Raw genomic sequence first — 243,779 nt, 5'->3', positions numbered from 1 at the left:
CTGAACAGCTGATGGGGCCCACAGGCCCCGTAAACAGTTGACTGGTGCCAGTGGGTGCAGCGCACCCACTAATTTTTCCCTGTGGGTGCTCCAGCCCTGGAGCACCCATGGAGTCGGCGCCTATGCCCGTGTGTAATGGATGTGCTACTGCAAGTGCTATGCCTTTCCTCGGGAGGGCAGACTGGTCTAAGGGCAAGTCTTCACTCCAGCCTGAAGGTAACGTATGTTGTTATGTAATTACTGCGATGGCTGACCTCTACACTCCCCTCCTTCTGTCCAAAGGGGTTTCCACCACCAACGGGGGTGTTGGGAGCCCTACTCCCCCCCCCCCCCCCCCCAGGGTTCTCCACTCCCTGCTTCCAGCCACTGGGCAGACCCCGGGCTTCTCTGCATAGGGAGGGGAAGCCTCCAGTAGCATCACAGACAAGAGTGGTTAGCCCAGGGAAGCCCAGCTCTAGCTGTCTTGCTTTCTTGTCAATTTCAGGGCTCCAGCATGGAGCTGTGAGATTGACAAGACAACTAACAGTGGATGTAAATAAGGTAGTGTCTACACTGCGTAAGCGCTATGCCTTAACTACACTGACATAAGCGCTATGCCTCTCCTGGAGGTGGAGTTATGTTGATGTAAGAGGACGCTACAACTACAGCCTTGTCCTGCTGGTGTAAGTGTGTACACTGACATAATTAATTAGGTCACCGTAAGCTGCCTTACCTTAACCTAACTGTGTAGTGTGGACCAGGCCTAACACTTCCTTCTAGGCTTGACATCTATGACTTATGCATTGATGGCTGCAGTAGCTGCTGCTGCCTCTGCCCTCCCTGTTAATAAATATCACTTATGTTGCAAAATGATCAAAATATACATCTGTTAATGTTATGAAATAAGGTGTAGTGTACATTATTACACACTAAAGCCAAGGTGAGTGGACCAACTTCTGTTGGTGAGGGAGGCAAGCTTTTGAGCTCTTTGGGGGGAGGAGATGACCAAGTTAGTCCAATAACAGATATTACCTCACCTATTTTTTCTCTCTAATATCCTATGACCAATATGGCTACAACACTGCATACAATTCTACACTACTGTATTTATATAACACTAATTGTACACTAGCCTCTAGAGCAGCGGTTCTCAACCTATTTATCACTGTGGGCTGCATATGCAGCTGTGTGTGTGTTATGTGGGCCACATCCACCTGTACATCTAAAAAAAGAAAAAAGTTTGGTATTTGTTATATGACAGCAGTATGATTCAGATCAATATAGTACCTTTCACTTCAACACTGGCAAATGTCTACCAAGAGCATTTTGAATTAGCAAAATAAGTCAAAACATTAACTGTTAAAATTAATTTACTCTAAGGGCAGTATGGTTGGGCTGAGTGCCTGGAAAGCGCAGCTCTGGAGCCTGCCTGCAAAGAGGGGGAACCCACCCATGCAAACACACCCTCTTGGCCTGTCCTCCCAGCACCCAGATCCCCTACCCCCAACACTAACCTGGCACAGGTGCCTGTTCCTCAGATACAGGGTGCCCTGTGCAGGGTAGGGCGGGCCATCCAGGGACTGCCCCCTTCCATAGCCCCCTTCCTGTAGTCCCTCTTCCATAAACAGATATTAGACAGTATTTTTAAATTACATCACTGGCAAACCACAGTCCTGTATTTGACTCTTAACAGCACCAAAAAGAAATCTAAAATGGCTAGTTCGCTGAATCTAGAGTGAGAAAGATCACCTTTCAGGTTAAAAGCAGTTATTACCCTCTCCTATGTTGGGAATGTCAAAAAAATAAAAGGGATGGCCAATGATGATGGTTCCAAAAATGGCAATTACTTTTGCTTAGTGCAAAGCTGGGCTGGATTTGAATAATATTCCATGATCAAGCCTGTCCAGTCCAAAGCCTAGAATGACTGCAACATCCAAATTTTCTGATCCTTCCAAGGTTCATTAGTTTACCAATTCAGAAGCAGTTAAACAGCTAAAATGACCTAGTAGAAAGTTCATGAGTTTTTTATGCACATAAAATCAATCAATTTCACTTCTGTAAGTTCACCCAGGCATTTTGGAAGCTGTCCATGCCAGGGGAGATTTTCAAAGGCACAAACCAGAGTTTGAAAGTCTCTCCCATAACTTCCCATTGGGAATGGCCAATGCATTATCCTCGTCTACTGTCTAGTGCAGGGATCGGCAACCTCTGGCACGCGGCTCGCCAGGGTAAGCACCCTGGCGGGCCAGACCAGTTTGTTTACCTGTCACGTCGGCAGGTTCGGCCCATCGTGGCTCCCACTGGCCGCGGTTCGCCGTTCCAGCACAAACCGCTGGTCTATTGCTTGCACGTGGTTTAAAGAGATCACACATAACTGGGTATATGAATATCTATTCCTGTTTTAGTTTTGGAAATTTTACCTTAAATTGCACAATAAGTGCAGTTCCTTTGATAGATGAACTACAAACGGTTTTGGTAAGCCTTATTTTTTTTTTTTTTTTTTTTTTTTAAAACAAGGCTTCCCACATTCAAAGATCAGATCAAACCAAGAGTTTTTTCCTATATTAAATTTAATTTACAACATAAAATGTAAGATCATGAGACAGCCACAAATCTGACAAAATTTCAAAAACAAGATAGTTTGTCTTCCATTATCTTTGAATCTGAAAGACATGCAGAATACTGCATTTTCATGCTGTTAAAATCAGTTCAAACCTAGACCAACAACTGTTATGCTATACAAAGCACAAAGTTATGGGAGAGACTTTCAAACTCTGGTTTGTGCCTTTGAAAATCTCCCCCGGCATGGACAGCTTCCAAAATGCCTGGGTGAACTTAGAGAAGTGAAATTGATTGATTTTATGTGCATAAAAAAAACACATGAACTTTCTACTTTTATAGAGGAAAAGGCAAATACTCCACATTTATTAAAAATACAAGTTAGCATATGCTTTTTAGTCATACACACACACATATATACACACACACACATATATACACACACACACACACTTCTGCCAGTTGATGTTTATAGTTACCAGTTCAGAGTCTGGATCAATCTAGTGGACAGCCAGATTGGTTGCAGAAGGGAGCCGGGCTCTGTCAGTCGTGATCCGATGCTTCCAGAGTGTGGCAAGATGAACCCAAAGCCCCATGGCAGAGCACCCTGTTTTGTTTTGTTTTTTCTGTTGAAGTCTATGGATTTTGCTGTGTCAGTTTGAGTCCGGGTTACTTCCTAATTGGTGTCAAGTATCAAAGGGGTAGCCATGTTTGTTGCTTTTTACAGATCCAGACTAAGACTCCTATGGCACCTTATAGACTAACAGACGTATTAGAGCATAAGCTTTTGTGGGTGAATACCCACTTCGTCAGATGCACATGTGAAGTGGGTATTCACCCACGAAAGCTTATGCTCCAATACGTCTGTTAGTCTATAAGGTGCCACAGGACTCTGTCACTTCTTAATTGGTGTATTTTTTGATGTTAACATTCCAATACACCTCCGAGAGGGTCATTCTGTCCTGGTTTAGATTTAATTAATTGTCCTTAGGGGTGCCAGCCTTCACTTTAGGGTTGTCAATCTGTCCTCTCTTCATTATGGATGCGCATTGATGATTAAGTCTCCTCACTCCTCCTTCCTTGACCATTTGGCTATAACAATGGCCTTCCACCTTATTTTTTTCTGATGCATACATTCCTCATTCACACAGGCCTTTGAGAATAAAAACAGTATCAGTCTATATTGAGCAAAAAGGCATTGCAAATTAAACCTTCCTAAGTTTTAGAACCAATAACCGAGACAATTTACATTGAGACCCAGGCCTTCAATGTTCCCCTAATCTACTTAACATAAAACACAATACAGAATTCTGTCTCTTACTCTCTAAACCTTAAAACAAAGAACTAAAGAGGGCCCAATTTGTAATGCATATGGGAAACCACAGTAGTCATTATAACTTATCCTAAAACAAAAGGGTGACCATAATCAGTCATAAGGATTGTTCTGTTCATTCCTTTCTGCTATTCAAAAAGGGTGTCTGGCAGGATAAAATCAAATCATACATTAATTCTCATAGTACAATTATAAAATCCTGCTCCTACACAACCACTCCTGCAAGAAATGTTGAAATGCAAGCAACATTAGAACAAAGGAACTTTAAATTTTTAATATCAAACAATTACACAGAGGACTGAGTTATTCTACATTTACAATGCCTTATAGCAGAGTGATTTTTCCCTAAAAAAAGACAATTGTACTTAAAGACTTCCACCTAAAATATCAATCTATTACAGACCACACTAAAAAGCACAGTATTTCAAACAGTGGCAAAATATTACCAATTTTTTTATTTTGCTCTTTTTTATATAAAAGTTTAACATTTTAAAATGAACAAAATGCTTTGTTATGGGAGACTTCAAACAATTTGAAAATATTGTTACCGTTAATGCACCAGAACAGTAGTCATAAAATATAGAGAAAGGACAGTTATGGATTTTATCAAAGTGTCTGCCCCCTTTTTTTCCAGCAGTAACATTCAATCAATACTTATGAATGTTAGCTTGTTAAAGAAGAGGCCCATGATGACATGACCTAAATACTCCTGATCTTATAAGCAAGGTCAAAGATGACAGCAATCATAAGGATATATACACACACAAATATGCTTCCTGCACTCAAGCACCATATCAATTCCTGAAGCCTGAAGTTATTATTCATGTGAGATCAATTTAAGGAAATTGATCTCAAATTGCTTTTATTACTTTTATGCAGATATCCATGAATGGATTCCCCATCTCCACCCCAAGAAGGAAAAAAAAGCTCTGATCTGCAACTATATTCTCACAGTTCATGTCTGCTTTACGTGAAAGCTCCACCTTAAAAAAAATAAAAATAATAAAAAAAAACCCACAAGAAAGGGGGGGGGGGAAAGGGTAATTCATTCCCTGTCTACATAATGCATTTTACACCTGGTCAAGCACATTATGAAGAGGTTATTGACTTGCTCTGAAGCATTATATTTTGGATATTGGAACAAGGGACCTGTCCAGAAAATTCTGTTCCCAATATGTTTCTCACCAGGATTGTTCACTACAGTGTATCAGTTTTCTTTACACTTTAAGTCTTTCGTTTCTGAGGGGTATTTGAAACATGATTAGTCTTTAAAAACATGTAAATTAAAAGTAAAATAATATTTTATCTTCAAGGTACACCACAATATAAGCCAAGCTATACCACTATCACTACTACTGCTGCTGCTGCTGTTCAGAATAAGGACAGCCTTGGAAAACTATACTACTGTAGAAAGAGTAGCAATGCTCAGGAAGAATTTCTTAAAAAAATAAAACAAAACCCATTCAAAGATAGGATATCCTGGAATAACCAGTGACCCGGTAAATACAAGGGAAAAATCAAAGGTTTTTTGAAAGGCATATGCAATATGTAAACAGAACATAAATGCGGTATTTTTTGCAGAACTACATAGGAGCCTAAGATTAAAGAAAATTTCACAAAAACCCTTTTAGATAGAAGAGCACAAATGAAGATTCCACTTTTCCTCCCAAAGCGGTTTTTGTGGGAGGAAAAAAACAAAAACAAAAAAAAAACCCCACAATTTTTAAATATTTGGCACTGATCAGAAAGCGACATTTTAAAGAGAAAGCTGAGGGAGGATGTGGGTCTAAGTGGTGAGCTGAGTCAATGCTACAAGATTAAAGCAGCCTTTATTGTAAAAGCTCTCTCTCAATGCTTACAGAATATGCTCTAGTTATATAGGTACAAATACATGTGTTTATTGATATGACGGTACCATGGTCAAGAAGCTCTGATCTGTGCAGTCAAGATGGTTCATATTCTTCTCTCAGTCCAAACCATTTTATTCAGAAATAGGGCTCTCTCTCAGGTTGAAGATCATCTGTTCATGCTTATAGAATGAAGTACCAGTCCATGGTGATTTACTTGACTCGCATGCAAACTCACTATACCCATAAGAATCAAAACCCAGCACATGAAAAAAATTAACTATTTAATAATTTAGCACTTCTACGTAAGTTTTCCTACATGAACTATTTTTTCCCTTCAGGCAACGATTGAGCCTGACCAGCAGGTAAAGATGCAAACTAGTTTGGTTAACTGTAAAACTGCACTGATGAACTATTAGGCCAACATTTTTAAGAGAGCATAGTGATTTGGGGTACCCAACTTAAACACTTTCAAAGTGTCTCCAGTTGAGCACCCAAAGTCACTAGGCACTTTTGAAAATATTGGCTTTAATAATTAATCAACTAGAGTGATCAGTCAATGTATAAATAGGCACAATCATGACAGACCTAGAAAGAACATTGAATTTGGGGCATATGTTACTTAAATAATGTGAAGTGTGTTCCAGACTGATTGGATTTAAAAACAAAATAAAACAAAAACTTAACAACCAAAATTTTTAAGCCACTGTTTAATTGAAATCCTCTCCACACTCATTGCAGAGGAAGAAAGTAAGTAAAGAATGCAAAGTTAGAATGTCAGTCTCAGAACTGTGCTGACAGCATTGATGTCAGTTTATCTTTGATGGAATGAGCATAACCTTTGGAAACCACATTGGTTTGTGTTTCACAAACAGCATGGGTGTACAGAGGGGTAAAAACTCCAGTGCTTGTCAACTTGAAAGGTACACACTAAATAGTATTTTTGTGCATTGGAGTGCAAGTATGGTGGTCATTTAAAACATTTTTTTATTTTTTGCAGAGAACAAGCGGGAAGCACAGTACTTGACAGTGTCCTTTTAGAAGATGGCATTCAATGGGCTGAATATTGTTGTATAATGTTAATTAGTACTCATCTTTTTACCTGACATATGTACAGCATCTCTGTATGAACGTTCCCAGAGTATTTATCTCATCTTGCTTTGTACATATAAACACAAAACAATTAAACATACACTTAGTCCCACTATAGGAACTGAATTTTAAAGATCTGTAAGTCTAGGACTTCTATTGTGCTTCTTTGGACAAGTCCTTATTTAAATAATGATACATTTAAATTCTATGCACGCTAGTACTATTCAACTGCTAACAGAAATCTTTGGTGCACTTAGATGAGAATCAGTGAGGTTGAAAAGTTTCTACACATGACCAAACACCCAGCTCTGGCCCCAATCCTGAAAAGCACTCAAACACCTCACAGAAAGTGATTAGCATTTTACAAGATAGGGCCATTAAGAGAGTTTGTAGCAGTAGGATGCTGACATTTTTTCAGAAACTATTTATGCTCCTACCAAATGCAGAACTTTAACAATAACTCACCATGGCAAATGAACTTCCAGTTTCATAATTTAGAAATTGGATATAAATATTTTACAATAATAATAAAAGCAAGAAAACCAGATTTTTATGGGAAGTAGAGAAAGTTTAGTTTAAAATGTAATCCCCAATGAGACATAATTGAGAGACAAGTATGATTCTATGTATTTCCTTTGGCACAAGATTGACTGAGTCTAAAACAAGGAAAGTATTATTTGGGGAATGAGGTTAGAAGTAGAGCCCTGCACGGATACAAATTTGTATGCGCATCCGATCCACAATCCACAAAAATGATCTGCAGATATCCAAGGATTTGCAGAGCTCCACTTAGAAGAAAATTTGAGGGATTTAATAATTTAAATTATTCTAGATAGTGGATTTGATATGGTTCTACACTAGAAGAACAGTAAGGAAACAGTAAAAGAATAGTTAAAGCCCTTACATGTTCTAATCTTCCTTCCTCTTCCTAATTATTTGTCACCTATATACAATGTATATCACGTAAGGTGAAAAAAACAAATGACTTCCTTTCACTTTCTTTTCCAGAAGCCAACTGAAGATTTATAATTGCTGATTTCATTAATCTTTTAATGAATTTAAGCAAATTACTTTTCTGAAAAGAGCTTTTTACATTACTTTACACAGCAGTAATGCAGAAATGGGCATACCAGTGTGGGCTTCAGCTTGGTTTGATTCTGTGCTCATAAACAAGGATGAACTATTCCAATCTTATTACTGCCTGAGGGTTACAGTATATTATCACCACATCTCTAAACCTTTCAAGGCCCAAATGTTGGAAACGTTCTAGAAGATTGAACCAAGGTTAAGAGAGCACAAGTACTGTTTATAGTCTCAGATTCATAATTCCACTATTCAGATATGAATTACAGTAAAAAAAATGTAACCAGGTTTGTCTGGGATAAAGTTAAATTTTAGTTTAAGGTGAGGGATCATTAAGAGGTTTAGTTTCATGTTCTTTTCCAATCGTGACCCTAATGAATTGGCCATAACCCTTCTAATATACTTTTCCATTATCCAAAGAAAGGTTTATTTGGAAAGTGAGATGCAGACAGGTGAACAATTATTTTTATTAATGGCCAGGTATGGGATTAATGTTTGCTGCAGCTAGTATTCTTAAAAGGTATTTGAGAACCTGTTTTCAAAAGACCTTCTATAAGATTTTTAAAAGTCTTTAAAACCACAAGAAACACTATAAATATACATCAAAATGTGTCTTAATGTTCATATATGCAAACAAATCTATTTTTTCCTTGCACTCAACAAAACTGTTCAGAAGACTAGAAGTCCAAATAAACTACAAAAAACTTAGTAGCCATATTAGTCCTCTGGTGGCTAATGGCTTAGTAAGTTAGGTGGAATGTTATGGGTCCGATCATGAATGTTCATTATTTGACATATTCTGTACAGTTGGAGCTGTATCAAGCCCCAATAAAGTTCCAAGGTAAGATTGGTCTCTAGGATCCAACATTTGCTCAGGTCTGACAGGATGAACTATATTTGCAGGCTGGGGAGTGAGAGTATATTTTTCCAGAAATGCCATTTCTGTTGTTCGTTGATAATCTGGCTGCTGTATCTGTGGGGGAAGAATGCCATGAGACTGGGGTGAGAGAGTAGTGGTATGTTGTACTAGATCAGCTTGAGGTTCCCGCATCTGAACTGGTACCAGTGTTACTGGCACACATACTTCTGCTGGTACATTCTGTAGCATAGGTTTGACTTCTGTTTCGTAAACTTCGGGCTGATCCATGTATGGTTTAGACTCAATTTGGAAAACTTTGTCATCAGGGGTGTACTGTACTGGCAAGGAGATTACTTTTTCTTCAGAAGCAGTTACTGTTTCTTCTGCAGCCTTTGTTCCATGTACATGGTCAATATGGTATTTCAACTTGTCTTTTCGTTTAAATGTTGCATTGCAATGCTGGCAGTTAAAAGGTCGAGCATCTGAATGAATAACCATGTGTTTTGTTAATGTCTTCTTAATTCTAAAGGACTGGCTACAGATTTGACATTTGTATGGTTTCTCACCTGTAGAACAAAAGGAGTCAGCATTAATAGATAAAAATGTGAAGTCAAGTATCACTATGTAGAAATCATATCATTGGGGATGGGGGACTATATTATATAATAAACATGGTTCTCAAGTAGCTGTACTGGAAAAAAATACATTTGGCATCTGAGAATACAATTCACTAAGTAAAAACAGAAAAGTTATTTTGAAGTGATATCCGTATAGCATTCTCGTCAAATCCAACTAGTTCGGATTTTTGCCAAGTGCATACGAAGGGGACCAGTCAGTAAATCTAACAAAGAGAAATAACATTCACGTTATTGTACTATTGCTAAAGAAGCTCAATTTAGCTTTTTTTTTTAGGTCTTTCTAGTGAACAATTACTTTCTTGCAGAGGAATCAGAGGATGCAGAGCTGAGTGTATTAAGACACTAACCTTTCCCCTGGATAGTTAGGTTCCAAATCCTGATTTAGGTTACAAACCGAAATTAAGTATTCCCTAGATCTCCAGGCTGAGTAGAAGGTATGAGTAAATTTAGTAAGAATATACGATGAGCATCAGTAGAACACATACAAAACCAGAAGCTCCTTTGCCTAGGGAAGTCTAAAAAGAACTGACTACTACATTCAGAGGGCAGTATTCACACTCAGCAAGGGATGGCATACAACAAGCAGTAGGGAGCTCAGTTCATGCTACTGCTGCCCTAAAGGGTCATAAAGCCTGAAGAATTAGAAGAATTCTGTCAGTCCTGTGATAATTTATCATCATCTCTCATCACTCCAAGTTGGCAGTAACACAGAGTGATAGATAAAGTTTTACCTGAATGTGTCCTAAAATGCATTTCCAAACTTGATTTCCCTTTAAAAACTTTCTTGCAGACATCACACTGATGAAATGTTGCTTTATATCTGCAAAGAAGAAAACATGTTTACATTAGAAGATCAGGTTTTTCCAAAAAGTCTCAAATATGTACATAGCCTTTAAAGATTCTACCAACTGTATAAGAGTTACATATTTCTGTATTCCTCCCTCTACATTTATATTACAATATAAAACATACTGGAGGGGACAGGCAATTCCTTTAGGCATCCCCTTGTCAGAGGGCCATCTAGATTATTTTCTAGACTACTCTGCAAAATGAGTTGTCTAGTACTTTGTGTTCAGATAGCAAATCTATTTAAAACTTCCCATCTGAAACCCAAATGTGCCCTGGAGAGGATACTTCAGGTCAACATCCAAAGTTGGTTTTCAGTTTGGCAGCAAGTTATGCTACAAAACAAGCCTTAAGACTGGTTTATGTTCCTTTCCTCCCAGGTAGAAAAAAGTGACAATGAAACGTGTTGACTGAGGCAGTGAATTTAAGTACTGACAAAATAAAAGCTAAACAACCCTGTAATTGATTTTATGCACTTCTGTTAGCTAAGATTTACAGTAAATTATTCAAAATATGAACAAATATTGAAAGCAATGCGTTTGTCCTGAAAGCTAGTTCTGGTTTTCCATCTTAAAGTATAAGGACTTTGGGAGAGCCCACAGACTACTGAACTGACTTCTTGCAATTCAGTCATTTGCCCAGTTTGTAGATGGTAATTAGATTAAGTTGTTGTAGGAAACAACAGGCTACCAACTGTGACAGTGAAATGAATTATATTAAAGAAATAGAATGAATTAAAGAATGCTGTATGTACCTTTAAGTAGAAATGAGAAATGCTGCAATCCAGGTGTCAGGAAAGCAGACATTATCTGTTAATCAATTGCTCCACTTAAGGGCGATTGGTGAAGCATTAGCCTTAGATCGATAAGAGTTAATAAGGAAGCAGGATATGCATATTGTGCCCCAGGCAAATTTTACAATTTTGCTCTCTCTGTCCCTTTGTTTAGTTCATACCCTTTTATCTGTATAAATAAGACTGTTTGAATCTTGCATGGTGCTCACATTATCTGAGTGTTATTAGCAGAGCGCTGTGCTAACAAAACAGAGCGGTCTGACAAACTGAGTCCTGAGTCTAACTTTGACACAACAAAATTACAGATTGACAGAAGAACTAAATTTGATCCCTTTTAAAACTTAAGGTTATTCAGCCTAACTATGGTATGAAAAAGGTCTTGTTTGGATTGCCAAGATGGCTATGATTTCTACATGGCCATTTCAAAACACAGATCTTGGCACTGGCTTTAGGGTCACCCAAGGACCTTGGCATAATGGAATTACAGAGAAAGGCAAAACTAACATTTCACATATCAGAATAATTTATGAAAATTTGTCCAACATCATTTACAATATGGAAATGTTTAAATTTTTAAACTTTAAAAAATACCTACTTTTGCCACACTTTCTCTCCTAGATGAACACTTTTGTAATGGACAGTTAGGTGGTCTCTACGGCCAAAACACTTTCCACACTCCTCACACTGGTGTGCTTTTTCACCTTTAAAAGGAGACCAATAACAAATATAAATTAAGTTGTAACAAGAATTCAAGTTTCAGAAAAAGTACAACCATGTTTAGTACAAAGGCTCCAGACAACCAAAGCTCTTCCGTATCTCAAAAGGATTTTCTATTACCCAAAGCAAGGACTTCATGACCTTGGGCTGATCCAAGCAGACATGTAGTTTTTACCCATCTCTTCATTTTTGGTTCCTCATTCCCTGGTCTCTTCTTCCTCCTACATGGTAGCTAATCTTCATGGCTGGGGGACATTACCCCATACTGCCACAGAGAGAAGAGGACGGAGAGGCAAGAGAATGACCAAAAGTTCACCCTCTTTCAGGAGGCTTGAAATTCCACCTTTTACAATCCAAGCTCCAAGAGCCTTAAAAAAGCCTAAATTTTGGAGTAAATGTAGGACTTCTGTCTCTTGCACTGCCACTTCAACAATCAGTTTTAAGAACTTAGTGCTACATACAAATGTTAATCCTTTTTTCTGATTTTCAATAGTTACCTTTTATGTTGTTTAAAAGTCTTGATGTTTCTTTTGAGTCATCTTGAGATCTTTCACAAAGTAGCAGAATATTTCTTCTCATGTAAGCAGAGGGAGTTTGGACAGTCAAAGTAAGTAACTTTCTAGAGGAAAAAAGGCAAATAGAGTAGAAAAGGGGATTTTTTTTGGTATCTGAGTTTTCACAGATTTCTTTGTTTTATAGCGGGTGTTAGGGTTTCAAACACTAAATAAGCTGTTTTATTCAAACAAGGGCTTGCAAAGTTTAGTCCTTGATCACTTTCATATCTTCACACTGTTTTGGAAAGCAATTTCCACCTTCTGGGGAATCTTATATTCCCTTAGGAGCCTGTTTTGGAGGAAGAAAGAAATCCCCAATGGTTCCAACCTTTCTTTTCCTCTACAGATCTGATCCTCTTTCCATTTGCCTCAAGATGCAAAATAGCTTGGGGGGGGGGGGGGGGGAGGAGGGTTAAAAACCCTTTCTTCTATTCTTCCTCCTGCTTTACTGTGCTCAGAGTTGATTCTCCCCATATGTAGGATTTCCTAACTACCAATCCACAATGAGGAAGTGTCATTTTCCCATATTTGTACTCTATATTAAAGTGATCAGGATGCAAACTTCGACAGAGATTGTGTGAATGACAGCTTCGTTTGTGTTACGGTGTTAATGTTTCAAACAGCTGCTAATACAAAAGAAATCTTAACTCAAAAAAATCCTCTTTTATCACATTTGCTTTTTTAAATAAATAAATAAATGTTACACCTTTTGACTGTCCCTCAGCTCTCTCTATTAACACAGAGGAAATATTCTACTCTTAAACTTCGCAAGTGTTTGAAGAGATAAATAAACCCTACCATAGGACACTGAAAGTGATATAAGTAACATTTGTAATAGGCTTAAATACCACTCCTATTAAAACCTTAAAAAAAAGTATAAGCATCCAAAATTAATATTCTGCTCACTCTTACTTACTTTGATCAAGCTTCTAAAGATATAGCCTACCTGAGTGTATTTTTTTGTGTTTTGTTAGATGATCATGCCGAATAAACGTTTTCCCACATTCTTCACATTCGTACCTTTTGTCATTATGGTGAACTCGTAGATGAAGTCTATATTAATACGTAGAGAAATTTATTTCACTGTTCAAATTTAACATGTTTATGGTTATAAATGTCATTATAAAAATAGCATCTTCCTCAACAGATCTGCATGCACAACTAGTACAGCTGTAGAATATGAGCTGGATTCCTTTCTGGCTCACACAACTAAATAACTTCCAGTTGCAGAATCATTTACTGTTCTTAAATGAGTCAGAAAGAAGACAGCTCTACTTTCAAATCCTAAATTAAATTTGCAGTGCTTGCAATAGCTTTTTCTTGTTTACTTGTAAAGCTAGGCAAACTTAATATGGAAGTCACTGAGAACTCAGGATGTCTTTTTAATTACTTTTTAGATTATAGCTTCACCTTAACGAACATGAACATGGAAACTGCAGTACATTACTTGCCATGGTTCCCCCTCCCCCCCCCCGCCCCAAACAGCACTTATTCAAATTTTGAATAAGGTCTGGAAGAAGTCAACTTCAATATAAATTGTATTATAGTTGAGGAAAAGAACAATGCAAACATGTTGTTTCTTGAAGTTTGTCATTGAAACTGTGATATGTTTAGTATGTGAAAGGGATTCTGTCATGTAATTTAAGACCCAAATTTAGATAATTAAAAATAAAAAGGATTTTACACACAAATATAAATCTAAATTCCCCACATTTCTTTAAGTTAAAAAACAATTTTTAAAAATGTTGTTTACTCGTATTGGAAACCCAAATCAAACATTATCAACGTAATTCTTCAAGGTCTGTGGGAAAAAGGGTGAGAGAGAGAGATCTCTCTATATCACCATCTAGAAGGTGGTAGCTTAATCTCTTTAAACAGAATTAGAATCTGCTTCATTACCTGTAGGAACTTCCATGACGAAAACTCTGCCCACAAATACTACAAAGATGAGGTTTCTCCCCACTATGAATTCTCAAATGTTCTTTCAAAGTTGTTCTGGGTTAAAAAAACAAAGTAATGTTTTAGAAACTCAGTGTTACTACTACTTTGAAGTGTAGATGGAATCATGTTCTCTAATCCTGATGCATCACTTTAGGTAAACAGAGGATTAAATACTCAAGTATTTGTATTAAATTATAGAGAATATGAACAAATAAAGTTCCTGAATTTCATTCGTCATGTCTAATCTTCTCTCCACAGGCTTGTTCTGGAAACAAGATACTCTTCAAGGGACACATTATATCAAAGCACATAAGGAATGCATGTTTATACAAAAAAAAAAAAAAAAAAAAATTGGTTTTTGCTAATATTTTCTATATTGTCCCCACTGTTATTGACAATTTGTGTCTTAATGATGGCTTATCCCTCCCCAGCCCAACTTCTTTTTCAGCCTGATCCTAAGATATTGGTTCACTGCATGCACCCAAAAGTTCTGGATTTGTGTGTGTATCACTGAAATCACTGGAACCTCTCTTTGCTTCTTATATAAAGACAAGAAAATTCAATGCAAAAAAGTTACTGCAAATCTGTAGTTTAAAGTCAAAAAAGAAAAATCAAAATTATAGTCCTCACTGCAAGGCTAATTCACATACTCACTAATGTGAAAGTATGCAGCCCCGCCAATTTCCTCTTTTCTTTTTCTAGTTCTTTTCCTGTGACTTTGTGACCCCACTCAGGCAACAGAGGGAACTGATTGACTATACAACTGAAACAGTGAAATTGACTATTCACAAAGTGCTGTCAAATATATAAGCTGTCTGAAAGAAAAAAAATTCTCTAGTTTCTTTTAATTAGTAATTCTAGATGTTACCAGTAATAGGTAAAATATTTTCAGTTAGAAGTACTGTGATTTTTAAGTTTGTAGGAGCAGGATTTTATAATGTCCCATGAGAATTAATGTATGATTTGAGTTCATCCAGTCAGCCACCCTTTTTGAATAGCAGAAAGGAATGACCGACCAGAACAATCCTTCTGACGGATTATGGTCACCCTTTTGTTTTAGGATAAGTTATAATGTATACTGTGGTTTCCTATACGTATTACAAATTAGGGACTCTAGTTAAATATACATTTCTTTGTTTTAAGGTTTTAGTAAGTAAGAGACAGGATCTTGTATTGTATCTATGTTAAGGAGATTAGAGGAATGTTGAGGGCCTGAAGCCCCAATGTGAATTGTTTTAGTTATAAGATTTAGCAAGGCTTGATTTACAGTGTATTCTGCTGAATATACAATACTGCTGTCGGTATACCTTTGAAGGTTTCTGTAAGAGATTGTTTGTGTGAATGAGGAATGCATGCATCAGGAAAAGATAAGGTGTGAAAGCCATCACAAATGTCCAGATGGTCAAGAAAAAGTGAGAGACTTGGAAAGACCAGGAGACAATCAGAAAATATCCATTGTATCCAATGCTAAACGTGTTAGCAACATTGACGAGGTGAGTCAGGCACCCCCAAAGGCGAGACAACAAATAGAAGGTAATGATGGGAAGCCTGACAATAACCATCAAATGATAACACCACTTAAGGACTAATGATTACAGGATGACATTGCAAAATGCATGGACTCAAATGGGAATTTATAACTATAAAGCTGGGGTGTTTTGCCATGGAACTCTGGGTTCAGTCCTGCAAAGCCTCGGAGCATCGGCTCGTGACCGACAAGAGCCCAGCTCCACACTCGTGCTCAATCTAACTGGCCATTAGATTGACTCGAGCTACAACAGACTGGTAACTATAAACATCAACTGGCAGGAGAGTGAGTGTGTAAAAGCATATGCTAACTGTTGTATTTTCAATAAATGCTGCGTATTTGTCTTCTACTGAAAAGATCCCGTGTGCTTTGTATAGCATAACAAGTTTGCTATTGAAACCAGTAACTCCAAATATATTTACTTCTGTGCACATATACAACTACACTAAAATCTATAAACCTAAGTTAATGCAAAATTGTTGTTTTTTTACCAACAGCTTGTGTTACAAGGTAAAAATGAGTTACTGGGAATTGAAAAATTTGCTGGGCTTTTGTACCTTATGTACTGGCTTGTTATTATATTTGTACATGTTTTATTTAAATGTGTACATGCCCTTCAGTTCTATAATTTTAAGAGGCACTGATGTTCCACTTTTTGTGTTCTGCTTGACTGCTTTATCTGCTTAAAAAAAACCTAACAAAACTAGTCCCACTTGGGGCCAGATCCTCTTCCAACAGTACTCAGTGGGAGCGGTCAGCTATTTGGAATGAGTCCATAGGGAACATACACAAGCTCAGAAATTTTCAATGTATGATCTCTTAAGATGTGTGGAACATCTCAGCCCCAATGACTAAAAGCAGAGATTATTTATGTCAAACCAAGAAAGTAATAAAAATTACCTTCTCCAAAAGGGAAAAAAGTATACCTTTTTACATGAGATTCAAATATAAACTAATATCAGGGTTTAAAAAAAAATTAAAAAATAAAAATAAAAACGACAGCCTGGTTAGCTCAGATGCTTTGCACAGCTATGTGGAAAGGCTGTTTCATTAAAAAAAAAACCAAAAAAAAAAAACACCCCTCATACCAGGTTTCTCATACAATCAGTTAAGCATTAACCCCTGAAGAACAAGAATCCTACTTTTGTACAGATTTATACAGTTTCTATAGGAGCCATCCACTGGCCCAGCAATATTAAAATGCTTGTGTTCTGCATTAAAAGTTAAGCATCTGCCATTCCAGGAACTATATGCATGATAAAGATAAAGATATATAACCATAGCAATAATGGCAGAGGCTATTACCCAGATTTTAGAACTTCAAATTGCACACGGCTAGAAATCAGTAAGTTTTGCTCCATTTAGGAAATGAAAAGGATATAAAGATGAGCTTTTCCAATCAATTTTCTAAAATCTTTCATTACTTTTTTTATTTTGAAGTGGGGCAGGAATGGCAGAGGAGAATTATATATATATATATTTTTTTAGAAGTTCAGAACTTCTCCAGGTTTCCCCCAGCCACTCCTATAAATTGTTTCTCTTTTTCCCGTTCTCATTATCACTCTCAGCAATGTACCGGTCACAGAAAAATCTCAATCCCTCTTCAGTTATGTAGCCAATGAAAGATGTTCTTGCATAATGCAGCAAATTCCAATACAGCCAACAGACGTCCCAAATAGGTCTTCTATATTTGGTGTTTTGCAGTCAGTCAATCACCTCTGCTCTCCACTCATTCTTAAAATAATACCATAAATGCATATGTTGTTTGTGGCAGAGATACTGCTTCTTTGGCTTATTAACCCTCTGAAATTAACTAACGGATTTTATACCCTCAAAGCTATTTACTTTCTATATTAAAATCTCATGTTATGCCAAGCTTTGAGATATTCCTTCTTACCTTTCTCTGACTGATTTTCCACATATAAAACACACCCATTTTCTCTTCCCCCCATGAGTACATTCTATATGGCGTTTTAGATTTCTAGTGTCATTGAACTGACGACCACAAATATCACACGGGAAAGGACCTGAAAGAAAATAACCAGAACTGCTATTAGTTGTAAGTAATTACATTAAGTCACAAACAGATGTATATTTTGGGTCACTGATGCATGCCTTAATCAAGCTACAAGACAAAAAGGCTAGTTTAATGAATTATTATTATAACATGCCTCACATTTTTCAGTATGTAAAATTTAAGTATTTGAGTATTTTTTGCAATGTATGTGTCAACAATTAAATTTAAGTTTGATAATCTAATGCTCTGAACTCATGTACAACTACCATAAAAACATAACAATTTAGTACTAATAATATACAACCATGATGTGAATCCGCCTGGATTCTTCTAAAACTATTCTAGTTGACAAGAAGGGGTGAATATCAACAAAGGGAAAATTACTTTTTGTAGTGCCAACGAGGCCAATTCAATCAAAGTGGATATTGATATTCACCCCTTCTTGTAAACTGTTGGGAATGGGCTACATCCACCCTAATTGAATTGGCCTCATTAGCACTGACCCCCCCCCCCCAACTTGGTAAGGCAACTCCTGTACTGTATATTTATACCTGCTTACTGTATTTTCCACTCCATGCATCTGATGAAGTGGGTTATATCCCACGAAAGCTTATGCACAAATAAATTGGTTAGTCTCTAACGTTCCACAAGGACTCGTTTTTACTGATACAGACTAAGACGGCTATCACTCTAAAACCTCATATCTCAGTTGCTATGGTATCAGAAAATTAGTACAAGAGACTGAACAGTTCATAATAATTTGAATATCTTTAGAAGTTTATACTAATCTTATATCTTTGGATTTTGTTTTATTAAAGTTTCCAGACTCACGGGCTATTTCTCCCTCCTAGAATTATTTATTATTTGTATAACAGTGTTGCCTATCATTAAGTGAACTGGCAAGACACGTACTTTGTAGGTGATTAACATACCTACGCCTTTAATCATAACCAGAATTTCCCAGTCAGCTAGTCCAACACTGGATTTTGTACACAGTACAGTTATTTGGATGCATATTTTTAAAAAATAATATCATTGCAGTTTAATAAAAAATCAAAAATTAGTATCAAGCTTTTTTTTTAAAGCTTTCAAAAGCTTTTAAGAAATCTAATAAAATAAAATATTTAACAAGAGCAAAGGAAAAAAAAAAAATCAAACTCTGCACCCATTGGAGGAAGACTGTTTTACTTCAAATCTATTGTTTGCATGTCAGAAGGAGGTTTTTATACCAAGATGGAATTTTTCTTGATGCTTCAATCTTGCAAACCGGGATTTAAAGTGCTCTTCACAATAGGTACACTTGAAAGGTTTATCCTGAGTGTGAAGAATCATGTGTTCTTCCAAATGGGGTCTTCGAGCAAAAGATTTCTTACAAATCTAAAAATGACAAAATACTTGGTCAAACATTAGCTAGAGACAAACTCAGGTATGTTTCTATAGCCTCTTTAAAAAAAGAAAGAAAAGAAAAGAAAGTGTGGGGAGTGGGGGGAGAGAAATCACACAGCCAAAACTTTCATACTAAATTGTTACTTTATTGATACCCAGTTTCTTGGGGAAACCTAGAAAAGGCATCTATGGCTTTATATCTAAAGCTAGATTTGGGAGGTCTGCACAATACTTTTAGAGCACTTAAAGCCTATATTGGTATCTGATTATTGTTCAATTGGTATCAGCATACAGCCAAATGAGAAAGTATTGGGGGGGGGGGGGGGGGGGAGGAAACTTTGCCCATATTACGTTACTTTTTTTGTCATCCCCTGCAGGAGCACCTCCAAGAATATACATTATAGGCAGCGTATGGAGTGTATGATTATGATCAAAGAAATCAGAAGTGTACTGCCATTATTTCTTGTCCTGCCTTCAGTGGACGTGGAGAAATTTTGGTCACCGTCCTCTTTATAACAGCCTTTTAACATATCTGAATACTTAACTGGTCCCCCTCAGTCGTCTTTTCTCAAAACTAAAAATGCCTATTTAAAAATAAAATAAATCTTCATAGAGCAGGTTTTCTAATCTTATCATTTTTGTTGCTCTCTCTGAACTCTCTCCAATTTGTCTACATCTTTCTTTAAGTATGGTGCCCAGAATTGGACACCGCATTCCAGCTGAGGCCTCACCAATGCCAAGTACAGCAGGACAATTTCCTCCCATGTCTTACATATGACATTCCTGTTAAGACTCTCCAGAAAGATAGTAGCCTTTTTAGAAACTGCATCACATTCTTGACTCTCATTCAACTTGTGATCCACTCTAAACTCTAGGTCCTTTTCAGCAGTACTACTACCTACCCAATTATTTCCCATTTTGCAGTTGTGCATTTGATTTTTCCTTCCTGCATGTAGTACTTTGCACTTGTCTTTATTGAATTGCATCTTGTAGATTTCAGATCTATGCTCCAATTTCTCAAGGTCATTTTGAATTTTAATTCTTGCAACTCCTCCCAGCCTGGTGTCATGTGCAAATCTTATAAGCACACTCTCCACTCCATTGCCCAAGTAATTAATGAAAATATTTAATAGTACCAGACCCAAGACTGATCCATGCGGGACCTGACTAGATATACATTCTCCCAGTTTGACAGACAACCACTGCTAACTATTCTGAGTATAGTCTTTCAACCAATTTTGTATCCACCTTATAGTAACTTAATCTACATCACATTTCCCTAGTTTGTGTATGAGAACATCAGTTGGAACGGTGTCAAAACCTTTACTAAAAATCAAGATACATCATGTCTACAGCTTTCTTCCTATCCACTAGACCAGTAATCATGTCAAAGAAGGTAATTAGGTTGGTTTGGCATGATTTGTTCTTGACAAATCCATGCTGGCTATTCCTTGTGACCCTATTATCCTCTAGGTATTTGCAAACTGGGCTAATAATTCCTTCCAGGATCTTTCCAGGCATAGAAGTTAAACTGACCGGTCTATAACTTCCCAGTGTCCTCTTTGTTCCCATTTTTAAAGCTAAGATATTCCACTAGTTTCTCAGTATTGGCTTTATTTTTGTCTTTTTGCTAGTAATACTCAACTCCTATTTAATGTGAAATATATGCAAACATACCTATTTTAATAGCCACAGATTTTTGTAAAATGAAATCTGGTACTTTCTATACAGCCACAGTCTTATGCACACACTAAAATACAGTATTTAATAATATCAACCTGATCAACACAAATATTAACTTTCACTATGGCTTACACAGCTTATTGAGACTTGATGGTGAATAGTGCAATGAAAATAAAATACTCATTAAATCATTAAACCAAGTAATTTCTGTATAAAAAATTATAAAAAAAAACAGTAGAAAAAACCCTCGAGTTGTTTGATTTCTTGGTACAATCAAACTAATGCTTACATCACATTTCCAGCCTTCACTCTTTGTCTTTTTAATGGAAAGAAATTCTTGTACGTTCTCTGGATGAAACCTAGGAGGAAAGATCAGTGAAAATGAGTAATGTTAGCTATAAATTTCTTAACTGCTATGTTATTTATATTAACGCACGCTAGTTAGCATAGCAAGCAGTACCAGCGTGCAGCTCTTGTCATTTCCAAATCTACTTATCTCCACATTTGACATAACAGAAACTTTGTTCAAATATGAAGTATATGAAATATTTATTGCTTGATATAACAGATTCTGAAGTTATATGCATTCAACCACATAAGTTAAGATCAGGGCAATATAGGTATAACTTCAAATATATTTATATCTGCCCAAAACCAGACTAGGAATACAATTTACAGATGGCCCTGGACAGCTCTAATGTAGATTTTAAACCCAGTTTACATTCTACCCACTTCCTTTTCAAATAAATACAGACTGCTAACATTACCATTTGTATCTAAATTGAAGTTCACCCAGCTTAAGCTGATGCAGGCCTCAAATCTGGCTGTATAGCATGAAAGCCAGTCAAACATTACCATTCCAATCCAATGAACTGACAAAGCTGTCATCAGCAGGCTGATGACACTGGAATCCTGAAGACATAGCATATTAAAAAAAAAAAAAATTGACTAAGTGATCTTGCAATACCTCATGCTAGTCCATAGGCCAGATCATTTGTATTACACCACTCTAGAGGTCCTCTTAAAAAGAACAGAGCCACTAAATGAATATATCCCTTCCGGGGTCTACAGGAAAATAAAAATACTTCACTGTTAACTGAATTAAGTAAAAAGCAACAGAGGGTCCTGTGGCACCTTTAAGACTAACAGAAGTATTGGGAGCATAAGCTTTCGTGGGTAAGAACCTCACTTCTTCAGATGCAAGTAATGGAAGTGAGAAGAAGTGAGGTTCTTGAGCATAAGCTTTCGTGGGTAAGAACCTCACTTCTTCTCACTTCCATTACTTGCATCTGAAGAAGTGAGGTTCTTACCCACGAAAGCTTATGCTCCCAATACTTCTGTTAGTCTTAAAGGTGCCACAGGACCCTCTGTTGCTTTTTACAGATTCAGACTAACACGGCTACCCCTCTGATAACTGAATTAAGTGTATCTGATAGATCTAAGACTCTGCATGGACATTTGATTTTCTTCATTCACCAAGAGGATCTCTCATTGCCACCAAAATCAGCGCTGTCCCTGCATCAAGCCCAACTTAACAACACACTGAAAGGGATCAAGGAAACAGGAGGATTCTGGATATTATCAGATTTGCCTTGCTGGAAAAAACTCACAATCTTACCTAAAAAAGGGTGATAATTACTGAGAGCATCAACTTTAATAAGTAGCTTTCTTGAGCTAGTTGAAATTTATAGTAGAAAGCTATGGTGACACTATCACTTCACAGTACCCTAATTTTTTATATATAATTTTTCCATTTTCAAAGTGTCGTACAAACTTTGACTAACTTATCCTTATACCACCTTATATGGAAGGTGACTTACTGCTGTTAATTCTTATGTCCTGTTAAAAGAGGTGCAATTTTAAAAACAATTCTAGAAAGAAACCAAAAGTTAAATAGTTTTCCAATGTTTTTTGTTTTTAATCTATCACAGCTTTGGGGCTGGAAAATGCAGTATGCAGAAGTGTAACAGACAATCCCGCTCATACTTACCTCTTTGCATGTTTTGCTAGGGTCTTTTTGCTTGCATGAAGTTTATTACAATATGGACATTTGTGCTCCTTCTTATGAAATTCTGTTTCATTATTGTGTTTCTTTCTGTGAACTGTCAGGTTAGATTTTGTGGAATAGCGCTGATGACAAATATCACACTCGAAGGGCTTCTCACCTGTGTGCGCACGGGTATGGATCTCGAGCTTCCCTAAAAAATAAAATCTTAGTTTAATGTAGAACAATCAGCTGCAGTCTGCTTAAAGACACATACTGACTGGCAAACTAACTTACATTCTTTATCGTCTTCAGTACATTTCTATTTTTGTTAGAATCTCCACTCAGTGTTTTGAAGCCTAAAACAACACGGGGCCTTACACAGTTCTGATTCACAGCACACAGACCAGGATGTCCTTGTATATTACATGCACTAAATGCTTTCAGCCAACCCTCCAGAGGTCTAGGAATATTCCACATACATACGAACAATTATTTTACTGAGTTTCACTGGGTAGCTTATAGGGATTGTATAGATAAATCAAATACAGGTTCCCAAAATACTTTAATCGTCACTATTTTTAAAATGTGTTTTATATTTACTCCACGTATGCTGTTACCACATCCTGTATACATGAGCCTACATATTGATCTCTGTAAAGCACTATCTATCCTAGACTAATGAGAGTTGCATTACCTTTTCTTTTTTAAATAACCCAGTTCACAAAGTACCTCTTTCAAAATAGGGAGCAGTTTGGAAACTTAAAAACAGACCGTCATGTCATTTATTTTGGTATAATCAAAGACTAAGAAAAATAGAGACCCTCGCACTTCATCCATGATTGGGTCCCAAGGCATTACAACAATACTAAAATAATAATCTCTCCTCCATTCCTTTTACACTGATTTTCACTCTCATTCATGACTTGGCCAAAATTGGACCCCAATCCTGCAATATGGGTCCGCACTTGTGGAATCAACTGCAGGGCCTTGGACTGGAAGGGGGTTATTTCTCTGTCAGAACACCTAGACACTACTTTTTGGACACTCTATTAACAAAGAAAGAAGTGTATTGTGGTTCTTAAAATGACCAATGGAAGAAAGATTTTTATTCCTCCTTCCACTCCTCCATCCCCCTTTTAAAACACAAAAGTTTTGGGGCTCTAAAATACAAGAGTGCAAAGAGAAAAAGAGTTTGACTTTGTGCTATCACTCAAAATACTTCATTAAAAAAACAAAACAAAAAACTTCAGACTATTAGGCTCTGTAGTCTGGACTTTCAGTATCAAAAAAACCCAACAGCAACTGTTACCAAATTCAGAGAATTTTCCACAAGTTTTTATTTTAAAAGAGAGATCTCACCTTTTTTTAAAATGTTGAATAGTTATTATTATATAATCTGTGACCTTGGACAACTCATTTCACCTCTGCCTCAGTATCCCCATCTGTAAAATGTGGATAATAATACTTACCAGGTTGTTGTTAGGATCAACTAGTTAATGCTTGTAAAGTGCTTTGAAGATGAAGAGCACTATATAAAAGCTATCAAGTATCTAGCTAATAAAGTTTTGCTACAAGAAAGGTCTGAAACCAAAATGGTTTCCTGCCTTAATGATTAAATTCAAATACCATCAGAGCAAGCTTGCTCATTTCGCTATAATGTCTAAACACATAAGTCAGCTTTTCTTTTCCATATAATGACTATAAACTCTCAGATCTCAGGATGATAAAAATTTACAGTGGTATTAAAAAGGGCCTGATCTCGTGAGATGCTGCTCTCATAACTCCCGTGACTTCAACAATCAGCTGAGGAGACTCAGCACCTCATAATCCAAGCTTAGAAATACATTAGCTATCCCAGCTGAAATGAAAAATATCTATGGAGACGGAAAAACTCAGAGCCAAATCCATGGGGTCAATAGGACTGCTTATGTGAATAAGGCAGGCACGATTTGACCCTCAGTTTAGAACAGGGGACGGCAACCAATGGCACACATGCCAAAGGCGGCACACGAGCTGATTTTCAGTGGCATTCACACTGCCTGGGTCCTGGCCATTGGTCCGGGGGGGCTCTGCATTTTAATTTAATTTTGAATGAAGCTTCTTAAACATTTTAAAAACCTTATTTACTTTACATACAACAATAGTTTAGTTATATATTATACACTTATAGAAAGAGACCTTCTAAAAAACGTTAAAATGTATTACTGGCACGCGAAACCTTAAAATAGAGTGAATAAATGAAGACTCGGCACACCACTTCTGAAAGTTTGCCGACCCCTGGTTTAGAAAGATAGTGGGGAAGCTTTGGGTACAGACTGAAGTGCTGTCTTGATACCCGGAGGAACATTTATCACACCTAAACCAGAACATAACGTGTGATTTAAAAGACTTTAACCTGGCTCTATAAAAGCAGTGTTATTTTATCCCACACCTAAAATTTCAGCCAGCACGTCCCTCAACAAGTGGTATAAAATTAAATTTGACAAAATCTCAATGGATCATGTCTTGTAAGTAAAAATACAATTAAGTAACCACCATTACTAGTGAACCACACAAGAAAAATTCTGCCTTCAGATCTCAACAAAATTTAAAATTTACTAATGGCAAGACCACTTAATATTGCAATCAGACCTAGCTTAAATCTAGAAGTGAGAGTTTAGTGTTATTCTATTTGACATGTCAAAACATCTTATAAAATTAGTTACTATATTTGTACAAGCACACCAGGCTCATTTTGAAACAGACCTCATCTATATTGCTTATGAATTACAACTGTACATGCAAGTGTTTTCATCATCAGGGAGTCACATGCTGAGCAGACAGTGTTTCTATCATAAGAAATAATTGCTTATGTAGCATTTATATACTATAGCTCCAACAGAAAAGTCAGCTACCTTAATCAGTTAAAGTTGGACAGTTTGGTGGAAAGTCAAGCCCATGTTTCAGATTTCTTACAATTTACCTTCCATTCTACTAATAAGTTACTGCACTCTATCTTCAAGCCTCTTTCATATACTAAGAATTGGGGCCATGACTGGGGGAAAAGAGAGATTTGTCATTTGCAGGATTTAAAAAAAATAGCACTCTTATTAATTCATTTCCTAATTTTAGTGCTACAGTAATGATAATTTCTGATTTTCAAGATCTATAAGGACTGGCACTTCATACTAAATTTTAGCAAACAGACAAACACTAATTCTCTATAAACATAAAAGTCAGAAAGAACTCAGTTTATTTTCCACCTGAAAGTACCACCATGTGGTAAAGAGGAAGGAGACAAAACTTTAATTGCTCTTACCTGTTCGATCAAATGTTTTGTCACACTTGGGACACTGCAATAGTTTTTTGCTACTACTCTGAATGATTACTGGAGTTAAACCTTCAGGAATATTTCCTACTGAATCAACTGGCTCAGGACTCACTTCAGTATCATTATGTTCTTTTTTACTTTGCTCTTCAGCATCAGAATCTTCATCTGGTATTTCATCTTCTTCCTGACCCTCTTCATCTGCATTGCAGTCACTTCCACTATCTTCACATTCATTTTTAACAGATATTTCTCTCTCAGAATGGACTTTTTCCTTGCTGTCAGACACATCGCTGCTTTCGTTATCACTGTTATCAAACTTAGCTGGGCATTTACGGTTCCTTGTAGATCTTCTGGTAGAAAAGTCTGCTTTCTCAACCATTTTTAAACCATGTTTTTTTTCCAGTGGAAGGGACCTGTGAGCTTTAGCCAAGTGGTTTTCTAAGGATTTCTTGTAACAGAAGTTTCGACTGCAAAAAGTGCACTGGTGACTATTTGATAGTTTACCAGTCAATTCATTGAGAGTTTCAGCTGGTATTGGGTTTTCAGTTACCGCTTCAGATTGTATGCAGGAAATATTTTCATTATTGAGCAGTTTGACTGCATCTATAATGTCTAAAAATTTAGCTGCTTCCAACACTAAAGGGATTTCATTTTTATATACAAAAAACTCAGATGTGTACAAAAACTCAAGCAAATGTTGAAAAACAGAATGAGTTACATGATCCAGTGTGACAACATCCGTGCTTGGGTTTTTGCTCAAACAAGCATGAAAATAACTACTGCCAACAGCTACAACAACTTTGTGTGCGCTAAATTCTTTTCCTTCTACTATTATAAGTAAGTCACAAAAAGATGGTTGTTTCTGTCTATCATCATTTAAATATTTAAGTAGATTTTTATTATACTGCAGTGAACTTAAGAGTTTTCTTTGTTCTGGTGATGGAGGAAGTTCTTGGGAACACTCAAGTTGGTCCGCAATAGCTACTTCTGCAGATTTGGTGACAGTTTCTTGGTCAGAATCTACTATAAGAACCCCATCAGAAATATTTTTCTCATGGCCAAGATGTAGCTTCTCATTTAAATTTCCAGGGAACTTTCTCCTTTTCTTCATTTCAATAGTGCAGCTTCAATATCAGAAACTTCATAAGCAGCCAAAAAGATTTATGGTGAAGCCTTAATGCAGTTCTGAATTTTTTTTAAACCGATTGATCAGAATATTTTCATAATCTGTAAAAGAATATTAATAATTACACTTGGGACACAACAGTATGTCATTTACTTACTAACACTATATACAATTTCTATTTACTTTTAATTGGTTTGCATACTTTAAGCATTTACTAAATTATTAAAACCTAGTCTCTTCCCATTCTAGCCTATCATGTAACATTGCTATGCACTGATAAATGAAATAATATCTATTTATTAGGCAGCTGAAGAGTGTGCTCCTATAGTTTGTGAAATGCTCTGAGACAGATTCAAGATATCATTCTTAAACAGATTTGCTTTGATCTTTGCAGCATCGTTTCAGAACCAGAACAAAATTAAAACGAAAACGCAGCATCATTAACATTAAATATTGTCCTTATTAACTGTGCACTTTTCACACTGATGTTGGCTGGGTGACACTCGCTGAACTCGAGGCGGGTGCATTTACGTTAAGGCCAACCAATCAGATATTCTGTGCTCAATACGGCATTCTCCTATTGACATCCGGACTGGGGAGTTTTGTGCTCCTTCAGAACAGCAGCGTGATACTTCCTGTGTGGCTTGGCGAAGAGATTTCGGGTGGCAGGTTTATTTTGCCTCCAAATGTCAAAGCCCCAGCCCCGCACGTCCCTGCTTCAGCTGAGGATGCGGGGAGCAACCTCGTGCGTTTGAGAGTCTTTGTCTCTCTCCACCCCCCAAGAGACAGGCTGGGGTCACTGCCGCACGGTCCCCAAGGACAGAGGGGGAGAGGGGCCCTCCACCTCACTCCCAGGCAGCCGAACAGTCCCTCGGCCCCAGGGTAGGGACGGGAGCGCCCTTGCCCCCAGCTCCGGGGCCTGCGGGGGGTCCCCGATTCCCCCTGCCTCGGAACAGGAGCAGAGCCCCAACTCCACGGAACCGCGTCCCGGGCCCCAGCAGGCTGTGGGGCTCACCCGCCCCTCCAGACAGGGCGACGTTCCAGCTACGGGGGGCGTAAAGCGCTCGCCTCGCCCCACTGGATCCGCCTGCCAGTCGCAGAGACGCCGCTCAGCAGCGGATGCAGCAGCACACACCTGCCCCGGGCCGGCGCTCCCCCGCCGCTGCCTGTCAGCCGCTAAACTCCGCCGCTGCGCTCGCAAAGAGAGCCACCACCCCCTCCATTTCCGGGTTCCGGCGCCCCTGTGTCAGACGCAGCCTCGCTCTGAGAAGGAACTCCTCGACGTCCGGGAGGCGGGGCTAGCTCTGGTAGCGAGAGCGGCTCTTGTACATCACTGCGTGGCTGGAGGACGTGGTGTCTTGTGTGCGCTGCCCAGCCAGCCCCGTGGAGGAGAGCCCCGCCCAGGGAGCGGGGCGGAGCCAGTCTGTCAAACTGCCCTATGGTAGGCCGCGCCCAGGCTCCCTAGTAGCTATAGGCTGTGGGCTCGGTCACGCTCCGGGGCAGGGTGGGCTCAAACAGGGAGAAGGCCGCAAGGATCTTCCTCCCTTGCCCCGTGGGTCCCTGCAGGCATCGTGTGAGCTCCGCGGCCTGGGACAGGTAGAGAGCAGGGGCAGCTGGAGGCACTCGCGCAGCAAAGTGGGCAAGGACAGGCTGGGGCCGCAGCTCTCTCCCATCTCCACCCCACCCGTTAGCGGGCTGCGTGTCCGTGGAAGCAAATGTTACACTTTCCAAAGGGCGTCACTGGGCTCATGCCCCACGTGTACTCCCGGGCGCAGCAATTCTCTCTCCAGCACAATAACTACTACAGAAGCAGATCTATATCGTTCCCGACATGACCGTTGGCTGTCCAGATACAATCTAGAAATTACACATGCAGTACCACTAAAACGCAACCAGTAGGAGGATGGAAGGGTACCCCACTGGTTCCAGTGAGCGGATGAGTGGCAACAACTGGCACATAACGACAGAAGGAGCAGTGCTTAATTTGCAGCAGAGCTGAGCCCCAGCTCCTCTAGGCTTGGCAGTTCATAGTCTGTGTGCCTTGCATCAGTTATGAATGTAAAAAAATTGCTTGAGCCCAGGACACCTAATTGCTTGAGCCCCAGCACAACTTTCATTACAAATTAAGCACTGAAAAAAGAAAAGCTATGATACACAATTACAGATCATGTGACTGCCAACTTTGGCGAAGCAGGGACAGATGGAAGTATGGTTTCAATGCAAAAAAATATTACTAAAGGAGAGTCCTGTGAAAACTTGACATCTGTGAATAAAGTAAACATGGCTATTTCAAGTTGTGCTATGTATATGGGCACATTCCACACTGCATTACATGCATATGGAGCGCCCACTGATTTACACAAGTCGTACACATGCATCCAAAAGACAGAATGTGACCCATAGTTTGGAAAGGCTGTATAAGTGCAAAGTTGTATTGTCCTTACCACAGCTGTCCAGAAAAAAAAAGTTGAGAAAGTTCTTGCTGACAAAGTAAAATATCTTTCAGTAATAATAATACTTTGCCCTTACGGTGCTTTCCACTTGAGAGTTTAAAAACACTTTACAAAAAGTATTTATGAAATTGCAAAAAAGAAGCAAAAAACCACAACTGTCAGAGATCCATAAGGCATGTATCCACTTGGGGGTGCAATTTATCAGCATATCAAGGGGCTTCTATAGTTCTGTTAATTGTCATTTCACCATTCCACAAAGAACTAGTTCTTGGTGACAATATGATCTAGAATACTAATGAAAGCTGCAAATAAATACGTACTGTTACACGAATGGAAATTTGGGCTTTATTCCACAGGATCCTTGCTCTGTAATTATGGATGTGATTTGTAAATGATATCTTTAGTGACTTCTGTTGCTCATAGTTAGCAATAGGTGTTTTTCAGGAATTATTACTGAAAAAAGGTAGGCTAATGCATTGTATTCATCTCAGCTCTCTACGAGCTGAGGGGTGAAAACATTATCCTCTCATTAACCATTATGCTATCTTTATTGTCTATTTGTACTTTCATATTTTAAACCCATCTATTTACAATGATTGAATTCTCCTGCTCTTTTATATTTGGTTCTATTTTAGTTTTGCATTTGATTAATATTGCATGAAATAAGATTATATTTTTAAAATTCAGGGCTAAATTTTCAAATAATACTTGAAATATGTCTCAACTCTTTCCTTCCATTTTTATTGTTGGTCTAAAAATGTAATAATGGCATCATTAAATAACAATCCAGAAATCAGTAGTCATTGTGGTTTTGCTTGTGCAAAAGGTAAAAATCTAATTTTCTTTGTATGCCATGTTGATGTAGCCGTGTCAGTCCCAAGATATTGGAGAGACAAGGTGGGTGAGGTAATATCTTTTATTGGACCAACTTCTGTTGGTGAGAGATACAAGCTTTCAAGTCATACAGAGTTCTCTTCAGGTCTGGGAAAGCTACTAAGGGCATGTCCACACATACAGCGCTGCAGCAGCACAGCTGCCCCAATGCAGCTGCGCCACTGCAGCACGTCTGCTGCCATCGGCATAATAAAACCACCTCCGCGAGCAACAGAAGCTATGTCAGCGGGAGAAGCTCTTCCACTGACATAGCGCTGTCCACACTGGTGCTTATGTCGTGTAATTTATGTCGCTCAGGGGGGTAGTTTATTCACACCCTTGAGCAACATAAATTATGCCGACATAAGCTGTAAGTGTAGACACACCTTAGATTGGCACAGCTAAATATAAGTTTGAACAGATAGTTTAGCATAAGTAGTTAGCACATATTTTAAGGGACCATTGAAAGTGAAGTCCCTTAACCCCCCTCCAGTGATAGGATAAAAAGGGGGATTAGTGGGTAACAGATTGTTGTAATAAGCTATAAATCTAGTGTCTCTGTTCAGTCCATGATTTTTAGTGTCTAGTAAAGTTATGAATTTAAGCTCCCAGGCTTGTTTTTTTGAAAGTGTTGTGCAGGTTTCCTTTGGGGAGGACGACTGATAGGTCAGGTGTAGAGTGATAGCTTTGTGAAAAGTGTTCACCCACACGATAGGGTGTTTTTGTCTTTTATCAATTTCCTACGGGAGTTCATTCGAGAGCATAGTGCTTGTCTGGTTTCACCCACATTGTTTTTATTGGGGCAGTTAGTGCATTGGATGAGGTGATCGAAGAGTCCTACACATGCTTATCACAACATGTAGTGGATTTCATGTTTATTAGGTCTCACTCTTCCATATCAAATTTGCTCAATTTAAAAGTAATAAGATTGGATGTGGGTAACCCCCAGGCAGTACAGGCTGCCAGCAGGGAGAAAGTACTAGGAAATCCCTTTGTAGAAGTGGCCTGGCACCATCACGGTTCTCTTCTTCTCTGGTGGGATCCATGGGGCTTGCAGATTACAACTACTACCTCCTCTAGAGACCATAATTTCACAAGCCAGTCCCTTATGTGGGTAAAGGGAAACTCAGCATGCTTAAACTTGGAGTATTCTGCTGAGTATTTATGTTCCGCCAGACTTCAGTTGGGATGGTGTATGTGGCCCTTTGATTTCATTTAAGGAGCAATACTTAGTATTATCTCCCTCCCTCAGCCCTACTGGTGTTTTTTATTCTCTATTGAACAAGCCGGATAGCTACTGGAGGTCTTTAACATTATGATTGCAGTTTCAGAAAAATCTTTTTATTGGTTTGGATTTTCTCAGGCAGCTACTATTCTCATTGAGATGTATTTAACTGAAAAAAACCAGTCCAAACAGAAGTAATGTGCATTCTGGGCAGAATTCAATACTAATGTCGAAATTATCCCCTCAAAATAGACACATCTTTCATTGATAGCAATAGGAGTTGCATCTCGGGATGGATTTTGGCCCAAAGCAATGATTTTCTCCCCTCCCCCACAAACAGATGAATTAAAACGCCTGCTTATCTCCTCCTTTTCTTCATTATTACTGCTAATATTATTTGTTAGTTGAACACTAATAGCTGTGAAAACCAGAGACAAAACCATGGTTCTTGCCCCGAGTTGCTTACAGTATAAAATTTAGCAGACAGGACTCTCTTCCTCTTGGTGAGACTTACTGTCAGTTTTATCTTTCATGAAGAATAAAAATTATAGAATGCTACGTGATTCATCATGATTGAGATAATTCTCCTTTGGAAACTAGATGTCCTTGAACTCCAAGATAATTATGTTTATTTCAGTAGTAATTCTTTCATAGTTAAAAGTGGTACAGACAAATTTTAACAATGTATTAATTTTTATTTTGCTAGTCTTCATGCAGTTATTCATAATGACTTTTATTGACAATTTTACCAGAACATCTGTCACCTAGATCAAATGGAAGGGCTGAATTTAATTATTAATACAAATATAATATACATATATATGAATATTTGTATTGTAGTATACACAGTATTATTTGTCCTACTCATACTAATGAAGATGTGTAAAAAGTGGAAAATGTGAGGTTACTTTTTTTTTTTTTTTTTTTTACATCTAATTGCTATTGTCCAGATTTCACTTGCACTTTCAGAATATTTAGTGCGGGGGTCGGCAACCTTCGGCACATGGCCCATCAGGGTAATCCGCTGGCGGGCCGCGAGACATTTTGTTTACGTTGACTGTCCTCAGGAACAGCACCCCCGCAGCTCCCAGTGACCGCAGTTTGCCGTTCCTGGCCAATGGGAGCTGCGGGAAGCCATGGGCCGCAGGGACGTGCTGGCTGCCACTTCTTGCAGCTCCCATTGGCCGGGAATGGAAAACTGCGGCCACTGGGAGCTGTGGGGGGCCGTGCCTGCGGACGGTCAACGTAAACAAAATGTCTTACAGCCTGCCAGCAGATTACCATGATGGGCCGCATGCCGAAGGTTGCCTACCCCTGATTTAGTGGGTTGTTTAACCCTAAATATTACATTGTTTGTAGAAGCATAATACTATTTTATTCTTCTTCTTCAAGTGACATCTTTGATGCGGAGGTTGTTGAGCATCACCTTTCACAATCACGACCAGTTGTAAACTTCCACTCTCCTTTGGATACCAGTCTATTGGCAATGTTTCCAAACTAGATCTCTTCTTCCTCTTCCTGGTTTGCCTGTGAGCTTGTCTGATAGTATGAGTGCTGGAAACGAGTTGCTCTGCGATCAGCAAGCTAGGTGTCCACAGAAAGATGTTATTCTTTTACCGGGGGTTTCAAGTAGAAGCAGCAGCAGCAGCATAATACTATGTTATATTAGTATTTCCATAAAAATCTCAATGTTGAGTTACATTTGCAAAAATCACCACAGGAAGGAAATTTCAACAAATCTTTGTATATTTGCAGAATATTAAAGTAATGCATCATTCATGAAAAAGGACTCACTTCATAACTAAGTTTGTAGACATCTGTCAAGAATGCAAATTAACGAAGCACCTGAATTTTTGAAAAATTGGGTCTACAAAAAAGAGGAAGGTATATATGTAAATCTAAAGCCAAACTCTCAGCCACCAATTCAGTCAGCTATGCTGGCAGAGGGCCAAAGTGGCTGAAATTGTGCTTCAGCAGCTTGATTCTCTTGTGTAATGAGGTTGGAACTCCACTTATGGGAGAAGAGGAGACAGTACTGGCCAAAATTTCTACATGGATAGCCAACACAAGTGTGCCAAAAATCTTAACTATTCACACACCTATGCACATTACAAAGTCCATCATGTATAATAAAAACTAATATACATGCAAAAATCTGTTTTTAAACTACTGTAATTCAGTCAAGTTAAGCAGATATTTATTGGATTTTTGAAAGTTACATCTGCAATTGAGAGACTGTCCCTGCGAAATTTCAATTTTTTACCACCTCCTGCTCATATATAATCCTTCTTTAACTGTATAAACTTTTATTTAACTTATATATATATATAATGTACACACACACACACTTTCCCTTCAACACATTTTCCATGATGCATCAGTCTGCCCTCTTGCTGAGCCATAATAGGAGTACCATGGCTCCAGTGCATCATGGGAAATATAGTCTGGGTAGGGAGCCCAGCCAACAGAGCCAGATAAGGCCATGTGGAACCTGCACTACAACTTCCATGATACACCATACTGGCATTTTCATATCAAAATTTTTGGTTTTTCAATGAAATGTTGAAATTTTCCATGGAACCAGTTTTCACAAAAAAAATCCGTTTAGTAAAAATTTCAATATTCTATTGAAAAACCATTTAAACAGAAATTGTTTGACCAAGCCTACATACAGCACAATAATATATAAACATTACAGCCATATTACTATTACTACTATCATCATTAGGAAAGGAGAATAATCTGTCACTGCCAAGCTGCAAGTACATGGGACAGGTCTCCAAGCCTTCTGGTACAGAATCTAGAGCCATACTAAGGAATAGTCAGTTATTTTTTGACAAAAAATAGTAATCCTTTTTGACACCCAGACTGGTAACATCTCTTCATGAGACTGAATAGTAAAATATATCCTAAAATAATAAAATAGAGGAATAAGATTAATGCCAGATAAGCATTGATATGAAGTATAGTGGAAGGAGGAGTTGAACCTAAAATAGCTCTCAGTACAACCCTGAAGACTTCAGGCAAAGTAACAATACAAGAAATGCTGCTATTTAGGTCAAACTAAAAAGAGACTGCAACACAGTTAGGTAAAGTTCAACTTGTTTTTATTTTGCATTATGGAGCTCAGTATTTGCATTTGTCTATCAGCCACAAAGAACATTGTACACACCCACTGGCCTTACCTATGTTCACCAGCTATCCAATTACCTGCCTCAGCTTTAACTTCAGTCCACTGCACTGTAGCTGTGAGCCCTGTGATACATTACATAGCTTACAAATACAGCACTTCAGTAAAATGAGTAATCCTATGGAATTTCAACCATAGACCAAATAGGTCTATAAAAACACAATGCATCTGCAATGCTAGAAAATCTGACAAATAGTCTTCACCTTACCCATAGTTTCTGTCTTATCCAAAGTAAGAATTCTCATCCCTACAAGTCTTGAAGATATACAGTATATGCAACTTCTAATGGTCACTCTTAGCCTAACGTCTCTGAAACATGACCCATATTTTCATTCATACATTTGTTTTATGATTCTTTCATTTCAGCAGTGAGGAATGAGTGTCTGAGGAAAAAAGGCCTGAAACTTGGGTTGTCCTCTTTTCTAAGATTTTTTGTATTTTATTTCTAGTAGCCACATTCACACAAGACTTTTAAACTAGGCCATGAAGAAAGAGAATCAAAATATTGGCTGGAGGCTTAAACAAATTTTCTAGCAAACTGTGCTGAATTAAACCTATTGGGGAAAATGCTACCAAGATGCAATTTCAACTAGGCCATGAAAAGACAGCCTAGGTCTCCCAATTCAATTCTCAGTGGGACACTAATCAGTTGGAGATTTGTAATACTAATGTTATTTCCCGGCATGCATGCCCTATTGACCAAGCCTCTCCTCTTTTATACCACCAGAAGCAGCAATGTGCAGAGATGAGGGTCAGATTCTCTCACTGTGCCAAGCTGGCCTATTACCCCACAAAGCGATCAATGCAAGGGACCACTGGCAGTAGTACTGCTGCTTGTGCTGCTTCAGGATTTCTTCTGGAGAGAGTAGCTTTAATATCTTCAGGGAGCTGGCAGAGGCTGCCGTGGGTGTTTGCTGAATAAGCACAACCTTAACCAGAGCTGTCCTCTCCTGGAGCTGTGCTGGCCAGTTAGGGAGTCCTCCAAGCAGAAAGGAGGTTGCATGTGCCTTGCCCTGCTGCAGACTCCCTGAAAGCACACTTTCTCCTTCTGGGACCCTGTGCCATTGTGGACCCTAAGTGAAACTAGCCCATAGTTTTAAGATCAGTGGTTCAGATTTCTACAATTTTCCTATAAATTATTACTCCTCTTTATCAAAGCCTGACAAAGTCTCTTGGAAAGTATCAGACTTCTTTTTATACAAATCTTCTGTACTTTGTCTAGCAGCTGATTTAAATTCAGAAAAACCCACTTCTATTCCAGGAACCCGGGAAACAGTGAGCTAGGTGAGCAGCATCCTTCCTCACCTAGATGGAGCTTTCACTTGGTGTCTGAGATTTTTCTCAAGGTAATTCTTCTGTTGAAATAGTTCAGAGCTATGGCACCAGAAATGACCATAAAGAGAAGCAGAAAGTGGAATATAAAATGTAAAATCCCCTACAGAAAAAACAAACCACACTGAAACTAGACTCACCTCTATCTTATCAGTTTGTGTCTCGAACATACATTTATAGATAAGTTTCAATCACTAGACAAGGTCAAAGTTAATCTCTAATTTAATAGCCTTGACACTCTGCTGGTATTGTATTAAACCCTGAAGTTGAATTACTATATTAACACTGTGTGGAATGCTTATTCGAAGGTAATCCTCTCATCAGTGCATACTCAAAACTCCCCTGGATTTCAATGGAAATTCCAACAGTGGCAATCTTGTGCTTGGTTGCATGACCTTCTGAGTCTCATTTCCTGTTCAATATCACGTTATACTGTTCTGAAGCTCCATAATTATTCATTTCTTTTCAAAGATCTACATGAAGTACCATGAAAAGGTGAAAAGTGAGTAATGAAAACTGAGGAGATCAAAATCCTTGAACTGGATTCTTGTATCCATTGAGTTCTTGTTGTGCTACAAACAGAGCGGGTGGACAAACTTCCTAGAGAACTCCACCTGTGTTGGGGGAAATCTCTGGCTAGAGTTGGCTATGCCACTTCCTGTGCCTGCTCCACCACCTTCTGCTACCACCTCCGCAACTAGAGCTATGCTGCCCCCAGCGTAATGTGGGGGGAGGAGGCAAGTTAGGGGTGGGAAGATGAGTCAGGGGGCGGGTTGGAGAGAAGAGTGTGTACATGGCAAAGCGAGTCTAATGTCCCTTAGTGAGGTTTCATCTGCTCTATATGTTGAAGCTGCCGCCTGCAGCTTTAACTTGCACTGGGGATGTGCAGAGCAGAATCGGGGAGGCGCAAGCACAATCAAGATGTTAGCCCCTTATGAGAAAATACTCCTAGTATCAAAAAGGTCATTTTCCAATTATGGAAACAAAACCATACCTCCCTGCACAGAAACAATCTTTGGCTCTCCAGAAGCCCCAGCATAGCTGGGCACCCCACTGCACTGCATACCAAGAGACCCGCAAATCATCTTGCAGTAGTGAATTATTCATTGAGACCCTATTATAATACAACAAGTATTCCCGTAATAAAGGGTAAAAGAGAGGTGATGCCATTGTCACTTTGTTCAGTCAACCAGAAACCAATTATCCCTGGCTGACAGGTCCAATTATATCACTGGATAGTAGGGTATGCCAGCCCTCTTCCTCTTAGATTTAGGCAATTGGAGTTTCACTGCAATCACCCTTGGTAGTGCCCATTGGACCGTAAGATAAATGTGAAAGTCTTCCTACCCTTCCCCGCTCCTCCTTACATACACATTTAGCTTTTCTCCTCAAGAGAAGTAGTAGTATTCTGAAACAGGTGTAGCAAGCATGAAAATAAACCATACATTTAGCCCTACCAAACTGAAACCAGAAGGTAACTCCAGCTGTTAAGGTTTTTAGAGATAAAGTACTAAAGATAGTTCTGTTGTGTTATATAGCCTCAGACTGAGGCTCTGAGTTGATAGTTAAGATTTTAGGCCTTGAATCAAATACCCATGTAAGGATACATAAAACTCCAACTTGTACATTGGTTTTAAAATTAAGAATAAATATAACTGCTTAGTAATGTATGTAATAATTGGAATTGAGGTCTAGGGGTATTATATAACTCCTGATTCAGCAATACTAAAGCAGCGACGCAATGTTTGTGCTTAGGTCCATCACTATTCAGCTAAGCACTTACTATGTTATTATACCCGACTTAAAAGTATCTGTTCCTTGGTGATGTAACAGACACTTTAGGAAAATGTCTTAGATAGGTGTTCATTTGAGGAATGCTCCCAGTACAAAACTATTGTATAATGAATTTGCAAATGGTACAATTTTTGTACCCTTTGGGCTAATAGACCTTCCATCCTTCTCTCAGTTGCACATGGAAGTACGCCCTGATTTGCAACCAGAAAAGTATGCCAAATTCTGCACCTTACTTACACCTTAGTTAAAGGGATTGCACCGAAAGTAAATAAACACATAATTTGGCCTCTCATGTAGAGCTCTGCAAATAATCAATTTTTCAGTTTGCTGCCCTGGATTAAAAGGTCTTAAAATCCCTCTAGAGTGGGGATTTGAATGTGGGTCTTCCACAGCTCAGGGAAATACCCTAACCTCTTGGGCTATACAAAGGAAGATACTAACTTCTCCTTCGCCTCCACTGGTATTATGAATGAGGTCCCAGTCCCCTGGTGAATCTAGCCCAAAGCTATATATATATATTTGCTACCAAAACTATTCAGCAAATTTCCAAATAGCTTTGGGTTGACCCAAAACTGCATTTGGAGAATAAACTTCTCAACTGAAAAATTTCAGCCAGCTCTACTCATGTTTTAATACTGATGTTGCATAATAAAAATTAGAAACTGGGCTGTATGGTAAGATATATACACACTTATGTACTCAGCGCACTCAATACTTTTAATTTGTTGAGACAAAAAATTGCCTCAAAGAACCATTACATGAAAATATTAATGCTTAGGAATAAAATATCAAGCATGGTAGTTTCTTGATATTGTTCAAAAAATTAAAAGGCCAGAAATGCTATTTGATCAAAAGATTAACATATTAACCTGACATGCTACCAATAGCTTCTAAACCACCTTGTCATCTCATAATATTCCATATGTAATGCTAACGACTGTTAGAAGAATTAGGAAGAATAAAATATCATCAACTAGGCTTTTATCAAGGCTTTCTAGAGCTCTTCCCTTTTCCTGTCCATTGTGATGAAACTTCACATGGTTACAGTTGTCAGGCAATCAACATTCATCTCTGGGTTTGAAAGGCATAGTGTTTCTCAGTGTAAATGGAAATGGAAATTCTATTCTGTGCCATCTTTAATCAGGATTTGTTAAACATGTATATAGTATCAATTTTAAATGATAAATAGAATAGATATTATTGTGTTATCCATAACATTTTTCCTAAAGGAACTTTTTCGTTGAAACTGTAGGATGCCTTTAGGATCAACAGAGCATTTTTATCAGACGTTGTGCATTTATCTGAGCCCAGTTTGTGTATTCTTTGATGAATTCAATCAGTCCAGTTACATGCAGTATGAGAGGATACATTTATGAAGCTTATACTGTATATCTTATTACCTGCAGGAAAAAAATAACCTACTACAAAATGAAAGCATGAGCAGCATATCCATTTCTGGAGCATGACTACACTAGAAGCAGACATTTATAGAACCATCCTTTCACTTATGTGACACTCATTAGCAGATTCCTTAATTATATATTTTAAAGTGGTGATTACAAAACGTAACTATGAAAACACAATTAGGTGTAATTAATCAGTGTGGAGGGTTCAACTGAAAATCCATATTACATGAAGATCAATTACACTTTAAACTACTGTTGAATATATAAAGCAGTACATACTTGTTTTCTGTTAGGAAAAGCCATAATTAGGTTATTATGCAATACATAAATGCACAATATTAAAGAAAAGGGTTTGATTTAACTCAGAATAGCCAGGAAATTCAGTGTTATTCCTGACTAATTAGTGGTTCCACATGTATAAATTGCCAGCATAGGAGTTTATGCTGGAAAATCTGAATTAGGTGCAGAAGAGCGCTTTAAAAATTCATATTAACAGCAGAAAAACATGGTTTTATGGTTTCGTCAGTCATTCATGGTATAGTGAAAAACACTACTAGAAGTAGTTCTTATACTGTGTTGAGGCGGATTAGGGGGTTGTGGGTTCCTGGGTCAGAGCAAGCGGGCGCCTGTCCCCACCCCTTCTGTCTGCAGTCAGCCCTGCCCCTGGTACTCCGGCTGGGGAAATGGAGTCGGGGCGTGCGGGCTTCCTTGCCCCGCTTCGCCCATCTGGCACGCCTGCTGGGGAGCGGGGCATGCCCCTGCGCTCCAACCCCACTCCCTGGCAGGAGCACTGGGCAGAGCAGGTCAGGGCGCAGGGGCACCCATTTTTCCAAGGGGTCCCCAATTGGCCAGGGCCCCTGGGCACGGCCCCATTGGCCCAGTGGCTAATCTGCCGCTGACTGTATCTATGTAGTAAATACTTCCCCATATCAATACTGCAGCATCTTAAGAGGTTTGTGCTTCTCCATTAAAAATAGCTAAAGGCTGCAGTCCATTAGCTTGAAAACATTCAGGCCTGGTCTACACTAGTCGGTTATTTTGGAATTAGCCGAGTTAATTAAAAAAAAATGAATCTGTCCACACCACCAAACCGTTTTTTTCAATTTAAAGGGCTCTTTAATCCGATTTCTGTACTCCACCTCGGCAAGTGGAGTAGAGCTTAAATCGAGATCGCAATCCCGGGTTAAAGGTATTGTGGACGCAATTCGACGTTATTGTGACCTCTCTGGACAACACTCTCAACTCCGATGCACTAGCCAGGTGAGCAGGAAAAGCCCTGGGAACTTTTGAATTTCATTTCCTGTTTGGTCACCATCAGCACAGGTGACCATCAGCACAGTCCACCATCACAGGCGACCATGCAGAGTCCACCATCACAAGAGATCACGCAGTCCTGGATTTGCAGACGAGCTCCAGCATGGTCCGAACGTGAGGTACTGGATCTCATCGCATGTTGGGGAGACGAATCTGTTATGGCAGAACTACGTTCCAAAAAAAGGAACACAAATACGTACGCTAAAGTGTCCAGGGCCATGACGGAAAGAGGCTACTCCAGGGGCACAGAGCAGTGTCGTACAAAAATCAAGGAGCTCAGGCAAGCGTACCAAAAAGTCAGGGAGGCGAACGGGCGATCTGGGTCACAGCCCCATACATGCCGCTTCTAGAGTGAGCTGCATGCAATTATGGGGGGTGACGCCACCACTACCCCACCACTGTCCGTGAACACCTGCAAGGGGGGAGTTGCACGGAGCGAGGATGATGAGTCATTGGAGGATGAAGAGGAGGAGGAGGAGGACAGTGCACAGGCGGCAAGTGGGGAATCCGTTTTCCCCCCTAAGCCAGGAACTATTCTTAACGCTGGAGCCAGTAGCCTCCCCCCACTCCCAAGGCAGGCTCCCAGACCATGATCCTGGAGAAGGTACTTCTGGTGAGTGAGAGCCTGATCAGAGCCATGCGGTGGGAGGCTGGGGGGAAACCTAGCCGCGCTGGACTGTTCGCGTTTAGTTTAAAGGGCTCATCCCTGCTCAGAGCCTCATCAGAGCCACGCGGTGGGAGTGGGATGTGTGTGTTGTGTGAAGCGATCATCCCAGAGAGCCCGCAGGCCCTCCTTTTATATGGCAAACCCACCAGGCATTGCTTGCTATGGGAAAGAGGGCCCAGCAGTTTAAAAGCATTGAAATGAATGCGGAACTAGCAGAACCCCGCGTGCCCCTAGGGCTTACCATGCCTGCAAGCTGAATTCTGTTGCCCGGCCGTGTGTGATGGCTTACTCACACCAAAGTGACAGGCACTTCAGTACAAGAGGCAAAATGCTAACTTGTACAGAAAGAACATGTGCTGTGTACTATGAATTGCCTGTTTCACTGAGAAAGAGTGTCCCCTTTGTTCTCTGAAATGTATCTTTTAAAATATTACCCTCCCTTTTTCTCCTCCTGCAGGTGCAAATGTTTCCGTTCCAGAGGCTGGTCCAGATTAGAAGGCGGAAAAAACGAACTCAGGACGACATGTTCGCTGAGCTCATGCAGTCCTCCCGCACTGATAGGGCCCAGCTGAATGCATGGAGGCAAACAATTGCGGAGTCCCGTAAAGCATTACAGGAACACGAAGAGAGGAGGGATGCGCGAGATGAGAGCAGGCAGGACGTTATGGTCAAGCTCATGGGGGAGCAAACTGACATGCTGCGCTGTATGGTGGATCTAATGCGGGAAAGGCAGCAAGACCACAAACTGCCGCTGCAGCCCCTTTATAACCACCCTCCTTCCTCCCCAAGTTCCATAGCCTCCTCACCCAGATGCCCAAGAACACGAGGGGAGAGGCTACGGGGACCCTGTGACGTTGTGCACTCAACCCCAGAGGATCGCCCAAGCAGCAGAAAGCTGGCATATGCGAACTTTTTATTTGGTTTCTGGATTTGTCCTTCCCTCCTCCTCCACCCCCAACCCAATACCCCCTCTCCCTCCGGTCTACCTTCTGATTTCTCTCAGTGTGTTGTGCAACAAATAATAAAGAACGTTTTTTAGACAATTTTGACTTTATTTCCTTTTATATATAGGGAGCGGGTAACTTCAAGAGAAACAAACACAACTGTCACACCGTACCCTGGCCAGTCATGAAACTGGCTTTCAAAGCTTCTCTGATGTGCAGCGCGCCCTGCTGCACTCTTCTAATTGCCCTGTTGTCTGGCTGTGCGAAATTGGCCACCAGGCGAGTTGCCTTAATCTCCCACCCCGCCATAAACGTCTCCCCCTTACTCTCACAGATATTGTGGAGCACACAACAAGCAGCAATTACAATTGGAATCCTGGTTGTGCTGAGATCTAACCGAGTCAGTAAACTGTGCCAGCGCACTTTCAAACGTCCAAAAGCACATTCTACCACCATTCTGCACTTGCCCAGCCTATAGTTGAACTGCTCCTTACTACTGTCCAAGGTGCCTGTGTACGGCTTCATGAGCCATGGCATTACGGGGTAGACTGGGTCCCCGAGGATAACTATAGGCATTTCAACATCCCCAACAGTAATTTTCTGGTCTGGGAAGTAAGTCCCTTCCTGCAGCTGTTCAAACAGACCAGAGTTCCTGAAGATGCGAGCGTCATGCACCTTTCCCGGCCATCCCATGTTGATGTCGGTGAAACGTCCCTTGTGATCCACCAGTGCTTGCTGCACCATGAAAAAGTACCCCTTGCGGTTTACATACTGGCCGCCCCGGTGTGCCATGGCCAAGATAGGGATGTGCATTCCGTCTATCGCCCCGCCACAGTTAGAGAACCCCAGCGCATTAAAGCCATCCACAATGGTCTGCACATTTCCCAAAGTCACTACCCTTGATAGCAGCTGGTCAATGATTGCGTTGGCTACTTGCAGCACAGCAGCCCCCACAGTAGATTTGCCCACTCCAAACTGATTCCCTACTGACCGGTAGCTGTCAGGCGTTGCAAGCTTCCACAGTGCTATGGCCACTATCTTCTCAACTGTGAGGGCTGCTCTCATTCTGGTGTCTTTGTGCTTCAGGGCAGGGGACAGCAAGTCACGAAGTTCCATGAAAGTGGCCCTACGCATACGAAAGTTTCGCAGCCACTGGGAATCATCCCAGACCTGCAACACTATGCGGTCCCACCAGTCTGTGTTTGTTTCCCGGGCCCAGAATCGGCGTTCCACGGCATGAACCTGACCCAACGCCAACATGATCTCCCAATCGCCACATGCTGTTCTTCTAGGAACATCTGTGTCCATGTCCTTATCAGGACTGTAATCGCGCTGTCGTCGCTTCCTCACCTGGTTTTGCAGGTACTGCACATACTGCTGGATAATGTGTGAGGTATTTACAATGGTCAAAACTGCAGCGGAGATCTGAGCAGGCTTCATGCTTGCCGCGCTATGGCGCCTGCACAGGTAATCCTGGAAAAAGAGCGTGAAATGTAGGAGAGCTGTTCGGTTCAAGATGGCCAATAAAAGGCGGGAAATGGTTGTCTTCTGTAGCTTTCACGGAGGCGGGAAGCTCGCTAGAGCTGCAAGAGTGGGAGAGCAGAGTTTGCGACAGAAGCTGTGCGGCTCAGTTCATGATGGCCGACAAACGGCGGAAAATGGTTGCCTTCAGTAGCTTCTACAGGAGCCCAGGACCGACAACATGGAGAAATTTGCTAGCACTGCAAGAGCGGGAGAGCAGAGTTTGCGGCGGAAGCTGTGTGGCTCAGTTCATGATGGCCGACAAACGGCGGAAAATGGTTGTCTTCTGTAGCTTCCACGGGAGCCCAGGACCGACAACATGGAGAAATTTGCTAGCGCTGCAAGAGTGGGAGAGCAGAGTTTGCGGCGGAAGCTGTGCGGCTCAGTTCACAATGGCCGGAAAAAGGCGGGAAATGGTTAGATAAAAGAGTAGATAGAAAGACGAGAGGACATGCGAGGTGGATTCATAGTACCAAGAGACAGGCGGTGCACCGTACTGCACCGTCTGCTGGCAGTATGGCGTCTGTCGTAGCTTTCACGGAGGGAGGAGCGAGTGATGACACACACCCAGAAACACCTGCGAGAATGTTTTTGCCCCATCATGCACTGGGAGCTTAACCCAGAATTCCAATGGGCGGCGGGGACTGCAGGAACTGTGGGATAGCTACCCACAGTGCACCACTCTGACATTCGATGCTAGCTTCGGTACTGTGGACGCACTCCGCTGAATTCACGCGCTTTAGTGGGGACACAACACCGAATGTATAAAATCGCTTCCGAAAATTCAAATAGAATAATTTCAAATTAATTTTGTACTGTAGACGTACCCTCAGAGTAGTATGTGGGTCAGTATAACTGAAATCCTCTGCACTACTTTAAATATTACTCCTTAAACACTTGCAAAACTAAGGGTCTGAGTCACTATTGTCTTATTCCATTGTATGACTGTGTAACTTCATTGACGACATAAAATTGGAATAATGCAGGGGTGAAGCAGGCCCTTAGTTTTTAAATTGAATTTACTTTTTGTTAGAGGAAATTTAAGAAGCACCTGTAAAACTCCTGTATAAAAGGCTAAATTGTCCTTTATGCAAGTTATTTCTAATCCATCCTCTTTGTACAGTGAGCTTCTTTCTGAAACATTTCCCACCATTGCTAACTCTAGTGCAGCTTCACCAATGGCAGTAACAGTGGGTATGCCCAGTGTACTCAAGTGTTGCCCACTGCTGGCATTTTTAACCTCAGTACTCTGTAGATCTGATTTGAGAAGGGTTAGATGAGAAGGTGTTTATAAGACAAGTAGCTGCCTTTAGTCCTGTCTACATTAGCACTCCAGCTATCGCTACCTTTGGTTATAACCATGTATAATTCCCACTGATATTAATGAAAATTTATTTACATCAATTTCAAGGATAGGCTTCAAAGGCCATATTTTCAAAGGAACCTCCACTTGACTCATGTCCATTCCCAATTTTTATGAACACTCACTTGTGCACACCAGGAATAGAATATGCACCAAAATATTTTTGCTCAATTTCTTCCCTGTTTATACTAAATTTGGGTACCCAAATTGGTTATGTGCATGTAAATTCAATTATTTGTATTCACAAATAGCACAAAATATATGCATAGACATGACTATATGCACAAAGCTGTGTGCTCACAGTGTCTTTGGATGAAATCCTGGCACCATTGACTTCAGTGAGGCCAGGATTTCACCTTCTATTTCTTTCAAAGTGGGTAAGTAGTCTCCATTCCATTTCCAGAATTTTCTGGATCACCATAGGCATGGTAAATACCTTAGGGTGTTTATTAGTGTTTGCTGAATTGTCTTCTTACTCTGGGGATGACATCTCCTTCCTCTGGGTCATGGACATCTGCTCATCCAGAGTATTATCACCCATTTTCTGATCAACCTTATCTTAACAGAATTTATCTTCTCATTGGTGGAGATCTCCTCTTTCTCATGTGGAGGATGGCAGGATGAATAGCCAGGGCAAGAAGGGAACATCCAGGTCCCGGGTGTCCTTGTTCAAGCTGAAATGTGATCTCTGAAATTAAGAATGAGCAAAGGTAGCCTCTCTTTTTATCTGAGCTATAGGCCATGTAGCAGACAAACATAATGTAAAATGACCCATCCTGGACAGGATAGTAGAAAACTACAAGAAACAAGATGAAGGGATATCTCCAAGGTCCCCTGGAATCCTCTTTGCTGAGGCAGGACCTCCTGGTCCTTTGCTGTTCCCCAAATACTCACTAAAGAGGGATTTACGTTCTAAATTATTCTGCCTCCTCTTCAACATAAGAGGGGCAAAAGGACTCCACAACATGCCCTTGGAGTCAGCACCCTCATAGTGACAGCATCTGATATCTCTCATCAGTTTGCTCTGTCATTATGGGGGGGAAAACATCCAGCTCAAGGGATATGTGATACACTGGGGCCCAAGGTAGTGCTGGCGCCTCACTAGCCTATTTGACAGTGAATGTAGATGAAAAAGAGGCTGCTGCAGAGAAAAGGCCACATAGCTCACCATGGTGGGAGGGAGAGGAGTCCTCATTGGAGCAGGCAATTTGGCGGATTGCGGTTTGTCTGTGGGAGCTTTGTTGAGGAGGCAACATGTATAAGACCAGCGTTGAAAAAACCTCACCCTGCAACTGTTCCATATAATCACATCCATTTTTAAAAAGTTTTAGTTACATTAAATTAAGACTATGTTTTTTCAAGGGTATAGACTGACATGATGGAAGGTGATGAGGTTAACAAGCCCTGACTAGGATGTTATGGTCCTAGAATTACACAAGTCAAAGTACTGGTCCACTAATAAGCTCTGTATGTGTCCTAATGATGTCTTAATTTTATTTATACATGACTTGTTTTTAAACAATGTTCTGTTTTGCAGTCTGTTTTAGTGCTGCTTTTATGGATAGTTCTAAGAAGGCTCAGTAGGTCTAATCCAAATCAATTGTTCTTCCTGATTTCTTACTATTCTCATTGTCCATAAATTTTTTTAACCATAGATGGAAATATGTTTATCCTGAAACGTTGTTTTCAGTTAGCACCAAATCCTGGCTGTAAGACAACTGCACCTTGAACTGATTTCTCTTTCACATTTCTCATTTCTCTTTCACATTTTAACATTTCACATTTCTCTTTCACATTTTGTAAACAGATTGGTTCACAATAAAAAATGAGTAAACCTGTGTCCCAGAGTTCAGATTCAGATATAAATTGTCCCAAAGTTCTAAGTGGTGATATTCGAGTTTGTGGTTGTAATATTATTAAATATTACGTCATGTTTCAATAATGTACACAACATAGGATTTGCTATATCAAATCAGACCAATGGCCAATAAAGTTCAGTATCTTGGTCAATACTTGATACTTCCCACCTCTTCTCATGTACACCTAGCTAATTGTGCAATGTTCAACAGCTAAGAAAATCCTTGACACTGCAGTGGATTATGTTATGCCCTCAAACATTCAGAAAAGACTTCGAAATACTTCATGTTTACCATGTTTTTTTTTTACCTGTTTATCACTTTCATCTCATTTTTATGCATCAGATTATGAATAAAAAATTGACATTAGTCTGTTTATATGCACAAAAATGACTAAAAATCTTTGACCAAAAAATTGAATCGAAAGATTTTAGCTGTTAACACTAAAATTTACGTGCATGCCAAATATTTTCCACCAAAATGTGAGAATATTAAGATTTTTGCTACCTTTAAGCTATACATTTCTTTATAAACAGTACACTTATTAAAATAAGAGGTGTGCTGTTCAGTGATGAGTTTTATTTTAAAAAACAAAATAGAAAACTCTCCACAACAATATTCTTATTGTTATCCGGGCACATTCCCATACTTCCAATCAAGTTTGGCCATTTATAAATGGTAATGGTCGTATTCTTGTTTTCATGCTAACTTGGCTATGAGTCACAAATATGACTCTTGGTTTCAAGATTAATGAAAGTTTTTAGCAATTAGTAGGATTAAGCTAAGTGCCATAAACTAAGTGCCTTCAGGTCCTGAAGATGAGCTCTGTGAAAACTAGAAAGCTTGTCTCTCTCTCTCACCAACAGAAGTTGGTTAATAAGAGATATTATCTCACCCACCTCCTCTCTATACTAGAGAATAACCCTGCATCATTAAAATCAATGGGAGTTTTTCCTTTGCCTTGAATGGATCAAGGATTAAGCCCATAGTGCACAAGTCCTCCTGCATGTCCTCTGCTCTGGAGTGAAATTCACTCCAAGTAAACAAAGTGGATGCAAAGTATTCTGGATCAGAGAGTGCAACTTCTAAATCCATAATACTCCATTTTACCTTCATGAACAATAATTCAACCAGACAATCTTCCAGTATTTAGTTTGGTACAAACTGTGACATATGAAAAATGCATCAGCGTTAAGAGAATTTTGTCTTAACCAATATTTAACAGAGACTTGATATCCCTCAGAGGGCTCCAATTATTATGTACTGCTCTTGATCCAAAACATTATCTAATATTTTAACATTAAGGCCAAGATTTTCAAGAGGAATTAGTGGTTTTGGGTGCAAACCTAGGACACTTCAAAGGAGTCTGATTTTTAGAGGGTGAATGCTCTGCGATTCCTGAATGTCAGGCCCCTAAAATGAAGCTTCACAACACCTCTGTGAGAAAAAACAATGCACAGAGAGGTTAAGTGACTTGCTCAGGGTGACACTGAGTCAGTGGCAGGACCAGGAAAAGAATCTTGGCATCTTCACTTCTAGTCCTGTGCCTATGAAACCAAGAGTTCTCCAGAATTTTCAGCGTGGGCCAATTCTTAAGAGAACAGATCAACAGCATTAGAACCATCTCTCTTCCAAGAGCTCGTCAACATGGGAAAATTAGTATGGAGCAAGCTAGAGTGTGAATTTTTTCCACTAACTTACCCATGTAGATAAGCCCCCACACCCTCTTCAGAGTCCTATTTACCATATCATGCCATACCTGCATTGAGCACAGTATTACATGAAATTACATATGTACAGTTAACATTTAAAATCAAAATGATCTCTATAACCAAAGAAGCTCCTGGCTTCTTGGCTCTGGCTGCTCCTCCCCCTCCTTTTATGGTTGTACTACCCTCTAATAGAGGCTGTTAGGTTTTCTCATCCATCTGAAACGATTTACCATTGTTTAGTCCATGCTGCACATGTAATTAACTCAAATCTCTTTCAAATGTCCTTGGAAATTTTGCTTAGATGACAGAAAAGATCCTTTAAATCTGACAAGTTTCCTAATTCACTTCCTATTATTAATATACTAGTTTTCAGATCTCCTGTGGCTTTTTGTTTCAGTGGGTGAAATATCTAACCCTGAAAACAAATTATAGAGGAATAGCTCACAGACCTTTATTTATAGTGGTTTAAATAGAACCTCCAACTCTGCAGTTAAAAGGCACAGCGATAAAAGTAAAATTTGCAATACATTTAACAGAGTATGTTAAAGTTTTGAAAAATATCACTTCTCTCTTTGTCAAACCTTTCTGTAACCTTGACAATCACTGGAAGATTATCAGGACGCACAAAAACGTCATGATTAGACAGTTCATTAGCAGGAAGGTACAGAATACTAATCACGAGATTTTCATCTGCAGTGACAAGGGCTGACCTAGCATTCATCTCTTACAGTGGAATCGCTTCCCTGGTGGTATCAACCACACACTATGCAGTAAAAACATGTTCTTTGTGCAAGTATTCATCAAAGGTAAGGATAAGTGAATCACACGCTACTGAGTTCTGCAGCTCCCAGGGGAGTCCTGCAGTACCTTAGTAGAGTCAGTTTGTTTTGTCTGTAAAGTGTAAAATACCCAGGGGGCACTTTACATGTTAAAAGAAAAACAGCCTAAACTCCTGTCTGAAACTGCAATGATCTGAACAGCCTGTTCCTTAACTAGTTTAAATTGACCATGAGCAAGTACTTGGATCAATAATGCTGTTATAAGTACATACAGTTGAAATATCTAGGGGACAGATTCTGATCCATTACTTCAGATTTACACTGGTGTAACTCTCTCCACTACCCTAGGGTATCTCCACTATCCTAGTGTAACTGAGATCAGAATCTGGTACCTACCAGCCTATAGTAGTAATTTAGCAATTTGTTTTAAAAATATTGATAGCAAGTATGCACTGCCTTAGATGGCTATCCCTTCAGGCATCACAACAATTGAACACTTCATTTTCAGCTATGGAAAACATCTTTCTTTATATAAAAATAATAGCAAATACCATATAATCTTGAGGACACAGGCCCATATTGTTTATAAATTTACCAGCAATTTAGTATGCCTTTCAAATCTTGTGTATTAAACACTTGATAAAAATAATATGATTTCTACTGTCATACTAGAACACAATAGGGTTTATGCTACACATATAATATGATTGGTTGAAGGAAGGATATGCAAATTGTGGAAATTTGCAGTGTGCAGTCTGCAAGGATCCTATACAATCCTGATTTGAAAATACTTCCATGAAACTCTATCAAAGTTCTTTAAGACCTCACAGGATACTATGATGCTATCAGACCAGGTGCCAGTTCATGCCAACGCCCATAGGCCTCACTGAATACATAGCTGGAAACCAGTGCTCTCTCACCTGTGTGTTAGTATTGTTAAAATAGATGTTAGAGTTATAAGAGTTTGTTTAGTGTTTAGACTTTATGAAATGCTTGTAGGACACTTCATGCATTAATCTTACTTATAATATCTGTATCCCATGTTATAAGGTGATAGTTAGTGTTTGTTCTTTAACTATAAAAATGTTTGTTAAGACTGTAAACCTCCACAGTTAGGGGAGAAGCATTACCAAGTGTGAAATACTAGTTTAGTACAAGAGATGTCATCTCCTCCAATAAATGAAGGCCTACAGACACCTGACAAACCATTATGGAACATCAGTAGACACATTTGATTGCTTCCCCCACAACCATGAAGAGGGTAAGAGCACAAGCCCTCATCCCATCATGGCTTGAATGATGGGGAAAGGGAATAAAAATTCCCATCAAGGAGGAATTGTTATGCTACTTGGAATTTGGAGAGGACAATATTTCTAAGCATCAGCAAGGGATCCCAAGTTGCTTAGGTTGGGTTAGCCCTAAAGGATACTGAGCTTGCATATTACAGCAGCTTCTATTACTAGTGGAACCCAAGACTAACTCATTTGAGTGTGTATGTTTACCTGCTTTAATCTTGTAACTAACTCTTACTGCTTTTTCCTAGTTAATATGTCTTTAGTTAGTTGATTACAGGATTGGCTACAAGTGTTGTCTTTGGTAAGAGAGAATGCACAATTGATCTGGCATAAGTGACTGGTCCTTTGGGACTGGGAGTAACCAGCATATTGTGATTTTTGGTGTAAGGAATCATCTATCACAAAGACAGGCATGCCTGTGTGCCAAGGTAGACTGGAGTGCTTAAGGGAACTGTCATAAACAGATAGTTAAGGGTTAATGCCTCTTTTACCTGTAAAGGGTTAAGAAGTTCACCTAGCCTAGCTGACACCTGACCAGAGGAACCAATGGGAGGACAAGATGGTTCAAAGGGAAGGAGGGAAGTTCCCTTTGTCTGTTGAGTTTCACTTTGGACCGGAGTGGGAAAGCTCCAGAATTCAGCCTCTTATTAAGTAGTGAGTATTAGTGAAGGAAATAAATAGGTTTATGTTTATTTTTTTGTAACCTGTCTTGTGCAATTAGAGGAATAGTCAAATTGGGTATTTGGGTATTTTTTGTGTAAGTTTTTGCCCAGGGGAACATCCTCTGTGTTTGGAATCTGTTGTCTGTGAGAGTAGCTGCTATGCTAATCTCTCCCAGAGGGTTTTCTTTTTCTTTTCTTTTCTTTAATTAAAAGCCTTTTTCTTAATACCTGATTGATTTTTCCTTGTTTTAAGATCCAAGGGGGTTGGATCTGGATCCACCAGAAGTTGGTGGGAGAAAGGAGGGGGGATGGTTAATTTCTCCTTGTTTTAAGATCCAAGGGGTTTGGATCGGTGTTCACCAGGGAATTGATGAAGAGTCTCTCAAGGCTACCCAGGGAAGGGAGTTAGCACTCGGGAGTGGTGGCAGCAAAACCAAATCTAAGCTGGTAGTTAAGCTTAGAGCTTCTCATGCAGGTCCCCACCTCTATACCCTAAAGTTCAGAGTGGGGAAGGAACCTTGACAGGAACTGTCTGGGACTCCATGTTAAGGCTGCCATAATGCTGCAGGAGTTCACACATGATACTTGGTTGGTGAAATCTAATGAAAGAACTCACCACCAATTCGGGGTTTGTACTATTCTTTTGTACTCCTCTTTAGCAATTTATCCATGTTTCTACTTTTTGTATGGCTGCCATGCACAAGGAGACCCATCTCCCTCTCGTACACCTACTAGAGGCAGCTATAATTTATCTGCTTACACTCCTGGAATGCAAGAAGAGGCCAGCCAGCACTCCCATCACTTCTGAACACTGCAAAGGAGGTATGTCTGAGTGGGGTGGGGCCTTTGTCCTACCATCTGTCCAGCACAGTTCAGCAATCTGTAGTTAACCTGACATTTTAGGCTAGCAGTTCAGAAATCCCTCCTTTCCTGACAGGAATAGTAGCTACATGGGGAAACAGTTCTGTGCCCAGAATCTCAGAAACATTTTTTTAGTGCACCAATAGGCTTGGCAGATTTTGCAAAATGACTGTGAATTTTCAAATCTAACCCTTTCACTTCATAGTCCATTGATCAGCTGCAAATTGGCATAGTTGTGAAGCTTGTGTTCTGTCCTTTCTACAGGAACAGGGTGTTCTGCTTCACTTCTCAGTCCTGTTCTGGCTAAAGAAAAAAGAGCTCAACACAAGAGCAAAATCAAGAGCTCGAGAGAAAAGAAAAAATAGTAAGAAAAATGATTTTAAACTGCTAAAAGAAAATGGACTCTCAAAAGAAAAACATATTTTTACTAAACAATATGCAAAATAAAACTTAATTACAAGATATTTCTGCACAAAAATGACAGGGTAAAAGTAATGTCAGACTGTTGTCTTATTGACACCTGCTTTTGTCAGTGTTGTGTGGAATAGATGCACATGTAATTGTTCCTATTACTAGGTTCCTGGCTAAATGTGTGAACAGACCTTTGAAAAATTTGTGACAGAGTCAAATAGCTTTCTATTGCCTCAGTGGAGACTGCTCACTATCCAGAGGACTGCCAAGACTTATTCAAACCGGTTTACGTATTCCGACCAATTACCCAAATAGCGACATCAGTCCGAGATCATTCTGGATCTGAGCTACTTCCCAAGTATATTAGCCCTGGGGCTGGCAGAGAGTGTGATTCTGGTGGGATCCACGGTTCTGTCAGGAATCCAACTACCGGAGCCCAGCTCAAGGCTGGGATTGGAGGGGACTAGAGAATGTGGTCTGAGTTCAGTCGAGAGGGTGAAGGCCAGAAGCATCAATCCATACCAGTGTCACACTGTAGGATGAGCTCAGGGTTGAGGTCGATGAGCTATACCAGGTCCGAGCAAAGTGAGTCAATCAAAGTAGGGTTAGAGGAACAGAGATAGAGGAAGGTGTCAGGAGCAGATGCCAGGACCAGTAGCAGGAGCAAGGCATCCTGAGTGTACAGCAGGGTCTGTTTGCAGCAGCAAGCCAGGCATCCATTTAGAGTAGCACAGACAGCCCACGTGTGTTTTTCTAAGGTCCTAAATAGCGTGGCTTGGCCAATCAGGAAATGCTGTCGGCTCTGCCAGTGTAGACATCCAGTGATACTTGAAGCTGTAGGGGTCATAGGCTGCTGTTTCCCACTTTGCCAGAGCTGCTGGGTGGTTGCCATGTCTACGCCACCACCCAGGAGCCAGCAGATGTGTGTTTCAGACCCACAGATCCTCACAGGTTCTGGCAGACTTCACGAATCTAAAGGTTCCAGGTAGGTGTATATTTCAGTGCCCAAAAATGTAATGGCAATGTCTACCTTATTTTCTAAGTTAATGGAAAGGACATCCACACTGGTGGTGGAACTAAATAAAGTATTAGATTACAGCTGTTCTCTGAGTTGGTCACATGTAATTTAAAGTCAGCTGCCATGATACAGCCCAGCCATGGCTACAATACTAGGGTCAAATCCTGCTTGCCTTACTCACATGAGCTTTAGTCCAGCTTGCTTGGTTTATTTTCTTGAGGTTAGTTGGACAACTTGCATGAGTAAAGCAAGCAGCATTTCACTCCCTAGTCAAAGCCTTCAGTGACTCCGTACTTTAAAGTTAAAGGAAAAAATGTTGTCCATTGGTTAGATGACCTAACTGGGAGTCTGAACTGCACAGCTCCAGGCAAGTTAGTTACACCCTAAATTGACTTACACCCTGTGTAACTCTGTTGACTTCAGTAGGGTAGTGTGGGATACAGAATGTGGCTGCTTACCTCTAATTGGCTCAGTTTACCCATCTGCAAAATGGATATCGTAATAATTACTTGCCTCAACCATATTAAGAGACCAAATTAGTTGCTTGTAAAGGAGTTGGATGTGCTTGATAAAAGATGCTATATTGATAGTATTACAGAAATTAAAATGTTGTATACTTTATATGGGTTTCAAATGTATTTTTATAATCCACCTGTTTTAAATTGCCTCTATTTACCATTCTCTTGATGAAAGTTTTCCTAAAATCTATTTATTATGCAGGGATTAAAAGACCTCCCTGTATACTCTGCATTTTCTTTTCTTCTGGTAGCAGTTTGAAGATGTGTGCTGACTGTAAAGTATTCCATGATGCTTCGACTATGAAAAGCATTATAGAAAGCCAACTAATACTTTATTATATTCTATCTGGATGACTTAGGATATCTGTGCCACAGATGAGGAACATGTGTTACTTTTATTACAGAGATTGCAGTACTGATCTCATTACATTATCTTTTTATTTAAGTTAGCACCTGAATAACTTGAGGTCATTTTGTTTCCCTACCAAGACAATTATTTAGGACATTTCTCTTTGAAGAGAAAAATATAGTATTACTGTGACTTCCACAGCCAAACTAGTAATTTAAAGGCATTGGTGCACAGCAAAACATTTATTTCAGAAATTATATTTATGTGGGGTCAAAGCCTGGAGTCTTTACTCAGACAAAACTTTGATTGGCCCAAACCCTGACCTGGTTGCTCCATTGGTCCCTATTGCAAGATGCATCCTTGCTGGTGATACACATCTGTGGCAAAATTTAGCTATCATCTAACAGAAGGCTGACAATAAGTACTGCAAGGCAAGGAATAGCTAAAGCCCCGAGGAAAGGCAACACATTACAACATAAACCAGAGTGCATGCATCAGGTGTGGAAAATCTGGAACTGAAGGGAAATAGTACTGAGTTTGTGCAGGAGGCCTAATGTTTTATTATCTTGCTCTCTGCCTCTGTGAAGCATTCATGAGAAAGCAGCTACCTAAAAAAAAAATCTCCCTGCTGCTAGCTAATAATAAATGCCAGTTACTAGGTGTTTTAATTGCCAATGGGCAGGAGGGAACCATTTAAAAAAAGCAATTCTCTTTATCATCATTATTCAACAACAACAGCTTTGTAACATCATGTCTTAAATTTTCAAACTGTAACCTGTACATAGATTATTCAACTACTTTTATTTCTGTTCATGTAATACTCAGTTTACATGAAAAAACAAACAAATGTTGCACAGATTCTAAAGGAAATACTGATCAGCCAGGAAAATTATCCTCTAGTGGTATCAGAACTAAAAGAAAGAGGAATAGAAAATGATCAATCTTAATAGGAATAGTATCACACAATCAAGAAAGAATATGCTCTATGGCGGAGAGGCAGATGTGGGGATAATCAGTGTTAAAGACATGTCAAAGTTGAAAAATATCACTTATATCAGAGAAAAAAAAAGATGTAGGTATTGAAGTTTGTTGGCCAGAGGTGAAAAGAGATATTCTAGAAGAAATCACATTGATTGGTAGAGTGTGAAACACATACTGTATTGTAACCACCACAAGTGGAGCAATCAGAACTACAGAGACAGCACTTAGGTGAAAAACAGTTGATTGCAATGTGAAGACATGAGATTGTGAGAGTCAAATGCAGGGGAAATGGTTTAATGACGGAATTAAGTGACTGCAAAAATGTCATCAAGGCTAAATTGTATTTATATGCAAATTGAATTTATATCTCATGTTTGCTGCATGCAAAATAGTATTAATAATGGGGTTCCTTCCTACCTATTCCTTCAACTTCTTCAGTGAATCAGGAGCATCGTGATCTGAAATTAATATGGTGAGAAGCACATTTAAATTCCAGGACAGCAATGGCTAGCAAAGAGGAAGAAACATTTTATATAGACCTTTTAAAAATGTGGAGGGGAATTTCAAGAATGGAGAGATGTTATGCTGAAGAAGAGTGGTCTCTTTTGGCTGCCGTGAAGATGATACACATTTTATGAACTAGCATAAGGATTAGGATTTGTCCATACACTAGCTTTGTATCTTGTAATAATGGTCTAGTTAGGAGAGCATGTAATTGTTTTGATCAATGAGAAAACATGGATGTTTATAGGGCAGTGGTTCCCAAACTTGTTCCGCCGCTTGTGCACGGAAAGCCCCCGGCGGGCCGAGCCAGTTTGTTTACCTGCCGTGTCCACAGGTTCAGCCGATCGCGGCTCCCACTGGCTGCGGTTCGCTGCTCCAGGCCAATGGGAGCTGCTGGAAGCGGCGGCAAGTACGTCCCTCGGCCCGCGCTGCTTCCAGCAGCTCCCATTGGCCTGGAGCAGTGAACCGCAGCCACTGGGAGCCGCGATTGGCCGAACCTGCGGACGTGACAGGTAAACAAACCGGCCCAGCCCGCCAGGGGCTTTCCCTGCACAAACGGCGGAACAAGTTTGGGAACCACTGTTATAGGGTATTCTTATAATCTAAAATAGGTGGCATGTCTTTGTTCCTGTGGATTTGTATAGAAGCACAGACTTTATATAATTTTTGCATGAATAAGAGTAAGATATTTTTTATTCACAGTTATAAGAGACATGTATTTGAAGGATGGATAATGTTGGTTTAGATTTAATAGTTATTGTGACTGTTTTGCTGCAAGGCAGAGCTAAGGACTTTTTAATCAATGTGATAACTATAGATTTTTTGAGTCCTTGCCATATAAACAATTCTGATCATACACTTCTGAAAATCATGAAGAAAAAAGTTTACTCCACTGTTACAGTGAATACACGAAATTCAGACCAATAGTTCTTCCACATACAAATTTGGAGGGGTGGTGGGGGTGGGTCTGTCTGATTAAAATAAGCATTATATTTGAGATTGCAACCTTAACTATGGAGTTGCACCAGTGTCTTTTTAATCTAAGTAAGATTAATTTAATCATTCATCATAACTCCAGCATAATAATATTTATCAAATTCTTATTTGCAGTGACTACAGCCACAAAAACATTGAGGGATGAATGAAAATTGCAATGGGAAAAGTCAAGCTTCCAAATAAAATAAATAATAATTAACCATTTAAACCTAAATTCTATTAGGTACTCAGCATTGAACTCAATGGCATAATTTAATCTAACAGAAGAAATTCCCAAAAGGCAGAACACTATTTTCATGTTCATATACTTATGCTCATGTATTTCACAGAGTAATTTTAGAAATAAACTAAATAGCTGGCAATGAGACAAAGCAGTGAAGCAAAATATAAATCAAAGGAAAGATTTAAAGACAGAGAAAGCTGATTGACCATTAAAGTGGACTTTAATATGGAATTATGGTTGTCTGCAAAATGTTACTGTTTCTCACTAGGAATACAGTTCACTGCAAGGTTTGCATCTGATTAGATTTGGCTAGAAGAGTCAATCTGGAACCCCATCAGAGAGATTGGAGGTCTTTTTCAGAATCAACTGGTGGTGGGAAGGCACAGATGAAGCTATAGGCCTGAAAGAAGGGAGTGGCTGGATTTCCAATTCAGATACCGAACAAGCAGAAGGGAGGAAAGGGTTGCAGCCCTGTTTAGAAGTGGACTATCGCAGCCCCACTGATAGGAGGATGAGGGATGGGGGGAGGGCTCAAGTGGCACCTGAGCCTGATTGAGGTGGAAGCAAAGAAAAGGCTAGAACGCTGGGGAAAGGTGCTTTAAAATGAGTTGGTTTCAGTATGTAGAAAAGGTTGATGTTCCAGTCAGTGGACACAGAGTATTTTACCCACCATCAATTACTGAGAAATAACAACTCCCTCAAACTAAGGTCCTGATTCAGCAAAGTACTTAAGCACATGAACAATCCCATCCCCATTCAGCAAACTGTTTAAGCTTGTGCTTAACTTTAAACATGTAAGTTCCATTGAATTCATGCTTAAAGTTAAGCATGTGCTTTAGTACTTTGCTGAATAAAGGTTAAACTTCCTTTGAGTCAAAGGAAAATACCAGGAAAACTGAAATTTGTAAGCATTATTTTTTTAACATAACAGCCAAACAGATGTTTAAGGGTACACAACCATTTTTTTCCTGGACCTAGGGACATGCAGTCTATGTAGTGAGATTTATCCCAGAGCAAACTTTTATGTCTGAGTTTATAAACTCCCAGAAAACCAGGATTTGTAATGGAAATGATAGTAGATTCTTACCTAGAGCTTGGAACTATAAATATGATCTAATGAAGACAAGAGCATTTGGGCAAAATCCCCTTTTAATGCACCTGCATTGCTGTACATAGAATAGAAAAGACACTATGAATAACTAACCAAAGATGAAGGGAATAGCTCTGGCTTTTGCAACTAAAATGAAATTGCTCTATGTTTCTAATCCATTTTGTAAGGGGGGGTTAACACAGTAGGAATGCAAAATGTACAAAGTGTTATTATTAGCAATGGTTCTTTAATGTTATATCAGAGAGCGTGTGATATAATGGAGCCTTCAATAAAGAATAAAATATGTTGTTTTCTGAAAGCCTGAAAGATTACCCTGGAATTGTGTGTGAAATATCAGCTAGGCATTTAGTGGCACAGTTCTATAATAGAAAGCCAGGGGGAAAGACTCCAATCCAGCCAGCAGAGAAATCTGCACCAGGTTTGAAAAATCACCCAAACATGCTCAACTAAAATCTTAACAAGCACAACTGCCTTTTGAATCAAAGTCTGTAGGTTTGCAGTGAACATGCTGAGAAGAGTCACGGGCAGAGATGGCATGTAGTGGACTCTGTGCCTTGGCTATCATCCTAGCTTAGAGCTAAGGAGAAAGCAGTAAAGATCAGCACCAGCCCCTTGGCAACTAGGCAACTTAGAGGAGGATGTCCTATCAAGATGAATATGGCTCATTCAAGAATTAACTCTCTACTCATCTTCTACCTCAGTTTTTTGCTGCTCATCCATTTAAAAAGTAAGTGTTGCTCTTTTTCTTATCATTCCGACATGTCCTAGGGCTAGGTGGCTAGATAAACACCTCTGGCAGAAAGCTCATTTTGTCAGGAAGCCTCTAAGCTATTGGTTAAAGATGCCAAAATGAGTCGGTCCAGGGAACTATAAGTTTTATAAATTCATAGAACAGATGGCTTTAAGATCTGAGTATTCACACTGTTTGATGTTAGTAGAGAATGAAAGCATTTACCATTTTTTGTGTCTGAATATTCAAAGTTTGGTGCTAGGAAACCCATAAGAAATATTCACATAAAAATACACATCCATTTTAAACTTTGGACTTTTGGAACCTTACAAACAGTCCATTTAAACCTGGGATGTTTAAAATGATGTGTTAATATGGAGATTGTTCTTTTGTTTCCTAATCCAACATATTACTTTTTATACTAACTGCTCATCTAAATTATGTATTGTTATTGTGTCCATCACGGTACTGTCTAAGCACTACTGTGCAATCATTTTTTTAAAAACTGTAAGAAAATTAATTAAACAAATATGATTTGTTTTGTGGGTTAAATGCCTTGAGTTTAACCTTTGTAAATATCAACATTAGTTGACATTTAGTCTGATCATTTTTATTAAAGAAATCTCTTCAGCAGACTTCCACATAAGCAGAAGTATGCACAATGGGCTTCCTTGATAATTTTGTCAGCTGGATGACAGTAAATAGAATCCAAGGAGACTAAATGGCCTCAGCTGGTAAGCTGATGTATGTTTATGAAAGGCAGTAGCTACTGAACATGTTTAAAATGAAGACAGCGAGAGTGTGTGTCTGTGTGAAAAGGCTGTGTGATTTGTGACTGTTGAGTCTGAATTGCAATAAGACAAAGCTTTGAGCAGCTGCCATAAAAGAAGACTTGGCATTAGCGTACAGTGTTTTGTAATCTGGGTCACCTTCTGTTGCTGCATCAGTCAGATTGTTACTTGTACAGTTTACAGCTCAACGTAAATCAGACCCTGAAAACCCAGCAGAAACATTTACGTGAATTAGCACTGTTAAAAAAACAACAAAACTTTAGAGCCAGGAAGATTAATGTGACATATATTATACATTCAAGTATAGTTTCTGATTAGTTTTCTTACTGGAAGATGTATTGCGTTATGTAGTCATTGCTTGCACCAATGTTCTTTTCCAAACATCTCACAACAGGACAACTATTGGAAAAAGACTTCTTGGAACTTTTATTTTCAAGATGCAGTTTTTATAGTCACTGTACTATTTCATAAACAAACAGCCTTTAAATCTCTATGTAAATGTCTCTTGGAGAGAATCCTCTATCGTAATTAAAGGAACTGAAATGATGATAATGAAGAAATTTCATTTATACACATTGCAGGCAAATTACAGTATAACTGATACTGTGTTAAAGGGGAAAACATAGAATGCTTATAAAATTAAGAATGTTATAGTAAAAGTATCACACACACACAAGGCACTGATAGATGCTTAGGCCCTTGACTGTAAGCCACAAGCAGTAACCCAGAGGCAGTACAGAAGCAACAAAAATAAAATAAATGTGCAGGGCTCAGTCCTGGGTTTGGCTGAGCCTGGCTTGATGTACGACCCCAGGGGAGGCAAAAGTTGTTTGTCACCGTTAAACTCCCTTCCCCAGTATTGGGGCCCAAATCAGCCCCGGCACAAACTAAAGCAGACTCTTGGCCTTCTTCCTTTCTCTAGATATATCCATATGTGAGGAGGGCTAGCAAGGGGTTGCCTTATATCACCTGAGGATTACCTGTAGTGATTGAATCCTTAGACTGCTAAGTCTCGTTTGTGACTGCTTTGCACTGGTGCGGAACAACCACAGCAAGGACTGGACCAACATAGATTTTTAAGTACTGCACTTTCTGCAATCTCGACAGGGTACTTCATTGTATAAAACTTTTTCTAAGAACTTTTTAGCTTCTGACTTTTTTTAGTGGTAAACAAAATAGTTGATTACAACTATTTTCTAAGATAAGTATAAAAGGAGACCATGACATAGGTATAACAAATAGGGGTGTGCAGCAGAACTGAGGCAGTATAAAATATGAGCTACAATATGTATACATGGTTATAAAAGTTGATTTTTTTTCAAGTAATTTTATCCCATTGGACACATCTTTCACCAAATGGTTCATCTGTTAATCTAACACAGGCACTAGGGCCCAGATCCACAAAAGTATTTAGGTGCCTAAGTCCACCATTAAGATTCCACTAACATTCTCAAAAATGCTGCTTAGTAGTTGCCTAACCCCACAGATCCATAACTCCCCAAGGCACCTAAGTTTCCACCAATCGGCATTCGCAAAAGCACCTAAGTGTCAACACCATCTCACAGCTAATGAGCTGCTCAGATCCCTAGCTTAAGCCGAAGCCCCCAAGCGGGGTTCTCAAAACTAGGCAGGAGAATGTTTATCTCGCCAGTGGGGTCTGATCCTGTAGGCATGCTCAGAGCACTCATAAAACCTGATACCTGACACAAAAGACAGCTGGGGTGAGCAGGTCAGGAATTTTTCGAGGAAGAGGTTGGGTGTGTTTTGCAGGAACATCACAATTTTGTCAATTTTGGAAATGTTTTGTTTCACCTTTTATGTTTTATTATTATAATTTATATTATATAAAAATTTAAATGTTTCAACTTTTACATATAATATTATTATAAATTATAATGTAAGTCAAAAGAATAGTCAGCTGAAATGTTCTGACCTTATTGAAATGAAACGTTTTAGTAAGATCTAAATGAAATTTTTCAGAATATTTCCTTTGTGAATTTTTTTTTTTTTTTTTTTTTTTTACTTTTTGTCCTGATTTGGGATGAGATGAAATTTGAAAATCTCAGAATATCTGTGGGAGAGCAATTCCATTTTTCTACCAGCTTTACTTAGCGCATGGGAGTGGGTTCAGCATTATGATGGCCCTGGGCTGGATTAACCCCTGCCTTGCATCTTGTACAATCAATTACACCTGTGCAGAGCAAGTGCCAACTGAATGCACAGTGGTACCAAATCAGAATAATAGTATTTACCACACACTTTGCACAAGTGTAAAATGTCTGCATAAGGTCAAGGCAGTGGAGAATCAGACACCATGTCTCTAAGCGGGGTTATCTGCTGAGTAGGATGTATCCAGCCTCACCAGTTGGCAAGTGCATATATTTCTGTCACCAATGAGTACTAGCTGGCAGATGGTGGACACTCCTACATAGAAGAACAGCAGAGTACAGTGCTATGGCACAGTGCCCTGGCCAGCAGGATACCGCCTTGCTTCTCATTCTTCCATTGGGCAAGGTGGGATTTGACTCTGACTTGGGTGAGGGTCTATAATAGATTTAAGAACTGACTCTACAAGGTGTTGAGTGCCCTTATATCTCATTGAAGATCCCAGGAATCTGCCCGTAGGACTTCTTTTTAACCATGTTTTAATTTTACATTCACATAGAAATATCTAAAACAGAAATAATATTACTTAGCACGGACTTCAGATTAATTAGCATTTGCAAATTATTGTGAATTTGCTATAAAAAGATTTTTCCACACAAATCCAGAACACAAGATAATTTAAAAGGACAACTCAAGGTGCTTTATTATCAAGTGTCAGTCTCCACCTATGTGACACAGAGATAATATTTACCTCAAACAGTGTTAAGAGGATTAGTTATTTAATTCTTGTATAACATGATGCAAGTGTTGAGTACATGGAAAACCTTCATTTTATTAAAGTCTTGGGGGACATCCAAAACTTTCATAATACTGGGAATTTGTATAATTGGGGAACATATAATAGCCTTATGTAAAGTTGGGGGACAACAGCTTTTTTAATTAAACAGAGTTTCGTAAAATTGCAGTTAATAAATTTGTGTTTTACTTGTTATTAGATGTACTCACGTCACTTAACATCAAACTGTACAGCGAGAGGGATTTCAGTCAGCAAACCACCGCCCAGAAAAATAAAATATTATCCTCTCTCAAACAATATCTAATTCCTTGTTGATGCTATTTGTGTGAAGTTACATCACTCCACTTGCACACATCCCTCTCTTCATGTAACTATTATTCACTTCTTCAGAAGCTATCCTTTAAGAGTTACTTTCTCAAACCCCATCTCTTAAGTGACCTCACTGGAAGAGATGGAGAAGCAACAGCACAGAATGTTCAAAACACTCATGTGGCAAAGGAAACATTTGTTTTGAAAAAAAATCTTTGTCCTGCTATGGCGTTGATATACAGTGGTACCCGTTAAAACATGGGCATTTGTCCATAGTTACTAAACCATGGAATCTGAAAGAAATACTCCAGTAACTCAGGTATTCAACTGTGGTAAGCTGACTTTTTAATAGTGACCACAGTATATTCAGGATGGCAAATGTCTTCCGTGATTATCCGATGTTTCAGCTCCCATTTAATCTCAGCATTTATATCAGGCTCTTCACCATGGTATCTGAGCACTGTTCTTCATTTAATCACCCTCCAAATCCATTTGTTGCCTAGTATATTCCAGTGCCAGGTGCACTGTCCCCTAGGAAACAGAGAATAATTACATATGAAATGTATTAGTCTGATCACTGGCATGACCTGAGGTGCCCGGCATCCCCACCCACAAATACACACAGCAGGAAATAAACATCGATAGCACTGGGAGCTTTGGTTCTTGTCTGACTTACACTGAGTCCCATGGAATACTTGATATTTTTCTTTCCTTAAAGTCAGTTGCACTTCCTGAGCTGGCATCCTGAGAGCAGTTCTTCCTCCCATCCATCAGCAAGAAGCAGTACTCCTCATGGAAGAGGCGATACAGAGTAGTGTAGTGGTGAGGCAGGGATGAGTAAGAGAGCAGAAGAGGTGCAAAGGCTGCTCGTGAGGACTGTTCAACATGCAGTTTTCTCTGATTGTGAAAAAGTGTCAGAGGGATAAATGGTGAGCTTTCCCAAGTTTCATCCTAGACTTGATTTTAACAAATAGGGAGGAACTCGTTGAGAATTTGAAAGTAGAAGGCAGCTTGGGTGAAAGTGATCATGAAATCATAGAGTTTGCAATTCTAAGGAAGGATAGAAGGGAGAACAGCAAAATAGAGACAATGGATTTCAGGAAGGCGGATTTTGGTAAGCTCAGAGAGCTGATAGGTAAGGTTCCATGGGAATCAAGACTGAGGGGAAAAACAACTGAGGAGAGTTGGCAGTTTTTCAAAGGGACACTATTAAGGGCCCAAAAGCAAGCTATTCCGCTGGTTAGGAAAGATAGAAAATGTGGCAAAAGACCACCTTGGCTTAACCATGAGATCTTGCATGATCTAAAAAATAAAAAGGAGTCATATAAAAAATGGAAACTAGGACAGATTACAAAGGATGAATATAGGCAAACAACACAGGAATGCAGGGGCAAGATTAGAAAGGCAAAGGCACAAAATGAGCTCAAACTAGCTACGGGAATAAAGGGAAACAAGAAGACTTTTTATAAATACATTAGAAGCAAGAGGAAGACCAAAGACAGGGTAGGCCCACTGCTCAGTGAAGAGGGAGAAACAGTAACAGGAAACTTGGAAATGGCAGAGATGCTTAATGACTTCTTTGTTTCGGTCTTCACCGAGAAGTCTGAAGGAATGCCTAACATAGTGAATGCTAATGGGAAGGGGGTAGGTTTAGCAGATAAAATAAAAAAAGAACAAGTTAAAAATCACTTAGAAAAGTTAGATGCCTGCAAGTCACCAGGGCCTGATGAAATGCATCCTAGAATATTCAAGGAGCTAATAGAGGAGGTATCTGAGCCTCTAGCTATTATCTTTGGGAAATCATGGGAGACGGGAGAGATTCCAGAAGACTGGAAAAGGGCAAATATAGTGCCCATCTATAAAAAGGGAAATAAAAACAACCCAGGAAACTACAGACCAGTTAGTTTAATTTCTGTGCCAGGGAAGATAATGGAGCAAGTAATTAAGGAAATCATCTGCAAACACTTGGAAGGTGGTAAGGTGATAGGGAATAGCCAGCATGGATTTGTAAAGAACAAATCGTGTCAAACCAATCTGATAGCTTTCTTTGATAGGATAACGAGCCTTGTGGATAAGGGAGAAGCTGTGGATGTGGTATACCTAGACTTTAGTAAGGCATTTGATACGGTCTCGCATGATATTCTTATTGATAAACTAGGCAAATACAATTTAGATGGGGCTACTATAAGGTGGGTGCATAACTGGCTGGATAACCGTACTCAGAGAGTTGTTATTAATGGTTCCCGATCCTGCTGGAAAGGCATAACAAGTGGGGTTCTGCAGGGGTCTGTTTTGGGACCGGCTCTGTTCAATATCTTCATTAACGACTTAGATATTGGCATAGAAAGTACGCTTATTAAGTTTGCGGATGATACCAAACTGGGAGGGATTGCAACTGCTTTGGAGGACAGGGTCATAATTCAAAATGATCTGGACAAATTGGAGAAATGGTCTGAGGTAAACAGGATGAAGTTTAACAAAGATAAATGCAAAGTGCTCCACTTAGGAAGAAAAAATCAGTTTCACACATACAGAATGGGAAGAGACTGTCTAGAAAGGAGTACGGCAGAAAGGGATCTAGGGGTTATAGTGGACCACAAGCTAAATATGAGTCAACAGTGTGATGCTGTTGCAAAAGAAGCAAACATGATTCTGGGATGTATTAACAGGTGTGTTGTGAGCAAGACACGAGAAGTCATTCTTCTGCTCTACTCTGCTCTGGTTAGGCCTCAGCTGGAGTATTGTGTCCAGTTCTGGGCACTGCATTTCAAGAAAGATGTGGAGAAATTGGAGAGGGTCCAGAGAAGAGCAACAAGAATGATTAAAGGTCTTGAGAACATGACCTATGAAGGAAGGCTGAAAGAATTGGGTTTGTTTAGTTTGGAAAAGAGAAGACTGAAAGGGGACATGATAGCAGTTTTCAGGTATCTAAAAGGGTGTCATAAGGAGGAGGGAGAAAACTTGTTCACCTTGGCCTCTAAGGATAGAACAAGAAGCAATGGGCTTAAACTGCAGCAAGGGAGGTCTAGGTTGGACATTAGGAAAAAGTTCCTAACTGTCAGGGTGGTTAAACACTGGAATAAATTGCCTAGGGAGGTTGTGGAATCTCCATCTCTGGAGATATTTAAGAGTAGGTTAGATAAATGTCTATCAGGGATGGTCTAGACAGTATTTGGTCCTGCCATGCGGGCAGGGGACGGGACTCGATGACCTCTCGAGGTCCCTTCCAGTCCTAGAATCTATGAATCTATGAATCCCATATTCATACCAGGGAAGGGGTGGCCTGGAGTTTCAAAGTTCGGATTCAGCTCTAGATCTGTAAGTGTTCAGATCTGGGGGGTGGGGGGATTGATGTATATCGTCTGTATACAGTGAGCACGACAGAAGTGTCTAATGTACAGTTCGGCAGATTCATTTACGTGGGATATGAAAACAATATCTAACTGTAGAACATTTTCTAGACAGGAAACTGTGTTCGCCTGAGACAACACAAGCGATGGTGGCCATTGAGCGCAGTATTTTTAATTTATGTTACAAATAAAATGCGTGAAGTTGCTAGATAAAGCTGATGAAGTGCAGCGGAAAATGCCATCTTTCCCTATTTAAACTCTAAATATAGTAGAACATCTTCCACCTCAGATACTGATGTTAAATTTCTTGAGTGAAACATTGGCCCTACTTTAATATGTCATTGTGAAATTCCCTTTTAATTGAAAGGCTCAGGCCAACATTCTTTGCTTCTTTTCAAATGATTCAATATTTATCTTGTCTGCCATCAGTAAGGTAATTTGCACCTCAGATGCAGACACCCTGCTGTTTGACATGCTGTACAGCATAATCAATTTTAGCTTCTCTCTTTGGCTATCATTTGTTTCCACTTGTTCATAACCCTCATTAAAGTGTATGAGGGAGAGACCAAATGTTTTTTGGTGTAAAAAAGTGGAGCTTTTTGATTCAGCTGCAACCTTTTATTTTAGAATTGGCCCAGACTAAGCCTCTGTGACTTCCACATTGAATAACTTCAGTGCTGCACACTCTAGCCCAGTTCAGGAAGGCTCTCTATTCAGGACTGCATATAAAAGGGGGTTACCTTTAGGCAGGAGCTTACGTTCTGTTAAAGTCAATGGGATTTAAGCATGTGCCTCACATTAAACACATGGGTAATTGCTGTTCTGAATATAGAAATACTTAAAGCTCTTGCTTAAATGTTTTCCTGGTCCATATGGGTAAGTCTATGGGTATGCAATAAAAAATCTAAGGCACTGAGTCTCAGAGCCTGAGTCAACTGACTCATACAGTTTGGGCTGTGGGGCTAAAAATTTCAGTGTAGATGTTTGAGCTCAGGTTGGAGCTGGCTTCTGAGACCCACCCCCCTTGCAGAGTCTCAGAACTTGGATTCCTGCCCAAGACCAAACATCTACACTGCAATTTTTAGTCCCACAACCTGAGCCCAAGTCAGCTGACCAGGGCCAGCCGTGGCCATGCTGCGGGTCTTTTATTGTAGTATAGACTTACCCTTATGAGGCCACATTTAAAGAGCACTCAGAAATAACAGCTGGTGCAGAAGATGCCTATTTCCTTGTTAGGTGGAATCAACTGCAGGAAACCTACTGCACTGGTTGCCTGTTTGCTTCTGCTTCAGCTGATTCAAGGTGTCAACTATATTCATAAAGCCTTACATGGTGTGGGCCTCCTGGCTACCTCAGATACCTCCTCATCCCGCAGAAGTTGAGGTCATATGAGGTGCTCAAGCTAATAGAGGCTAAATTTAAAAATCTGGTATTAGTGGCAAAGGATTCTCAGTGAAGGACCAATGATGTTGTAATATGCTTTTTCCATTCATCTGCCAGTGCCCGAGCCTGTTCTTTAAGTCATGGTGAAAAACTCATCTCTTTTCTCAAACATGTGCTAGATGGGGTGCTTTGGTTGAGAGGGAGAGATTGCTGCTGTTGGAGAAAAAAAATATGAGGAGACTAGGCCATGTCACAGAGCAGATAGCTCCCTAGTTCTGCACTGGCCTACCCCTGCTGCGAGAGCAGCCTAGGGTCTTTTGCCATTGGCATAAAGTCCACTGTAGTGGCAGGGGGGAGCTGGTGAAGGAGCTGACTCAGGCTTTATACCCTTAGAAGTTAACCTTCCAGCAAGGGAATTCTCTGTTGGCAAATTACATTTTTTAAAATTCAAGATTTGTAATCCAGGCACTTAAAAACATAATAGTATCCCTAGCAATTTTCTTTCCTTGAAGTATATAGATAATTTTTATAACAGGGAGTATCATCATCAGATACACATATTTCTGCAAAAAGACCAGACTATCAAAATAATTGGAATGATTATTTCCGACGGTCTTAACTGTGATAAATATAGAACCAAAACACGTAAAGGCAGGATACCTTGGAAGAGTAATATTAGACATTAGGCAATAAAGAGACGTTACATGGTACCATACATAAAATGGTCAGTGAAAAAGAGTCGAAACCTGGATCCAAGGAGCACTGAACTTTTGAGCAGCTCAGATATGGATTTACAGCTCCATTACTCTAAAGTGTGCCAAACCAAAACTTTGGGTTCCAATACCACCAAACTTTGGGGAAGTGCAGACCAGGATCCAGTCTGGATCTGAACTCTGTCTATAGCTGTAAGAGACTTGCACATGCTATGCCACAACAGCAGTCTAACATCTTATCAATGTTTTCAACATCAGAAAATTAGGATGCTTCCAGATGTTGTTCAATATACCTGCAATTATACATTGTAGCAGTATGCAGTAGGAGTTACAGCATGGTGTGTCTAGTGTCATACATGTAGATGAAATGAGAGGCGTATCACACACATGGTTATTGGCTGTGAAAAAATCATGTAGGCTATGCCAGTGGTTTAACCTTTCCAGATTACTGTACCCTTTTCAAGAGACTGATTTGTCTTTGGACCCCAAGTTTCACCTCACTTAAAAACTACTTACTTACAAAATCAGACAAAAAATACAAAAGTGTCACAGCACACTATTACTGAAAAAGTGCTTACTTTCTCACTTACCATATAATTATAAAATAAATTGATTGGAATATAAATATTGTACCGAAATTTCAGCATACAGTATATAGAGCAGTATAAACAAGTCACTGCGGGTATGAAATTTTAGTTGGTACTGATTTCACTAGTGCTTCTTATGTAGCCTGTTGTAAAACTAGGCAGATATCTAGATGAGTTGATGTACCCCCTGGAAGACCTCTACATACCCCAGGGTACACATACCCCTGATTGAGAACCACTATGGCTATGCCACAACACTGCTAGTTTGTGGAAAGATGAAGTCCAGGTGTGTCACATATCTCTCATTTCACAGACATGCATGTCACATACCACAAAATACTGCAACGGATCTCATATCTTATATAGGCTACTTCCATGCTGCTGTGTTTGCTTATACATGGCACTATAAAACAATTCAAAGAAAACTGTACCTTTTGTGTTCATCCCAAAGCTGTAATGGTATGAAAGATAGTATCATTAATTTTCATGAATAATTTTCAGTTCACTCATTCTCAGATATCCTTTTTTTAAATGAAAATGTCAGAGTTCTCCTACAAAAATCAGTAGAGAGGTCTTTTCCATAATATGAACAATATTTGGGAAATATTAAATCAGATAGAAACACAGTAGCTGTGTATCTATGTAATCGAATCATTGCTTTATATACCCAATGTCTTCCATGGAGTCTCGCAAATCCATAGACTATCCCCGAGATTTCCATTTTTCATTTAGAGTTTTATTTAGCTGGCAGATGTGAAAGAACACATGTAGACTGACAAATCAACAATAGCTACATATTTGAACACTTTGATCAAACTAAGGCTGGCATTAATTTCAGTTCAAAATTTTCCCCATTTATCTTTTTCCAATGGTACAGTACATCACTGTTCTCTTTATGATCCCACCAACTTTTGTTCTGATTCTGTCCCTTTTTGGGCACCCTCCAAGCACAAAGAGGCACAGCTAGAGATGCATCCATTTTTTTCATAAAGCCTCCCTATAAGAAAAGCCACCTCAAGTCTTTATTTAAAACTTTGTGTGAATAAAGTCCTACCAGTGGGACAGAAGCTCTGTCATGCCATTAAAGGCCTATATAATGGTAAATTTTGGGATACACAATGCAGCTCTTGTTATGACTTTTTAGCTACAGTCCATAGATAGCTATGGATTAGGGTTGCCAACTTTCTAATCGCACAAAACCAAACACCCATGCCCCACCCCTTCCCAGAGGCCCCACTCCCACTTGCTCCATCCCCCTCCCGCTGTCGCTCATTCTCCCCCACCCTCACTCACTTTTCATCAGGATTGGGGTGCAAGAGAGGGGTGAGGGCTCCAGCTGGGGGTGCGGGCTCTGGGGTGGGGCCAGGGATGAGAGGTTTGGGGTGCAGGAGAGGGCTCTGGGCTGGGGTAGGGTATTGGGGTGCGGGGTCCCGGCGGCACTTACCATGGCTCCCAGGAAGCCAGGGCCGGCTCCAGGGTTTTTGCCACCCCAAGCGGCAAAAAAAAAAAAAAAAAAAAGCCGCGATCGCGATCTGCGGCGGCAATTCGGCGGGAGGTCCTTCTCTCTGAGCAGGAGTGAGGGACCGTCCGCCGAATTGCCGCCGAATGGCTGGATGTGCTGCCCCTCTCCAGAGTGGCCGCCCCAAGCACCTGCTTGGTAAGCTGGTGCCTGGAGCCGGCCCTGCAGGAAGCGGCCGCCCGTTCCCTGCAGTGCAGCCCATAAGTGCATGGGTGGCCAGGGAGGCTCCACACATTGCCCTCGCACCCGCAGGTGCCATGCCTGCAGCTCCCATTGGTCGCAGTTCCTGGCCAATGAGAGCTGCAGAGCCAGCAATAGGGGTGGGGACAGCGTGCGGAGCCTCCCTGGCCACCCATGTGCCAGTTCTGGGAGCCACATGGAGTTAGGGCAGGTAGGGAGCTTGCCTTAGCCCCAGGCCACCACAGCACCGCCGACCAGACTTCTAACAGCCCGGTCAGCGGTGCCAATCAGAACCTCCAGGGTCGCTTTTTGACCAGGCGTTCCAGTTGAAAACTGGATGCCTGCCAAGCCTACTATGGATATTGGTCTGCTGCATGTAAGGCAGCAGTTTAAATTAGTTTGTGTACAGAAATTTTGATGAATGAACTAATTACAGTGAATTCCTCTTTTGGGGAAATCCCCGCATATTTTGAGATATAAATGAGAAGGGAGCATGTGTTACCAGATAGAATAATAGATGGAGTGAACTCTGCCAAAAATCAAGAAGAACATGGATAACAAGTTGCTCCCATTCTACTGTCTCATAGAAGTTGGCACCGTGTAGCTGTGGACAGACATGGGCCTCCTAACTGCACGTTATCTCTCTAAAATGACCATTGCAAGTGAATTGTGCCAAATGTAGATTAATTTAGGCCCCAATTCTGTGGCTGACTTTGTGTGGGCAGATATCTGAGCTCAAAGGAGTCATTTGCAAGATCAGGGCCTTAGATTTTAATCCAGTTTTATAACAGACCAATCACCAATGTTGTAGTTGTTGTTTGCTTTATGTTATCATAGACTCTTCACAATGAAGAATCTAATTCTAATGAAATATAATCTAATATTCTTAATAAAAATTCACTAGATAAATTTTTAAATCTAAAACTATCTTCATCCATTACAGTGGCTTCATGACCTTTCAGCTCAGTTGAAAAAAAAATCAACCATTTATTAATATATACTATTAAATAATTTTCTACCCCAAATGTACATAAATTAGACTGTCATTCCATCTAGGAGTTCTGTGCAAAATATCTCAGCTTTATTTGCACTCCTCCTTTTCCTCTCTGAAATGTGAGCACTATGTAATATTTCCCTATGAACAAGGACTTTTCTTTCCTGTCGCTATTCTCATTACTCAGTAAACTTCTAATTAATGCCTAATTACTGTAGTCGGAATAAAGCTCTTCTTACAAAGACATTTGTGGTTTTGCTCATGCTGATGGTCCCTCATGCATACCAGGATGACATCAAGCAGGTTCCCAGCAATCAAGGGAATCATGAAGTATTGTTAGGATGAATGTTTGATGAGTTCATAACAGATACTGTACTTTAATAGTTCCTCATTAGTTAACTGTGGAATGCAGTGGCAGCTAGAGATGCATGCAGTTATGTCAGAGTGCTAATGTGAAGAGCCTTGTGGCTTTCCCCTTCAATTCTGGTTTGCACAGATTGTGTCAATACATTTAATCACAAATAAAATATTTCTTCCTCTTTCTCATTCTGATCATTGTCCAAAGTAAGCCCAAAGTGAGAACTTTAACTTCACTGGAGTCCTTTATAAGTTCCTTTTTCCTTTTATATGCCTCATTATAACGTGCACACACACAAAATTTCCTCTCTGCCTTTGGAAGCAAACTGTCTGAATCACAAGGATATAAAGTGGCACTGGCCGCACTGTAACTCAAGGGAATCACTTCTGCAAGTTGTGAGTAAAGCCTACATTTCTGTGGTAGCAAGAATTGCACATGGCAAATAATATAAGCTAATTACACCTCTAACAATTTAAAGGGGTAGAAGGTTGATCTTCATCCTTCCAGTGTGGTACAAAGAGATATAGGGTCCGATTCTGTTCTGACACTGATGTAAATCAGGAGTAACTCCACTTAGGCCTTGGCTACACTGGCGCTGTACAGCGCTGCAACTTGCTGCGCTCAGGGGTGTGAAAACGCCCCCCCCCCCGAGCGCGAGTGCAGTGCTGTAAAGCGCCAGTGTAATCAGCACCTGCACGCTCGCTCGCAGCGCTGCAAGCTATTCCCCTCGGAGAGGTGGAGTACTTGCAGCGCTGCAAGAGTGTACTTGCGGCGCAACTACACTCGCGCTTCACAGCACTGCCGTGGCAGCGCTGTGAATTCTCAAGTGTAGCCAAGGCCCCAGATTAATGGCACTGGTGTAAAAGCAAAGTTAAATGACATCACATTCAGTCCCATGAGGCAAAGTGCCTTGTTTATAAGAACATAAGAATGGCCTTACTGGATCAGACCAATGGTCCATTTAGCCCAGTAACTAATGCCAGATGCTTGAGAGGGAATGAACAGAACAGGGCAATCATCCAGTCCAAGCTTCTGGCAATCAGAGTTATAGGGACACCCAGAGCATGGGGTGCATCGCTGACCATCTTGGATAATAGCCATTGATGACCATGAATTTATCTAATTCTTTTTTAAGCCCAGTTATATGTTTGGCCTTCACAATATCCCCTGGCATTGAGTTCGACAGGCTGACTGAGTGTTGGGTGATGAAGTACTTCCTTATGTGTGTTTTAAACCTTCTGCCTATTAATTTCATTGTGTGACCCCCTCAGTTTTTGTGTTATGTGGAGGGGTAAATAACACTTCCTTATTCACTTTCTCCATACCATTCATGATTTTATAGATCTCTATCATATCTCCCCTTAGCAGGGGTGAAAGTAAGATAAATTACTTACCGGTATGGGGGCCTGGCGCCTCAGCTGGAAGGGGCGAGGCTAGGGGGGGGGTCAACCTCCCCCAGCCAGCCCTTCCACGCTGACTGGCCCACACCGCCTGGGGCTCCGGTGGTGATTTTCCTAATGGTTCCTAACATTCTGTTCGCTTTTTGACTTCAACTGTACATTGAGCAAATGTTTTCAGAGAACTATCCATGATGACTCCACAATCTCTTTCTTGAGTATTGATAGCTGATTTAGACCCCATTATTTCATCTGTATAGTTAGGATTATGTTTTCCAATGAGAATTACTTTGCACTTATCAACTGCCATTTTGTTGCCCAGACCATCTAGTTTTGTGAGATCCCTTTGTAACTCTTCACAATCAGCTTTCAAGTTAAATATCTTGAGTAATTTTGTATCACCTGCAAACTTTGCCACCTCATTGTATACCCCTTTCCTAGATCATTTATGAGTATGTTGAACAGCACAGATCCCAGTACCAATCCTTGGGGGACCCTGCTATTTACCTGAAAACTGGCCATTTATCCATACCCTTTGTTGCCTATCTTTTAACCAGTTACTGATCCATGAGAGGACCTTTCCTTTTATTCCATGACTGCTTACTTTGCTTAAGAGTATACATTAAGTTTGAGCCTCTATTATGGTGTTTTTAAAAACAGGCATTTCATTCTTGTGACTATAATTTCTGTTTAACTAACTTCCTCATTTTTGTGTTTTCCCCCTTATTAAAGTTAAAGCCTACTGTGGTGGTTTTCTTTGGTATTTTCCCCCCTACAGGGATCTTACATTTAATTAAATTATGATCACAATTACTGAGTAGTACAGCTATATTCACCTCTTGGTCCAGACCCTGTGTTCCACTTATGACTAAATCAAGAATTGGCTCTCCCCTTGTGGGTTCTAGGACAAGCAGCTCCAAGAAGCAGTCATTAATGGTGTCTAGACATTTTATCTCTGCATCCCATCCTGAGCTGATATGTTCCCAATCAATATGGGGATAGTTGAAATCCTCTATTATTACTGGGGTTTCTGTTTTTGTAGCCTCTCCAATCTCTCTGAGCATTTGACAAATTTTCACTGTTACCATCCTAATCAGGTGGTCGGTAGTATATTCGTACTGCTATGCTCTTATTGTTCAAGCATAGAATCTCTAAGGATGGAAATTCCATGGCACAGTTTGGTTCATTTAATATTTTTTACTATGACTTTATGATTTCTGTGACGTTACACACTATATGATTTTATGAAAATATGCTAATGTAACTGGAATATGCTTCATGCAAAAGGTCTCTTGTAAGGTATCATTACAAAGCTTGTAATCTACTGAGTGTGATCATCCTATTTGTATAAATGTACCACTCTTGTATCTGAAACTAGAAATATGAAATATAACTCTGAGGGCCTATTGTAATTATGCAAAGTGTGGGCCATTAATGGTGGTTTGGAATCTTGATGACTCCCATTAACCAGGACAATTGACTGCAGATGGCTCTGTTTTACCTGTAAATCTTCCTGTATATGTGGGTGCTGGCAAGTGGGTAATGAAGTCTTACAGTGACATGTGATCATGTCACCTGAACTGGAATCCATCTTTAACCTGGTGCTTTTCCTTTGAGCAGGGGGCGGAGGGGGGCCGGGAACCCAGAGAGACCTGTCAGCTTTTCCCCCGCCTTATGCAAAAGATATATAAGTGGGTGGAACAGAGAAAAGAGGGAGCCATCATGAGGAATCCCCTAGCTACCACCTGAGCTGGAACAAGGGCTGTACCAGGGGAAAGGATTTTGCCCAGGCTAGGAAGGCATCCAGTCTGTGAAAGAGACTTATTGAAACATCTTTCAGGGTGAGATTTTATCTGTACTCAATTGTATTACTGTATTAGGCTTAGAGTTGCATGTTTTATTTTATTTTGCTTGGTAATTCACTTTGTTCTGTCTGTCACTACTTGGAACCACTTAAATCCTACTTTCTGTATTTAATAAAATCACTTTTTACTTATTAATTAACCCAGAGTATGTATTAATACCTGGGGGGGCAAACAGCTGTGCATATCTCTCTATCAGTGTTATAGAGGGTGAACAATTTATGAGTTTACCCTGGATAAGCTTTATACAGGGTAAAACAGATTTATTTGGGGTTTGGACCCCATTGGGAGTTGGGCATCTGAGTGTTAAAGGCAGGAACACCGCTGTAAGTTGCTTTCAGTTAAGCCTTCAGCTGTTAGGGGACGTGGTTCACACCCTGGGTCTGGGTTTGCAGCAGGCTAGCGGTTCTGGCTCAAACCAGGCAGGGCACTGAAGTCCTAAGCTGCCAGGGCAGGAAAGCAGGGGCAGAAGTAGTCTTGGCACATCAGTTGGCAGCCCCAAAGGGGTTTCTGTGATCCAACCCGTCACAATTTCTTTCATAGATAGTGCCACTCTCCCACTAGGTCATTGTTATGTATTTTGTACCCTAGTGTTACCATGTTCCATTGATTATAATTGTTCCACCAAGTTTCTGGGATGCCTATTTATATCAATATCCTCATTTAATACCAGGCACTCCAGTTCACCCATCCTAATGTTTAGACTTCCAACATTTATATACAAACATTAATAGAATTTGTCAATATTTAGTTGTCTGCTTTCATGTGATGTAATTGCATGGGACTCTTTTTCGTTTGACCATTTCTCTTCAATTGCTACCTATACTTTATCAACTTTTATCCTTTTCTCTTTACTAGGATCTAGAGTATCCCCATCAATAAATCTTCCCCAGGGATGTGTCAGTCCAAATTATGTGTTCCTCCTCACCTGTCAGCTTTTCCCCAGCCCTTAATTTAAAAACTCATCTACAACCTTTTAATTTTACATGCCAGCAAACTGGCTGGTTCAATTTTGGTTTAGGTGGAGCCCATCCTTCCTGTATAGGCACCTCCTTTCCCAAAGGCTCCCTAGTTCCTAATAAATCTAAATCCCTCCCCCGGACACCATTGTCTCAACCCCACATTAAGTCCCTGCACTTCCGTTTGTCTAACTGCCCATGTGCATGGAACTGAAAGCATTTCAGGAGAATGCTACCATGGAGGTAATGAACTTTAATATCATACCTAGCAGCCTACATTTGGCATCCAGGACCTCTCTCCTACCTTTCCCTAAGTCATTGGTACCTACATGCACCATAACCACGAGGTCCTCTCCACTACTGCACATAAGTCTATCTAGATGTCTCAAGAGATCTGCAACCTTCCTACCCAGCAGGCAATTCACCATGTGGTTCTCCCAGTCATCACACTCCCAACTGTCTATATTTCTAATAATTAAATGTCCCCATTACTATTACCTATCTCTTTCTAATAACTGAAAGAGACTTTTTAAGCTCTTAAAAGAACTGGGCCAGGTTCCACTTCTTTTCATAGCCACCATTCAGTAACTGAACAACACAACCATATTACAACACAGCAATTAAATATTTCACATTCCAATACAGAGAGAAAGCCATCCCTGCTGCATGTTTTGTGAAGAAGCTAAAATGGGAACTGTGGGGCGCAGAGACTCTCTACATTAGGCTCTAGATATCCCAGTGTGGTTATGCCAAAGTGAAGACACTCAAAACTAATGGACACTTCTGAAAATTTAGGTGCAAAAGCTTGATGCTGCTCCCATTGAAGTCCATGTCAAAACTGGCAGAGCCAGGAAGGATATGTAAGTGTTATAACTGTTCGTTCTTTCTGACGTCTCAAAAATGCTTTCTCCGTGTACAGTAAAAGCTTTGTTATCCAGCATGTTGGGGGAATAGAGAGTGCCGGTAACTTGAAAATTCTAGTTAGCTAAGAGGGAGGGAGTTTGGGTATGGGAGGGGGCTCAGAGCTGGGGATTGGAGCACGGGGGGGGGCAGGGTCAGCGCTCGGGGTGGGGCGGGGGCAGCATGCAGAGCTGCCTAGCCATGCCTCCGCCTAGGAGCAGCCGGGACATGTCACCGCTTGCAGGGAGTCTCCCAAGGTGAGAGCCACCCAGACTTGGCACCCCAAAACCCCTCCCACATCCAAACTCCCTCCCAGAGCCTGTGCCCCGCACCCCCTCCCACACTCCAAACCCCTTGTGCCTGTTCCTCCACCTAGGAGCAGCAGGGACATGTCACCGCTTCCGGGGAGCCACACAGAGTCAGGTAGGGAGCCTGCTGGCCCTGTGCCAACCGGACTATAAAGCAGACTTTCAATGAAGATCAGAAATGCCAGTTTATAGAGTTTTCCGGTTGGTAAAGTGCCGCATAACACGCTGTATTTGTTTGTTTATATAATATGTGTGTGTGTGTACTATGACAAAGTTCCTCCTCTATCTTGGTGGGTCCTGCGCTTATTGGCGGATTTTCTTGCCTCAAAGATTCACCATGTGGGTTGGGGAACAGCCCAGAGACCTTCCCCTCTGGGAGAACCCACAGTCCAGGTCAATTGGGAGGTTTGGGGGGAACCCGGGCCCGCCCTCTACTCCGGGTTCCAGCCCAGGGCCCTGTGGACTGCAGCTGTCTATAGTGCCTCCTGTAACAGCTGCATGACAGCTACAACTCCCTGGGCTACTTCCCCATGGCCTCCTCCAAACACCTTCCTTATTCTCACCACAGGACCTTCCTCCTGGTGTCTGATAACGCTTGTGCTCCTCAGTCCTCCAGCAGCACACCCTCTCACTCTCAGCTCCTTGTGCCTCTTGCTCCCAGCTCCTCACACTCTCACCACAAACTGAAGTGAGCTCCTTTTTAAAACCCCGGTGCCCTGATTAGCCTGCCTTAATTGATTCTAGAAGCTTCTTCTTAATTGGCTCCAGGTGTCCTAATTAGCCTGCCTGCCTTAACTGGTTCTAGCAGGTTCCTGATTACTCTAGTGCAGCCCCTGCTCTGGTCACTCAGGGAACAGAAAACTACTCATCCAGTGACCAGTATATTTGCCCTCTACCAGACTCCTGTACCCCACTGGTCTGGGTCTGTCACATATCCCTCCCCCCTGCTCAACGCCAAGGGGTTGGGCAGCTTGGGACGCCAGACAGTGCACACGTGACAAGCCATCGGTGTTGCCATGACGGCTACCTGCTCTGTGTTGCACACGGAACTGGAAAGGTTGGAGGGATAAGAACCATCTGGTCACCCTTGTGTTCTTCTCCTTGTTCCACTGCATCCATTGAAGAGGGGCATGGTCGGTCACAAGGACAAATCTGCGCTCAAGCAGGTAGTAGCGCAATGTTTCCATGGCCCATTTTACAGCGAGGCATTCTCTCTCCACCACTGCATATTTTTGTTCCCTTGGAAGGAGTTTCTGACTGAGGTATAGAATTGGGTGTTCCTCCTCCCCGACCATCTGTGATAGAACGGCCCCCAACCCTACTTCCGATGCATCTGTCTGCAGGATAAACTCCTTGGTGAAATCAGGGGCTATCAGTACGGGGTTATTGCAGAGGGCAGTCTGTAGGTTTGTGAATGCTTCCTGTGCTGTGTCAGACCATCTCATCAGATCAGGTCCACGGGCTTTCACTAGGTCTGTCAGGGGGCTTGCCCTTGTGGCAAAGTGGGGGATAAATCATCGGTAATACCCCACCACACCTAGGAACGCCCGGACTTGTTTCTTGCGACTTGGTCGGGGCCAATTTTGGATGGCCTCTAACTTGTTCACTTGGGGTTTTACCAGACCTTTTCCCACAATGTAGCCAAGATATTTGGCCTCTGTAAATCCTACAGTGCACTTGGCAGGGTTTGCTGTAAGGCCAGCTCGCCTGAAGGTATCGAGGACTGCCTCCACCTTCTCCAGGTGGGTTTCCCAGTCTGGGGTATGAATGACCACATCGTCCAATTAGGCAGCAGCATAACTGTTATGCGGGCGTAATAGCTTGTCCATGAGGCGCTGGAAGGTAGCTGGGGCCCCATGTAGTCCAAAAGGGAGGACAGTATATTGAAAAAGACCCTCTGGTGTAGAGAACGCAGTCTTTTCCTTTGCGTCTTCTGCAAGGGGAATCTGCCAGTACCCCTTTGTCAAGTCTAGGGTAGTCAAGTACCGGGCATTACCCAGACGGTCCACTAGCTCATCTATGCGAGGTATGGGGTACGCGTCGAACTAGGATACTTCGTTTAGTCGCCGGAAGTCGTTGCAAAATCTTGTGGTGCCATCAGGTTTGGGCACCAGCACAATTGGGCTGGACCACTGACTGTGGGATTCTTCGATGATCCCCAACTCCAGCATTTTTTTTACTTCTGCTTTTATTTCCTCCCTTTTTGCCGCTGGCACCCGATAGGGCCTCATTGTTACTCTGGCCCCAGGGTTTGTGACGATGTGGTGATATGTCTCGGTTGTTCGACCCGGTTTTGTCGAGAACACATCTTGGTTCCGGAAGATCATCTCAGATACCTCATTCTTCTGGTCTGGTGTTAAATCGGGAGACACTCTCACCTGTTTGGAAGGCTTGTTTTCCTGGGTTAGGTCTTTTTGGACCGTTGCTGGAAGACATATCACGATGTCTCGGATATCACATAACCGAGACATATCACGATGTCTCGGATATCACATAACCGAGACATATCACGATGTGGTGATATGTCTCGGTTGTTCGACCCGGTTTTGTCGAGAACACATCTTGGTTCCGGAAGATCATCTCAGATACCTCAGATACCTTTTTGGACCGTTGCTGGAAGACATATCACGATGTCTCGGATATCACATAACCGAGACATATCACGATGTCTGGAAGACATATCACGATGCTGATATGTCTTCCAGAAGATCATCTCCGGAAGATCATCTCAGATACCTCAGATACCTTTTTGGACCGTTGCTGGAAGACATATCACGATGTCTCGGATATCACATAACCGAGACATATCACGATGTCTGGAAGACATATCACGATGCTGGAAGACATATCACGATGTCTCGGATATCACATAACCGAGACATATCACGATGTGGTTGCTGGAAGCCCCAAATCCTCTCTCTCATACATAGGCCAAGCAGCTGGGATTGGAGGACCCCTTGGGGGCTACAGGAAAATAATCCTCTCTCTCCAGGCATCGGCAGAGCCATTCTGCAGCTGTTGCTGCAAGCTCAGGCTGGAGTAGCCTCTATGCAGCCTCTGCAGTGGGGGCTGGAGTCACAATGCCTCTAGAAGTGTGGCCACTAAACCACTGTGTGAATGGTCTCTGCTTGGGTCCCACTCTACTAGCCAGGGTGCAGAGTTTAGCGTGGACCGTGGTACTAGTCTGGAGCTGTCTTTGTACGCTGGGAAGCACATGGACTGGCACTGTGCCTATGCATCCTGAGCTGGTGCTGCTCAAAGGGAAAGCTTTCTTCCACTCTCTTCCTCCCCGGCTCATCTGCACAAGGCCAGGCATGATTGAATCCTATTTCTTTAATCTCCCCTAGACTGAGACAGACAAAGCATCTTTAGTTCTCAGCGAGTCCCACAGACAGGGCGCGTAGCCCTAGATCACACTGACTCAGATTTATAACTTGGACAAACCAAATATCCTGCTGATTCCTACCTAAATAATTAGCCACAAACACAATGGCCTCGAGTCTCCATTGTTCCAGGTCTACGGGAACCATCTTTGTGCCTCCTGTATTCTGGGGCTATCAGGGACCTACCTGGCACCTAGTTCAGATAATAAGCCTCAGGGCTGCTGTAACTTATGTTCAAGCTGCCAGTGGAACCCAAGTGGCCACAGAGAGCCGAGAATAATTGAAGTACAGTGTGTGTTGGTTATGCCTCTGGCAACATATCCCCATTTTGGGGATGATAGTAGGAGACTTTTCACCAGCTCTATGCCAGCCAAGGAGACCCTCAGCACTGAGTGTAATCTCCAGGGGCTGTATTTATCAGCTCTCTATCTGCAAAGGGGGTGGATCATGAAGAAAAGAGGGAAGATTTGCTATGTAGACTGTGCCACATTCATTCATAACTTTGAATGGGAGTTAAAGGACTTTGAACTCAATATATAATTTGACAGGGAGCCAAAGCAAAGACTTTGAAACAGGAGCAATATGCTCAGACAGTCCATACATTCCAAGACCATCTAATCTTGTGATCGTCTAGTCTGACCTCCTGTATGACACAGGGCACAGAACTTCCCCAAAATAATTCATAGAGCATATTGTTTAGAAAAACATCCAATAAAGTCACATGTCTATAAGGATGTGGATATAAGGGTCTAAGGCAGTGGTTCTCAAACTAGGGCCGCCTCTTGTTCAGGGAAAGCCCCTGGCGGGCCGGGTCAGTTTGTTTACCTGCCGCGTCCGCAGGTTCGGCTGATCGCGGTTCCCACTGGCCGCGGTTCGCCGCTCCAGGCCAATGGGGGCTGCAGGAAGGGCAGCCAGCATGTCCCTCGGCCCACACCGCTTCCTGCAGCCCCCATTGGCCTGGAGCGGCGAACCGCGGCCAGTGGGAGCTGCGCTCGGCCGAACCTGTGGACGCGGCAGGTAAACAAACCGGCCCGGCCCGCCAGGGACTTTCCCTGAACAAGCTGCGGCCCTAGTTTGAGAACCACTGGTCTAAGGCATTTCAAATAATTTGCATTTATTATGCAACACGAACAGGAGCTCCCAAAATCAAGTGCAATAATTTAGCATTGAAAAGACAGCCACATACCTTAGTTGTTCCAAATCTGATATGCTGAGCAGAGATCTGAGCTTGGTGATATTTTGTAGATGGTTAAAAAGAAGTTTCAGTAATGGATCCATGATAAATAACCATTCATAAATCTAGGGACAGTATAGCATCCAGACTTCTTACACCTGAAGGAGGAGTCCATGTTATATTATAAAGTAAAATCAACCGTTAGGAGCATAACTCATCCACCTTTCAAAACCAGTGACTGGCACCTCTGGTTTGTTTGCATGGTGATATTGATTTTTAAATACATTTTCTTAAATATGTGAAGTATCCATTGCTGAATGTGCCTAATGGTTGGTCAGAGTATAAATTTCAGTAGAACACTCAGGTGCAAGAATAAACTGTTTCTGAGCAGCACATGCATGGCTTTGATTATGGGCCAGATCCAAATGATGCAGAGCACAGTTTAGGATGTATGTATATCACTGGCTTATACCAGCACTGCTCCACTGTGCAAGCTGGTCTCCCTCATACCAGGCTTCAACATCCACAGGGGGCCAGAAACACAGTTGAAGTCTGGCACCATGTAAGGAAAAGCCCTGGTCACACTCACTTTCCTCCAGCCACGGCCACTTGCTAGTGCCAGTACAGAGTGGAGAATTAGCATTTGGGAGGGCATGAAGAGAGGGAAGGTGCCAGCTTTGCAGATTGGGCAAGGAGGGCCGAGAGGCTGATATGGTAAATGGCATGGAGCTGTCAGTGAGAGAAGCAGCACTGAATCTGGCATTAGTTGGTGGAGCTGGGAAGGATGTAATCGAAGATGAGATCAAAGCTATAGAATGGAGTGGAGCTGTGCAGGGCCTTCAAGGCTCTTTTTGTTCTAGTCCCAGCTGTAAAACAGAAGTTTAACAAAATATTTTCTGAACATTTCAGAAGCTTGATAAAAAGTTTCCTTCGAATTTCCATCTAAAAACGTATGAGTATATGAGGGGAGCATATGGGAGAAGGAGACTTCCTTTACCCAAACCGATTTGCTCACTGCCCTTATATTTCAGGATTTGAAAGGGCACATTACAGTGTGTCCTGTTATAGGATAGCACAAACTGATGTGTCTACAATGTAACTGAAAAGGGCAATCAAAGGCCAGTTTTTTTGTAGCACCTATAAAACAAGGCTCAGTTGCTATCCCCAGACTCATCCACATCATCTTTGCCTTTTCAGTTGGAGGGATTTTTTTCCAAATGAAACATCACTGACATTTGTAATTCTATATTCACACTTAATCAGACTGAACATTTTGCAAGCATTGGTCTGTGTAAAAACGCCCTCTGCTTGATATAATGAGAACTGTCTGTTCCTTTCGATCTTTAGCATTTCACGTCTAGTTCAATTACATCCAACATGCAGCCAATTTGGGGCTCCTGTGATGGAGTGAGGAGACCAGGTAGCCTAAATCAATCGCTATGTTTGCATTTTAAAAGGCTTTTTCCAAAGTACATTCAAATTCACAAAGAACTAGGGGACCTTCCAGTACTTGGATCTTTGCTTGTGATAGAGAAAGGACCAAATCCTCTTCCCAGCACATGGGCTGACTAAACAGGCTGGCCAGTGGAGAGATCTGATGGGCTGAGTGGGGAGAGATGTAATTCTTCCCTCCAGGCTGCAGAGCAAAAGTGGAGCTACTCTGTGGCCACTGCTATAGCCTGAAGAATGCAACAGATCCAGCAGACACTGCACCCATGGGGAGGCTGTTGGCTGGTGGTTCCATATAGACAGGGATGTACTAGCCCTGCACCCGCCCTGAAAAATCCTATCTGCTCTAGTGCCCAGGAAGGCTTCCTGGAGTGGTGCTCCATACAGCTCTCCCTGAGCAACAGAACCACAGTAGTTATGCTGCATCCAAGGCTTTCTGTGGCATTTATATGGGCTGCATCACATGACCCAAAAGACTCAGAGGTGCACCTGCAGCACCAAACACAGCATACAATAGCCCTGATTCCAGTCTTACTTATTCTGGCCGTACACTGGTGTAACTCCATTCCATTTTGTTGTATCGCTGGTCAGGCCCAGTGTGCTATTTTATGTCTATATACACAAACTTTGTTTAATAGCTTATGATCAGGAACGGTTTATTTTCAAGTGGATTCAGGAGGATTCCCTTTGAGACTCCTTCCCTGCGTTAGGAGGCATCATAAGTAGGACCACACTCTTCAATCTTCTTTGAAGACTGACTGAATAGTGATAATAATCCTTGCTGTACTCTGTGGTAGTAGCATCTGTATTTGCATTCTGTTAAATGCAAGTGGGTTGTGGTTATACACATAACAGGGATTTCTATGTAACAGGCAAGATGCAATCATTTAGAAATCCATTTTTTTAATGTTATCTGAAGGATAGTGATGAGTTCTCTGAGCTAACAAAGGAACATGTTGTTCTGGGGGAAATGCACTTAGGGACTTACAAATGATTTAATTTACCTTATTTTAGTACAGATGAGCTGTGTCAAATATTTTACAAACAGATAAAGATTCCACTTATTTTATCAACACACACACACACACACACACACACACACACACAAATACTGGATGTTCAGACAGCTGGCAGACTGCTTCACCTCTCAGCCTTGGATGGCTTTTATACTAGGGTTGTGAATTAGCTTGAACTGAAAAATTTGAGTCTGTCTTCATGGGTGACTGCTTCCTTTCTGCAATCAACTGCTCAGTGTTTGTCTTTTCAGTGGTAACTACAGAGAAGTATTATGCACTTACAATAACATTGGCTTCTGGAAAATAAAGCCATACCACAAAACATTTTGGGAAGGGTTAGAAGAATTGACATAAAACTGATAATAAAGAAATGAAACATTTTCAGTCAGGCTGAGTCAGTTATCATGGTGCTGGTATAGCAGTCATCTCAGCCAGGCCATCAGAAGAACTTCACTACCAGTTCTGGGATGTTTGTAGCAATCCAATGGATGATTTAGGGTTTGGGGAATGCTAGGGGATGAATGAGGGAGACAGAATTATTGGGATGAGGCCTTTAACTCCCACTTCAGACACAATTTAAAAAACTGGAGAGGGAGATTGGGCCTGGGAAATAAACTAAATCAAATATCACTGTCCTTAAAAACATTTAACATTTAGCCCTGAAGCATGGCTCAAAATCTTCTCCTTTCAAAATCTCCCCAGCAGGATCCCAGCATCACAGCCATGTTATTTCTTATGCCCTTCTAATGGAACTCCTGGGGAGCCACAGGAATGCTGAGCATTACCCTCACTGAGATGCCCACCTTCAGAACCATACCATGACACTACAGCTTAGAACAATATTGGACTGCGGAAGGCTCTTGTGTACAAAATAGCCATGTGATGAGTGCTGCTATCACAGGAACATCTGCAAAATCTGTCGCTTCCTTTAAAAAAAAACCCTGAACCACGACTTGTGTCATTTTTAGGATTTTGACCTTGCTGCCAAGACCAGCAATTCAGCCTTTCATACTGCAGTCATGCCTCATTCCAGCTATTACATGCCTCATTTCTGTTAATCTTCTCTAATTAGTTCTGCTTCTTAAGTGAAGTCTTGGAAGCTAACATTTTTCTATGCTAGCAGTCAGGGCTTTGCTTTCATGTTCAAGGTCAAATTCCCATTTCACCTTGTGAAACTCATTTGTCCTCTCAGCACTCAGAGGGATATATTTTAATTCAGGTTGCGTGGCCAGATTTTCAAATGGCATTTTACTAAAAGTGTTGAATTAAAACAGTGACTAGAGCTACAGGGGTGTCCAGTTTTATTGTAGGCCTAGATGTCCTCCCTGGTTTTACTTCTATGGATAGTGTATTTGCTGCTGCTCCATTTATACAGGAAGTGACAGAGTGGGGTTGTAATGCCACTGCTGGTGGTACAGGGATTTGGAAGCTGCTCCCAGAGATATTGTGCCTCAGGCAGGCACAGAGTCTCGAAGTGCCAGGGGAACACAGGACAGAGTGACCCCTGCTGCCACCCTTTGAAAGTGTGCAGTGTGTACCCCACAACATGGAATCTAACTCCTCCCATCCCACTCCTTTGGAAAAGCTAGTGCTGCCAGTGGTCCAAGCAATCATTATGCTCACAAGGCCAAATTCAGAGGGAAGGTGTAAGTTATATCCCCTACACTCAGTTAGACTCCACTGGACCTGCTTACACCCACTTGGCAGGTGGGTATAAGTGTAAAGAAGTCACCCTAAAGGAGTCTAAGATGATGTAACATCGATGTTGTTGAAACCAGAAGAAGAGGAACATTACATCCGTTTGGACTTCCTCTAGACTTCCTCTGAATTTAGCACAGAGAGTGCAAAGTTGCAATTGTGACAAGGCTGTGCACAATACTGCAAGTGTTTCTGTAGGAGGGGGCTTCCTGCACATTCTTCCACTGGTTTGCTCGTCTGCACAGAGCTAGTGACAATTTATCCATAAAATAAATTCACTAGGTATAGTGTCTGTCATGTGAAGAGCTGTGTGCTTTATAAATGTGCATGAGTGAATCCTCACAGCACCTCTGGGAGGTGGGTACTATTGCCATTTTACAGATGGGAAAATGGAGGGACAGAGAGATTAGTTGCTCATCAGGTCAGTGCCAGCGGCATGAATAGAATCCATGTCACCTGATTACTGGTGCTGTGGTTTAAACCATGATATCGCCTCTTTCGGGCTACTAATGCCCATGACATGTTACAGTTTGACTAAAAGCAAGCTAAGACATGAATAGTGACTCTGTAGTGACAGATATGCAATACACAAGATATCATTGAATCATAGAAATATAGGACTGGAAGGGATCTCAATAGGTCATCTAGTCCAGTCCCCTGCACTGGGCAGGACTAAGTATTAACTAAATCATCCCTGACAGTTGTTTGTCCAACCTGTTCTTAAAAACTTCTAGTAACAGAGATTCCACAACCTCCCTAGGCAATTTGTTCCATTGCTTAACTACCCTTAAAGTTAGGAAGTTTTTCTTAATGTCTAACCTAAATCTTCCTTGCTGCAATTTTAAGCTCATAACTTCTTGTCCTGTTCTCTGTGGGTAAGAACAATTTTATCATCCTCCTCTTTATAACAACCTTTTACTTGAATACAGTTATGTCCCCTCCCCTCAGACTTCTCTTTCCCAGACTAAACAAATCCAATTGTTTTCATCTTTCCTCATTTTCTAGACCTTTCATCATTTTTGTTGCTCTCCTTTGGCTTTTCTCCAATTTTTCCACATCTTTCCTGAAATGTGGTTCCCAGAACTGGCCACACTACTCCAGTTGAGGCTTTATCAGTGCTTAGTAGAGTTAGAGTAAAGAAGAATTACTTCTCATGTCTTGCTAATATACACTTTTGCTAATAAATCTCAGAATGATGTTCACTTTTTTGGCAACAGTATTACTTTGTTGACTCATATTTAGTTTGTGATCTACTATAACCCCCAGATCACTTTCCACAGTACTCCTTCCTAGACCGTCATTTCCCATTATGTATCTGTGCAATTGACTATTCCTACCTAAGTATAGTACTTTGCATTTGCCCTTATTGAATTCCATCTTATTGAATCCAGACCTTTTCTCCTGTTTGTCAAGATCATTTGGAATTCTAATCCTGTCTTCTAAAGGGCCTGCAGTCCCTCCCAGATTGGCATAATCCACAAACTTTATGTGTGTATTCTCTATGCCATTATCCAAATCATTTATAAAGATATTGACTAGAACTGGATCCAGCACAGATCTCAGTGGGACATCACTCAGTATGCTCTTTGAGCTTGACTGTGAACCACTGATAACTACTTTCTGAATATAGTTTTCCAACCAGTTGTGCACATATATTATGGTAGGTTCATCTAGGGTATATCACCATAGTTTGCTTATGAGAAGGTCATGTGAGACAGTATCAAAAGTCTTACGAAAGGCAAGATATATCACATTTCCAGCTTCCCCCATCTGCAAGGCTTGTTACCCTATCAAAGCAGGATATTAGATTGGTTTGACATGATTTGTTCCTGACAAATCCATTTTTATGGTTATTTATCATCGTATTATCTTCGAGGTGCTTACAAATTCTTTGTTTGATTATTTGTTCCATTATCTTTCTGTGTACTGAAGTAAAGCTGACTGATCTATAATTCCCCAGGTTGTCCTTATTCCACTTTTTATAGACAGGTACTATATTTGCTTTTTTCCACTCCTGTGGGATCTCTCCTGTCCTCCATGAGTTCTCAAAGATAATTGCTAATAGGTCAGAGATCTCTTCAACCAGTTCCTTAAGTATTCTAGGATGTATTTCATCAGGTCCTGCCAACTTGAAGACATCTAAATTGTCTAAGTAATTCTTAACTTGTTCTTGCCCTATTTTAGCCAGAGATCCTACCCCACTTACATGTTCATTATGTTAGTTGTCTGATCACTGCTAACCTTTTTGGTGAAAACTGAAACAAAAAAGGCATTTAACACTTCGGCCATTGCTGCATTTTCTTTATTGTCTTTTCCCCCTCATTGAGTAATAGGCCTACTCTGTCCTTGGTCTTCAACTTGCTTCTAATAATCTGTAAAATGTTTTCTTGTTATTCTTTTAATCTCAATTTGTGTCTTGCCCTTTCTAATTTTGTCCCTGCATGCTAGTGTTGTTGGTTTATCTTCATCCTTCGTAATTTGACATAGTTTCCACTTTTTGTAGGACTCTTTTTTGAGTTTCAGATTATTGAAGATCTTCTGATTGAGCCAAAGTGATCTTGATACTACTTCCTATATTTCCTGTGCATTGGGATAGTTTGCTCTTATGCCCTTAATAATCTCTCTTTAAAACACTGCCAATTCTTGTGATCTCTTTTTTCCCCATAGGCTTGCTTCCCACAGGATTTTACCTACAATTCTCTGAGTTTGATAAAGACTGCTGTCTTGAAGTCCATTATCTTTATTCTGTTGTTTTCCCTCCTGCCATTCCTTAGAATCATGAACTCTGATTTTGTGATTGAAATCAGTGGGGAGTTTCAACAGAAATATGCCCTCCTAGTATAGATCCTTTATTAAATAGGAAAAGGGAGTAGATAACATGAGATTCCCTCGGAAGATGGAATACTACACCAAATATAGACTAAGGCCTTGTCTACACTACGAGAGTACTTCGATTTTAGTTAATTCGACTATGTGGAATCGATATTACTAAGTCGAACGTGTGTGTCCACACTAAGGACAGTAATTCGACTTTGTGAGACTTTGTGAGTCCACACTAACGGGGCAAGCGTCGACATTGGAAGCGGTGCACTGTGGGCAGCTATCCCACAGTTCCCGCAGTCCCCCCTGCCCTTTGGAATTCTGGGTCGAGCCCCAAATGCCTTCTGGGTAAAAAAATGTGTCGAGGGTGCTTTTGGGCGCCTGTCGTCATCCGTCCGTCACTCAAGCCCTCCCTCCCTCCCTCCCTCCCTGAAAGCGCCGGCGGGAAATAATTTCGCGCGCTTTTCTGATTACTGACAGCGCGGACGCCACAGCAGTGCGAGCATGGATCCCGCTGCGACCATCGCTGCAGTTGTGGCAGTTCTCAACGCCTCGCAGCTTCTCCTCCACCTGTACCAGAGGCAGCTGCAGATCAATCATGAGAGGAGGCTACGGCACTACCGTGACGGCATGAAGTCGGACACTAGCTCCGACCTCTCTGAGAACATGAGACCCAGCGCCCAGGACATCTCGCTGTCACTGGGTCTTGTTGATACTGTTGAACGGCGATTCTGGGCCCGTGAAACCAGCACGGAATGGTGGGACCGCATAGTGCTGCAGGTCTGGGATGAATCCCAGTGGCTGCGCAACTTTCGCATGCGGAAGGGGACTTTCCTCGAACTGTGTGAGTTGCTGTCCCCTGCCCTGAAGCGAAAGGACACCCGGATGCGGGCAGCCCTGACTGTCCAGAAGCGAGTGGCCATAGCCCTCTGGAAGCTCGCAACGCCAGACAGCTACCGGTCCGTCGCTAACCAGTTTGGCGTGGGCAAGTCTACCGTGGGGGTTGCTGTTATGCAAGTAGCCAGGGCAATCGTCAAGCTACTGCTATCTAAGGTAGTGACCCTGGGAAACGTGGAGCTCATCAGAGATGGCTTTGCCGAGATGGGATTCCCAAACTGCGGTGGGGCTATAGATGGGACTCACATCCCTATCCTGGGACCGGACCACCAGGCCAGCCAGTACATCAACCGGAAGGGCTACTTTTCAATGGTGCTGCAAGCACTGGTGGACCATCGGGGACGTTTTACCAATATCTACGTTGGATGGCCTGGCAAGGTTCATGACGCTAGGGTGTTCAGGAACTCTGGTCTGTGTAGACGGCTGCAGGAAGGTATTTACTTCCCGGACCACAAAGTAACTGTTGGGGATGTGGAGATGCCTACAGTCATCCTCGGGGACCCTGCATACCCGCTAATGCCCTGGCTCATGAAGCCCTACACTGGCGCACTGGACTCAGGGAAAGAACTATTCAACTACCGGCTCAGCAAGTGCAGAATGGTGGTGGAGTGTGCTTTTGGCCGTCTCAAGGGCAGATGGAGAAGCCTACTCACTCGCTGTGATCTCAGCGAGACCAATATCCCCATTGTGATAGCTGCTTGCTGTGTGCTCCACAATTTGTGTGAGAGCAAGGGGGAGACCTATATGTCGGGGTGGGAGGTTGAGGCAAATAGCCTGGCTTCTGATTACGTCCAGCCAGACAGCAGGGCGATTAGAAGATCACAGCGGGACGCACTGTGCATCAGGGAGGCTTTGAAAGCCAGGTTCCTGACTGAACAGGGTCTCCAGTGACTTTTTACTTTGTGGACACAGATGCTGAACCTGCCCCCGTTTCTTTACCCAGTTACTGTTGACTATCCTTCCAAGTTACATACCCCCTTCCCCACCTTCCCAACAAATAAAATCTGTTCTGTTCTGTTAATGAACAAGGTTCTCTTTTTTACTGTTTTCGCGGGAATGTTTTAAACCGGGGACGCAGACTGTGGCGGGGGGCGGGCTTACTGTTTTGATGCAAATGATGCTTCTAAAGTAAGTCCGGGAATGACAGGCTCCGCAGTGCTGCATTGGTTGTTTCAACGCAGCCTGCCAGCAGTCCTGGGCGGGACTGGATGTATGTGTCGGCCAAGTGACTTTCTGGCAGGGGGCGGAGGGTAACAGATCCCCTGCTGCGTGGCTCTGTGATCCAGGATAAGGACCGCGGCATAGGATCTCTAACTGCCCTCCCCCGACACAAAGTCACAGATCAATCCCCCTCGCACCCCAGAACAAGAAAACCGCCTCCCAGACTGACCAGGGTAACTGGTGACTGTGCTGTGTATGTGTCCTGATGCTGGACCTGCCCCCGCCTCTGTAGCCTGCTACAGGTGACTGTCCTGTCCAAGTAACAAACCCCTTCCCCCCCTTCAGACAGAATCCCCTCCAAAAGACACTCTCGGAAACAGTACTTAACAGAAACCGATGTTTTATTACGAACCGCACATGAAAAGGGGGGGGGGGAAGGAAACTTGCACATGGGCTTGTGTGAGATGGGTAGGAAAGGACTTTTCAAACTTTGGAACGAGAGCCTTCCATTGCTGCAGCAGTGTGCAGTGGCCGACTGACAGTTTTAACGGACCTTGCCGCCCCTCCTTCTTTGTACTTTTGGTGAGGGGGGTGTGGGACTTGGTGGCGGGGGAGGGCGGTTAGAGATAGACAGCAGCAGTGCTCTGTCCTCCTGCCTCCGGTCTTGCAGAACATCCACTAGGCGCCGGAGCGTCTCCGTTTGCTCCCTCATTAGTCCAAGCAGGGTTTGAGTAGCCTGCTGGTCCTCCTGGCGCCACCTCTCCTCCCGTTCCATGACTGCTCTGTGCATTTGTGACAAGTTCTCCCTCCACTGTGTCGTCTGGGCTGCCTGCTCTCGTGAGCACTCCATAAGTTCATAAAACATGTCTTCACGAGTTTTTCTCTTCCTTCTTCTAATCTGCGCTAGCCTCTGGGAGTGTGATGCCAGGCTGGGTTGGGAGACAGTCGCAGATGTGTCTGTGGGAATGGGAAAAAGGGAGTAAATTCCTGAGACAGATAAATGAAGTTGCTAACAAAGAGCATAGTCTTTCTCTGTGAACAACACCATGCACTGCACCTTTCACATGCGCACTCAGGACAAGGTCGAATTTTCGGCCCTCGCCTTATGTGTCTGGGGTCCTGCAGTTGCGATCAGAGAAGCGTTGCAGGACACCTCTACTTCTGCTGCGGGCAAACATGGTAAGCCGTAGACTTGTGGCAGCTTAAACATGTAATAGTAGCACTGGGCTCCTTTCGCACTGAATGCAAGGCCACTCTCTGCTGGCAGCAATCAGGGAAGCATGAGCTCTGCCCCTGTCCCACCACCTCGCGGCTGTCCCCGGGAAAGATCCCTGTATGCTGCCCCTCTGCCGCCTCCACCGCGTGGCTGTAAAGCAGTCCAAATACTAACATTCCCCTCCCTAATTTAAAGCAGGGCGTCATGTGTGACATAACCCTCATGAGGATCTCGGAGACCGAGAGGGGAAGGATGCTGCGTGAATGCATGCAGAGGCCTGGGCCATATGCCGCCATGCTGTGCCGCGCACTGATCCCCGACTACCTCATGGACTCATGGCGTGGGAACGTGTGCTACCACGGGGGACCAAACAAGATTGCCCTGCCGTTGAACCTCGTGCGCATGCTGGAGCGGTACCTCCAGGAGAGCTATGCGGAGCTATCCCAGGAGGACTGTCTGTCCATTCCCGGGCACATTGACCGCCTTTTCCTTTAAGTTGAGCATAACGGACTACAGAGTGGAGGGGCCGTGTTGTGGACTAATCATGAATATCCGGACAGTACTTGATTTTCTATACATAGTTAGTAGTAAAAAGTTTACTAAGCCAAATAAATCATGAACAACAAATTACTGAAATAGTTATTATTCCTGTTTTGTTATAAATAAAAGTTTCTATGTTTAACTGAGTGACTGAAAAGCCCATTCTTAACAATATAAATATTCCACTTATGTTAAAATGAAATGTTTAGATGTTTAAAGCACTCACTGCTTGATCCTTCCCCTGATTCGGTGTCCGGGGTAAGGGCTGTGGACGGTTGGTAGGGGATCTCGGTAAGGGTGATGAAGAGCTCCTGGCTGTCGTTGAAATCAGCGGTGCAAGCGCTGTCGACTGCCTCGTCCTCCTCATCTCTTTCCTCATCTTCCCCGTCACCTAACATTTCCGAGGAGGAACCGGTCGTGGACAATATCCCATCCTCGGAGTCCACGGTCACTGGTGGGGTAGTGGTGGCGGCCGCACCTAGGATGGAATGCAGTGCCTCGTAGAAACGTGATGTGTGGGGCTGGGATCCGGAGCGTCGGTTTGCCTCTTTGGTTTTTTGGTAGCCTTGTCTCAGCTCCTTGATTTTCACGCGGCACTGCGTTGCATCCCGGCTGTATCCTCTCTCTGCCATGGCTTTAGAGATCTTCTCATAGATCTTTGCATTCCTTCTTTTGGAGCGCAGCTCTGAAAGCACGGACTCATCGCCCCAGACAGCGATGAGATCCAACACCTCCCGATCAGTCCATGCTGGGGCCCTCTTTCTATTAGATTGCACGGCCAACTCTGCTGGAGAGCTCTGCATCGTTGCTAGTGCTGCTGAGCTCTCCACGCTGTCCAAACAGAAAATGAGATTCAAACTGGCCAGACAGGAAAAGGAATTCAAATTTTCCCGGGGCTTTTCCTGTGTGGCTGGTCAGAGCATCCGAGCTCGAAGTGCTGTCCAGAGCGTCAACAGAGTGGTGCACTGTGGGATAGCTCCCGGAGCTATTACCGTCGATTTCCATCCACACCTAGCCTAATTCGATATTGCCATTTCGAATTTAGCGCTACTCCTCTCGTTTTCGAGGATTACAGAAGTCGAATTTAAAAGAGCTCTATTTCGAACTAAGTAGCTTCCTGGTGTGGACGGGTGCAGGGTTAATTCGATGTAACGGCGCTAAATTCGATATAAGCTCCTAGTGTAGACCAGGCCTAAAAGACCTTAGTCTCTCCTCAGCCTTTCCAGACTGCAGTGCCACCACTACACTAGACCGATGCGTTTTTTCCTGAGTAATATGTGAAAAAGAGGAATAAGTAAAACCCAGACCTAGACCAGGGAAAGGACACAAGGAACTCATCACACTTGTACTTCTGTGCAGGGACCAGCCAAAGGCTTGCTGAGAAGCTCCTGGCTAACTCACCCCAAAGTGCTAGAGATAGTTGGGAGGCACACTGACCCTCCCAAAGAGAGGATAGAGCTGCCAATCTGGCATGTGCTTCCTGGGAGAGCCCAGGAAGAATTGGTCAGCCACAATTCCACCTGTGGGCTCCAGCAGAAGCACACCCATATGCAGCTCCTAGTGGGCCTGAGTAAGGGTCCCAAGGTTTAGCCTTATATTTTCAAATAACCAATTTGATTCCCCTCCCCCCACATAAAAATCAATACACTTTTCACTACATAACAAACATAGCCAGTCACTGGGTCTGTGATTTCCATTACTGGTTTGAAAGGGTTTCAGTTGCACAGCATTTCTTTATCTGGTTAACACTCCTTGCACTCTCTCATTATCACCTCAGACCAACCACCTACTATAATCCTCAACTTGCCATCCTGTAGGCCTTCCTTCATGATGATTGGCTAGTTGCAATAATTACAAGAGGCATATAACCGGTGAGGTGTGAACAGTAATGGCAGGAGGCATCTGAGCCTCTGGCGAGAGAAACACTCAACTACAGCTGACACCTGATCCAAATGGGCAGAATATTTTCAGATTCATGGAATCAGAGGGAAAAAATCCTTATGTTTTAACGAAACATAGCAATCTAGGGTATAAACAGTTAAAACAAACAGTGCTGCTGCAGGTTGAGCTTAGTTTCAGATGCTACTTGCAATTCAAAAAAACAAACAAACATAGGGCTAAGGCTTTGAATTTCATGCTCTCATCCTGAACAAATCGGCCATAGTAATGGAACAAATCTTTTATGCTATAATCCAGAGATCCCCAAAGTGTAGGGCACACCACCTATGAGGGCGTGGAGGACTGTTCTGGGGAGGACGGTGCGGCAGAGCATGGGCCAGCCCCCTTCCCACCCCCAGCTCTGCTCTGGTCCCGCCCCCAGTTGCGGCCCTGGCTCCTGGCCCTGTGTGTGCCTAGCCCCATCCTCAACCTCTGCCTCCACTCCATTCCCAGCCCAGGACAGATGCTGAGGGCAAGGCCATGAACAGATCTGCACCTGACCACAGGCCCAATTGCCGGCCCCCACCACAACCCAGCTACAGCTCCACTCCTGCCCCCAGCCCCAGACCTACCCCCAGCTGCGGCCCCAACTTCAGCCCCCTTACCCCTTTCCATATTGCCTCTCCCAGCCATGGCCTCGCTCCTGGCCCCAGCTCTGGGGGAAGGGAGGGCACAGAGAGGGGTAAGGGGGGGGTGCACGCAACCCTCAAAAGTTTGGGGACCACTGCTCTAATGACATCATACCTTTAGTTTCAATTGTGTTTTGTAAGCAGTGTGCTGGAAAATTTGTTACTGACTGATACATCTGTACTTATGTTTTTTCCAAAAGGAGTGCAAATAAATATAGAGATCATTTTAAGGAACACTTAGCACTTTCACCTTTAATTTGTTCGTTCACAGTAGTGGGTGACAATCCCACCCATCCAAAGATTTTTAAGGGAGTACATGGGGTTTTAGGCATGTAACTCCAAGTGAAGTTAATAGGAGACATGCAACTAAACTGCACATGCCACTGAAAATGATTTAGGAGCCTATTTTTCTTAGGTCTCTTTAGTAGGGCCTATCAAGAAAGTTCTCAGTAGTGGTTTGTCCCTAAAATAGCAATAGCATTAGCTAATATATGTCTCATTGAGGTACTGAAATCTCAAAAATCTGGTTATTCCTCTAAATCTTTGTGGTCCGATGCTGAAGTGGGGCAGAAGGGTCATGGCCCTGCATTCTCCCCACCTTGTGTGTGTGTGTGTGTGGGGGGGGGGGGGGGATGTGCCTCCTGAAGGCACATGGAGTCTAGTTGGATTCTGTATGGTCACAGATTTCCGCCCACACGGATTCACTTGGATTCTGGTCTCCTCAAGGCATGTTGGGGAGGACCTCACTCCAGCAGTAGACGTCATTGCAACTATGCGAGAAAAATACTGTCTGACATGAGTAAGGCTACGTCTTCACTGGGGGGGGGGGGATCAATTTAAGATTAGCGTAGCTGAATTCGACGTATCCGAGCCGACTTACCCCGCTGTGAGGACGGCGGCAAATCGACCGCCGTGGCTCCCCTGTCGACGGCGCTTACTCCTACCTGTGCTGGTGGAGTACAAGCGTCGATTCGGGGATCGAATTATCGCGTCCCGACGAGACGCGATAATTCGATCCCTGAGAGATCGATTTCTACCCGCCGATCCAGGCGGGTAGTGAAGGCGTAGCCTAAGAGTATCAGAAACTGGCTGTATATGAGCTATACATCCACTCCCACTAATCCTCCTCTCCAAAGGATGTCTCTCTCTCCCCCTCTACTAGAAAAGTTGATTCAGGCGTACTGTGTTTTGGCTGTGCTCTGACTAGGTTTCCTGTGGTCAACCCTTTATCCTCTGTGTTTTTTGCTCATTAGGGAAGTAGTTGTAGTGTTATCCAAATCTCAACTTTACTGTACATCTCAAATATTGTCAGCTGTAAATATTTTCCAGGTACTGAATCCTTTCACCACGTACAATACTTAATATTCATAGTTATGTGTTAAAAATGAACATCCAGATCCCAGATTCTTTGCCTAAGGATGGGCTATCTAAATAGCTCAGTATGCTACTGTCTTTCAGGAATATTGTTTGTACAGCACCTAGCACAATGGGGTCCTGGTACATGACCAAGGCTCCTAAGAGCTACTGTAATACAAATAAATATATAATAATAAAAATAAATAATGTCAGAGACCAGGAGCTAATATGATATCTGTTTCCCCGATTGGTCCATAGGCAAATAATATTTCAGGTCTTACCAGCTAAGCTTAAGACATTAGCGTTCTACCCAGTCCAACAGGGTTTTATTAATTTTGAAATATAAAGGGCCAGATCCAACTTCCATTAAGCCAACAGTCGTGGGGGTTTGGTTTGGTTTGATTTTGTTTCCATTGACTTAATGGGAGCTGGATTTGGTCATGGACATTAGACTTCTTAAAAAGTTAAATGGGGAGGTTTTTTTGCTTTATACAGTGCTTAGAGGATTTGATCCAGCACCCAATGAAGGCAATAGCAAAGTCCCCCTTCGGTGGTGGAAGATCAAGCCTATAAAGCACTTTGTGTGAAGGGCATTATGGGATCGATTCCACAAAGTGCTGAACACCCTGGCCTCCATCCATGCTCAACTTTATACATGTGAGTACTACCACTGAAGTCAGTGGAATTATTCACATGCTTAAAATTAAGCACATGCTTACCTTCTCTGCTGAACTGGAGGCAGAGTGCTCAGCACTTCACAGGATCAAGCTGTGCAGGACAGCTGTATACTATTTCCAGAAGTAAGGCATATTGACAGCAATGTCAGACATATTGACAGCACTTATTTGGATGTATGTCAGATAAGCAACGTCTTTGACCTACAAACGGGCCCCGGAATATCCTCATTTACAGAGGCACAAACTCCAGCACTGTGTAGCACAAAAAGGGGTGGGGTACCTTGAATTAATATTATTGAAATATTACATCAGCATCCAGAGACCTCACTCAGATTGGGATCCCCCTTGTGCTATACCGGAAATGGAATATGGGAAAGGAGAGAAGTAAGGAAACCAAGGGGCAACTAGTTAGGACAGGGTCCCCTGCCAGTTGAACTTCTCTCTAGTTTTAACACTGGGTTGTTGCCCTGACAACCTCACAGTGGCTATATTCTGCTTTTGCATATCTTGATCGGTCTCTCTCAACTCACAGTGACACTGTTTTATCATTGAAATATTTTCTTTATAGACCTGTACTGAGTACTGACAGGGCTTTTCCCTTCCCACCCATCACAATGTCATCTCCATAGAACTGCATTGACACTATCTTTACATTGCCTTGACATTGTTTAGACACTTATGAAAACTTCATCATTATATTAAGCCCCTCTGTAGCAAATGGTGAAGGCAGCATTGCCAGGAAATGTAAAAGTACTATGGATACAGTAAAATAACTGCAAGGAATTATGACACTGAAAATAACATCTGACAAATTTCTAGTAGGTGTTACAAACCGTAATTAAATAAAAAACACTTCTCATGGTTGGCAAAAATGCATTTTAAAGAGGAATCAATTTATTATTATTATTACTTTGTAGCTGTGAGTCAAGGTTCAGTAAAACTGGTGCATGGATGTGTTAATTACACCTCTATGCGCCCTCTGGCAATGTTTCCTCTATTGCCCTCACGCAGAGGAGCTGCTTTCACTCCTAGCCAGGAACTCCTATAGGAGATCAGCACGCTAGAATGTTGGAAGGGGTTGAATCAGTGAACTTGTCAACCATTGGGCTACACTCTCTTCCAAGAATTCAAACTTGAATTCCTTTTAGGAGCACGTTAAATTAGCTGGAGGCTCATCCTGATATTAGTGGGGATTATTTCCTATTTGGTAGTAAAACTGAATTTCATTTTAATGAGAGCAAATGAAAAGGAAGTGGCTTTGAACTTGGAAGCAGCTAGTAGTCCTTTGGCACTCAGACTAATGCAAGACCACTGCATTTAAGAAGGTAGAGCCACCAAAGGCAATGGGCAAAAGCATAGTGTAGTGAATGCAGTGAATTCAGTAAATGTAAAGTGAGGCAGCTAGAGAGAGACAAAAGATAGCAAACTAGACTTTGAATGGCATTTTACTCAAGGAAAAAGGAGGAAAAGGACCTAAGGAAAATAGTAAGTAATAACCTGAAAGAAGGAGCTCAGGATTGGGTGGCAGCTGCAGCTCTACATATGCAAATTATTGCATACTTTCCTTGATTTGTTAATGGTTAGAATACACTTAGGGACAGATTGACTTCAATAGGAGTTGCTGAGAAGACACAATCAGAATTGTGTGGATAAAAACCCTTAGAGTGCTACAGTGAGCACTGAGTATAGATAAAGACCTTGATATTTTGGACAATATACAACAGGCATCATTTGAGGCCTGGATGGACTTTCTAATGATAAAAACTGGATATATATTTGTCTTGTGATAAGGCAACTAGGGATGATGGCGATCTTATTGTAGATTTTTAGTATCTTTGAGATGGGTTTAAGCCAGGGAGTTTGGATATAGGCCCAGTTGCTATCTGAATTTCAGGATTACTCAGATTCAGTGTTCTGTTTTAGCCCATTGTAGATACTGGTTCTGGATAAAAGCCTTCATCAAATTCAGGAGAAAGGGCTTAGGTTCTGGTATTTCAATGTGGGCACAACTCCAGAAAAGACATCTTTCTGACTCCTGGGCTGGCAGTATTATATCTAGTCATGATTAGAGCTTAAAGTACAGTTCTACTGTGGAAAAGTGACTGTACATATGGCATTGTGGGGGTCCATGTTTAGCATTACTCACTGTTAATCAGATCCAGTTCTCTCAGCTTACAGGTGAAACTACAGGAGTGTTTTTAAGTCAGTTCTGAAAACTCACCCTGGGATTCAAGTGTTCCCCCCCCGCCCCCTCAAACAGTGCCACTAATAAAGCTTCTGTAGGCAAAATAGTGTCCTTATAGTGACACTTGTGTTATGCTATACAAAGCACACAGGATCCTTTATCGGAGAAGGCAAATACGCAGCATTTATTGAAAATACAACCGTTAGCATATGCTTTTTAGTTACACACACACACACACACACACACACACACACACACACACACACACACACACACACACACACACACACACACACCAGTTGATGTTTATAGTTACCAGTCTGTTGTAGCTCGAGTCAATCTAACGGCCAGTTAGATTGAGCACGAGTGTGGAGCTGGGCTCTTGTCAGTCACGATCCGATGCTCCGAGGCTTTGCAGGACTGAACCCAGAGTTCCATGGCAAAACACCCCAGCTTTATAGTTATAAATTCCCATTTGAGTCCAGGCATTTTGCAATGTCATCCTGTAATCATTAGTCCTTAAGTGGTGTTATCATTTGATGGTTATTGTCCGGCTTCCCATTGTTATCTTCTATTTGTTGTCTCGCCTTCGGGGGTGCCTGCCTCACCTCTGAGGTCGTCAATGCTGCTAACATGTTTAGCATTGGATACAATGGATGTTTTCTGATTGTCTCCTGGTCTTTCCAAGTCTCTCACTTTGTCTTGACCATCTGGACATTTGTGATGGCTTTCACACCTTATCTTTTCCTGATGCATGCATTCCTCATTCACACAAACAATCTCTTACAGAAGCCTTCAAAAGTATACAGAGAGCACTATTGTATATTCAGCAGAATACATTGTAAATCAAGCCTTGCTAAATCTTATAACAAACAATTCACATTGGGGCTTCAGGCTCTCAACATTCCTCTAATGTCCTTAACATAGATACAATACAAGATCCTGTCTCTTACTTACTAAAACCTTAAAACAAAGAAATGTATATTTAACTAGAGTGCCTAATTTGTAATATGTATAGGAAACCACAGTAGACATTATAACTTATCCTAAAACAAAGGGTGACCATAATCAGTCAGAAGGATTGTTCTGGTCTGTTATTCCTTTCTGCTATTCAAAAAGGGTGGCTGACAGGATGAAATCAAATCATACATTTGATTCTTATGGAACATTATAAAATCCTGCTCCTACACTTGTGCAACCCCATTAACCTTTATTGGGTGTGCACAGGAATGACTGGGGATTAAAAGGGCACAGTTCTATTGATGATGCTCAAAACTGATTACAATCTAGCTCATTCTGTCTCAGAGATGATTCTGCATATGCACATGCGGCTGATCTGGTGAGTAGTGAGGGATCAGCCTTACAATTGCTTTTCAGAGTCCTGCCACACTTTTAAGATCTGCCAGATTTTGGCCAGGAAGAGCTTTGTCTCTCAAAATGTTATTCTTGTAGTAGAAATGTAAAGCTAGGGTTTGAAATGCACACCGAGATTTTTCTGAGGTGGAGTATAATAAGGTGCCATTTAATACACCCTCCAGCCTGCTTGTGGTACTGCCTACATGCTCAGTACAGCTCAGAAGGGGAGGCAGCCATACGTTTGCTCGGCTGGTCTCCAGAGTAAATTAGAGTATCCTCAGGGCTACTCTATTTTACACCAGCTGCCAATGGCTCCACAGGGCCACTGAGCTTACCCAGACCCAGCCCTATTTCTTGGCCCTATCCCCTGCACCAAAAGCCGGGAGAAAGGGTACCACAGGAGCTCTACATTACCTGGGGATTCCCTTATGCAGGGGGAAATCTCAAGTGGCCATTTAAATGAGCTTTAGGGCTTGTTTGGGACACCAGGGAAATGTAAAGCACTCTTAATATACTGGGAGATCTAGCTTCACATCTTCATACAACAGGCCCCCTTTTCCAGTCTGCTTTATTAAGTACAGTACATGCTATTGCTAGGGAACCGTGCTCCCACACAAATGAAATGTGGACATGAACTCTGCCAGTCGCTATACCCTACTAAGCACTGCACGGGTGCATGTGATGCTGGGATGGAATTAGGTTGCTGGGATTTATATATGACTTTTGCAGATAAAACCTACTGTTTAATCTGTTCATCTACTTGAGATAATTCATTAAGGAAACCTCTAGCAGCCAGATACCAAGGTAGACTTTATTAGCCCACTCTCTTCACCTGAAATAGTCACAAAGAAACCCTGAACTGGAGTATTACAAGGGCTGTTTTGTGTAGGTTACATATATAGACACACATGAAACCCCGGTGTAAAGTAAAGTAATCAGATGATAAGGACTATTATAATGGTTTTATCTTGTATGCCATGTCTCCGCTCCAGGCCCAACTTCAATCCTGGGTCTATGCCCAATGGAAGACAGAGCAGACCTGGATGCACAGCCCTAGCAGCAGTAAATCCACCTGCGGTGGAATCTGGCTGCACCTTCTCCATTGCTGCAGGGGCTATCACTGCATAGAAAGAATGCAGCTAGGAGATGTACTGTTTCAGTTCACCCACTGAGCAGGGATGCCTTCCCCCACCAAAATCCCGTGGACAGGCAGACAGAAGCAATGCTACCTAACCTACATTTAACTTCGGGTATAGACTGATCAGCTGGTTCAGGGTTGTGTAATTTACTGCTGTTCCAGCTTGGTGAATTTAACTTCTATCATAAATTTCTTAGATGTTTTAGGGCACTGGGAACCAACTGAAAGGTTTGAGATCTCTTATATCTACCCCAAGAGCCAAATTCTGTACTCTGGTAATCTAACACAACTCCCAGTGACTTTCCTGGGAATTTTGCACTGGGGGACAATAGAATTTTTCTGTGTGCTTTGGCAGGATGAATTGAGGGCAGTGTCCCCCATGATAATGAAAAAACTATTGATAGACCAATAAATCTGGCAGTTCCTGCATTTAGTTACGGCATGTATATCTTGGATTTCGGGATCAGAGAAGAGTTAGCAAATTTATCTTATGTCATAAAACCAATTAAGAGGGATACAGTATTCTTAATCAGCAAATGCAACTTTTATTGAGACCAGTGGGAACTGTGCATAGAGTGAGGGCAAGTTGAGGACTTTAGGGGAAAAAATCTGGGAAGAAGGGGACTGTGAGAAGTAACTGTTTTGGGGAGGAAATCTCTAGTAGTGCCATACTGTGCTATCCTTGCTTCTGCTTAAAACTAGATGTCATTATATGTTCCTAGCAAATTACTACAAAGATATTATATTCCTTAGATTCACAAATATGTAGTAAGTAAATTCTTAATTTTATATTTCATTGTATTCGTTTTTTCCCCTCAGTAAAGATAATGGTGCTAATCAGAGATTGTAATGAGATATATGCCTTAATTACTTGTATTCAGTACAGATGGGCAATCCTGCCAAACATCTGCAAATATTTTTTCAAAATCTTAAAAATTACCATTTGGCTATGTCCATAATCCTTTTGTGTTTACTTTCTATGAATGTTTGAGCAAAGGAAATTTTTGATAGAAGTGCTTGGTGAAACAGTGCAATTTAAGCAAATATTGAAGAATACTTACAGGATATGAATTCTGAATTATTAAAAAATGAAATATTTATGCTGGCAACCTGAGCCTAAGGTTTGTCTGCACGAACACTCAGTTCATGGCAAGTTGGGTGTAAATCTACCTTGCACTAGCCTGCCGCATCCTAAGTGTCCATGTGGACCCTGCTGCTGCACACTAAAAGAATTCCCTAGGGCACCTGGATCTACCCCACTTTGAAACAGGAGTGGATTAGAGTGCCCACATGGACAATTAGTGCACGGCAGGCTAGTGCAGGATAGATTCATTTCAGCTTGCTGTTAACTAAGTATTCATGTAGACAATTCCTACGGTTTAAGCTCATCCATTAAGGAAACAAACATACCATGTGACCTATGTGTCCAATCAAAACTAACCAACACATTTCTGACTTTGAATGTCAGCTTATAGCGGGGTGGTCACCCGCTCTGGCCTAAAAGGGCTTAAAACAGCCCAGGAGAGGGCTGTGGCTGGGAGCAAGCAGTTCCCAGGCTGATTGGGGGAAGCAGGCTCAGCTGTGGCCACACCCCAATCAGGGCTCAGCTGGCCCTTATAAGAAGGCAGTGGGCCAGGAGCACAGACAGTCTATCTCTTTGCCTTCAGAGAGAGAGAGGAGCCTGGCTGCTGGGAAGTTCAGGGTGCCTAGAGTGAGGCAGGGCTGGGGAGCTCCAGGCTGGCAACTCCACAGGCTGCAGGGCCTTGTCCAAGGCCCCATAGAGGCACTGGGTTGCAGAGAGAGGCAGCAGGTCCAGACCCAACCTTGACTATGATGAGTGGCTGACACTGCAGTCTGCCCCAGGGCGCGGGGGTGAGTTGGTGACTGGCAGTAGCCTATGACTGAGCTGAGGTGGGGATAGGGGGTGGGGGTTCCCTGGGGAGGGGAGACCCCTGAGACTGAGGGGTGTACTGCCAGGGGGCAGCACCCCAGATAAAGGGGCACTGGAGTCCAGGGAGGGACACAGGGGCCAAGTGGCAGTGGGACACTGGCCTGAAGCGGGCGCTCCAAGGCTGGAAACAAGCTAATTCCCTGAGAGGCCAGCGGGAGGCGCCGCAGGGGTGAGTCCGCACACTTACACAGCTACTTAAAACACAGACTCAGGCTAGGTCAGAAGGATCCATCATGATCTAGTCTGACCCCTTGCAGGGCACAGAACCTTGCCCACCCACTCCTGTAATAGGCCTATGACCTCTGGCTGAGTTACTGAAGTCCTCAAACCATGATTTAAAGACTTCAAGTTACACAGAATCCACCATTCATACTAGTTTAAACCTGCAAGTGTCCCATGTCCCATGCTGCAGAGGAAGGTGAAAACCCCCCAGGCTCTTTGCCAATCTGATCTGGGGGGAAACTCTAAACGTGTGAGTAAGAGCCACCAGCCAGACACCTGGGAAAGAATTCTCTGTAGTAACTCAGAGCCCTTCCCATCTAGTATCCCATCACCAACCATTTGAGCTATTTGCTGCTAGCAGTTGCAGATTTCCTACAACAGCATGTAGCCAGTCTCATCATACTGTCCTCTCCATAAACTTATCAAGCTCAGTCTTGAAGCCAGTTAGGCTTTTTTGCCCCCACTGCTCCCCTTGGAAGGCTGTTCCACAACTTTACTCCTCTGACGGTCAAAAACCTTTGTCTAATTTCAAGCTTAAACTTGTTGATGGCCAGTTTATATCCATTTGTTCTTATATCCACATTGGTGCTTAACTTAAATAACTCTTTTCCCTCCCTGATATTTATCCCACTGATGTATTTATAGAGAGCAATCATATCTCCCGTCAGCACTCTTTTGGTTAGGCTAAACAAGCCAAGCTCTGAGTCTCAAACTGAACATGCACGCTCTACAGACCTAGAATATTTGTTGAAGGTATTCAGTGACTAATTTCAAAAACTGAAGAGAGAGAAAAACCATAAGCTGTTAATGGACAATTTGAAAAAAGAAACAAAATTAATCTAAAACTATTAGCACTAATATAAACTCCCATTCACCACAGGGGAGGGGAAGAGGAAGAAAACTTCAAGTGCAGCAGTTAGAAAACATCAGACCAAGCCATTTTTCTGGTATGCTAGTAGAAGGGAGCTAAAGGACACATTTAGGACCTGATCTTGTACTTACTCTCCATACAAACTTCAGTCATAACAGAACCAAAATTTCCTCTTTCAAAGTACTAAAATTAAAAATATATTAGTTACACCAAAATGAATACAATTAAAATATTTGTTATTTGAATGTCATGATCATGGTCATGTTTGGTATTTATGAATAATCAGTTCCTTAAAAATATCAGTACCAAGCAGTCATGAAAATACACCTATACTGAAACTGTTAAATCAAATAGTTTGTTCCTTGTAACTGTGAACATAGTGTCTTAGGAGTGCAGTAACAGAATGCCTAGTTTCATTCAAGGCTACCTATAATAATTAATTATCCCAAGATCAAAGGAAATGTGATCCCTGGAAAAAATTGCTTTTGAGAATCCTAAAGTAGTGGGAATTAGTTCTAAATCTATTCTTTCAGCACTGCATGCTATGCCCTTTGGGACTGTAAAACATGCCATGTCATGAAAAAGATCTCCCTGAAAAAGGCTCTAGGTTAGATGCAGTCACTGGGTATTTAAAAGACATTACTAGCAGATCTTTTTTAAAGCTTTTTCTGACTGGACCTACTGTGCAGCCCAGATAAATCTGATTTTCACACACTGCAAGTTAATCAAAACAGGGTGAGGATGCTTCCTTCTAATGTACTTTGTATTGCTAGGTCCTGGATTGGTACTACTTTGGCAGAATGACCCTATCCCCAGCTGAGGAAACCCTTCTGGCTCCTCAGTGGTGAATGGCTCCAAGGATCTGTTTACACAGGGACCTGTAAAACTTTGGGAAGGGAGCAGGGAGGTTGTTAGGGAGGATGCAAGTGTTGGGGAAGCTAAGGGAAAGAAACAGAATATATAACAGGGAGAGAAATGAGGCCATTAAATGAGAGGGAAAAACAAAAGTACCAAGAGGAGGAAGTGAGAGGGGAAAGAAGTTGCTCCAAGTCAGGACAGAGGCAAGGAGGTGGGAGCAGATGAGAGTTCTGCTTTCTTTCAAAGAAGTGGGGGCATGATTCTGTTCCCCCTGAGATCAATGGAAAGACTCCCATAGGCTTTGGATTACACCCTAGAAGGGTGGATGTGGGGGGAAGCTTGGATAAATAGAATGGGAGATAAGACAAGGCGGGAGGGAAGAGAGAATTTAAAAGGGAAAGAGGAGGAGAGGAGAAATCAAATCTCTGGTGTGACCGGACTGAAGTCAGTGGGGGTACCCCAGGGATGAATTAGAGAAGAGGGAGCATGGTATGTAAACAGGGAAAGAAAAAGCAAGAAATGGCATTAACTATATTGCTAGGGAAATGTTTGTTCACTCCTGGTTTTAAATTTTATAATGTTTCCTTGGCAGAAATCCTGCAGCTCTGTAATTTTTGTGGAGCATGGGCTTCCTGGCAGGATTTGAATCTGCATCTTGGATAACACTGCTGTTTGCCATATACTGCAGAAATGCCATGGCAGCAGACAATTTTTCTCTAAAATGCACCATTTCATATTATGCTGCTTGAAACAATTTGCTTTTTAATAAGAGTTTCTCTAATAAGAGGGGCTTATTACTCAAAGCCTTCTCTGAGTCAGGCATCAGTGCATGTCCTGATGTTGGTCAATGGTCTGTTTTGAATTTGCTTCCACAATGTAGCATTTTACTCCCATTATGGAGGAGGGTATCCCTTACTTCTCTGAATTCCTCTGGGCTAAATTCCCTCACCCAGAAGCCCATGGGAAAAACCTGCAGGAAGGGAGTGAGGGGAGAGGAAGACTCATGGACTCCCCTCATGGAACCTTCCTGCTACTGTCCCTTGGGTGTGAGAAGTTAATGGAGGCCTGGATTTCAAAGCCCATGCCTCCTCTAACACCAGAAACCCTCCCTGAGCCATCCTGCTGAGATGCCTGCTGGCTTCCCTGTCAGCAGAAATCCAGACACAGAACAGGGGACAGTGATGCAGGACCACCTCACTCCATTCCCTCCCCTTCCCTGAAATTTGTAAAGCCTTTTTGATATGAAGCACCTATGGGTGGGTTTGGGCAAAGAAGAGGGGGAAGAGAAGACACCACACAGATGAATCTCCTCTCTCTGCCTGGAAAGGGGGATTTCCAGGGGTAGATCTCCTGAAGACCGTCTGTGCAGAAGTACAGACATGATGACTTAGTTTGTACAAAGTTCTGAGGATGTAAACCACTATGGAAGTGCTAGATATTAATATCTAAAAAAGTCTATCCCCTTTCCTGTGTCTGACAAATATAGGACTTACAATTTCAAGGTTTAATTGCAAGCTGTCACCCAAGAAAATTAACTCCATCCCTATTCTGTTGCATGGAATAAGAAGTAAAAGGTAAAAAATCTCAATGGCAGAATCCTGCACCAGACTCTGAGCCAGGTATGGTCAAGAGAGATTTCATGGCGAGAGGAGCTGCCTTTTGTGAGGGCATGGCCTTGGTATAATAAATTATAGAAGAGTCTCTGGCACCACAAAGACATATGGAGCTTAGAAAAATACTGAACACTTCAGGCATGTCTACACTACACAGTGGAACCCAGGCTTGTGGACTCTGTTTCCAAGCCCACATTTGAGCAGCGTACAGCATGTGATTTCCACTTCCTGTAGGCCATCTTTGCCAGGTGGTGCAGAGCGTGGCTGTGATCAGAACCCTATCCTCATACTGCCTGTCCTCAATGCAGTTGATAGTGTTAGATTAGCACTATGCCTATAGCCTCATCATGATTGTAACCAATCCAGTACAGCAGCACGAGAGAAGGGCAGGGGGATGGAATGCGCCTTGCACCCATTTCCCCTTCCCCCTGCTTATCCATGCAGGGCCAGCCACAGTCTGGAACAATTTATAGAAAACAGGCCTCTCCCAAGCTATTTTTTAATCCCAGTTGGCAGTTAGCTACTTCAGAAAACAGTTTCCAGGTAAATTCCAGGACCTCTAAGTAAATCATGGAAAGAGTCTGTCATGCTGACTTCACATACCAGAACAAAACTTGTCTACACAGGTTTTCCACCAAGCCACTTTGGAAAAAATTGCAGAGAAGAGGGGGTTTCACAAGGTTTTTCTGTATACTATGTGATCCTTAGCCCCATTTAAGCCTCTTTCATCTGATGCATGTGGCAGCTATATCACAATATACTAAATTTCCAGAAAAAAAATAATGCAATTCAGCCACAGGGCTGAACATTTTAAAAAGGATGGAAGAGACAGGAGAAGCAGCAGCCTGGCTTTGACATGGAGAAGATGTTTGTTTAGAATAAAACTGAAATTGTGTCAGAAAAGGACAATGTATTCAGTGAGCCTGCAGGGACAGCCTGCACCCTGGTGGCTTTATATATCAGTTGCTATTCCATAAAAATCAGGGCATTAGTTACAAAAAGTTGAGCCTGATCCTGCCTCCATTTTGCTTTCTTAAGAAAAGTGAACAAAATAGTTTTCAACTCAATGCAATAACCAGCTGTGTCATTGACCCCAATGTGTTCTGAAGCTTTCCCTCCCCACTTCCCCCCCTCGCCACTTCCTCAACATCAACACATGGCTTCACATCTATAATGTTTGAAACAAGACATTCAAGTATTTTCTCAGACTTCAAAAATGGAGCCCAGAAAGCTGGAAAAATTAATAAAGCAATGTCCCACCCATACAGTAGAATGGCCCAAAGGCCAAGGAGACTTGAGAGGATGCATTTTTACAGTTTTCAAAGTGAGCAGAAAGACAACATTTGGATCCAAACTGTATTTTGAACACCCCAAAACATTAGTTTCGATCTCTTTCTTTCATGATGCCTTAAAGAAACAAAACTTTTCATTAAAGGTATCCCTTTGTCAGGCTATTTTAAAGATCAGTCACTTTGAAATTGCCCCTTAGATCCACAGCATAATAGATTATAGGTTGGGATCAACTACCTCAGGGGTAGGTAACCTATGGCACGCGTGCCGAAGGCAGCACGCGAGCTGATTTTCAATGGCGCTCACACTGCCTGGGTCCTGGCCACCGCTCCTGGGGGGCTCTGCATTTTAATTTAATTTTAAATTAAGCTTCTTAAATATTTTAAAAACCTTATTTACTTTACATACAACAATAGTTTAGTTATATATTATAGACTTATAGAAAGAGACCTTCTAAAAATGGCACGCGAAACCTTAAATTAGAGTGAATAAATGAAGACTTGGCACACCACTTCTGAAAGGTTGCTGACCCCTGAACTACCTATTTATCAACAACTCCACCATGCAAGAATCTCATGCTCTGTTATCTTGTGCTTAAAACAGAACCACCGTTTACTTTAATTAAATTAATAAGATCTTAACTGGGGAACTAGGTTAAAAGGTCTCAATTAGGGTTACCATACGTCCGGAATTTTCCCGGACATGTCCGGCTTTTTGGTCCTCAAATCCCCATCCGGGAGGAAATTCCAAAAAGCCGGACATGTCCAGGAAAATAGGGAGGGGTTGTGGGGCTTGGGTCTGGGCTGGAGCTACTGGGGCCGGAGCCGGAGCTGGCGCTGCTCGGCCAGGGCTGGGGCTGGAGCCAAGCCAGGCCGGAGCCGCTGGGGCCGGGCTGGAGCCGCTGGGGCCGCTCGGCCAGGGCCGGTGCGCTCGGCCGGAACCGGGACTGGCGCCCCAGGGCCCGAGCTGAGCCGGGCCAGAGATGCCGGGGCCAGAGCCTCTTGGCCGGGGCCGGCCGCCAGAGGGAGCCGCTCGGCCCGGGGGGCCGGACTGGGCCGCGCCTCCTCGCGCCCCCCCCCCCCCGCCACCGCCCCAGCTTACCTGCTACCTGCCTGCCTGTTTCAGGCTTCCCGTGAGCATTTGATTCGTGGGAAGCAGGGGAGGGGGAGGAGCAGGGGGGCGGAGCGTTCAGGGGAGGGGGCGGAGTTGGGGCGGGGCGGGGAAGGGGCGGGGCCGGGGCCCCGTGGAGTGTTAAAATATGGTAACCCTATCTCAATACAGAACTAGATTCCTATCTACACTCTAATCAAGCCTTAAAAGCCGAGAATGTATATTTATATTATTGCTCTACAAATGTGCAACATAGATTACCCAATTTTTATTTATTTATTTATATTTTTAAAGGAAACAAAAGTCAAAACCAAACCACTGGATTTTTTTGTTTTGTTTTTAGATCAAAACAATTTAGCAAATCTGATGGGAATTCATGAAATGTTTTAGTTGAACTGAATCTGTTTGATGAAACTAGTTTCATCTGAACAACATCCCCCAGCCCTACATGGCATTGTTTCTCCCTGCCCAACAGCCAGCACAGCTGGGAGCACTAATTACACCCTGGCAAAAGGTATGTGGCAGCAGCAAGACACCAACTGCCTTCTACCGTGCTTTAAAAACCCTCTTGAGCCCACTGGTGCAAAACAAATGAAAGCAAAAAATGGAAGCGGAAGAGGAAGTGCCAGAAGAAAGCAGTGACACTTTAGGAGGTTTGTGTTATTGTGCACTAGCTTGCAAGATACTCCATGAGTTAATGAGCAGCACCATTGCCTCCTGTGCTCCTTAATGGGGAGGGGAAGCTACTGAGGGTGTGTGATGCCAACTTAGTGCCTTTGAGCAAACACACCACATTGTGACTTGATAGGTAATCAGTGTGTGGTTGTTTTGTAGGAACACCTGTCATATTGTCAGTGTGTTTAGTATAATCGGTAGCTGCTGCTGTTGTAAGGTGTTCATAGGAAGAGGTAGGCTGGGATTGCACAAAGATAAAACGGTAGCAAAAGAAAACAATGGAAAACAGTAACAGCCTTCATTTTCAGGGAGCAGTGTCACATTAGCATGTGCTTTCAGAGCTCATGGAAGATTAATGAAATGAAGGCACCCATTTAATAGCCAATTCTGTAATTTGAATCACAAATCTCTTAGATCTTCAAGTGTTTCCTAAACAACATTTTCAAATTATAATACTTTTCAGTAGTTACTGATACGCTAATATGCCTTGCATAGTGCTTCTGCTGCAGTAAATATGTTGTTAATTTAGTTTCTTTGTTTCTGCCGATACAAGTACATTTGAAAACAAAATTAGCCTTTTCTATGGAAATTGAATGTTTTGAATAACTGACTTTTTTTTTGGTGGTGCTGGTTACTATGGCAATAATCTTGATTCAAGATTTAAACCTGCAAGTGGTTTCTATAACAACATGATAGGATGCTTTGGAAACCCAACTGAAGTAAACACATTCAAGAGACCCTTAATCTTAACTCTTTTATGACCACACTGTTAGTATCTTCCTAGGGCTCACTGGCATGTGCTTGCTTGTTTGACAGAAGCATGTTTAGACCTTCTAAAGTACAGTACTTAGTTTCATTTTGGAAATAAGTAAACATCAGGTATTAAATCTAAATTGTGCACAGGATCTGGACCAAGAAAGTCAGGTCTTAGGTAATGGCTGAAGTATGGGGAAGAAGGGATGGCATTTCTATGGCTCTCATCAGGTGCCTGAGTGCTGATCTGGTCTTCAGAAGAAACAGAGTGGCAATGTAATTAAACTGTTCATTGTATTAAATGATAGAACACAGCTGGGAAAGGAGGAATGGGACACAGATAGAAATGGGAGAGAGCACGATGGAGAGAATAGTAGTTGTGAGAGCTATATTAATTAGGAGAACTTGAGCGGGACTGAGGGAAAGTAGAGGTTGGACCCCAGACAGTGGATGAAGTTGTGTTGTTGGTGCCTTGTATCTCTTGAGGTATTCCATTCCATCAGTACACGTTCCTATGGCTTTATTGGTGTTGTATCTATTCCCTTGGCATGCTTTCCTCCCCCCATGTGCTGATCCAATCATAACATCCCTTCCTTCAAATTCATGATAAAGATGTCTGAGACAACTCAATCCCTCTCTCTCTGTTCTCCGTATTATGCATCTGTGTTCTCATGTTCACGGGTGCTTCCTTAAGTACCAACCAGTGCCATCCCAAGATTTAATGCATATGCACAGTCAGAGCCTTCTAGGGCTGTCTTTTCCAGGGAGTCACGGCATATTTATGAACCACATCTTTTCACTGGTACATTGGAGGTAAACTGAGATGTCTAGGTGTACCATAGCTAAGCACTTTGAGCAATGCAGACACATCGGCCTGGTCTACACTACCATTTTAGGTCGAATTTAGCAGCATTACCTCGATTTAAGCCTGGACCCATCCACACGACAAAGCTTTTTTTTCCGACTTAAAGGACTCTTTAAATCAATTTCTTTAATCCACCTCCGACGAGGGGATTAGCGCTGAAACCGGCCTTTCCGGGTCGGATTTGGGGTAGTGTGGACGCAGTTCGACGGTATTGTCCTCCAGGAGCTATCCCAGAGTGCTCCATTGTGACCGCTCTGGACAGCACTCTCAACTCAGATGCACTGGCCAGGTAGACAGGAAAAGGCCCGCGAAATTTTGAATTTCCTGTTTGCCCAGCGTGGTGGAGAGCACAGGTGAACATGCAGAGCTCATCAGTACAGGTAACCATGATGGAGTCCCAGGATCGCAAAAGAGCTCCAGCATGGACAGAACGGGAGGTACAGGATCTGCTCGCCATATGGGGAGATGAATCAGTGCTAGCTGAACTCCGTTGCAGTAAACGAAACATTAGAAAAAGTCTCAAAGGGCATGAAGGACAGAGGCCATAACAGGGACGCACAGCAGTGCCGTGTGAAAATTAAGGAGCTAAGGCAAGCCTACCACAAAACCAGAGAGGCAAACGGAAGGTCCAGGGCAGAACCGCAGACATGCCGCTTCTACGCTGAGCTGCATGCCATGTTAGGGGGTGCAGCCACCACTACCCCAACCCTGTGCTTTGACTCCGTCAATGGAGAATCATGAAACACGGAAGTGGGTTTTGGGGATGAGGAAGATGATGATGAAGACATTGAAGATAGCTCACAGCAAGGAAGCAGAGAAACCAGTTTCCCCAACAGCCAGGATATGTTTTTCACCCTGGACCTGGAACCAGTAACCCCCGAACCCACCCAAGGCATGCTCCCAGACTCTGAGGGCACACAAGGCACCTCTGGTGAGTGTACCTTTGTAAATATTACACATGGTTTAAAAGCAAGCGTGTTTAATGATTAATTTGCCTTGGCATTCGCGGCCAGTACAGCTACTGGAAAAGTCTGTTAATGTGTATGGGGATGGAGCGGAAATCCTCCAGGGACATCTCCAGAAAGCTCTCCTTGATGTACTCCCAAAGCCTTTGCAAAAGGTTTCTGGGGAGGGCAGCCTTATTCCGTCCTTCATGGTAGGACACTTTACCACGCCAGGCCAGTAGCACATAGTCGGGAATCATTGCAGAACAAAGCAATGGCAGCGTATGGTCCCGGTGTTTGCTGGCATGCAGACAACATCCATTCCTTATTGCTCTTTCTAATCCTCAGGAGAGTGATATCATTCATGGTCACCTGGTTGAAATAGGGTGATTTTATTAAGGGGACGTTCAGAGGTGCCCGTTCCTGCTCTGCTGAACAGAAATGTTCCCCGTTGTTAGCCACGTGGTGGGGGGGAGGGGTGAAGTGATCATCCCAGAGAATTGGGGGGGGGAAGGAGGGGGTTAGTTGGGTTTGTGCTGCACGTTAACCCGGAAACCGCAGCCCCTCCTTTTAAATTGCAAACCCATTTTAAATGGCCAACCCAACGGCCGCTTGGTATGGGAAATGAGGGTGCTCCTGTTTGAAACCATTCCCACATGTTATGAAGGTTAAAAAAGCCAAAAGACTGTGGCTTACCATGGCTGCCTGCAAGCCGAATTCTGTTGCCTGGCACTGCGTGAGTGATCTCTCACACCAAACCGGCAGGCCGTCAATATAAGAGGAAAAATGCAACCTTGAAACGAAAGCACATGTGCTGTGTAATGTGAACAGCAAGATTGAACGTGAAAGAGTGTACCCATTGTTCTCTAAAATGTGTCTTTTTAACTACCACCTCTCCCTTCTCCACCACCAGCTGCAAATGTTTCTCCTTCGCAGAGGCAAGTGAAGATTAGAAGGCAAAAAAGGCGCACTCGGGATGACATGTTCTCGGAGCTCCAGATGTCCTCCCACGCTGACAGAGCACAGCCGAATGCGTGGAGGCAGACAATGTCAGAGTGCAGAAAAGCACAATATGAACGCGAGGAGAGGTGGCGGGCTGAATCGCGGGCTGAAGAGAGCAAATGGCGGGCTGAAGAGGATAGGTGGCGTCAGCTTGCTGACAGAAGGCAAGAGTCGATGCTCCGGCTGCTGGAGCATCAAACTGATATGCTCCAGCGTATGGTTGAGCTGCAGGAAAGGCAGCAGGAGCACAGACCGCCACTACAGCCCCTGTGTAACCAACAGCCCTCCTCCCCAAGTTCCATTGCCTCGTCACCCAGACGCCCAAGAATGCGGTGGGGGGGCCTCCAGCCACCTAGCCACTCCACCCCAGAGGATTGCCCAAGCAACAGAAGGCTGGCCTTCAATAAGTTTTAAAGTACAGTGTGTCCTTGTCCTTCCCTCCTCCCCCACCAGACCCAGTGCTTCCCTCCTCCTCCACCCCTCCCGGGCTACCTTGGCAGTTATCCCCCTATTTGTGTGATGACTTAATAAAGAATGCATGAATGTGAAGTAACAATGACTTTATTGCCTCTGCAAGCGGTGATCGAAGGGGGGAGGGGTGGGTGGTTAGCTTACAGGGAAGTAGAGTGAACCGGGGCGGGGGGGGGGAAGAGGGGGTTCATCAAGGAGAAACAAACAGAACTTTCACACTGTAGCCTGGCCAGTCATGAAACTGGTTTTCAAAGCTTCTCTGATCCGCACCGCGCCCTGCTGTGCTCTTCTATCCGCCCTGGTGTCTGGCTGTGCGTAATCAGCGGCCAGGCGATTTGCCTCAACCTCCCACCCCGCCATAAATGTCTCCCCCTTACTCTCACCGATATTGTGGCGCGCACAGCAAGCAGTAATAACAATGGGAATATTGGTTTCGCTGAGGTCTATCAGAGTCAGTAAACTGCGCCAGCGCACTTTTAAAAGTCCAAATGCACATTCTACCACCATTCTGCACTTGTTCAGCCTATAGTTGAACAGGTCCTGACTACTGTCCAGGCTGCCTGTGTATGGCTTCATGAGCCATGGGATTAAGGGGTAGGCTGGGTCCCCAAGGATAACTATAGGCATTTCAACATCCCCAACGGTTATTTTCTGGTCTGGGAAGAAAGTCCCTTCCTGCAGCTTTTGAAACAGACAGGCAGCTCTTTGATTGCGTTGGCTACTTGGATCACAGCAGCCCCCACAGTAGATTTGCCCACTCCAAATTGATGCCCACCTGACAGGTAACTGTCTGGTGTTACAAGCTTCCACAGGGCTATCACCACTCGCTTCTCAACTGTGGGGGCTGCTCTCATCTTGGTATTCTGCCGTTTCAGGGCAGGGGAAAGCAACTCACAAAGTTCCATGAAAGTGCCCTTACGCATGCGAAAGTTTCGCAGCCACTGGGAATCGTCCCACACCTGCAACACTATGCGGTCCCACCAGTCTGTGCTTGTTTCCCTGGCCCAGAATCGGCGTTCCACGGCATGAACCTGCCCCATTAACACCATGATTTGCACATTGCTGGGGCCCGTACTTTGTGAGAGGTCTATGTCCATGTCTATTTCCTCAACACTATTGTTGCCACACTGCCGTCGCCTCCTCGCCTGGTTTTGCCGTGGCAGGTTCTGGTCCTGCATATACTCCAGGATAATGCGCGTGGTGTTTAAAGTGCTCATAATTGCCGTGGTGATCTGAGCGGGCTCCATGATCCCAGTGCTATGGCGTCTGGGCTGAAAAAAGGCGCGAAACGATTGTCTGCCGTTGCTTTCACATCAGGGAGGGAGGGAAGGTGGGTCCTGATGACATGTACCCAGAATCACCTGCGACACTGTTTTTGCCCCATCAGGCATTGGGATCTTAACCCAGAATTCCAATGAGCAGCAGAGACTGCGGGAACTGTGGGATAGCTACCACAGTGCAACGCTCCGGAAGTCGACGCTAGCCTCAGTACTGTGGACGCAGTCTGCCGACTTAATGCACTTAGTGCATTTTGTGTGGGGACACACACAATCGACCTTATAAAAACGATTTCTAAACAACTGACTTCTATAAATTCGACCTAATTTCGTGGTGTAGACATAGCATTTAAGTGGATGGGTAATTCTCTCAAAACCTTACTAGAACCAGAGAACTTGATATTTCAGTGACAGGAACTCAAATTTGTGTTATAATCTCAGTGACAGATTTGTTTAAACAAGAAATGAACAACAAATGTTCTGACTCCAAACCCCAGGGACAGGACAGAGCAGTTACTTAGGAGTTTGTTGTACCAGCACTTCTCTGCTAGCCTTATCTGGTTGTGAAGGAAACCTTCTGAATGTGAACCAATGCCATCTACTTTTGCTAAGTCACCTGACAGACTGAAATGGTAGCTCTAAGAGGCCAATGGTGCTGTGTTCATCTCAATCAATTGTCTCTGAAAGCTAATGAGGACTTTCCACATGTCAACATAGTTAACTATTCTGTTGCTGATCATATTAGCAAAAAATCCCAACCCATATAGACAGGGACTGTGGGTTGAACTTGAGTGAAGCAGCACTCAATTTCTCCTACTCCAATATAATCCCTGCTCAATATCACTTGATTAATAATTAAGGAATTAAATAGTTATAGCTAAAGGCACTTAAAATTGAAAGTCTCAGCTATCAACTAATGGTCCAGCATGTGTGCTGCAGCAGGACAAAGAGCAGTAGTACATGTTAGCAGTTCAGTGGCAGGTATAAGGCTAAACATTCAAGCCTTTGACAATGTGTTAGGCAACACTAGGGGATGGAGCTCCCCTCAGATGAACTATGCATAGTGATGCACAGCTGGATCTGCTCACAACATGAAACAAAAGGTCTGGGCAAGCACAGAATGCTAGTCTTCACTTTGATCTCCCTTGCCTCCCTTAGTGTGTGTGGTTGTTACTTAAATGTGTGTGAGAGAGAGTCACAAGAATTTAACCTTCCTGATTTTAATTTAGCAGACAAGCTATGTGTTCAATAAAGGGGAATTTGCAGCCAATTAAGTCCCCTGCCAAGCACCATGCGCTTGTCAGTGCTGATGACTTTAAAGAGTATCCAGGATCTAGTCTTCTGCAGGGGAGTTCTTCTCCTAGGAAATATACCAACTGCTTTGAGAAGGTCAGAAAATGTCTGTAGATTACATGAGAGGACCCTACAGCTGTTAGTGCTGAAAGCTCCAGTGAAGATCAGGCCCTTCTCCAGGAGAGAGAGAGAGAGAGAGAGAGAGGGAGGGAGAAGAAAAGAAAAGGGGGGAAAAAAAAAAAGGCAGACCCTACTGAGGAATGGGTTTGCTAACAACAAGCATCTGCAGGCCATGATGAACTACTTAGCACAGTCCACCTGACAATAGTTCACCTGAATGTGATGAACTAGGCTTTTAGTGACTGAAATGTGGTAAAAATTCCTGCCATTAGTTACAGTATTTAGCTACCTTATGGAGATGTATCCAGAAAGAACAAGTCTTTGCTGAAGGATTTATTTGGGATTGTGTATATATATCAGAAACAACCCAGCAGAGTTCTGCAGGCCAAAGGATGTGTTTTCCTTCTCTGACTATTACCTACACTTGTAGGGCTTTTTTAAAAAAAAAAGAAAAGAAAAGAAAAGCTCTTACCTAATCATCTTACCAGTAAGTGATTTACATTTACTGAGTGTTGAGATCCTCAGTGGAAGGTGCTATAGAAGTGCAAAGTATTCTGAAGTGCTGCTGTGATCTAAGCACAAAGACAAGTCTCCTGACCTGGGCTCCAAACCCAACTCTTCAGCTGACTCAGCCTGCTGCTTTGGGCAAGTCATTTATTCTCAGTGCCTTTCTATAAAATGGGGATAACGATACATACCACCTTTCATAAAGCACTGTGAAATACGGAGATGAAAAGCATTGTATAAACAGGTTTTAGTATATTTTAAAATATATTGGGCTAATAGCCCAATCTCAACAGCCTGTCTCCAGCAAACAGTCATTTTAGCAAAACAATGCTAGACACTAGGCAGAACCAGGAGCATAACAGTGTGCTCTCAGAGCTGCAACTTTTGTCCTGATTCCCTAGATTGGCAAATTTTAGGCATGGATCTGGACAAAGCACAAGAGCCTAAGGGTCAGAGGGAAGCAACTTCAGGCAACTGGTTAGTGCTTCTATATGCTGGCAAGTTTCCATCCACCTATCATATGGTGACAGTAACCAAAGATAATATTTTTGCCAGTATATTAATAAGTCCCCCTGGGCAAGGTAGGGCTGCAGAAAGGGCTGAATCCCAGCCTTGCAAAGATTCTGAGACTAACTGGAATCAAAGATGAGATTATACCATATCCATCTTCTTCTTTACAGGCAAAAGTCATTCCTATCTGACTTAATCTGGGAGCTACTAGATAGTAACAGGCAAAGTCACTATGCAAAGCTGACTCTAACAGCTGTGTGTCTACTGGGAGTGCAGGTTACATTGTGCAATGCACAGCTGGACAAGTGAGTCAGTGCTGGGATTGGAGCCCAGTTGATTAGGGGACAATAGCAACCTGGGTTCAGAGGAGTCTATCAATATATGAGTAATCATAGGGGATGCTGGGTGAAGGTTAAGGAAGAAACCAGCATGTGATCTATGAACAAGGTGGATGTGTAATTCAACTTATTGGGGGGCAGAGGTTGTTCCCCTTTGAGCCTGAGGTCATTTATTTGGGAAAGATAAGAACTGTTAAATAAGACCTGAATAGAATCAGAACTGATGGAATCCTTTACTCTTGTGTCTGTTAATTTTATCCTTTTAAAATTATGATTTTTTTTTGTTTAAAAAAACCCCAAACCCATGAAGCCTCTATCTCTGAATAGGACAGATGTTAGAAGAAACTGATCCCTAAAGCAAAAGTATTAAGAGTAACCTAGGAGAACAAATCCCATTGAAAGTCCATAGAACTGTGCCAAGTCACTTCTGAAAATCCCACCCTAGAATCTTCATTAAATATAAATATATGGAGATACATCTATCTCAGAACTGGAAGGGACCCTGAAAGGTCATTGAGTCCAGCCCCCTGCCTTCACTAGCAGGACCAAGTCTCTTTGTTATTGTTCTGATGATTTAACCTTGAAGGGTCAAATTTGGCCCTCAGGTGCAGATGGCTGTGCATTCACAGCCTCATAAATAACATTGTCTTGTAACATCACAAGGGTGGATTCTGGCCACTGAGGCAGAAATCTCTAAGAAGAGAGACCATCATACATTTTTCAGTGTTGATTGGTCATATGCTCTCAATTACACAAGTGCAACCCTGTTAAGCTGGTGTAAGTCCATTGAAAAGTTATCTGAGCGAAGATCTGGCCCCTTTATTTCTAAAGTCTCTTAAAATGTGGCTAGTTTCTTCTAGCTACATCTCATTAATGTTAGACTATTTACACCATTTCTAGTAGTACAGGTGATAACCAGTAGGTGGCAAGCTTTACTGCAAAGTATTTAGTGTAGAAGGAAAATTCAGAGAATCCAATATATTCCATCTTCTATGAAGTGTACTGCCAAGGATCTCACTTACATCAAAATGTTTTAACCATGGGGTAAAAGGTTTGGCACTAATTTCTCTAGTAATTAGATTAATGTGGTGATGTTTTAAAGAGACTCAGATAATTACTTCATGTGTCAATCAGTCTAAATCTAAAGTGATCAGTGCTTTGTTTGAATTTTTCTAATGTTAAACATTAATTTTAAGAATCTCTGTCAGAGCAGGTCACTGCTCAAGTGATCTTAATTCGTTGAGAATGCAAAAGGCTCATTCTCTGCAGAGCTTAGTTTGGAACATGTGAGGACTCATAAGGTTATCTCTATATAAAGCTGCCAAAATCTAGCTCCCAAGAACATTTAAATGTTTCTTCACTTGCCCTATTCTCCTTTCCCACTATGTTAAATTGAGACATTTTTCTCCTGATAGCTGCCCTTTAGCACTCAACCTGAGCCATCCTATGCACCCATGTGCCCTTTCTCCTGGGTATGGGCTACTCACACCATAGGTCCCATCCTGCATAGGTGGGTGGGGAGTAAGTAGACCCTTTAACCTATTCTCTCCTACCCCATATGCACTCACCAGCACACCTGAGCAGGGGCGGGGGGAAGAGGGGGAAAGAAGTAACCTGCAACAGAAAGAGGACTGTGGCATGGAACAAGGTGGGTGTGGGGGGAACCAGGACCAGATTGTGACTCAGAGGGTAGGTTTTCAAAAAAACACCTAATTCACTTAGGAGCCTTGAGAGTTAATAAAACGTATGCTCCTAAGTTGCTTACGTGCTTTCAAAATTCCCACCCTTTGAGTCACAGCCTGGTCCCTGCTGTGCTACTGGGGCAGAATGGCTACATGATGCCCCTTATTCAGAGCAAATTGCAAGGTGCCAAGCTAGCTTATAGAGAGAGAACATTGCTGTGTATCAAATTGAAACTGGAAAGGAAGAATAAAGTGCGATTATACAGGCTGAACAATACACTAGGGGCCAGATCATGGACTACACACTGCGGCAAAGAACCACAAGCGGGGGGGGGGGGGGGAGGGAGAATACAGATCTGTGCTGCCCCAAGGAGAGCTACAGGAAGATGGTAGCAGTGCAGATGCTACAGCTTGGTAAGAATCCAGCTGCCTACCTTCTTAACATGAGAGGTAACATCAACAGACCATTGTGCATAGATTCTTCCAGGAGCTCCAGTCTGCCTATGCTATTAATGCAAATTCTTGATCCTGGTCTGCAAAGCCATCCGAAGGGAAGGACCCATCCTAAGCAACGATGGCATCTCCATCCAGGACTGCTATGCTCCTTGGGACTATACAGATAAAATCCAGAGCACATGAGAGAGAGAGAGAGAGAAAGTGCCCAGTTCTTTGTGGTCCTAAGGGCCCTTGATGTTGCTCTGACATAAACCAGACAGAAGCATCCCCCTGAGAATCTCCCCAGCTGAGCTGTTGACCTACCCCCCTTGTAGGCTGTATAGTTATAGCTAGATACAGTTGCTAATTACTTAAACAGCCTAATTTCTTCAGATATATCCTAATCATACAATTCCAATTAATGTAACTTTATAAACAGTTTGAAGAATGCATTATTGTGTTATTAAGATCATACGGTCCTCAGAAGTGCCTAACATAGGTGCTAGTTTTCTTAAAGAAACCAGTGTGACGGGTTGGATCACAGAAACCCCCTTGGGAGCTGCCACCTGATGTACCAAGACTACCCCTGCTTCTGTTTTCCCTGCCAGCTCAGGACTCCAGCACCCTGTCTTGCTGAGCCAGACACTCCCGTCTGCTCCAACACAGACCCAGGGTCTGAATCACTTGCCCCAAAGCTGCAAGTTTACCTGAAAACAGCTCACAGAAGTGTGCTTGTCTTTAGCACTCAGATGCCCAACTCCCAATGGGGTCTAAACCCAAATAAATCCGTTTTACCCTGTATAAAGCTTATGCAGAGTAAACTCATAAATTGTTTGCCCTCTATAACAGTGATAGAGAGATATGCAGAGTTGTTTGCTCCCCCAGGTATTAATACATACTCTGAGTTAATTAATAAGGAAAAAAGTGATTTTATTAAATACAGAAAATAGGATTTAAGTGGTTCCAGGTAGTAACAGACAGAACAAAGTAAGTCACCAAGCAAAATAAAATAAAATGCACAAATCTATGTCTAATCAAACTGAATACAGATAATCTCACCCTCAGAGATGCTTCAGTAAGCTTTTGCTCAGACTGGACACCTTCCAGGCCTGGGCACAATTCTTTCCCCTGGTACAGCTCGTGTTGCAGCTCAGGTGATAGCTAGGGGATTCTTCATGATGGCTCCTCTCCCTCTCTGTTCTCTTCCACCCCTTTATATATCTTTTGCATAAGGCGGGAACCCTTTGTCCCTCTGGGTTTCCACCCCCCTCACTGGAAAAGCACCCAGGTTAAAGATGGATTCCAGTTCAGGTGACATGATCACATGTCACTGCAAGACTTCATTACCCACTTGCCAGCACACACATATACAGGAAGACTAACAGGTAAACATAGCCATCTGCAGACAATGGTCCTTGTTAATGGGAGTCATCAAGATTCCAAACCATCATTAATGGCCCACACTTTACATAATTACAATAGGCCCTCAGAGTTATATTTTATATTTCTAGTTTTAGATACAAGAGTGGTACATTTCTACAAATAGGATGATCACACTCAGTAGATTATAAGCTTTGTAATGATACCTTACAAGAGACCTTTTGCATGAAGCATATCCCAGTTGCATTATATTCGCTTATTATCAAATCTTTATAAAACTATCCCAGTTACGTTATATTCACTTATCATGTTTTTATAAAACCATATAGACTGCACAACGTCACACCCAGCTTCATTAATTCTAACAAACTAATTATCAGGTTTACTTGTAAATTCTCAGATAATGAATTCTATACTCAAGTAAGTTTGGGAGGATCTGCTTCCCTCTCTTCCCCCTTTCCTCCCCCCCCCCCAGTTCATAACTGGGAGGCTGAAATCCTTCAAGTGCAAAAGTCAACCTTAACTATGGTGTCATAACCAATGCCTCCATAAAAAATTCCTTCCCATCTCAGATTCTATTCTAGGCAGGAGGCAGTGGGAGGGGAGGAAACTTTTTTTTTTTTTTCCCTAGCCACATATGAAGAAGCAAAACCAAAACCCTTTTCAGGTCTTCTTTGTATATCATAATAAAGAAACAAAAAGGCATAAAACACATGTTTTTCATTTGCAGGATACCTTAAAGACCACTACTGGTTTGGGTCAAATCATGGAATCATTGTTAAAATGGTATTGAGAACTATAATGTAATATGCACACACAGGCTACTTGTTTCATCAGACAATAATTAGGCCGTTGAGTGAATAAATATATCCATCCCTGCGTATGTGGGACCCACCCTCCAAATTGGTATATTTTATTTTCACAAATATCCAGAGCTCCGCTGCACATCTCATAAAGAGGAAACCACATGAGGAGGCACAGCTCACTTCTCTGATCTCCAGATGTGTCACTCTGTCACAGTTCCTATTATAGGCATGCTTTTCTGGTAAGATTATCTGAGGCTTTGTCCCTCTGGCCACAGCAAAAGTCCACTCCTTGCAAGACAAAACCACGGAGTCCAAACCAAATAAGGCCGCCTGTATCCTCCCTCAAACAACCAAAAAACCAAAACACTGTACAAGCCCTTTTGTCTTCTGTGACTGGTCTCATTGGTCTTTTGGTCTCCCCAGATGAACAGCCCTACTCCTTCCATCTCAGTGAAGAGGTTCCCCAAGTCTCTTGTATTACAGGCTGACCACTGTTCCATTGCCTTCCCAGGCTAAAAAGTTTATCTACAGGGCTCTGTAAATATTCCACCTCCCATCAGTGGCAGATCTCTCTCTGGACTGAGTGTGTCAGCTCACACTTTGCAGGTGGGACAGCTGAGGTGTCAGGGAACCTCAGCTCTCTTTTTCCCTCAGTTCCAGTCTAGGGACCCTGAGAGTGAAGTGGCTGTCTCATTCACTAACACCCCACACTGCCTCACTTCCCCTAGGCCACTTCCTACACTGCCAATCCCTTCCTCAGGCCTTCATAGCCAGTTCCCTCACAGGCTCTGTTCTTGGCTCCCTTTCTACAAGGAACTCCCCTGGCTCTTGGTGCGTTTCCCCAGCCTGCCATTTTTCTACCCCAGGAATCTCTCAGCAGTGAGCTAACTATCACAGATCTGTCTCCACAGCCCAGTTATTGATGAGCCTCCCAGCTCATTGCTTCTCCTACCAAAACCATCAACTCCCCCTCCCCCCACCCAGGCTGCCTCTTATATATCCTAGATGGCCTGCCTCTTGGTCACCTGCTCTCTGGACTGTCAGTCCCAAGACCCAGGAAGAAATTAGAGACAGGTGATAGCTGAGCCTGAATTCCCTTTAAAGGGACAGCTCACCCACATACAAGGAACAGCATATTAAATATAACATTCCACCATTCATTATCAAGCAGCTACACTACAACAAATGTATACTGCCTACTTCTAAAACAGGGATCCAGAGCAAAAATTGAAAGGAAAAAAAGACTAATATGATGTATTCAGACCAGGACTGCAACAGAGATTGTTTAATATAATATGCATTCTCCAGCACACATGCATGTTTTTTGTCTTTTGACTCACTAGCCTCTTTCTGAAGGGTCCATTCAGCTTTCTTTAGTAGCTTCTCAGCCAAGATGTGACAGCATCTTTTTTTCTGTTGTATAAACATGGATTTTCCCCTCCAGTAGTATACTTTTTTAATTTAAACAGCTTTACTGCTTTTATTCTGACTCCAGAATGCTGGACAGTTCCAGGGGTACTATATTGTCATCACTGAAGAAGTTCTGTTCTACTCAAATGTTCACTAGACATTACAGTATTTGTTCATAGCATGGTGGCAATTGGTTACAAAAAAAGTTGCATTGGATAAAATTGTAATCTAGTAATACATAATACACGTTTTAAGCTTTTAACATTATTTCTACATCTTCTATTTTCTTTCATGGACTGTGTGTGTCAATAACTAACCACCCCTCCTCCTCATTTCCACTCATTGGTCATGATTGGCTGTGACATTTGATCCATTATTGTCTGAAGTCTATGTTAGGATTGCCTACTGGCTTAGTAGGAGGCAATCACAGAATTGCTTCCTCAGGCCCTGAGTCAGGAGTCCATCCCTGTTCAACAAAGCACCTAGGGACAGGCTTTGCTGGCTAGGGATGAACTTAAACATGTACTTAAATGTTTTGCTGAACTGAGGCCAGGGGTAACAGACATCCTGCAGCAACAGGATCATCTCTGTTAACATCTCTTCACTGATCCTCTCAGACCTTACAAACTAAGCTGAGGGTGAGTCAGGTCAGACCTGAATGAGAGAACTCCAAGGTGCTGCAGGAAGTGGTGCTGACGATTCCCTGGGTGGTATTCTTTCCTCTGAATTGGTCCTGAAGTAATGCCTTGTGATGATAGGGTCAGTGAGCGGTTTCATTTTGGAAGACAGGGGTGTTTAAGTCCTGACTATTAATGAGCAAGAAAGATCACATAGCACTCTGTAAGAAGAGCTTATTAACCCAGGTAATTCAGCTAAATTTCTGTTTCCCTAAATTCTTTGTGCTGTTTCAGTTGGATAAAGTATTCTTCACTTGTTGCCCTGAACTGATGCTGTGCTCAGTTAAATAATTGCCATGTCTCCCTTCTCCCCCACAAGTGGCTGCATCCAGTGGTGGATGAATGTATCAGTTTATTAAAACACATTGGGATCCTTTGAGATGGGTGACAGGGGATGGATCACTTGATTACCTGTTCTGTTCCCTCCCTTTGGGTATGTCTACACTACGGGATTAATCCGAATTTATATAATTCGAATTTTGGAAACAGATTGTATAAAGTCGAATGTATGCGGCCACACTAAGCACATTAATTCGGTGGTGTGCGTCCATGTACCGGGGCTAGCGTCGATTTCCGGAGCGTTGCACTGTGGGTTCCCGCAGTCTCCCCCGTCCATTGGAATTCTGGGTTGAGATCCCAGTGCCTGATAGGGCAAAAAACATTGTCGCAGGTGGTTCTGGGTACAGCCTCACCCCTCCCTCCATGAAAGCAACGGCAGACAACCATTTCGCGCCTTTTTTCCTGGGTGAACACTGCAGACTCCATACCACGGCAAGCATGGAGCCTGCTCAGCTCAAGACAGCAGTCATGAACATTGTAAACACCTCGTGCGTTCTCGTGCAGTTTATGCTGAGCCTGGACCAGAAAAACGAGGCGAGGAGGGGGCGGCGACGGCAGCACAGCGACAAGTATGATGAGGACATGGACATGGACATAGAATTCTCTCAAACCGGGGACCCCGGTGCTTTGGAGATCATATGGTTAATGGGGCAGGTTCTATCCATGGAATGCCGATTCTGGGCCCGGGAAACAAGCACAGACTGGTGGGACCACATAGTGTTGCAGGTGTGGGACGATTCCCAGTGGCTGCGAAACTTTCGCATGCGTAAGGGCACTTTCATGGAACTTTGTGACTTGCTGTCCCCTGCCCTGAAACGCCAGAGTACCAAGATGAGAGCAGCCCTCACATTTGAGAAGCGAGTGGCGATAGCCCTGTGGAAGCTTGCAACGCCAGACAGCTACCGGTCAGTCGGGAATCAATTTGGAGTGGGCAAATCTACTGTGGGGGCTGCTGTGATGCAAGTAGCCAAAGCAATCACTGAGCTGCTGCTACGAAAGATAGTGACTCTGGGAAATGTGCAGGTCATAGTGGATGGCTTTGCTGCAATGGGATTCCCGAACTGCGGTGGGGCGATAGATGGAACCCATATCCCTATCTTGGCACCGGATCACCAGGGTACCCAGTACATAAACCGCAAGGGGTACTTTTCAATGGTGCTACAAGCACTTGTGGATCACAAGGGACGTTTCACCAACATCAACATGGGCTGGCCGGGAAGGGTTCATGATGCTCATGTCTTCAGGAACACTACTCTGTTTAAACACCTGCAGCAAGGGACTTACTTTCCAGACCAGAAAATAACCGTTGGGGATGTTGAAATGCCAATAGTTATTCTTGGGGACCCAGCCTACCCCTTAACGCCATGGCTCATGAAGCCATACACAGGCAGCCTGGACAGGAGTCAGGAGCTGTTCAACTACAGGCTGAGCAAGTGCAGAATGGTGGTAGAATGTGCATTTGGCCGTTTAAAAGGTCGCTGGCGATCGTTACTGACTCGCTCAGACCTCAGCCAAACCAATATCCCCATTGTTATTTCTGCTTGCTGTGTGCTCCACAATCTCTGTGAGAGTAAGGGGGAGACCTTTATGGCGGGGTGGGAGGCTGAGGCAAATCGCCTGGCTGCTGATTATGCGCAGCCAGACACCAGGGCGATTAGAAGAGCACACCAGGAAGCGCTGTGCATCAGAGAAGCTTTGAAAACCAGTTTCATGACTGGCCAGGCTACAGTGTGAAATTTCTGTTTGTTTCTCCTTCATGAAAACCATCCCCCTTTATTGACTCATTCTCTGTAAGGAACCCACCCTCCCCCTACCCCCAGGCTTGCTTTCAAAGGAAATAAAGTCACGATCATTTAAAAATCATTTATTCTTTATTAATTGATTATAAAAAGAGGGAGAGAACCCAGGTGGGGTTTGGGAGGAGGATTGGCGGGAAGGAAAAGGCCACTAAAAAAAGGTTAAAAAAAATGACAGCCTTTTGCTTGGGCTGTCCACTGGGGTGGAATGGGAGGGTGTACGGAGCCTCCCCCCCACACGTTCTTACACATCTGGGTGAGGAGGCTATGGAACATGGTGAGGGGGGTTATACAGGGGCTGTAGCGGCACTCTGTTATCCTGCTGCCGTTCCTGAAGCTCCACCAGATGCCGGAGCATGTCTGTTTGCTCACGTAGCAGCCCCAGTGTTGCATCCTGCCTCCTCTGATCTTCCTGCCGCCACCTCTCATCTCGAGCGTCTCTCCTCTCCTCACGTTGGTCCCTCCTGTCCTCACGTTCACTGGCTTCTTTCCTATACTTTGAAACCGTGTCCTTCCACTCATTCAGATGAGCTCTTTCACTGCGGGTGGATTCCATGATTTCTGTGAACATCTCATCTCGCGTCTTCTTTTTCCGACGCCTTATCTGAGATAGCCTTCGGGACGGAGGAGGGAGGCTTGAAGAATTTGCAGCTGCTGGAGGGAGGGAAAAAAGGAGAGAATTTTTTAAAAAGATACATTTTACAGAACAATGCTTATACTCTTTTACGGTGACCAACACTATTCACATTACATAGCACATGTGATTTCTGTGCAAGGTCGCATTTTGCCTCTTAATATTGAGTGCCTGTGGCTTTGCTGCTAGAGATCACAGACGCAGGTCCGGGCAACAGAATTCGGCTTGCATGCGGCCATGGTAAGCCATTGTCTTTCGGCTTCTGCGCCCTCCTTTCCCACATACCAAGCAAAGCCCGTTGAGTGCTGTGGTTTTCCTGTTAACCTTCAGCAGCAGAAAACAAACTAACCCCCCCCCCCCATCCAATTCTCTGGATGATAGCTTTATCCCTCCCCCCACCGCGTGGCTGGTATCAGGGAAGATCCCTGCAGGAACCAAACTAACACCCCCCACCCCGCCATGAATTCTCTGGGATGATCGCTTTACCCCTCCCCCCACCGCATGGCTGGTATCAGGGAAGATCCCTGCTAGCCAAACGCGAAAAGCTCTGGGCCAATTTTCCAGCCCCCCCCCCCGCGCTTGGCTAACTGCAGGGAAGGCTTTCTTTTCAGCCACAGGCAAACAGCCCAGTAGGAACGGCCACCTCTGTCCCCTTAATTAAGTTCCCGTATTTCAACCAGGTTACCATGAGTGATATCACTCTCCTGAGGATTACACAGCGAGATAAAGAATGGATGTTGCTTGAATGCCAGCAAACACCGGGACCATACGCTGCCAGGCTTTGTCATGCAATGATACCAGATTACTTGCTGCAAGCATGGTGCGGTCAAGTGTCCTACCATGGAGGACGGAATAAGGCTGCACTGCCCAGAAACCTTGTGGCAAGGCTTTTGGAGGACCTCCAAGAGAGCTTCATGGAGATGTCCCTGGAGGATTTCCGCTCCATCCCCAGACACGTTAACAGACTTTTCCAGTAGCTGTACTGGCCGCAAATGCATCCCAAGTCCTCAGGGCAAAGTAATCATTAAAAAACGCTTGCTTTTAAAACAAGTTTTATATTTTAAAACTCACCTGATGTCCCTTCCATGGGGTCGTGGTCTTGGATACTGGCTTGGGAGGTTTGGAAGGGTACTTCAGTCAGGCTCAGAAAAAGATCCTGGCTGTTGGGGAGAACGGAGTGCTGGGTGCTCTCCGCAAGCTCGTCCTCCTCCTCCTCCTCCTCCTCTTCCCCATCCGCAGAATCCTCAGGTGTAGCTGATGAGATTATCCCCGCCTCAGAATCCACGGTCAGAGGTGGGGTAGTGGTGGCGGCCCCCCCTAGAACTGCATGCAGCTCGGCGTAGAAGCAGCATGTCTGCGGCTCTGACCCGGAGCGACCGTTTGCCTCCTTTGTTTTTTGATAGGCTTGTCTGAGCTCCTTGACTTTCACGCGGCACTGATCTGAGTCCCTATTGTGGCCTCTCTCCATCATGCCCTTGGAGATTTTTTCAAAAGTTTTGGCATTTCGTCTTTTCGAACGAAGTTCTGCTAGCACTGAATCCTCTCCCCATATAGCAATCAGATCCAGTACCTCCCATACGGTCCATGCTGGTGCTCTTTTTCGATTATCGGCCTGCATGGTTACCTGTGGTGATGAGTTATCTGTGGTCACCTGTGCTCTCCACGCTGGGCAAACAGGAAATGAAATTCAAATGTTCGCAGGGCTTTTCCTGTCTACCTGGCCAGTGCATCCGAGTTCAGATTGCTGTCCAGAGCGGTCACAATGGTGCACTGTGGGATAGCTCCCGGAGGCCAATACCATTGAATTGCGGCCACACTAACCCTAATTCGAAATGACAATATCGATTTTGGCGCTACTCCGCTCGTTGGGGTGGACTACAGAAATCGATTTTAAGAGCCCTTTATTTCGAAATAAATGGCTTCATTGTGTGGACGGGTGCAGGGTTAATTCGATTTAACGCTGCTAAATCCAAATTAAAGTCATAGTGTAGACCAGGCCTCTGAAGCACCTGGCATTGGCCACTGTTGGAAGACAGGATACTGGACTAAATGAACCTTTGGTCTGACCCAGTATGGCTGTTCTTATGAAAGATGCTGTATACATGTAAGACTCAGAGGGGTAGCCGTGTTAGTCTGAATCTGTAAAAAGCAACAGAGGGTCCTGTGGCACCTTTAAGACTAACAGAAGTATTGGAGCATAAGCTTTCGTGGGTGAATGCCCACTTCATCAGAAGCGTCTGATGAAGTGGGCATTCACCCACGAAAGCTTATGCTCCAATACTTCTGTTAGTCTTAAAGGTGCCACAGGACCCTCTGTTGCTTTTTACAGATTCAGACTATTATCCTTCCTAATAAAATCAATTTAGGATCCAGTCTTCCACATCACATGCATTCCAAACCACTGACTGAACGTACTAATGTTCACTGATGGTTGGGGCAGCATTTTGTTATTGGTATTAGGCTGTGAGTTTGCAAATCTTGATGCTGCTGCTGCTGCCGCCAATGGTCTCTGGAAGGGATAGGTAATAGGAAATTATACTCTGTTCATGCGGTGGTACTTTTTTTTTTTTTTTGTATTAAAGAATTCATTGCCACATCCTCCCCCAACTCTATTTTCTTTTCAACAGTGAAAAATTACAAGAGAGAGGTCTAGTTTAAAACATTATAATAAGATTTGTAGTTCTTTCTTCTTCATTTAAACTGCTCTGGAAGTTTCTCAGTAATTTTTGTGTTTCCTTCCTAGGGTCACTTAGCATAAGAAATGATTCCAGGTGCCTGTCAAACTCTTGCCAAAAGAACTCTACATGTGATGCTGCTGCTAAGGACGATTCCTGCCGCTGTGCAGACACAGTTGATATTTTGGGGGAAGACTGCAATAAAACTGATGATCCTTGCGCCTCAAACCCTTGTCTTCAAAATGCTACCTGTTTAAGCACTGCAGGAAACCTCAGCTTTACTTGTGAATGCCACACTGGGTACAGTGGAACTACCTGTGAAACAGCCATCAGCCTCTGTGACACAAACCCTTGTAGACATGGAGGCACTTGTCAGAATGGCGTGGCTGGCCCTACCTGTGTTTGTAGTGCAGGATACACGGGCATGCTGTGTGAGACCTACTTCAATGTGTGCATTTCTAATCCATGCCACAATGGAGCATTGTGCAGGGAAGGAATTGACGGGTACTCCTGCTACTGTGTCCCAGGCTATCAAGGCAAGCACTGTGACCTGGAAGTGAATGAATGTGATTCAGATCCCTGCTTGAATGGGGCTACATGCCTGAACCAGATAGGCAAGTATGACTGCATCTGCCCAGCTGAGTACATGGGTAAGCTCTATTAAAGACATCTTTTTTTATTTTGACATGCAGAGCAACTTTATTTTATGTTCCAAGATATCTTTCTTACTGTTTATTTACTCACATTTTCATAACAAAGTCAGATCAAGTTCTCTGCTGAGTGCTGCTGCTTTATGAGTTACCACATCAGGTTTAGCTAGTGGTGCTAGAGATAGAAGGATTCAGGAAGTTTCATATTACACAAAATCTATAGAACATTTGACAAAGATCAACCTACTTCACAGATTTTGAATAACTTTCCTCTTAAAGCAACTTAAACTGGATGTGCTCAGAATGCTACACCATGTATTTTGCTAATCAGATAAAACCAGGTATATTATATCTTCAGGCACAGAACATTTCAAAACTTCAGACGGAGATCCCCTGGACTGGATTTATCTGCCGAGCGTGGCAGGCAATGCTCTTCGGCCTTTGCATTTGCTTTTCAGGATCCTTTTCTTCTGCCTTCACAGCCCATTCTCTCTCACTTTCTCCTCTGCTGAGTTTCTTTTTCAGACTTTTTTCAAATGCTTGATTCAATCTTTCTTTCCCCTCTCTCCATCCCCTTTCCACAGGGCCGCCCAGAGGATTCAGGGGGCCTGGGGCAAAGCAATTTTTGGGGCCCCCTTCCATAAAAAAAAAGTTGCAATACTCTAGTAACATGTACTTGGAAATGTAAAAAAATAACCAGTGAAATACATTCAAAAATTAATTTAATAATTTGAAAATACACAATACATTTAAAATCATTAAATGCTTTAATGGTATGTATACATTTGCAATTACATAATGGGCTGTCGCTGGGTGATGGTGATGGTTGGTGCCAATGGGCTGTCGCTGCCTGGGGGTGGCGCTACTGTTGCCCAGGGCTGGGTGGGGAGCTGGGCTCTAGGTCGGGGGGTGCCAAGCTCAGAAGGGCTGGGCTCGGAGCTGGGGGTCGGGGAGCTGGGGGTCAGGGGGTGCCTGGCTCAGAGGGGCTGGGCTCAGAGCTGGGGGGTGCCCGGCTCAGAGGGGCTTACCATGCCGCCTCCCCCCTCTCCCACAGCCTCAGCAAGCCACGTCCAGGAGCTCCTGCCACTCGGCCCGCCGGATCTCGCAGCCCCACACCCTTACCACGCGGCTCCGAGCGGGAGGACCTCAGGCCCCGCTCGAGCCATGCCGCTTCAGTACTGTCCAGGGCAGCTCCTGGATGCGGCATGCTGAGGCGCCAGGGGATGGGGGAAGGCGGAGGGGAGCCTCCAACATTCTCGTTGGGCCCCTGCAGGGCCCGGGGCAAATTGCCCCACTTGCCCCTCCCTCTGGGCGGCCCTGCCTTTCCAGCTCAAAGTCATCTTTCTCCTTCTCCACTTTATTGGACCTCCATGTCCACTTGATTTTTCAGTCAATCACTCTCACGTACTGCACAGTGCATGACTTTACCCTTCATATTGTTTACTTCTAGTTTCTTTCTATGGTCTCTCTTAGTCTATGCAACATACTGATGGCACATACTCGATCCAACAGTTTCCCCTACCACTCATTTTCCTGCACCACTTCTCAGCCAAGCACCTGCAACCTGTTATGTGGCTGACTCCCCAGTCAAACACCCTTCCTCAAAACCCTGGTAAAGATTCTGAATGGAACACAAAGCTCAGAAAGTTCCCTCCAGCATGGAAACTGGGAACAGTAGTTCAGTGGGTCCAACGTATTCTAAAATGCATTTTTCACTCTCCTCTCATAAGTAATTAGGTTAACCTTTTAAGTAATGCAGACATTTTATATTTAGAGAGTGCACTTCAGAAGCATGGACATTTGTCCAAATGGTAGTTAGCATTACATTCAGCCATGCAAGAGACCTAGATTCATTACCCATGTCCAGTTCCTCATTCTTCAAGCTGCTGTTGGTTAAGAGTGTTGGAGAGGCAGCTTACTCAGCCTTTGCTGACATCTCAGAGTTAAGACTATTAATAGTGGGCCCTCTTGATCAGATATTGCCCTGGTGTCATGGCATCTAAGTGTGGGTAAAGCACCTTAAAACTATGATAGACGATTACATAGGTTTAAAAGGAAGATCACTGTGATAAAGCATCAAGATAGAAGAAGTTCTCTCTGAAGGACTAGGAGAAAACTTTTTACCTTGGAAGAAAAATAGATATTTAGAGCCAAACTTTCATCCTTCCACTTTGAACCTACAAAACAAAAATGTGCATTCATAGTGTCTACAAAACGCAGTGTCTGAACACACTTTTTTTGTGTTTGCCATGTAGCTCCAGTGCCTGAATAATTTGGCTTTATGGTTAATGTTATTGAAAAAATGGACACAAGTCAGATATCAGGAATGGCAATATACAAAAACCTGTAGGAGAACACTTCAACCTCCCTGGCCACACAATAGCAGATGTAAAGGTAGCCATCTTACAGCAAAAAAACTTCAGGACCAGACTCCAAAGAAAAACTGCTGAGCTCCAGTTCATTTGCAAATTTGACATCATCAGTTCAGGATTAAACAAAGACTGTGAATGGCTAGCCAACTACAGAAGCAGTTTCTCCTCCCTTGGTGTTCACACCTCAACTGCTAGCAGAGCACCTCACCCTCCCTGATTGAACTAACCTCGTTATCTCCATACTGATTTATACCTGCCTCTGGAAATTTCCATTACTTGTGTCTGATGAAGTGGGCATTCACCCATGAAAGCTTATGCTCCAATACTTCTGTTAGTCTTAAAGGTGCCACAGGACCCTCTGTTGCTTTTTTTAAAAAAATCTATGAATTCCTTTATTATCTAATTGGATTTCATTTGACATCTTAAAGACTACATGGAGTTAGATAAAGCCACAAGAAAAAACAAAAACAAAAACACCACTATTGGGTTCCAGCACAGCATTTTGAAGTAATGCCATTACATAGAGCCACATTTTTCAGGAATGTGTGTCCTTAAATAATCAAGTGATTTTGTTTCCTTATCATGTAATTCACTCTATGGGGAAGCACTTTCATGGTTCCAGGTCATTGCTTTAGTCAGCATTCTGATTGTGTGTAATAAACAGTCTCACAGAATGCAGAACTCTGTTCTTGGATGGCATGGGGGGAGGGTTAGCACTATCAAGCTTTTAAAGAAAAAAAAAAAAAGCAGCCAACAAGTTTTAGTGGCTGATCTGTAGTGAGGTAAGGGGGGAGGGGGAGAACACTAGACAGTATAAAAAATTATAGTAGTTGCTTCAAGCGATTCAAATGAATAATAAAACAAAACGTGGTTTAAAACCCCATACAAAAAACTCCACAAGGGAGAAGTCAGAAGGTAAAAGCAGATTTCTATTGCTGACACAGAATTCATTTGGAAGCCAGCCCTCCGTTAATATCCTTCATGTGCACAGAGAATGTTATTTGAAGCAAGCTTGTTGCCTTCCTGCCACCCTGCTGCTACCAGTGGGTGTCTCAGCCCAGGCCAAGGGATGAGAAAACTACAGAACTAAGGGAAAGCCGAAGAGGAGAAAGAAGGAAAAAACCTATTAGCAAGCAGCATGGCTACTCTGAAATGATCAGACTTGACCCAGACCTCCTGTTGTACTCAGGAAGCTGTATTTGTTTAACCTGTGCTGTTAGCTCGATCCAGGGCTGGATCTATAGCAAAGGAGATCTGCTTGAAGCAAAGAGGATGGGGGGGGGGGGGGAGAAAGACACATAAGAAAAAAAGGAGAGAAGTGAAAAATTAGAGCAACACAGATTGTTGGAGGAAGCGCACTCTGCTGGAGTCACTCCTTTTATCTCAGAGCTCTGCTGTTTCCCAGACTAAGTCTCTGCTCTCCCCGAAATCAGGGACTGTCATTCTGATGGTATGTCTACGCTGCAATTAAAAACCTGTGACTGGCCTGTGCCAGTGGGCTCAGGCTCACAGGGCTCAGGCTAAGGGGCTGTTTAATTGTGGTGTAGGCATTCAGGCTCAGGCTGCAGCCCAGCTCTCGGACCCTCTCCCCTTGCAATAAAAAGAGTTAGGAGGTGGAGGAAAGAGGTGGAAGCCAAGGAAGGAAAAGAGGTCTCGTATACAAAGCAGAAGAAATTGCACTGTTTTGATGTACAGCTCAGGCATGGCTTCCAGCAGCAATGAGGCTAATAACAATAATTCTATAAAAGGAGTAGTTGACTGTTCCTTCAGCACTAAACTACCAGCTTTTAAAGCCTACTTAACCAAATGATTTATCAGAAGCCGTTTTTGTTATTTTCTGCACCTTGCTGTGAGTTGTGTTAAACGCATAAGCCAGAGGGATTATTGGATGAAAGCCCTGAGGTGTCCCCACTGGTAATAAAAATCCTCATTTACTCTGTCAGAGGATCTTGCCAACTGTTATTATCCTGGCCTGACACCATGAATCACAGTGGGAAGTCATCCAACCTCATCTCATTTCCCTAGGATGTTAAAGAGGTTATAACTTTTGATACATAGGTGGAGAATGCACAGTAAATCTACAGCAGTAATGTTAACCAAATGCTGGAGTTACTGGCTTTAGTTGCTACCAGTTTCATGGGCTATCACTGCTACTTTGTGTGATTGGTATGTTGCATGCAATTCCTAAAATAGCTGAGAAATCTCTCACATAATTCTTACACAAATGGGAGAGGTTAGACTGTCTGAAGAGCTGAAGAATGGAAAATTTAGCATGAAATCTCTATTTTACTATGATAATGCACTGCATGTGTGAAATTATGTACAAGACGTGTGTCATACAGCTGTTCAATAATGAAGCTCAATTGGTTTGTTAAACCTTTGCTGGATATGCTGGCAAAATGCAATATTTCTCCATTGTACTAAATTATACTTTCATTTCACTTAAGCAAACAGAGCATGGTATAAGAGTCTGCTCCTTGCTGATAGCCGGTCACAGTTATCTTCTTACTGCACACAGCTGAAACCAATCTCCTATTGCCAATAGGTGAACATTTAAGTGTAAATCATCAAATAGGTATACTGCAGTTCCAAAAATAAATCCTATTCAGAGACAACGGAAAAGGCCATTTTGATTGCACTTGGCAACAGATAAAATAGATCTAATAGGCCAAATTCATCCTAGGTGCAATTCCATTTACTACAGTAGAATTGTACTTGAGATGAATTCAACACAATGCGAGGATATTATTGCATGCCCAAAACTAAATCCTTACCTTCTTCACTCTGCCTTTTTGCACTGATGTAGTATTTCCAGCAGTAGTGGACATGCCATGCCGGTATTTAGAGTAGCTTTTTAAAACTCCATCCTCCTTCCCTGTTGTGTCAGGGCATTGCAACTATGATGCACTAAGTCATCCACTTGTATTGATCTGTGATTGCACACATGTATTGACACTATGATTGCTAGCAAATATAGATATATGTGCAGTATGGATAATGACCAACTGCTCCAAAGACACAGAACTCCTCTGTTTGAGACGAGTTCTCTCTTAATTTTCAGTGGTACAAGAGGCAGGATCCACTTTTCAAGCCAGTCATTAGAAGGTAAGAGACTTACACAGGGAGATATGGTGTGCTACAGGAGGGCTGACATAGTCCATCCAGCACAGGGCAGTTGTACTCCTCCATATAAGTCAGTTTATAATGTCTGACCATTCTTTCACCCCTGCCATGCTTGGGCAAAATGTAATTTAAAGACCAAAGTTTTCAAATGTGGGTGCCTGTTGTCAGGCACCTGGCTAAGTGACCTGATCCAGTTTCAGAGGTGCTGAGAATCCATACAGCTCCCACTGAAGTCAGAACAGGAGCACTCAGCACCTCTGAAAAAAAAAATCCGTCCACTTATGTGCTTAAATAGGGACTTAGGTGCCTAACTCTGAGCATCCAGCTGTGATGCTTTATAAAGCCCCACTAAACATTTATCATCTTCTGCGCTCCCTCTCTCCTCACTGGGGCTGTGCATGCAGGTGAATATTTGTGGTCATTTTTTTAATTAGCTAAGAACAGGATGAATAATGGGCCTGGTTCTGCAGAGCACTTCTGCATGTGATTAACTTAAAACATGTGAGCCATCCCAATCATTTCAATTCAGACTACTCAAGTGCACTGAAGTTAAGCACTGGCTTAAATGATTTGCTGGATCAAGGGCTGAATGTCTTTTCTTTTATGGGTTAGGCCTGTACAATATGAATGGAGGTTTCTGTTGGTGCGGTTTTATTTTAATTGTCTTTTAACTGTAATGCTGCCCTAAATACAGTAAGACACAGGTACACACCTTTCCTTTCTTGTTCTTAAAATATCATGCTTCTGGATGTCAGCCCCACAATGTATAGCATATCACGTTGGGTAGATACATTGAAGTGGGACAGGAGTTTCCTTCTGAAACACCTGGTCACTGGAGTTAATGGACCAAAGGCATGACCCAATGTAGCAAACCCAATGTTCTTGTGTTAATAATCAGGCTGTCCTCTGGCCTGATATTTTAAATCTGGTTGAAGTGAGACTTTTGCACTAGTTTCATTTTGTCACATGGTTTCCAGTGTTTGGAGCAAGCTGTTAATGAGCTCTGGCAGATTTATGATCACTAGACATAGTTCTGCAAACACATTTTTTACAAGTTCAATTATTCATAGGGCAGCAACCATGGAGGAGTTCCTTGCTGTATCTGGATGAAATGCACATTACCACAAAACCTTAGGAGATCGTTCCAGTTGTAGGCCCCAATACTACACTACTCACATATGCAAAAATCAGTGGTTAATTGAAGCAATGAAGCCTCAGAATAGTGTTGTTTTGCATACATTGAAGACATGACCTATCATATTGTTAGAAAATATACTTGAACAACCTCTGATAATAACCCTAGTTATTTTATGTACCAGTATGTTTTTAAAGAACATTTTAAACCACCAGTGTAAGTATTTACTACTACAACTGTATTGAAAGATCCCATTTTCAAGGTTTATTCTGATTTATTATGATATCTCCAGCTGTAATACAGAATTTTACAAACGTGCTGCATTTGTTGTTGGCCTAATTAAGTCAGCAACCAAGTCATACAGAGTTTAACACAAGCAGCCTAAAGGTTTGGGGAAAATACTCTTAATCAAAGTGTACATATCACTCAGTGTATCATGTACACGATCTGTAAATACATAGTTATTTTAAAACTGGAAATTATTTACAACCAATTGAGAACCTTTCATTTTATTTAATTCAATTCAACTAGTACCTATCCATTGTACTAGGTTCTGTACAGATATTACAAAACATATACTTTGTACCTATGGATAAACAGTATCACCAGGTTGCTTTCAGTTACCCCAGTATAAATCTGGAGTAACTCCAAAGAGTTAAGCCTGGATACACGTGGAATGATTGACAGCATAATTTGGCCAAATATGTCAATGTAGGCAATTTTAATTGTTAAATGATACATTTTTAGTTTCTGTATCAAGTATGTTTCTACTCTGCAAAGTAACTGTAAAAATGCCAGCTTTCCTAAATTCCATGAATTTTCAGACATAGCTCCTTACTTCAAATGGGGGGGGGGGGGAGGAAATCACCTTTTATTGCTATTAATACTGCAGAACAACACAGCTACAGGAGAATAACCTGGATGCCATGATCATCAGCATTATTAAATGAGTAAATATGGTAAGTAATTGATTCAGACATGGAACCCCACAATGCTATTTCTGTAGGGCAACCTTTCAGATCATAACAGTGCTTTAAAATATATTATGTCCACTAGCTGGGAAATTCTCATTTACAAACCAAACAGGGTTTTTTTGTGTGCAAATATAGTCCAATAATTAAAAAAAAAAACTACACATATTTTAAGTGTATGAAAATACTTTTCTCTGGACCTTATGCATCAAATGTTCAGAAATGGCTTCTAAAATTACAGTCCACCATTTCTGATGCCAAGGTTTAAATTCTCAAATTGGGTAGTTTCACATAAGCACTCAATGTGCATCTGCAAATACAGTTTACACTTGTAATACTGAGTTTTGCATATGCAAGAGCTGGGAAATCAAATGTGCATGTTTTGTTTTAGAGGCTTATAAATATTTGCTTCTATATTGGAAGTCTGAGCATTGATTGAATAAGCATTAGATAGTTAGAAATAGAAACGTATTATAAGAAACATGACAGATTTAACCCAAGGTACATTATGTTGTGGCTGAATATAACAGCATGGTACCCAAGTGCCCCCTCCTGGCTGGGTGTGTCTACAGTCTTTAAACAGTCTCAGTCCTGGTATTGAGCCATGAGCCCTGGTATTGAGCCAGTAGTGGCCTACCCCTACTCTAGGTGCCAGCCCAGGGACCCTAAGAATAGCAGCCACCTATGGCCATGTCCCTTTAACTAAACTGCTTTCAGTTCCCTGTGCCGCTTCGCCAATGCTTTACCCTTACCTCAAGATGCATCTATGTTCAGGCCCAGCAGCCAGCCAAGAGCCCTTTCTTACTGCTCTGGTCCCTGCCAGCACTGAGTTGTCGATAGTGCTACAGTTCCCTTTGGCCAGCCAGGAACACAAACTACACTCCTTTGACTCCAGCAAGGAACTGACTCTGGTCTTCACTGCGGCTCCTTTTATGCTAGCCTGCAACCCTCTGATTGGCTAGCCCCTTATAGTGTCACCTCCTGATTGGCTGCTTCCTGTGCAGTCTTTCTAGGCCTCTCGGAGGACTTAGCTCCACTGCTCCTTTTCTGGGACGGGTGTGGCAGGACACTGTGGCCTCCAGCAGGGGACCTCTGGGCCTAGTCCACCCCACCACAATGAATAAAACCCTTATTAAATGTCAGATGTTGACTATTAATACTGATGGAGGAATAGAACATCTTGGACATCCTGCCTTATACAATTTAGGAAACTATATAAATAATAATAATAATAATAATAATCATTATCATCATCTGTGGAAAAGGGAGCTTTTATGCCTTCCCGTAGTTGTGCAGAGCAGGGACTCCATTTAAGTCAATGGGGGGTCTATGTATGATAGGAATGCAAGATTAGGTAAATTAAGATTTAGTGCAGAGACTAAGACGCCCTGTGGCACCTGCAGGCGGCTCTGTGTGCCCCGAGGGGTGGCCCCCAGCCTGAGTGTCCCGCGCTCGGAGCCCGCCCGGCCATAACGTGCGGGCGCTGCTCCCCGACGCGAACTGCAACGGCCCCAGGGTGCCCCCGGTGCAGGACGCGCTGCTGCTGCCAGGGCTGGCTCTAGGCTTTTGGCGCCCAAGCGCCAAAAAAAAAAAAAAAGGCTGGCTGGAATGCCGCCCCTGAAAATGTGCCGCCCCAAGCACCTGGTTGGTTTGCTGGTGCCTGGAGCCGGCCCTGGCTATGGGACAGGTACAGCATCACATGATGCAGGCTTCTCAATCCCATCATTCCATGGGCGTCCTACAAGATTGCCAGCTGCTTTTCCACCAAAGTGTGTGTGGGGGGGGAGGGGAGTGCGTGACAGGGAGTGTGTGTGCAGGGGGGGGAAGAGACAGAAACAGAGTGTGTGTTGAGGGAGTATGTGAGAGAGTGGGGGGAGTGTGTATGTGAAAGAGACCGAGTGTGTGTTGGGGGAGAGTAAGTGTCACTCTAAATTCAGACAGCTGCTGGAAGGAACCAGTCATGAGGCAGGGGAAGGGGGACACCCCCGACATCAGCCCCCACCTCCCTCCCTGGCTCTGCACAGCACAGCAGTCTCTCTCTCTCTCTCTCTCTCACACACACACACACACACACACACACACACACACACACACACACCCGCCCGCCCGCTGCAGTGTTCCTAGTGCAGGGGAGAACAGGAGGATTCCACATTAATGATTTGGTCTTTGTTGCAGGAGCTGAGAGGCAAGCTCAGCTGTCAGAACATCACCGAGTTTTGAAAGGGGAAGGGGCATGCCTGCAGGGCAGCTGAGTTCAAAACAGTGAGCAGAGTGGTTATGGCAGGCATTGTGGGATACTAGGGGAGGCCAGTTATGGTGATATAATGAACGGCAGCATCTACACTGACACTTTGTCGCTTTAAGTTTGCCGTAAAAAGCTTTATGCCTCTTGTCAAGGTGGTTTTATTTTGTCACTGAAACTGAAGAGTTTTGTCACCAAAAGTGGCATTGCACTGTGTCCACCTCCACTGTTTCATTGCCAAAAGCTGCCTTTTGGTGACAAAACTCTGCAGTGTAGACAAGGCCTAAGTGGCGCTGATGCTATGTATTTCACTGATTCTTTTGGCAGACCTGGGCGTGAGTCTGGAACCAAACTTTTCCAAGGTTTGGGTATGTCCAGATCTGGAATTTTGTATGTTCTACAACCTGGTTTTAAATCTGACCATTGATGGAGGCTATAGAAAGCTTTTCAAAGCTATCTTGGCAAACAGGGGACTATGACAAGACAGATCATTTGTCCAAGGACTATTTTTGGTTTTCTAATCAAGCTTCTAAAATGTCTGAATTACTCCTTAGTACGCACAAAAAATAATGTTTTAAAATGCATTGTCTTTATATTGCAAATGTTGCCATCTCCTGACCCTACATTAATTTTTTTCCCTCTGTGCCTGGCGGCACTGTAACATTCTGGTCCTTTTCAGAATCATATCTCTAGCAACAATTTTTTTTTCCAGTGGGAGTTTCCCATCATATAAGAAATATTAATGAGCTCTAAAGTCATGATATAAGGCGTGCTGTTAGGGTTGATAATTACAAGCAGGATACTTGCTGAAAGTGATTTGATTCATATTGTATGTGCCTGTCTGTGGAGCTCTCAAATGCCACAAATTTGAATACAGTACAAAGACACTGCTATTTTGTCTGTGAGCAAATAGCAAGGAGATAAGCAGCTGAAGGTCAGAGCACTGCACTATTCTCACTGCTGCTTCCAGCAAGATGAATGCAGACAATACCTCTCATAGCTAAAATGAAGCATACAGCCCTTCTGGAACTAAAGAAAAAAAAGCAGAAAGTAGATTTGTGGAGGGAATTAGGATTCCATGGGCAGTATTTGTATGATGTTTGCAGAGGCTATAAAACATGGTCTTGTCATAACAGCACAGGCCTGGCTTCTGTTCTGGGCAGTGTCATGAACTTTTGGTGTGACCCTGGATAAAGCTTGAGTCATTCAGGCTGATAGGTTGCAATCCTGCTTGTATTGACTTTAATAGCAGAGGATCAGGCTGAGGTGGCATTTCAAGATCCTTGAGTAGGTGCTACCAAACCCCTAGTCATTACTACTACCACTAGCTATTGAGTCAGATGTGATTTTAAAATGGACCTGAATAAAAGGAATTTATTTGTTTTGTAAAAATATTTGTGGTGAAACTTAGGTTTAACCAGGCATTGGGGTTAGTCAAATTCAGCACGAGTTCAAAGTTCAGCAAAAACAAAAGTCAACAAACTCTAATTCTCAGCAAGCAGAATAGTGCACACGGAAACTCAAAGGCTGGGACCATTCTGAAGGAAATCTCCTTCTATTGCTCTAGTCCTGGTCTTAGCAAGGGTGGGAGCACTGGAGTAGAAAGGCTGCTGGTGTACTATCCCTATGTCACCAGAACTCACTTAGAGCTCCTACCCTTGCTAGCACCAGCAAAGTTGGAACAGTAGTTGAGCATGCGTAGGCGATTTCCCTGAAATCCTCAGTGCAGACAAGGTCAGAGCACTGTGCATCAGGAACAGAACCGAAATGAGAAGGATGAACTCACCATCAGCTGGCTGAGTGCAGAGCCACAACAATTTATGAGGGTGAGCAATAGCCCAAATCCAGGTGTCTGCCCCCTCTGTATCTTAGCATTGCCACAAAACAGGACTGAAGAGGCAATTGAAAGACAAACGGAACTCCAGTCACTGATGAGCAAACAAGAGATTTGTTTTACCCCAGGCTGTTGTTTTAAATTCAAGCCCCTGCATAAGTAGGTAATGGGGAAGAGAGCCCAAGGCTGCACCTCTTGCAGAGGACAGCCATAGTGTGGCTGAAGAGCAGAGACCACACTCCATCCTAGTGCCTCTACTGGCATTGGCTGCCTGAAAGGGAGCAGGGCGAGGGAGGGAGGGGCAAGTGTGGAAGGTGGAGCACAGCACGCCCTCTCCAAGGGTGGTGTAAGTGCTACACTGGTGTATGCTGCTGGGGAGTCCCCACGAGGTTTCTTACCCCCCGGCACACATTGCATCTCCCTCCCAGGTGCCCGTGCAGGCATCCAGGTCACAATCTAGCCCTAACTAAAGAAGGTGAGGTCAGCAGCATTAAATCAAGATGTAAGCAACATGCTCCCAGGGGTCAGTGAGAATGGAACATGGTTTCTGCTCTTGAGTCCTTATGCTGTACCTGCCCCCTTCTAGAACTCTAATGTATTGGGTGACACCAAATACCATGAATCAACAAGAACTCAGGTACCTAAGGGAGTTAGGTGACCAACTCCCACTGAATGCCAAAGGGAGTTGGGCACTTAAGTCTCCTAAGGCCCCTTTGAGAATCCCAGCCTCAATTCTCAAGCAACAAAACCCCCATTGGCTTCAGTTTTCAACAGATGAGCAGTGCACACAAGCAACAAGAGAGAGAACTTTGGAATTATAGGTAGGTGATCCTATACATTAAGGGCATGATCCTGCTGCTACTGAAGTCAAAGGCACAAAACGCCCAATAACTTTAGTGGTTCAGAATCAGGGCCTACAAGCCCAATCCTGTTCCTACTGAAATTAATAGAAGTTTAGCCTTCAGTTTAGACTTCAGTATTGTTATTATTGTGCTGTGGTGGTACCCAGATGTCTTAATCAGGACCCCACTGTGCTAGTCACTGAACCCACAATTAATACAAAAAGACAAAGAGCATACAGTCAAATCATATGACAAGGGAGGTGGATCAAACAAGCGGTGAGGAAGGGAGAATGACAAGGTAACAGTAACACAGTTATGTTGGGTATAAGCCCACAGCCTCAGCACACCAATTATCTAGCCTGGCAAAACTGTGGGAGCAGGAGCAGACTTCAAGTACTAAAACAGGCAAAGTTTGTAATTTGAAAATAAATGGGCTGGATCTTTATCTGGTGTAAATTGTCATAGTTCTGATTTGCACTGACTGAATATCTGCCCCAAGGTTGTTGGGTTTTTATGTACCTGAAAAATGTGAGGAGGAGCCCTAATTTTTACGTGAAGATTCCATAGTCTGATTTAACAGACCTTAAAAGACATATCTACACCACAAGTAAAACCATATGGTGTTTAGGGACACCTTGTTCTAACACACATTTTATTTCTCATGTGGAATGGAGTCTGTCACTATGTTAGAATTAATAACACAGGTCTTGACCATGAAGGCTGGATTCTGAATGAGACCAAGCAAGACAGCAAATTGGATTTGAACTTTGACCTTCCTCACCCCCTGCAAAAACATATGCTTTTTCTGAATTACTGTTAGGAGCAAGAAAGCATTTCATTTTTCTGCAAACAAATGGAACACTTTGTAGATGTTGCTCTGGGTGCCAGATTTTCTTATTTTTATGCACTTCTAATTTAATTTTCTTAAATAATAAATATTATTTTTTCTGATGGTTTTAACCTGCCAACTGCAAGTGTTCTGCCAGCTACAATATCTCCACTGAATAAATGTGAGTTGTGAAATTTGGATGACATAATCACAGTTTTCAGTGGAATCTCTTGCCCTCCATTTAGCTAACAAGAAAGCAATGGTGCTAAAAAGATATTTTAGGAGAATTTCCTGCTCAAAAGAAAAACATTACTTAGCAAATAATACCAGCATCCCTTGGAATAGATAGAAGAGACTTTTTTTTTAACCTGCATGGTATCCTGAATATGGGTAAACATACTTCAGAGCTGAGGTAACTTTACAGAACATCCCAGAGGGGCTGTTACAATACTGTCAACAAGATATCTCACACACTAGCATATTTATGAATTGCGAAGGGCAATGACCAACACAATGAGACAATCTTCCAATTAATTCAACTAACTGTAAGGCCTACCAGTATTGACAGAGTCCCTTTAAGTGACTAGTTCCTCACAGATGCTATTAAATACAAATGTAATTGTAACATGGTGTAAATAATCTGAAAATTAAAGGGTTTGGTTTCCATGTGAATACTTAGATAATAAGATGTGATTGTAATTATTCCTTGTGAATGAAAGCTGTTCTGTTCTATCTTCTGTAAATTCCCCCAAATCTGCAAAAATGTAACCTGCAATACCTACTGAAGAGGCAAATTATTTTCTAAAAGAGATACTTGCTTGAAGAAAGCTTACATAAATATGACATTTAAAGTGTTCCCAGAGAAAACCTGAAGAATTAACACTTTGCTAAACTTTTTTTTTTAAAGGTATAAACTGTGAGCTGGAAATTGACGAGTGTTTGTCACAGCCTTGTCTAAATGGTGCAACCTGTCATGATACTTTGGGTAGCTATTTCTGTTCCTGTGCACTTGGATTCCTAGGTGAACTCTGTGAAATCAACATTGATGAGTGTGCCAGTCAGCCATGCCTCAATGGAGGGCAGTGTATAGATGATGTCAATAGGTATGTATCCTAGATATAGGGTAACTTATTCACAAGAAGGACCGATGCTCGTTAACTTGAACACTAATAGGTTGAAATAACATCTGGTTAATTGAGTTGTCAAATTGTTGATTTCATTTACTAAAAAAGAGGACCCAATCCTGCACTGACTTGAGTGCAAGTTTGGGTGCATTAAGAAATGCAAGATTGGGCCCAGAGCTGGTAAACCAATGGGAGTCTGCTGCAAAGACTGATTGCTAGGTGGACTCCTCACATTTGTAACTTTACAAAGTGCTTTTTAGTCAGCTCTGCACAACTATTATTTAAAGGTGAATTCTGCACCATTTTGATAAAACAAATCTTGAAAATCATATTAATCTGTCAAAACTTCAGTTTCTTAATCAAGATGAGGAAGTGTACAAAATATAACATGTTGGCATTGTTCAACTGTCCACTTTGAAAGAATAGAAACATTAAAGAAAAGTGAAAGACAGGGTAATAGTAACCATAGTAATAGACATCACTAGGAAATGTGTAAGACATTTTACAGATACATAAGGCAACAGATCCCTGACCCAAAGAGCCTACAATCTGTGTAGATAAAGGACAGGAAAAAAAGAAGGAAAAGGGACGGACTTACAAGCAAGTTCCTTTTGCCAAAATTAAGTGATCCTACAAGGAGATCCAAGTGCAACCCAGGCAGGCCAAAAACCAGGTCTTGGCTCCTTTGATGATTGCATTACATACTGTACATGTGATTTCAAAAGAGGGGAAACTATGCAAAAGTAAAATCTATATTATAGAAGTTAGGCTGGAAACGATCAGTTAGTTCAGCTAGGTAATTCCTCTGTCAGTACTGGATTGTTCCCTACCGTGTGAATTCCAGTTCTTAAGGGGGTATTTTGAAGGTACCAGTTATAAAGAAATCCATCAGAAAAGCCATGTCATCAAGAGCCTGGGCTTGACTTTAATTCACAAGAGGAGAAAGATCATGTTCCAGCAATGAACTTTTGCACCATATTGCAACATTACGCTAACCTTGTAGAATTCCCTTTCTGTAGTACTGAATGACTCTGAGCAATACAAAGCAATTCTCAGTTTTCCAGTGCAGTTCAAGTATAGTGGAGTGAGAGAAAGAGGTCACCTGGCATCTGACACCTGCTCCGCAGAGTCATTTGAAAGCCTGAGACCTTTTAAGGACACACACATATTGTGCGCAGCAATAATGCTCATTCTAGCCAGACCAGATCACACTCATTTACCTACTGGAGACCAAAACTGTGGCACATGTAGGAACGCTTTGAAGTGACTGATTATTCTGCAGTGTTTCTGGAGGTCAATTTGGTACTCATAATGAAAAAGAATCTGCACACTAATTACATTAAAAAGGGGCTTGGACAGCAGAGCACATTTGAAATACGAAGATAGTTAGCCAGTCCTTTTCTGCCATCCCTCCTCTTATTAAGATGTTTGAGTTAGAAGAAAGCTTTTATTCTTCACATCCTCATTTCTCCTTTCTACCTCATCCTGCAGTGAAGTTATAATCCTTCGATGGGACAGTCTACTGCTGCGAACATGACTGTGAAGTCACAGATTCAGCATTATGAGCTATTTATTCAAACACTAGGCCAAATTCTTCCCTCATCTTCAGTCTTGAAGCCCTATTGCCTTCAATGAGGTTACATGGGTGTAACATAGGGCAGAACTTGACACACTGGGCCCAGCCCTCTTCTGAAACCAGTTTTACATTTTACATTGACATCAGTAGAGTGTCTGCTGATTTACACTGGTACCTAACCTGCACCCACAAAATACCAATATGTGCACACACAAAGTATAGTTGTGTGTGCTCAAAGGACCTGATCCAAAGCCCACTGAAGCCAATGGAAACACTTTCAGAGGGATTTGGGTCAGGCCTAAAACAAGCACTGCTCTGGACAAGTAGCTATTTTGCACATTGTGAGATCTGACGTAAGGTGCCCCCAGAAAATCGGTTAAGGGAACACAGGGATTTCTCTTAGAAGCGTACACCAATGAAATCACAGCCCGGGCACTAGGAGGTATGGGTGGGGAATTTAGAGCCTCACTGGGCTTTCTACCCACCCTGCCCTTCTTTTATTAATTATGCAAACCAAATCCTCTATACAAGTTAACCTCAAGGATCCCCTAGCAAATCATTGCAATGTGTAACAATTGAGTGTACATGAGAAATGGGTACATATGCAGATTTGGCAGTGCAAGCAATGCTATTTGAAAATTCACTGTGACATCATTTCTGGGTCAAAGGAGAAGAGAGGATGGGCTAAAGGGGGATGAATCCCTTCTCCAAATACAGATCTTCACCAAGCAGAAAATGTATCAAGGAAACATGAAAAACTAACAAAAGAAATGACATTTTTCTGTTCTGAGAATACTTTTAAGAGTTCCTCTCAGGCTGAAAATTATGTAATTGATCAGAGAAGTCCTTCTCCCCACATTTGACTTCCAAAATTCCATACACACTGGACCAAATTCATCTGTGGTCTAAGTCCACATACCCACTGGTTTTAGCGGTGTCACACACATGCTACGAATGAATTTTCCCCATTGTGAATTTTTTCCCTACCATCCAAAGAAATACTGTAGAATGTTAATATTACAGTAGAAATATCACATTATACTCTGGTGTTCAACAGCATTACTTGCTTCTCCAGAATAAGGCTTTGGAGGTAAACCCTGACATCACAAAACAAGTGTAGTCTTTTTATCTCAAGGCTAGAGATGTCATTTTCAGTCAGAAATCTTCATGGTTTTAATTGCACAAAAGCCAATGGATTTTTTTTCAAAATAAAGGAAATCTAATATAGTAGCTGAATTAATTTACTTTCTGATGACATACACAGATCCCCTGTTCTTACTAGATAAAGATGAAATGCAAATCACCCCAACAAGCATATTATAACTCAGCCGTTTTGCAGAGGCCTGTCTTTTTGTATGACATGTGTTGCGTTAGGTGTTTACTTGGATCATGCCAGAAACATAGGAGGTATGACATATCATGGTGCGATTACAAGATACTGTGTGTAATGTGACACAGTTGGCATTTCTGAAATCAGCACAATGGATTAAAAAGCAGGCACTATTGATTGCCTGCAGATAGTTCACTACTGCACATATTCATATCTCATCTTCATGCACAAGCTACTTTATTTCTGAATGGAAAACAATAGCACTGTTGCTAAGTTAAAGAGATATTAGTATTATTTCTCTTACAATATCACACAGAGGCCTCATTGTGCTAGCTCTACACATTGTGAGAAGCAGTCCCTGCCCTGAAGAGCTTACAGCTTAAATAGACCAGGCAGACACAGGTCAGTATTAGAAAGGAAGTATTATTATCTACATTTTATAAATGGGGAACTGAGGCACCAAGACTTGCCCAAGGTTACACAGGAAGTCTGCGGTAAATCCAAGGATTGAACCCAGATCTCCTGAATCCCAGTCTAGTTTCTTAGCCAGAAGACCCAAGGCTGGGAAAACAACCCTAGTTGAAAGTCTTATGAGTGTGTCAGTTAGGCTTGCAAGGCACTGTGCTTTTACATAATAATAAGTACTATTATTATTTATTTCCCATGGTGCCCACAATGTTCTAGGTGCAAACACAAGAGGAGGCACAGTCCCTGCCCTGATCTTTCAACTTTAAAAAAGAGTTTTCATTTTAAATGGGTCATCTCAGCACAGGATGCTATAGAAAATGTTTCCACTGTAAAAGCACTTCAGTCCAAAGATATATGAGTCATCCTAATGGCTTCTAGTTGGACTCAGTGTCAACCTTTTGTATTGTAGGTATAGCTGCAACTGTACCAGTAGTGGATTTATGGGCCTGCACTGTGAAATCTTAATTCCCTTATGCCAGACACAACCATGCCACAATAATGCTACCTGTGAGGACAGCGCTGAGAATTATACATGCCACTGTTGGCCAGGTAAGCTCTGCATTCCCTTACAAGCATTCTCCTTTCCTTTAAAATAGAAATGTCCACACTACTCTACAAATACAATATTTTTAAATGTATGTAGGTACGTGTTTTCTTGTATGTGACCAGCCTTGGAAAGGGTTCATGGGACAGAACCTTAGTATAGCTCCATTGGCTTCAATGAAACTCTTGACAGTTTACCCCAGCTGAGGACAGATGACCCCATATGAGGTCAAAATGAACAAAATACAAAGTATTATTAAGTCAAGTCATTAGCACAGTTGGAACTATAATCTGGGGTTTACTTCCTAATCGCATGCTTAATTCATCAGCCCATGGGACATGGGAACTCTTGCTGCTGCCGCCAGGTTTTTAGTCATCACAAAAGGGACTTTTCGATTGAAATGAGAACCCTGGTGCTCCCACACAACATGTTGAACGCTCCAGCTGGAAATAAATTGAGCTATAAGTGGATTTTGAAAACCAACCTCCTGTGGCCCTCTGAGTGCAGGTCCTTACAAGTTAGAACAAGGGTCAACACACAAGGTGCAATTTCAGAGTCTTGTGTTCCTTCATGCAGCCATGTCCCACTAAACTGAGGAACTGCTTCAGAGTCAGTTGTTTGAGAAAATGCTCCTGCATCCCCAGACAGGATGCAGACACTATAGTTTCCAGAGAGACTCATTATGGTTAGTCTGTATGCTGGTAGATTGTTTTCCTGCTTACTATACTGTAGTGGGAGCTCAGATAATAAGGTGATTGTTGCGTTAGAAATGCATCGATTTGACAGAATTCTTAGAATTATGCAAGAGTCTCAGGAATAACAAGTCTTTGCAATTCTATAGCACCTTCCATTCAAGAAGCTAAAATCACTTTAAAACATTAGTTTATTTGGCCTCCCTACACTCCTGTGAAGCTTGCAGTCAAGCCAAGAACGTTTCCTGATTCCCAGCCCTTTGCCTTAATCACAAGACTACCATCCGTCTTTTAGATGCCCTGCTATTTTTGAAATGTGTGTACAATTGAACTGGCATTGAGGTAAAGCTGAGGGTTCTTACTTTTCTCCCTTGAGAGCTTTAGAATCTGAGTGGTTTCTTTCTAATCCAGCTGCAACTGCTACTTGCTTATTACCAAGGTGTAAATGATGTATTTGGAAAAACTGAACGAATAAAACAGAAAAAAGCAATGGTTGGAAAAGGCCAGCTGCTTCCAAGTAAGGCTCCTCTTGGGCAAAGAATACTAACTGAACAAACAGGCACGTAAAAACTGAGAAAAGCTTGGAATAGGAATGGACAACACTTAAAGGTTTGCTGGAAGCTAATCACCTCAAAGTATGGATGCTTATTGTAAACATTTATAACCTTTTGGGTTTGCAAAACTTGGCAAAAAATGTTATAAGAATCATCTCTTTCTCCTTAGTTTACCAGTACTTCCTGCTTCTAGTTAGTACCATGAAAATGTCACCTGTTGCTGTGGATTTTTGGAACCATAAAACAGCAGCAGAAAGAAAACAGTTAAAACAGAAAACATAAAAAGGCTTAACTGCACCTTTTGAACATTATAGGGCATTCAGATCCATGGTTCCAGTTTGACACATTGTAAAGTTTGTATCCAGATTTATCCATAGTTTATGGTGCTCAATATTTTCAAATCCAGAATGTTGGTTCTGACTACTCTCTACCGTCACACTGGCCATGGAGATTGTTTGACAATGACACATTCTTGTTGTGGAATTAAGGGAAAATAAAGGAAGAATAATATTCTCTTTGGAATTTTGGAAGCAATCTTTTCTCCTGGAGAACTGAGACTTTTTACAACACATCTTAAGTGGCTTACTTATCCAGGGAGACTCATATGTTTTTCAAGACTGAGTCAAACACCTGATTTCTGTTCCACAGGTTATGCAGGTTCCCATTGTGAGATTGATGTAAATGAATGCAGCAGTAATCCATGCTTCTATGAGAGTGAATGTGTGGAGCGGTCCTGGACAACCTGGTATGGACGTATTCTAGAACTGCCAGCAGATTTCAGCTACAACAGAGCATCGGGTTATGTGTGTAATTGTCGGCCAGGATTCACAGGTAAGCCGGTTGGGAAAAACTGAAGATATAATCTGTTACAGTATCCTATGGCTTAAATATAGTTACATGTTGTATAGGTGACATAGTGCAAAGGGTCCCCCTTGTGGTCATAGTAAATATGTATTTTTAGCAGAAATATTGAGGGCAAGGCTCCCAAGTCTACAAGATAAAAAGAAAAAAACAAAACAAAAAACTGCCACACACTTCAATGACAAAGCTACTTAAGAAAAGCAACAGGCTACTTAATTTAAATGAATGGGTAATTACAGAGGGACTACTAATTTATTAAAAAAGGAGTTGTGAGGGTAGCAAGTTACCAGGAGTTGTTAAATTTGACATCCAAACCAATCCCTGAGCAAGGAGACAGAAAGAGAGACTTTGTGCCCTCTGCATTTTTTTGCTTGGAACACTGTTGCTCTTATTGCATTTGTTTGAATTTTGCTAAAAATTCCTTTTGGTAGGGACTTCTTTTCTCATCCATCTGAGGATAACTGTGCACACTAATAACATTCCACAATGGGCAATGAGTATTAACAATGATGACGCATATTTGTAAATCAGACATGAAGTAAGAACTTGAGAAGTTTACAATTTCTCTCTCAATCTCTGCAATTCTAAAGCACTCCATATTGTACCGGTGGTAACCCTCCTCACAATGACCCAAATGCAACTCCGTTGATACATCTGTCATGTAAGGCACTGGTGAGCTTCTACATCTTAAATGAAAATTAACTTCAAAGGAGTTTGTATGTCCAATAAAAATCTTTTAGTGATAATCATAATTCTATAATAGAAAGGTAGGTCAGTCCTGAGTTTCGTGTTCAGTTATCTAATGTATTAGTCCTTTAAAAAAGCTCAGTAGTGTAAGGCTCTGGATCTACAGTCTGGCCCTGTCAACTCCACTCTCCTATTCCCCAAGAAAAAAGAATGAGTTTTTAAAAATAGAAGGGATACGTTTTACCTGTCTTCAATTTGACATTCCGTTCACCTCGTGAGTGGTTTATAAAATCTGCCGTGTCCTCCAGTGGGTAGCACGACTGACCTCTCTGACTCAGCAGGTACAGAAAATGATTTTTCTTTTGCAATTCTCTCCCTCTGTCTGTCTCTCTGGATTTTGGATGAATTTCCACAGAGTGGCCATGGGACTTTAAATGATTCTGCTCCATTCTTTCCCCTTAACTATCCTTCCCTCTCCATTGCACTTTGTTCTGTCTGAGGCGTCCATCCCTCTCCCTGTATATTCAGCACTGTCACTCTCCTCCCAATCCCTCCTCTCGCACCTTGCATCCATCCCCACCTTGCATCCCTCAGCTCTCTGTTCCTCCCCTATTAGCCTACTTTAAAAATTCACATGCTGTTCAATATGGCTCCCATTATAGCTCTTTGGTTTAACCTTCATCCCTCCCTTCCCTACCACTGTCTTTTGCCTGTTCCTTTCATGTGTCAGGTTTGCCTGATTGAGGCTCTGATTTTGCCAACGTTACTCACTCGTACTCCCTGGGTAGTCCCACAAAAGTCAATGGGTCTACTTACAGGGTCAGATACTGCTCAGAATGAAGAAGAATCCAGCCCTTACATCAGAAACTTTCTAGGGATGGGACAGTGTATTTTGTATTCTCTGTAAAGTTTGGCATTATGTGAATGTTTATTAACAATAAATAATAATAGCTGCTGCTCTCTGCTCTCTGGCCGAGATGAAATTAGTGCTTGGCAGATCCTCTCTACCCTACAAAAGCCTTGAGCAAATGCTAAGTCTATTGCACAGCTGTATAATTCCTAGGTGAGTATATGCAATGTGGGCACATGGAATAGAACATATTTTTAATAATTAGGATCCTAAATGACTTTTGAAAGTCCTTGCTAAAGTGTTTATATTTATGTAGTCATCCTGTAGACTGTACCATGGGGGCAAAAAAGCAAGTCCGAATGAACAGCATCACTGTTTGCACTCAGTGTGATATGTGACTAGCTAGACACAGGAAGAAGGTATGTGTAATAAGAATAGTTGCAGAAGCTGCTGCTGAAGAACCATTCAGCAGCCACATGTTGTGCGAGGCAGTGGCAAAACAGGTTTATTCTCGTTACTCAGGACAGTTCAGCTGCAGCATCTGGTTCTCAAAGTGGTCCAACTTTTAGCCACTTTCCTAGCTGGGTTGGCCAAGGTACAAGGAGGTCAAGTGTCTTGCTTCAAGTCACACGGTAAGACAGCTGTTCTGCTGGAACTGGATCCTAGGATCCCCTGGGCATCCAGTGCTTTGCTCTAACTAGAGAAAACTGTCTGCTGGAGTTAGAGATAATGCAGTGAAACTGTTTGCAAAGGAATAAAATCTGAGTTAGTGCTGATGAATGTGGTGCCCTTAGGTGCAGTGCTAGTAACCGCCCCAATTCCTTTCAGTAGACCGCAGTCTTTTATAAGTGTGTGTGTGTGTGTACATACCCACAGACACTATAGTCAGAGGCAGCATCTACATTCTGAAAATGAACGGACTCAAAATCTGCCTCAGCTGCTTAGTATGTCAAACATGCTGATGCTAAAATCTCCATGAGACTAGAATGGAAACATTCACTTCTAGTGGTGGTTGGTTGGGTGAAATGGGTCTCAATTGTACAATTAAAATTTTGTGTATGGACACTCCTACCCCAAGAGTTGGAGAGGAGAAAAATCCCCCTCCCCCCCCCATATTTGGATGACTTGAAGCCAGCTAAACAGATCTGAATCTAAAATGCACCAAAAAGATTTGCTTCTCAGCTAAAAAGAAGTCTGGGGAATTTAATCCCCAAGGAGGATTTTTTGAGGGAGTTGAAAGTGATTGAAAATAGAAGCTTAAGGCCCTAGGGAGGAGCAAAGCCCCCCAAAGAGGCTGCAAGGTGCCAAGTAGCTCCTACAAAGTGCTGAGATCATCAGCTCTCTTTTAAGCCAATAGACATTGAGGATGCTCAAATTTCAAGAGGTTCTCAGCACTTTGTAGGATCAGGCCCTTAGAATGTGGATGCTCTCTCTGCCTATAGTGTACTTTTAATAGTTTGGGTTTTCTTTTTATTTAAGATAAAATATGTTTGTAATTTGCTACCTTTGTCTGAAGACAATTATTGTACTAAAATTTATACTTTGTGGCCTTGATTCAGCAAGGTACTTTAGCACATGCATAACTAATTAATTAAGTGAGTAGTCCCATTGGTGTTAAATTAGGCATATACTTAAGTAACTTGCTCAGTTGGGGCCTAGATGCACAGCCATTTACATATGGGTTTCACCACTGTCGCTGCTAACGTGCTGGCTTGGAGACATGTGTGTACTGTATGGCTTAGTACTACATGTGTTTGAAGAATGCTGTTGGCTGAAAGAGTAAACTTTTCACTTCCATTCATGGAAACGTTTAATGAAATGTTTACTGACATTTCAGCAAAACCAGCTTTGTACAGGGGGACACACTATTGATTTGCTAGTGACTTGTTGCACTAGATAGTAACAAAAATGAACCCCCCTCCCCCAGGCCTAATGCATACATTGGAGATTAGTGCATCCCTAATGTAACCACTTAAATGCTGCAGAGCTTGACAGGTTTGTCCAAGCAGGCACATTCTAAAACTGAATTGATCCCAATGGAAGGTTAACATACAAGAGCGGTGATGCTGGAGTCCGATCCTGCACCACTGGAATCAATAGGAATTATGCCATTAGTCTCGATGAGAGCAGGACTGCATTGAAAACCATCAGCAAAACCCAGCAGTTTTACATTAATAAAGCTATGTAAGCTGCAGTGAGGATAGCGACAGCAGAGCTAACCAAGCTGTTTGTGATTATGCCCAGTGCCTGCTGCCAATTGACTTAATGTTGAGTATTAAGGACTTTACCATTTACGGTGGCTTTCTGACACGAAACCACCTTGCCAGTTATGCCACCAGCACTGTTGCTTGCTTTGGCACACTGAGTTCCCAAGAGGTTTTTGGCACAGAATTTTTTTTCATTTTCTATTTTCTCCTTTTAAATCTCCTTGGCCCTTTCCCCAATATGTTGGGGCAACACATGAGAAAATGATGTGACCAGACTGGTGTCATATGTGCATTCATTGCTTAGCACAAGTGGTTGGATGAGAAGAGGAAAGAGAACGAGGACAAGCTGGCTGCAATGCACCACTGCCAAGCAGCCTCTCAAGGCAAGCTGCCTATGGAGCCCTGGGTAGATTTTACAGCTGTTCTCCTCTTGTAAAACCCCTGGCAAAGGGCAGCAACAGCAATGCCACCTGGAGGTAACTTCTCATTTTAGTGCAGCTGCTCCTGTGGAAGCAGGTGCTGCAAATTAAAGTTCCTGCCCCTGTGGATAAATTGGGCCCAGAATATTATACAGATATAAATATTATTCGTGGTCTACAGTAATGGGCAAGATACTATACACAGGTTGCCAACCCCAAATGCTCAACAATCATGCATCAGAAACCCCCTAATCATGAGTTTGGGGTGGTGGTGGTGGTATTTTTAAAAAGATTATCTCATGATTTTTGTCTCTGTTGTTTTTTAAAATTTCCTTACTAACCCACAATGTCGGTGTGAGAGTCACAGTGCTGCCAACACTCCTGAATTTACACAGCAAGGTGATTTTGGCACTTGCTGCAAGACCCAACTAAGATCAAATGACACAGGTTTGTATTAAATGCTGCCTGCTGGTGCAGAGCTTCCATCTTCTCCCCAAACCCCAATATTCTAATTCATGCATGCTGTGCTCTTCCTCTCCCCATAGTCCCACATCTGCCCATTTCACAGACCAGTAATAAATTATGCACTCACCCTGCCATCCAATCAGTTCTGCCCTCTTAACCCCAAATCTGTCCCTTGCCGCACAGAACCCCTCTGCTCCTCCTGCAGCCCCAGGGGTCTTCTTCCCCATCCCACACCTGGAAAGAGGGCAGCTGCAGGGGGTATTTACTGCATCTCCCTTTACAGGCCCAGTGTTGTGACAATAGAAAGGGAAGATGGGGGAGCAGAGAAAAGCCAACACATTTCTCACAGGAGGATAGAGGGAGGAGGGAGCAGAACCACCCTAAACTGCAGGACTCTTTCTGCTCCCTCCTCCCCCATCACCTCATGTGAAAATGGTATGAAACTGTTTTGTCTCCCCCTTTTTCTACCTATAATCTCCTCTGTTTTTTGAGGGGAGGGGACAGAGCTCTGCCTGCCTCCTACAACAGCTCTGATTGTCCACCTTCTGAGGAAGAGCAGCCAATCAAACAGGGTTCTCCCCAATGGCAGGGCTGAATATTGTCTGTGGACTGCAGCTTCTCACACTCCAGTAGAAGCCAAAATGTTTGTCTGATAAATTTGCAAGAGTTGGTATCGCTGAAAACAGACAGACGAGAGAGATTAGACAGACAGCTCGGTGGTTGATCATGCCAGGCTCACTTTGACTTCCCAGGCTCTGCTTCGCCTAATAGGAAGTTGTAAAGGTGGCAAGAACCTGTCCAAACTTTTCAGAGGATATGAGAGAATGGTGCGCAGTGATCACTCTGAGCCAAGGAGTCTGACAGAGGTCTGAGTTCTAACTGATCAGGATTGTGTAACATGGGCCGCTGCATAAGATAACAATGGCTTCCAACTAGCTCTTGCCAAAGGCTCTTAAAGGTACAGCTCCCCACATGGGTGGGTGATGGGTGCCTATTGGTTGGCAAAACAATTTTGTGATAAGCGCCGAGGAGTATAGCAAACATGTAACCAGACATGTTACACAAGACTAATGCATTTGTAGTGATGGTAATACTGTCAGTTGTTGGGGGTCATAGAAAGAAAAGTGAAATTCTGCATAAATTCATAAGCCTCTGACCCCTCAATGGCCAAATTAGGTCAGGTCTCGGCAAGATCTCTTAGGCCTCTCAATTAGGATCAGATACCCCATGGTAGCCATGGCATGCACTTGGAATCAAAATCCTGGTAGACTTGCCACACCAGATTCTGGAACATTATAAGACCGTGTGAGTCTTACTCAGACCAGAAATGATCATGCTTGAATTCAAGGAGAGGAGAATGCTCTTGTCAGGCATGCACCCTAGCTAGACTTAGGTGGAATAAAGAAAAAGTCCAAAAACACACACCTGAGACCACTACTTCTACAAAATAAATTCCATTGTTTATCTGATAGTCTGGAATGGCTCAGGTTTGTATGTAGTAGGCCTGATTCTTCTCTTATTTACATCAGTGTAAATCAGGAGTGACTCCATTGCAATCTGTGGAACAGGAACAGTGTAAAGATCAACCACAATGTACCTAAGATATATTGTGCAGCATTAGGACTTGATTCTCAGTTACTCTGAGGCCCCCTTTACACCACACTGGCACTGTAAAGAGGCCTTAAAATGGGGGCAAAGGTAATTTTCATTTGTTCCATCCTAATCTAATTAACACCCATCTTTACACTGTCAGAGCAGTTTAAAGGTGATTCAGTGGTAATGAGGGTCAGGCCCTGTCTACACTAGAATGATGTACTGGCAGAAATTCTGCTACAAGTCCCCTTCTTTTTTCTGAAGACATTTATACAGTGCTGTCATGTCCATTTTAGTTTCAAGGGTGTAATAACCAAGTTCCCTCAGTAGCCACTTTTGTATGTCACATGCATTACTCTGCCCAAAAACATGTGGGGCAAAAAGGAAATTGTGCTACTATGACCAGTCAGTCTCCAGCATCAGCCTGCACTACAGGTATGCACGTATTGTGCATCAATACATGACACCCTCGGGGCTTGGCAGGCACTCACTGCCTGTAAAATCCCAGTGCAAAAAAGACAATTAGCACTTTAAAGTACTTTTCCCTCTCTCCTGAAGCCTCTGATCTTGAAAGAGCATTTGAACAGGCTTTAAATAGATCTTATAACACTTCTTTTCTTCAATGCTTTTAACCTTTTGTCAATCCTCCGCATCCTAGTACAGTAGCTGTTCACTCTCTTGTCAGCTGTGCTCACAGTGAGCAGATTCTTTTGAGTCTTCCTCCTCCTCCCCTACTTTTGCTGTTGATTGTTTTTAATTCCTGAAACCTAACAAAACATTCTCGTTGAATTAGATATGCGGTTCCATTAGTCACTCCCCCTGCAAAGCTCCAATAGGTGAGTCTGAAAGTGCTTTGCACGTATTTGGGAGTGCATAGATGCATCTGTGTTCAATTCCAGTCTCCATCTTTGTTTGCTGTCAGTCCAACCCCTTTTCTTTGAAAAGATTGATAGTCATTTCTTGCATGCCACGCTACACTGAAAATCCTCTTTTCTGAGCATGCTGGGCCTGGATTGGCTGCTCCTTGCAACCTCTCTAGGCTACTTGGAGGACTCACCTCTACTGCTCCCTGCTGAGGTTAACCCTGGATAATCCATCAGAGCGGAGGGTGCTGCCACCTCCCTTGTGCCAGGGTGATACTACAGCCCCCAAAGTGGGTGGCACCTGTGGGGTGTGAGCGTCACTGGGGAATGTCGCAAATAAGCACTTCCCTGTATAAGTTTCCACCTGCAGAGTTCGTATGGCACTTCAACGGGAGTTTAATGCCACACCCCTTCATCAGGATCTATGCAGTTGTGCAGCTCTAGAAACACCACTTCCTCTCCCTTGGGGTGAATCCGCAGCATGGTTTCAGCACCAGGGCCTCACAGGTGCAGGAAGGTATAATATTCACCTTCCTGAGCCCATGTCAGTCACCAAAATGGCTAAAGACTGATGGCATTACCTTCTCCAGCTCCTTCCTGATAAGCCTAATTCTTAAGGTCCTTGAATTATCAAAGGTTAACAATATTTTCAGCAAATATGCACCTTAATATAAGTTAGAATTTGTCTCTTCTCTGAGTTGTGGTTGGGGCAGTACTCATTTAAATGTGAACACTTTTTTCTGTAGCACGTTACATAGGGTTTATCACAGGCTAAGGGGGTCCTTGTTTGTGGGAGTGTCACAGGGCGTGTCACTCACTGCACCCCCTCTGGCACCCTCTCCTGATCTGGCACCCCCTCCTGGTCACTCTGGTGATTAGCTTGAGACTAACACCCTCCTGGCCGCGGTTTGCATGTCATCGCTCTGTCTCTGTTGATCTCCTGCAGTTCCTCTCAGTCTCAGGAACCTCAGCGTCCTCTTCGGGACTCGGCCCTCAAGTCATGTCACCATCCTTGTTCCCCCCTTCTGGGGGTTAGTGTCTCAGTCTAATAATCATGCCACTTCCCCAGTGGCCCACCCACTACTCCAGGTCCCACGCCAGGGACCCTACAGATAGCAGCCTCTTGCTGTGACTCTTTAATGCCTCCCAATGCTGCTATATCTCCCTGGCCCACTACCCCATGGCCCCAGCCAGGGCCAGCCTTAGGGAAAATGGCACCCTGGGTGAACTTGTACTTTGGCACTCCCTCACCCATCACTCCTGGCCCCCACGGGCTCCTTGAGCTTTCCCCCCCACCTCACCTCCAGGCCCCACTTGCTCCCCCAGTGTTTAATTTGTATTGAAAGAGATGCCAGAAGCTAGAGCTCAGCCCTGGCACAAATTAAGCACTGGCAGGGCAGCCTGATACTGGCAGGTGCTGGCTGGGCATCCAGTTCTGAAGGCAATGCCACCGCCAGCAGCAGCGCAGAAGTAAGGGTAGCATGGTATATGGTGTATTGCCACCTTTCTGCGCTGTTCTGCGGCTTGTGGTGCCTGATGCTCGGCATGTGGCTCAAGGCGGGCTTCACGCTGTCATATGGGGGCTGCATCTTGCCAGAGCCCATGGCCCTCCTGGCTCACCCAGGGCACCATTTCAGATTTGTGGGGGGAGGAAACTTTAACCATGATTCCAGGGACTCCTTAGGCACCTGAAAACTAAGGTTTTTGTAGATAACAACTTAGGAATTAGCTGGCAGGAGCACTGTATCTAATTGTTATATAAAGAAAGAAAAAATATATACAAACTCCAATTAAAGCCACATTTAAAGGTTACATGTAAATTTAGAACAATCAGGAGAGAATACAGCAAGATATTCTCAATCCCAAGCCTTTAGGTATCAGTTCTAGAGCTTTAACACAGATATGAGAAACACATGTTTGATACTCTGTACACTATCTTTATTAGAGATACATAAAAATAAATAAAATCTGCTTAAAACCTGTGTTATTGCCATTATCTACTCTATTTTAGTCAATTGTTTTTCACTAAAAACATAATTTTAACATATGTGACTAAGGTTTTTTTTCTCTTTTATTAAGAAAGGGAATTTATTTTTCTAATTATTTTGGCATTTATGTTTACAAACCACAATCATGTATGTGACTCACTAACATTTGACTCCATCATTGCTATTGGTATCATAGTTGGAACTGCATTTATTTTCATGCAAATTTTAAGTTATTTTAACAGATATAACTAAAAATACAATTTGAAAATAAGCAACCTTCATCTGCCCAGTGTCTAAAGTTATGTGTTTAGCTAATGTTTTTGTTTTTTAAACTGGCACTGCTAAGGTGAGTACAAGCTAAAGTTACACTCTAGAAGGATACTATTATTTGATTGTGTCATTCATTATTTAAAATGGTAAAGCACAATGTGATAATAAAAGTAATAATGATACTTACTCCAGCCAGGACAGGTTAGGCATTTTAGAACTCACTACTCAAAGAATTAAATGTAAGCATGAGAGAGAAATAAAGTGATGAAATGCACAGACCAGTCAAAAAACTAAAATAACAGCACTTTGAAAGAATAAAATTACAGAGAACATATATGCATTGCAGGAAGTACCAACGAGTAACAACAACAACAACATAAGTATGTGTTGGAGGGTGAGTGTGAAAGAGACAGCGTGTGTGAGCTGGGGGACTGAGAGAGCTGGGGGAGTGTGAGAGAGACCACGTGCTGCCCCTTTAAGAGAGTGGCACTCACCAGCCTGATGGAAAGCTCCTTCAGACACAGCAGCTCTGTCCCTCTCTTGGTGAGCCCTGTCCCCCCCCCTCTCTCTCACACTCCCCCCCCCACTCTGTGGAGATGGGATACATGGGGGGGGGGTAGGGGACATCAGCACCCCTCCTTCCCCGCCACCCCCTCCGTACAGCAAACGGGAAGCTCCCAGGAGCAGTTGGCCAGGGGTGGCTCCAAGGCAGGGGGCAGAGCTGCGGGGCTGCAGACACCAGCAGAGCAGCAGGGGGAGGGGCACCCTGCTCCGGAGGCACTGCATTTATAATGATGTCCTGGGTTTTCACCCAGTTCACCCCTATGTAAGGCCGGTCCTGGCCACATCACCTTTTCCTCTCTTCCTTAGGGCATGCAACTCAGTCCCAGCAGCCAGCCAGGAGCTCCCTCTTGCTCCCCTAGTCCCTGCCAGCAGTAGCTCTGTCCAAGGTGCCATAGTTTTCTCAGCCTACTAGAGACACAATCCTCATTCACTGAGCTCCCAGCAGCAACTGATGTTGGCTCTGCCCTGCAGCTCCTCTTATCTAAGCCTGCTGGGCCTGGATTGGCCGCGCCTTGCAGCCTCTTTAGGCCACTTGGAGGACTGTTCCCTGTTGAGGTTAACTCTTTTTACACATGTGTGGGGCCAAGCCCCATCACAGGGAGCCTTTTGTTAAACTATGGGCAGCGCATCTCTGTGTAACAATACATTTTGCTTCTTAGGACACTTCTATACTTATCTGATTACTTACTGTGGGTGGCTCCCATTGCTCTAGGATCTAAGCACCTCACGAACGAGAGTGAATTTATCCTCCCACCACCACTGGGAAGTGCAGAAACATTATTATCCTCATTTCTTAGGGGATGTCTTCACTACCAGCCGGATCGGTGGGCAGCAATCGATCCAGCGGGGATCGATTTATCGCGTTTAGTCTAGACACAATAAATCGATCCCTGAGCGCTGTCCCATCGACTCCTGTACTCCAGCTCGGCGAGAGGCTCAGGCAGAGTCGACAGGGGAGTGGCAGCAGTCAACTCACCGTAGTGAAGACACCGCGGTAAGTAGATCTAAGTACGTCTACTTCAGCTACATTATTCACGTAGCTGAAGTTGCATAACTTAGATCGACCCCCCCCCCCCCAGTGTAGACCAGGCCTTAGGTGCAGCATAAAAGCAGAGTGAGATTATATGACTTGTTCAAGGTCTCACAGGGAATCTGTGGCAGAGCCAAATCTCCTGAGTTCTAGTCCAGTGCCTTAATCACAAACCTCCTTCTGCCTCTGACTTTCATCTGAGGATATCAAAGTGCTTTGCAAAGATTAATGAAGTCTCACAACTTCCCATTGAGGTAACATAAGGACATTTTAGTCAGATCAAGTTAAGCATGCTTGATGGGTCCCTATGTTTAGCTGTAAATGGTTCCATATATCCTACATACAATGCACCAGCATTGGCACAATAGTTAACAGGAAATATATTTTTTAATTAAATGAGAATTGACTTTGCAAATAAATTCAGCCTGACTATGATATTCCAGATCTAGAAGGAAAGTTTGTTACAGAAATGCAAACAAGCAAATACGGACCCATTTGCAATGATGTTCTGTGGTGCAGTCATGCCATGGCTGAACCTTGGTAATTCAGGAAGGAGCTCTGGAACTTTTCATGAGGACACTAAATAAAAATATGGCCCCAATTCTTACAACTGTTTTGCAATACTGGAGATAACATTTGGGGCTCTAATGTGGATGTGTATGTTTTCCTCATGCAGAATATGAATTCAATGAGAGATGTGCCATCCCCAAAGCCATCTCCGTGGATTTCTTCCTCCTTAAAAATGCAACAGGAAATTCAAAATATTCACAGTAACGGGCATCTCTTCAGCAGAAAAAAAAATGTATAAATGTTCAATTCTTTTTTTTTCTGAGTTGGAAATGCATAGAAAATTAAAACCTAGGGAGCTTCTACCAACACTATTTTCAAACATCTGCAGAAATTTTTGCTTTAGGATTTCATAGCTGACCCATCATTACTATGATCTATCTTGTCTGGTTACATTGTTACGCAGTGTTATATAATGTAGCCCGACATGACTGACAGCGCCTGCAAGCAGTGGATATTTTGAATCTGGCACATCTCTCTGCGTAAAACATTGCTGTTCATAAACACTTTTTAGCATGTAAAACTTGTTCCCTTAAAGGAGGGAGGCAGGAGAGAGAAAGATAAGTGTCTTCTCAGCCATGAGCGCCCAGATCCTGGTACAGATAGCATACTTAGAACTGTAGGAATCCCAATGCCCCGTACTCGGACTGAGCAAGTTCCTATAGAAAGAGAATTGTGTATTATTGGCAGCAGGAGAGTGTTTCTCAAGTGTCTATGCATATGCATTTTCCAAGGACATCTCCCCCCTTCTCTCCTTGCACCCACTGCTGGTGGACTATTCCATTATCGGATGGATACCTTGTTATAAAATATTCCAAATATCAAGAATTTTTCCTTTTGAGGCTTTTAGAGGCCATTACTATTTACCTTGCTTTCTCTAACTACTAGGAATAATTCTTCCACAGCTTTTTTTCTAGTATATTAGATATTTATAGTGTGTTATGTCCCAGTTTTGTCACCTCTCAACTAAACTGTATGAATCCAGTTACTTCAGTCTCCCCCGTATAGAATATGCTCTCTAACCCTTTCATGCTTGTATGGCCTTTACATTCTGTCCAGTTTAACAGGGTCCATTCTGTATTGTGCAACTCAGAACTGAACACAAAACTCAAACTGTGACCTTCCTATGACTGAATAGAGAGTGATTAGCAACTCCCTAATACAGCCAGAGACTGGTAAGATCTCTTACCTGGAACAATGTGGGTGCTGATCTTGGTGACTCTTGAAACTCATGGCATCCTATTTCAGCTAATGATACATATTTTCCTAACTAGATATTTCCTTCCCTCATATGTCCGACTGAGTTCTTTGTGTAAAGAACAAGTTTGATTGTGCACGGCAGACTGAAGACAAAGACAATTCTATCACTGGCCATGGAGGATAAAATTGTGCTGTGTTATAAGCAGGCAATACCCCCTGTGAAATCAATGATGCCGCACATGCGTAATTGACAACAGAAGGTCACTCAGCCTCTGTTATGTAATAATCTGCTTCTCCAGCTCAAGGAAAACTTTAGTTTGTAGAGCTGATGCTTTTCAGCATAATGTTGTACAAGGCCACATTGTACTGGTCAAATTTACAATATGCTATGCTTTGGATAATAAAACTTGCAATGAGACAATGAACTTGAGCATTATATAGTCTCACAGATCCCTAGGAAGATCTGAAAGAGTCTGAGAAGAAAAAAAGAGGAATATGTTGGATGTTTAGGACTCATACATTTTACAAGCCCCATATATTCTAGAATATGACTGGGATATTTAAGATCAGACTTTAAGTGGTAAACAAAATGACCCAATTTAATGGTTCAAAAATGAATGTAAAGGGATCAAATCACATCCTATACAGCCCTACTGACTTCACTGAGTGCTGCACCAACTTACCTCAGCATTAAATTTGGCCAAGTATTAGATTTTTAACAAAAAAATTTCTTAACATGCGTATTTTGCTGTTTTGAATTTTGAAAACAGTCCTATAAACTCATCATTATAAACCCTATTAAGATACAGTATACTTGGAATTCAGGAAATTAACTTTATTTCGATAAAAAGAACAGGAGTACTTGTGGCACCTTAGAGACTAACAAATTTATTAGAGCATAAGCTTTCATGAGCATATGCATCCGAAGAAGTGGGCTGTAGCCCACGAAAGCTTATGCTCTAATAAATTTGTTAGTCTCTAAGGTGCCACAAGTACTCCTGTTCTTTTTGCGGATACAGACTAACATGGCTGCTACTCTGAAACCTGTCTTTATTTCGATAAACACTTTTAAAGGCAGAAGGCCTGATTCTGATCTCCATCATACCTGTGTAAATCAAGAAGTTAACATAATTGTAAATCTGGGTAGAAATTAGACAAATGGCTATACAGTGCTGGGCTATATATGTACAAGACAGTTGTTCCTGGAGTTACATTATTGCTTTCTTTATAGAAAGTCTTTCTTGAATAGCTATGATTGTTAATTAAAGTGTTCCAAATGTTCTACATTATCTATATTAAACTGCACAATCTTTCTTGGCTGGATGGATTGTATTTTGTGGTAAGAGAAAAACATTTGTCATCATTTTGCTTCTCATGATCATAGAATCATAGAATATCAGGGTTGGAAGGGACCTCAGGAGGTCATCTAGTCCAACTCCCTGCTCAAAGCAGGACCAATTCCCAACTAAATCATCCCAGCCAGGGCTTTGTCAAGCCGGGCCTTAAAAACCTCCAAGGAAGGAGACTCCACCACCTCCCTAGGTAACACATTCCAGTGCTTCACCACCCTCCTAGTGAAATAGTGTTTCCTAATATCCAACCTAGACCTCCCCCTACAGCATGTGTGTGTGTGTGTGTGTGTGTGTGTGTGTGAGTGTGAGAGTGAGCCAGAATTTATTTTGCTCTTCTTTACAAATGAATTAATTTAATATTGAGGTTTCAGATAACAGTAACCACGTCATGTATATGGAGTATTTATATATTTGCTATGCCAACAATATTGGCCACTATTCAAATGTCAACTCTGTATTAATCTTGATTCTTAAATGTACAAGAATACAGCCTAGCCAGTATTTTGCTGTTGCAATAGCATTAAATGTTGTAATTCTCTCCTTAATTCACCCTGTGGTGCTTAGAACCTTTAAGGGTCACAAATTGCATTTAGTTAATATATTTCTTTTACTCTACAGTCTGCAGTATCCTCTGTAGGCTTGAGAAGACTTTATGCTGCTACTTCGTTTGCCCCCTTACTCTGGCAAATGTTATTTTGGATTTTTCAGTATTAAATTCTAGCTTGAAATTTACATGATGCATTATCCTTTGCTTATGAACCAGCATCACCACACAATAGGAAAATTTCCTGTACTCCCTGCATCTGCTGAGCCAGCAGAGGGAGCATAGTATTTTATAGATGTGTAGGACCTTATAAACATTGGCAATTGTTTGATTTTAGATTTAGCTCTTTATGTCCCAAAAGAGTGATTAGAGCCTAATCCTGCAGATTGTACTCACTCTTTACAGTCAAAGGACTTTGGGGTGAACTCAGGTCCTTCGTGTCAGCATTTTCTTAGGCTTGCATAGTGTGAACACTGGGCCTCGGGATTCAGGAGATTACAGAAGTTGGGCTTTAGTGTCATGTCGATTCACACAGACCTGGAGATGCTATGAAAAATAGGAGCTGCAGCTTTGTGCAAACATGAAGAAAAACTTGATAGTTGAACCGAGGCTAACATCCGCTGAAAGGTGAATAGACCTCGGATGCTTTCACACAGGAAAATAACATGGTACTTCCATTCCCATGTGCTGTGTCCTGTTGATGGGGCAGGGTGTCTTATTGATGAAATGACTTCATATTTAAGATGGACAGTGTGGAAGGAAGTGTTAGAGTGCCGGATCCCGAGCACTCACGACACACACCGCAGTCTCAACAACTCAACAAAATAAATATATATACACACACACACACATTCATGTGTCCTCCAGATTGCTAAAACAGCAGTAAAGTAGGTTAGAAATAAGTATGCCGTCCCTTACATAAGGTTCCCATAATACCAGTGACATAAATGATGTCACCTTTTAAGCATAATGGGCACCTCCATCTAGGCTCAGAAATCTCAAGGGTAATTACAAACTTTGTTTTCAAATACATTTAATAGTTTATTTATGGTATGAAATGCTTTTTACCCTTTTGAACTTTCAGATTTCCAGGCTAAGCAAAATTGTGGGCATTTTCCTTTAAAAAAATAATTGCATCTGGACTGAGAAATTGTGTGTCAAGATCCAGCCTGAACTAAATTAAATGGGCTGAGCTAACAGGCTGGTTGGTGGTAGAATTCAGTGCTGCCATGCAAGAGATGTGAGTTTCAGTCCAGGATGTGACCTCTTACTTCAGAGGCCAAAATGGGTGGGAAACACTGCAGAGACACCACACTTATCCTTGGGGGAAGGGAATGTCTTGCACGGATGATTCACAAACAGTTAAAGAGATGCAATGTCAGGCTCCACAGGGAATACAACCTAGTTTTTATAGGTCATCATGGGTCTTCAACCAGTGAGTAGTAAAGGCAGGGGAAATCATGGGGGGTTGGAAATCCTCAAGACTGACATGCACAGATAATCCTCTAAAACTTCTTGGACAAAAGCTGCTAAGCCAAGAACCTCTGAATTGGTGCAGGTATAACAGAAAAACCCAAAGATCCTCAATTTTAACAGCAGGGCCAATCTGCCTCCAATTTCCCATCTGTAAATGAGGGTAAAACTTACCTGCTGAAACATTACCCAGAATACAATTGAGACTGTTGGACAGCTGTGTCCACTCAGTTCTCCAGTCTGGGGTGCCTTTTACACTGCTTCGCTGTGAAAGCAACCACTCCTGGTTTCCTCACACATAGCCTCCAACACGTAAATTACCCTCAGCTATAGTGCAAAAGGGCTTCAGCCAGCCAGCCTGCCATCCTTGAATTAGACTGCAGAGCGACACCAGCAAATTCCCAGTCCCAGACTTTCCCCCAGAAATGTGTCTTGTACTGCCCAGTATCCTCTTGGACAATACAAGCTCATATAAAGTCCATTATTTCATTAATAGAAAATTATATGCACAAACCTTATCTCAAATGGAGTTCCCCAAACACTTCAGTCCAAACACACTGGCATAGATAAAACAGTAAAATAAGTTTATTAACTACAGAAAGATTGCTTTTAAGTGATTACAAGTAATGAGGCATAAAAGTCAGAATTTGGTTACAAGAAAATAAAAGGCAAAATGCAACTAAGAACTAACTTAACAAGCTAAATGAATCTCTCTTACCACATGATTTTGTGGTCTTACTGGCTGGATGCCTTTCAGCCAGGACCCATCCCCCAGTCCAATGCTCCTTTTCTTGTCTTTCAGGTGTTTTGGATGTCGTGGGCAGAGAGAAGGGAGGAGAGAGGTAATCTAAGGAGTTTGCTCCCCTTTCTCACAGCATTTCTCTTCTCCGAGAATCATCTCAGATGGGGTTCACATGACAAGTCTGTGGGATGGGAACATCCAGTTGTTTCTTTGCCAACATGTAAATTTCTCCCTCACATCCTTTTTCCTGCCAAAGAATAGCCACTTAATTAGGTTATAGTCCATTTGATTACGCTGACACCTGGCTGAGGTGCTGGGTAGCCTTTTGTTTCTGGGGAACTAGTTTGAAGCTGTTTTCCTAGACTTGGAACATGTCTTATACAATAGAATTTAATAACTTCACATACAGTGTTGCCACTCATATTTTACTGGGACAATAATGTTCAGCAGATTATGAGATTTAAAAATGATACCTCACAAGGCATACTTTGTACAAAATTTATCATAGTCTTGTAAAAAGGATGAGCATAAGGGTACAGACTGTCACCTCTGCCTCACAGAAGTGCTGTAAGATTTAGTTAATGCACAGCATTTGAAATTGAAAAGCATTATGTCAGGCTCCCTGATCCTACAAACCACTACAGCTGGACCTCATGCTTCTGTGAGGAAGCTTTAAACATAGTAGGTAAGAATGAAGCCTAATCATGTTTGCAAGATCAAGCCCTCATTGCTTGGTTTTATTATTTTTTAATAGAAATTCTATTATTTTATGCCTTGTAAAGATGGTTCCTTGCCTCAAAAAATTGACTAGTGTTTCAATTATCCAAATGTTCTTTTTTCGTATAAAACTACATACACCAGATTCCCATTGTAACCCACCAAGGACAAAAACCAAACAACCCGCTGCCCGAAACCCTCCCAAAAAACCCTGTGTGTGTTTTTATGCTTCTTGACTGAACCCAGCAGATTTACATTTTGCTGATAGTTAATTATCACTGATGAGTCCCATGACTAAGGTCTTTTCAAGTACATGAGAAAGTACGTCACAATACCAAGCAGTAAAATAATCTGGGGAAACGAGTTCCAAAAATTTTGTATTCTATGTGGTGTGTCACATAAAAGCTTTTACCTAAATTGTTCCCTGTAGCATCTCACTCTTAATTGTTTTAGTGTTTGCAGATAGTAAGAACATGAATGATAGTACTTTGCATATTTATATCGGCTCATTTGCACTGCTTGAAGTCAACACTGAAGTGATTATAATGAGGTATGACCTGTTTTTGTTTAGATATGCTTAGTGACTCTTTCAGGTGCAAGGAGAAGTTAAAAGAAGTTAAACTAACCTTTTACTTCCCTTAAGGATGCTGATCATCTTTTTAAATAAGAAAATATTTTAATTACCTTGAAAATAGGGACATTGCTGTTTGTTTAGGAGGGAATGGATTAAGGAAAAGGAAAAATGCAGCATACGTGGCTAATTTGTGCAGATAATTAGTTGCTAGAAATAGATTTATTGGGCCTGGTTCAGATTGATCTCACTCTGGTGTAAACTCTGAGATTCTAGCTATTTTAACAAGAAGACTTTATTAGATAGTCAAAGTTCAATAGTATTATGGATAATACACTGTAATGTCGGCACTGATTTTTTTTCTACCAAAAGGATTTATTCTTATTTATTATTAGGTTGTGTGCATATGGAGAGGGGCTGTTTTTGAGGTTAAGCCTTAGGGCTTGTCTCCATGAACACTTAGTTCACGGCAAGCAAGGCTGTGAATTTACCCCGGGTCTGCGTGCCATGCACTAAGTGTCCATGTGGACACTGCCGATGCACAGTAAAAGCTCCCTAGTGTGCTTTTTGATCTACCCTGCTTTGTATACAGCAACACCCATATATAGTAAAATCCATGCCCTTACAATCTGCTGTATCCAGTCCATAGCAAACCATAGTTAAATACAATGGTGAGGATAACGGTTATTGAAAGTATGTTTCGAGGAGTAGAGACTCACTTTTCTACTTTATATCTAGCATAATATATACATACAGTATATACACATCTGTTTTTAGGGCTCTGTTCTCCTTTTAGCTGGGTATGCCCTATTAAAACTATCATTTTCTAGCCTACTGGCTTTTTGAATTTATTGTAATATGGACTGACAATGAGATTATGCAAACGCAGTCACTTTTATAGATTGTAGAGATGCACATTGGTTTTAGCAAAACAAAATTTCTTGCAAATCACTGAAATATTTTCCCAAGCTACTATCTCCCTGGGCAAGAGTTAGGGGCAGGAGCAGTTTCACACTAGACAGCACAATGGCTGTACATGCCTATCTCAATTAGAACAAAGAGGAAACGGCCAACAAGAGACAAGAGACAAAATTCCTTTACAAGAGACTGGATGCAGCCAAGCCTTTCAATAGCTGTATTAATCAAACAGCAAACATTCTTAAAAACCCTTCAGAAGTTTTAGGAGTGAATTTTTTTATTTTTTTTTAAATTCCAGAGTGAGGTTTTCTTTAATCAAATGCTCAAAACAGATTTTAGGTCAATGACACGTGATGTTGTATGAACCTATTAAAGAGCTCAAAGGGATTGTTTGCTTTAAGGTCCCTAAGGATACTTGGCAGTTCAAACATACACAGTATATGTTGGTACAAGTGTGTAATCTACACAAAATGCAAAACAGATCATTGATGTTTTGAATTTAACAGTCTGGTTGGGGTACCCAGCAAAGTGAAAAATGAAAAATGGGGTGAATTGTTAACAAATCTCTCTCTGACATTCTGCCATGGCACTTGCAATTACAGCATACTGCAAGTAGAAAATAAAACATCTTTCTTTGGCTTTCACATGTCTAGTCCACAGCTCCTTCCAATCAATTGTAACCCTGTCTCCAGTCCTTTTGACGCCCCGTCCCACTTATTTCTGTTCTATTTCGATCCCTATTTTCCTCCACCTTTTGTAAGTAGACAGTCTGCTTCCTCTCATATGACTGCCTTTTCTCCATTACCAAATCCAATGGCCTCTTGTTTTTCCTAACTCTTCTCTATATTCTGCCTTTGACTTTGCTGATTTTCTTCTCCCTGAATCCACCTTCGATCTGTTTTTAGCCCCTTCTTCCCTCCCCTCATATTCATGTGTATATATAATGTGAACTCACCATTGCTGAGACAAAATCACTATTCTGCCTCCCAAACTTTCTCTACTTCTCTTTCTCTTCAACCATTGATGCTATCCTCCCCATCACCGAGACCAGTATTTTTGGTGTCATCTTTGATGCCTTCATCTCCTTCTCATTGATTCATAGAAGATTAGGGTTGGAAGAGACCTCAGAAGGTCATCTAGTTCAACCCACTGCTCAAAGCAAGACCAACCCCAACTAAATCATCCCAGCCAGGGCTTTGTCAATCCGGGCCTTAAAAACCTCTAAGGATGGAGATTCCACTACCTCCCCAAGTAACCCATTCCAGTGCTTCACCACCCTCCTAGTGAAATAGTTTTTCCTAATATCGAACCTAGACCTCCCCCACTGCAACTTGAGACCATTGCTCCTTGTTCTGTCATCTGCCACCACTGAAAACAGCCTAGCTCCATCCTCTTTGGAACCTCCCCTTCAGGTAGTTGAAGGCTCCTATCAAATCCCACCAAACTCTTCTCTTCTGCAGACTAAATAACCCCAGTTCCCTCAGCCTCTCCTCATAAGTCATGTGCCCCAGCCCCCTAATCATTTGTGTTGCCCTTTGCTGGACTCTCTCCAATTTGTCCACATCCTTTCTGTAGTGGGGAGCCCAAAACTGGACACAATACTCCAGATGTGATGTCACCAGTGCCGAATAGAGGGGAATAATCACTTCCCTCAATTTGCTGGCAATGCTTTTACTAATGCAGCCCAATATACCGTTAGCCTTCTTGGCAACAAGGGCACACTGTTGACTCATGTCCAGCTTCTCATCCACTGTAATCCCCAGGTCCTTTTCTGCAGAACTGCTGCTTAGCCGTCGGTCCCCAGCCTGTAGCAGTGCATGGGATTCTTCTGTCCTAAGTGCAGGACTCAGCCCTTATCCTTGTTGAACCTGATCTGATTTCTTTTGGCCCAATCCTCCAATTTGTCTAGGTCACTCTAGACCCTATCCCTACCCTCCAGCATATCTACCTCTCCCCCCAGCTTAGTGTCATCCACAAACTTTCTGAGGCTGCAATCCATCCCATCCTCCAGATCATTAATGAAGACGTTGAACAAAACTGGCCCCAGAACCGACCCCTGAGGCACTCTGCTTGATACTGGCTTCCAACTAGACATCAAGCCGTTGATCACTACCTGTTGAGCCCAACGATCTAGCCAGCTTTTTTAACTTGCTGGCAAGAATACTGTGGGAGACTGTATCAAAATCTTTGCTGAAGTCAAGCTATATCACGTCCACTGCTTTCCCCATATCCAGAGAGCCAGTTATCTCATCATAGAAGGCAATCAGGTTCGTCAGACATGACTTGCCCTTGGTGAATCCATGTTGACTGTTCTTGATCACCTTCCTGTCCTCCAAGTGCTTCAAAATGGATTCTCCCTTTACATTAAGGTCATCTCCAAATCCCACTCTTTTTTGCCACAAATTCATCTCCAAAATCTTACCTGCTGTATCTCTGTCACCACTAAAATTATTCTGTTTTCTGTCTTGATTACTGCACTTCCTCTTCCTCCTCCCCGGCTTCCTCATAACTCATTCCCCCCTTTTATCTGCCCTGTGCCCTCACTCTGACTATGTTCCTTTTAAAGTTCTACTCTGGATTCCCATATTCTTTGAATTTCACTTCAGACTTCTCCTTAAGCTGGCTCCAGACCTCACTTCTTCCTATAGTCTGTTCTACACCATGTGCAGAACCTCAAGCTGCTTTCTCAACTGTTCCTTTCAGGGCGGACTGTGGCATATAGACACTGACCCGGTGGGGGAGAGGGGGAGAATGTCATAAGGACACACCAGTCCAGGGGAAACCCAAGATTGATTGTTCTTCATTGCACCAGGGCTGGGGGTTTGTCATGTGGGATCCTGATGCAGCTAACTGAAGAGTTGGGGATCCTGAGACTAGTATTTTACCCCTCCACTTGTGTCCCCACTATTATTGCCGCCCTTCTTCTCCCAGTTGGTCCTTTCTGGCTCATATCCAACTTGGGATCAAGGAGAGGGGAGACAAAGGCCCCTGAACTGTCTGCTCAGTAGTTGCCAATGTGTACCCCAGAGGCCAAGCAAATCCAGAGTGTAGGCCTAGGGGCAAGCGGCAGCTATGCCATGCTGTTCTTCTATGAGAAGGCTTCATGCTATTCTCAAGGCCAAGAGTTGCTAACCTCTGACCATGCTCTACATAGAATATTGAGGAAGATATACTGATGCTTAGCAAAGCAATCTCATGAAAAAAGCCCAGCTGAAACGACTTAGAAGCTGATGCCGGTTGTTAAATAGGTTGGCTGTTTCCAATATTTGTAAAATAAAATAAACAGACCAGTCCTCACTACACAATCACCTACAGCAGGTATTTTTGTTTTCAAATGAAAATTATTTAAGGTGTTACCAAACATCTAACAAATGGAAAAAAATGTCCAAATGCTGTTGCACTCAAAAAGCTTTAATGATGTAAGAGATTAAGGCCTTTTTTCCCCTGCTTAAAAAAAAAAAAAATCCATGAAGGCTGAAAAGTTCAAACTAGTCTATGAAGTTTCAGCCCAGTGCAATTTAAAAAGGTTGAGTTACAGCATATTATACCAAACGTAGCACATTATGAATTCCATATTCCCTCAGCAAGAGTGGCATATTTAATGAGTAAGCCAAGTCATTCAGCTCTGTTTCCATTTTATGTTTTTCCCAAAATTGTATTAGGCTAAAATGGACATTTCAACTGGAAAGAGGAAAAATAGCCAAATAATGAATTTGTAGGCAATAAAGCAATAACTAACAAGTTACTAGGACTTTACAAAATTTGTGTTCTATGTGAAAGTTATCATGTGTACATTATCTCAATGTCAGCAAATGCTTATTATAATGCAGTTTTAATCAGGGTTTCAACTTTCCATGTGCATCAGCCCTGTCCTGTATTTTGTCTTTTGTACTATATGACTTTTTCCTGCTAAGACAGCAATACAAGATTTGCAAGGGCAAATCTGATTGCTGGTTGGATTAAGACCAGTATCCAGCAGAAGTAGTTTTTTTACATTTCAGAAGAAAAAAAAAAATCCTTTAATTCACCTCACCAGCTCTGTAGTGTTCATAGCAGTAAAATTTCCCTCCTGACCCCTGTGGCAACTGATTTACACCCTGAATCAGGAGATTTAATTATCATTATTTGAGGATGGGCGATTTCGCTTCCTTGCAGTCTCTCACTCATCAAGGTGCATTTCCTCCTTCCAGCAAAAAGTAATTATCTCTGCAATTATCAGCACAGATGTGGCAAAATTTGAATTTTCATGATTATTCATTAAGATTTGGAGCACTGAAGAATTTATACCCAGCGAGATCATTCAGCTGGCCTCAGGATTAATGAGCCTCTTGAATAGAAGATGCTGCAGAGAGTGAAGGAGCTTTTCTAACAGACTGTTCCAATACAACTGTTAAGATGGGCGGGGAAAGGATAATTACAGATTCTTCCCTGTCCACCCCCCAGAATACATATTTTTAAAGGGCATATTATCATTTAAGTTGCTGCAAGGTTTACTCTTATTTGCATTAGAGTTAGCTTCATTTACACTTTAGACACTGGGAATTATTCAGCTTTGTGAGAGAGATGAGCCCAAACCAAAACGCCGTATCTGAACTCTTTGTAAGGCTCTGAACCCCCAGAGTTTGAACCCCACATCTGAGCCTGCCCAAATTGCAGAGCGCTCAGATTTGGTTCCTGATAGTGTTAGCTTCAAGCTGCAAACCAGAATCCAGATCTGTAGTTTTCTTTCAGGCCCATCTCCTTGTAGCAGTGCTGTACCCTCACATGGTTTAGAAATGTGTAGTTGATAAACTTGACTTTTCTGGGTATGAATGGCAGAGCTTTCTCCATAGGTGGAGCAAGCAGAAATCTGACCAACGCTAAAAGCAGCTGCTCAGGCCTTCAGAAAAGTTTCAATGCTGATTTTAGTTGAATGGTTGATTTTATTTGACTCCCCTTGCAAGCAGCCAGGGAACAGGTGTTTTGATCTCTCTAGCTGAGATCCTGAGGTTCTCAAAATGTGAAACTCTTTACTTGTACACTGAGCCCATTTGTTAAGAAATAATCCAGTGACAGTAACAAACTCCCAGGTGCCATTGTACCAGAGTGACTTTTCAGTAGAGAAATGCACTTTAAGCCTTGTAAAGTACCCAGATACCACAGCATGAGCACCAGATAAATGCTGATAATAATTTTTATAGTCATAACACCAATGTTTCCATAACTTTGTATAAGGTTTCCTTAGTTACCGTTGAAAGAGTCTGAATTACAGTGTTCAAAAGCATATGCATTTATTATATGCATGATCACACTATATACATAACTTTTCCAGCTGAAGGGGATGCCTTAGTTATCTAAACATCAGGTTGCAAACTTCCAGGTCCCATGGCACTCTGGATTCAAATGCTGGCAGGGTCAACTCAGCCCTTCAATCTGTCAAGGTAGAGCAACTGAGTTTCCTGTATATGGGAGTCTTTGAGACCATAAAAGCCATATTCCCGAGACACAAGGCTCTGACAACCCCTGATCTTGCGCGGGGGCACTCAAAGCCAGTCTGTGTGTCACTAGACGGGGAGGGGTGCATGTCCCAGGCACTCAAGGAATGTTCTGATTTACCATACCCCTGACAGTCTCAAATGGCAGGGCTTCTGTAGAACTATGACCGCCTTTTAAAGGTACCCTCACCCTCAAGGAGCATGCAGTGCATATTTGGATGGGGCGTTGTAAGTTATAGCTTGAGAAAGAGTCCAAGTATACATGTCTACTGCGTAAGCAGCATAATGAGTCTTAAGTTAAGCCCTACTGATCTGGCTTGGGGAAAATACACCATCAGGCTACATCAGCAAACATAGTACATATGTGGAACAAGCTAATCCTGGAAAAGAAGCCCTCGTTTCTAGAATTGTTTCAAAATTTACAGAAAATTATTTCATGGACCACATAAATATTGTAAGAGCTATTTTACTGCGGAAAAAAATGGTTGTAACTAGGATGCAGGCTTACGCTGTTATAATGACAGTATTTACAGGTAATTGGGTTTTTGTTGTTGTTGTTGCTAAACTGTGTCTTGGCTCAGACCTCTCAGTATTTTCTGGCAGTTCGACTGTACTGAACATACAGTTTCTGGCCTGAATACCAACTTGCTACTTGCATAATATTTAGAATGCATTAAGAAATTGAGATGGGAGAGGATGGTAAACAGATTTCTAAACAAAGATGCAAACAAATGTTTAATTCAGGTAGTAGCTTTAATTTTAATTATTTAATGGAGTGAAAAATTAATGGACACTTAGAATTAAATTTGAATAATTGCTTTTGTCATTCAATTTCTGTGGCAATCATTTGCTACTAATTTTGAAACAGCTTAATTTAAGATTTGAAAAATTTGGTGAGTAAACAGTTGTAATATCTTAATAGCACATTAAAAATGCAAAGAAATTATCTGTTTTTTCAAGTACAAGATCAAATGGACACATTTCATCCAATTTTTAAAATAAAATGCATCATCTCAGATGGGGAAAAATTAACATGGTATATGAAGAGAAACATTTTTAAAGTATTCCTGATTTCAAATTGTATTATGAAATAAATTGTGAACAAAAGAAGGCTGGATAATTTTACTTTCAAAAGAATGTACAATGTATTTAGCTGAGCAGATGCTTATAACTACCAAAACAATTAGCACTGAAGTGACAATTACTATTCCTTCTTACCCTCTCCCGCCGCTAATTTTTGGTCTGTCTCATGGCCTACCCGTATGCAAACTATTTTTTACATGACGACTTATACACCAAACTGAAATTGGTGAACCACATAGGCAGTTCTATAAATATTGACTAATCCTTTTATCCTGAGTGACAGTGGTCCTTGCTTGCACAGCCAATTGGCAAATAACAAGCAATATCAGCCAGTGCTTGTAAGGAGGTTTAATTATTCTTGAGAACTAAACAGGGATTTAATCTTTGGCTTTTCAGTGGGGCTTGCGTGTATGTTTTGTGTTGATCTTAATACAAACTAGAATATATACTGTTTGTTGTTATTTTTGAAATCTCATTTAATACTGCTTAAACAGAGATTCACATTCAGACATTGAAATTCTTATGAAATAGTGTTTCCTAAAATTGATCCTAACATGCAGGTTCTTTACATTCCAGGGTTTACTTTCTGTAGACAAAGGAACACTGTGGTGTGGTTTTGTTCTTTGTCATACTTCACCATTAGTAAATGTTCTACTTAATTTACAAAGTGGAAATGTATATGATTTACTAACAAATGTTCTTCGTTCATGGAATTATTTTCATTACTTTATTTTTGTACTGATGTGCACTTAAGGCCTGATCCTCTGCTGCTTTGTACCTTCTGTAGTCATTGACTCCTACACAAAATAAGTACAAAGTGGGTGTGATTGTTACTATTCTGACTTCACACCCACTTCCCACGGGCATGAATGACTACACTGAATGCAAAAAAAGTGGAGAATCAGCCCTTTTTTGTGATACCTTTATGAACGGCAGGAAGGATAAACTGGGAGGATAGACTCAATGATATATATGCAGGGCTCAGATAGGTGAAATGGGGATACATAAGTACCTAGACAGACCATATGTTGTGCCATCCACTTTGCCAATTCACTCTATGAAAGGTGTAGTATGAAGCTCTGATCCATACATTGCTAAATGAATTCTGACGACTCTGAGGGTATACAGCTCTTGGCATACTTAAGCACCCAGCTGATCCTACTGCTTCAATATTGCATACATTTTTAGCCCTGACACAAAAACCCAGTGACACCCAAATGACTACAACAGCAGTACACGATTGAGTTGTACATACTTGTGGACACTTCATTCTCTATGTTAAAGGCAGAAAAAGTAGGCTACATCAGGAAGATGATGTATTAAAACATCGGCTGAAGCACAACAGCTCAGTGGAACTTCACTTTTCATATATTCAAATGACTTCTAGTATAGCAAAAAGCAGGACAAGACTACAGCATATAGATTACTGTAAACTGGGCAAGGCAGATATTGTTCTGGCCCCCAGTCAATGAAGGTTTAGAAAGTGAACTTGACTTTAAGAAAGTCAGTCCCAATTATTCATATTTCTGTCAGGTGTCACTACACATTAATGTACAAATAGACATCTCATGATGGAATATATATAAGGTAGCTGGGAAACAGAGAGACTACAGCAGTAATAGCCCATTGCCAAAACATAAGAGATAGTATTGGCTACATTTGATGATCTGAACTTTCATCTGGAAACTTCACACCATAATTTGAGAATGATAAATGACAAGGGTCATTGCTAAGACAGGGGGCTAGTTATGACAATGATTGAGTAAAGTGGACAGACACTGAATTAGTATGGCTGCTATTCCAAGCTAATCAAAATAGTTTAACTCGTTCCTATAATTTCGCTTGAAGGACATGTGTGTTTTGCAGTAGTAGGTCAATCTCTTTATAGGTTTGCATGCAAAGACAGGTACAATATACGATAACAAGTTATCCTCGATGAAGGGAATAGTGTCTTCTTATATGCTGTTAACTACACTACAGAGTTCTTACACAGTTTCTGGAGAGCCAACCAACCCATCTAAGCCAATTTAATTTCAGTGGGAGATATTTGGGTTCAAACATTATTTTGGTTAATTACTTCATAATAATCATGCTTTGTAATTATATTTCAACCAAAGAGCTCAAGACATTTCCTTTCCTTCTCTGGAATAAAAACTGGGGAGGGAAATGGAATCTCTGTGTTAAAACCCATGTGAGTTTTCAACCAAAAATCCCACTGGGATCTTCTGCAGGCGTCCATGGGAGTGTAAATGGATTTCCCCTCTCCATTGAATATGTACTGGTCACTCTTGAATGAGTGACCAGCTACCCTGGCTGCTCTGTATGAGAAGGGAAACTGGGGGATCTAGGCCCCATTTATTAAGTTTCAGATCTCTGAGAGATGTGTTACTAGCATCAGAGTGAATCTGTTGAAGGAAGAGAAAAGTCGCTCCCGAAACACGGTGAAGTGTGCATTGAATATCAGAACTTCAAATATGTATGTTCAAAGAGCCATCTGTTTGCAAGACTAAGTGGTCACCCTGGAGAAAGCTGAATCTATAAAGAGAGGAATGGGGACATGATTATGGGAAAACTTTTTTTCTATTTAAGGTATATATATGGCCCCCATCACTGTAGTATCTGAGCACTTCACAATCGTTAATGTATTGATACACTCAACACCCCTGTGAGGCTGGGCAGTGCTAGCATTCCGTACCTTACAGATAAGGAACTGAGGCACAGAGAGACTAAGCGGCTTGCCCGGGGTCACACAGGAGGTTTATTGAAGAGCTGGACTTAAACCAGGTTTCCCGCAGCCCAGGGTAGCGCTCTAACCACTGGACCATTCTTCCCCTCAACTGAATGAATGTAAATGAGAAAGAAGAACCTGCAGTCTCTGATCTATGTATTATTTTATTATTCATACATATTAACGAACAGTTCTTGGCTTTTAACGTGTGATTTAAAAAAAAAAAAAAGTATTTTTCCAAAAGAATTGCCACTTTCACACCCACTCTGCCATGGAAAGCAATTTGTTTGATCACGTCTTCATCTCGATTTCATTACACTGCCATTCAAGACAAATTTGTAGCTTGCTCTTTTCTTCATCAATTATTTACCACTAGGGTATATGTACAGAGCTTAGCACAAGGCCCTGACCCTGATTGGCACCACTATGCACTACTGCAATACAAAATAGTAACAGCATCTATTCTAATTGCTGTCAATCATTGGGGACCAACCATCCCTTGATAAACAGATCCCCCCTGTAATTAGAGTTCATTTTATTAAATATCTAAAACAGTTTGAGAAAAACTGGCCTGCACTTATCCAATCAAATCTTCTTTTTTCTTCTTTTTTTTTTTTTTTTTTTTTAGGTATTCACTGTGAAGAAGACATCAATGAATGTTACATGAACCCTTGCCAAAACGGTGGCACCTGTGAGAATTTTCCTGGAAATTACACTTGTCATTGCCCATTTGGAGAGAAGGAGGGGATTTCTTATGGTGGCAGGAACTGTACGGAGGTCCTCCTTGGCTGCAATGACCATCAATGCCAAAACAGTGGTTTATGTATCCCTCATTTAAAAAATGGCCACCATGGATCCAGCTGCATCTGCCCACCTGGGTATACTGGAACACACTGTGAAACAATAACCACCTTTTCTTTTGAGGGAAATGGTTTCCTTTGGGTGAACAGTGACATGACCGGTGTAAAGGAATCTTTCTATAACATAAACCTGAGGTTTCAGACTGTGCAACCTACAACTTTTATATTTCACCGAGGGGAGAAAGATACGTTTGTCAAGTTGGAGTTACTGAATGGCTACTTACACTTATTCATGCAAGTCAATAACCAGCCACAGGTTCTTTTGCATATTTCACATAATGTCAGTGATGGAGAATGGCATTCCGTGGAGGTAACCTTAGCAAGAGCTGTTACCCTTAATTTACTTGACAGCTCTTGTATAGAATCATGTGTCAATAAATCTACTGCTGCAATAGATAGTGATCAACTGATGCTTGCATTTCAGAGCACATTTTTGGGTGGTTTACCAGTGGGAAACATGAGCAGTGACTCTCCACCTAACATCTATAATATTCATTCTGCACCTTCATTTGTAGGCTGTCTTCAGGACATTGAAATAGACTTGAACATTATTACCCCTGAGAACATATCAAGTGAAACATCTTTAAATGTCAAATCAGGCTGTACGAAACAGGACAGGTGTGAAAACCACCCTTGTCAAAATAGGGGACGCTGCATCAACTTGTGGCTGAGTTATCAATGTGACTGCTACAGGCCTTACACAGGGCCAAACTGTTCAACAGGTAAGAGAATGCTTTTGGCATTAGTGTATTAAACGCCAGCTCAAAGCATAATCACAAATAACAAATCTGTTTATAGCAGTGATGAAACACTATGACCCTTAAGACCTCCGCTGCTTACTGTCAATTGATGAGAAAACACAAGAGATTAGTAGTAGCACTTGTTCATTATTTTCTAGTTCTCACTATAGGAAGCCTAAATTTCAATCAGGCAGAAAAGTGAAGGCAAATTGATGGGTTCTGCTCATCCAATTCTTCTTTTTTTTTTTTTTTTACTTTTAATATGCCATTAAACTTTGGGAAACTCTGGTTTGCTGTAGGTTTAGCACCCAGTGACCTAAAGGCTATGTCTACACTATAAGCTAGGGGTGTGATTCCCCTGCTCATGTACACATACTTGCACTAGCTCTCATCCAGCTAGAGTGAATATAAATAGCAGGGTAGTCACGGTAACCCTGGTATCAACAGTGGAGGCACAGCTGAGCCAGGCTGACTACAAACCTCCCTGAAACTGGGCTGGCTAGCTTGATGACAGCTAGTGTGAGTACATCCACGACAGGGGAAATGACACCACTAGCTTGTAATATAGACATAGCCTTAGGAACTTAAGTTCTATTTTTAAAACTAACCTAGGTGCTTTACCCCCAGTCTCAATATCTGTATGTAAAGCAGTGCTCATGTTTTTGAGGGTAAATGAAGAATGAATAAAACATTGAACAGATGAAAAAAATTAGATATTTTAAAAAAAAATCATATCTGAGCTTTCACCAGCAGATTAAGCCTGACAGTCAGTAGCATCATTTTGCCAACCAGCCTAGGGAGAATGGACGCTTGAGGATTGGCAATCGGATCTTTGGTTAGCTGGTTGAAGTCCAGCCCAGGGTAACAGTTACCAATAGCTGTTACCATCTGAGAGCTGCCTGGTTGCCTGTGTGAAATGAGTCAATTTCCCACTAGACATGTGCCCATGTCTCAAAAACCATTTAACTGGCATCCTTATGGGCAGAGTCAGCAGAGAGGCCAAAACCTGAATGGGCCTGGAAATTGAATTATCCTCACTTTAGGTCATGTTAGGGTTGCCAGCCCTCCAGGATTGTCCTGGAGTCTCCAGGAATTAAAGATTAATCTTTAATTAAAGATTGTGTCATGTGATGAAATCTCCAGGAATGCATCCAATCAAAGTTGGCAACTCTACTCCATGTGTTCCACCAAGTATGAGCTGAGGCAAACTGGAAGGACGATATGAGGTCCCTGCATTGCTGTCTGCTATGCTCTACCTGCTATGTGGATAAACGGAGTGCGTCATTCTCCAGGGTTATAAATATAGCACCTTTCAGGAACACTTTGAACTGGACCCTCCCCTCCTTTTTCAGCAAAAGCCTATTGAGCTCAGACTGGGAGTTTTGCCTGAGGAAGGTGTGCAGGATTTGGCCCTCTATTCACACACAAATGCCCCCCACCCCCTGTTACAAATTACTAACTTTCTACTAACACATGTTAATTTGGGGATGAAGAAAAGACAGTTTATTTTAAACCAGGCAGTCTGGAAAAAATGAAGAGCATCAGCAGTGCCCTGGCTAGATTCAAAGGGCCAGATCCTCAGCTGGTGCAAGTTGGCATAGCTGCATTGAAGGCAATGAGGCTACACAGATTTATCCCAGCTGAGGATCTGGTCCCATGGGGTTATTGGATGTATTTAACCAGAAAGCTGCATCTTGAAATCCCTTTCAAAATGTTTAAATATTATCTCATTTCATATGCTGTATTTAATAGTTATCAATACCTTTTTTTTAATGTAAAATGATAAAGCCTGAGAGGTAATTCTAACAGACTGCTTTGAACTCCAGCTGTAATTTATCCAAAGGTTTGAAAAGCAACTTTGGAGTATAGGACAACATCTGGTAAATATGTTTGCCTCTTTATATGAAGTGAAATGAAAACCATTCAGGGCCAAGAGAGGCTTATTCTTGCATTAGAACTGTTGAGAATGATTAAAAAGTATTTGGTATTTTTTTTCTGCTGACCGCAATATTCTTTGCAAATCATACCACCATGCCACTTTGATACATGGATTTTAGATATATGCAGTACTTAAAACACTATGGCAGTGGGGAGGAGGGGACTTGTGGCTAGGGATAACATAAGAAATGTTGGTGTCCTTTTGAAGAAAAGTTGCTGCCAAGGATTTAATTGACATGAGGCAATATTTTCACTACATATACAAAATAACAAACAGATGTTGACTTATTTTGATCAGCATCCAGATGTAGTGACACAAGAAGTTAATATTGACCAAGGTGATGCTAACTGTCCCATCAAACCCAAGATCAGATTCAATATTATTTTTGTGGTAAAGTAATAGAAAATTTCAAGTACAGTATTACCTTTTTCCAAGACTCACCCTTTCTTCTAATGTTGCAAGGCTCCTGTACTCCAGCTCCTAACTCCATTAGAAATGCTCGCTTTTTTCACATGAAAAATGCTTAGTTCTCAAGGACTGCCTTCTAGAGAGGGTGCATTCTACAAAGCTCTCATGCCTCAAAACACCCATTCCAGCAAAAGGGAAGATTTATTTCTACATGTCATGGTTTTAACAAGCAGATAAAGAAAGAAACGTAGATAATCTCTTTCATAAAATTAAAATATTTCATACGTAGTTATTTATGAAATTGTCTATTCAGGAACAAGTCAGGGATTTATTCCCCTTACTAAATAATATTACTGTGGCACATACTAACACCATGGTTGTTAAAGGACTGTTAGGGTTTCCACAATCAATCCCCTATTTTCATGGGTTTTATAACCAAGTCATAAAAAAAGTAGTGCTGCAGGCAGAAACTTGACATATGAGGTCCCAGTCCAGGAGTTTTACTGCACAAAAGAGGACTCTGACTGTTTAGTTACAGGAGTGATTTCTTTGTTTAAACCAGGTTGACACTTTTTATGCATTTGACATAACTAAAAAAAATAGCTCTTGAAAGTGTTTAGGCAGAAAGCCTATAATATGGAGAACAAGATTTTGACATTTAAAATGTAAAACGAGTAGAAATACTGTGGTTCAAAAAGCTGATGCATCAGAATAAGTAGTTTTCATTACAATGGTTTGAGAGACAGTTTCGGTTTGTAATTAAAAATCTTTGCTTCATTATGGAAAATAGAGACAGACAGAGAGGAGTTCTGGTTTAATCATCTTAACTGATAAAAACAAAATTTTTAAAAAGTGTCTTGAATTCTAGATCCTTTGCCTACCTTGGTGGCACAGCAGTGTCATGTATTGGCAGAGACTGATCATATATAGAAATGACAGTTTGGGAGCCAGCTTCACTGATGGATCTAGGCTGATGCAGATCAGCATAGGTGTAATCTGCCAAGGGAATAGAGGGCTATCACAGCTCCAGAGTGGATGGTGATGTGTAGAAACTGAATAGAAAATAAGAGCATGTGCTAAATCAATCAGCATATGCTCTTATCAGCCTCTTTGTTTGGAGACCTAGTCCTGATTTAACATTGTCCATGTTCCTTGATGGGAATGTTTAGGGAGTATATGTAGGGGAAACACTTCCTGTCCTCTCTGAGGATAAATCCCTAATGGTACATAGGGGTCCACTTGGAATGGGAAGGTATAAGTTACACTTCCCTATGCCAGCAGTAGTGCATATGGTCTTGGGGTGAAGTCCTACCCCCGCTGAAGTCAATCGCAAAACTTCCATTAACTTCAATGGGGCCAAGATTGTACCCTGGGACTTTAGGGAATGGTAACAGCTAGGTTGGGCTCAAAATACACCCTTCTCATGACCAATACAAATAACTGTGCTGCAGTCTTCCCTGAGAAACCATTTGGATACACATCCTCACAAGATGTACAGAGGCTGCAAAAGGAAAAGAATGTGGTGTAATAATATACCCTACAGCACCAAAATAAAGCCTAACCCTGCCCCCATTGAAGCCAATGAGAATTTTGCCATTGAAGCCACTCAGACCAGAATCAAATCCTTATTTTGTCCTTAAACACTTGCAGGTGCTTCTCTTTATCAGTGGTAGATGTTTGACCATTGTGCTGCTTCCATTAGTCAATTAGTCTTAAACTATTTTATTTTCTCTCTTTCCCCCCTCATTTCAAGAGTACATGCCAGGCCGATTTGGACGTGAGGACTCCTCGGGGTATGCTGCTTTTTCTGTTTATGGTAGTCAGAACGAAAACATGACTATATCAATGTTTGTCCGGACACGGAAGTCTTCTGGCTTGTTACTAGCTGTGAGGAACAGTACATCTCTGTATATAAGGATCTGGTTGGAAGATGGGAAACTAGTCATGTTAGCCTCAAATTCCACCAAATTGTTCAGCACATGGACTGTGAGTGATGGAAATTTTTACTTAATATCATTAAAAATAGAGCCAAATAAGGCTGAATTGTTCCAGTCGTCTCAACAGCTAGGCTACATTTCTACCCCAATACTAACAGTCCAAAGTAGGGATATTCTCTATATTGGAGGACTCCCAGACAAACAAGAAACTGATATAAATGGTGGGTATTTTAAAGGCTGTATCCAAGATTTAAGACTGAATAACCAACAACTGGAATTCTTCCCCACTACCACATCACTGTATTCTGTCATCAACCGAACACTGATCAGCGTGACCCAGGGTTGTACTGGTGACAATCTTTGCAAGGTAAGGATGCCATTTCTCAAAGCATGTTTCCATGTTTAGAGCCAGGACTCCTCTTTTCACCCATTAATGTTCCCATGCAATATGTGACAGTAATGACATCTTAATTAAACATATAAACATGCTGGTGAGAGCAGATTTTGCTGAATAGTGCTGAAAATTATGGGCATCAGCAGCAAAATATATGAGGGTTCTGAAAGGTGAGGTAAGGATAACCATTTACCAAACTTGCTATCCATGCATGGAACCTGTAAGGTTTTATAGCTTTCAATCCAAAGTAAACACAATTCTGTTCTCTGCCAAGCAATCCTGCCTTCCCTTGTGTGTGAATCCACTACCACTTGCTAACACTTTGATTGTCTCTACTCTTTCCATTTAGTCCAACCCTTGCCACAATGGTGGCATTTGCTATTCTATCTGGGATGACTTCACTTGCACATGCCCCCCAAACACAGCAGGGAAAGCATGCGAGGAAGTTAAGTGGTGTGAGCTCAGCCCTTGTCCTCATGAAGCACAGTGCCAGCTGGTACACCAAGGATTTGAATGTAGGTACATTTCTATCATTCCTATGACCTTTGGGGAACTGAAACAACTTCAGATAATGTTGATTTTCATGAACTTTTCAATTAAATCAAGCATTCCAATTCTCATACGACCCAGATGAATTTTGTTTGTTAATAATGATGATAATAAATAATAGAATCTTGATCACTGCTATTAGAAGTATTATGAATGGAATAATGGGATAGTAAAATTCAAGTTTAAGCCGTCACCTGTCCCTGATCACAAATTAAGATCCATTTAATCTTGGGCCTCTTTTTTTAAATTACCCTCCCATTTTGAAAGCAATGGAGTGAGGATTCCAATGATATTGCCTGCAGGGGCTTTACTCTTCAGTTAATCAATGCATCTACTTGGCATGTTTATAAAATAGACCACTTTGTTCCATCAGAGCACCACTGCAGGGAGATAAGAGGATTAATCTTAAAATGTTCTCCCTCCTCCGGAAAGACATGCCAGATGACAGACTCCTGCACACTGCTTTATTCCATTTTCTTAAAGTGAAGCATCTTTAAAAGCTATCTTAAGCATCCTAACACCAGCAATGTATTTGAAAGATTGTCATTTCAACTGGTATCTTAATAAAGAGCATGAGAGTTCCAAGAAGCTTGTACATTTGAAATGTAATGACCACAACTTATCATAAGAACATTAACCAATGTGTTGGATATCGCTTTTCTATTTCCCCTCTCTTGAAATAGAGTGGAATTTAAAAAACACGCTAAGATTTTGTTATGGTATTTTCCAAAAGCATCCTTTTTTCCCCAAAAATACCGCCATGATGCTGTGAAGCAGGATTAATGTACACAAAGTGCAATGGAAGCAGTTAGACTAGCTGACTCCTAGGAACAGAAGAGTTGGTCAGCAAAAGGTTTCTAGCATAGAGGAAATGGAGCAACCTGCAAATAGATCCATATGATGCAGGTTGTTGTTGAGCCAGGAAAAAAAGGTCAGTTAGAGTGAGTATTAAAACACATTTATATTTTAAAATACATAGTTATATTTATAACCTAAATCAACATATTACACATTCTCTTTGATGATAAAATTCAAATAGGTGATATCTTATCAACTATTTTAGCTGATTATAGTGGAGTATAAACATACTGATGGGAAGTAATTGCACTGTTTCCTTTTGCTAAAATCAAGGCAATCTACATCTTTAGCAGTCTTTAACATTGGATCTCAGTGCTCTTTTGTGTGGCAATGGCAGGGGGTTGCCATAATGGACGTTCATAAACTCCTGGGAGACAGATATGTTATGTATCTTTAATTATCTCTTTGTTTCCATGCATTAGTATCCAAACTTCTATGTAGACAGACATAATAATATGCCCCTAAACTCATAGACAATAGAACTGAATTGGTTTGTTGTTATTGTTTATTATTAGTACTGAAGTGTGTAACGAGGACATCCACTCACCGCTAGGGTGGCACTTCCTTCTGGCCACTCTGGGGATTAGTTCGCAAGGTCAACGCCCCTCCTAGCGGTTGCACGCCATCATTCCATCTCTCTCTCTGGTCTGCAGAACTCTCTCTTCCTCCAGGAACTGCAGTATCTACTTCGTGACTCGGCCCTTTGGCTGGGTCACTCAGCATTCCAATCTTCCAGGGTATAGTCCTTCAAGTCTCTGTCACTCCCACTGGGACCCACACAGTCTTCCAGTTCACTGTCCAACAGTGCCACTTCCCCAGTGGCTGGTAGGGGAACCCTGGCCTGCCCTCTAGTCCAGGTTCCAGCCCAGGGGCCCTACAACATGCAGCCAAGGTCTGTTCAGTCCCCAACTTTGCTGCTTACTCCCTGGGCTGCTTCTTACTCTGGCGCTATCCTCCCACCCCTTTGGGGTTTGCCAGCCTCTCTACTCCCTCCTCCCAGTGAACAACTGTGAGCTACTTGTATCTATAGCCCCCAAACACACCTCCCTTCTGCCAGGGAGTGACTGCAGACTACCTCCCCGCAGCTACCTTCCTGCTGTCAGCTCCCTGGCTTTATAGAAGCCCTGCCTGTTCCTGAACAGGTGAACTTCCCCTAATTAGGGCTTTCCACTCAGCCTTCAGCCTAATAAGTTAATAGGCCCATCTGGCCTCCATTAACCCCTTCAGGGCAAGTGTGGGTTGGACACCTAGATGCCCCAATTAGCAACTGGGGTCCAGCTGTGATAGGTGCTATACACACATATAATAATTTCAGATCCTGCCTCAAAAAGCTTGCAATGTAGGTCTATGATGAGACACAATGGGTAGGTACAATAAGCAAATGTGGGGGGCACAAGGTAAGAGAAAGACAATTATGATCAGTGTCACAAAGAGGAGTAACAGCACACCAGCCACCTAGTCATTGCCAAGTGCTTAATAATGTCCACACAAGAGTGTTTTAAGTTTTTGATTTAAAAAACCTTAGTTGGTTCTCTGAGAACAGAAGTAAATTTTGAAAATACATACATTACAAACACTGATGTTTCCTAGATGCCATAAATTATGCTGGGGAAACTGTTTCTATTCACTTTCCCATTTTATGAGGCACAAGAGTTGGTATGCCAAGAGACATAGTGGCACATCCATTGCCTTAGCATTTAGAGTACACAGTCATAAGGCAATGTGATCATTCACAGTGCTTAGTGTCCATATCTCCATTCCCAAACTATTTCAAATAAACTGATTTTCTAGTATTTATTGTAAAGTAAAGGGCAGATTCTGTTCTTGTGAGGTTTCCCATTAGTAATCCCTTATTGGTAATCCCAAGGGTTATTGCGGTCAAAATTTGCAGAGACTGGGAAAGAATGCCCACAGATATCCTAGTAATCTGCTTTATCCAACCACCACAGCTCTCACAAACCCTAACACCAATACAGATTTGAACTGAAGCATGAATAGGAGACATTTCTTTCTCTCTCCCCTCCCCCTATATAATAGGACATATCCTGAAAAAGCCTGGAATGCACATTTAAAATCTGACTAGTTTTGTCTATTGAAATGGACAAAATGCCAATGAAAAATGTCAAATATATGTGTAAAGAGATCAGATTATCAGGCCCTAAAAATGGACATATTTCTGTTCACTAAACTTGGCTCACAGCCCTACGCAGTTAGGGCTATATTCCCCTCCAAGTTCCATCAGTGCAGCATGACTGAAGTCAGTGGAAATATGCCAGTGTCTAACTGAGGGAACGTCAACATCATGGGCCTGAATCTCCTTACATTAGTTTTACACTGGTTGTAACTCCACTGACTTTAGTGGAATTATTCCTGATTTGTGACAGTGAATCCGGATCAAAAGTTGTTGCTTTATATAATCATAATCATGCTAAATTGGTAAAAAACCCTAAAGATACTATTTCACAAGGGAGAGAAATGGAAGTGGGAGGGTTTCTATTTTTTCTGCAGTTCTGGAGCTAATGGGGGTTTACAAAGATTGTAAATTCAGGCAAGTACTGTATCATCAACACATGAACAAATTATTAGACATTTTTTGTAATTCCTACCATTGGCTAATACACCTATTTACCATCTTGGAAAAAACAGCACATAAATTAACACCAGCCACTATAGTTCTATTCAGCCTGAATTTGACAAACTTTTACAAAGTTATTTCCCCAGCTCAACAGCTGGTGTAAATCATCCTAGCTCCATCGATTTCAGTAGAATTATGCTGATTTTCACCAGCTGAGGATTGGGCCTTTGTTATTGTTTATTTGTTAAGTGTGGCACAAGACAAAGAAATAGGCCTTGATTCTGATCTCACATACATTCGTTTTACACTAGTGTATCTCTTCTGCCATCCATGGAGTTTCTCCTGATTTGCACAGCCATACATGAGATCAGAATCAGGGTCACAGTTCCCAAAGAGCTTGCAGCCTAAGAGACAGTGAGAGTTTAGACAAAAACACTTAGGATGCCCCAGAGGTTTACAACATTTAGGGCTAGACCCTCAGCTGATGAAAATCAGCGTAGCTCACTGACTTCAGTGGAGACAAGGATTGGCATCAGACTCTTATTTTTTAAAATGAGAGGCCAAGAGGTGTAATATTGACACTGGTTAGAATTTGCATGCTTCATGGAAAGAAGTGGAAAGATTTAAATTACAAGAGGCAGGCAGCCTGGCACAGTGGAGTAGGGAAAATGTTGCACGGGTATCAATCTAAAATTGGCCTGCTTTCTCAACGGATATTATTATCTTTGCACAGGTGTTGCCAATGCAGTGTTTAGCGGCAGAAGCAGTGCAATATTTTACAGAACCAATGGGAAGATAAGGAGAGACCTCACCAATATCGTATTTGGCTTTCGGACTAGGGATGCTGATGTGATACTGCTGTATGCTGAGAAGGAGCCAGAGTTCATTACCATTAGCATTCAGAACACCAAGCTAGTGTTTCAGCTGCAAAGTGGCAACAGCTTTTATGTGCTGACCCTAGCTAGTTCACAGCCCGTGAATGATGGGAAATGGCACCAAGTGATTCTCTCTATGACAGAACCCTTATCCCAGTCGTCTAGATGGCACATTGATATAGATGATAAAAAAGACACTGCAACTAGTACAGTCGCCACAGGAAGCCTCAACTTCCTAAGAGAAGAAATAGATATTTATGTTGCCGACAAAGCTTTTGACAATCTGGATGGCCTAAGGGGATGCATGAGCACTATAGAAATCAGCGGCATTTATCTCTCGTACATTGAAAATTATGATGGCCACACTAAAAAACCTCAAGAAGAACAATTTCTCAAAATATCTGCAAATTCTGTTGTTACTGGCTGTTTGCAATTGGATGCCTGCAGCTCTGATCCCTGTATGCATGATGGGATATGTGAAGATTTATATAGTTACTATCGTTGTACGTGTCCCAAGGGATGGACTGGCATGCAGTGTGAAACCAACATTGACGAATGCTTTTCAAACCCCTGCATTCATGGAAACTGCTTGGATAGAATCACATCCTACGAGTGCAGTTGTGACCCTGGTTATACTGGGGTAAACTGTGAAGAGGACCTAGACAACTGCCGTGGTCACCTGTGTGCAAATGGGGCAACTTGCATAGATGGAGTTAACACTTATTCCTGCCTGTGTGCTGGTAACTTCACTGGAAAATTTTGCAGGTATTATAAATAAGAAAGCTTCAGAAGCTAAAGAAACTCCTGCCATCAGACCTCACCTCTCAGATGTTTTTCAAGTTGTTTAAATTAAATTGAGAAAAGATCAACCCCTACATCAATCCTACATTAATACTTAGGGCACACTTACACAACGGGTCCTACAGCAGTATAGCCATGGCACAGTAGCTGTTCCATTGTAGTGCCACAGTGTAGAAGCTTCCTACAGCTAAGAAAGGGTTTTTCTGTCACTGTAGGTACTCCACCTCCCTGAGTGGCGGTAACTAGGTCAACAGAAGCATTCTGCTGTTGACCGAGCCGAATCTACACCAGCAATTACGTAGGCATAGCTACAACACTCAGGAGTGGGAACTGTTCATACCTCTGAGCACCATAGTTATGTCAACCTAAATTTAAGTGTAGACCATGACTTAGGTTTTCCCTGCAGAATTATTACCCCACAGACATTCTCATTTCAAAGGAATGTAGGGAAATTGTGCAGATCTTGTATTCTGTTGGATCCCCAATATAATGTGTACATAGTGTTATATTCGGGTAAATCCAAATAACACAGACTTTGCATTTGTCTTTGGGTAAAATTTTCAAAAGCATCCAAGTGACTTAGGGACTTAAGTGCCAAAGTCAAAGGAACTTTGGCTCCTAATTCACATAGACACTTTGCAAAATTTCATTTTGTTTGTTTGCTGAAAAGGCTCTTTTACTGTCTCTGGAAGTCATTTATGGGGCCAAATAATAGGAAATTGCTTTCCTCACAGAACTTCCACCATCCAGAATTGAAATGTAATGAGGAGACCAGCAATGGCTTTATTTCAGCCCCATGCATGGCTCCTTGAGATGACAGAAACTGACTGCAATGGGAGTTTTGCCTGAATAAGGACTTGCAGGATTAGTCCAATAAACTTGAAGACAAATAAAATACAGGGTCCCTTTTGTTCTTAATTGATACAGACACTGGACCATAAGGAATTATAGTCCACTGTCTTCAATGGATTTACACTGATTTACACCAGCTGAGGATCTAGCCCTCTAATTTCATTTAAAACTAGGACAAACTTGAAAACAATATATTTCGAGCCATTACCAACAATTTTGTTTTTGCATTTAACGTACTATGTCCTATACACAGAATCTTTCAGATAAACTGCTAAACTATATTGCTACCAAATAGCTCCAAGACCCTTACCTAAAGGAAGGATTTGGCCCATTGTTTGCCTCAGAGTGAATTATTAAATCGGTATTACTGGAGCTTGAGAAAGCCAGTTGAATTAATGTGAAATTAAGTTTTTGAGGTTCACTGTTGCTTGGTATCACACTTCAGTTATTGCTTTCTTTCCTTTGTAGACACCCCCTTTAGTAACTGAATTTCACTCAGCAGCAAAGATAATAAGTATGCTGCTGTATAGATGCATTCAGGTCTGGAGCGTTGCTCCCTGCAAGAAAACTGTGCAGACCTTAGAACAGGGGTCTCAAACTCAAATGACCACGAGGGCCGCATGAGGACTAGTGCATTGGCCCGAGGGCCGCATCACTGACACCCACCCCTTGCTGCCCCCAGCCCCGCCCCCACTCCACCCCTTCCATGAGGCCCTGCCCCTGCCCCGCCTCTTCCCACCCCTTCCCTGCCCCCATTCCAACCCCTTCCCCGAAGTCCTCACCCCAACTCTGCCCCCTCCCTGCCCCCAGGGGGTGTAGGAGGGGTGCGGGGTGTGATGGGGGCTCAGGGCAGGGAGTTGAGGTGCAGGAGGTGTGCAGGGTACGGCAGGGGGCTCAGGGTAGGGAATTGGGATGTGGGGTGCAGGAGGGGTGAGGGGGTGCAGCAGGGGGTTGGGGTGCAGGGAGTGGCAGGGGGCTCAGGGCAGGGAGTTGGGGTGCGGGAGGGTGTGGGATGTGGCAGGGGGCTCCGGACAGGGGGTTGGGGTGCGGGGTGCGGGCTCCGGCCCAGTGCTGCTTACCTAGAGCGGCTCTGGGGTGGCAGCACCGCGCACCGTGGCCAGGGCAGGCTCCCTGCCTGCCTGCCCTGACCCCGCTCCGCTCCAGGAAGCAGCCGGAGTCCCGGGGGGGGGGGGGGAACGGCGCCATGTGCTGCTCTTGCTCCTCCAGGTACTGCCCCCAAAGCTCCCATTGGCCGCAGTTCCCCGTTCCCGGCCAATGGGAGCTGTGGGGGCAGTGCCTGGAAGCGAGAGCACGGAGCCCTCTACTCCCTCCCCCCGCCCGGGGCTGCAGGGACATAGTTCCAGCCGCTTCAAGGAGCGGTGCGGGGCTCGCGGTGCCACGGGGTAGGCAGAGGGGCGTGGGGAGCTTGGCGAGCCGCACAAAAGAACCCCGCGGGCCGCGTGTTTGAGACCCCTGCCTTAGAAGATGTCTGTCTACATGCATTCATCCTTCTACAGATTCACAGCTGTGTGCTGATTTACAGCCAGATTGTGCCACCCCTACTCACATTGAATAGTACCTTACCCCAGGAGCCACTGAAGCTGATAGGCACATTTCTGTAAAACAGAAAACCTAAACACGTACAACTGAAACAGACTAGCATTTTAATATAGTGTTAAATAAATGAATGAGGGAAAATTAGATTTTACCTGAAACAAAAAGATATTAATTGCTGCTGTTGCCTCTTATTCATCTAGGCGCACCAGGCTACCTTTTTCCGTCTGTGGGAATGAGAAGAGAAATCTCACTTGTTACAACTATGGCAACTGTACTGAGCTCAAAGGCGAGTTGAGATGTATGTGCCTGCCAGGCTTTAGTGGAGAACGGTGAGACACTTCAGAACTTTATGTGCACTTTCCCTCAGCGGGTTATTGTAGGAGTATTGCATTGTCTTCTTAGAACATGAGTTCCAGAATGGACCCTTTTTGGATATCCAAAATTAGTGATTGAAATGGTACCTCACCTGCTGCAGACTTCCTGCAGCAATGAGACACAGCTCTGTCTATTCAAAATGAGCTAGAGTTAGAACTGGGCAAAATGTTTCTGATTCATGTTATTTGGGGTGGGGGGGTGGGGGGGAGAAACAGTTTCAGGTCAACTGAAATTAATTTTGAATTCAGGTCAAATTTGCCAAATAGTTCGTCTGGAAATTTAAAACAAAAATTTTGGAACAGTCTAACCATTTTGTTTTGTTATTGTTAAAATGAAACATTCCAATTTTTCATTTTAAAACAACGAACAATGTTTCATTTTGAAATTTGCCTAAATTTAATTTTTTACAAAGTGTTAAAAAACTCAAAAAAGAAACAAAATGTCTTGTGTTGAACAAAAGAGTGTGGTTGAACCAAAACAATTTTTTTTTCAATATTTTGATTCAGCCAGCGAACCAAAAATCAATTATTTGCCCAGCTTAATCCTCTCTTTGCTAAATATGACTTCCAGGGTTTAACAGCATGACAATTTGATTTCTACAAAAGTCAATAGTCAATGGGTCAAATTCATTCCTAGTGTAACTCCAATTACTTCAATTAGGAATGAATTTGACCCAAGATGCTTTTTTTCTTAAATAACATTATACTGATCACATCTCCCTCTGCATACAAATATTCCTGGCTCTACATCTGTTTCAAACATGACAAAATAGAACAGTATAGTGATTTTATCTCTCTGTGTATAGACACATAAACACACAACCCCCCCCCCCATATAATACACAAATAGACATACATAAAACTAACTGTTTGATTTTAACTGACAGCCAATGGAAATACATGAAGTGTACTCTCACAGGGGAAGTGCAATGCACAGAACACCCACTCAGATTGTATCTTGCTAGTTTAGAATCAAATTCTAAAACAATTATACAATCAAAATTGGTTAACTTATTTTATATATATATATATATTATATTATATTATAGGGCAGGTCTTAGCACGAGGACCCACCAACTTCACTCATGACTAAATTTGTATGGGGTGGTGTACACCTCTGCAACCCATATTTATTGTCTAGTATATTATTACCAATTCTCTATATTGTCCTGTATCCTCAGTGAAGACTGGGGGCCCACTGTTCTAGGTGCTGTACAAACAGAGGAAGACACGGTCCCGACACCTATAGGTTATCCCAAGTTTTGTTCAGAAGCATTCAGCTGATAGCAAGACAGGAAATATGGTACAAAGAAGGTAGAAAACATAAGACAAATGGTTTTGCTCTCTCTCTCAGTGCAATGAAAATTAAATCAGTGGCATAGAGTGTCCAAAGGTTCAGTAGGCCTGCAACATGTAGCCTTAGCACATTCAGAAAAACTTTCAAGAAAAGGTTTCTCCCTCTCTCTTTTTAACGCCCACTGACTTTGTGGAATCACTGCAGTAAGTCATAAATGATGGATGAAATAAAAAATTCCGACCCACCCAGTACAGAGTGCACTTGGCAATTGCTGCTGTGCTGTAATATTTAAGTCAGGCATCCAGAAAGGTCCCCTGCCAACCCCAGAAGATTTGGAGAAGAAAAAACGTCTCAAGCACTTTTTTGGTGTGTATTTATCTTGGGGCTTCAGGGTAGGAGGAAAGTGCTTTTTCCTTCTTCCTTCCACCCTCAGGCATTTTGCTAACTAAAGCTTTGGAAATGAGAATCCTCCCTTACATACACACCCACTGGCTGGCAATAACCTCTATTTTATGGTTCCCAAGGTCCTACTACTGAGTGGTGAGCCAATACTGAGCATACTGCATGGTAATATACCGCTGCAATGAGACATTCTACACTTTATTCTCTTTTTTAAATCCTAAATTTCCACTATATTTATTCTCTTTTTTTTCCGGGTTGCCAAAATGTTGTAAGGTAAACTAGCAGTGTCTTTCTCTTTGAAGACCTCCAGTAAACTAAATCAGACAGAACACACACAAGATTTATTTTACCAGAACAAATTCAAAATATTTCACATAATGGGATATTAAAAACCACACCATCTCCATGATTGATTGGACTGATATTACAGATATTTTCCTTTAAAAGTATAACCAATCCCTAAGAAAGGGTTTGATCCACAACCTATGGAAATCAGTGGGTGTCTTTTCACAGAATGCAATGGAATTTGGGTGAGGACCAAAAGAAAGAATTTGATAGTAGTTAGAGATGGACAAGTTATTCCTCAGTAGAGTTGGTCAAACTTTTTATTGCAAAGAAATTATTCACTGAATTTAGGCTGGGATTTTCAACTTGACTAAGGGACTTATGTTTCCAGCTTCCACTGCTGTGGCCCTTTTCCCTGTATGTGAACCAATCTTGATTTCTTTTTGTATGTATGAATTCATTTGTATTCGTAAGTATTTGCCAACTAGTTTGATGAACAATTTTTGTTTCAGATTTTTGAGGACCGTAATTGATCCACTAAATCAGTTAGTATTCTTTCTGTTCCTGATTGGATGAATGTAGCTTTTAAATAGATGAACAGAAAATTCAAATATGAGTGTTTGATATGAAAACCTGCCATTCCCCAAATGCTTATGCACACTTTTAATTAACAATAAATTGTTTTTTGTGGTGGTGTTGTAGCCATGTTGGTCCCAGGTTATAAGAGAGACAAGACGGGTGAGGTAATATCGTTTATTGGACCAACTTCTGTTGGTGATCCAGACAAGCTTTTGAGCTACACAAAGCTCTTCTCCAGGTCTGGGAAACATCACATCCACCATAATCTCTCCCCCACCAAGAGGACAGTCCCTGAAATCCAACCACCAAATAGTGATCAAATCCACAGACAAAAGGGCACTGTCATAGTCCTCAACTATGTCTGTTTGCTCACGCAGCAGCCCCAGCATTGCATCCTGCCTCCTCTGATCTTCCTGCCGCCACTTCTCATCTCGAGCGTCTCTCCTCTCCTCACGTTGGTCCCTCCTGTCCTCACGTTGGTCCCTCATGTCCTCACGTTGGTCCCTCCTATCCTCACGTTCACTGGCTTCTTTCCTATACTTTGAAACCGTGTCCTTCCACTCATTCAGATGAGCTCTTTCACTGCGGGTGGATTCCATGATTTCTGCGAACATATCGTGTCTTCTTTTTCCGACGCCTTATCTGAGATAGCCTTCGGGACGGAGGAGGGAGGCTTGAAGAATTTACAGCTGCTGGAGGGAGGGAAAAAAGGAGAGAATTTTTTAAAAAGATACATTTTGCAGAACAATGCTTATACTCTTTCACGGTGACCAACACTATTCACATTACATAGCACATGTGATTTCTGTGCAAGGTCGCATTTTGCCTCTTAATATTGAGTGCCTGTGACTTTGCTGCTAGAGATCACAGACGCAGGTCCGGGCAACAGAATTCGGCTTGCATGCGGCCATGGTAAGCCATTGTCTTTCAGCTTCTGCGCCCTCCTTTCCCACATACCAAGCAAAGCCCGTTGAGTGCTGCGGTTTTCCTGTTAACCTTCAGCAGCAGAAAACAAACTAACCCCCCCCCCCATCCAATTCTCTGGATGATCGCTTTATCCCTCCCCCCACCGCGTGGCTGGTATCAGGGAAGATCCCTGCAGGAACCAAACTAACACCCCCGCACCTCGCCATGAATTCTCTGGGATGATCACTTTACCCCTCCCCCCACCGCATGGCTGGTATCAGGGAAGATCCCTGCTAGCCAAACGCGAAAAGCTCTGGGCCAATTCCCGCCCCCCTGCACTTGGCTAACTGCAGGGAAGGATTTCTTTTCAGCCACAGGCAAACAGCCCAGTAGGAACAGCCACCTCTGACCCCTTAATTAAATTCCCGTATTTCAACCAGGTTACCATGAGCGATATCACTCTCCTGAGGATTACACAGCGAGATAAAGAATGGATGTTGCTTGAATGCCAGCAAACACCGGGACCATACGCTGCCAGGCTTTGTCATGCAATGATACCAGATTACTTGCTGCAAGCATGGCGCGGTCAAGTGTCCTACCATGGAGGACGGAATAAGGCTGCACTGCCCAGAAACCTTGTGGCAAGGCTTTTGGAGTACCTCCAGGAGAGCTTCATGGAGATGTCCCTGGAGGATTTCCGCTCCATCCCCAGACACGTTAACAGACTTTTCCAGTAGCTGTACTGGCCGCGAATGCATCCCAAGTCCTCAGGGCAAAGTAATCATTAAAAAACGCTTGCTTTTAAAACAAATTTTATATTTTAAAAGGTAAACTCACCTGAGGTCCCTTCCATGGGGTCGTGGTCTTGGATACTGGCTTGGGAGGGTTGGAAGGGTACTTCAGTCAGGCTGAGAAAAAGATCCTGGCTGTTGGGGAGAACGGAGTGCTGGGTGCTCTCTGCAAGCTCGTCCTCCTCCTCCTCCTCCTCTTCCCCATCCGCAGAATCCTCAGGTGTAGCTGATGAGATTATCCCCGCCTCGGAATCCACGGTCAGAGGTGGGGTAGTGGTGGCGGCCCCCCCTAGAACTGCATGCAGCTCGGCGTAGAAGCGGCATGTCCGCGGCTCTGACCCGGAGCGACCGTTTGCCTCCTTTGTTTTTTGATAGGCTTGTCTGAGCTCCTTGACTTTCACGCGACACTGATCTGAGTCCCTATTGTGGCCTCTCTCCATCATGCCCTTGGAGATTTTTTCAAAAGTTTTGGCATTTCGTCTTTTCGAACTAAGTTCTGCTAGCACTGAATCCTCTCCCCATATAGCGATCAGATCCAGTACCTCCCGTATGGTCCATGCTGGTGCTCTTTTTCGATTATCGGCCTGCCTGGTTACCTGTGCTGATGAGCTATCTGTGGTCACCTGTGCTCTCCACGCTGGGCAAACAGGAAATGAAATTCAAATGTTCGCAGGGCTTTTCCTGTCTACCTGGCCAGTGCATCCGAGTTCAGATTGCTGTCCAGAGCGGTCACAATGGTGCACTGTGGGATAGCTCCCAGAGGCCAATACCATCAAATTGCAGCCACACTAACCCTAATTCGAAATGACAAAATCGATTTTGGCGCTACTCCGCTCGTTGGGGTGGAGTACAGAAATCGATTTTAAGAGCCCTTTATTTCAAAATAAACGGCTTCGTTGTGTGGACGGGTGCAGGGTTAATTCGATTGAACGCTGCTAAATCCGAATTAAAGTCATAGTGTAGACCAGGCCTTTGCTAGATACTAAAAATCATGGGCGGGAGATTAGGGTGACCAGATAGAAAGTGTGAAAAAGCGGGATGGGGGTGGGGGGTAAGAAAAAGCCCCGAATATCAGGAATGTCCCTATAAAATCGGGACATCTGGTCATCCTAAGGGAGATGGAGGAGTGGGGATGGGGCGCACTCAGGGGAGTGGCAGAAAGAGGTGGGGTGGGGCATTGGAGACAGGGGTTGAGTGGGAGTGAGGGCGGGGGTGGAGTGAGGGTGGGATCTTAGGGGAAGGAGTGGAGTGGGGGCGGGGCCTGGGGCGGAGCGGGGGTTGAGCACCCCTGGGGAAAATTGGAAGACGTTGCCTGTGGAGACACTGGATTTATGGCTTTTACAACAATCTGTAACCCTCTTACACCTCCCACTCAGCCTTTTCCCCACATGACTGGAGAGGTATTAATGGGCCACTTCACCTTGAATGGTTCCTTGAAATATGTGTTAACTACTTATGCTAAACAATCTGTTCCACCTTGTATTTAGCTGTGACACTCTGGATATGTTTACACTGCAATTAGACACCTGCAGCTGGCCCATGCCAGCTGACTTGGTCTCACTGGGCTTGGGCTAATGGGTTGCTTAATTGCTGTGTAAACATTTGGGCTTGGGCTGGACCCTGAGTTCTGGGAGCCTCTTACCTCACAGGGTCCTAGAGCCCGGGCTCCAGTCCGACTCCCAACATCTACACTACACTACATTCCGAGCCCCGCAACTCCAACTCCGCTGGCCTGGGCCAGGCTCAGATTTTTAATTGCAGTATAGACATTCCGTTTGAGTACATTTCCCAGACCTGAAGAAGAGCTCCATGTAGCTTGAAAGCTTGCCTCTCTCACCAACCGAAATTGGTCCAATAAAAGATATTACCTCATCCACCTCATCTCGCTAATAAATTATTTGTCATGAGAAGTGGGATATCCCCTATTTTATAATAAATATTGTTTGAAACCATTAAATAATATTTAACTAAGCCTTTAAAATCTGATACAATGCTACACTTGACATATTATATTTCCTGGCATTATGGTCCTCAATTAGACCAGCAGAAGAATGCTACTAATTTCAGGTAGGCAATAGGTATTTGGATGTTCACATAGGCACTTAGGCATGTGAATAGATTATCACAATGGTCCCTGCTAACTGGGGGATCTATGAATCGATGAAAATGGTCATTTTTGTGACTTAGGGCCCAATTCTTCAAGATGCTAAGTGCCTTCAACTCTCACGGACATCAATAAGAGTGGAGGGAGCACAGTTCTCTACAGAAGGTAGCCAAGATCAGCCTCTAAGCATATGTTTACTCAGGGATAAAAGACCCGTGGCACATCTGCAGCTGGCCTGGGTCAGCTGACTCGGACACATAGGGCTCGGGCTGCAGAGTTAAAAATTGCTGTGTAGATACTCGGGCTTGGCTAGAAACCAAGCTCTGGGACCCTCCGCCCTCACAGGGTTTTTCATCCCTGTGTAAACATAGCCTAAGTCACAAATGTCCATTTTACATATCTAAGTGCCAATGTGAGCATCAAAATGCCACAGATATGGGATTTCCCATTTTTGTACCTATATGTGAAAACAACACAAGGCATCAAAGATGTAAGTGTAGATGGTAATGTCTGTTATTTTCAGGACAGTGAGAAACCCTTGTCCGATTAATGTTATCTAGTTGCTATCACAGTTGTTTAGTGCTTTTGGTCTTTTACTGTAGGTGTGAAACAGACATTGATGAGTGCAACTCTGATCCGTGCATGAATGGAGGCCTCTGCCAGAACCTACTTAACAAATACCAGTGCATCTGTGATGTAAACTATGCTGGCGACCGCTGTGAGGTAGATGTAAGCGACCTCTCCTTTTTTGTCTCTTTATTATTGTGGCAGAATCTCTTTCAGCTTCTCTCCTACCTTATTCTGCGAATGGATGATGATCCAGTAGTTGAGTGGGGTGAACAGGAAGATTATTAGCCATCTGTACACGGTTAGTATTTTAAAGCTATTGACACACAATGGAAGATGCCTTGAACAGGAAACTAGTTTAGCACTCAGAAAAGCAATAAGAATCACATTTTCAAAATCATTTATCAATGTTTTGAACATATTAAAATATTTTATTGTAAATAATTAATTCTCCAACTGTGGCTTTAAATGCAGAAGCTAAGTTTCTAAGTAGCATCATATTTCTTTGTATTATTTTGTGTAACAAATGAGAGATGTATAGAACTTTCCAAAGCAAACATTCAGATCTTGGTTCTCACCTATTTATGAATCATTTTCACTCTGCTTTGGTTCATTTGCTTAATTTTGGAACAGATGCTAGTAGATAGTGAATATCAGTCTGAAAATACTGCTTTAACCCATTTCTACTGGGGTATTGCATGGTCTCTTCGTTTCTTACAGTGTAATGCATAAGACTAATCCATGACAAGATATGCTAAGAGCTCAGGGTGAAATCCAGGCTCCACTGAAGTCAATAGCAAAGATCCCATCGACTTCAATGAGACCAGGATTTCACCCTTAAAATTTAAATATATCACATCCCATATTATTCACTGCTGTTGATTTAGAAGTTTGGTTCAATGTCTGTGGAATCAGATATGTCATAACAGTGGATAATGTGAAACTATTTTGGATAAGCCACTGGCAATATACTGAGCCCGTCTTGTTGGAATCAATGGCAGAATTGTCTTTGATTTCACTGGGAGTAGGATTGGCACTACTATCTGTACATTTCATTTGAATAAAGTTCACTTAATTAAAACAAAATGCAACTATTCTATGAATTCACATGGAATGGTTTTCAAACATGCCCCATGATATGAATTTATTCATTTTAACCAAAGGTCCAGTGAGGATATCATATTTCAAATCCAAAGGCAGAATTTGTTAGTTACAATATTGCTACCTCTTGAAGTAGATCTATTTTATCTGTGAACTGAGAATGTCAGTACTGTAATACATAATTCCAGGCAGAGGAATATGCTTATTTTTCACTTCAGGAATCAATCACCTTGCTCACTGATGGGTTGTTATCCTTAATGAATGAGGATTAAGTGCATGATATTGCTCACCATTGTAGATCAGGCCTGATTCAGCAAAGTACTTAGACATGTACTTGGCTTTGAGCACACAAGCAAGTTGAAGTCAATGGGACTTAATCACTTGCTTAAATTTAGTCACCTCCTTTAGTAACTGGCTGAATCTGGGAAAATATGTTCATGTCATACTTTGTTCTTTCTGGAAAGAGCTCACTGTTCACAAGAGTAAGTGTTTACAGCTCTGTATTTCATTATTATTAAGTGATGTGGTATGCAGACAGAGCTATGGGAAAGAGATCTTTATTAAGTATGCTGAGGCTCTACAGTTTGAGAGAGACAGCAGCTTGGCTTCTGCTTCAATCCCTGAGCCCTTGGGGTACATCTACATAGGGATAAAAGACCCGTGGCACTGCCGCAGCTGGCCCTCGTCAGCTGACTTGGGCTCACAAGGCTCGGGCTCAGGGGATAAAAATTGCTGTGTAGATGTTCGGGCTTGGGCTGATGCCTGAGCTGTGGGACTCTTCACCCTCACAGAGTCCCAGAGCTCAGGCTCTAGCCTGAGCCCAAGAGTTTACACAGCGATTTGTCAGCCCCAGAGCCTGAGCCCTGAGAGCCTGAGTCAGCTGATCTGGACCAGCCGTGGGGTTTTTATCCCTGTGTAGACATAGCCTAAGTGTCACATGCATCACATCCCAATCCTGACACCTGCCTCTCTTTCTCCAGTTCTATTCATTACTGTATGTGTGCGCAAAATGCTGTTCTTTGTCTCTGTTACATGTAGCATGTTAATGTCTCAAGGAGCTGCCCTGGTCTGAAAACTTAAGTGTAATACATTGCTGTATAATAACTGTATTACACCCCGATAATCTCTTTATCATCTTTCTTTTACTAGAGAAATGCCTGAGGTAATTTTGCTGTTGATCGCCTGTACAAATGTTTTATTCCTCTCTTTTGTTTTATACATAAGCCACACTTCTGTGAATAGAATATAACAAAATATGTTCCATATTGGGGATAAAATTATTGTAGCAATATCAAAAACATAAACACTAAGTGTTCTATTATCTATACTATTGGATTATTTTAGATCAGACTAGAATTATTTGGATGATATACCTTTTAGCCAGTTTAGACTATGGAGGCAAGCAAATATTCAAGTAATGGTATTACACTTACACAACATAGGCTCCAATTTGGCAAAATACTTTGGCACATACTTAACTTTAAGCACATACTTAAATTAGAGGTGATTAAAAATTATATGGAAAGTTTTCCCACTAAAAAATCTGGTTTAATTGAAACTAACACTTTTCACAACAAAATGACAAATATGACCACAATTTGGATTTGCCTGCAGGAAATGTCAAAATGAAATTTTTCATTTGAATCAACACTTCAATATGAAATGATGTTTTGGTTTCAAAATGCCAAAAGTAAACAAAAATAGTTCATTTCATTTTGACTTAAAATGTAATTTTGTTGTGGCATCTTGAAACTGAAAAAGAAAAACAAAACATTTTATGTTGAAATGTCAGTTCAAAATGGCAATTTTCATTTTGTTTTGATTTAAATTGTTGTTTTGGTTTTATTGACACCAAAAAATGAAAACAAAATGACATTTCAAGTCAAAATGAATATCATCATACTGTTTCAAGATGTTAATCTGAAACAAAAACATTTAATTTGAAACTGAAAATTTTCAAACCAAGATTTTTTGTTCACATTTTCACACAGGAAAAAGTTTGGTTTTCCAACCAGCTCTTGCTTAAATCCCATTGAAATTATTGGGAGTTAAGCACCTGATTAAGTGCTTTGTTGCATAGCAAAGTCTGCTGAACATCATGCCACAAAGCTGTCTCAGATCATTGATTTCAGTTTGCTGTTAGTGACAAGGGAAGCAGGGGAAAGAGATACATCTTATATCAGTGTTCCTAGCATACTGTATTTATAATGCCCCAGACAAACAAGAAATGAAAACCAAAGAATATATACATGTATAGAGATTTCAAACACACTATTTCCTCAATTCTAGAAATGTAGAAATGCATAGATATATACAGTATACCATATGTATTACATGTTACATAAAAAATTACAAATTTCAAATAGATTAAATAGCAGTGCAGCAGTCCCTGGCTCTCCCCCTCTGTTTACATATCACTAATGCCACTATATCCACTAGGATTGTAAATGACTTCTTTCCTTCCTCGAATGCCTTGTCATCATGAAACATTTCCTGATTCAGAACTGCTGCTCTTTCCTCTTTGTACTTCTGTATTCTCAACTACATTGTGTGTGTACATAGCTTTCCCATCGTTATACACAAAATAAACCTTCTGCCTTTGTCTCTTTACGTCTACTTTTCATTTTTCTGCTGAGAACTGCTTTCATTTGCTTTAAGTGTACCATGATTTCTGAATGTTTACACTTCACTCGTGTGTTACACAAGCTTATAAAATGTAGCTCTTCTGCATTGTAATGATATGATACCCTTTTAACGTACATGGCCACTTACGCATCTCTTCCGACTGATGCCATTTAGTCAGAGGAGCACTATTCTGCACCCCAGGACAAGTGTCCTTTATTTCTTATTCCAGAATATATTGGGTGCCTGCTATTTTGATTTCACCAAATGTCATCAGAAAAAGCATTCACTTGGGACTTCCCTATTTAAACCTGAATCCTGCTCTTCCCCAAGTTTCTGATGCTGGAAGTTTGCTATGTTTTAGTGTAACAGCTATAAACAAAGTTGCCATGGGTTTTAAAGGAGTAGCACACCGTGAGGGAACAGTAGCTGACATAGTGTATGCCAGATAACACAAATTAGTCCAAATAATTACTAGGGTCTTTGCAGCAACATCAAGATGTGTAAATAATTGAATATGTCCAAATTCCTTATTTACTTTCTCTATTTTTCAGTTATTGTTCTATTAAAATATATGGGATTCCAGTAAAATCATTTTCAGGTAACAGAGAGAAGAGATGAATGGCAGAAAGTGTCCGTAGATACTGTGCATTTGATTCAGACAGCTTAAAGTGACCCACAAAGGATTTTTAAAGAACTGAGCTTTGTTCTTTTATGTTCCTTTCTTAAAAGCTCTTTGAAGAAAGAAAAGCAAAACAAAACAAAGGATGATTCTTTTTGGTCTTCTTTTCTTTTTACTTTAGAAATTCAGGCGTCATAGAAATTTCACACTCTGGAAAACTGTGTGGTGACTGGAAAACTATTAAAATTATGAAATCCCAAGAGACCAAACTCTGAGTAACTCAGAAAGGCAGGAATTTTTAGTCAAACCATTTAAAAAATTTGCAATTACTTTGTTAACCCCTATTTACTTTCAATCCCTAATAAGGATAGGGTTAGGAGGGTTTTTTTTAAAGTGTAAACATACCATCCCCTTCTATTAAGATATGATAGCCTACAGAATACATGTCTGAGGCTACCCCATACACAGGTTTTCCAGTGAAACCAGGGGAGAGCGGACTTCATAGTTTAAGGTTTAAAAAGTGGGATTTAAAAAAATTAATAAATATCACATAAAATAAGTTTAACAAAGTAATTTTTTTTTAAAAAAAAGGAAACTCCATTGCAGGTCACCTGTAAAGGGACACACTAAGAAAGCAAACAGAAAATATGTCTGCACATGTCAGGAGTAAAAGCACCACGATGTACTTAATTACACATGATTTCAGAGGTTTTGGGGGGATTTAAGAGGCTCCTTCCCCCTTGCAGAAAAAGACTTATAGACATGTAGACTTTAAGGCCAGAAGGGACCATCATGATCATCTAGTCTGACCTCCTGCACATCGCAGGCCACAGAACCTCACCCACCTCCTTCTGCAATAGGCCCATAACTAGCTGAGTTACTGAAGTCCTCAAATCTTGATTTAGAAACTTCAAGTTACAGAGAACCCACCATTTACTCTAGTTCAAACCAGCAAGTGACCTGTGCCTCACGCTGCAGAGGAAGGCGAAAACTGCCCAGGGTTTCTGCCAATCTGAGGTGGGGGGAAATTCCTTCCTGGTCCCTTACATGGCGATCAGAGTCTAAGTCCTCCACAGATCTCCAGCTCTTGCTGTTTGATTACAAGTCTCATGATATTTCATATTTTGTTTGAAGCCCAGGTCCTGGAGACAATTGCTTATGTGACAATCTCAGCTTTCATTTTTTTTAAAAGAGCAAGTTCAGAAAAGGGTGTGAAAATGTGACCCAAGTACCTCCAAAGGCTTAGAAAGCAGAAGGGAAATAAAAATAATTTAAATTAAAAAGATAATTTTTAAAAAACCCTCATGATTTTTTAACATTAAAGGTTGGCGACATCTGATCTCTTTTCTCCACTTTTTGCTCTTATGGTATGGTTTCCCTCACCCAATACAAGTAACTAACTCTCACAGAAGACAATGGGTAATGGGATGCAAATAGGCCCCAGGAATTCAAAGGGAAAGTAAGATTTCTGTCAAGTAGGGAGACGGAATCATTACCGGTAGTAATGGGGATGGGCAGAGGTCTCTGTATTTGCAGTGAAAAATTATTTAAGATTCCATATAGCCCAAAAGTAGTGCTAGTTGCATTGGCAGCATGGTATTCAATAAAATATTATCTGAAATACACCTCCAGGAACTTAGTAGAAGGTGGGGTTTGGCTGGTCATTTTAATTTATATTGCAGTAGTGCCCAAAGGCCCCATTAAGACTGAGAGCACGCTGTGCTATATAATCATAGAAATGTAGGACTAGAAGGGACCTCGAGAGCTCATGTATTCGAGCCCCTGGCACTGAGGCAGGACCAAGTAAACCCAGACCATCGCTGCCAGGTGTTTGTTCAACCTGATCTTAAAAACCTCAAAAGACAGGGATTCCACAACCTTCTTTAGAAGACTATTCCAGAGCGTAACTATCCTGATAGAGCATTTTTCCTAATATCCAACTTAAATCTCCCTTGTTGCAGATTAAGCCGTTACTTCTTCTTCTACCAAATACATACACACAAAGGAAAATACGGTCCCTGCCCTAATTAGCTTGCAATTTTGTTTGTATTCTGGAAAGTTTTCCTGAACAATAACATGGATTGCACCTTTGGCACAGTATTCACTCACAAAAGGCACCCTGATTGTACATGTACAAGTAATGCAGAAGTGGTGGCTGGAAAAATGACACAGAGTTTAAGTTCTGCGTTAAGATGGCTAGAGTTCCCCCCCACACACACACCATTGCTACTTTCATATCCTCTTCCAGCTGGTACCACTTCACCCTCCTGGGCAAATGGACAAGTGGCACATGCTGCATGGTTACACTTCACCTTAAATGTCATTAAAATACACTAGTAAGCATGTAGGATATGTTCAATATTGAGTCCAGATTCAACAAAAACTCAGTCTGGCTTCCATAGGGTGGAAGCTTGGAATTGTGATTGAATCTGCCCCTCAGTGATTAGTTAACATATTCATTAACTGCAAGTGTTAGTAAAATGAATGTATCTAATGATATTTAATTACAATAATTAATGCCTGATGTCTCATGAATAATTTAATCGCCTGCTATTTGCATTTTCATACTTATGCAGTTATTCATGAGTAATTATCATATTGACTAAAAAGCATGGACACCAGGAAAGTAACAACTATATCATCTTCTCTATGTTCACTTTTCCTTCCGCTCTCCAGTCAACCCTCCCTCCCAGCCCTTTCTGTCTGGTTCCGGTATAGCATGTTGTTAATGCAGAAGGATATGCAATGTATTTTATTTTTTAAGAGTTTTAATGCAATGCTTTGATAAATATGGGCCCAGTCAGTCACACAGGGTTTCAGACTGACCCAGCTCCAGCCAGTACCTTGTCTGGTGGCCCCAGTGAGATTTGGCAGATTGTCAGCTTTCATTGAAAAAGAAAAGTTTCTAACCCTTAGGGTGGCAAAGAAAATCTCCCAAACCTTAAAAGATGCAGTGCTGCCTTTTTGCACCTCCAGATAGCCTGATAATTCTCGGAGGGATTTGGCCATCAGGATTTTGTTCTCTGGGAGTTTGCTTTGGTCCAATGATTTGAACATACAAACCTAAATAGAATAGAATGGGAATGGAAACAGGAGCCAAGAACTTATGTGAGTTCTATTCCTGGCTCTTACACTGACTCCCGCTGTGCACATGCAGAAGTTGCATAACTGCTCTATCTGTTCCCTCAGCTGTAAAATGGAAACATCAGCAATGCCAGCACTTCCAATTTAAACTTCAGAACTTTAGTGTTTCTAAAGCCCCAACTCCAATACAAGAATCTCCACTTTCACAAAAGATACGTTTCTAGCCCTCCTGGGTACAAAGAAAAGCTTGAAAAATGTGACCCCTACAGGTTGAAAAACCAGAAGGCAAATAAAAAGAGCTCCAAATTGATTATATTTTCAAATGTCATGATTTTAAAGCCAATCTCATGATGTTTTGTAGCCTAACTCATGATTTTTGAATGCATAGGACTGGCAATACCGGGATAATAATATTCACCTACCTACTTCAGGGGACGTTGTAGATGAATTCATGCTTGTTCAGAGCACTGAAAGTTAAAAGCACAAGGGGCTTGATTTTCAGATGTGTTAAGTAACCACAATTTCACTTGAAATCGACAGGAGCTCAGGAACACGGAAAAGCTGGTCCTAAGTGTTTTTGATTTCAGAAGGTTGCTGGTGAGTCTTCCGTTTGTGGACTCCAGCCCTGGATTTCACACAGGAAATGGTGTTGCTGAAGAACCTGCAGTTAAAAGTACCAAGTTGGGGCCTGCCTACTGGTACTATTTGTAGTATTGGAAACAGGCAGATGTAGGCCCACCCCCAACTAAAGGCCCAGCCCCTCAATTAATGGGGAGGAACCACTTAGCCCAGGCTACAATTGAATACTTGAGACAACAAATGAAAAAATAGGAGCAGGAGTAAGGTCAAAGGTTGAAAATCAGGGATCCAGAGGGGGAAACCAAGCAGAGAACCCACAGCAGCACCCTCTGCTCCTCAAAGACATGTAGGGAATCAATCGACACTGAACATAAAAATGGCCATACTGGTTCAGGCCAATGGTCCGTCTAGCCCAGTATCCTGTCTTCCGACAGTGGCCAATGCCAGACGCTTCAAGGGGAAATGAACAGAACAGGGCAATCAACAAGTGATCCATTCCCTGTCATCCAGTCCCAGCCTCTGGCAGTCAGAGTCTTAGGGACACTCAGAGCATGGGGTTGCATTGTTGACCATCTTGGCTAATAGTCATTGGTGGGCCTATCCTCATGAAGTTATCTAGTTCTTTTTTTAATCCAGTTTTGGCCTTTACAGCATCCCCTGGCAACAAGTTCCACAGGTTGACTGTGCATTGTAAGAAAGAGTACTTCCTTTTGTTTGTTTTAAACCTGCTGCCTATTAATTTCACTGGGTGACCCCTGATTCTTGTGTGATGTGAGGAGATAAATAACAATTCCTCATTCACTTTCTCCACACCATTATATCATATCCCACCTTTAGTTATCTCTTTGACAAGCTGAACAGTCCATCTGTTTACTCTCTCCTCATATGGAAGCTGTTCCATACCCTTAATCATTTTTATTGCCCTTCTCTGCACCTTTTCCATTTCTAATATATCTTTTTTTAGGCGGGGTGATGGGAACTGCACATAGTATTCAAGGTGCGGGTATACTATGGATTTATATAGTGGCATTATGATATTTACTGTCTTATTATCTATCCCTTTCCTAATGGTTCCTAACATTCAGTTAGCTTTTTTGAATGCCGCTGCACATTGAGCAGATGTTTTCAGAGAACTATCCATGATGACGCCAAGATTTCTGTCTTGAGTGGTTACAGCTAATTTAGATGCCATCATTTTGTACATATAGTTGGGCTTATGTTTTCCAATATGCATTACTTTGGATTTATCAACATTGAATTTAATTTGCCATTCTGTTGCCCAGTCCCCCAGTTTTGTGAGATCCCTTTGTAACTCTTCGCAGTCTGCTTTGGAGTTAAATATATTGAGTAATTTTGTATCAGAGGAACTCTGCCTGGAGGCATGATTGGGCAAGGGACTGAAAATAAGCCCCACAGTCACAGAGCATCCCCATCACCTTGTTCAGGTTCCTCCTCCTGGAACGATGGATGGCCACCTTGGCCAGACCCAGGAGGATGAGGTTCCACAACTTTGGGGGGGCCTACAGATGGGGTGTGCATAGGCCAGGCTGTGTGGGGAAAAGGGCAGCCAGAACCTCAATAAGAGATTCTATCTGAGCTGGAAGAGGGTCTTCAACCTGACGCGTCCTACTTGGATGTGTTCCAGTGTCTACCTCTCACCACAAAAGGGACAGGTGTTGGGGGAGTTTGTGAACCATGCCAGATACATGCCTGTGCTCATAGGTCCATGGAGGAGTCATCAACCAATTTCCCCTTAAGCCCATGGAACCAGAGTGGAGTACAGACTGGCCCACCAGGTTCCTCACCCTCCTTAGGTGGCAGTTGGTCCTGCCACTTAGTATCAGGACAGGACATGAGGATGAGGAAGTGGATGGTCTGAAGCATGGGCATGTACAAGATGTTCTGTGGGTGTGGATAACGTGCAGCTGGCTCAGGTGGTGTGTCAGGAGCGGCCAGGGAGGCTCGCATGCCAGGGGCCTGATGGTGAGTTCTGGAGGGCCAGGAGTGAGGGGAAGGTGGAGAGCACCCTCCCACAGGACTCACTCAAGGAAAGGAAGAGAACCAGGAGTTGAGGCTGCCCTCACCTTCTAGAGCATATGACAGGGGACACATGGGGTGGACAGCTGAGCACCACAGGGTCCACCCAGTCCCTTTGATCATAGTCCAGGAGATCTCCAAGTCTGGTGGTACCAGCCAAGACCAACATCTGGCACATCAAGGGGGGACTCCACCACCTGCACACAGAGATGAGGAGTATGTCATATGGGTGCTATGAGGAGGTCCTCCTGCTTGGTGGCCGCTATGGATCTGGGCACTGAAACCAGCTTCCACGTCCCAAGAATGTCCTGGTAAAAGACCAGCAGCTCAGAGAGGTCTTGGGGGAGACTTGTCAGAGTCCTTGGAGGTGGTGGAGGAAGGCATGCACCAGCATACTCCATGCCAGACTACCTAAATTGTAAATAAGTCTCTGAAGGGCCTGAAGTGGACCTGACTGTGAATACGAACCAGGCTTTGTCTGCTGCCCCCTCTCCCCCACCCCAAGGGGAGGCTTAGGACACCCACAGAGACTGAGTGCAGCCGGTCCCAGAAATAGTCCAGGATTGCAGGGAGCAGACTCAGCGTGTTGAACTGGTGCCCAAGCATAGACTGGACCAGCTCGTTGAGTATCAGTGCCCTTCCCCTAAGGGAAAGGCACCAGAACAGCCCTGTCCACCTCTGCAACAGGTCAGACACCCTGGAATCTAGCTCAATCCAACTCTCCAGCAGGGAGGGATCAGTGGCAGAAAGTTTTATGCCTTAATAGAGCAATGGACCCACACCCCACTGGATGGCCTGGAGCACATGTGGGAGGGAGCTCACCTGCCACCTGTCCCTGGCCATCAGGCCAGAGCTCTTGACCCCATTGACCCTGGTGGAGGAGGCCACCTAATATATAGCTTGGAAAGCCTCCACCTGCACCAGGTCTCCCACACCCTGGGCCACGGTCAAAGCCCAGTTGAGCTTGACCAGACACTCTGCAGAGGCATACAGAACACCAAACCCCCCAAAGTGGAGTCCAAAGCTGAATGCCTGCAGAGTGCCAATATGATACCCATGATCCACCCTGTCAAATCCCTTCTCCTGGTCCAGAGACAGGAGGGTGAGTGACAGACCATCCCTACATGCTAGATCAGGGGTGGATAAAATATGGCCCGCGGGCCAGATCCAGCCCGTCTAACATTTCCGTCTGGCTTTCTCTGCCCCCCACGATTTCTGAGTCTAGGCCGCTAAAAGTCCTGTGGCGCAGCAGGATGCTCAGGCAGGCTGCCTGCCTGCCGTGGCCCCACACTGCTCTCAGAAGCAGCCAGCTGCTGCTGGCACATTTCTGTGCGCCCCTGGCGCGGAAGGGGGGGAGGCAGCTCCGCACTCTGCCCCTGCCCCCAGCACCTTCCTCACAGCTTCCATTGGCCGGTTTCCAGCCAATGGGAGCTGCGGGAGTGGTGCTCGCAGGCACGGTCAGTGCATGGAGACCCGATGCCCCCCTTCCCTGAAGGGGCATGCAAAGACATGCCAGCAGCAGCCGGCCGCAGCCACTTCCAGGAGCGGCTTGGGGCCACAGCATGCAGGCAGCCTGCCTGATACTTGCCGCGCCGCCAGCCAGGAGCCGCCTGTGGTAAGCACCTCCTGGCCAGAGCCTGCACCTCACACCACCTCCTGCACCCCAGCCTCAGGTCAGAACCCCCTCCCGCACCCAAACTCCCTCCCAGATCCTGCACCCCATCCTGCACCCCAATCCCTTATCCTAGCCCGGAGCCCACTCCTGCACCAAATTCTCTCCCAGTGCCTGTACCCCTCACCCTCTCCTGCACCCCAATGCTCTGCACCAGCCCAGAGCTCCCTCCTGCACCCAAACTCCCTCCCGGACCCCGCACCTCCTCCACTAATATAGCAGAAATGTGCGGCCCGTGACAACTTACCAAAATTCATGGAGTTGCCCCCCTGTGAAAATTATTGCCCACCCCTGTGCTAGATGTAATAGGTCCCAGACCAAATAGAGATTATCGAAGATGGTGCAATCCAGGACAATGTAGGCCTGGTCAGGGTAGATCATGTCCGCCAGCACAGGCCCCAGCCACACCAAGATGGCTTTCACTGTTACCTTGTAGTCTGTGCTGAGGAGCAAAACTGTGTCCCAATTCCTGAGTTTGCAGAGGTCCCCCTTTTTAGGTAGCAGGGCAAGCAGAACATGCCAGCACAACAGGGGGAGCACCTCATTCCCCAAGGACTTGGCCCAAATGGTGGCAAACTGTGAACCGAGTACATCCCAGAATGCACATAAAACTCCACAGTCAGCCGGACAATGCCCGGAAAATTGTTTGTGGACATCAGATGAAGGGTTTCCAAGACCTCGGCCAGAGCGAGAGTTGCTCTAACTGATCCTGGTTGCCCACACTGACTGAAGGAAGTTCATCCCACAGCACCCTGCAAGCATTGCTGTCCATTGGATCCAGGGAGAGGAGGTTGGCATAGAAGGCTCTGGCCCTTCCCTGCATCCCCACCAGATCCATGAGGGGATTCTGTCCTCCACCAAGAGGCAGGTGATATGCTTCCTGGCTCAGCTCTGTTTCCTTCAGGACGTAGAAGCAGGAATTGTAATCCATCTCCTGAAGGAGCTGAATGTGAGATTGAACGAAGGTATGAGCTATACCTTAATGTGCAAAAACATTGGTCATTGAGAGCCCGGAGCTCATCCCACTTCTCCTGACACTCACTGCAGAAGTATGGATTCCCAATATTAGCAATCATGTGCCTCTTCAGCTCCAAAACCTCCCATGCTCCAGGTGCTCTATCACCACGCACATCCTCCAGCTGGCCCCTGGGGTGTAGTTGCGTCAGAAGAGCCAGTCACGTACTTTCCCCTCATTCCACTACCTCTGCGCTGAGGGAAAGATCATCTCTGCCTCCACCAGGCTACCTGGAACTCCTGGAAGGACAACTCAAAGCCCACATCCTCTAACAGGCTGTTATTGAAATGCCAGTAGGCTGGTCCTGGCCTCTTGGGTATCACAGCCACCAGGTGGAAATCTGAGAATGGGACTGGCCTCATGCTGGAGGAGTGGTCCTGCAAGATGCATACTGGTGAGGAAGGGAGAGCAGTCTTAGCAGCACAGTGAGAATATTTGCATCTGTGGCTTTTATTTTCTGTCCTGCTATGGCATTCTGGAGGGAAAGACTAACATTTAAAGGTGAAATCTTTTAAAAATAGAATTGTTTTCCTAGAATTCTCTTTCCTGTACTGTTAGTCCTTGTGGGAGCAGGATCCCTGCTTGACAGAAAGTTAACACTATGGGATCTGGGATGCTTAAATATGTTCTCATTTGCATGTCCAAAACTGTCATTGTAGTCAGTGGAATTTTGGATAGCCAAGGAATACAGAACTGGCCCTTACATGTTTAAAAAGTGATTATGGCTTACAAAGTAACTATGTAAAATTGGCATCGTCTCGTTGTGAGCATTTAAGCATCGACTGTGATATCCCTTCCTCACGCTGTGTAGTATCTTACTCTATGTTAAGTCCTACTGATATCAGAATAAGGTACTATCAAACATGTGTAAAGTTATTACAATCTGGCTATTAGAGTCATTGTTAGTTATTTCACAGACTTAAATAAGTGTTTATTACTTTTGTTAGCCCTGCAGAGACAATATCACTTTGGGGGGCATGGGGAAGAAGAGGAGGGGCTCAATTTTGCAACATAAAGAACCCAGCTTTGTTCCTGTTCTGGACTGAGTGTGGAATAAGAAAAAACACATCTTAAGATTTGTAAACTGAGTGGTTCTGCTCTGGAAGTCATTGGAAATATCACAATGCCATTTTTATAGTCACTTTTCAAAGCAGAACAGCCCTTTAATGTCCTTTGTTATTTTTTATTAGTTGCATAGTATTCTCTTGATTTAACCACAGTTGTAAAAAGGATATTGCAAGAAATGTAATATTTAATATGTGCTGTACCCTAATGTGCATAAACATTATGCTGTAAAGACAGTAAAGTTAGCTAATGTGTCATAGCAGTAAAAGACAGGAAAGCTCCCCACAAGGCCAGCATTACTGCATGCATCAATGAGAAGCAGTTGAATATTTAATGTGTATGGTAAATATAAGCAGAAAAGGGAGTCAAGATGACATATGATAGCATAACACTCTGTAATATAGGAATCAGTTCAAGTACAGCATTCACATAACAGAGTTAGTATTCAGACTAACAAATTTTGTTTGTACAACATCCTTTACATTGTAGTGGCATTGTTTTCCTTTTCCTCACCTTCAAATGTTTCCCTCAGAGACTCACGTTTACATCACACGGGCATTTATTTTAGTCATTTCTCACCTTATAACACATTAATGTAATGCAGCCTTGCATTGTTTATACGTTACATTTTATATCCTTTTCTCTTATAGTTCATGCGGGTTTAATGTTGTTTTCTTTTATCTATTTTTATTACCATTTGCAGACTGAGCCCCATTGGTGGGGGTTGCTTTAGAAAGACAATTATTTTAGATATGTAACTATAACATATTATTTTTACAGTACTTACTCTAATAATTTCTCCATAAAAGCACCAACATTATTTTGCCTTTTCTTTCATCATACCATCAGGGATTCAAATATAATTTCCCCAAATCTCTTACAACTTACACTGACTTTCTAAATATGCACTGATATTGTATTTTCTTACAATCTCTGAATACTGCTATTACCTCAGCACGAGCGCCACATCATCACCATCATAGCCTTGCATTGACACTGCTTTTTAAACTCAGTCAAATGAATGGGGGATTTTTTTTTCTCTAAATAGCTTCTGATATCTATGTTCCATAGTATCTATGATGGGTTGTTAATTTTCAAAAATGTTCATGTTTACAATTATGGAAATTTAAAAAACACACATAGTGCTCTCTCTACATTAGCATTAATCATCTGCATTTTTCACTTTTAAAAATAAAAAAAAATTGTTGTTTGCTGGGGAACTTGGCAAAACACTGTCTGAAACCAGATCATAAATCTGTACCAATCCCGTAAATCACAAATGGCTTAATTCACTAAAAGTTCAAAAACAAACAAACAAACAAAAACCAACAACTTCACCTTCAAGCTGAAAGCTTGTAGTCCAATGTTAATGAAAAGAACAAGAAAATAGGATACGGGGTAAGCAGAATGCATTTATAATGGAAAACTTAATTCACTTGCAGCTAGGTCATGACGGCTGCAATCTCATCGGGTGGGATGTCTGTCTCATTCATTGAAAACTAAGGATCTGATCCTGCAATGAGCTCTGTATGTATGGATCCCCACTGAAGCTAACAGGACTGACTGTGGCACAAGGGTCTCCATGGAGCTCACTAAAGGACTAGGGCCGGAGGTAATTCTGTCTTTAAGCTACCCTGTTTACTGCCATTTTTAAAAAGGCTAATGGCTTTCCACTCTCTCTCTCAAATTAAGTCATTGTTAGATGATCCTTTAATAAATGGCAGTTTAAGATCAGAGGCCAGCTTTTGTAGCTGTTGGATCTTAGGCACTTTTGAAAACCTGGCCCCTTCATTTAAGTGCCTAAATGGGAGCTGAGCTCTTGAAATCCAGCCACTTAGGCCTTGTCTACACTACGTAGGGAGATCGATCTAAGTTATGCAGCTTCAGCTACGTGAATAACGTAGCTGAAGTTGACGTACTTAGATCTACTTACCGCGGGGTCCAAACTACGCTATGTCGACGGGAGATGCTCTCCCGTCAACTCCCTTGTGCTTCTTGTTCAGGTGGAGTACAGGAGTTGACTGAAGAGCAATCTGCAGTTAATTTAGCAGGTCTTCACTAGACCCATTAAATAAACCACCGATGCATCAATCACCGCGTGTCGATCCCCCGGTAAGTGTAGACAACCCCTTATTTTGGTTCTGAAATGGGAGTGGTCAAAGAGCCCTTTTTTCTGGCCCAGGGACCCTTAGGCCTTGATTCAGGAAAGCATTCCTATTCAGGGAAACCACTGAAACATGTTTAAGTCCCTCTGAAGTCTGTTTAAGCATACTTTTCAGTCCTTTCCTGAATCAGGGCCTTGCTGCACACTGCTTACTATTTCATTACAAAGCAAATTTGGGTAGTGGCAGTGCAGTAGCTCATTAGGTATTACTTGTAGTATAATGAATAACTCTAATACCAAAGCATTAGTACCTCGGAATACACTTAAAGAAGCCATATACTGAGGATTGTTAGCTCAAAGGTCTGTGACATGGTAATGTTTCCTGTTAAACTGAGGATGGCACGTAAATCTGTCTATGCATCACTTGCTGAACTGTGCTTGTACAGTACATTTTCCATCTCTGCATTCCTAACAAACTTTCAGTTTTTGTTATGAAAATTCACTCCTGATAACTTCTGGAGAAATTGTGCACACTTTACTGGGCCTACGGGATAATTTTTCCACTTCAAAAAGCAATGAAAGAATTCCCTTTGTTGAGACTATGAAAGATGTTTTGGGTAGAGCCAGTTGCATAAATAGCTGATTCTTTGATTGCATTTTACTGTACATTTTTTAAACAAATAGGCAACAATGAACATAACAGATTTTAACTTTATTCAAACAAAAATAGAGACAATGGACAATTCTTCTCTCACACTGAGGAAATCTAGGAGTAACAATACTGAAGTAAATGGGGTGACGCTGATGTAGAACTGGTGGAAGTGAGAGGAGTTTCAGAATCTGGCACACATTGCCCTGCACCATCCACCATCATAAGGAGCCCAGGATTGGTGGGGGAAGTTGGACCACACTGCCCAAAGGATGGCAATTTGGACTATAAACTGAGTTCAGCCACATCTGAAGAGGACGTAGGCACAGCCTGGCAAACTGAATACCTGTGTGCAGGTGGCCATATGACCTAGTAACCTCAGGCATCCTCGGGCTGTGGTTGAGGGTTGAGACTGCAGTTCCAGAAAAAGGCAGCAAATTGCCTGGAATTGGTCAGTTGGCAGAAATGCTGTTGAACTCATAGAGTGTATCAGGGCCCCAACTAACTTGATTCCTTGAGTTCGGACCAAAGTTGACTTACTGCTTTCAAGATTAGGCCTGGACAATTGAGTAAACATAGCGTGAACTGAACATGAGAGAGGACTTCTTCTCTGGACTTGCCTTTCAGTAACCAATTGTCCAGATTTGAATCCTCTTCTTCCTGAAGTTTGCTGTTATCATAATCATGCATTTGGTAAAAATCCGAGGAGCCAAAGAAAGATCAAAGGGGAGCACAGTATACTGTTAGTGCTGGTCCAGCACAATAAACTGGAGAATTGCTCAGGAGAAAAATGACCATCCAGAATCGCACATATCTGATGTATTTGTTGAGGTCACCGAGGTCAAGAACAAATCTCAGCCCTCTCTTAGGTTTGGGAATGAGAAAATACCAGGAGTAGAATCCCTGACCCAGATGCAGCAGGGTCACCTCCTGCTCAGCCCCCCAGAACTAGTAGGGACTGAATCTGCTTGAGGAGCAGTATCTTGTAAGAAGGGTCCCTGAAGAAGGATGGGGTAGGAGGGTGGGGAGATACGATGGGTGAGTAGGAGGGTGGGTAGGAGGGTGGGCAAGAACTGTATGGCACACCCCGATCTAAGGGTAGGACCCAGCTGTCCATGGTTATTGAGTCCCAAACACCATAAAAATGAGTCAGCTGGTCCCCAAGCAAGGGGAGACAGGGATGAAGAGGTCACCACTAGATTACTGCTTTGGACACAGAAGTCAAAACAGGTGCTTGCCAGATGCCAGGGGAGGGCAGATTGGCTGGCTGAACCTATAATTAGAGGATCTCCACTTCTGGGATCTATGACCCATTCTTGGGTAATCCCACTGCCTCACAGGGAAGGAGGACTGCCCAAAAAACGCACCTTGAGTGGCATTGCTGTTGCTGCTGACTGTTATAGTCGAACCTCTGTATCGTAAACTCCCAAGGAGCGCAAAATGGCCCAGAAATCCTTAAAGGACTGCAGGGTATCATTGGCTTTGCCCAAGAACAAAACCCAGTCATCGAAAGATAGGTCCTCGATATTCTGCCATACATTGGATGCAATGCTCGAGTTCTGCAGCCAGGAGACCTCCTCCTGGTTACTGCTGAAGCCACAATTGTGGTCAAGGCATCTGCCATGTCCAGAGCTAACTGCAGCAAAATCTTGGCTACTAAATAGCCTTCTGAAACAAACACTTTAAACTCCTTTTTGGAGGCTTCTGGCAACTTGTCCGCAAACTTAGATGTGGCCACCCAATTAACAAAAATCGTACTTAGAGAGCAATGCCTGTTGGTTTGCAGTGTGCAGCTGCAATAAAGAAGAGGTATAAATCTTCCTCCCCATCAACAACAACTACATGGCTGAACAACTATGTGGGTAAAACCAGACAATCACACTGTTGCCAACTCTCATGATTTTGTTATGAGTCTCATGATAATTATTGTTTCCCTTAAAGCCCCAGCTCCTGGACTCAAGTTGATATGTGATTATTTCAGCCTTCATCCTTAAAGAAAAAGTAAGTTTCTAACCTCATAATGCTGGAGAAAGCTTCAAAATGTGACCCCAGTACACCCTAAAGGCTTGAAAAGCAGAAGGGAAATAAAAAAAACCCCACCAAATCTATTATTTTACACAATCTCATGATTTTAAAGCCAATCTCGTGATTTTTGAACATTTGGGGTTGGCAATACTGCAATCACTGTGCTCTCGAATGAACTCACACAGGAAAGTTATAAAAAAGACAAAAACACCCTATCACATGTGGGTGAACACTTTTCACAAAGTGATTTCTCTATATTTGACTTGTCATCCTCATCCTCAAAGGAAACCTGCAGAACACTTTCAAAAGATGAGCTTGGGAGCCTATATTCATGACTTTACTAGACACTAAAAATCATGGACTGAACAGAGACATTGGATTTATGGCATGCTACAACAAACTGTTACCTACTAACCCCCCTTTTTGTCCTATGTTAACAGGCCACTCTAGCTGGAATGGTCCCTTACAATATGTGCTAACTACTTGTGCTAAACAATCTGTCCCACCTTACATTTTGCTGTGACGCTGGAACTACCTTTCCCAGACCTGAAGAAGAGCTCTATGTGCCTCGAATGCTTGTCTCTCTCACCAACAGAAGTTGGTCCAATAAAAGATATGACTTCACCCACATTGTGTCCCCATCAAATCCATTTTCTTGGAATCTTTGTCCTTAGGGATGAACTTATACTTCCCCTGCTGTGCCCTGTCATTTGCTGCAGTGACCACCAAAGAGTTTGGGGCCAGGTGGGAATAGAAGCTCTCAAAACCCTACATGGGGACAAAGTATCATTTCTCTGAATGCTTAGCCGCGGGAGGCAACAAAGCCAGAGTACTCCAGAGGGCCTTTGCCAGGTCCTAGAGAGCCTCATTAATCGGGAGGGCATCTCTCCCTGGAGCAGATGGTTGGAGAATATCTAGCAGTTTATATGTATTTTCCTGCAGAAATTCTGCCTGGATGCTCAAGATAGTGACCATATGCCTCAAGAGGTCTTGGTATGCCTTAAAGTCCTCAGGCATCCAGGGAGAGGAGGAGCCTAGCATGGTAGAGTTGTCCAGGGAGGATGATAAGGTGGTTTGCTGTGCCAATGATGGATCCCACTCCTGGACTACAGGATATGATTGGGACAATTCTGGAGGCCCCAAAGGAATGGGCCCGTGGTTGTTTGTAGCTGCAGAGGCTCAGAAATGGGAGCAGCCAAAGGGACCAGTGATCTCGCTCTGGAATGGGTCAAGGAACAGCACTGCAGGGATCAAGGAATATCCCAAGGAGTCCAAGGAGGTTACTGAGCATACAGGTAAGGCATTGGTGGCCAGTAGGCACCAGACTAAGAGCCTGTCCTGGCTGTGGGGAAGGTGCTGGTCTCGGTACCAATAGTGATCTGAGGATGGCCTCCGGCACCCATCAAGCAATGACAAGGGAGACAATGACCTCAACCTGGATCTCAAGGAGTCTCGAGTTTCCCCGTTGACAACAGGGGAGCCAGTCGCAATGGGGCAAGTGAACTGGACTTATCCAAAGCCCAGCATGCAGGCAGCAATGGTGCTGAAGAAGAATGGAGAGCTGGCACCAGTGGTGCTGAGTGAGACACACTCCCACCCGACACCAGAAGAGGTGTCTGCACCAAGGCGAATGGTGGCACTGAGCTTGACTATGGTGTCTGCCGCCAAAGCAGTGACTGTGCCAAGGGGTGCATCTGTATCGAGTAGTCCTTTGGTGCTGGGCCCAGCATCAGCCTCAACTCCACTGTCTGCAGCCTGTGAGGTGTCCCCCCAGTGGCTCTGACACATGGCCTGAAGGTGCCAAGGGCACAATGGAGGAATAGGAGGAAGAAGCTATGGTCTGGAGGACTCCTGCACCAATGGAGAGTCCAGGACTGGAAGGCAAAGCAAATCTGATGCCGCTTGATATGTGGCTGGCATGAAGACAGTCGGCACTGGTGCCAATGCTGTCAGCATAGGACTCAATAGACCCCTCATGGCCGGAACCAGAGGTGACAGTACAGGCTCTCAATGAGCTCAATGTGGTACCAGGGAGCAGTTAGATGGACCAGCTCCCTTCTGCATGCTGGGAGATGCATGGTGCCAGTCAGCACTACTCTTGGAAGAGGACAGAGTCTACTCAAGCCCTGGAATGGTCCAGGTTGGATTTGTGGGACCTCTTCCTTGGTGTACCTAGAAAGGTGAATGACTTCTTCTCCACCTGGGGAACCCAAACATGGAGGGGCCTCACTAGCTGGATCCACAGTCAACCGCTGATCAGATGCGGCCCTCAGGGCCGAAGTAGGCCTCATGGCCTGCTCCAGATGGTGCTGCTTCAACCCTAAGTCCCTTGCCACCTGAATCCTCTTTGTAAATGACTTACAGATGGAGCACCCCTCCTTGATGTGGCCCTCCCTGAGGCACAACAAGCACCTCGTGCGGGGAATCACTATTGGGGTTAGCCCCACTATGTGACAGACAATGCTTGAACCCTGGTGAGGGCATCACACAGAGCAGCCAATTACACTAACTAAATCTAACTAACACTAAACTAAACCTAAGACACTATTACAACTATATATAAGAAAAAATTCTCAGTAACTGAGACAGAAAGTGTGAGGTGAAAGAACACCACACAGAGCTTTGACTCCAGCCACAGTCAGTGAGAAGGAACTGGGGTCAGGGCAGCACCCTTATACAGCTAGGGGAGGTGTTAAGGCTGCGAGATGTGAGTGACGCCCCTATGGGTACTGCTAGGCAAAGTTCCCTGGCTCCAGGGCTCTGGGTGCGTGCGCACCTGCATGGACTACATGGCTGTATCTACTTGAAGAAGAACCGGGGCATAACCTAAGGGGAAAGAAATCCCCAGTCAGAGCTGACCTTGTAGCATTTACACAGCTGCCCTATCCATACCCCCTTCCTGAGAGGCAAAGTCCCTTTTTCTGTCCAGCCACAACTACCAAAGAGGGCAGTTAAGCCTTAGATGACATGACATGTGCAGTGGCTGTCCTGATGGCCTTGGGACAGGAAGTTTCCTTCCCAGTTGATAAACTGTCATCCAGGGAGAAACTGACTAGATTGCATGGCCTGAGGAGAGTACAGCAAACTGAGAGCTATGAGCTAGAGCTGTCAGCCGTGGAGCTGAAGATCTCCTTAGCATGGCTATATAACTGTTATGGCTTTGCTTTCTCAAGGTCTGCACTGCTGCATTTCTAAGGAATCTGTCTATCAGCAGGGGCAGCTGTCATTTTGTGAGGTAGGCTGGTGCAACATGTTACAGGGGAGACTCACACTGTGCTCTCTCATGGAAACTTTACTTTGGTTCTCTCTTGTTTCGTTCTTTCCCTTAATTGAAAATAAAATAATTCAGACTGAAAGTATATTTTTGCCTTTTGTGTATCAAAAAGCAGAATACTTTTCCCACACTGGGAAACTCACTTGGATAAACTGGCCCATTTCACAGCCGTTTACACAGTTGGGAGTTATACACGCTATATTAGCTTGAGGGTTTGGCCTCCTGTGTATGATATTCCCAGACAGCCTTAGCAACCCCAGAGGAGATATCTGAAGAATCCAGAAGAGAGGTAATTCCCAGAGGAGATCCTTGAAACAGCCAGAATATCATATGACATTCCTTGAAGCTGACAAAAGCATCTTGAAAGCATCTGCAGTGATCCTTGTAGCACCCAGGCGGGATAACAGAAGCAAGGGGAGCACAAAGATGCACCCAATAATACTGAGGGGCGCTGGAGCCATAAGAGTGGAAAATCTGAAATATAATGGAGTTGTATAAATCAAACATGTCAGAACAATAGGAATGTATCAATAAGGAGGGACCCATTATCCATAAATGGTTTTAACTTGACTATGCCGCTCAGGAACAATGAGGCCCTTCTGTTATAAAGATAAATTGTATATACTTGGCATTGACTGACAATGTTCCTATAAATATATTTCAGATTTAACAGAGAGGTTATGGATTAAAATCCCCATTCGGGAAACATTCTTCCTCAAACATTCCCCCTGCAGTTGGCCTGTTGTTTCATACCAATTTGATAATGTTAATCAGAACCTCTTCAGAGTAGCTATCAAATAGAATTTTGATGCAGGCATATGTGCAGGGGGGTTTCTCTAGCAAGATAATCTTCCGTTTTGATTCAGTTAGTGCATCATTTGTCCATCTTTGGCTAATGTCTATCTATCTAGGTACATATATGGTGCCCACAGCATTAGTATCTGAGCACCTGATGATCATTTTGAGCGTATGCTCAGACCACCACTGTGAGGTATGGAAATAATATTATGCCATCCTCCATCACACGGGCATCATTTCACATTTCAGTGGTGGGAAGGGGGCAACTTTCAGCGGGGGTTCAGAAACTCCTGGGTTTTTTTGAAGGATAAAATGTCAAAATCCATAATCAGCCAGTCCCCTTCACAACTTCCAAGGTTGAGCACTCACTGTCCTTTTCCTAGGAAAAGCTGAGATTCTGAAGCAGAAGATGGCTCTCAACCCACCACTGGGCTAGGGGTGAGGCTGCTGCAATTTGGCACTGAAGGAGCTGGGACCACTGTAGTCCACAGAGGGGGGAACATTTGCTTTGTTCACGAAGGAGATTGGGCTCCTCGCCACACCCATGACAGCTTGCTCACCACGTCCAGTACAGTGGAATCCCACCTACATCCATTAGACTGCATGCCTTCCACTTCACAAGTACTGGGCCAGTCAGCAGCGAGGCATGGCAGTGGATGAGGTTGGAGCAGAGCTACAGTTGGAGAGGCGGGTCCCAAGAGCCGGGCTGGGAAGGTTGGGGAGCAGGGGCTCCATGCTTCCTGCAAGGATCTGGCCACTGAGGGTTTCAGGGAGCAGAGCCAGGCTCTGGGCCTGGAGACTGTGGTACTCACATAGTACAAAGTGTCAGGGGGGCATCTCTCCCCACTCCCTCATGCCTTAACTAACTGGCTAACCTCACATCCAACCCCCCAAACTTTAGGAAAGTTAAAATCTGGATGCTTGAGCCTCTGTAATTAGCCTGAACTGATGCCCTGAAACCACATAGCTCTGAATTTGGAGAAGGTTTGGATCTGAACTTCCTGGCTATGCCCATGTTTATTCCTCACCCAGAACCAATACTGACAAGGCAACTGGAGGGATTCTTCTAGAGGGAAAACTGAATTGTTTACACTGCCACCCAAACATTATATAAAGTGCTCAGATATAAGGTTGCCTCCCTGATCTTTCTATAGGATGTGCCAGTAAGGAGTAGTTAATGTCAATATTATTAAGGAGCTGTCACTCCCCTAGGTACTACTTCTTATAAATAAAAACAGAAGTCACACAGTGAGGGAAATAACGACAAGATGGTCCTTATTTCCAACACAAACTACAAGCTAAGGCACAATCCTGCAACACAAAGTATGTGGGTGGAGTGCTACGCCCACATGAAGGTATAATGGCTTTATTGGGGCTCCCCACGGGTGCAGCTGTTCACTCATATGCTACATGTTGCATGACTGGGATTTAAATATGAACAGCAGTAACAGAGGATGATAATAAAAGAGTGGAACTATAGGCACATTTGACAGAAGGAAAAAGACTCAAAATAACTCATACAAAGTCATTTACTGTTCTTAAACTTCTCCCTATATGTATAATAGCAACAATCTCTCTCAGATCATTTAAATGTCCTTCTTCTGGGGTCTGCTTAGATCACTTGTTGGTCTCCCAACTCTCACTACTTTCTTTTTCACCTTCATATTAGGAAGGAGATGAATCTGCTTAAGAATCCAACCTCTGGTTAAAGCTAATCAGGCCATTCAGCATTTCCCCTAGCCAGCAAGTCAGAACAGGTGTCCAGCTGCAAACTAACTGGGATCAGCAGAGCAAATCAGAAAAGATGAGTGCAATTTTTCTCTCTCATTTCCCCAAGATACCATGAGGATGAGTGGTTCATAATCGATAGCATATTCTGATATTACAAGGTCTGCTAAACTGGAGTTAAGATTGAGAACATATAAGCAATGTAAGGGTAACAAACACTACAGTGTTGCTGTTATTACCCTAAAAACAAATGTTACAACCCCAGAAAAATCAAAGTTAAATTTAAAAATAGTCCAAACATGTTAAATTCTGGAAATGACTAGTTCAGGCAAACAAAATGCTTGTGGACTCAAACTGGATTAAACTGATTTTAAAGACACAGGTTTTTTGTTTGTTTTACATGGTGTCATGGCAAAAAATGACCAATCATCTTTAAAAAAAATCAGCAAATGTTGCTAACACATGAGATTTCTAAGCGTTTTAACTACACAGGAAGTTTGAAGCATCTGTATTATTCTGTTAGTAAGAGCATTTGGGACAAAACACTGTGCAACACTGCTAAATTTCTTAAAGGACCCATATTTAAATTACTTTACTTGTATGCTAATTACCAAATTGCTTTTAAGATCCCAGATAATTAATTCTGTATTCAAAGAGTAAGTGTTGTAATTTTGGGGAGGATAAACTGTCTTCATATGTGACAAAGAGGTTGAATCCCTGCTTTAACTACAAAAATCAGCTCAGGCTTAACTATGAAATCATGACTAGTATTTCCATAATTATCTGAACCCTTGTATATCACACAGTATATCAAACTCTGTTTGAAGTCTAGGCCCAAAGTTGAGAATATGAAATACCTTGAATATTCTACCATCAGAACAGCGGGGTAAATCCTGTCACATAAGGAAAAGATGGGGACTGAAGAGGTGAATCTTAAAAGTGTTCTGTTTTAATTGTATAAGCAAATCATTGAGTATTTGATAACCAGTGTATTTGGCATTATTCAGACTTAATACAGGTGAATGCTGTTTAACCAAACCTCTCTAATCCAAACCTGCATTATCTAAAACGTCTGCATCTTTCACAGCTGTTTCACTGATGCTAGACAGCCTAATTTCAGCACCTTTTAATCTCTTAAAATACCTATTTTCATTGATCACAGTAGCTGACCTTATGCCAGTGAATTCTGATTGAGACTGAATTTGACTCACATTTTGATTCAATAGAGTTTAAATTACAATTAATTTTATTCATGTGGTATTTTAAGGTATTAAATTCTAACTTCTCTGTTTGCATAAAGCATAGATATATGCATTTATTAAGTTAGGCACTATATATTACAATACATGGAATTTATTGGCACCTGTCTGTCATTAGCACACTCAGTCACCTATATATAAACCCCTGATTATCCAAATGCTTTGGATGCCCCACAAGGTCTTCAGAAAAAACACTATGTGAAACTTGCATTCAAAATCTGAGGAAACTTTTAGCATTTTAATTTAATTCCATATTCATCTCAAATTGCACAGTAGCAGTACTAAGTCTTTTGTTTATTTCTGTACAGGGCTAATTCCCTTTCTTAGCACAAAAACATTAAGGGACTTCAAACGGATCTCAAGTCTATGTGGATGGCTAGTGGCACCTGCATTGCTTCTATTGAGAGAGAAATCAAAAGCACACACACTCTGACTTAAAAGAAAAAGGTCTTTATTGGTTTGGGGCAATTACAGATAATGAGATGGATGGGAACAGATCATTTCAATGTCTCTGAATATTTTAGCTCAAAACAAGACCCTGAGCACCCTTTACTCAGGCAATATGCCCACTGGAGTGTTGAACTGGCACCAGGAGAGGAAAGCAAGGACCGTGTAAGTTATCCTAAACAGTATTTACATAAGGAAGAGTGATTGGCTGCTCAATGTTTGTGATGGAGTGATTGTCCTAGCTTTAAAAATAACTGAAAGCCTGACCCTTGAGTTCAATGGAAATTTAGGCTGAGTTGGGACTGCAGAAGCCAGCTGGCCCTCAGTAGTGTCCATGTGCAGATAACTGCAACATCCCTGAAATTCAAACAAAATAGAAGCTTCAGCTTTTACTTTTTTTCCCAAGCAAGAAGCTTCAGATGTCCAGCTGCCACAGCAGCAGCGCTGCAATATCCCCTGAGCACTCAGTTCTGTAAGATGCCTTGACAAAGACAAAATAAATATATCCACCACAAATATATATGGGTCTGTTCTTCTCATAATTACTGTGGTAGCACCTAGAGACCTCAAGCAGTTTGGACCCCCTTGTACTAGGTGCTGTACAAACATACTGGAAAAGACATTCTCTGCCCCAGACAGCTTACATGCGAAAGGACAAGACCTAAGAAGTGGAAAAGACAAAATATTCCTCTTATTGTTCTTACACATATTTTATGAGAGAATTGGAATGCTCCTCCTTTGTAGGTAGTGCCATGTGGGGTGATAGACCATGATTGTTGGGGATTGTGGACTTTTTTTTTTTATATGGAGATATACCTATCTCATAGAACTGGAAGGGACCTTGAAAGGTCATCGAGTCCAGCCCCCTGCCTTCACTAGCAGGACCATCTATGAGGGGAGAAATACCACACTGCTTTTTTACAGAGGACATTGGTGATAGCTGAAAGTGGGTAGGCAAAAATAACTTGTAGAAGTGTCTCAGAGCCAGTTCACCTCAGTAGGCAAAGATACCTTTTGATCTGACACAGAACAAAGTAAACAAAGCCTATTCTGCCCGCCCTGATGAGCTTCCACTCCATTTGGCTAAGATCAGGATCACATTCAAACTTGATACATGTCCACTGAGGGACCAGACTATTTTCTGCTTTTACATGGAAACAGACTCAATTACCTAGCAGATTTTTGCATCTTTAACTACTATGATTTTCAATAGAGCACGGAACTGGGAAGTTAAGGGAGAAGTCTCCAGAATTTCTTGCAACCCTCATGCCACCTACATCACTGTTTACAACACACTGGGAACACTCCATCAGGCATTCACTTCCATCTCCAAATGATAGCACAAAACAATGTGTACCCCAACTTCATCCAACACACACTCAAACGCCAGACCATAACAGCAATGTCTGTAATGGTAAAGTAGAATAACATTTTACATGGGTGTCATCAGCCATGCCCAGTACTTAGTACAAGAGAATATGTGGTCAGAGTTCAAGTTGTGTGTCAGACAGAAAATCCCACACCTTCCTGTCAGCAACAAAGAGGCATACCAAAATCCTAACATACCCATAGGCAAGTCAAATCTCTGAATCCAGATAGGGACTATGTGTGAAGGCTGGAGTTCCAGCCAATGATAATCAAGATATGAAAGGCCAGGAATACATATTTTATATTGAATTTTATTTATCCTTTTCAAATATGCATTTATTTCAAAATTTCCTTCAAACCTAAATTTGCTGCTGTTAGTTCTCCCTCATCTGGGCACTGATTGACTTTCTATTAGGAAACTGCTGACAAGATAAAAATATACACAAACTTGTTAACAAGAACTATAATTAACTACATAACAGAAAATAATGGTGGGTGTCATGTGGTGAGGCAAGAAAATGTAGCCAATAAAGGTTTACCATTAATATTTACAGTTGGAAGCACTAGATGGCTGCAATCTAAGTGCTGCACCAACAAACGATAGCTGTTGACTTGATACCTTGGAGGCTGACAGTGTGAAATATTCAAATAGCTACTTTCTTAATCATCACTTGGCAGCATCATGGTAATGCTAGGTAATACCACATGGCTGGGGGGAAAAGTTCACTGGATATTGTTTGCATTACTATACTTTTTTGATTAGCAGATTTGCACTGAGTTGAAGTACTCATGGAGTGCTGGCCAGTTATAACACAAAACTGGGAATCGTGACTCTTTGTTTCCATTCCAGACTGCCACTGACTTACTATGTTACAAGGGCAAATCACTTACCTTCATCTTCCCGTCAGAGTTGTGAGGCTTAAGAAACTTGGACAAAATACAGTCTGTTACTGCAAACTATTAATAATCATTATTACAGAAATCAGGATATTATACAATGGAGATATGTATAACAGGTACACTCTGATCCTAGGGCAAGTAGTGCAATGCACCAGCTTTGGGTCAGATTGTGACTAGCACTTGAGTAGATGCTCAGAGGAAAAAGGCTCAATAAGTTTCCCCCAGTTTGTGAGATCTATACAAGGACCAGTCATGCATTCTATCCCAGAGAATATGGGGAGAAGTAGGACCAGGGCTTCACCTCCCTCTGCAGAAACCCATGGAGAGGGATGGCAACTCTAGGGGGAGCTGGTGACCTGTGGTAGCACTACCACCAACATGGACCAGTGCCAAAATAGTGTAATTTGGCCCTTTGTGTATGTGATGATGTTGTCCTGCAGTGACTATTCTAGTGTTGAACTCCAGTGATCTAATTTCAGAGACAATAAAGGACCTACTACTAATACCATTTAAGGGACATCTCCTTTAGCTCCAGTACTGGAAATTTTGGAGTTTCTAGTCTTAGGACCCAGGAAGGTTAGAGAATTATCTCATAATTGCATTGTTGTACACAGTACAGCCATTTGTTATAGTGGGGGAGGGGGGGCGAATACACTACCACATAAAAATGTGTTGTGATAATGGGGAAGCCCTCAAGCAACTCAACACTCTGCAGTGTGAAGTGGTGGACAGTGTAAACCAGGGCCAGCTCCAGGCACCAGCTGAGCAAGCTGGTGCTTGGGGCGGCAGATTGTTTGAGGCGGCATTCTGCCCAATCCTAGGGCGGCACGGCCGCTTTTTTGTTTGTTTTTTTTTGTTCTTGTTCCACTCCGGCCACCCTGTAGGGGGCGGCGGTGTGGAGAACCAGAGCGCCCTGCAGGGCAGTCCTCTTCCTTCCCTCCCCGCCGACTGGAGCGGAGCCCTCGCGGCAGGCGGCAGGAGGCGGCGCAGCGGGAGGGGCCGCGTGGCAGCGCCCCTGCTGTAGCCCTGGCCGCCCCCTTCTCTCTCTCTCCCACCCGCTCCCGCCCCCAGCCGGTCCCCCTGCACCCGCGCTCCGGCTGCGCCGCAGGTTTTTTTTTTTTGCTTTGCTGTTCTGGCCGCCCCGTTTTTTGTTTGTTTGTTTGTTTGTTTTTTGCTTGGGGCGGCCAAACAGCCAGAGCCGGCCCTGGTGTAAACCTGCCATATCAGTAATGATTATAATGAGACGGGGGGGGATACAGAAACACTCCCTGCCCATATCTATCTGTGACCACCAATGGAGGCCTCGCTTGAAGCTAAGTCCAAACCTTTTGCTTCACATATGTATCTTGTCGCTCTTCTCAGCACTACATTGTTGTGGGGAGAGGGGGGCAGGGGCATCTCGTTAGAAGTGAGCAAATAGCAAATACAATGTACAATAGCCACATAGAATATTTACACTAACCTCAAATGGCAAAGAGAAGATGTTCATTTTGTCTGCGACTTTCAAAGGGACCTATGAGAGTTAGGTGCCCAACTCACACTGAAAATCACAGGAGTTGGTGCCTCTCTTTGAAAATCCCAATCTTAAGGCCTATCATGCCCATATGTGAGTAGGTGAGCTCTTGGCCAAGAGATGACGAGCTCTTTCAGCTCCCACTGGCTTCAGTGGAAGATTAGAATGCCCATTGCTTCTCAGAAGATGCTCAGCATGTCACAGGATTGGGCCACAATTTGTGCTCACTGTGACAATATGCACCTACGCTGGCTGCATACAGAAATTAGTCACAGCGAGGTCATACAGTTCCCATAGCGTTCTTCTATTTTTATTGACCAATGGCATTTGTTCCTCCGTCAGAACTCTCTAGTAACAAACATTGTGTCCGTACATCTTTTGGAGCACAGCATGCAGGGCCCACAGCATGCCTTGGAATTGTAGTGCTGTCTGCAGGATCTGGATTGGACAGATCTTTCATTGGAATTGGTCAGAACAAATATTCTTCATTCACAAGGTAAATTATTTCTACAGAGAGACTAGTGACTAGGGGCCAGATGATAAAAAGATGCCCTTTGTTAAACTTGTGCAATTCCATTAAAGTCAAATGAAATCAGCTGGGATCACACACAGGGGCCAGGATTTGACTGTATATGTTGAAAACAGTGCAAGTTGATACGCACTAAGCATTGCATGCCTGATTCCAGTTTCACCTGGACTGGTGTAGTGCTGGTATGACACCACTGCCTTCAGTGGAGTTACTCCTGATTTGCACCAGCATGAAGGGGATCAGAATCAGGCACTGGATGTTCATTCCAGATGAGAAAAAATGTGTGAATTAGTCTAAGGTTCAAAAAAATGAAAGGTTTACATTAGAAATAGTTCAGCATGCTCCCTGCCATGCAGATTGGTAATCCAGATGCATTTCATCATCCACCCCTCCTTATCCCCTGCCCAGCTCATCTATGTCCAAATCTTGCCACTTCTTCCAACATAACGTTTCATGCAGGCCCTCATTATCCCCCATTTTGAATGTTACAACCTCTTCCTCTGCTCTGTCCTCTCTCCATCAATGCCCACATCACCCCACTCCAAGCCATACAAAAGGCTGTTCAGAGATTACCCTCCTTGCCCATTGCTCTAACCATTTCACCCTCTGCAACGAATCCCTCCATTTCTTCCCTGTTCTGCAGCACCAAATCCTCCTCACCATCAGTTTTCGTGTTTTTCTGCCCCTCCCTACTTACCTGCTCTTAGCTTTCAACACCTTGCCCTGCCCTCCACTCCTCCCCCCACCACCAATGACAGCTTTGGCTCCCCATTCATCCACTTCAGCCACAACCCACTTCCACATAGCCCATAGCATGGAACACCCTTCCTAAACAGACCTGTAAAGCCTCTGCCCTTAGCTCCTCCAAATTCTTCCTCAAGACCCATTTTCTGCCATGGCACCTACAAGAAATTAACCAGCTAAATATAGCTGGATAGGGGGCAGTAGGAGATAGTTACTGTTTTAAATAATCTTTTGACAGGATATTTTATCCATCCTCTTAAATTGCTTGTCTTCTGAGGCTTCGATCCTGTGGTGGGATCTGTCCATGTGGATGCTTACCTTTCAGGTGTCGAGCCTTATGTTGTAAGATTATTTTCCTATATATGAGGCCAGCACCTAACATACTGTGCTGTGGTGCTACCATAAACCAAGTAATAATTATATGTAATAACTAGAAGCTTTACCCAAACTGGAGGGAATGTCAATCCACAGAGACTGACACATTTACTAAAACACTGTGTCTTATTGTTTGCCTGGTCTGAGATTTAGCAACTGTGGGCCAAATTTGTCCTGAGCCTAATTTCATTTAGTTCAGGGGGTTTACATGAGGGGTGCATTTGCCCTCTTGTGTTTTTAAATTGAAGCAGATGGTTAAGTTTTACACCAGAGGCTGTCAGTAGAATTTTAAAAGGCATCTGATAACAACACACTGAAGCTGTACATTCAATCTGTGCAGCACCAGCAGAATGGTCCTGAACAGAACTTGAGCACATTTGTAAAATTAGCATTGGCAGTCGTTGCAAAACAGTATCAGTTTGTATGCTAAAAGCCTACTCCTTGATAATGGCTTTTCTCCTGAAGCAGCCAATTGAAGCATTCTGCTCCAGAGATGGAGAAGTGATGGTGAAGGAGAAAAGGCATTTCAGACTCAATCCTGCGAGGTACAGACCAAAGCATTTAACCATGTGCTTAAGGGACTATGCACATGCTTGAAATTAAGCACATACATGATGGGAACCAGAGCACTCAGTGTAGGTAACACATAGGAACCCCTCTAGAAAAGATCACTCTTATTAGGTTGCCTCCTGTCTAAAAAGACCATCCCAAATAATCTCCAAATATAATGCAATGCTGCCTCATCAGACCACCTCCATTAACCAACCAATATTGTACAATGAATACAACACAAACAGGATATTAATATAGCAAGCAGTTACAGAAAATATACTTTAGATCTATTTGTCCTTTGTTACGTTCTTTATAAGTCATTCTTTAGAGTCAGCTACTGAGTTCAGCAAATCTGGATTTCCAAGGGCTAATAATGTAAATAAAATGTTAGTTTAACTGACTATTGCTGCAACCAAATACTGGAACTTTGGCGAGAGTGGCTTGTTTTGGTTTACACATTGCACCATTTTTAAGAGCTCTAGGAACACTGATGATGACCCTGATCCTGCAGTTTGAATCACGTGAGCAAAATCCCATAAGGAGTCCTAACTATGCAGATCAGATGGCAGGACTGAGGCCAACATTTGTAATTCCCATGTTTTAGCTGATGACATCTGCCTCACTGTTAATATGAGACTCTTATAGGGCTCAGTCCTCAACTCCCCTTGAAATCAGTAGGTGAAACCTGGCCTCACTGCAGTAAAAATGAGCTTTGCTTTTGACTTCAATAGGGCCAGAATTTCTTCCAGTGAGAATGAATGTTCTCATTCTTCACCTTGCTAGGCTAGATTACAATAGACAGCTAAATCCACAGATTTCAATCATCTGCATGTGTGCTCGCTTTCTAACGGGAGGTCACAGATGAGATGTTTCTTGCTTGAAAAAACAGACTATTTGACTGTAAATTAAAAAAATACAATCCAGTTTAGCGATTGATCACAATAGCTACGACCAGCTGTCCCCCAACATTTACTTGCGAAATCGCCAGCACAAATGGCTGTTAGACAACTAAGTTTTGACAGTTCCAAGAAAGGAATTTACTCAGATCATGCAATGCATTTAAGCCATTCAGCCTATGTTCTGTACTTCAGTGGAGAGTTGACAGTGATGATTATGATTAGTTACTTCTGAGACTCTTTTAAAAAAAGGTTCAGAGAATAACATTCAGCGAGACGACATTGCAGGTATTAATAAACCATAAAATAGATAAAATAAAATTAAGGTTTAAATGATAGGTTGAAGGAATTAGACTAATGGTCGTTACATGGGTGAGTTAAAGAAAGAGCTTTTCACCTCCAAAAGTCTGGGCAAAATAGAGCTCAAGTAGACATGAATCTGTTAAATTCAACTGAGTCCATAGTGTCTATTTTTTTAGATAGAGAAACCAACATACAGGTCTGCACAGACTCTGCTGGTTGATGTTTAATATTGGAACAGCAGCTGTTTATTCTAGGTGATTCTAGCCAGAGAAATCAGTGTTCATTTGTGAACGTAAAGAACTCACAGCATTTTAAACAGAAAAAGGGAAATTCATTTAGCCCTGCATGTGTTGCTAATTTAATGCCATTTTAAGGTATTGGGACAAAGTCAAGATATTAATTTATTGCTACTTTACTGTTGTTATAAATAAAGTGGGGCCCCATATGCCCCAAGCCAGAGGTTATCAGTGCATCACATTATAGTAGGTTTGTGTACAAGTGGCTGGATTTCTTACTGAACTACTGGGGTTCCTGTTGGAAACCAACCTTAGAATAATTTTCTGATAAGAAGGTTGCAAATCCTTAGTGATCAGTGTATCTATGAATTTTTTAATCAATTTTATGGCTTTTCTTTGACTGGTCAAATTATCATTATATGCCCTCACCCACTTTAAAGTAATTCTGACATAGATTAGAGCTACTCAAGCCAATAGTTGCTCATTACTGTAGCAAATGTTTTTGGTTTCTAGACAGTAAACATGAAGACATGGACCAGATTTGCTTCAGTAGGAATTAAGCGATAAGCTGACCAATAGTGTCAGGACTCATGGTTACTCACCCAGGAAAACACAACACCTCTGGGCTAACTGCTCAGGGAAGTGTAATTGTTCTTAGATGTAGGAGAGCTGGGCTGATTAGACTTCACAGTTCAGTACTTTTTAGGGAAGTATTATAAGTATTATTTGTTATCTGTTACTAGGGTGACCAGACAGCAAATGTGAAAAATCGGAACAGGGGGTGAGGGGTAATAGGAGCCTATATAAGAAAAAGGCCCAAAAATCAGGACTGTCCCTATAAAATCGGGACATCTGGTCCCCCTGTCTGTTACTCAGATCAAGGAACACTGGTGGTGCACATCGGCAGCTGCACAATTCTAAGCAAGTGATGCAAATGGCAGTGGAGGGAATGTTCCAGAGGCTCTACAATTTCCCATATTTTAAAGCTGCCCGTGATGTTTCTGTCTTGCTAAACTGCCCGATTATGGCTGTTCCTATGTAGGGGCTGGAATAAAAGGGGACTGCTTCCTGTGCTAGAGGCAACCAGAATCCAGCCATTTGTGCTTTCTGAGTGAAAGCTGCCACTCGTGCTTCTGGACACATCACATGCCCCAACAAAGACATTTATTCTCAGGCCATGTCACTACTTGCCCTATGCAACAGCAAACACCAAGATGGCAGCACCAGGGGAGCACATGTGGCTCGTTTTGCACAGATACAGCAAGAGCCATTTTGGCCTGCATCCCCCCTCATCCCCCGTACCTGGAGACACAGGGCCTAGTTCTCTGATCACTCATGTTTGCATAAATCAGGATTAATTCCAGTGAAGCCACTAGAGCCACAGTAGTATAAAATAATGTGAGAAGAGAATGAGGCCCATAATGCCTCCTGGCACATCTCCTCAAGCACTACCCCCTACACCCCACCGCCCCAGCACTCCACTTCAGCCATATATTTTTCAAATGTTTTCCAGTCAAAACGTGTTCTCATGCAACCCCACCCCATTCTACACTATTAATTTTCAGAAGGGAGAAATTCCTTTGCTACAAATTTTCTTCAAAGAGTGAGAAGCGATTACAAAAGAATGATGTATGTTATGTGGCTTTGGCTTTGCAGTTGGGCCCTGCTTATCCAGCAGTCTGCCCACACACTACACAATGGGAGCTGGGAACTAAGTATGTACTTCTAGAGTGCACTAACAAAATCACCTGCGTGGTACTCTTAGTAGGCCTTTAAAAGTTAAAGGACTTGATTCTCACCTTTCACCCTAAAGGAGGATGCATGCCAGAGCTGTCCTGTGGACAGTGCATACATAAGCCTTTGGAATCTGGGGAATGTAAGTGATTATTGGTTATTGAGTATAAGGTTGTTGTTTAGCCTTGCTTGCGCAGTCAGGGGAGCTGAGGGCACTCATCACCATGCCAGTGCAAGCCCTTAAGTTTCAACTATTGTCTCCTGCTGCTGTGTATGTGAGTTCCACAGTCTGTTAAGTGCAAACTGCCATAGAAGGTTTGTGTGCATGTTACCCCGCAGCACTCAGCTGCCGTTTAAATGACTTACTTTAGCTTTAGCATGCTCTAGATGAAACCAGTATTTTTCCTTCACTTCACCATCCTACAAATCCTCAGCAATAGCACCCAGGAAAACAGGATACCTCTGGCCTAACTGCTCAGGGAAGTGTAACTGTTCCTTAGATGTAAGAGATCTGGGCTGATTAGACTTCACAGTTCCGTACTTTTTAGGGAAGTATTGTCAATATTATTGGTTATTGTTTTCCCAATACTGAATGGAGCTGACATAATTCTGCAAACACAGCATCAGTTAGTGTCCTATTTCGTCCACAGTCTGGAATCTACAATAGCCATTCACAAACCCAGTTAAAGAATTACAAATGGATTCAAGTAATTTATGTTAAAAATCTCTAGCCCAATTTAGTGAATGATGTAACATAAACATCGAGTTTCTTTTTGCTTAAGTCCAGTAGCTAATTAAGAGCAATTTTCAGCAAGAACTAATTGAGTAACATTGACTTTTATTATTTTCTTGCTTAAAAAGGTATAAAAATACCATCTTGCACAAGTTTTTCTTTAACTCACAAAGCAATGAGCCCCGAGTAAAGGTCTGTTGATGATTGTTATCTGCAGTAGGATGAAGTGCAAAATGTAGCAACAGGTGTAATGAACCAATAATAAAGGCTAGGATTCAGAGGAGCCCTAAGGGAATTAGGCACCCAGCTCCCACTGAGCATTTAATGGGATAACTCCCATGGGCCCCTTGGAAAACCTCGGCCAAACATAGCTTTTTTTTTTTTTTTTTTTTTTTTGGGCAAGACTGAGGTGAACATGAAGATAAGGCTGTGACTCCCAAATGCTGGATACTGAGCTGCTGGATACTTATAGGCAGGCCCTGATCCTGAAAGCCACTCCATGTTGATGGACCCCTATGCCTGTATGGTGCCCCTGTGAAGTCATGGTGTTTCATGCAAGTACAAAGGCTGCCGACATGGAACAGTTTGCAGGATCCAAGCTTTATAGTATAGGCAAAGAATTTAAGAAATTACATCACCCATTCAGGCACTATGCTGTGCCCATCACCATGGTGTCGGAGTACCTCAGAGTCATTCCTCCATCTATAGTGGTCACCATTAAGCAGCAAGCATTTGCCAATAATTTTTCACATTGGGAGTGGACATCACAGTTCATGCCTATAAATTGGTCACCATTATAATCTTTACGATATTACCTAACATTAGTCATTTAGTATTACATCTGTTCCCTACATACAGTTAATTATTTGTAAACAGCACTGTACTTGGATTAGAAAACAACTGTGGCAACTGCATGGTATCTGTTAGCAAATATTGAATTTTGAAAGGCAGCCACTGAGTATAACATTATCTTTTAGGCCATTCTGATAACCAGCTGTCTTGAAGAATAATTTTACAACATGCTCCTATTTAGGATGTTTCCAGGTGTTCTGTAGCAATTTGTTTGTGCTGAGACATAATAAAATATACCACATATCCTTCCTTGCTTCTCAGGATATTTTTTCTCTCTTCTCTTCGTGCTCTAGGGAAAACTGCTTGTGTTGGATCCCATTACAGCCCTGTGACAAACCGATTAAGCATATTGTATACTGAAAGCAAGTGGCCATGACCTAATGTTCAGATCAAAGATGGAGCTCTTAACACAGCTATCATGGGAAAGTTGGCATAGTATAATAGCAAAATGTGATGCTAAATTGAAAAGTGATGTACTGCTGTGATGATCTGTGCGGAGACATTACCCATATATTACTCAGTGCCTCAGTACTGCAGGAGTCTTAGAATAGTGGATGACCTTACATGTATCACAGGCCAGTGAACACCTTATTCCTGTTGGTAAGCAGTTACTCACATGAGGAATTGCATTAGAGTCCAAGGGACTAGTTATGTGGGCAACTGCTCACTAATGCAAGTGAGGGGTTCACAGTCTGGCTCCATACAAAGTGCAAGGCAATAGCCAGGGAAAATAACAGGATGAGTTTAGACAGAGGTGTGACTTTAATTCTTCATTTCCTGCTTTTAAATCCAGCCCCTACCATTATTCAAACATGTTTTTATTGTGGGTTTGTTAATTGACACCACTTCCCCTTAAAAAGCAGGACAATTATGTTCCTAAAGATGCTGCTCAGGGCTTCATCTTTCCTGGGACCATGAAAGATTTTTTTTTCATGTTTCCAAGTGTTGTCATCAATACCATATATTGTGACAAGCCAATCCTGATGCCCACATTCGAGATTTCCTTTTCTTTTTCAGACAATACAATTTCTTTTATGTTTTCCAAATTAAATTAACTGTTCAGCAATCAATTAGTGAAGAAACAGTTGATCCTGATGGGACCAGACTACAGAACCTTCTGGCAACTCTACATCAGTTCACTGCTAGTGCTAATCGGGCTACCCGCACTGTAAACCTGAGCTTTGCTATGAGAGCTGACAGATCAGGAGGACAGTCCATGACCCACAGTTTTTAATAGCTCAATAGGGCCTAGCCGAGTGGATTGAGGAAGAATGAATTTTTTTAATATTGGAAAATCAGCAGTGAACACTGAACAGAGAAGTAAAGTTGGTCAATATGTCCCTTTATGATAGAAAATGGCTCTACGATCTTACTCAAAGTTGTAGCCACTTGACAGATTGGATCAGGTTGAGATGTTTTGACAGGTTTCAATTCTAGGAACATCTGTAGCTCCACTGGCTTCCTCCAGTGTAGGTCACTGTCCAGTCAAGAATGCTCCTAAATCAAACACAAGAAGCATACAGAAGAGGCAGTGTTCCTCTCCATAATAGCATTTCTGTAGTAATTTCTATTGCACTAGACTGGAATATCCAGGCACGGAATGGTTATGCACAAGGATAAGAATTCAGTGATAAATTAAGTAGAATGACTACTGCAAAACAACAGAAATGTATTTCTATACTGATCAGTATATAGTATGAATTCAGCTTGGATAATTCTGACATTTATTCCTATTGTATTTGTGTTTTTTCATCATATAAATTACCATACAATTTTTGTGTGTGTGTGTGTAAATCTCATCTCCAAAAAATACCATGATCGGACATGAACTTAGAATCTACTATTGATTCAAGTCTCTTCATAGTTGTAGTTATAATAGGATTTACACTATTGCTGATTCACAGAGTTTAAGATGAGATGGGACCATTAGATTCTGTAGTCTGACTTCTTGTCTACCGCGAGCTATTAATTGTAAGCGAGTAAGCATTGTATTGAGCACAATAACTTGTACAGATGGTCCCATTCAAACCCAGGAACACAGAGTTAACTGTGAGTAAGGGGAAAGGATAAACTAGTGGCACTGCCTGGGATGCAGGAGACAGGGCAATTAACTTAATCCACCTGTGCCTTACTTCCCCAATCTGTAACATGAAGGTGATACCTCCTAGGGCGTCATAAGGATAAAAATCCATTCATGATTGTGTGATGCTCTGGTACTACGAGGGCCATATAAGCACATACAGACACACACAGAGAGAACTGAATCTCCAACAGAAATAGAAAACAATATTTTTAAAATGCCAGCTAAAGAGCTTATGAAATGACATTTCCAATATGACACAATAATATAGTAGACTGACATGTTGTGTTGCCTCATCTCAGGTATTTGGGTATTGTGTGGTCTGTCACCTGGAGTAGGTTATTTCTATACAGGAAAATTAATTATTTTTAAATCATAGAGGAGTCATATTTAACAATCAAGGGCAGAGGAGAGAGTAATTGCAGCTGCCCGTAAAGCCCCCTAGGAGAGACCTTGAGCCAAACTTGCTTTCATTACTGTAGCTGGATTTTTTTAAATCCAGAAAGAAAAGATTCTTTTAATATTTTTCCTGTGGCGCTGTCATTGTATTGCAGAAGAGTCTGAACAGTGGGGTTCAAGATGTGTATATTTGGCATTTATAGAGAATTAATGCCCAGCTTAGAGTATCCCTGTTCTGAATGCAGTATTATCCTCAGCACTAGGACTATCCCTGCATACTCCATAGGAATGACTATTAAGCAGATCACTCAGTGTGGGTAATGGTATTCTGTAACAAGCTGTACCTCACTCTCTGGGAAATGGGATTTGAGTTCTGACCTGCTGTTTTCTGTTTCTAAACATTTTGGATTTGAAAGTTCTGCCGCAAGCACATGTGCATCTACAACAGTTCAATTGTCACTTGTAATACAAATCAAAAGATGATGGCAAAATCTGCCTGGAAGACCAATTCCTTGCAGGGTCATTCTGTCCATAGGGACCACTTTTCCATGACACCCACATCATTTCAATGGCTTCCATGACTGCAGAAAGACTGTTTTAAACAAATGTTTTCATCTGCCAAAAATCCAACACTAAAAAGTGTTTCTGGCAGATTTGTTTGCCTGTACATGGTGCATGTTGATGTTATTACCTTTCCCATTGCTGTATGAAAACAGGGTATAAAGGAATACAATCTATATATCCATCCTGCACTGTATTGCTTCCTGAAAAGGAATGATGGAAACATGGGCATGTCTTCATAATTAAAGATGCATAGTAGTCGATTCTGTGGGGATACTACAAAATGTTTTCTGTGAATATTTATTGATTTGAATTTCCCATCAAAGGCATTTCAGTTATGTTCATGTGTGTCCTTTGTGTGTTCTCAATCTGAAACCTTCCTACACCACCAGACATCGTTTAGGGTCCAAACAAGGATCCGCCAACCCTATTGTGTCTATTGTGCTGTTTGCTAGAATAGCTACCTTGTTGTGTTTCTACCACTTTTTTAGGATAGGTTGTTGGCCTATCAATCACTCAACCCTCATCCAGGATCAGTGGGCTGCTTTTCTCTGGTCTCTGCCCTTAGAGCTGTCTGGCTTAGGTAGCCCTACCAAAATTCCCATCAGCATAAGTCTGAGGGTCAGTGGAATACCCAAGTCTTTCCACTACCTGATGATGCAGTCCCCAGGGAGGGTTTGTGTGTTTGCATTATGCAAATATTCCAGGAAACAACTGTACTGGCAGGAATGTTCAAAGGAACGGTGTATTTTACAAAAGTATTTATGGAAAGCAAAATCTGAAATTGTAAGTGCAAGTCTTCGCACCAGAAACCTGATGCATCCAGTGAGGGAAACAGAAATGCCATGTGCCTATGTATCCAATGAAAACTGTTAAAATTTAAAATATCAAAGACTTGCAATGAACTGCTTGTGAACTACCTATGGACAAAGAATTGTTAGTAAAAACAATTCAGCAAACAATTTCTGAATACTAACTCCATTTGTGAAAAACACAATCTGCTCACAAATTGCAAACAGAAAGAAAGTTGTAAAATAAACTAGTGATTATACACGATTCACTCAGCTCTGGGTAGGTGCTCAAAAGATAACATGCTGCAATAGATTTACTTTCCATAGGACCTAAAGCACCAAACTTTGGAAGGCTAATCTACTTTTCTACTAGCAAATATGTTCTTTAAAATATTAGATCTTACATTATATTTGAAATTATTATTCCAGAATGTTTTCCTACCATGGTAGCTCCAGTGTGTGTGCCTCTATGTTCTTAACATCAATTATATTGCAATTATTTCAATCCTTTCAGTTAACAGCTGACTTGATCTCGAACATATTCACCGCCATTGGCTCAGTAACGTTGGCCTTGTTATTGATCCTCTTCTTGGCAGTTGTGATTTCCGTCATAGCTGCCAACAAACGGGCGACTCAAGGGACTTACAGCCCCAGCCGGCAGGAGAAAGAGGGATCCCGTGTGGAGATGTGGAACATGGTGCAGCCACCACCGATGGAAAGACTGATATAGCAGAAAACACTCCTCTGTGCTACACACTGGCAGGCATCTGGCTGAAAGGAAATAGAGTAAATTTGATGGAAATGGTTGTTAATTTTGTTTTTGATACCAAGGAATATGTGATGACTTTAGGGGCTGTTGAAAATATTTGGCATTTAATCCAATAACCTTAAGGGTCTTTAGTATTTGAGTGAACTGATGCCAGCTTCTTGGACTCCCTGAACTTGGACCAGCTTCTCAAAGGACAATTTTGATTGCACTGGAATTTTCAGCCTGGGTAATTAGCAGTACGCCTTA

General features: G+C 42.3%; 2 protein-coding genes across 2 annotated transcripts; one reads left to right on the top strand and one right to left on the bottom strand.

Annotated features, from left to right (window-relative positions):
- Window positions 1–8,356: 8,356 nt before the first annotated feature.
- On the bottom strand, window positions 8,357–28,497 carry ZBTB41 (zinc finger and BTB domain containing 41). The gene is made up of 11 exons (XM_065409463.1): window positions 28,414–28,497; window positions 26,141–27,379; window positions 22,846–23,053; window positions 21,145–21,214; window positions 19,016–19,163; window positions 17,667–17,796; window positions 14,200–14,295; window positions 13,247–13,353; window positions 11,625–11,730; window positions 10,122–10,210; window positions 8,357–9,318 (listed from the first exon to the last, which is right to left on the bottom strand). The coding sequence occupies exons 2-11, from the start codon at window positions 27,261–27,263 to the stop codon at window positions 8,666–8,668; spliced, it is 2,730 nt and encodes a 909-aa protein (XP_065265535.1). The 5' UTR covers window positions 27,264–27,379; window positions 28,414–28,497; the 3' UTR covers window positions 8,357–8,665.
- A 51,823-nt stretch (window positions 28,498–80,320) lies between these two features.
- Window positions 80,321–243,494, top strand: CRB1 (crumbs cell polarity complex component 1). The gene is made up of 12 exons (XM_065409913.1): window positions 80,321–80,768; window positions 131,084–131,665; window positions 145,921–146,116; window positions 149,921–150,060; window positions 151,950–152,132; window positions 181,096–182,049; window positions 186,168–186,718; window positions 187,095–187,260; window positions 191,461–192,367; window positions 195,013–195,141; window positions 202,153–202,279; window positions 243,279–243,494. Exons 1-12 carry the CDS (start codon window positions 80,321–80,323, stop codon window positions 243,492–243,494), a joined length of 4,599 nt encoding a protein of 1,532 aa, XP_065265985.1.
- The last annotated feature ends 285 nt before the right edge of the window (window positions 243,495–243,779 follow it).

Source organism: Emys orbicularis, chromosome 8, assembly GCF_028017835.1.
Source record: "Emys orbicularis isolate rEmyOrb1 chromosome 8, rEmyOrb1.hap1, whole genome shotgun sequence".
Classification (NCBI taxonomy): domain Eukaryota; kingdom Metazoa; phylum Chordata; order Testudines; family Emydidae; genus Emys; species Emys orbicularis.
Note: the sequence above shows the minus strand (reverse complement) of the source record. Positions and strands in the feature narration are given on the sequence as shown.

Coding starts and splice junctions, on each gene's coding strand:
- ZBTB41 (XM_065409463.1), bottom strand. CDS start 27,263: ATGAAGAAAAGGAGAAAGTTCCCTGGAAATTTAAATGAGAAGCTACAT. Junction 17,797..19,015: donor TCAAGAAAAATTCCATCTTG/GTATAAAAACCT, acceptor ATTTTCTTTCAG/GTCCTTTCCCGTGTGATATT. Junction 10,211..11,624: donor GGAGAGAAAGTGTGGCAAAA/GTAGGTATTTTT, acceptor TCTTCTTTGCAG/ATATAAAGCAACATTTCATC.
- CRB1 (XM_065409913.1), top strand. CDS start 80,321: ATGTCTCGGATATCACATAACCGAGACATATCACGATGTCTCGGATAT. Junction 150,061..151,949: donor TACATGCCACTGTTGGCCAG/GTAAGCTCTGCA, acceptor TCTGTTCCACAG/GTTATGCAGGTTCCCATTGT. Junction 192,368..195,012: donor TTCACTGGAAAATTTTGCAG/GTATTATAAATA, acceptor TTATTCATCTAG/GCGCACCAGGCTACCTTTTT.